This window comes from Amblyomma maculatum, chromosome 3, assembly GCF_055883805.1.
Source record: "Amblyomma maculatum isolate TAMU_Amacu chromosome 3, ASM5588380v1, whole genome shotgun sequence".
Lineage (NCBI taxonomy): Eukaryota > Metazoa > Arthropoda > Arachnida > Ixodida > Ixodidae > Amblyomma > Amblyomma maculatum.
In genome coordinates this window covers 113,687,567-113,931,899 of record NC_139346.1, presented here as the reverse complement: position 1 = coordinate 113,931,899, position 244,333 = coordinate 113,687,567, and the positions used below count along the sequence as shown (strand labels likewise).

The window sequence follows — 244,333 nt, the reverse complement described above, 5'->3', positions numbered from 1 at the left end:
ATATCGTCCGTGGAGTAATATCCGACAATGACTTGAAATACCTCCATGAAGAATTGTTAGGCGGAATGAAAGAGCAAAATGTGACATGCATCTATAGGATCAAAATCAGACGAGGCAAGGAAATCCAAACCAAAAATATTGTTTTTGTTTTCTTTTTTATCCTTCTGCACGTGCCATTTCTGAGCACGGCTTACCGGCTCCCAGCGTCTCCTCGCGTCATTATTTTGAACTGGAACGAGAGAAAAGCTGATAAGGTTTCTGTCCATGGTGCTGTAAGGTGGTCCAATATGGGCAAGTGAAGGTAACGGATCCAAAACCCCTTCCAACCAACACCAAAATCACCGACAACGCCACATAATTGATACAGAAGACCAGATCGGTCTTCGCATTTATACCAATGCCGTCCTATGTCATGGCGATGATACTGGCATCACGTTTGCAACCACCGCCTACTACCAGGAGAGTTCACAGCTGCACTCCAATAGCCTGAGTGGTCGCAGGTACTGGTCAGCAACTAAACTCGAGTTAATGGCCATCGGCGAAGCCCTTTAACACTGCACCAAATGAACAGATCGTTTCATCCACATCTACACCTACAGTCAAGAGGCTATTAAAATTCTGCAAGCCCGTTCTCACAAGACGTCAGTACAACACCGCATCAAACAGCGCTGCTGCTACCTCCGAGAGACCTCACAAGTCTCGGTACGGATTCATTGGACACCTGGACATCACGCACAAGGAAAAGGGAACAGAACGGCCCACGAGGCTGCTGGCGCGCAGCCGGCATAGCCTTGATGGGGGCCCGTCCAACTCGGACCACTATTAATATTCTCCCGTCTCCTTCATCATTCAAGACGCTGTCTTCACGCGGCTTAAACATGGGCGGAGGGGTTTGTTGCGGGACCTTGTCCCCGATATTACTCCTCCGATCCTTTCCGGCTTCTCTCGTCCTGCCCAAGTTCTAACTCACAAGGCGCGAGCCGGTGTAGCGTACACACCGGACATCCTGAGTCAATGGCGCCGAACCAAGACCAGCTGCCCAATTGCCCTGCTGACTCCGTTGACCTGCATCACTTGATCTGGACCTGTCCTGGCACGGCTGGCCTCCGAACCCGCTACACATCTGCTCACCACATTCTGACTTACGAAGACTGGATAGCCTCCGATACCAACGCCAAGCGCAAGCTTAGTGCCCGCTAGACTTCATGTCGGTGTCTGGCACCCTCAACCTCACCTAACCCACCCCCTTCCCCTCTAGGCCTCAGGTCATCCTTATGAATAAAGTTCCTGAATGAATGAATGATAACGTTTTCTCTTCATTTATTTTTTTGCCGCGAATATACATTCAGAGAAACCTGCACGAGTCTCCCGAGTGAATGGCTTTACATGCAGAGTATGTTCGCCTTCAACAGAGGCGCATGAACACCTATGCTTGCAAGCTAGAAACCATATTTCTGGGTTTATTTTTTCTGAAAATGAAAACCTGAGAACGTTGACAGACTATTTGCATTTTAAATAATAGAATTCAGACGATCCTCCAGAGCAAAAAAAAAAGAAAAACAATGGCCAAAGGTTTAACCCTGCTAAGCCTCAAATAGCCAAAGCGAAAATTTGAAATTTAAGCTTGGTAAAGCTTGGCAGGACTTGGTTATTGCATGTTGGTACAAGGTTCCATTCTTGGTCTCCTCCTTTTCTTAATCTATATTAACGACCTTCCGGATGGTACTTCATCTTATATACGACGTTTCGCTGACTATTGTGCTATTTACCGACCAATTAAATATACCTAGGGCATCCTTTATTTACAATGCGGCTTTAACACAATAGCGAAATGGTGTAACAATGCGCCTGAGCCAGAAGACTATCATGCACAGCAGAAACATCAGAATGCGTACGAATCAAGAAAGACACAAGAAAATACGACTCTCAAATCACCCTGAAACTTGGAAATGAGACAATACCTGAGAGAACGGAAGTCAGAGTACTTGTAATGTGGCTGCAAAGTACAGGGCGCTGCCGCAAATTCATCACCTCCCTTAAGGATATTACAGATCAAGTCACCAGAATCGTGCGAAGAGTCAGCAGCAAAAAGAAGGGCATGAGAGAGCAGGACATACTTAGACTCATAGACAGCCTCGTCACGGCCAGGGTAACGTACATCGTAACTTGCATTGATCTAAACAAGCAAGAGGTCCTACAAATTGACGCCATACTACGCAAGGCTTGCAAAACGGCGATAAAACTTCCGATGTCAACAGCAGACGCATTAGAAGTATCGAAGAACGTTGACGAGCTGCGAGAAACGCAATGTAGCGCTCAACTGGACAGACTCACGTAAACAAGAATGGGATGACATTTAATGAAAACATTAGGGATACCCATGGCCCCACAAAAAGACAAGAAAGCAATTAAGGATGAAAACAGAAAAAAATCGTAAGGGGAGAACCCATACCCAGACATATGGATCCCAATATGCATCATGACAGAAGGCAAGCCAGTGTTCGAGGACTCAAAAAGGGAATTCTTCAACAATCCCAGCATAGTATACACGGACTGAGCAAAGTACCGATACCAACGCAAATCAGTCGCTATGGTAACGGACGCTGGATGAAAAGAAATATGCAGCGCAACAATAAAGAAACCAAGCATAGAGGAAGCTGAAAAAGCCGCGATCGCTCTGGCAATAGCGCACGGCGATACAACGGGACAGAACCTCACAATAGTGGCGCCCTCCAAGCAAGCGTGCCGAAACAATACAAGGGGCAGTTTGACGGAATCGGCAATCGTATCTTACAAACGACGACAAAACACAACAAACAGTAAACACAGTATAGTATGTGATCCGGGACGGGATGAAATAATTGAGGCAACACTAGCTGCACAACAAAAAAGGCTAGAGAAAACTAAGGGTGGAAGGAACATATTGAGGGAAATATATATACAACCGAAGGGATACTGGGACACGACAGAAGAAATGAGAGCGGAGGTACGGAAACGGATTCATATCCCCCCATTACCAAAGAACGTGCACCCTGAGTATAATGAGCAAAGACGAGAGAAAAGCGCCGAAACACAGGCACGGATATTCGAGACGGAAGATTCAGGTAGAATTGCATATGTAGACGCTGCATACTGCGGCAAAGGAAAAATGAATGCAATAGTACTCATTGGCAAGCGAGAAATGGTTACAGCAGTGTCTATTGCAGCTGAAGAGGCTGCAATAGCACTGGCTCTTGCTCAGACCGAGGCAAAATATATAGTCAGTGACAGCAAAAGCGCAATCAGGAGCTACACCGCTGGAGTAATATCAAAGATCGCCGGTAGAATCCTCGATTAAAAGCGAAAAGAAAGAGACGTCACCCTTGTTTGAACGCCAGCCCACGCAGGCGTGCCCGGAAATGAGGCGGCACACAAACTAGCCCGAGATCTCACACACCGGGCTGGAGGAGTGCCACAGGAGCAAGGCAAACAAGAGGACCTTATTAACTATAGCGAAATAACAATTCACTACAGACTGAGCAGGAGGGTCCTACCACCACCAGACTCCACGTTAGGCAAAGAGGAAGCAGTAGCATGGAGAAAGCTACAGACAAATACATATCCGAACCCAGTTCTTGTCAATCATATATGGTCAGAAATACGATCAGACCTATGTTCATTCTGTAAGGAAAGGGAATCACTAGATCACATAATATGGGAATGTGCGAAGTCACCAGGCAGGGCTAAAAATATAACTAAAGACACCTGGGAGACCTTTCTGCGAAGCTCAGACCCAAGAGCCCTAAGAGAAATTGTTCGACTGGCCGAAGATGCTGCCAGAGTCCAAGAACTACCGGCCTGCAAATAAGGCGACTGCCCCACCTTCCGGGTCTAACCCCCGAATAGCGGGATAGCCACTCTGTTGGACAAATAAAAGTTTCTCTCTCTCCGGGACACGAAGGTCATGAGAGGCAGCGAGGCAGCATCAGTTAGCTCGAGAGTACGTCGACCGAGCGGACTCAACACTCTTCACCACAGGCACCTCTGACCTTGTTATCCCCAAGCACTCAGATATACTCGATCATTACAGAGGCCAGCGAGAACGCTGCCCATCCCCACACAAAAGGCAAAACAAAGAGGACGTAGTAGACTGGCGCAGATTACAAACCGGCACTTGTCCACATCAACACAAAGTACACAAGATTTTCCCTACGCAAGATGTTGATGAATATCCATGGTGTCATGTTACACAGACACTCGAGCACGTCACATAGACCTGTCCTGAGGCAGCCTTGAAGCCAGAGTAGAAAACCCGAGTGTGAAGCAGTGGGAGCACATGCTGGCGAGCGAGGACGAGGAAGACCAAATATTTCTCGTACTCTGAGCCACAATGGTAGCAGTGAAGTGCGGCATCCTGGACCGAGGATCGACCACGGCGCACAAACGACCAGCAACGGCCACAAACATATCGAATCTGTAGAAAATAAAAGGTTTCTATCCATCCATTCATCAGTGCACGTTAAAGATCCCCAGGTGGTCGAGAATACCCCATAGCCGTCCACTATGCACCTCTTTTTCTCTATGTCTTCTTTAACTGACATCTTCTTTCTCTTACTGCGCGATGGATGGATGGAATATAGGAGCGTCCCCTTTGAAACGGGGTGGTAGCAGTAGCTATCATGCTCATTTTTCTCCCTATATCTTAATTATTGATTTAGAATGGTTAACTAAACCATCATTCTATTTATTAAATTTTGTTCCTACATTACTAACATTATGTCACTTCTCTGCTTTTAAGCCACCAATCTTCCAGTCGTTTTTTGCTAATTTCGGTTCAGGTTCAGGTATCCCCACGCCACCCGGTGGGTATCCACAGAATAAATGTGAGAGATACTGCTCCTTTATTTTCCTGGAAATTATTTTTGATGTTCCATGGAATCCATCGATGATTTATCACTTCGTAGGAATTCAATTTCCTTGTAGAGAGTGTAGCCATCTGCATTACTTTCTAAAATGAAAATATATGCTGAATGTTTTATGTCGATTACTTTCCGAGCTCAGTTCACCTTCGGTGATTTCGTTGTCATGGCCGCTTGCTATACCGTGCGCAAAGGCGATAGGCAGTATGTCCTTATCGGGCCTAAGATAACTGGCACGTGACAACAAGCACCCAAGTGTAAAAAACAAGAACCTGGACAGAGACAGCTACGGCTTTAATTCCTGAAAAGCTCGTACCGGTTTAGAAAAAAAAAGCAAACAAGCAGCGAACTTCAATAATAAGTTCCAAAAAAGTAAATCGACAAAGTGTCACTTTTCCAATAAACAACTGTGAACGATCTTGTCTTCTGTATTTATTCAAGACGCGGAATGTCGCAGATGCTCAATTTGAAACAAACAAAAATAGGCAAAGTTTAACCCAGCTAAATCTAAGTAATCAAAATTAAACCGTCAGCATATTTCCCTCGACACGTCTTTCTTCGTAGCTGTGCGGCAGCCTGTCGGTAAACTACGTCTAATGGGTGATCGTATTCGGCCTGTCGTCTTTGGAACTTCTCAGACGCAGACAGTTCGCGAGGCTTTTCGCCTAAATCACCCATGACGACCGCTGCCGTTAACTTTCGAGAGCTATTCGCCGCGAGGCGACCTAGAGGTGGCGCCACCGTCACTCCGGTAGTGTGGATCGGCAGCCGGCGGCGCTCGCAGAAACGCACGCTGCGTAGGTCTGCTTCCGAATGTACGGCGGGTTTGTTGGCGATGAAAAGGTGTCTTCTGCAGTATTTCTGCAATATTGCAGAAAACATTCTAGTGATTTCGCCAATGCAGTAGAAGAAGAGCGGATTTTAGGAAAACAAAGCACGCAACCACCAGTCTTCTAGATTTACTTTGCACGTTTCTTGCGCTGTACCGTGTTCACGCGCCTAATGCTTGGGCCTGCCTATTGACAGCTTTGTTTTTCTTATCGACTTTTAAACAGTTTGCGCGTGTCTCATGCGAGTGAGACCGGCGAATTTAGTGTCAAGCCCACGCAGATACAAGGTTCGTGCTCTGACCTGTAGTAATTTAGAATGAATCGAGAAAGCCTGGTTCATTATATCGTACTTGACTCAATGATTAAGCAGGTTAAATGTAGCATTGGCAGCACACTGCATGGCGAGTTTCTTTAGACTGAGTGCACATCAACTCTGTCCCAGACAACCACGCACAAGTATTCCCCAAAAATGAGATCACGCCGACACTATACAGGAAACCTCGCCGCACAGGAAAGCTGATTGTTGAGGTGTACAGCGCTGAGTGGATTGAATTTGCCGAGATGCTTTTTGCGGCCACTGTCATAGAATGTGATAGTGTATTAATGCATGCGCCACTAACTGTAAATGATTTCCTGAAACCGAGGAAAGTATAAGGGATTTCTGATGTGTGTGATGTTAATATATAACGGTAAATTAGTAGTGTAATTATTTTGTTTTGCAATGCGAATAAATTTCACCATGTGAGAGACCTTTTACAGACTTGACAGAATTTACAATAATCAGCGATTAATTTTCAGTAAAGTGCAAGCTACGAATTACTCGCTGCGAAGACATCGTTATAAGCTGCGCATGGGCACTGTCATGTTCTGGGAAGCAATTTTACAGGCTGAAAATTTCTTTATCACTATTTGTTTAGCAGTGACTAAATATTATGCGAAGTAAAATATTAGGGTTGCTTCCAAAACAGATTCCGGATATAAAACTATTCCGAAAGAAATGGAGGTCATCTTATCATGCGACTATAAAAATGTATTCCCAAACTAAACACTGATACTTAAGCCCGCAAGAAGCTGTTTTACTCCCCTTGTCAGAAATGAGTTTTCTTCGAAGACAGCACTTCGACGAAAAGGGATTATAATGATTATAATACGCTACCAGTAAAGTACATTGATCTAGGTGTATTATGTAATATTTAGGGTAACAATTAGGTGCAGGGAATATGTTCCCCAAACATTCCAGCATTTCTCTAAAGCAAAATGTGCTCACTAAAACTTTTACGGATGCACAGAAGCCTTCAACAACAAAAGAAAAGAAAAGAAATGCATATTGGCCCGGGTTTAACGCATGAAAGCGGCATCGGCTATGAGGGATGATTGCAGAGGCTGGTTTTGGTGTCGGTGTTTTTTTTTTTTTTCATTATTAACACCACATTTACCACGTGGGATTGTTTATTGTGCAGTCAAATCCCACAGCAGAGGAACGCCTTTCGAAACGGTTGTGATTGAATCCCCCGTTCTCGAAATCAGCAGTCGAGCGCCCTCACCATTGACACACCGCGACAGAGGTTTAAAAGCAAAAAAAAAAAAAAAGAAGTACTCACACAACTCTATCGTGCATACAGACGGCATAGTAGGCATAGAGTGGTCTGTTCAAACTGCATTCTGCTATATGAAGCAGTCTGCGGTGGCATATGTTTTAGTAGCTGCGGTATTCCAAACAGAAACGGGAATATGCGATTTCTGGCGTTTTCATTAACTTTTATTGACGGCAACGACCTGTTTTGCTTTGACACGGCAGTAACGGCGGTACCACGTCGTTTGACACATTGCATGTCAAAGGATCTCAAGCGCCGAAGACCGCGATGGATGATGTCCTTATCCAAGCATTACATGCTCGATACGGACAAGTATATATTTTTTTTTTAATGAAGCGTGGGGTTATAAACTGTTCATATTTATTTTGCAAGAGGCATATAGGTAAGCAAAAGCTCACAGGAACTGCGAAACAAACAAAAACACTCCTTTACATGCCGCATGCGCGCGCGTAAATCACTGCGGGCTGGCACGCGACGCGAAAACGCATCCACACTGAGTAGGTTTCGCCGCTGAGCCGCAAGGTGGCGACTCTGGTCGGTCTCGAGGTCAATTGCGATTCGATGGCACCGACTTGGAGCGTTTAACCGGCATTTAAAGGTCCCTGGTTCATTCGTGGGTTTCGACACCAGAAGATATTGCGGAATCAAAGGACGCATGCCACCGCCTCGCCTATGAAACTTATGGAAGCTTCTGCCCGAGCCCATGCTCGAGCCTGCTAGCTTAGGCCAAGGCAGTGCTTCGTCTTCATTATTAACAGCCGGAGGCTGGCCGACGACAAAGTTTTACTTCAGTAGAGAATGTTTTCATCATCAACATATCTAGACAGAGCGAATTACTAGGCAAAGGCAAGCGCGAAGTCAACTCGGTTTATGCTCAGCTACCGATGACGACAGCAGCTGAGGAACGTCATAGCTGCCACGTGGTTTCTCCTCGGATAAAACGCTAAACACACGTACGCGGCTCACGCTGCGAAGAATCTACAGAGGGGAGTAGATTTTAATATATTGCTAGCCATCTTTCCGGTAATGCACCAGGCTAAAGTGGAGTCAGCTAGATGTATATCGGAAGGCGTTGACTGTCAAGTAGAAAGCCGTGCTCACGTAGGGTGACGCTATCGATGAGCAACACAATTCATTACCTTAAGAAGAATAATCTGTCTTTGCTGACTGCTGAGAAAGAAAGGGGATTCGTCTTGTTGCCGAAATCGATGTATCATGAAAGGGCTAAGCCGGCTACTGACAAGAATTTCATTTCCCTGAAACCATGTGGCAGAAAAGTAAAAGCAGAGCCATTAAAACTGTGCGAACAGATGAATTTGACAGGGCTACACAAGTCATTAAAAGCAGCGAATATGCAGGGGCCGAACATTTTCTTTGCGACAAAAACCCAAGGAAGGCATGCCTCTCAGAGGTATTGTATCAGAAAAAGAAGCTTGGGAAGGCCTTGTATCAAAATACCTACAAAAGAGCCTAAGCCAACAGGATGTAGAAGACCCGTTTCGCGTGAGGAATTCAAAGGATGTAATCGAATGTTTCGATTCAGAAGGATGGTGCCTCAGGAGCCAATTTAGCCTTTTCAGTTGATTTTAAGGAACTTTTTTTTTCTATTCCCCAGACAGAGTTGATAGATGTGGTAAAAAAGCGGATTGAAGGCTGGGGTGCTGTCAGATTTCAAAATAGTAGCGGTGTTTCGGTAAATGACTTTGTAGCCTTATTGAAGCGTTACCTTCCATTCAACTACATTTGTTTTAACGATAAGTTGTTCGTGCTGAAGTATGGTATTTGTATAAGCTCTTGCATAGGTCCCACACTTAGCAAAATCTTTTTAGGCCAGTTTGACAAGCGCGTGGAAGCGTGCATGAAAAAAGAAAAAAGCGTTTTGTCAGGTGTGGAAGATTTTAATGCATTTGTGAACTTTGATCACGAGAGCAAAAAATTACAAGTTCTAGAAAGGGTTTTAGGTATTATCGGGGATGTTCAGGCAAACTTAGGTTCACGCATAAAATTCCGATGAATGGGTGTCTCCAGTTCCTTGAACTATGTTATTACTTTGGCACAGGGCACATCTGCTGGTCGTACCAGCCATGCAAAAAAAAAGGGAAATTTTGGCGTATAATTCGGCTCATTCAATATTGGTTAAGCGGGGCATTGCAAAAATTTGCCTGCTTGGTGCGTTTGAGAGGTCATGTCAGCGTAATATTGAGGGCAGTTTGCAGACGCCAGTGGACCGGTTGCAGAAGGCCGGTTTTCCCTATGATACAGTAACGGCTGTGGCGGAATGCCTCTTGATAGAAATCAGGCCAGGTGGTCGCCTTGTCATGGCAGGCGGCAGAGGCTGCAAAAAGCAGAGGCGCACAGCCATACCATGCGTTCACCAGCTATCGCACAGTCCAGTGTGGACGTTTTGTTCACTGCCCCCGAAAAGCTAGTGCGCATGTGCAAAGCTATCAATGAGAACAAGAAGCAGGTCTGCATCATAAACCACGAATAAGTTTGTAACTGGCATTGCCGGCGTCCTTTACCGCATACCCCTCTCGTGCGGTAGATGCTACGTGAATCAGTCTGGTCGCTTCTTAAATGATCGACTACGAGAGCACCGTGTTGGTCAATTCAATGGCGGGGGGCGGCCATTTGGCCAATCATTGTAAGCAATTGTGCGTGCGTGCCGGGATTTGATGCCACGTGTGTGCTTGGTAAGGGAGGAACAACGTTAGGGCGTGATATATGTGAGGTATATCACAATATGAGAGAGTTTGGCCGCGTAGGCAGGATACTGGTGGCAATAATCTGTACATTCATCGTGGTCTTCTTCATCGGCTACAGCGTTCGGCTACCCTTCGAACCCTTCAGGGGATAAGTGTATCAGCGCGCCTTAATTTGCGTTGTCCAGAAAAGAAGTGCACCTAAATAACAGTTTGCCACACTTTGATTAGTTTTTGATTGTTGCTTTTGAAAGTGTGCGCATGCGCTACCAAAGTGCTTTTATGTACCTTTTTTTGTAAGTAAATCCTCAGTTGATGTTTAGCGCTCGCTTTGTCTTCTCCTATGTCCGTGTCTGCGTTATATGCGCTAGTCTTTTTATTAATGATGACACACCAACTGGCCTAGCTTCCTGCCTTGACTGAATCGGCGACACTACGGTGATGGGAGCAGCCGACTGAAGCAGCAGGAACTGCCAGCGCCGAGCAAGTCCCGCCTCCTCGGACAGCAAAATGAAAATGACGCTTGTGGCCGCCATGGCCATTACACGGTTGATGAGGAAGAGCGGTCCTCGCCACACTGTAGCCGATGAAGAAGACCACGATGAATGTACAGATTATTGCCACCAGTATCCTGCCTACGCGGCCAAGCTCAAACCCCACTGCAGGCGCCAGGAACATACAACCGAGAGAAATGAAGAGCAAAGAGAACGGGTAAAGGAATTGGTGGTTGCACACGAGGTCGAATCGGCTGACCACGCTGTCGCTCTTCTCACCGATGTCATATTTCCAGTTGTTACAGGTGAACAGGCTCCTGTTTTTCGAACCTGGGTTCTGTGCGAGAAAATAATGCAACCATTATATCTGGAGCTTCCTGAGAGGCAGAAAGTCGGCTGCGGGGAATGGTACAGGTGGTGTCAGCTCGGGCAGTCGTGTCTTCGGTGTAACTGCTGACAGCACCGGAAACAGGGCAGGCCGTGTCGAAGCGAAGCACTGAATCTCGTCCAAAAAGAAGATAGAAGGGAGAATATCAAGCTGTGTCGTCACCGGTGGAATTTATGCTAATGTCACAAAAGGCAGGCTCACATCCCATCGTATGAGACGTATATAGAAAGCAACTCCGTGAGCGTGCGTTTGAAGCATTCCATGAGGCAATTAATCTGGGGTGGTAAGCTGTACTGAGTTTATGACGGATATATCATAAATGAAGAATTTTGTTTCCCACTTTTGCTTGAAAACAGGTACCGCGGTCGGTTCGCAGTTGTCGGGGAGCGCCATGGAGCAGTATGACATCATTCAGCAGGACGTCGGCGACGTCTGTAGCATAGCTTGTTGCTATGGCACGGGTGATTGCACAGCGCGTCGTATATTCAGTCGCAACTGCAATCCATTTGTTTCCTGATACGAAAACTGGAAATGGTCCGAGCAGGTCTGTACACCAACGCCCGAAAATAGGGTGGACGGGATGGGAATCGGTTGAAGAGTTCCGGAGGGAGGTACGAAGGGCTTCTTTCTGCGTTGACATAGGTCGCAAGGTGCCGTTCAGATCGGTACAGTCCAGTCCAGAAGAAACGACGACGTACGTTGTCGTAGGTACGGTTCCCAATTGGGATAAATGGTTATGGCATTTACGTGCTGCCTACCGATGTGTTGCTAAATGGCAGTGCCGAGCTCACTTTGTTGAAACTATATCGTGAAGGCAACCGTATAGAAAGCGGTGCCTTCAGTACGACCACGTAGTCATCAGGACTCATCCTGACCATTGGCCTTTACGTCCACGTTTTTTGTGGAGCTTAGAATACGGAGCGCGACCGTCTCCAGTGTCTGGATTGTTCAAAGGAGTCTTGGGCTTGGCCTCTCCTCGTGCGTTCTGCCGGCGTCGCCAGCGGTTCTCGACAACTTGAAAAATGGCGGCTTGCTCCACCGAAATGTTGGATGGGCTGTCCTCTGGCTGGCTTGTACGAATAAACGACCACGGCAGAGTCGTGCGGTCTTAGCCACGTTGTTCAGGGAATTCAGTGTTCACAAGTTGAGCGGGGAGCGCCTCAACGGCCAGCGGCGGGGAGCCGCAGCCGTTAGGCATAGTTCCTCCGCTACGTGGTGATGCGAAGAGTTGCTGGATATGGCCGAAAACTTAACGTACTTGGATACGATCGGTGTCTCCAGGATGCCGCTGACTTTATGGATGCAGCCGCACAGGTTTGATAGTAGTTAGACCAATATTCCTGCGGTTCCAGGCGAAATTGACGGAGCCGGTACGTCACGCTTCCGATAGCTACGCGCTGCGCTCGTGCACCACCGCCGCGGGAGGCATTTTAGGTTTTGGAGGACAAAAGGCACAGTATAATTCGGGTGGACACCACAGAATCGGGCACACCCACACTTCATTAAGTCAAGTTGACTTGGAGGTCAAATATAGTGCCACGCAGACCTGCTTTTCCTGTCGTAGTGATCATTTCCTCCATCCAGTCAGTCCTTCTTCCAACTCCTTCCCCGCCGGAGGCTACTAACCTCCGTATACTACCCCTTCCAGCCAATATTTCGCCGGTATTACAGGCTGGCCGCCGACATGCTGCTGCCTCTCATCGTAGTTTGCCCTTCAATACCCATGCAGTCGCTTACACGGTGGTGGTAAAAATAGGTTATTGCAAATGTTCCGGAGGTTGTAGCGGTGGTTGGAGTCCTCAGTCCGGAACCCCATTGGCGTAGGCTGCGGTCCTCGCTCTTTCGATGAGTTCCTTTTGACCCCTTGCGTCCGAGCTGTTCAGAGCTGCCTGCGTTGGCTGGTATTAATAGCGAAAGTCTGATTTCACTGGCATGACCATACAATATGGTACAGGTCCGCCTTCTCCCCGCAGAATTTGCATTGGGAGTCAAATTACTCTGGATCTGTTGCATATAGTCTTCGCTGTTTGTTAAAAGTGTTGCTCTGTAGCTTGAGGAGGTGTACCTCCTCCCCTTTGTCTAGTGTCTGCCGGTGAAGGGTAGACCCGGCGAGATAATCGTAAGTGCTGAGGTATTTCAGTGTTGGTTAGCAATGGTGTAGGAGGTTCCACGAGATCCGTACTGGGTGCCCGGGGAAAGAATGCTCGGACTGAGACATGTGCGCTCTCGTTCCCTGGGATGCCCTGGTGACCTGGTGCCCATACTAAGTCTTTATGCGTGGGTTAATTGGTAGCCACGGGTGTAACTATCTTGCACAATTTTAGCTGCTGGCGGTGCAATCCTGCGCCTGAGGTAATTGCGATATGCTGTCTGTGAATCTTTAAGAATGTATTCTGAGGTAGTGTGTGTTGCAGCTTGGGCAATTGCCACTTTTTCCGCAGCCAGTGTGTCTTGGATGAGCAATATTAGTCCATCCACTGTGTGAGTTTTCTGCACTACCCTCAACGGCCGCCATTCCCCGTTCAGGACCCGTAGCATCGACATAGAACACGCCCTCGCGCCCGCCGTAGTGCCTTTTTATAGCTTCCGCTCGTGTTTTTAATCTTGGCTGATTAAAATCGGGGTGCATATTCCTCGGCAATGGAGTTCCCTTGAACTATTCTCTCCACGAGGCTGGGATGTCGCGTTTAGGGTCTAGCTATCGGGGGCAGTTGATGTTCAAGTCGTTCAAGACCTGTCGGCCAGTCAGAGTCGTGGACAGTCGTACCACCTGCGCTGTGAGGTGTGCCTCTATCAGCTCGCCTACCGTGTTGTGGCCGCCCAGTTGTAAAAGCCGGTCCGTCGATGTTGTAAGAGGGAGGCCCAGGGCCTTCTTGTAGGCTGTTCTGATTATGCCGTCGATGTTCTTGATGTCAAACTTCTTGAGACGGAGGTAGGGTGCTGTGTAGACGATGCGGCTCACGACGAAAGCCTGCACGAGTCGGAGAGCATCTTCTTCGCGCATCCCAGATTTCCGTGTCGTTATTCTGGCGATAATCCTGACGACTTGTTCGCTCAAGAGGTGGAGTTTCTGGATGACGAGGTGGTTGTTTCCCTGGTTATTGATGTACAGACCCAGTATCTTGGAGGTCTGCACTTCCTTGATGGGTGAGTTGTCAACGTGGATGTCGATCGTGATTTTTGTACTGGCGGAGGACTAGGAGCTCACATTTTTCGGGAGAGCAGGTTAGTCCACACCCTCGTGCATAATTCTGAACTGTTGTTGCCGCTGTTTGTAGTTTTTCTTCAATCATTCCCATACTACCCGTGGTTGTCCAGATGGTTTATATCATCAGGGTATGTCGTATGCCCTGTGTCTGATTTAGAAGAGGTGGAAGATTTTGGAGTGCAATATTGAACAGAAGTGGGGATAATACTGCCCCTTGCGGAGTGCCTCACGTGCCCATCTTCACTTGCGCTGTTTGTTTAGTGCCGAAGCCGATGTTGACCGTTCTGTGTTTAAGGAAATCATAGATTTATGAGTAGACTCGCTGGCCACAGTTCGTGGTCTGGAGGTTTTGGAGGATTGTGAAGTGTTTGACATTGTCAAACGCTCCTTTGAGGTAGAGGGTTAGAAGTGCTCGGTCACTGTTTCTGCGTGTTGGATCAATGACTTCGTGTTTGAGTTTCAGAAGCAAATCATGGGTGGACAGATGTGCTCTGAATCGAAACATCGTGTGTGGCAGTAGCTCGTTGTTCTCTAGATAGTTGGGGAGACACGCGTAGACTGCCTTTTCCGTGAGTTTGCCTGCGCACGACGTGAATAATATGGGGCGTAGGTTTTCAAGGCTGATTTCCTTGCCGGGGTTGGGGATAATGTGTTCATCGGCTGTTTTCCATGCCTGTGGAATGGTGCCGATGCGCCAGCATTCGTTAACGTAATCCGTAAGTTGCTGCAGTGCCTCCGTGCCGAGGTTGGTTAGAAGTCCGACGATAATTTTGTCTTGTCCCGGGGCTGTACCTCGGCGCGTATCTGCTAGTGCTGCTATGATTTCTTCTTAAGTGAAGTCTTTATCTAGGTCTTCGTTCGGTTCGCCCCGGTATTCTTGATTTAAGGCTTTTGCGTCTCTCGAAGTGCAGATATAGTGAGTTGATCCACGAGTTCGTCATTCGTGCCTTGAAAGTTGTGTAAGGCTCGATGCGAATTTATACGTTGTTCACTCTTCGATTTCGGTGGATCACTTAGGCATCGGAGAAGGTTACACGTAGTCTTGCTGTCTAAGCGACCTTTGAGGGATTCGCACCTTTTTAGCCAATTGGTGCGAGCGAGGTCCCATGCGTATTGGTCTGCTTGAATAGTTAGCTTCGCCATTCGAATTCTGAGTTTTCGATGGTGCCTTTGTTTCTTCCACCATTTTATGAGACTACGTCTAGCTTCCCAAAGGTGTAGGATATGGTTGTCAACAGCTGGGTGGTCCTCCGTGGTGGCGAGGGTTTTGGTGAGGTTTTCTTAAAGTCGGGAATGGATGCCGCCCACTCTTCGCAACTAGTATTTGTTCCGATGTAATTAGTTTAGTGTCCTTCCTGAATTTCTCACAGTCTGTCACTCTAGCTTGCCCACGTGGTTTGCTGTGTTTGTTGCTTTCAAAGATGGTCTGCAGCACGTAGTGATCGCCGCCTACGGTTTCTCCCGTATTAAGTCACTCATAGTTGCGGGCGTTGCGGACGAGCGTGAGGTCGGGGGTGGTATCCCGAGTTATGCTGGTACCGACTCGAGTCGGATGCTGCGGGTCAGTAAGTAAGTGCTATGTCAGTGATGGCGGAAGCTAGTTTCCTGCCTTTAGTGTCTCCTTTTGGATATCCCCATAATGGGCTAGAAGCGTTAAAGTCGCCGGCTATAGTTAGGGGAGCTGTATGAGCTTCTCTTAGTGCTTTGATAAAGAGAGCGTCAAAGGCTACTCGGCGCTGTTTGGGGCGACTATATATATTGAGTATGTAGGTGCCCTTGCTGTTACGATGTTGTGGTAGCAACTGTATGAAGGTATATTCAATGTCGCTGTGGAGATCAAGGTTTACAGTGGTTGCTGTGAGTGATTTGTGGACTAAAATGCATGTCGAGGGGTTTGTTTGATGTGCTGAGTATCCTCTGATCTTAGCCTCTGTATTCTCTTCTTGCAGGGCTATTATTTGCGGCGCAGGAGAATAACAGTCTATGTACTGTTGTAATGATTCCCTCTTTTCCCCCCGCAGTTCCATTGCAGGATCGTGAGTTTAGAACTTGGTTGTGGTGCCATGTTGAGGATTAGAAATGTGTGTCTGATCCTGTGGTGAATCTTCAGATTCTTTATCAAGTTCAGGATTAATGGGCGACAATTTCCCATTTTGCCCTGTAGTTTTGTGCCCTTGTTGTGAGAAACATCCGAAAATTCCTGAACATTTCGGTCAATTCTAATCTCCTGCGCTTGCATCCTGATAAGAATTGATTCAAGTTTTTTTATCATGGGCTTGATGACTGACTCTAACATGCTTTTTATTGTCGTCTCGATAATCATTTGTAATTTATTCTCCATGAGATCTTTGACTGTGTTTTTCAAGTGGGTAATGCGGTCCTGTGTTTCGGTGTTCTCGGTAAATTGCGGCATGTGTGCGCGTGGTGCTGCTACCTGCTGTTGTTATACCTGCGGCATTGGCACCTGCTGCGGCGTCTGTAGTGCAGTTTGCCTGTCGATGGTGCTAGTATTCAGCTGCTGTGGGCACGGAGGGTGTACCTCTTCCTTGTCCTCCTCCATCGGACATGCCTTTGCGTCAATGGAGGTAATGTGTTGTTCGGGTTGGCTGCGATGCCTAATTGCTCTTTTAGTTCCCTATTTGCTGACTTTAGTTTCTCGATCTCTGCTTTAAGTTGTTTGTAAGCCAACGCTTCGGGGGAGGAGGCAGCTACATCTTCCCAGCTCACCTTGCCGTCGATGCGCTGCTCCTAGTTATGGGGTCCTGTTGTCTTCTCAGCTGGACGACTGCCGGTGGGGTGCGACGCCTTGTCGATAGTGCCAGGTTCTTTGCTTGATGACCGTGAGCCGTGTGGTGCTGAGTTGCTGCTGTTGGACTGGGCCTGTTGGGTCAGTCGGTCCCCGCTGCTCGATGTGCCTCTGCGGCTGGGCCAGTCTCGAAACTTGGCCCTGGACTGGTGACTGTTTTGGCCTGTCTTGGATTTGGATGGTTGTGATGTTCGGTACTTGTATTTGCATTGATTCGATCCCATGGGATGTGGGCCTTCGCACACCGTGCACTTGGGCTGACAGTCATGGGCTCCTTGAATATCGCCCTGACCACACTTTGGACATCGTGACTGCTCAGGGCAAGGGCAGATATCCGCACGGTGTCCAAGTTTCCCGCACAGTAAACAGGCTGGTGTAGTTTTCTTGTACAGGCGCATGGGAAGCGCCTCACCGTAGTAAAAGACGTGAAAAGGGACCTTTCTTCCTTCGAAAGTGACGGCGCTTTGTTGAAGGAACCTCGTTTTCTCACGCTCACCACTGGTGCGGCCGGGGAGCGAAGCGCTTCTGTGATGTCTTCGTTGGAAACCCTAGGGTACACCTGTATAACTCCTTTACAAGGTTCGTCAGAGGGCCGGAGGTAGGCGTACACTGCATGTGCTGTGTCCCCTAGTTTGAGTTGAGGATCTTTCTGATTATTTCGGCGTCTCGCACGCCGAAGACGATGATGTTTTGTTTCTAAATGCGCCAAAAGCTGAGCGCTGCTGATGTGGTGTGAATGCCTGCTGCCGTGCGCAAGGAACTTCCGAGAGTGTTGCTTCCCCTAAATTTGCTGAGATCCAGCGTTCCTCTAGGCTTGATTATGATGACTGCATCTTGCTTGTCGAGACGCGGCTGCGGAGGCGGCTTCCAACGCTTCACTTGCGTGCGTGACGTCTGCTGCAGCGGCGTATCAGCTGCGGCGGTGAAGTGGTCATCTGGCGTTCGTCCTTTCTGCAGTGCCGAACGGTTGTTAAGGGATGCGCGTTCCCACTCTTCTATGCTGTGTTGAATATTGGCTTTCGTAACCTTGTCAAAAACTGGCATTTTCGCCTGACGAATGGAGACGATACGCATTCCATACTGGTCGTACCCCGTCAAGGTCGACTTTGTCCGCGGAGTTGCGGCAGGCAGCTGAGTCGAGGTTTATCTGTTAGGCTTAGCTACTCGCTCGAACCGCTCGAACTTGAAATCCTTGTTGGATTTGAGAAAATAGTCCCACCTGAGAAACGATGGTCTCTTCGTATTCTGAATTGTGACCGGGAACGAGTCCTGATGCTTTTCAAGCGCTTTGGAAACCCTTATTCGAGAAAGGTGCACTAATTCGGCGGTGCCCATGCAACACACGGCCGTCCTTCCCGACTGCTCGCAGCGCCCCTCGCTTACACGGATGCCTCTTATGTGACTCCTCGCGGGTCCAGAAGCCAGGTCCTCTTTTATCTTCGTCTATCTACCCCTGTCACTCAAAATAGCGGCCCATTTCTCTACCCTCTGGATATTATCTCGCTTGAGGTCCTCTCAATCATTCATTTCATTCAAAGTTTCCATTCTTTCCCACCTGTGCCTCAGTATATTATATACACTGACTCCCTGGCGGCTATCCATACCATTCAATCTAAAACTCTTACACCTAATCTGTCCACCAAGCTCAAGGTCGCACTTGTTGCGCTGAAGCCCTGCCCCGTCTTTTTCCGATGGATCCCTGGATACTCGGGATTGGCGGCAATGAGCTGGGGAACCAGCTAGTCCGTGATATTCGTAAGTGGGCACCGTTAATTCCCTGGCCAAGGGCCTTTTAGCGCGGGTCGAGACTGTCCCGTTGCGCCACCATCAGCGATTATTACAATGCTGCTCGCTTGGACCGCAGGCTCTACCCCGATCCTCACCCTAATATCTCCGTTAAGGAGGCTCATGTCCTTCAGCAGATAGAGCTGAATAGGCTCATAATCTCTGCACTGTTATATCTGTACAAACTCCTTCTTGATCCATCATGCCCTAACTGCCATTCTCCTTATGCCAACCTTTCTCATAGCATGTTTTCATTCGGTAAAGAACAGCGCCTGCTCGTCCAGCAGGTTATCGATTTATAAGGTGCCTAAGCGTTGCGCTTCCATAAACTCTTCTACTACTACTTGCTTCAACTGTATATTAGTTTATAAGTAAGGAAATGCGAAGTATCTGTCATGCTCACTTCAAAGTGAAACATCCGTGACACTGCCGACTCGAAAAGCGGACGTAGTGAATCTTTCGCTTCAATAGTGAATCTTTCGCTTCAATAAGTTCAGTTGATGTGTAGCGTTTGTATATCTGCGTTCTCCCTTCGTCCCTGTGAGATGCGCTAAAACTGCCTCCAAGCAGCACACCCTCTCTTACTGACGCTAGTTTAATGTTGGAAAACAGTGGTATCAACGTCGGTCCCACAATGGTTTTCGGGGAGTTTACAACATTCTCCATTGCTGGAACATCGTTCACGCTATTAGGCCATCTTACAACTAGCTTGACTCTACCAGTATGGAGTTGGTGTTTCCATTGACAGTCCATGTAGGAAAACATCGCTAATCTAATGGCATTTTCAAGGTCGGAGAACCAGCGTCTTTCCCTATATGGGCCTATCACGGGTTTTTTCATTCATGTCGCATTTTAATTGAACGGGAAACTGCGCGAAAAGACGAACCGAGAGAAACACACTTGTTTGTGCCTGTGTGTCTCTTTCGTCCTGTCTTTTTCGCGTGGTTTTACCCGTTCAATTGGTATGAACCAAATAGCCCTTCAGAGTGTATTACTTCGCATTGTAAACCTGCGCATTATATAGGCATTCTCGAGCCTTGCAACAGCTTGTACTGCATGGTTATGCGACTTGATTTAATTTTTTGGACTGTAAGAATCGATGAACAAATGAATTTCTGTGTCAAACGGTTCAACGAACCTGTTTATTTGTAAACAATCAGAATGTATTCCTAAAATCAAACAACAAAAGGTTGGTTTGGATTGTTGGGCTTAACGTCCCAAAGCAACTCACGCTATGAGAGACGCCGTAGTGAAGGACTCCTAAAATGTCGACCCCCTGAGGTTCTTTAACGTGTATTGACATCGCACAGCACACGGACGCCTTGCTTTTCGCCTCCATCGAAAAGCTGCCGCCAGAGCCGGGATTCGATCCCACGTCCTTGGAAACAGTTGTCGAGCGCCGTAACCACTGCGCCACCTCGGCGGGGGGAAAACAGCGAAAAGGATTCAGAAGAAAAAAAAAATATATATATTACTGTTAGATGCATTCCGTCAGTACCTGCTGGCAGAATACCCAGGGGAACGGACTCCGGAGTGTTCAACTGCTGGCTATTCCGTTGGAAGCAAACAGCCTTTAAATATCCAATGTATAATCATTCAACAAATATACACATCTTTATCACTTATTCATCTCCTTGCGTTTTACAGTAACCTAAACTGATAACCGACCCTTGAATATGCATGAAATGAACGGAGGAACTGTTCTTGGACAGTGTCTTGGGTTGTCCATGTTGTTGGGGCTATGCATCTATGAGGCATCCAGGTGTTCAGAGGTTGTTCTGGGATGGGCACAGTGCCTGCTAGGGAGGGTACACTGGCTCCCCGAACAGCTTGCCGCTGCCACCTTCTCGATGTAACGAACCGGGCAACCATTTGCTGTTGAAATGCTGGGAAACAAAAACTGCCATTTCTGCTGTCACACACATCAGTAAAAAAAAAAAAGAAACAAAACCAGAACACAGGCCTTAATACACCAAGTAGAATTCAGGTTGATTGTTTAAATAGACAAGCATAGAAAGCTAAAATGAACAGCATACGATTATGATTTTCGCATAATATCGCGCTGCAAGCATCGTGCAGCAGTCAAATATAAATTGTAAAAGATAGAAAAGATGCCCTTAGGAGTAACTGCGTTGAGCCTGGCTGGAGAGGCTGCCCTGGCTCAGCGAACGGCATGTTCCTGCTACCCTCTCGATGAAAACTGGGCAACCATTTGCGGATGAAATTCTGGGGAAAAAAAAGCTGCCATTTCTGCTTTCACACATGGCATCTGTAAAAAACAAAAACAAAAGGAAAATGCAGGCCTTACTGCACGAATTAGAAATCAGGTTGATTGTTTAAATAGATAAGCATTGAAAGCAAGAAATGGACAGCTAGGTATACCCGTCATTGCGCATAATCCCGGCGCTTTCGCAATGATGCTTTCGCAATAATAGAGGAGTGATAGAGAGAGTACAAGGTATAGATCGGGTAAAATTATTAATAAGAAAGTGTACACAGCGGAACCACCGCCCGCAATTTTGTTGTACCGCTCAAGAGCGCGGGTTTTCCTCCGTCGCCGCCGTCGAGATGTCAGCACTGGAAGGAGGATGGGGAAACGCCCGCCAAGTGCGCTTTGCCTCTCACGAAGCAATCCCATCTTTTCTCCATTTTTCTTCCCCGAGAGTTCTAGCCCCACAGTGATGTTACGTTCGTGTTCGGCAGGTAGAGAAGCAGAACACGATGATCTGATGATGATCAGGAGGAGATATATATTTACAGAAGCAAAATAGTTTACATTGGCAAACTGTAAGTTACAGTAACAAGAGTCACACAGACAACTTCAACTTAAAACAAAATAGACTCTCACACAGAGAAGTCACTCTACAAGCCCTTACTTTTCTACTGAGCATTTCGGTTAAAGCCTAGGGACTGTAAATACGTGCTAAGCATGGAGCCTCAATCTTGACTGTCGAACATGGTCCGAGGACCGCTTTTTGATACCAGACATCAACAAAGACCCAAGGGCGGTCACCTTAGGTGATCCGCCCCGAAAATGAAGCAGCCAATCAAATTATTTAAAAACATGCCACAACCCCAGTGGGTTGGGAATAATCTCGAACGCAGGTCCTTAATTACGTCAAATAAAAATACAACATCCAAAACACACACTCTTTCCACTCGCTGGTCCCCAAACCCTCTCACACGGCGCCTGTCTTTGCCTGCCCTCCTCAGCGTGTTTGCGACGCGACCTTGCAGCTGGCGCCTTTGTGAAAGGAACGCCGCGGGGTATCTCGAGACTAGGCCACCCCGCCGTCCCGTTCGAGGAAAGGGGGGGGGGCACTGTCCCAGAGCAGTGTAGCGTCGCTGTTGCTCGCACCCGATGAGCCGCTGCGTGGGGGCTAAGTGCCGCGCCTATTGTCGCCTTCTACAGGGCGTTTAGTGAGCGCTTGGGGCAGGGCAAAATGGCTTCATTATCGGGGTCTCTCTGCCCCGATGTTTCGCGACACAGCGGGAGATCGCTGGGCTGATTGCCTACTTGGGACGGCCGAGGGTCGCGCCCATTGTCGCCTTCTGCAGGACATTTAGTGAGCGCTTGTGGCAGTGCAAAAAGCTTCATTAACGGCGTCTCCCTGCAGCCATGCTTGGCGCCACGGCGGGACATCGCTGGATGGGCTGGCCGTAAAGTGGTTCGCAGAAGCGTGCCACTGTTGTTCCCGGCTGATAATTGGATGCGTCTGTCGTTCGCTTCCTGGCGACGCCTCGGGGCGAAGGGGCGAAACAAACCAAGCCTCCCGCGCGCCCGCGCCCAAGAAAAGGGAAGAAAAGGAGAAAAAACAACAACAGCACTCGCTCCTTGGCCTCAGCGCGTGGGGGGTTCGACCGCCAGCTCGACTCCCCGTGCGAGTCGCTTTTCACTGCGGCCCCACACATCCCTCCTAAGAGGGTAAATGAGCTTGGAATCCGGTCATTTCAGCCTAATACAACAAAGGCCGCAACAACCCGCGAAGAAAACAAAACATGTAAGACACTTCGCACGTGAAGGGAACACCAAATGAATCTCGCGACACAAGATGGGTATAACACAAAACAAATCACAGATTCGCATCGGCGGACTGGACAGTGTTCGTGAAAGTCCCGCGCGCGAGCAATTCCATGTCCTCACGCCAAGTTCACGCGCACTCCACCGTTCACATCACACAATGCACCGGGTACGCGGGAACATTCACGCGTCGCCGAAAGGCAATGGCTCAAGCGTGTGCTTGCTCTACGCCCCAAGTCACATTGGGGACACGGGTTAGCGCGTCGGCGTTACCATTGCTTGACCCTTTCCTGTGGGTCACCGTCACATTGTAGCGCTGTAGGGCCAGCGCCCATCGCGCGAGTTTTGCCCCATGAGGCGTACTAGTAGTGAGATAGGAGAGGGGGTTGTGGTCAGACACCATGTTAATTTCTGCCCCGTACACCCAATGATCAAATTTCTTTAGTGCCCAGATAATGGCGAATGCTTCCCGCTCGATCGTAGACCAGCGGGTCTGCGTTGGCGTGAATCGGTGGCTGGTAAACGCTATCAGCCTTTCCCGTATCTCGTCTACCATCTGCGCCAAACAAGCCCCCGCTGCAACGTCGGACGCGTCGGTGAACAGCCAATATGGCCTTTTAATGTCGGGGGTGTTCAGCGATGCAGCTTTGCACAGAGCTGACTTGAGCCTGTCGAGCGCATTTTGCGCTTCCTGGCTCCACGGAATCGTGTTAGGTACACCTCGCCTCTTCAAAGACGTGAGTGGTGCGGCCAGCTCGGCGTATCCTTCAACGTAATCGCGGCAGCAACCACATAAGCCTAGCAGACTCCGTAGCTGTCTCGTTGTTGCGGGGGGCACGAGCCCACGAATTGCCGATATCTTTTCTGGGCCGGGCCCATGGGTTCCGCCTCCCACTATGTGTCCTAGGTACTTAATGTGGGCCTGTGCGACCTGACACTTTTCCCGGCTCACTTTAAGCTTGGCGTCGCGCAACAAATCAAAAATTATTTCTAAGTGCCGCAAGTGTTCAGTCCACGAGGAAGAGAAAATGGCGATGTCATCGAGGTAGGCGGCATAAGCCTGATGTTTCGAGAGGAGGGTGTTCATTATCCGCTGAAAGATGGCCGCGGCGTTCTTTAGCCCGAACGGCATGACGCGCCAAGCATATTGGCCCTCGTGAGTTACGAAGGCGGTCAGATGTTGGCTCTCCGGAGCTACCGGCACCTGCCAGTATCCGCGTCGCAAGTCGATAAGAGTGATATACCTAGCGCGGCCCACCCTCATGATGAGCTCTTTAGGGGGTGACATTGGAAAGGCATCCGCGCGCGTCGCTGCGCTTAAAGCGCGATAGTCAACACACATGCGCACCGATCCATCCTTCTTACCCACGCATACAACGGGATGGGCGCACTCGCTTTCCACCGGATACACCAGCTCGAGGTCTAGCAACTCGTTTACCTGGCGGCTCACCTCACTCCTTAATAACTCCGGCACGCGATATGGGAAAGTGCGTTTGAGCTGGTGGCCTTCGTGCAGCTCTATCTTATGTGCCCCAACTCGTGCGACTCCCGGCGTTTCGCTGATCAAATCAGCGTAAGCGGCAAACACCTCCGAGATCTCGAGGCGGTCCTGAGTAGGTAGGTGTGCGAGTTTCTCCGCATCTATCAGACAACCACCACATCTCTCAGGCACAGACCGAGGGGTGTACTCGATTTCACCAAACTCCTCGTCTTCCTCGAAAACTATTCCGACATGGCTGACACGTGCGTAGTAGGGTCGCAGCCTGTTCGCATGCACTATCGCTGTAGCCTTATTTCCCTTGTCGATTCTGTACGAGTTCTGCCTCTCTTGCGCGGTTACGACGAATGGACCGGGCCATTTGGGGGCCATTTTACTGCCAGGGTCTGTGTCAAAGAGCAATACCTGGTCTCCGACGACAAACGTCTTGCTCCGTGCGCGCCTGTTATACGCCTGCGCGTAACTTCCCTGACGTGCGCTCGACGTCAAACCCGCTACTTCTGCTGCTACTTCTAGCTGCTCGCGTAGCTGTCGCAAATACTTCGCGGGTTCTTCCCTGAGTGTGTTCGGGAGGGGTCGGGAGCCGGATGGCTCCCGACATATACTTGGCACGAGGCCTTCCCTAGCCACGGTTATCTCGCTATCGGTATCAATTATAGCTGTCGCCGGTATCCCTGCGCACTCAATCTCCACCTGCTGTAGCTTCGATTTGCGTACCTCGTCGAATGACTGGGGCGTTTTCATGTCTGCTACTAGGGTTGTCTGGGAGGTTACTGACGCCGGTGTTTCGCATGCCTCTACGTTGGCTACAGCTACTTTTTGAGCTCGAGCGCGTTTCTCCTTCTTCTGCACGTTTTGTGAAGCGCGAGGGCATTCCTTGGCTCGGTGGCCAGATGCGCGGCACTTATAACACTGAATTGGCCGTTTGCTATCATTGTTCGCTGCTTGCGAGGGTCCCTTCGGTTTTTCCGCATACACAACAACTTGTTTCGCTGCTCGCCCCTTGCCCTTAGCATGTTCGAACGTTTGGAGAACGTCGGATATTTCATCCGGTTTTAGCCACCTCTCCTCCTCACGAAGACGCACATACTCTAAGCCCTCAGGGCTCAAGCTACCCTTTATGCGATCTGCGATGATCAATGATACCAGGTCGTCTTTGGTTTCTACGTCCCGTGACCGAAGGTAGTACTGAAAGTACGTCTTAGTGCGCGAGGTGAACTGCGCCCAAGTTTCATCGCGGCGTTTCGTCGCGCGCTCAAAGCGTTCGAGGTGTTCTGAGGGGTTAAGCTTCAGCTCCTTTAAAACGGCTGTTTTTACCGACTCGTAGCTGCCGCCACACTCATCGTCCCCGAGGTTACGGAGAAGGTACCTGACACGCTCAGCTAGTGCTGGCATAATTAAGTGAACGCGGCTTTCGTTTGGCACCTTGTACGTCGTGAAAATTCTCTCGACTTCCTCGAACCATAATGGCACGTCCGCGTCACACGGCAGCTTCAGTCCCTTAAGGACTTTAGCGCATTGGGAGACTGGATCGGGCCCCATTCGACGCTGATCGTGAATGTCTGACCTTACAGACGTCTGCCCGCTTCCCGCTATCGCCATTGCAACCGCTGGATCTAGCCCAAGTTTCTGTAACTCTAGGCGTTCCTGTGAAAGAATTTTCAATTTTTCCAGCTCAAAATCTAGTTCCATGCGGCGAATTGCAACCGCATCGGATACCGACATCTCCGCTACTTCACGTAGCGCTCCTGCTACAGGCTGAGTTGTCGTTTGCTGCGACTGCTCGCTGTCATCTGTTATATCTCCACCTGTCTCTCTCTCGCCTACGCTCGCCATCATGCTCCGTGTTAAAACCATACGCCACTTTACACTTGAGCCATAGCCACTTCAACAAAGCGCAAGAAATCCCGCTTACCCGTGCTGGTGTCGCCAGTTGGGGCCTCCGTCCCTTGGTGCCGCAGCGTCGTCGGAGTCCTTCCCCAGAACGCTGCCTCTGGTTCGGGGCCTGGATCACCTTGCTGCTTCTGGCTGGACGTGCGGACGCTTGTTGCCTAGTGGGTTCCCAGGGCCTGGGTGCTCTGGGTGATGCTCGTTGTCGCTGGTCGCCGAACCCTGTCGTACTGCGCCAGTGATGTTAAGTTCGTGTTCGGCAGGTAGAGAAGCAGAAGACGATGATCTGATGATGACCAGGAGGAGATATATATTTACAGAAGCAAAATAGTTTACATTGGCAAACTGTAAGTTATAGTAACAAGAGTCACACAGACAACTGCAACTTAAAACAAAATAGACTCTCGCACAGAGAAGTCACTCTACAAGCCCTTACTTTTCTACTGAGCATTTCGGTTAAAGCCTAGGGACTGTAAATACGTGCTAAGCATGGAGCCTCAATCTTGACTGTCGAACATGGTCCGAGGACCGCTTTTTGATACCAGACATCAACAAAGACCCAAGGGCGGTCACCTTAGGTGATCCGCCCCAAAAATGAAGCAGCCAATCAAATTATTTAAAAACATGCCACAACCCCAGTGGGTTGGGAATAATCTCGGACCCAGGTTCTTAATTACGTCAAATAAAAATACAACATTCAAAACACACACTCTTTCCACTCGCTGGTCCCCAAACCCTCTCACACGGCGCCTGTCTTTGCCTCCCCTCTTCAGCGTGTTTGCGACGCGACCTTGCAGCTGGCGCCTTTGTGAAAGAAACGCCGCGGGGGATCTCGAGACTAGGCCACCCCGCCGTCCCGTTCGAGGAGAGGAGGGGGGGCACTGTCCCAGAGCAGTGTAGCGTCGCTGTTGCTCGCACCCGATGAGCCGCTGCGTGGGGGCTAAGTGCCGCACCTATTGTCGCCTTCTACAGGGCGTTTAGTGAGCGCTTGGGGCAGGGCAAAATGGCTTCATTATCGGGGTCTCTCTGCCCCGATGTTTCGCGACACAGCGGGAGATCGCTGGGCTGATTGCCTACTTGGGAGGGCCGAGGGTCGCGCCCATTGTCGCCTTCTGCAGGACATTTAGTGAGCGCTTGTGGCAGTGCAAAAAGCTTCATTAACGGCGTCTCCCTGCACCCATGCTTGGTGCCACGGCGGGACATCGCTGGACGGGTTGGCCGTAAAGTGGTTCGCAGAAGCGTGCCACTGTTGTTCCCGGCTGATAATTGGATGCGTCTGTCGTTCGCTTCCTGGCGACGCCTCGGGGCGAAGGGGCGAAACAAACCAAGCCTCCCGCGCGGCCGCGCGCCCGCACCCAAGAAAAGGGGAGAAAAGGAGAAAAAAACAACAACAGCGCTCGCTCCTTGGCCTCGGCGCGTGGGGGTTCGACCGCCAGCTCGACTCCACGTGCGAGTCGCTTTTCACTGCGGCCCCACGCCCACCGTGCGAGGCGGAACCTGTTTTTACCTTCGCCCAACTGTCCGCCGTTCCACGTGCTCTGACCTTCCTCCGTCTGTGTTTGCATACGTTTTCTTTTTGCGTTGAACCAGGAAGAGGGGGGGGGGGGGAGAACGGCTTTGTGAATTCTGGGTCAGCGTGGTGCTTATAGCGTGCTGTGTGTTCATTGTCTGTTTGCCCCTATCCTTCCTCTGACGGGTTGCGCAAAGCAGTGTTGACCGAGTGGTAAGAATTTCATCTGTCGTCTTTGGTGATATTGACCCTCGAAACTTTGACCACTTTTACCATGTATTTTGCATCTGTTACGCACGTTGTTGCTCTACCGTTCGTTCACGAGGGAAATAACAAGCGCTTGCTATTTCAATGCAGCAAGCGAGTAACGTCTAGCTCATAGGAAAGTGAGCAAATTTCGCAACAACCCGCATCGACACGGCAAAATATTTCAAACTTGTTGGAACCTCGTCGTTCTTCGACCCTGAGTTGCTGCAATCACTCGGAATAATTGTTTGCGACGTAGTGGCAGAAATGGCGAGCGTGTTCACTGGCATGTGAAATAGCCTTAAGGGAGAGTGGAATGCTTTCATGTTGTTCCTTTCTTGTATGCCGACATTTTGGCGCACATAAATTCCTTCCGGTGAGCAATTTCTCGTTCTAGATCATTGTGCCGACGTTTTCTTACAGTCTTCTTTGAGTTAATCTGTCCCACTGTAGAGCGTGCGGAGGAACGTAGACATACTGTTTACTTTCATTCATGCTATAGAAAACAAAACTTTTCTCTAATTAATGTGTTTAGCATATCCAGAAACGTGTATTGGCGCATTTGCATGAAACTAAAAGCTTAAAAACGCCATATCTATAAGTGATGAAGTAAGCGTCATAATGTAGAGAAGCGTAAATATAACATTTGTTTTTGAATATTTTAATTTCGGTGTGTCGCACGTCTCATTAGGATTTGAAAGCAGAGTAATTAGTTGCAAGACAAAAGTATATTGTTTTCAACTGTCATAAGCTTAAATTTTAAAAATACCAAGAAATATTCACTTTTTTTACATCTCACATGTATACCTGCAATATGTTTTTTGTTCTTTCATTTGTCACTACACTAGGCTCATTTTGTGAAAGGAGTGGTAATGGAATGTGGCTTTGATGTAATTAATGATAATGTAATGATCTGACATTTTACTGCTAGATTCAAGTTAAATCAGGAAGAGCAGGTACCTTTCATGCAGAGCAAAAGCTTTCAAGTCATTTGAGTTCATCTGTTGACAAGGCTCTGTAGCTAATTGGTTTTGCACCTGCCCGCCGCCTACAATTTTGCCTCGACATCATTAAATAACAGCATACCCAACTGGCGCAACAATCTACATTATTGGGGGTCACTGCGACGCTATTGTAACAGCTCAACGCAGTTTCTAATAAGGTGTTGTCTGCCATCTTTTGAGACCAATTCTGGAGTTCGGCTGTTTTCATTTCTCTGGCAGTCCTTAATACAAACTACGACCTTTGTTGCTACTGGAGAGGCGCACTTTACGACTATGTTTGGGATTACAAAAATCAGTTTTAAATGCAGTCCTTTATTTATAGGCTCGTGTTCGAAACTTGAACTCTTGGTTTGAGCTCCTCGCTGTGCGAACCTTTTTACGAGCACTTGAACCTCTGTCTGGAGTGGCTGCTTCCATTTTTATTATACACCAAGCTCAGTTTCTGGATTATCATTGGCCGCAGTATAAGCAACCAAAATTTGTATGTACTCCGTTCTTGTTGTCCGAAAATTGCATTTTAGCCTATTTCAGAAATACCTGTTTGCAATGTTCAAACCACTTCCGCACTCTTCTTTGACCAGTGATTGCCAATAAAACAAAGCACTGGAGAAACTACTGTAACAAATGCCCACACTGAAGATTACCTATTACAATAACCACGACACAAAGCTATTTTCACAATGCCACACAACGGGATGAAAAAGCAGCATTAGGTATTTATTCCCAGGCACTCAACTGGAGTTTATCGGTAAAGATCCTTGATTACACACCAATATTTACTACTGAATCTCTTGCAATTGGTTTGGCCCTTCTAAAAGTTCCCTGTAACGTTACGCACGTAATCATACTCTTTGACTGCCTGTCAGTCATTAGAAAGCCCGAAGATGCGTCTTTTGAAACAAACCATGATGTTTTTCCTTCCGTTACATTTACAGGAAGTGTGTTTTCAGTGGGTTCCGGGGCACTGTGCATCGCTTCTAATATAATGACGGATTATGTAGCAAATTCAGCTCTCAATGGGCTTGTTGTCGGTGTTGTATCGAATGTTATGTTGCGAAATATATCCCGTTTTGAACGGTTTAAAACGTTGCACTCCTTGAGCCAGGAGCCACTCCTTGCGACTACGGATTTCAAGCATATATATTTCAATTGGAATGTACGATATTGTACCTCCAGCCAATGTGAGGTCTCCGTGACTCTCATGCATTGTAGAATTCCTTGCCTCGATCTTTATTTATGTCTCTTGATTCACGTCATCGAATGTTTGTACGTCATGGGATGACGTGGAAACAATTGAACATGATATTCTCTCCTGCCGCAGGTATGCTACTCAGAAAAGAAATTATTTAGAAATACTTTTTTCTCTCCTAGGACTGCCATTTACAGTTCCTGTCCTCCTCTCCTTTGGTGCAATCGTCAAACGGTATGCCATAAAGCCGATGTGTGAGTTACTTCACAACTATAATATTGCTACCGTATGATTTGTGTGTTGCGCTAATCTGTCAACCCTTTTTTCATTGATTTTTATTCCTATCGCCTCAAAATCCCAAATTATTTTAGGAACACTAATTCTTAAGTATTAATTTATGTATCACGCAGTTAAATCGACATCATAAATTCTATTCTGACAGCTACAATGAATTCTGGCCAATCCGCCACTGTGGGCATGTGCCATATGCACTGAAAGAGAAGAAGAAGAAGAAGAAGAAGACCAAATGCAGCAGTGGCGAATGCAATGCAAAGCTTGCTGAGCGGCCGAGTTTTGCACCCCAAACGCTAACAGAGATGGCGTCCAAGGATGCGGGCGTTATAGCCAAGGTGGAGGCCACGACAGCGACCACGCTGTACACAAACGAATCTCAGTTCCCCGACGGGACGGCCGCCCCGAGCATCGCTTGCCGGGCGAGCGATGTTGCTCCGGTCAACTTGGCGGAGCTCCAGGGGAGCGTCAACACTCTTCTGGGTCACGGCCCTTACCAGCGAAGCATGCTTGTTGGCGGCATCCTGTGCGTGTCAATGGTGATCACCCAGTTCACCTCTTATCAGCTCATCGGCCGACCCGTGGAGCACTGGTGCCGGCCGCCCGTTGAACTCGCACATCTGCCCACGGACGCCTGGAAGAATCTTTCCCTCCCCATCGAGGCGGACGGCAGCTTCAGCAAGTGCACCATGTTCGACCCGCTCTTGGAGGTGAGCACGTTTTCCAGCGTTGTTTTTTTTTTGTTAATGTGGGCGTGGGAAACAACGTTTCATTACATGTGCGTAGTGTTGAACGCCTCGAAGTGACAAATGTGCTGACGCACAAAAGTGTAGAGAGCTGCGGATTAATATTAGAACATCTGATGTTCCATAACGTGCGTTGGTGTCGGATGGTGCACGCTCAGTTTGCATTTCGCCTCAGTTGAGAAGAGGTGCCCGGATGGAATTCGAAATCACATCCTCGCAATCAGCAGCCAAACACCAACGGAAGTCGGACACCACTCCAGGTCGAAATAATTATTTAGGAGAGGGTTAGCCTAACGACAAGAACAACTTGAAGCGAACGGTTTCTGAAGGAGAATACCGTCTTGGCGATGAATTAAATCACCATGGACAGCTTTCCCACAGCAGTTGTCCAAACCAAGACTGAATGTCGTTATCCGGCGGACGAGGACAATAACTCCAGAAGACAGTAAATTAGAGGCCGGCATTCGCATTTATCTCGCTAAAACTGAATAGGAATTAGAAGTATTCCTACAGCTTTTGTTATAATTAAGTGAATGACTGGTGTGTCAGCCGTAGTTAATCATTATGTGAGCCACTACTGCTAAGATACAACTGCCCGTGTTGAAAACTGTAGCTTGTCGGTATTAGGTTGAAAATAAAGCATTGAGACTTTATTTTCTGCATTCTCTGGGTTTAACAGTTTTGGGCCACTGCCTGTTTATTCTGAACACTTTTCCGCGACATGAAAAATAAAAGCTCAACGTGAAGAGACTGGAGCAATGAGATATGAGCACACTTTAGGAAATAGGAAGTGGTGGGTAAGAATAAAAGAGCGAGGAAAGTTCGGTTGACTTGCTGGCAATGGGTATTGTCACTGGCTAGGCGCATTTGGCGAAATGTATTTATCGATTTCAGGCTTGATTGTCGTGTTACCGTCAAATGCAAGGAACAACAGAAGACCGCGCCCTCTATTGCGCTGTTACGCTTACGAGGGCGAGCGTCAATGCCGCAGCGTATAGACGTCGATAGGCTTGCCGCGAAGTGCTCAAGCGGCGCTCTCTGTAGCAAAAGAAGTGAAATTTAAAGCAGTCGCTGCATTTCATGGTCAGTGCTTTCTCTGAAGCAGACGTGCATAACATTGCCAGAAAATTGCCAATAAAACAGTAGTTGCGCTCATTAAGTTCCGCAGTACTGACTGCCCATAGACTGCTCAAAACAGCGTGGATAGATGACTCGGAAATGTAAAAGCAAGGATTGTGGTTTCTCGACTGGCTATGCATAGATGCTGCTGAAGTTTAGATTAACCATCGCGGCCACTCCAGCCTCGAATGTCATGCAAATATTTTCCACAGCCCTGCTGACCTGCAACATGCAGAATGAATGTCGCATATTTAAGGGTTTCACGACATGCAGGAAAGCTCTTTGCTGGCGATATTCACATCACTAAAATGTAACGAAGGCGGATGACAAATCGTACGCTGTTACGCTTTCACGGTGGTCGCTTACAAAGGCCGACAACGTGTGGTACGTCTTCGCTTCTTTGTTTTTAAATGGCATAATATTACGTGCTCCGGCGCGCTCCTCGGTTCCAACAATGCGAATCAATCCTGCAATAAACCAACCTGATTGTTGCTTTCAGGGGACCACAGAAGCCTTTGCTATGGTTGAATGTTGGCTCAACTTCGGCGCTGCATATAGTACGGTAACATTCCTATGCGCGCTGATAGTCTCTAGAGCCTAAAGACGTTTTAGTTGCGTGGCTTTCGCTCCTGAGTATACATGGTCTGAGTGTACAGGTAAACGATTACGTCGCCTTTTGTGATATTCAAAAGTAGTGCCGTGGTCTGCGCGTTACAAAAATTGCGTTGCCGGAATTCCCGTGTGGTGAACTCGCTGAATAAAAACAAAACTATGGGACGCTTTCTATCGTTCAGTACAGATCAGACGCTGTAGTTGTGTGCTATTGGGCTAGAGAGAAGCAGCTCAGGTAGCTTTCAGCTTCAGTGACGTTTAAAACAATGTTGGTACATAGCTCCTTGCCTTCACGCTTTATACCGTTCGATAAATAAGCTTGGAATAAATTATCTAGGAATATTGTGGACAGTCGCAGTGCCGAACAGTTCGTCGCAAATCTGAAAATGATTGAATGAAGTTGTACTTGTATTCGTGCATTGTTTTTTTGTTTTGTTGATATGCCTCATGCTTTGACTTTCTGTAATTAATTGTGATTTCCTTTGTTGATGTATTCTTGTGATGTAGTTTTTATTTGTCTCTCCCCCTGTTTGGAGTCAAGCGACTGTGCAGTATTTCTAAATAAATAAATAAAATAAATATCAGGTCGGGTGAGTGTAATGACAACGCATTTATACTGCAATAAGAGCGCGACGGAATGATAACTGAAGCTTGTTTCGTTAACTGCTATAATGTCGAAAGTGCGAACGTTTTGGCCGCGAAGGGACTATCGCTCAGCGCTAAGCGCATGACCCAACGCTGGGAGGGCTATCGCTCCCTGAGCTTTTGTGAGCATATGAAGGCATGCATTAAGAGCTGCAAGGTGCACTAGTTCCTTACTAAAAGAAAAGGCTTGGGTTACTCAGTAATAATTAAGGACTAACTAAATATGTGCTCAAATCAAATTTGCTTTCTTCCTGACAGCTCAAGATAGCGGCAAAAAAAAAATACCGATTCTTATTGAAACTAAGATTTGGGAGGATGTATTGACACTTGGCAGAGGTTATTAGTTATCACAATGTAGCATAATTGCGAGACGGTGGCTGCTAATTAGGAGCAGGGGGCCCCTGCAACACAGTTATGAGCGGTTGTGCATCATGCCACTGAAAAGAAAAAAAGCTTGCGCTAGGAGAGTAAGGAAATGAGGCAACTCTTGGTTGAAATTCAGAATTGTTTTTCTATGGAAGCCTGCACTCCGCAGCTTTCTGCCGAAAGCAGAGCAGCAAATGTTTTCTTTACGCTGGGCTCCGCTATGTGTTCAGGCAACGCGAGTCATTGCACAGCACCGAAAGAAGTAGGAGAAGCTCACAGGTATGCCAGGGGTGGGAAATTTATATATAAGTGATTGTCCTCAATTTGAGATGCTACCTCCATTTCATTTCGAAGCAGCTTCATGGAAGCCTACTGAAGCATTTTATCGTTTTTTCCGGCAGCGACATCAAGCACAAGGAAAACTTCGTCGCCCAGAGCAATTATAAATACCGCTGGCGAAATAGGAGTACTTTGAATGGCGGTCGATTAGACTTCCCGGCCACCGCCGCATTGTATCGTGCCCGATGCGTACGCAGCGAGCTTTCTAAACACTAGTTTTTTTTCCCCTGCAGTCGCTAGGTACGGTGAACTGGCGACGGTTTCTATAGCCCTTGGTATGCATTCTCTAGGGGTATATGAAGCTATGTTAACATATAGCGCTACATAACAACCTTTTATTGCAAAATTCAGATATTTTGTGAGCCAACCACTATAAGTAATGGCTACTATCTTTCACAACGCAAGCACAGAAACAGATATCACCGAGGATAGCCTGCGATGACAGATACTACAGACTTTCACGTCGCCATCGATAGGCGGCGCAACTATAACGGAGCTCTAGCTGTACGTACATGCTGAGTTTGGATAACTGTGATGCATATATTACATGCATACTGCCTCGTGTTACACTGCCATCATCATCATCATCATCATCATCATCATCATCATCATCATCATCATCATCATCATCATCATCATCATCATCATCAGCCTGATTATACCCACTGCAGGGCGAAGGCCTCTCCCATATTTCTCCACTTAACCCGGTTCTGTGCTAGCTGCATCCACTTGACCCCTGCGAAATTCTTAATCTCATCCGCCCACCTAACTTTCTGCCGCCCCTGCTACGCTTTCCTTCCTTTGGAATCCACTTTGTTACCCTCAGCGACCATCGGTATCCTCTCTTCGCACTACGTGTCCTGCCCATGTCCATTTCTTCTTAATTTCTACTAGAATTTCCACACTGCCATAGTTGCACATTAGGAGTCTTGAGTGCATCGAGCGCACCTAAAAGTCCATACATATAATCGTCGTTGGCTAAATCTTCCTTACCTAATAAATCTTCCTTCCTTAATGATTTTCCTCCTTTAGGCGAGGCTGAATAGTGTGCGCAAGGTTTGTAGCATTGAGAATAAAGCAGCTCCTACCATTTCTTTATGGAGTTTTCCTTGATGGAGCTCCTATATATGACCATGTTCTCTATAAGAACGATGTTCTGCGTGGTGTACTTTGCTCTATATTTCTCGCAAGGTTGTCCTAGAGTATACAGGGTGTCCAAGATAATTAAGCCGATGGTTAAAAAATAAAAGAATTTGAGGTTGGTTATGGAAACCACTTGCACAGAGGTGGCAGCCGTATGGCGCACTACACTTTATATCTTATTTTGCTATTATTTAATTATTTTTATATTTTACAAGACATTGCTTTTGGACAATAAATGTGATTGGGAAAAAGCTTTCTGAATTCCCCAGTTAATTATATCTTAGCTCCAAAGAAAGCCCGCGAAATACAAAAAAAAAAAAATATCACGTGACCCCGATTCGCGCACATTGACGCGATCCCAATAGTGTTTGAGTGAATAAAATTAGCTGCGGCCGTTGCTTGATGGCGCAGTTCCAGCGGTAGGTTAATATATTGGGGATGATTGCAGCGACCGCGGCGAGCTCGCTGCAACTTCCACCTTGATGTGGCCTGAATATCTGACTCGGGCAAATAAATGTCACAGCAAATATCGAAGATCGCAGTCATATCGGCCTGCCACATCAACGGTGCTGTAGAGCCACCACCGCGGCTGATTTCGATCATTAAAAATACGATGGAGAGCAGCACAATTCTGGCGCGAGAATGCGGTGGTTACGAGACGTTTTTTTGCATTTCGCGGGAATTATTCTTGGATCGAAAAAAAGATAAATGTGAGGCTTTCTTTGTCGGAAATAAATTTAATAGGGGCTTGTGAATGTGCTCTATAATATTGCAAATCACATTTATTGTCTAAATAAAATATGTAGTAAATAAGAAAACATATCTTAATACTAAATATTTAATTACAAAAAAAAAAAACATTTCCCGTGGTGCGCAAGACTGCTACCAGCTCTATCCAAATGTGTACTGTTATTGTGTGTTGTAACACAAATGTGTTATTAATTAGACTTGGTTAAATTAAGCTGTCTTTCCTGTATATAAACCCTGCTTTAACACGTGTATTCAGTGTGCAGAGAAAGATACTCACACAAGGTCATGTGTACAGCGTACAATATTATCTGAATGCGCTGATTAGTACTAAATGGGAATTTATGAGGTGAGCTGGCAATTGGATTGGTATTTAGGTGGCGCTGTAGTTCGTACTTTTCAACAATGTTTTAACCATTTCCAAACCGTCTCTATCAAGCTAACTTACTGTCTTTGTGTGGTTAAAAAAAAATGGGTGCAAGGTCACGGTTGTAATGCACTATTAGGACCGAAAAAAATCTATGATTTGAAGAAAAAACTTACAATTCGTGCTTCTGTCACGCAGGACACAGTCCAGGAAAACAGGACTGTTATAGCGTGCAAGGGCTGGGAATACGACATCGAAAACAAGGGCGACAGCATTGTGAGCCGATTCGATCTTGTGTGCAACCGCCAGTTCCTCTACCCGCTGTCTTCGCTCATCTCTTGCCTCGCTTACGCAATACTGACACCCGCGGCGGGTTTCGTGTCTGACCGCGTCGGCAGGAAACCGGTAATAATGGTCTGTGCAGCCGTAGTGGTATTCTCCGTGATCACCAGCAGTGCAGCAAGGACATTCACGTTCTTCCTTATCAATCGCGTCCTAGCCATAGCGGCCGCAAACGGCGGTTACATTCTTACCTTCATCCTGCTTTACGAGGGGACGGGTCCTGCTCAGCGCTGGTTGTTCATGTTGCTTCACACGGCCGTGGCGGCCACCTTAGTGCCACCTATTGTGGAAATCTTCTCGTCGCTGAGACCTGGCTGGATGCTGGCTCAAAGTTTTATCATCACTCCGGCGGTGATCTTCGCTGCGTGGTGCTTTCTGCTGCATGAGTCCCCCGCCTGGCTCGTCGCGACCTGGAAACTTCGTCAAGCAGAGGAGGCCGTGCTCTTGGCGGCAAAGGTCAATGGTCAGAACGTAGATAAAGCCCGCGAAAACTTTCGAGTGCTGGTCAGAGAGCTGAGGAGACTGCATGATAGTCAGCAGCAGACATCCATGGCTACCGCCTCACAAGGCATCCTGGAGGCCATGAGAATGCGGCGGCTCGCAGCTGCGGCGTTCTTCACGAGGTTCACATTGAGCGGCGTCTACTTCGGGCTCCTCCTCACCGATCACGCATTCGACTACCTTTGGCTAGGAATATTCATCGGCTTGTCGACGACTGTTTACTGGCTCATCATTTTGGCGGTGAACCGCTATGGGATACGCGAGACACTATCTGCAGTTCTCGCCATCACGTGCGGCTGCGTCGTCGCGAAGTATTTGCTCATACTCAGCGGCGACAACGTTCTGACTCCCTTCTTACACGCCCTAACGAAGGCTGTGGCTTCCGGGTCTATTAGTCTTGTGATGGGCTACGCAGGTGATATTTTTCCCACGAAGATTCGCTGCGCGGGAGTGAGCCTATCAATTTTTTTCGGCGGCTTCGGGTCGTTAGTTGGAGTATTTATCACCAAGCTGAAGGGGCAAACCGAAGGCGTTTTTTTCAGCATGTACGCGGCATTGATGACAATGTTGAGTGTTGCGGCGGTACAGTGGCTTCCTGAAGTGTTCCTTGAGAAGCCGAATAAGTTGCCCCCGACGGGTTCTCTAGGCCCCGAAGGACGCAAGCTGGCCTTGCAATCCACGCTGAGGCCCGCTAAAGCCAAAAAACGACGTAAGCGTTAATCCCAAGCGAATGCAAAAAAAAAGTACCTCTGTATAAAGACTGAAGCCTATTAGAAAACGTGCCTGGTAAACTGAAATTTTTCAATGTCATGTTGTCATACGCGGTTTGTGTACCCGGCAAACTAAGCTGAAAATGTAAGCGCTTCTTTGCATGCAACTATATACCACCATTTCTTGCAACACAGCGAGACACACGGGACGGGCGCTATGTCTAGCTGTGTCTCGCTGTGTCCTTGTCTGTTTAGCGCTATGTTGCAAGAAAACCGTCACCAACTCGCCCAAGCTTCCATCCTGGTAAACTTTATTATATACCACCAACTGCGTTTTTATTGTTTACTTCAGCCTTGCTTTCCTATAGCTATCCCCTCAATGGAAATTGTAAAATAGGGGGGGGGGGGGGGGGAGTGGGGTTAAAAACAATGATTTATTTGTACGTTTTCTTGCTGTGCCGTTCGTGTTGCGTGCCCTAGGCACTCATTTCTGTTTTTTTTTACACATTAAAGCATAAGCAGCGTCCAACCGCAGAAGAATGAAGAATTGCGTGCCTGCTTTGAAATGTGCACAATTTGTCCATAGTCTTCCATTTCTTGAAGTAAAGTCTTCCCTGGCCATAGCCTTTCAGTATTGACTGCTTCTCGTTCGTGACTATATTTCCTTACAACGTAATTGTTTGCTTCCCAAATTATGCCAATTTCTGACAAAAATCTTAGTGATACTAAAGATTGCAGCACAAACTTGAAACATTTGCACAATGTTTTATAATTTTAGCCGAAACAACTATGCGACATTTATCTTTTGATTGGGAATCTGTTTTTGTTTTGTGCAGAACTTGGGTGTTTGGGAAGCGATTCGTAGCAAAAAATTTGAGAACTGAAGAAACGCCTCATATTTTTCTTGTGAAGCTATCGATGCTTTATCGCTTCCTATAGTTTTGGCAAGAAAACTCACAAGATGAAGTAAATGGCTTGTCCTCTAGCGCAGAACCAGAGGAGGTTATTTTTAGAACAAATGAAAGGGTATTTTATTCATCCCCTATATAAAGGGAGGTATTTTAGGGTAAAAGAGAGGAAAATTGTACTCGCCTCTCACTTTGGTGCTTTTATTTGTGTTGAGATAGTTGTTTTATTATACACTGGATTTTTACGAGCAGCATGGTGGGAAATAAATGCTGAATGGGGGTTAATAAGGCAGGGGTGTAAGTGCTGCTCCATTTGCTCCGTTCCACTCTAAACTGCTTTTCCTGCTCCGTCCTGCTCCAAAACGCAACACTGCTGCAAAACTGCTCCAGATTTGCTGCTTAGACGCTCTGCAGTAAAATTTAGCAGAACACGAATTTGTGCTGCGCAGGGGTTATTAATAATAGTTCCTAAAAAAAAGTGATTCGATGCAATTTGATTAAGTGATGGTGAGAAGCACACCTGGGCGATGGCATGCTGTGAGTTCCGTGTACGCGTTCTAGGGGACGCTTTATATAGTCGAAACAATGGCAGCACAATGATGACACAGTTATCTTCTCCAAGCCTTTTGAATCATCAATTGAGCAAGAAGTGAGCAAACTAATCACGGCGGGCATCTCGAGCAGTTAGGAAAGTTGTCCGACAACACAGTACAACTCGAGTTGTTCTAAGGGTTCAGCTGTACGTGAATGCAAGCAGGTACCTCACCATCGCGCCAGTTAGTAACAAGCGTGTAAAGCCTGCATCAGCCAAAGCATACTTATAGCGTAAAGGAATGACGCCACAATGGTGTAAATCATTGGACATATTCTCAGGAGCGTTCGAAGGCCATACGGGCCTATCGCCAACGCGTTTGCATTAAAGAAGCGCTAGATTCGCGCAGCTGAAAACATGCTAGGCACTAGCAAAAAGGCATGAAGCAAAAGAATCTGAAGGAAGGCAATACCACCATTGAGTGCCGTCTATTCTTTTTGAAGGCACTGCTGACTAGTTCCCTGGAATTTTTTCTGCACAGGCATATGTTCAAAACGGACATCCTCAAGACAGAGACGGGTAATGTGCTTTTCATTTATGTCAACTCTAAACTAGTCGTGGGGCTTGAGAAAGTGAAAGTGGCGGACTATACCTTTGAATCTATCATGTCAAATTAGTCCTATTTAATTCAGTTCTGGAGTGTAGAAGCTAACATTTGGTTTGCTGCTAGTTTCCCAGTTTTTTTTTCGGACGTCAGGTGTGTTACATGTTTTGGTTGTTCGTCGTATCTTGTCAGAGATGGGCACTAGTTAGCGAAGCATTAAACGTTTAATAAAAAGTAATCAAATCGCTGTTTTGGCATGTCAAAACTAAAACTGAAATTATTAAGGTTACTTAAAACATCCCAAGCAGCACACCAGCATTGGTCCAACAATGGTTCATCACTGGAAAAGAATGGCATCAATATTGGACTGATATTGGCATTTGGGCATTTTACTACATTCTCCATTCTTGGCCCATCTTTCGTTCCAAGATTGGTCCAGTGTTCAACCAAGCTGGAGCCACCAATGTAGGCACAATATTAGACTTTCCATTCATGCACCATGATTCTTGCCAATACTGTCCAGCATTATACCATCATTGTATTACCAATATTTGTTTAATACCAGCTATTCCATTGATGGCCCATTGTCAATGCCAATATCATACCAATGGTTAGCCATTGCAGGTGCACTGGCTACTCCATTCATGCCGCATATTGTCGATACCAATATTAATCCAATGGTTTATGGGTACACCGGCTACTCCATTCATGTGCCATTGATGATGTCAAGATTACACATTTTGTGGCACTGCCTGTGCAGGCCATAAAATGCAGCCTTTTTCATTCTAGCCATATTCGTGACAGCACATCGAACTTGCTGGGACAATAATGGCCTTTCAAATAGGAGTGGCCATATAAATTCAAATTGTTGCTCATGAGCGACCAGTAGATATTCACAAAACAAGGGCATGGTTCACAAAAAGATAATATTTATTGCAATTGTTACTATAGACGGCAGTTGTTACTAGCCAGCGCTGAGGGCACACACAGCAGCAGTTAGCGGGGCAGTGGCAGGGTTGGTCAGGGCAGGGCGGGCTCTCGGGAAGTGGAAGGGGCCAGGGAGCTGGAGGGCACACTCATAGGCGTAGTGAGGGGGCTGACCCCGCAATTGCATTCACAGGTGGCATGCCTGGTTCGCCAGGGGAGGTTTCAGTATAACGCCTTTTTCTTCCACCCCCCCTGTCACAGGAACCAGGCAGCCACCTGCGAATAAATGCGTGTGCCTCCAAATCGTCCACCCCAACTTTTTCGCAAATGGCACCTGCACAAAAACAATGAGGAAACAAAATTTACAACACTATGACGAGGCATATAAAATCGCGCGCATTATTTTAAGAAGATGTAGAAAATTCCAGGATTCATGTACCGAAATTTATGGTCAATGAGAAACACTATACTGATGAGTTCCAGACTAGTTTCAGCTGCCTTGGGTTTATTAGGATGAAAGACGCACATACATTGCATAGCATGTGCCCTGTTGCATTTTGATCGCCTCCACAGCAATACGGCTGAGACAGCCAGTGTTTCATCCCACACTAGGAATTAGTGCTTGATTATCGGCTGTCTCCGCATATGACTGGCGCGCTAGTTTTTTGCCGCTCCTACGCTTTCTGCGATGTGCAAACAGTTTATACTAATAATCGTTACCAAGAGAATGTTCGGCGACCATTTTCACTTTTTTAAGTGACTAGATATAATATACACAAGCGATCTAAGCCCACGACTGCTGCACTGGCCGCTGGTTAGCTGATATACGCTTTTGACTGGTTTTGTGGGTAGTTCACTTAAACGGGAGCTCACTTAAACGGGTAGCTCACAGGTGCATCATTTTTACACATATACTGCTTGTTCAAGCAAATTTGATCCAAGGGATAAAAAAAAACATTTCGGAGGCAGGCAAAGGAAACCAGATATATATTGCTGGAAGCTACCTTGAGCGCCACAGAAAAGGTTTTGTTTGGAATCCTTATTGACATTATTTACCTAAATTACTGATTAATGACTTACACAATAAATGGTGTTGCTACTTTGAAGAGTACCGGCACAATCCACGTTTGATTATTTGTGATAAAGAACCCTCACGTCTGCATTTTGAACGCCAGATACAATAGGAAACCACGAAAATACAGAAATCTGATTCCCGGACAATACAATTGAGGACTTGGCTTGGCTCGACAGCCCTGTGTAGCGTTAGACCTACAAGTTGCCTATGGTTTCTTCGTCCGCGCCAGCACATCGTCCAACAAGACTGTATTTGTATTAACAGCTGAAAAATACTGTTAAACTCATTTATATCCTTACCGCTTTGTAGTCATTATCCGCATTGCAAAGTTCGGCGCGCTCATTGTAACTCGAGCCTTCATGTGCGCCAAAGGGCCGACGCGAAGCAACCATCTCCAGCATCGCCAGCCATCGCCCTTACTCATGCATGGGGCTAGCAATCTTAGCGGCAGGTTGTTTTGTCCGCTCAAAATCATGTTGTGAGCAGCACAGTTGAGGTGCGCGAATGGGCTGGTAACGGTTTCGGTATCTACATAACCCGGAATTTATCTACAGCTGGAAAAAAAGGTACACATGAGGTTTCTAACCGCAAATATTGAAACAGGGGTTTCCGAACGTGCTCACCGACTCTGTAAGTCCTATTTATTGTCTAAAGTGAATATTTAGTACTTGAAGCGAATAACCTCACTTCCCCACGTACAAAATAAAAATTTTCTGCGCTGTCCTAAGTGGCTGCCAGCAATGCACCACCGGTTTCCATCGTCTGTTTCTAATGGTTTATTTATAACCCTTGGCTCAAGCTATGGGGCGCAGCAGGTGTAATGTAGCTTGAATAAAACCTGCAAGAGATCATATATATAGGTAGATTTGTAAGGTTTACAGATTTCACTTACAAATTCTACAGGAATCGCGTCACTGCGGCCTTTCTTTAAAATTGACACGTAATAGCGCTATATTCGTGGCTAAAATAAAGTAATCAACGCATTAATTCAGCTTAGCAAATGCAGCTGTAACAGAAAGTGAGGGCTGGCTACACCTAAGGTGTGCCTAGCTTTCTAATTTTCTTAGATGGCACAACCGTTCGAAATATGAAATATTAAAAAAAGCCCTTGATATTGGCTTTCTCACAGCGTATTATGGGTGCCTTAGATAAGAAACATAATCGAGGTCCCATGGCCATCTTTCGTTTCCAATGAAATTCTTATATGTGGTGGGCAAGTATCTAGACACAAAAGAATTAACCTTAGTTTTTCAAGATACGCGTAGTTTCCTCGAAAAAAAAACAATTGTATGGTATATCTCTAGAGGTAGAAAACGCTGTTTTTGCCATTTCAAAATGTTGCAAGTTTGGATACCATGATTTTGTCATCTGCTCTTTTTTACTCACTAAATATATGCAGGTTTTATATTTACAAACACTATTAGAAACCTATTTTGTTTTTGCAGTTGTGTTATTAAAAAATCGCAAAATTTTCTTCAGGAGCGATACGCTGCAAATATATTCATTTTTAACCTTATGTACTGGCATATGATGCATTAGGTTGGTTGCACTAAATATGTTTTCACTTCCTGACGCATGTTCTTAATTCCAGGCAGTATCTGGAGCTCCAGACCACTAGGTGTGTTCTCCACAACGCATCAAAATTGCTCAGAATTCGAAAACAGCAGTAAAGGGCAAATTTGCTGCAATTAAAAAAAGATCATCTTCGATTTTCATTCAAATCCCTCTCAAAAATTTTCAGTACCTCAAAAATATCACGGACTAAAAAGTGTTGCGTTATACTGTTTAAAAATATAACATTAAATATTAAACCGAGTGCTTGTGCTGATAATGGCCAAACTCAGCCTGCATTCTTGCAAGATCCAATAATATCTTGGCACAGAAACTATTTTTCTACATTATCTAGGTTCCATTCTTTATTTGTGAAAAAATTTGAAGCTCTAGATTTGTGTGTGTATCTGCATATTATTTTGAAATTGGACAAAAGTAAGAAAATGGTAAAATAAGGAAAATTGATTACAATTGAAGAAACGGCCGCAACATCAATTTTTATCAAAATCTGTGGAAACAATGCAAAGTACTTTGTTAATTTGAGTCAGTAAATATATTGAATTCTGCAAAATGTAATATTAGAAATATAAAAATGCTTGTTTTTGTTCTCTAGATGTGCTTATATGGCTTCTCCTTATGGAATAGGCATCAAAACTTCAATTTAGTATTTGCTTAATTTAGTTACATTTTACCTTAAGTAAAATTTAAAATATTGTCAGCGCTTAACACCGTTTTTCTGCTTCTGGGACAAATACTTAATATAGCTTAAAATGGTATTAATTCACTATTTCTGTCAATTTCATGGCAGAACGCAAGTGAAGGCTGAACTTTTTCTCTGTCCTGCATTCTTTTTTATTGCTAGGTGCAATAGTATTCAATCTAGGTTATTAATATATTATTCCATTTGTCAGCTTTGACCACCACTAACAATACTATATTTTTGAAGATGATTTTTCAATGTGTAATTTTTATAATTACAATCTTAAGCAAATCGCTTTCCAGCATAATACTTTTGGTGGCGTTACAGAGAACACACATAGCAGCTTAGAGCTCCAAATTCTGCCTTAAATTAACAATATGACCTGCGTAATAAACACAGAATATTTTAGTGCAAACAACGCAATGCGTCACGCCAGTATGTAAGGTTGAACATTAACATTTTTGTAGCGCGTTGTTCTTGAAGCAAAGTTTGCGATTTTTTACTAAATCAACTGCATCAATAAAACACACTTTTAATACTTCTTATACAAGTAAACGTTACCCAAATGCGGTGAGTAAAAAACAGTGGATGACAAAATTTTACGCAACCAGCCGGCCTCCAAACGTGCAACTTTTTGAAACGACAAAAACGGCGTTTTCCAGCTTTAGTGATAGGCGTTTTTTTTTTTTTTTTCGAGAATACTACGCCGCATCTGGCAAACCTAAGGGTCATTCCTTTGTGTCGAGACATTAGCCCACGACATATGAAAATTTAATTAAAAAAATGGTCATGGCACCACGATTACTGTTCCTGTCCGAAGACATCCATATTTGTTTTCATTTCGTCTCTTCAACAGGCTGGTTTAGCCAATGCGGTGAATAAAAATATCATCGCATATATTAAAGATTTTCGCGCTATATGTTATACCTAAAGCTACCTATATTGTCACAACTGTCATACATTATTTGTAGCTGAAACATTACAAAAGGGATTCGATTGCAAATTGTTCGCTAGTTAAATAGACGTACGAGATGACACACGTATACTTTGTAGAATACAATTTAGGAAAGAGCAGATACAAACTACAGGCGAATAATGCTATGATATGGAGCATATGTATTACTCCGGTTAACAGTAAAAAAATCAACTTTTAACACATTAATATATTCGACAAACTATTGCATGCTCACATAGGAACACTATTAATGAGCTCATCCACGCATCTAATGTCAATGGGCATTAGACGTGTGGATGACTTCGTTTTATTCCAATTCGTGCGTCACTCAAAATAATTGAACGAGAAAAAAGTTAATGTCTACACAATTTTCAGTGAGTATACCACAAATTGTACTAAGGTGCTTCGTATATGTCACATCACCTAGCAAGTGAAATGGGATAACAGAAGTAATCAGACTCTAACCCTGATCAGCATTTCGCTTTTGCGCCATCTTTGTAAGTTTTTAGGCAGGCTTTTCCACTGATTATCCTCTTCTTTATACCCCTGCCACCCACAAGACACAAATCTTCTGGGGGCACCGAACTGTTGGTTTTCGCACCAGTGATACAACTTAATCGATCCATTTATACGTAGAAAACACTCTCGATGCGCACCTAAAAAAAATGAAAGCATGTATGTGTAGGCGAAATCATTCACCAGCGATTTAATAATATGATTTGAACAATAAAATCAAAGGATCACACTCGAAGTAACAAAAAAGTGGTGGAGAGATAGGAATTGAAGCAATGAAAGGCGGTTGCTTTCTGCAAAAAGCCAATAGCAAGAGGTCCACCGTCTATAAGAATAGGCAATAAAAATAAGGCATATTTAAAAGTGCATGCAGCAGTTACAGTGATGCAGTGCTACCTTTTTTTAGGCAGGCTTTTCCGCTGATTTTCTTCTTCTTTATTTCCCTTCCAACCACAGGACACATATCTTCTGGGGGTTGTCGGTTTTCGCACCAGTGATACAACTCAATCGATCCACTTCTACGTAGAAAACGCTCCCGATGCGCATCTAAAAAAATGAAAGCATGTATGTGCAGGCTAAATCATTCACACATGATAAAACAATATGATTTGAACAATGAAATCAAATGATCACACCCAGAGCAACAAGAAAGTGGTGGAGAGATAGAAATTGAAGCAATGAAAGACGGTTGCTTACTGAACAAAGCCTATAGTAAGAGGTCCTGCGTCTATAAGAATAGGCAATAAATTAAGGCACGTTTATAGGTGCATGCAGCAGTTAAAGTGATGCAGTGTTACCTTTCTGTTTCACTGCAGTGATTGGTATAAATATTACAGCAATTGCTAGGCATCTCAGGTAACCCCATTGAAAACTTCATCCAAGGTACCGAGGAGCAGTGGCGTGTTATTTGCAGCTGTTAACGGAAAGACAGGCTATCCTATGAGTGCATGCGCATTTCCTCCTTTTTGTATACTTGAATAAAAGCGACTGAACAGTGAGTGTTGTAAGAGGTGCAGCGTCCCTAGGAATGGGGAACAAAATTAAGTTTTAGTAAACAGAGGTACAAAAAGAAGCAAATATGCCTGCAATAATAGCATGATGGCCTACCTTTTGAACAACAGCTGTAAACAACCTGTCACTGCCAGTCGGTTCTTTAGATAGGCTTATCAATGCCACAGCTTAAAGCTAAGAGCAATATGAGTAATGTTTATTGCGGTCACGGCCGTAAACAATTCTAGCAGAACACTCCATTACTGTAACTATTCAACCGTCCATTTATACATATCGTTCATTAAAGAACCATGCACATCATATTAAGTTGCTCTTTTCTACTCCCAAATGATTTCCTATAGAATTAGAATACGTGGATCGCTGCTTCGGTTTCAACATTCTTGCACGATGGCTATGGCGTGCACTTCATGCATACGGTACGGCACGTGAGGTACAAAGAGCTGTAATTGCCGAACAGGCGGACCTGACGTCCTGTCCCATTTCGCCTGAAAGTGCGCGCCGTCATCGAGCGCTTCGCGAGCAATATATTTCGGACGATATGGTTGCCTCATACCGGCCGTCAATGTTTTGTACATTGTGTCCCGCGTGCACGTTGTTTACTTTGCAGTGACAGGGACGCAGTGCACACACGGCTGATGTGCCTTTTTGCTTGTATTGTTATTTTCCCCCGCCCTCGAAGCGCGTCTGCGAAATCGCTCTCCTATTGTCGCCGCTTTCTGATAACGCCCTCACCTGAAGGCACGTGCTCAGAAGGGGGGCGTCGATTAAGAAAATTTTGAAAAGGGGCTCACTTGCGCTGTTCACGGCTTTCAATTCCTCAATATGATATTAACCATTGTAAAAGTGGAGGTTCATTAAAACTTAATTATAGCCTAGTCATCAAGCGGCATCACGCTCATGTCTGCCCCACTGTAAAATTCGCTTGCACAGACGGCACGAACAGTTTTCAAAACTTCGTCTGTACATCTGAAAACAAAAAACTGCCCTTAACTCTTAACAAAATCGAAAAACTGTGTGAACATGGCTTCCTGCGCGCAGAAGAGAGGCTGTCCAAAATATATGTACAAAGACGGGCGCATAGTGTCTGGTTACTAATTGATTGCGGCGCGCTGCACAGTCAAAAAACTGCGCAAATGGCTGCCTGCAGTGTTCCGTCACGTGTTGGTGGCATACACACCTGTTACGCACGGCTCCTCTATTTTCGGCGCGAATGCTATTCATATCGCGGCCAAAGTCCACGCACTTGCTTGCATGTAACCCGGACGAAAATTCGCTTAGTTCTTGAAGTCATGCTTCGCGCAGTTGTTTCGAGGAGAATAAGGAAAGAGAACATTTGGGACTGGTAGGAGATTATATAGAACCAATTATGAAGCAATGGCATGCTGCAAAGATATATACTCACGGTCTAAGATGACGGCGTTCACTGAGTCTGATAATGCCGATGGTATCCCGCCGTTGCTGTAATCCGTACTCCGGCGACATTTCACAGCTCAGCTATTCACTGATATGTAGCAAGCATTAACCGGAGCACATGGACATGTATAGGCGCGAGAGAAAATTATGCACAGCACAATGAAAAAGAAAATTAATGAGGGAAGAAATTAAAGAAAGGTTTAAGAAGCTGTCACAAGTCTTGTAGCGTCTCCAACAAGCTCTGAAATGAACGCTTCGGGAGGAGGCCGCACAGCAGCGCAGCTTGGGATGCTGTCTGTTGTGTCTTGCACGTAGACGCGTAGGCGAGGGGGAACAACGACCCGCTCAACCAGCGCGTGATTCCCGCCGCGGTGTTGTGTTCGCAAGGGCTGCGCGTGGGAACGAAGGACCAACGACCCTCTCAACATTCCATTCCTCCTTTACCCAGCCCTCTTCTGCTTGCACCGGCCAGCCGTGACTTCGGACCGTGCCGATGAGCGGCCGCCAGCGCGCACCGCTCGAGTCGAGTTCTAATAAATAGTTTTGTTTTGTGTGTTCGCAAACGCATTGTTTCTTCAAGCCAACCACGGACAAACATTTTCTAAAAAAATAGAAAGCCTCCCCATCTACCATCCACATTCTTGCGTAAATCCATACAGCTGGTGCATCGACAAATGCGCGCGTCCCCTCCCTTTCGCCACCTATGATCGAACAAAGGATGGTCGTCCGACCTTTTATATTTACTTCAAAATATTATATGCTGTTGCGTGATGACTGATTAATAACGTCAAAGAGGCGGAGTTCCGAGCTTCTCTTCTATTCTGGCCAAGTTTGGTTATAGATTATACAAATTATGCTCAAGTTAGCTAGCTGAAAATTATCCGACTAAGTATATACATGTTTTTATTTGTATTCAGTTAATGTTCGCTTTTCGGGTATGAGTAGATGTTTTTATAAAAATTCTAAACATCGGAAACGAAAATTTTCCTAATTTGCAGGCCTTTATTTCAGAAAAGGTTCATGGTAGAGCAGCAAAAATTCCACAATATGTTCTCAGCATAATTATTCGCAAACAGCTAAAGCTCATATTTTTATGACATTTGGATACAGAGATACGATCGCGCTAATTTACAGAAAACAGCGAACATTGAAAATTTTTAGGAAAACAAAAACAGTTTTCACATTGTTTAAACTTTTTCCACCTATTCTACACTACCTCAGCTGTCAAAACCATTAAAACACCTTGCATAATTTTGTTGCGCAAGTAATTATGGCCGCATCGATAAAACCTTTGTCCAATTATAGCGCACCGCGCTGTTCTGAACATTCTACGGAATTTGTGAATTGTTCAAGGTTTTTAAATTTTGGCATATAATTTTGTAACAGGGAGAAATATATTTACAAAAGAGGATTAAAGATATATACATTGAGGAACAGCCAAGGAGCCAGGCTACGAGGGCCGCCCATTCGACGCACTTCTTTTTCTTAATCTTCCACAAACGAGCGCGCCACTTCGTCCTCATCATTCTCCAGCTGTAACAATATTTCTTCGCTCATGTTTTGTCTCGACTTCGCAAATCGACGGTGACAGACACAGCAATGAATGATTCAGAATCAATTTTGTGCGCGTCGAGGTCCTGAAGCGCTGTGGCATCAGGCTATACACAGACGTTTTTCGCAATCACCTTCACCTTAACGCGGATTGCACAAAAAGACGATAACGTTCAATGAGCAAGCAACGTATTCCAAATCATTTTAGTAGAATGAAAGAATTGGAAAGGGCATGGAAAACTGCCTCATTAAAACAGTGTTTGTAGGCTGCATTCGTTTTTTCGAATGACTCGACAGCGCACATTATTTTCATTCCTGTACAGTTTTTTTTTATTCCTTTGCCACCGCCTAGCGTGGTTGGAATGGTCAAACTCTAAACTAATAGGCGGAAAAAACTATTTTTTTTTGTTTATTGGCATATATATGTTGTGCGCCATATAAATGTACCGGGGCCTTCATGCTCGCAGTCTGCACAAAAAACTGTCTTTTTTTTTTACCACTGAGTGAATGCCCAAAACTAAAATGGTAACCTCGCGAGTCTTCCGGCTTTTCATTTTCCAGTGATTTACACACATCGTATTCGGTCCTTTCTCCAGGTAAACAGACGATGCTGCGCGTAGTTCCTTATGGATAATACAAAAGCACTAGAATAAAAACATCGCTGAGAAAATGGTCATTTGTTCCTTCAACTTGAAGCAACGTTTTCCTTCTCGGCAATGAAAAATCTACCTTCTAATCACTAATTTAATGTCACATGAACATGCTATGGCGACACGATTTCGTTTTTATGCGCGTTCTCACTGACAACTGGATTTGTACTATAGGTTACGTATAGATGCAGGGATGTAATCGGCGTCCAATACAGGCACATTGGGTCGTGAGTGCTAGCCGGTCTGGGGTATACATATGTGGTCGCACGGTCGTGCTATCATTAGATATAATTGTGCGACAAACGTATGCGCCTGCGACGAAATCTGCATGCATGCCAATAGGCTAAAACCATAAACACATATAGCTGACCCCCAAAGGTGCGCCGCATATGAGCGCACCGAAAAGACGAATCCAGACAGTTGCAGCGGTACGTGCATGAATGCGTTATAGTAATTGTCGTCCCGTACGTGGTACTTGGTGAGGTCCGAACGATCGGCTGAAATGTTGTCGGAATTAAATGCCGCGGTTTGGCGTCCAGCGCACGTGTATTCAACCATAAAAATGTAGAATTTGTTTTGATTGAATGGTCAACGGAAAATATTCACTTCGGCAGCCCATTAAAGCTGCGTTTTTAGGATGGCAATGACATTTGCGAGATCAGGGGAAAAAGTGGTCCATCGTGGGCAGTTTTCATACAGGGATAGCTAATACTTGAAAAACACAAGACAAATTACAATGGTCCATTACAGCCAGTTTAAAACAACGGAACGGTCAACGTCGGAAGAACACAGGACACCTTGGTCCATTGTAGCCAGTTTTAAAAACTGAACGGGCAACGCCGGAAGAACACTGGACAACATGGTCCATTGTAGCCAGTTTTAAAAAAGGAACGGCCAACGACGGCGGAACACAGGACAACTTGGTCCATTGTAGCCATCTTTAAAAAACTGAACATCCAATACTGGAAGAACAGAGGATAACATTGTCCATTGTAGCCATGTTTAAAAACCGGAACAGCCAATGCCGGAAGAACACAGGACAACTTGGTCCATTGTAGCCAGTTTTAAAAAACGGAAAACCCAATGACGGAGGAAGGCAGGACAGCTTGGCCCATTATAGCCAGTTTTAATACCCGTGCGACCATTATTGGAGGAACAGCGGCAATCTCGGTCCAACATAGACATTCTGTATGTACGGCAGTGCCAATATCGGGAACTCACTGTACATCTTGGCCCAAGCTAGCCAGTGTTGGCTACTGGCAGCGCCAACACTGGGAGAGCACTGGCTAGACAGGGCCATTGTTGGACATTGTGTTGACTGGCATGTCCTATGTTGGGAGCATGCTGGTTAGGCTGGCCCAATGTAGGGCCACTGCTTGCCGTCGTACTTACAACATTGGCCCAATGCTTTGTGCTGCCTGGGATATGCTCCAAAACATAATTCGAATGGTCCAAATTCTCCCTTTATTGCTTCAAAGCTGCTCCATATAGGCTTTATAACTGCTCCCTAAGCTACCACAAAATGCTTTAGTTTGTTTCGACGCAAGTTAAATCAAGTTAAGGGCGTATTTGTTCAATTTTATGAGTTTTATTTGGTAGGATGGAGCAGCATAGGTGATGCGTGGTACTTCCCTGAGTAACAAAAACCTGCTGCATGAAAGTTTGACTGGAAAAGCGTGACGTTCAGTGGGAAATACCATTTTATTGCTTCAAACAGGTGATAATGACGCAGAGCGATACTTATATAGAACTATTCCCTGTTTTCCTCGCCCCAACTATTCGGCTTAAGGCGATGACGAGCTAGGACCATGTACAAACAATAAATCGTTTCCTGTCTCTCTGTCACCTCATATATAATAACACTGGCCATATTGCAGCTTTTCTGCAGCACATAAGCAAAACACCATAAGAAATATTTAAATTGTATTGCTAATAGCAAAAAGACCAGCAATATATTGCGAGACAATACAACAGGAAAATACACTGGAACTGGAATAAAGATACGGTGAGGAATATGAAATGCCTTGGCTGTGAGTGTTTTGCAAGGTAAAACGCTTGCTCTCTTTGTGTGTTTCGAGGGGAGTAAAGCATTTTTGAAGTTAAATCTTCACATAGTGCACGAGGTTTTGCTCTCATCGTTCAATATAATGGATAAGTCGATTATTACATGTTCGATATATGTTACTTGATCTGACCTGTCAATACTACAGAAATCTCCTTTCTTAAAGGTGATTGTTTTTGTCACCAGTGTTTAGAAGTTTTCTTTGTGCTAGAAAAGCGGAATCAAATGTTACTAGCTAATTTGAATCTCATTTTCGTCTGTAGCGATAATCTTCAATGCTCAAATGCTTTTCCCACGCGGTCGCTTTAGTGTACGTCTTCGTTCACATAAAATTTAGAGAAAATTAGAAGCATTTACATTTGGCAAAGTAATTCTTCATTGTGTATTTGTTTTACTTTGAGGTGGAGATTTCCATTTCGAAACAAACCTTTAATTCATAGCAAAGTAGTTGGTAGCCTGCATTTATTCACCTTTGAATAGTAATTTTCCAATGCGTACAGTACAGCCGGCTAGAACTAAAATCTGCAGTTAATGCCCCACAGAATTCATCCGTAACAGGAACGACTTCTTTTCCTGTTAGCTACATACAAGCACAGAATAGTTTTTAGCTTTTTATTCATTTTTAATATACCGATGCTGATTGGCTTTCCAATATACACAGTTTTGCACCTTTGAATGCACTCCTCATTGTTCTTAATTATTTCTATTGTTTATTCGATCCATCGCACACTCTAAACCTTCTTGATTAGGTAATTGATTAGGATTGATTACGAATTGGGTTTTCATTCGAGCATTTCGACACCTCTAACTTCTGTTCGTAATTTTCCCTAATTTTTATTTTCCTTTATTCATCAAATAATCATTTAAAAGGATTGTCTTACCTCGTCAATGTCTACCACTCATCTATTAATCGTCAATCAACCAACGACCTTTTGACTGTATGACTTGTACAAGCTATCGCTTAAAAGCGAAGTATGGTCTCTGAATTATTAGCTCAAGAATGCACATGTCGTTGGCTTTGTTTTGGATCACTAGCGCTAATAAACGATGCTAAAGAAGCAAAGATACAATGCGAACAGGCGCCCACAGGTTAGCGCCTATCCGTTTTGCATCGTTCCTTCTTTGTCCCCGTCTTTAATGTTGTTAATCCAAAACTATAAATAAACAAATAGCCAAAAGTGCCGCCCTTCTTCATTCGTTACCGTGAGAGCAACAACGTGCTTACGAATGTTTACAATGAGGCGTACGCAGATGCTGCCGTAGACTGGGGATTGTTGTGCCCGGTCAAACTGTCAAGATTCTGCTCGGCCGAATGTCAAACTTCTCCCCCTAACGCACCATCTGCAAGCCCTGATTCTGCTTCACGAGGCAGCGGCGAATTGCAAGTACGATTCGGCGCAGACGATCCAGCGCCAGTCCCATAGCGCCTAGTCGCCTTCGAGCCGCGGCAGATTTCAAGGGAGCTATCAGCTGCCTCTCTGATTGTACCTGTCAACCCACGTTCACGTGCTGCGCCAGGTGTGGACACTTTGAGCGCTTATGTCTTTCCAAGCTATATAACCGAGTACACTGCCTCTTGAGACCAACACCTTCACGAGCGTTGGCCGAGTGCAGTGGCGCTTACAAAGAGATAACGCGTTGCTGTCTCCCCGGCCGTCGCTAACCTACGGCATGACAGGGTTTTCTGAAAAGCAAGCTCAGCAACCATAGGAATATATAACAGCATTACTGATCTCACTGTCTGCCTATGATGTCGCCCTTCGGTGCAGGGAAACCATAAACATCAAGAAGCGTTATACATCATTTACCAGGAGAAATATATGTTTAAAGTAACATGCAACGCACGGGGATATGAGTCAGGATGGCGGCTCGTAGAAAAGTATCTAAGTGAAATTTCCCGATATATATTTTATTTTCACAGAGCACCGACTAAGGCAGCCGGTGTCTAAAAGGTCTAGCAGGCAGTAACAACGTATGCGAACGTCATTTCGAATTTTGTATTTACACGCTTTGAAAAATATGCGTTAAAAAGCCAGACGTACCCTTGTATCCGTTGGTCGTTTCTGAAAATAACGCAAGCTTCTCCATTTGTTCTAAATGTATTATTTGCTATTGCTATGCGTTAATTTGCTTTCTAACACGGTGGTTCAGCCTACACGGCTTGTACTTCTCGAACTACATAGCAAAGGAATGAAATCAAACTGCAGAAGGCTTGGCACATGATACACTTAATTCAAGCGCGAAAGGCTGCGTTAAAGCCAGCGAGCGCCACATGTGTGTGTAAAAACTGTGCAGATTGTCAGGTATGGCGGGCGGTTCGTTAAAGTGTTGTGTGAAGACTGCCTTTACTTTATTTTACTGGTTTATTTTTTTTATTAGGCGGAGCTTTCTCACGTTTTGTATGCTAAAAACTTTTATACAATGTTACCACTGCGCATTACCGAATATGACAATTACATCTGGTCACCTAGAGCCAACAGTCATAGCAGTGCTACAACCCCACCTACCACGAATGCGAAAGGGCGCGCAGGACGAGGGGAGCCGACCAGCGGATCGACTGGTGATGCGGAAAAGAAAACTGCACGTTGCAGCGCACACTAACTTCGTGCGTGCCAGGGACATTAACATTCCGCGGGCGCGGGAGGGGGGGGGGGGGGGAGGAGTTAAACTTTTCAAAGCCTCCTTCGGTGGAGCAGTGTATTTTCAAATGTACGCGAGTATGTGCCTATCACAGAAAATTTGCTGCCGAGCAAGTAGCGATGCATCGCTACGTATTCTGCATGCCTCGTACTTCCCGCACTGAGTTGCTGTGAGGTGCCCACAGCTTGCCTTGAGGGTTTTTTCATTTCCGGAGTCACTGTTCCTTTGGTTTGTAAAGCTAATGAAAAACGTTGGCGAAAAGGGGGGGGGGGGGGGGGCTAAGCATGGCTTGAACCTAGTGATAGAGCAAAAGCTTTGTGTGTTGCAGCGAAATCCTCTTTAACATTGGCTTTTCGATCCGCAGTTTTTTCTCAATTGCTTTAATAATACTAATAATATTAATTGGGTCACAATTGTTCTGTGGACACCTGGACCGAAAGAGAAAGCGGTGCCATAGTGGAGGGCTTCGGAGTAATTTCGGTCACCTGGGGATTTTTAACGTGCACTGATATCGCACAGCACACGGACGACACACCGTTTTGCCTCCATCGAAACGCAGGCGCCGACGGTCGGGTTCGAACCCGGGTACTCCGGCACAGTAGTCGGGCGTCTTACCACTCTACCACCCCGGCGGGGCATGAAGCTCCGCTGATGCCTGCTGTACTGCGTCTATTTCTATGTGCTCTGTAGTGCGGAGGTCGACGATGGGCCAAATGAAGGGCGCCGCAGGGACGCCTGGATCAAACGCCAGGCGGTGTCAGCTTCATGTATGCGTGATTGTAATAACTTTATTCTTTCACCAGATAAGGAGGCCCCCTAGTCTCCGCCCCCCGTGCACAGGCCTAAGGGACAGGAGCCGGGACCTCCGCGATCAGAAGCAGGCAAAGAGGTCTTGGTTCTTCGCGGCTTCTCCCGCCAGGCGGATGGCTTTTTGTTGTTGTGGCTGTAGGAAGAAGGCCCTGCTACTGGCTCTGTAGCTGAGCGAGCTCTGCTGCCTCGTGCAGACAGAAGAGAAAATAGAGAAGAAAAAAAGGAAGAGGGAAAGAAAGATGCGCGCCGCAACAACAGCCTTCGTCCACCACCTAAGCGGTGGCGGGTGCAATCACGGCCTACAACAGTTAAAAATTCGGTGGCAGGCTAGCCCCCGCCGCAAGAGGCGGTGACCTACCTGTCCCCGCCCCATCAGGGGAGTGTCGTCCATGTACTAAGGGCCCCGGATGGCTTGTTGCTATGAAGCAGGGGCCTCACTCCGAAGCAGGGCTTCCCAGGCTGCTCTACAAGTGATATTTGATTTCCCTGGGGAGCTAGCACATTCCCCAATTATGTGGTCGAGGGCCCCTCTCGCACCACAGTGTTTGCACTTGTCGCTTTTTCTATGCTTTCTCTATCGTTCCTCTGCGTTTAGATGGAGGCGAAACGAAGAGGCGTCCGTGTGCTGTGCGATGTCAGCGCACGTTAAAGATCCCCACGGTGGTCGAAATTACTCCGTAGCCCTCTACCATGGCTCCTCTTTCCACTTTCACTCCCACCTTCCTCCTTTCCCTTACGGAGCGGTTGAGGTGTCCACAGAAAACAAGTGAGGCAGTTACCGCGCCTTTTCCTTCCTATAAATCAATCAATCCATCGTCCATCTGGACATAATATGCCCAGACCGGGTTTGCGAAGTTCCCAGCTTGCAGGCGCCGCCAAGCGACTGCCTCCCTATTGTATAGGCTTTTATCTGCTGGTGGCACCAGTCTCCTGCTTGACCTGTAATTTCGAGAATCATATAGTTTTGCAGACGCTCGTCCATGTTGCGGCGGGCGGGTGGTGCTGGTGGTGAAAAACTTCAAATGGTGGAGCCGCGAAATACTTGGTACAAGGACTGCGCCGGCTCCTAATCACGGGTGGTGGCCGGCAGGCCATGCCTGACGGCGTCCGCTTGAGCCCAGTCGACCAATCTCTTTTGTGAAGCCGGTTCCGAGCTGGGGGGGGGGGGGAGACTGCGATCTCCCAAGCCTCGTTGTCCATTAGGCACCATTCGGCCGGTGGTTGAAACTCTGGGCATCTGAACATAATATGTTAGAATGTAGCTCTCGGGGCTCGGGGCCTCGCAAAAGAAACATTTGGATTGATGAGCAGACGGGGAGAAGAGTGCTAGAAGTGCTGGGGAGGAAAAGGTGCGGGCTTGAATCCTTGAAGCAAGCCCGTGCATTTTCTTTTCCTTCTTCTACAGCCACAACAACAAAACAACGATACCCTCGGCGGACAGTTGCTGCTGACAACGATGAGGCATTATTCACCCTAATATAAACGCAATCGTCCCGCCGGGATTGCTCAGTGGTTACGGCGCTCGACTACTGTTCCCAAGGACGCGGGATCGAATCCCGGTCTTGGCGGCAGCCTTTCGATGGAGGCGACAAGCAAGGCGCCCGTGTGATGTGCGATGTCAGTTCACGTTAAAGAACCCCAGGTGGTCGAAATTTCAGGAGTCCTCCACTACGGCGTCTCTCATAGCTTGAGTTGCTTTGGGACGTTAAACCCTACAAACCAAACCAAACCAATAAACGCAATCGCATACCTTTAGGGGAAACCGTCCGTACAAAGCTCCCCATGCTAGTGTGTCTGCAATAATATGGGTTTACCTAAAAAGCCAGCTGTTTGCCCTTGGATAGCAAAGCTTCCTGCCGAGGTGGTCAACGCGGCACTGTCACCTCGTACAGGCTATTTTGGCACTAAGAACATCATTTTGATAAGTGCGATTGGCGTCCAAGCGACCTGGACAAGGTTCTTGTCATGAAAATCGCGAGCCCACAGCTCGCCTACGCAAACATTTTAGACCTATGGATTACAGATTTCCTGGCAATAATTACTTGGTCAGAGCTCCAAAAGCAGTCTGTTGCAGCTGCAGGTTCGATAGACAACGGGTGATGAGATACTCACAGCATCATATGTGATGCCAGTGCCCTGCCCTCGCAGTTAAACACGCCAGCAGCCAAGGTAGAAAACATATAATACTGAGCGATTCCCAAAAGGCCTGTCGTGCCTTCCTCCTTGGGCGAGTATGCAAACAGGCACACCGAATAATCGAGCAGGAAAAAAAGACGGGCAACATGAAGCACACAATCATGTGGATACCGGCACACGAGGGAATCGACGGGAACGAGGCTGCCGATAGGATAGCAGGAGGGCGTAGTTTTCAGGCACCTGCGCCAGCTGCCCCAGAGCCTTCAACCCCTCTCACATACGGGGAACTAATGCAATACTTCAAATTAGAAAGAAAACGATACGGAGAACCAAAGACCTCAGCAGACAGGAGGCAGTAACCTGGAGGAACATACAGGCTAGGACATTCCCAAACCTTGCAAAGTGCCACAAAATCTGGCCCGAAAAATTCAAAAAATAACACATGCACTGCATGCGGTGAAGTCTTGGACATTCTTCACATGATATGGAACTGCAAAGAGAAATTAGAGAAATATAAAGCTCGAGCGCTCAGCCAAGTGGAGTGGGAGGCAGAGCTGGCCCACACGGGTCTGTCTGAGCAGCTCAGCCTGCTCACCAGGGCTCGGGAGAAAGCCCAGGCCAATGGTATCCTGGACTGAGGAAACCACCCATGCTTTTCCGTTAAACAATTAAAGGTTACTCTCTCTCTCTCTCAAATGTTTGCCATTGTGGGCTTTCTCCTGTAACATGTTGGACCCTGTGTTTTCTGATTCCATGCTTTTAAATGTTTCTCTTTATATATATAGGTGTGTTAGACGCAACGTATACCGAAACAATGTGAACGAACGTCGTTCCAGGCGGATACGGGATCAGCAGGGTCCACGTATAACAGGGCGCTTATCGATCAGCTGTTATCCAGGAAGAAATGAGAGGGTTATTCAAGCTCCATCTTAGGAGTAGGTTCGACAGCATCTTTAAGATCACCTGTTTGATTTTTGGAATATTTTGATGTTTGTATGTGAATGTGAATCGGTTTACAGGAAAGGAAAGGTGCCGTATCTGTTAAACTTCTTTGACACCTGAACCGCGCTTTAAGGGAATAGACTATGGAGAGTGTTAAACAAGCATGACAAAAAGGGGTACCACAGTGGAGTACCGAGTAATTTTGACCACATGGGAATCTTTAACGAGCACTGACATCATATAGCCTGCGGATGCCTTAAATTTTATCACTGAAACGTGACCGCCATGTTTGGTCCGAACACCGGAACGCCGGCTTAGTAGCTGAGCGTCTTAGACACTCAGGGAAAAGAAAGACGCATTTTCATCCTCCTTTCTCGGTGGACCATATGCTTGCCTGATTTATACAAGTCGTTGCCCCACCGGGGTGGTGCAGTGGTAAGATGCCCGACTACTGTACCGGAGCACCCGGGCTCGAACCCGACCTTGGTGGCTGCGTTTCGATGGAGGCGAAAGGAACAGGCGTCCGTGTGCTGTGCAATGTCAGTTGTTGTTGTTGTGGCTGTAGGAAGAAGGAAAGAAAATGCACGGGCCTGCTACTGGCTCTGTAGCTTAGCCACCTCCGCTGCCTCGTGCGCACAGAAGAGAAAATAGAGAAGAAAAAAAAAAAGAAGAGGGAGAGAAAGACGCGCGCCGCAACAACAGCCGTCATCCATCATCACCGAAGCGGTGGCGGGTGCAATGACGGCCTACAAAAGATAAAAATTCGGTGGTTGGATAGCCCCCGCCGCGAGCGGCGTTGGCCCACCGTCCCAACCCCGTAGGGCCAGGAACTGCCACTAGGACGTGCTCGCCTCTGTCTGTTAAAGATCTCCCGGTGGTCGAAATTACACCATAGCCCTCCACTACGGCGTCGTGTGCTGTGCGATGCCAGCGCACGTTAAAAATCCCCAGGTGGTCGAAATTACTCCGTAGCCCTCCACTACGGCTCCTCTTTCTCTCTTCCACTTTCACTCCCACCTTCCTCCCTTCCCTTACGGCGCGGTTGCGGTGTCCACAGAAAACAAGTGAGACAGTTACCGTGCCTTACCTTCCCATAAATAAATCAGTACGCCGTGGTTGAGGTGCCCACATAAAACAAGTGAGACAGTTACCGTGCCTTTCCTTTTCTATAAATAAATCAGTTTTATCTAAGTCGGTTCGAATTCCTACCATAACGTAGCCTAGAACTCGACTAGCCAATGGACGCTAAATAGGCATCGACACAGTGTGTCACCACTCAGAACGAGTACAAAGAACGGTTGCTTCAGAATTTTCATGGAAAATGTGCGTATTTTCTCCGGCCCTGTATTTGCGGCCGTCTTTTCGACTAAACAAGGTCTATTAGCTTTGTGTAAAATTTTAGGCAGCGCAACGCACATGCAGTTGTCGTAATCGGGTACCGTCGCTGAACTAACGCTGCTAAGCCCTCTCATAAAACTATCACTTCCCCAAATGCCAGGCTCTGCCTTGTGAATAAAAAAATTATAAGCGAGCTTAATGAAGCGAGAAACAGATGGGCTCGGTAATAAAGAAGACAATGCACTGACATTGATTCATACGTGAACAATTTGAGGCGGGTGAAGACGAAGCACTTTTCAGAGCACGAGACTCGAGAAGACCAAATGCAGCTGAAGTGAATGCAGTGCAAATCTTGCTGAGCGGACGATTTTGCAGAAAAAACGCTGGCAGAGATGACGTCCAAGGATGCGGGTGTTATAAACAAGGTGGAGCGCACAGCAGCCACCACGCAGGACACAAACCATGATGAGTTACCCGCCGAGACGGCCGTCTCAAGGTTCGTCACCCCGGCCAGCAATGTCACTCCTGCCAGCTTGGCGGAGCTCCAGGGGAGCGTGAACACCCTTCTGGGCCACGGCCCTTACCAGCGACGCATGCTTGTGTGCAGCATCCTGTGCGTTGTAATGGCGGTCACTCATTTAATCTCTTATCGCCTCATCGGCCGACCCGTGGATCACTGGTGCCGGCCTCCCGTTGAACTGGCACACCTGACCACGGACGTTTGGAAGAATCTTTCCCTCCCCATCGAGGCGGACGGCAGCTTCAGCAAGTGCACGGTGTTCGACCCACCGTTGGAGGTGAGCATTCCTTCCATCTGTTGCTCTTTCTTAAACTGGGCGCGGGAAACGACGTTTCGTTACGTGTGCGTGGTGTTTAAAGCCATGGAGTGACAAATGCGTTGATGGAGAAAACTTTATAGCGCTGCGGGTTAGTAATAAATCATCTGATGTTCTTAACGTGGGTTGGTATCGGACGGTGCACGTTCAGTTTGTATTTCGCCTCAATTTAGAATAAGTGCTCTTGATGCCACTTGAACCCGAATCTTTGCGATCAGCAGCCATATACTAACGCCACTGGGAGACCGTGCCAAGAAGGATTAATGTTTTGAGAACAGTGCCCACGTAACGACAAAAACAAGTTGAAGCATATTGGTTCAAGAGAATTTCATCTTGAGAATGAAATAAATACCCACCGGACAGATTTCTTAGAGCATTTGTCCAAACCAAAGGAGGACCTCGTTATATCTCCAGGGGAGGGCAATAACTGCAGAAGGCAGTAAATTAGAGGCCGGCATCCGGATTTATCTCGCAAAAACTGAACAGGAATTAGGAGGATTCTAACAGCTTTGGCTTTTATTAATTGTATGACTGGAGTGATAGTCTTAGTTAATTGTTATGCGAGCCAGTGCAGCCTAGATGCAAATGCCCGCGTGAAAAAGTGCACCTAGTCTGTATTAGGAGGCTGAAAATAAAGCATTGAGACTTTATTCTTTATTCTCTGGGTTTAATAGTTTTGTGCAATTGTTTTTTTAGTCTGAACACGTTTTCGCGGCATAAAAATTAAGGGCAACGTGAAGAGACTGGAGCAGTGAGGTATGAACACACTTGAGGAAATAGGAAGTGGTGGGTAAGAAAAAAGGAGCGAGGAAGGTTTGGTTGACTTGCTGGCAATGAGTATTTTTCCTGGCTAGACGCATTCGGCGAATTGTATTTATCCGTTTCATGCTTGATGGTTTGGTTACTGGCAAATGCAAGGAACAACAGAAGACCGCGCGCTCTTAGCGCCGTTACTCTTCCGAGGGCGAGAGTCAATGCCGCAGCGCAAAGACGTGAATAGGCTTGCCTCGATGTGCTCAAGCGGCGCACTCCGCAGAAAATGAAGCGAACATTAAAGCACTCGCTGCATTTCATGGTCAGTGCTTCCTGTGAAGAAAACATGCATATCATTATGAGAAAAATCCCTTAAAATTAGAGTTGCGCACATTATGTCCCGCAGCACTGACTGCCCATAGACTGCATATACTTTTCAGAAATGTAAAACAGGGATGTTGGTTGCTCGACTGGCTATACATAGATGCTGTTGGGGTTTAGATTAACCATCGCGGCCATTTTAGTCTCCAGCGTTGTGGAAATACTTTGCAAAGCCTTGCTCACTTGCAACATGCAGGATGAATGTCACGTATTTATGGGTTTCACTACATGAAGGAAAGCTTTTCGCTGGCGATGTTCACATCACTAAAATGTCATGAAGGCGGACGACAATCGTACGCTTTTAAGCTTTCACGGTGGTCGTTTACAGAGGCCGACGTTGTGTGATGCGTCTCCGCTTTTTTATTTTTGAATGGGATCATATAAACCGTGCGGCGCGCTCCTCCGTTCAAACAACGCGAATCAACCCTGCGAAAACCAACCTCATTGCTGCTTCCAGGGAACCGCCACTGTTTGCTACGGTTGCATTTTTTGCGGTGCTACGTATGCGGTTGCACGCTGATAGTCTGTAGAGCCTAAAGACGCTTTAAGTGAGCGGCCTGAACTGTCAAACTATCCACTGGAAAGAGGTTTTTAATCGCGATCTCGGTGTTCCGTCTCCGCGAATTGGATTCGGCAATCCTTCGAATGCTAAGTGTTCTTGCGGTAAGAGAAAGTGCTAAGCAACTAAACATTCCATAGTAGGTGCACGTCCAACATCACCGCTGCGAGGGCCGATGTATATGGCATACGAGTCGTATTTTTGCTTTTGGATGCTCCTGAGCAAATGCAGTGATTGTGGAGATACGAGTACGTCGCCCTGTGCGATAATCAAACGTAGTGTCCTGCATGCGCGGTGCAAGAATTGCCTTGCCGGAATTCTTGTGGTGAGCTCGCTGGCTAAAAATAAAAATAAACGACACCTTTTTATCGTTTAGCACAAATTAGAAGCTGTGGTTGCATGCTACTGGGCTAAAGATAATCACCTCCCGTAGCTCTCAGCTTTAGTGACGTTTAAAGCAGGTTGGCACATAGCTTCACGTCTGCGCGCTCTATAGAGATATGCGCTGGGCCTGATCCCCGAGGTGGCACCACTGTCATTGCGGCGTGCGGGCATGCTAACGGTCATTCCGTTCCAGTGATACGGCTAAGATAGCCGTCCGGCTAATATAGCCGCGTTTTTGGAGTCCGCGGATTCAACCTGTCTTTCAAGTGTGCAAGCATCCGTCAGAGATGTCAGCAACGTGTTCGCAAGGCTGCCCTCTTTGGTTGTTACGAGTGTCAAAACTATCATTTCATGTTTGCGAGTTCCTGCGGTACCAGCGTATTTCGCACGGGCGAATGGCGAACTGCTTTGTGTTTGGCTGCAGCAGCCACACAAAAAAGAAGCCCGGCGACCAAAATGTAGCGCAGGTCGACTTCTTTTTTATACCTAAGGGTGTAGAAAAGCAGTGCCAGAAGACCGAAGAGACGACTGGTCGTAGGACGGCAGAGTAGTTTCTCCGGATCAACGGCAATCACTTAAACCACTCAGCCTATTACTACCGAGTCTGCGGCAAGCGCTTCATCTCAGGTGAGCGAATTCAGACGTCTAGATGAGAGGTATCGACAGTTCATTGTACATTTAACGATGACCACCACACCTTAGCAGTGCTGTCGCGTAGGGGGCAAGGGTCAGCCACAGTCTCTACTAAAACCTAGCATTTGCGCGACGACCTCGACACAGCACTTTCGTCCATTGTATTGATATTTCCGCTTGAATGATTGCTCGGTTGTGTACACTGTTTAAAAAAGAATTAAGCTCTGTGCCGAACATGGAGGAAGAAAACAACTTAGGCGAGGCCCTTGCAATTCCCAATGCACTGGAGAAAAAGTGGCGGAATTGACGTCAAAGTTTAGGGTTAGCCAAGTCCGACCACTAGCAACGGCGACGCTGTTGCTATGAGAATTCGGGCCACTAGCAACAGCGTTGCTAAGGGCCCTAAGTACGTGAGCGCCACGGAGAAAGAAAATGCGGAGAGTGAAGGAGGAGGAGAGATGTTGCAGCGTCCGGTCGCGGCGCTGCCGCGTCGGCTTCAAAAAAAAAAAAAAAGACGTCAGGGCCTCTCCTAAGTTCTTTCCTTCCTCCATGGTGCCGAATGTAGCAGACGCTGTTATTATGCCTTTATTGAGTAGCGCTGTGGGACGTGTACACATATGCACTGGTGAAGGAGAAACGCGTTCCGAATAATTTTGGCAGGAGGTCGGACTGCGTCCTTAGTTCTTAACCAGCGCGGTAGATCGGCGATTTTTCAGTTCTACTGATGACCTCAGCGTCTCGCGTTCCGCGAACACGTATAAGCACAACTCGAAAAAGTGCAGCTCTCAATAAAGAGCTCTAGCCGTAGAATAAACTAGACCTCTCTACTTTGTTGCAGTTTCTGCATGTAAAATTCCAGCATACATGAAACACTCTGATGCCTACAGTTGTTTAAAGGTGGACAGTGTATTTTTCTGCAGGCCGACTAAGATATGCAATGGCCAAGGAAGAGCCTGACTGGGCATCATCTTTTTGCTTAGGGCACTGCAAACATGTGGACTCTGAAAGTTTGGCTTCCAGGTAGGTGTACTTATTTCTGCAGGTGCCACTCACCCTACAAAAGTATTGTTATGCTCAAGTGGTTTATGCCATCGGCAGAAAATTACCGAGGGCTGCGGTAATTTTGGTGGCTCATGCATGTTTAATTGACGATAAGAATTCTAGGGCTGTACGTAGCATCCTATGCACAAAGAATATGTAAGCAGACAAAATTCTAGGGGTGACACACCTAAATGTGGAAGTCACCATTAGGTGGCTTTACTCGATTTAGGTTAGACATCAGCGTTGGCCATATTATGATGACGACGAGACATTTTGGCTGTCCAAGGGACAAATTCTGGGTTTGGTTTACTGAATTTTCCCCACTCAAATTAGGTTGGACACGTAATTTAATCAAATCAACTTTTGTGCGTCTTGAAGGTAATTTTGCTGTTGCGCTCCTGCGCTCGTCTTTATCGAGGGGTCTGGTGCAGTCTTGTGACTATTGGACCTCGTCTGTATATTTATGCACTGTGGAAATGTGTTCGAGCTAATTAACTTTCACTTTCGCCTAGAAAAAACATCTTGGGCTAGATGGTTCATCGAGAGGAAGGGGTGCCCGGTGTATTAAAATGAATTTCAGTACCGAGCGCGGTGTCTCATCTTTTCTTTCTACGTCCTGGTGTAGTTGCACTGTTTTCAGTCACCATGAGCGTTCATGCTTATGCGTTACCATTTCCAGGTACAAGAGAAAGCAAGTACGCTCGGAAAGAAGATCCAGTCCCCTCAAAGAATGTCAAGTGAGCCAGAACACAATGGCGGATAATTTTCCGTCCGAAGACACAGTTTGATTTGCCCAGGATGAAGGATCGGTTCAGCTGCCGGTTCCTATGCAAGTCTATGAAAGTAGAGGTAATAGATAATACAAGTTTTATTCTATATATCTATTCTATTAAGTTTATTCCCTTTGTAAATAGTTTTATAAAAACTGATGTCTAAAGCACCTGGGACCTTAGCGAGCTCCTAGTTTGGGACCGTGCAATACATGCACAGAATAGCGTACCCATGTGTCAATAGCGAAAGATTGTGTTACCTATTACAAGCATAAAGTACCATATAATAAGTCAGTTGATGAATACATTCCGTAATATGTGAACAATAGAAAAAAAAACAAACAAATGTGACAAATTTATACACATTCAAATAAAACAGAAATACTATGTCCACAGGAACCGAGGGTTTAATAAGATCCTAATTTAGCAACAATAAATACAAACATGCTTGTAGTAGCACTGTATTTGGCAAGGAAATTTTTTTTGTTGCTGAAATTTTTCAGTGAGCGAGAAAAATTATGAATTCTTTTTATTGCTAATGGAAGAGTATTCCATAATTTTGTGCCAGTGTAGGCTAACACCCATCAGCTGTATAAGTTGTGAACGGCCAGAATTTTAAAATAATAGTTTTCTTTGCATCATGTTCTCGGGGTTTTGTATAGAAACTTTGAATCGGCAGTTACATAGGTTCAAGTAACGGCGTGAAATGCATTCTATTTGGAAGAAATTCCTGGTAATATGATCATGCTTATCTGCATCTTTTCAGGGAAGGCTGACGTCAGCCAAGTCACCGAGTTAACCGTAGCTAATCGAGGCCAGCTCGAGGAAGAAAACAATTACCTCCTCTCCAAGCTTACGTCCACAAAAGAGAAGCTTGGCGTGCACATTTTATCAGAAGACATCCTAGAAACGAGATTTGATATGGTCCAGTTGTACACCTTATTGCCCGACTTTACAATACCGCTTGCCCTCTTCAACTTACTAAACGAAGGTGTGATGCGCGTTAAACCCCAAAAAAGCAAACCAAACTCAATCCGGAATAGATTAGCGGCATTCTAAGAATTTCTCATTCTTCTAATCGCCTTCGGCTCAACATTCCTCTTCAAGATTTGGCCTGCAGGTATAACCTCTTTTCTGCTTTCTTGTGATGAAAGTTGCTGACAGCCTTTATTTATATTTTCAGGTTTCATATGTCACAATCCACCGTATCAAGGCTTTTCAACAAGAGGCTGGACATGGCCTACGTGCGGCTTTCTCGAACTGTGGACTCTCCCGAACGTGAGACACTCCGGGCAACCATGCCCATGACATTTCGCAAGTCACTTGGCGTGCAAGTGGCTGTTTCCTCCACAGTTTCGAGATATTCATTTAGTGGCCTTCATCTATGTTACCCCGATCGCATACTTATTCACACTACAAATACCACAATACTGTAAAATACATCATTGGTTCGCACCACAAGGCGTTTTCACATTTATATATAGAGAATGGTGCGGCCGGAGTAGCGATAATGTCATTGCAAATCATGTGCTGTTCCACTTCATCAGGTGATGTAGTTCTAGCTCATCGGTGATTCACAATTGCCAGCAGTGTAGGTTTGCATTGTGGAAAGCTAGCCATGTCTGCTTTGACTAGAGGTAAGCAGCAACTCTCTGCTGTTGATGCAGAAAAGACTAAAAAAAAAAAGCAAACGTGAGGATTCATGTCGATAGAGTGATTGAATTTGCGTAACAAGGACAAAATCTTAAAGAACACACTCCCTGTAGAAGTAGTACTCACTGCGGAAAAAAAGTAGCCCAACAGTGCTCGACAAGATTGTTTTTATTTGCGCAGCACTGCTAAAATGATGATGAACAACTCAACTGTGCCATTTGGGTGAAATCAAACACCACACTTTCACTTAAGCAGCCATTCGAGGAAAAAAAAGCACAGGAAACTGCATTTCTCCTCAGAGTGAGCTAGGATAAAATGTCCCATTATTCTCTCTGCATGGGTTGTGATTGGTTCAATATGTGTGACACAGACTAGAACGTTGAAGAATTTACTGCCTTGTAATGTGTCATTGTTTTTATTATGTACGGCACATCCATGCAATGGTGGAACATTTATTTCTTAGGTGATGCAAGTACACTCGAGAAATTGCTGTAAATAACAGTGTTCTCAATTCTTTTGTTACGTTCCCTGAAAAATGCACAGAAAATTACACTCAGCAGTAAAACTGATGCCCACTCCAGATAAAACACGGTTCATTTCCGGAACTTCATGTACTCTATGTGCATCTCACTTTTGCAAAAGATGAAAGTCTGTCAGCCACTACGAACAGGTTAGGCCTTCTTACTTTGCTCTGTGCACTCGCGGCAGTACCATGTTTCCCCTTAGGTACTCTGTTCAGAATAATACATTGATAGTGGAACCAAACATGTTCGCACGCCATGCTGTCACACTTGACCATTCTGCCGGATTCGGGACTGCTATATATGAGTATACTCCATCTGGTGGAACCGATTCCTCATCACTAGCCTCTTGTGGCCCTGTACAGTTTTTCAGTCCTATAACGGTAGCATAATTTTGCCAAAATGACCAGCTTAATGCAAAGTGCAGAGTGATCCAGCATTCTACTGCGAAACTATGTTTCTTCATAGATTTGAAAAACAATATAATCCTTCAGTGTCCAAACAACAAAATCACAGTACATCACCTTGCACACAAAAATCTGCATTTGAACCTGGTAGAAGTAACTGTGGTCTGCTTCAGCTTCACTTTGTCATTTGCAATGGAAATACATGATGAGTCTGACATTGCATAACTCGACTTTTGCACACTGTCATATAAGCATTTCACCCGAAGTACTCCCTGGCCACAACAGTCACAGCTGACAATGCCATCGGGAGTTGCAGCAATAAATCGACTTTCTTTGCAGATTGCAGACCTGATTGACTGCACTGAATTCGTGGCTTGTTGTTCAGGTTCCTTCCCCTTGCAGTTTTTGCGCTTGAAAACTGAGCATCTTCAGGATAATACAGCCTTTTTAGCAGAGACAACACGGGGTTTGTCGTTAAAGTCCTGCACAGAGCCTTCACAGCTGAAGCTGTGATTCGGCCATCTCTAAAGGGGAACCCCTTGGAGCTTTTCCTGCCCTCTGGTATTTTTTTCAATCAACGAAGCAACCTGAAAGACAATGAAGATAATCAGCAATTTGTTCAGTGACAATACTACGCATTCACAGCACATAAGGAGACTTAAGCGGCCCGAGTAAGGTTAGTAAGGGTAGTAGAGCTGCAGAAAAACAACTACACTAACAGTAATAAACATGCTAACTGGAGCTACTGTATCTCATACTCAATTGAAAGGCCTTCCGCACGGGAAAAGCATTTCTCTCTTATCTCATTCCACGTGCTTGGAATGTACTTTTTGTAAGAATGGCACTGGGAAACTTGCTTTTTACAGCAGCATAATGATGTGCGTAATCAGGTTCCAATGAGAAATGTGCGGGCCGCGTTCCGCTGCTATGACAAGCTTGAATTTCTGCCCACTCTGCATCTGTGGTCTCCTTGACAGCTCTTCTTTGCTTCTTCTTGAGAAGAGGCTGTTCCCCATCCATTAGCCTTTTCTTCATTGTTGATGGAGAAGAAGTCATATTCGAAATATTTTTTTGGCTCTACGGATCCCACTATTGGAGGCAGCCATACGTTTTCCTTATCTGTACATACTTGTCCAACCCTTCTCTTAACAGCAGCACCAATGTAAAAAAGCACTGCTGCAATGTGAGAGCAGGCTTTTTCGAGGCCTGCTTGCAAGTGCAGTACGCAGCTCGCACTTCACCGTCCTCCTCGTTGATAAGCCAAAGTGTCCATGGCTTGTCACTGACTGACTGGGAATGCCGGACCTGCATAAAGGGCGGTAACGCGCTGAATTCCGCACAACAGACTGCTAATAGAAACACGAGCTACAAAAGAAATTGAAATAAAAAAAATGACTTAAACGTTCTAGCAGATTTTTAACCTTTCGTCTAAAATCGCAGTGTTAGTGAAACCTCTTTATTCATTGTTTCCTTTGCTGTTTTAACCAACTGGAATCTGCGGAAGTATTTTGCAATGCGTATTGATTAACAGGCTCATGGTGCCAAAAAGTGGCTGCCCGTCCCTCGAGAATTGGCCCTCTGATCACCCACAATTTAATTTCATGAAATTTGGCGTGCAAAATAATTTTGAAGTATGGCCAATCGAAGGGTGTCACTTCCAAAATATGACCCACTGGACCTCTGAAGTTAGACATTAAATTACCTTATTGGTGTTCAACATAATTTCAATATTATCATCCTATTTGTTCTTTCAGAATGCAGGTGGGCTACCCCCAAAATGTTGCATGTTTACACAGTGGGAGCGTGAGACAACATACAGCCTTGACATTTTTTGATCCACTGTGCATCTGAACGTTTAGACAGACAAGCAAAGCGAACACCATACATGATTTGCTTTACATACTTCTGGCGTTTCTATCATTGAAACGTATAAGTGCAGTAACGAAATGCCATGGTCCTAAACGAGAAAGCAAGGAAAGCCAAAAGCAAAGTAAGCATGTTGAAGACAAAGAGGTGAAATGAGGTAAATAGCAAAAATCGCAAAAAGCTGAGCCGCGTGATGGCCAGGCTTCTGTATACGCTGACATCTTACGCACATCTAAATCTTGTTGATAACGGTCTACACGCGCTGAATTAGCGAACTATGTGAAATCCGTCACAACGCCTCTAAAAATTAAGCTTTGCTTTTCTGTTCACCCCGCTCTCGCCATGTGTAAGCTTCACAGGGATAAATGCGCACCATACAAGCATTTTGCAAGCTTCAGGTCTGAGAAAGGAAGTCCGTACTTGACAAACAATGGCGATACTAATGATGGCAGGCAGCACCTAAAGCACTGCTGTTGGACCCAACCGCTGGTCAGAAAGTGATGACCATCCATTGCCTTGTAATCTTTCAATTGCTCTCGCGTTAAAAAACTTGTAGTGTGAACAAGGTAGTCTTTGATATCGGGGATGTCGACGCGCGGGTAAACCGCGATATCGTGACTAAGTTCTCCGCTTCGAAGGTCGAGCGGATCGACGCCGTCGAAAAGGCGCTCCTTTGGCAAGTAGAGAGTGTTTTCTGCATCGCACAACTCGCGTGCATAGGCGCTTAAGGGCATTTTGTGCAAAATCCACAGTTCCGCTCACGGAGGTAAGGTACCAAGCGTGGGACGAAGACAGAAGAGTCGCGTCTCCACGCCTCAGTGTAAGCAGTAGTGCGCCACCACGCACGAACGCCGTCACGACCGCAAAAATAGCGGTGGTTGCCACAGACGCTTGCAATCCTTGTGTCTGACGTCATGTGCATAGCTCCTATACCATCCGATGTCACGTTCGCAATTGCGTGTGGTCGCAGCACATTTATACGGAAATAAGAGCACGATGCAGTGGTAACTGAAGTTACTTCGGTAAACTGTTAAAACGCTGGAAGCGTGATCATTTTGGCCCCCAAGGCGCTAAGTGCTCGGGCCAACGCCGACAGGGCTACCGTTTCATGCGTCTTTTGAGCGTCTGAAGGCATGCGTTAAGTGCTGTAAGGCATGTTAGTTCTTTATTGAAAGAAACAGCTGGCTTACGGAGTGATAATTGTGGACTAACTAAATCTGTGCTGCAAACGATGTTATTTTCACCTTTGAAGCTCAATGTCGTGCAAAAAATTGTCGCATTTTTATTCAAAACAAGCTTAGAAAGCATGCGCTGTATCGGCACGTGGTAGAGGTTATTATCTCGAATTATTCTGCTGCAGTGTAGGAGGAGGAGGTCTCAGCAACATAGGTATCAGCGGTTGTGCACCATGGCAATGAAAAAAAAATGTTGCTCAGTGAGCGTAAGATGCGGCAAGCCTTGCTTGACGTTCAGCCTTGATTGTATAACAAGGAATTCCCCTATTCCCAATTTTGATAGAGAAAGCAGTCCGGCAAATTGTTTCTTGACACATGCGTTTAGGCAACACGACTTACTACATACAAAAAAGTAGGAGAAACTCGCAAGTATGCCAAGGGTACGAAACGTCTATAGAAGGAATGTCCTCCATATCAGATGCTACCGCCATTTAGTTTCAAATTGGCCGCATGAAAGCCCACTGAAGTGTTGTATCGTTTTCCTGGAAACGATGTGAAGCGGCAGCAAAACGTCGTCGCCTAGCGCAATTCTGAGCTCTGCAGGCAAAAAAAAAAGAACTTTGGATGTCGGCCGCGTAGACAGCTCGGCCTCTGCCGCATTCTATTGTGCCCGATGTGTACGCAGGGAGTCAGGAGTGTGCAGGGAGGTACACTGAAACGACGATTTCTACCTTAGTACGCCTTGACATGTATTTACAAGGGGTTTATGCAGCTTTCTGAACAGTTGTTTACTTGGCGGGAGGCGTACACACTACGTTGAGCACAGGTACACTCACACCCAACACGACAGAAAGCACAGGGCGCGCAGATCATCAAAACAGACCCCTCATTTTCGATGAGTTGACCCGTAGCATGGCCCCCGGGCATAGAAGCACCGTCGCGGTACTGCTCAGGGAGGGTCAGAGTAATGTAAATTGTAGGGCTTAAGGCGCGAGGCGTGGACAATACCGGAGGCTACGGTACGGAAAGTGCACTGAGAGGAGGCAGGTTCAATCTCGTAGGTGACAGCGGTGACTTTGCGAAGCCCACAATACAGGCCCACAAAAGCGACAAAGAATCTTTTCCGGGATACCAAATAGGCGAGAAGGCACCCTGAGCAACACACGGTACCCGGTAAGAAGCAGCTGTTGAGGTGGCGGCTGTTGTAGTGCTTTTGCTGAGAAGCTTGGGGAACTTGCAGGCGGGAACGAGCGACTTGGCGAGCATAGTTGACACTAGTAATGGCTTCATGGGCGTATTAAGCATGGGGAGGGGGGGTTAGATTTTCGAAACACTGTGTCAAACGGCAGTTGAGGTTCACGGTCGAACAAGAGCTAAAACGGCGAGTAGCCGGCAGTGTTATGACAGAATGAGTTATACGCAAATATAACGTGTGGGAGGCCGACCTCTCAGTCACGGTGATCAGTGGAGCCTGGTTAGTTTTGGCAAAGACGGTACATGGCGAGCATATCACTCAGATTACGATTTAGCCGCTCAGTGAGGCCATTAGTTTGTGGGTGGTAAGCGGTCGTCAACTTGTGCTTAGTTGAGCACGCGCGAAGAATGTCGTCCGCAACTGCGTAAGGGAAGGTGGCGCCACGTCAGTGAGCAGTTGGCGGGGAGCTCCATTATGAAGAATGAGGTTGTGAAAAAGAAAGTGGATGACGTCAGTGGCAGTACACGAGGGGAGCGCGCTCTTTATTCTGTGCCGGGTGGCATGATCTGTGGCTACTGCAACCCGTATATTGCCAGAAGTGGACTCCGGAAAAGGGCCGAGAAGGTCCAAGCCGGCACGGTAGGACGACGCCGTAGGATGTCGATGGTCTGAAGAAAGCCAGCAGGAGGAGATGCAGGTAGCTTGAGACGCTGGAACTCATCGCAAGCTCCAACGTAACGGCGCACTGAGCGGTAGAGGCCAGGCCAGAAGAAGCGTGACGGATGCAGCCGTACGTGCGAGCAACGACAAGATGGCCAGAAGTAGGGAGGTCATGGAGTTCGCGGACAACGACTGTTCGTAAGGGCTTCAGGACAACTAGGAAAAAGTAGGACCAGTGGGCTAGGATTCCGGCTGTATAAAATCCCATCAATGAGAGCAAAGCTTGTCTTGGGGGTGTTGGTTTGCACAAACGTTAGACGATTGATGATAGAAGCTGCCCAGCCTGACGCTGTTCTTCGCCAATAATTGTAAACTGGGATAGAGAGAACGGCTAAATAGCGCATGTATTCTTGGGAGTATCAGTCTGGACAACATGGTAACGAGAGATGCAGTCGGCATTTTTATGCAACCGGCCGGACTTGTAGATTAGAGTGTAGTCAAATTCTCGCAGTCGTAGCGCCCAACGCCATAGGCCACCAATAGGATACTTCAGAAAAGAAAGGTAGCACAGTGGGTGGTGATCTGTAACAACTGTGAATGGCCTGCCGTATAGGTAGGGTCGAAATTTTCCAACAGCCGATACAAGGGTCAAGCACTCTTTGTCGGTAGTGGAGTAGTTCTTTGAAGGGGATAGGAGGCGGCTGCATAGGCAATTAAACAATGAATGCCGGATTGAGGAATATAGATAAGGCCTTTGCCCTGCAGTTGGTATAGTCAGGCTGATGATGATAATGATACCGGATTGACGCTGGGGAAAGATGGCCTCGATGCCACGGCCACTGGCATCAGTACGTATTCAGTAGAAGCTTACACATTGATGTGTGCCAAGACCGCTGTGGTGGTAAGTTTTCGTATGAGTGGGACGAATGCTTGGTTTTGGAACGGCCTCCAGAAAAAAACGTACGCCCTTTTTAAGATCTTTGAGCGGCTGAGCAATGTCTGCAAAATCTAGAATGAACCTATGAAAGTGGGAACAAAGACCCCCCAAAATTCAGCCGTCATTGCTCGAACGGGCCCCGCCGGGGTGGTGCAGTGGTAAGACGCCCGGATACTGTCCGGAGTTGCCGGGTTCGAACCCGACCACGGCGGCTGCGTTTCGATGGAGGCGAAACGAAGTGGCGTCCGTGTGCTGTGCGATGTCAGCGCACGTTAAAAATCCCCAGGTGGTTGAAATTACTCCGTAGCCCTCCCCTATGGCGTCACTTTCTCTCTTTGCACTTTCACTCCCACCTTCATCCCTTCTCTTACGGCGCGGTTTAGGTGTCCACATAGCAAGTGTGACAGATACTGCGCCTTTCCCTTCCTGTGAACCAATTATATATTGCTCGAGCGGGGCATCGGAAAGTCCTTTATTGCTCGGACCTTGTCTGGATCGAACGAACCCCCGTAGTATCGCGACATGACGGAGTATATTGCGCTGAAGACGGGCGAAACTGCATTTTGAAGAGTTCAGCTGTAGTTCAGGATGGCGGACGAGTGAAAGAAATTATGATAGGTTTGTCATGTGAGACAAAAACCTGGATGAACACAAAAGTACATCGTCTAATTAGCAGAGTCAAGTGGGCCATTTAAATCGTTGCAGCAAGGAATCTATCATGCGTTTGAAAGTGGCTGGGGCGTTACATAAGTCGAAAAGCATAACCTTAAACTGGCATAGACAATTAGAATTTGCAAACGCTGTCTTCCCCCGGCCCTGGTCATTCACAGCAATCTGCCAATAGCCAGATCGTAGGTCAGTGAAGGAGAATAATTTGGCTTCGTAGAGACAATCCAAGGCATCGTAGATTCGATAAAGAGGATAAATATCATTTTATTTATCTTATTCAAGTGACGGTAATCCCCACAGAAGCGCTACAAGCCATCTCCTTGACCAGGACGACATGTGACGCCCAAGGGCTGTGAGAGGGCTCAAAAATGTTTTCCAACGTTCTTGCACTTCTCCCTGGATTACTTCTTATTCTGCATAGGAGACCCGCTATGGTCGGCGGCGGATGGGACGAGAGTCGCCGGTGTCGATGTGGTGCGTGACAGTGGGGGCTTGGCCGAGGGCGCTGTTATCTACAGCTTGGCCGTGGCCATATACAGTATGAGAGCCTTTGCAGAGGACGAAATGGAAAGCGTCGTTCGCAATGCCTTTTAAGACGTGGTCCCCCTTTGCAGATTCCTTCATGATAGTGTCGACCTGATGACATACGACTAATACGTCTTAAATGTAGGTGACGTAGCTTTCAGTGGGAGACTGGGCACGCTTCTCAGGGTGTTATCTGGGAGCTTCAAAGCGTCTGGTGGTCCAAAGAGCGCGCGAAGCTTTTCTTTAAAGATCTCCAAACTCGTTAATTCGTCCTCATGGGTGTCGAACCATTGCCTCACTGTGCCAGACAAATAGAATGTTACATAGTCCAGCATGACGTTATGGGTGCTTACACATTCGTACATAGACATCTATTTGTGCACGTTATCACTGGAGACACCGGAAACAATGTGGAGGTCACGGGGATGAGCAAAGACTATTAATGTAGGGGCAGTGGGCTTTTGGGAGTCACTGGGTTGAGTCATGGTGGCAGTGCAGGTGTATCTACCGCTGCGAAACTACGTGATGGAATAAGCCAGGAAGCGAAGGATGGGAAACTTTTCACATCCACCAAGGTGTTACGTTGCAGGAGACGTTCGCACCACGTAGAACACTGGTACACTCACATCCAACAGTACTCAAGCACAGGGCACACCGATAGTCAAAGCACAGACAACGGCCAAAGATTCGGGCCCCGAGCACGCGGCAATCCCAAACATACTTTGCCTGTCTCATCTTCGATGCGTCGACCCGTAGTAATAAAGCGTGGCTTAGCAGCCTTTTCTGGCAAAATGGAGGCATTTCTTGAAGCAAGAACTCCAATTAATGGATACTATCTTCCACAACACCCCCACAAATACGGATATAACGAAGGAGAGCCTGAGACGGCACCGACTACAGCACTTCGAGTTGCCATCAATAGGCGGCGCAACAATCACAAAGCTCGAGGTGTATGCATATGCTGAGATCGGATAACTGTTACGCATTGTTAGATGTCCGGAGCCAGTTCCGCTTAGACCATCTTGTCACAAGATGACATGAAGAAAAGAAAAAAAATGTCTTTATACCCTAAATTACAGACATGGCTAAAAAATAACATCGGCACGGTGGCCGAAACAACTGCTTATCGCGAATGCACAACAGCGCCGCCCCGGGGGAAGCCGCTTCGGCCGGAAGCCCTATCCGGCCGAGGTGCACAACATACGGAAGACGGTCTCTCTCGACCACCGGTCAAGCGTCTTCTTTTATAGGCCCGAACGCCGGTACCATTGAAACTGTCTAATCCGGACGGAAACGTTGGCCAACAGCCAAGATTCCCAATGGGCGAGCGCATTGGTCGTCCGTCACCGATCTGACGCGCCGCGAAGCGGGAGAGGGGGGCGTGCCTCCACGGCGCCTTAGGTCGCTCAGGCGCCAGGCCCGGAGACGCCCAGCGCCGAGGTGCCCAAGCAGCTCAGGCTTCTTCTCAAAGCGCCGGTGTCATGCGGAGCAGCACCGGACATTGTAAAAGGGCATACGCCGCTCGTCTGTAGCCGCTCGATTCTCGTCGTCGGCCGCGGCAGGAGCCGCTCAAATCGCGACTAGGAGCTCGATCGTAATAGCATGGAATACGTGCATACTGCCTCGTGTTGCATTACTATACCTTCACATTGAGTCCTGTATGAATCGAGCGCACCTAACAACCAATACATACAATCGTCGTTGGCTAAATCTTCCCTACTCATCCTTCCTTAATGATCTTCAAATTTTAAGCTTGTCTGATAAGCATGCGTAAGGTTTGTTGCATTAGGAATAAAGTCACATCTACTTTTTCTTTGTCGAGCTTCCCTTATGGAAATCCCGTCAATGACCGCGTTCTGTAAAATAACTATGTTCTGCGAGCTGTACTTTGTTAACTGCTTGCAAGCTTGTCTAATAGTATATAGGCCTTTGAGATAACTTACCCAAGGGTTAAAAAATGAAACAACAGAGAAACCACTTAGAAAGGTACCAGCTATCTCTGGCGCACTGCATTTTATTTCTTCTTTTGGTATTAACTAACTAGTCATTCATTTACATTTTATAATTTACAAAATATTGCTTTGTGACAATAATTGTGTTCGGGAAAAGCGCTTTCTGAGTTTAGGATTTTATTTACTGCCAATAAAGGAAGTCCCACGTGTATCCTTTTGCTGAGCTGCTATCAAAGCCGCGAAATACAAAAACTCCCAAGTGACTGTCCCATTAGCGCCTCATTATGACTGCTCTTCCAATCGCAGTTTTAGTCAACAAAACTAGCTGCGGTCGTAATTGACCAAACGGCACAGGTCCAGCGGTAAGCTGATATGTTGGGGATGGTCGCAGCGCTGCAACTTCCACCGACACGTACGCTGAATATGACGCAGGTGAAGAAATATCACAAGATATATAAAAGACATCGCAGTCTCATCAGCCTGCCATTGCAATGTGGCTGTAGAGCGACGGCCGATGCTTAATTCGTTCACTCAAACCATGGTTCGGAGCAGCACAATCATGGCGCGCTAATGGGGGAGCCACGTAAATTTCTCGTATTCAGTGGGCGTTCGTTTTAGGTAGGAATAAAGATAAACGGGAGACTTTCTTCAGAGCAAACAAACTGAATGAGCGTTTATGAAGGTGTTCTACAAGTTTGGAAAAACTGTCTAAAGTAAATATTTAGCAGTTTATAAAACGTATCTTAATACTCAATATTTAATTACGCAACGAAAAAACTGCCTGTGGTGAGCAAGACTGTTTCCAGCTCTATCCAACTGTGTTGTGTGATAGAACACAAAGACATTATTTTCTGACGTTCGGTTAAGTTTAGCTGGGACACCCAGTATATAACCTCTTTTCTCATCCCTGTATGAAGTGTGTAATGAGCGAGAGTCACACATTGTCATGTGTATTCATAGGCGCTGGTTAGTATTATTCAGGATGTTAACACGTTATCTTGCAATGGCATTAGTATTTTAGTGGCTCTGTAGTTCATACATTTAAACGATTTAACCATTTTGTAGCAGTCTCTACCAGGCTAAGTTCCTGTCTTGAGATGGTGCAACAAACTATTTACAGCATCGCGTTTGTCGCCTTATAATGCGCTATTAGGACCAAAAAAGCGTGCAACTTGAATGAAAAGGTATTGTTTCTGTCACGCAGGATACAGTCCAGGAAAACAGGACTGTTATAGCGTGCAAGAGCTGGGACTATGACATCGGCAACAAAGGCGACAGCATAGTGAGCCGATTCGACCTCGTGTGCAACCGCCAGTTCCTCTACCCGTTGTCTTCGCTTTTGACTTCCATCGGTTACACAACGCTGTCCCCAGCGGCAGGTTTCGCGTCCGACCGCGTAGGCAGGAAACCGGTGATAATGATCTGTGCAGGCGTAGTGGTCCTCTCTGTGGTCGGCTGCAGTGTGGCGAGGACATTCACTTTCTTCGTTATCAACCGCGTCTTGGCCATTGCAGCCGCAAACGGTGGCTACGTTCTCACCTTCATCCTGCTTTACGAGGGGACGGGTCCTGCACGGCGCTGGCTGTTCATGCTGCTTCATACGGCCGTGGCGGCCACCTTAGTGCCACCTTTCGTGGAAATCGTCTCATCGTTGAGACCAAACTGGATTGTGGCTCAAGGTCTTATGATCACGCCAACGGTCATCTTCGCTGCATGCTGCTTTCTGCTGCAGGAGTCTCCCGCCTGGCTCCTCGCTACGTGGAAACTTCGTAAAGCCGAGCAGGGCGTGCTCTTGGCGGCAAAGATCAATGGTCAGAATGTAGACAAAGCCCACGCAGACTTTCGAGTGCTGCTAAGTGAGCTGCGGAAACTGCAAGATAGCCACCAGCCGACGTCTATGGCGACCGCCTCACAAGGAATTCTCGAGGCCATGAGGATGCGGCGGCTCGCAGCCGCGGCGTTCTTCACGAGGTTCACATTGAGCGGCGTCTACTTTGGTCTCCTTTTCAGCGACCGCACATCCGGCCCCTTGTGGCTAGGAATATTCTTCGCTCTATCGATGTGTGTTTACTGGCTCATAATTTTGGCGGTGAACCGCTATGGGATACGCGAGACACTATCTGCAGTTATCGCCATCACGTGCTGCTGCTTTATCGCGAAGTTTTTGCTCATACTCAGCGGCGACACCTTCTTCACTCCCATCTTACACGCCGGGACGAAGGCTGTGGCTTCAGGGTCTATTAGTCTTGTGATGGGCTACGCAGGCGACGCCTTTCCCACGAAGATTCGCTGCGCGGGAGTGAGCCTATCAGTGTTTTTCGGCGGCATCGGGTCATTAGTTGGAATATTTATCACCACCTTGAAGGGGCAAACCGAAGGCATTTTTTTCTACATGTACGCGGCACTGACGACGATGTTGAGTGTTGCGGCGGTGCAGTGGCTTCCTAATGTGTTTATTGAGAAGCCGAATAACCTGCCTACGGCGGATTCTCAAGGCCCTGAGGGTCGCAAGCTGGCTCTGCGAGCATCGCTATGGCCCCGTAAAGCGAAAAAGCCTCGTAAGCGTTAATCCCAAGGGAGTGCAAGAATGATAGCTTTGATTAAGAGAAGGTAAATGTTCTTCTTGTGATATTGATCAAGAACCGTAACTTTTCGCTTTAATTGTGTTTGGTAAATTCAAACTTTTTAACGCTATGTTGTGATACCTGGTGTATGTACCCCAAAAACTGAGCTCAAGATTTGTGCGCCTCTGTGCAGGCAATCATACACAACCAACTGCGTTTTTTTTCTTTCCATCAGCCTTACCTTCCTATAGCTATGAACTCAATGAACACTCAGCGAACAGTTTTGGTGATTTTGCATTCGAAAGCAGAAAAGCCTAGGCTTGTGTAAAAGGGGGGGGGGGGGGGCAGCAAATGCTATGATTTGATTCTACGTTTCAGTGCTGTGCCGTGGGTAAGCTCCGTTTGTGTCTTATTTCGTCCGTGATGCGTGCTCCAGGCCCTCATGCCTGCTTTTTTTAATGACACTCTATGGCTTGATCAGCGTCCAAACGCAGAATAATGAATTCCTTGCTTCGAAATTGACAGCAAATTGCCGATAATCTTCCAATTCCTGAAGTAAAATCTTCCCTGGCACGCAGACTTTCAATATTGACTGCTTGTAGGTTTTGACTATATTTTTATATCGCGTAATTCTTGACACGAGAGAGTTGCCTCCGCACTCTTATTATTTATTTTCAGAGTTGTACCAATTTGTGTGGTGTTCATGTTCATTTCATTGCGGAGCTCTCATGAGACAGCACACATTTGGAAGATTTGAGCACAGTGTTACTATTGCACTTGATATCACTTTGTGACATTTACCTTTTGATTGGACCTTGGTTTGGGATGCTGAACTTGTGTGGTTCCAAACCAATTCGTAGCAAGAAATTTTAAATCTAGAAAGAACGCCTGATATTCTTTGTTGAATCAACCGATGCCTTATCAGTTCCTACACTGTAAGCATGCAAACTCCCAAAATGGAGCAAATGCCTTGTGCCCTAACCATATTAAATGAGCATTTTGCATACTTCCCATTCAAAGAGAGGTATTTTAGGCCTATTTAAAGAGAGGTACTTCAGGGTAAAAGGGAGCCAAATTTCCACTTCCCTCTCAATTTGGTATTTTTTAATTGTTCAGAGGTTTTTTTACAACACTCAGAGTTTCTTCGCGCAGCATAGGGGGAATTTATTCCTGAATGGGTGTTAATAAAGCTGCTGTACGGCATATTTTGTTCACCTGTATGGAGTTTCCGGTAGCGTGGAGCATTGCAAAGTTGTGCAGAAGCCCCATAGGGCTTTGCCAACCACCTGTATAGTAAATGGGTCCTTTTTCAGTGCTTCCGTGAAAAAACAAAAACCCGCTGCTTTGTAGGTTGAAAGGAAAGGTATGACTTTCAATGTGAAGCATCTTTCAATGTGAAGCACAAGTTAATTGCTTCAAAAAGTAAGCATGGCGCAGAAAGATATGTATATAGAACGATTCACTGTTTTCCTCGCCCCGACTCATCGAATGAAGGCGACGATCAGGACCATGATCAAAAATGTTTTTCTCTCCCTCACCTCATATAGGTATACATCAACGCTGACTATATTTAGGCTTATCTACTGCACATGAACAAAAGCAGCATTAAACAGATGAAAATTGTATTGCTAATGGTAAAAGCAAACGACCAAAATATTGCGCCAAAAATAATGAAGCAGGTGAATGAACGTATCCACGTAGGATGCGCAAACGCAGAAAGTTGAAAAGGATAGACTAGATTGGAAGGAAAATTGATTGGAACTGCAATAAATATACAGCAAGAAATTTGAAATGGCTGCAATCTTGCTGTACACTATATGCGTATTTTATTTGCAATAATACTGACACACCTGTAGGAAATAAATGAAAACTGCATTTGACTGTCACTGCGAATTTTCGGCATGGGTAAAAACGCTTGCACCTTTGCTTTGTGTGTTCAGAGTGGAGATAAAATCATTACTGAGGTCAAATGATTACATCTGCACGGGTGTGTGTTCTCATCGTTCAGTATACAGAATAATTACATCATTATGGGTTTGACATATGTGAAATGATCGGACCTGTAGTTAGGCCAAATGTCTTTTCCTAAAAAGTAATCGTTTTTGGTGGTGTCTCCCAAGTTGATGCTTCCAAATTCTCCACGTTTTCCAGGTTTTCCCTTAGCGCATTTGTAAATTCTTTGAGTGACACAGTACATTTTTTGCGCTAAAACGGGTCGACGCCATTCCGGCTGATGCTATCAGTCTCTAGCAAGCCCGTTAAAAAATCGAAGCAGCAATATAATGCTTTCTGAATGGTTTATAAACAAAACGGAAGTCAGACACTAATAAAATGCATGCAAATCAACTATCTTCAAAAAAGCACTACGGCCAACTGCAGACATAATCGAACATTTTCAAATAGAGTAGAGACCGATTTTTCTGACTCCAATAATTCGGACTTGCGTGGTGATAACTTGGACTTCATTCGAGAACTGCCATGCGCCCCAAAGGATGTGTACATTTCCACGAATAATGTTTGTGACTCCATGGTGTGCAAAAGTTGGTTTTTCCGGGCAAAATACGGCACCAGAAATGCTGTGATCATGTTTTGACCAAAGTCTCATTTTTGCGGCGTGGCACAGACGCAACCGGGCATCCAGTTTGCTCAGAATAGCTCAGCCCTGAGAGCAAGGCAAGGCAGCCCTTCGGACGGCCTAGCTGGGCTCTATGTGCGTCGTTGTTATTTAAGGTAGTGGCAATAAGCGAATGCCTGCTGTTGTCTTCTCGGTAGCGTATTCAATAAACGCTTTAATCGGACTTGAAATGGAACATGAGCACTCTCCGCAGCGGCCTAGAGCTCTTGCTCAAGCTTCTCTCCCTTTGTTCTGCAGAGAGCTCGCGTTTTTTTTGCTATATGGCTGACCACGAATGGATTCCTAGTCTTTTGCGGTATGTCTGTCTAATGTTTGATCGCTCTTATGGCGTAGCGGTGGCCAAGTCTCGTTAGTAGGTGCCTTCCTACCTTGGACTGTGCTTACCTACCTGACTTCCTGAAAGAATATGACCGTTTCGCTGTGTTCGTTATAGGTGTTGACTATTCTTAGTTCCATCAGCTTTTGCGTCGATGCTCTGGAGGGGAGTCCTAACGCGATCTTATAGGCTTTCGTATTTTGGGCGTCAATTTGATTGATTTCCTCTTGGTTTAGTTTGTGGCATGGCAAGCTTGTAATGATGGTGATTGTGGCGAGCGTGCGGGTGGCTCGAAAGGAAGTGAAGTGTGGCCGCGTGCGGGGCGTGCCAGTGCGCGTGAGTTTGTTCCGGCAAGCGAACGGGTCGGACGCTCCTGGGCGTCGCTGGCGGCGGAGTTCATCGTCCTGGGCCTGGCGTTCAAGGCCGGCTCGCCAGCACCTGTCGGGCACCTGGTCCGAGGTCTGGTACTGCCCAGCGCTTCGCCATCCGGCGAACAGCTTGCGGAGACAGCTCAACCGCTCCAGCGTGCCTGGCCGCCGCACTTGTGCTGCCGCACTGGTGCCGCACTTTGCAGTACTCGGGCGTGACGCGGTACCCCGCGGTACACCGCAGTACCCCGGACTGTGAAGCAGACGCCGGATACAGACGCCGGAGCGTGGCCTGCCGCGCTACCGAGTCCTCGGGCGACTGGAAGTCCCAAACCAGAAGTAGGACGGTTTTGTGTTGGGACATATCCTATTGGGATAAGCTAGGCTGTATGCATGTCTGTGCCAGTTACGTTAATTGGTCAAGAAAAGAAAAGCATCCGTGTGTCTGTGAACCTGCTCTGCTACCTGCCCAGAGCTCCTGAACGGACCTGGGCCCATATATAACATCACAATTTGGCGAGCCTGCCAGGATCCTAGAAATTAGTAGATTCAAGGAACTAATCATTCAGAGAGAGGGCAGAGAGTCGAGGACGGGTTCACACGCATCGCGACGTTTGAGCAAAGATGGAGCTCGAGGCGTTGGTGCTGATGAGCGAGCAGCTAGGTATGACGCTTAAAGAATTCCTCGGCTGGTACGAAGAACAGCTTAGCATTGACAAAGAGGAATTAGAAGCGGACTAGGCAGAAACGCGAATGGATGGGCGGCTTACGCCTAATGCCGAACCCAAGCATTTGCATGAGGTTACAGAACTCCGTGAAAGAGAACAGTGGTTGAAGGCGACCGAAAAAACACTATTAGAGCTTCGAAAACGCATGACAGCAGAGGAGAAAAACGCCTCGTTTCATGGTGTTGGACGTTACATAGATAGAGCTACTGGGTTGGATCAGAGCAGCCCTGACAAAGTGACCCTACTGTTTAATGAAGCACATGGGGCATTACAGGTCGCAGCACCTGCTAGTAGTGTGAGATCACATCTAGAGCATGAGTACAAAGCTGTGAAAGACCTTACGAAGCCTTCAGCGCTACATGTGCTCTGTTTTGACATAGATACAGTTGGACACCGTCCTAATATGTTCACCTCTGTTCTTAACGAGGTTAAGAGCTCCATAAGGACATATGTCTGCATGGAAAGGTGCCTTACTGACTGTCACAGTAATACTGAAAACGTAAGCACCTTGATAAAGGATCACAGGGAAGGACTATGCATCCATGAGAAGGTTGAGAATAAAGTCGTTGTGAGCAGAAATGTGAGCATGCGTGAAGATGAGAAAATGCATAACGAGAGTTTAAGAGTCAAGACTGTGGCTGGCCTAGGTTATATAAGGCTGCTACGAAATGTTGAGCGTGAGAAGCTCGCAAATGGACTGTTGAGCAGCACTGGAAATTCTCCGGAACGTCGAGATGGCTATCTTACTTTAGATACAGCTGCAGCGACTCACACGCCTGGTGAGGATCGCCGCCGGAAAGGTGGGCGACCGAGGCATACCAAGAAAAGTACATATTCTGATGTTTCTAGACTATCTGGAGAACAGGCGGAGGCGAAAGACTGGCCGCAGATCTTCCATGTTCCCAAAGCCGTAAAATCAGTGATGGTTCATCTCAAGAAGAATGTTGGTGGCCGGAAAGAACACCCCCTACGAGAAGCAAGCTGTGCGAGAAAGTGCAGAAGTGCGCGAAGAACCTCGACGTGCAAAGCTCATTTCCGCAAGCACATTCGGTTTAAGCCAAGGACGGAAATGAAACCACATGCCATAAAACAGTGGCATCGTACTCACTGCCGGAAAAAAGCAGCTTGTGAAATAACGGAGGATGTTGCGTCTTAGAATTATCGAGAAGTCGAAATCGCTCTACCATGCGCCAATTGTGTTTGTTAAGATGTCAGACAACGCATACGATTGTACAGTAACTTCCGGGAGTTCAATAACGTCCTGAAGTCTGACTGTGGGTTCATTCCGCGCATTGATGCCGTCTTCATCCTTGCAGGACAGAAAACGTTTTTCTCCAAGTTCAATTTTACGAAGGGTACGTCATTGGAAGGTCACTATGGTTGCTGGAAGCAGGAAAAAAAAACGGATTTTTCCAGTATTTCTGGACTGTACCACTTTCGATATATGCCTTTTGGCATCAAAACACCACCACCACCTAGAAAGGGCTCGCACAAAACAAGACATACTACGACCGCAAGGGTCGGCCGGGGAAGCTACAGCCTGGAGAGAAAGTGCTCATCTTCCTGCTGGCCTATTCAAACAAACTATTCATGTAATGGCGAGGTCCATTTGAAGTTGTGGGCGTGAGAAACGAGGTTAACTACCTCACTGACTTGGGAGGTGCAAAGGAACAATTCCACATCAACATGCTGAAAAAATATGAGAAACTGCGTACCAGTTTCCCCACCGTGGCTGTCGCCGCTGTAGAAGGAAACATGTCAAACACACATCCCATCTGTCGCAAGAAATGTGACTACAGTGACTGTATCCCGCTATTAAGTTTGTGCCACGCAAGGACTACCATTGATGCATAGGTGTCGCAAACTATGGGAACTTGCTTCCATATGAAGTGCGAAAGAGTATGTCAAGGAAACTGACAATGTGGGCGCTGACTACGTAAGCCGTGTGTGAACTTGAGCCTGCATTCTGCAGCCTTGTATTTCTTATGTTAGTGTTTAAGTCCTGTGTCTATGTTACATGAGCAGCGTGTGAAAGGTGTGGGAGTGTGTTTCTGGTGTCCGAACAAAAATTAAAAAAAACGAACTCGTGTGTTGCATTGCGAAGTTTTGTGTGCTTCTGATTTGGGTTTATTATTGCTGTAGTTTGTTCTCTCCCCGCCACGTTTTCCCCCTCCCCGGCGCCAGAACAGTTGCAAGAAACTGTCTTGAAACGGGGGGAGGTTGTGATGATGGTGATTGTGGCGAGCGTGCGGGTGGCTCGAAAGGAAGTGAAGTGTGGCCGCGTGCGGGGCGTGCCAGTGCGCGTGAGTTTGTTCCGGCAAGCGAACGGGTCGGACGCTCCTGGGCGTCGCTGGCGGCGGAGTTCATCGTCCTGGGCCTGGCGTTCAAGGCCGGCTCGCCAGCACCTGTCGGGCACCTGGTCAGAGGTCTGGTACTGCCCAGCGCTTCGCCATCCGGCGAACAGCTTGCGGAGACAGCTCAACCGCTCCAGCGTGCCTGGCCGCCGCACTTGTGCTGCCGCACTGGTGCCGCACTTTGCAGTACTCGGGCGTGACGCGGTACCCCGCGGTACACCGCAGTACCCCGGACTGTGAAGCAGACGCCGGATACAGACGCCGGAGCGTGGCCTGCCGCGCTACCGAGTCCTCGGGCGACTGGAAGTCCCAAACCAGAAGTAGGACGGTTTTGTGTTGGGACATATCCTATTGGGATAAGCTAGGCTGTATGCATGTCTGTGCAAAAGAAAAGCATCCGTGTGTCTGTGAACCTGCTCTGCTACCTGCCCAGAGCTCCTGAACGGACCTGGGCCCATATATAACATCACAAAGCTGTACGTCAATCGTGGTATCACGAAGACAGTGACTATCCTAATTGCGTCGTTGTCCTCGCTTCTTATATTCGTTGTCCTGTGGATCATTCCGCATATTTGGTTCGTTCTTTTGGTTATTGTTTTTATCGTGTGGTCTCTTTTCCCCTAGTTGGGGAGCCACATTCCTAGGACGCGGAGTTCGTCAGTTTCCCTTATTGGTTGTCCGTTCAATATTAACGTTATCTTTCCAGGTTTAGATTTTCTTGAGTGTATTCGGATAAATTCAGACTTCTCCTGTCATGCCGGCGAAATCCATAAAGAATTCTGCCGCTTCTTGCAAGTTTCGTTCTTTCCGTCCGAAGGACCCTTTAGTGGTCCATACCGTAATATCGTCCGTGTATATGGTGTGAAATAAGTCCCGGATCTTTCCTAGTTTTTTAGCCAATGAGATCATGGCGAGACCCTAGCGGCGTTCCCATGTTTGCTGTTTTTCCGTTGAGACCGGATGTTGCCAATACCTATAGTGGCAGTTCTGTCCATGAGGAGGGCTTTTACATATTTAAATGTTTTTGCTCCGCAATTAGGACTTGAAAGCCCCTCAAGGATAGCTTTGTTACTGATGGTGCCGAAAGCACCCTTCAAGTCAATGGCCAGGGCTATACTCTTGCTGTAGATCAAGATTTGGTCCAAAATCTCTTCTTTTAATTGTAAGAGGTCATTTTGCGTTGATAGCTTGGTCCTAAGGCCAAACATGGTGTTGGGTAGGTAGTCATTGTCCTCTAAGAAGCTATACAACCTGTTGTGAACAACTTTTTCGAAGAGCCTTCCTAAGCAAGAGGTTAGTGATATGGGTCTTAGGTTGTACAAACTAGGTGTCTTGCCTGTCTTCGGTATTGTGACTATCTCCGCATGTTTCCATGCCTTCGGAACTGTGCCTAGTTCCCAGTGCTTATTTATGAATTTTGTATGTTCATTTAGGTGTACGGTTCCTAGGTTCCTGATAATCGCGTTGCTAATTTGGTCCTCGCTCGGCGCCGTGTTTCTTGTGAATGATCTACCCGCTGCATAAACCTCTTCACACGTCATTGGGGCGTCGCGTTCAATGTTTTGTTCCCCGGTGTACTCCGTCGCACAAGGAGCGACATGGTTCGCTCCTATATATCTATTCCAGAGTTTGTATGTTAGTTTTTCTTCGGTTCCTTCGAACCTATGTGTTATTCTTGGGAATGTGTTCTCGCTATCTTATTTGGAGTTTGTCAGGTTGATGAGGTGTCTCAGTAGGGTCCCCGTTTTTGCGCTTCCTCATCTTCCGTTGATTGAGTTACACATGTGCCCCCAATTATCGCTAAGGAGTTGAGCTGCGTACTTCTGAATTTCCTCATTTAATTTGCTGATTCTTAATCTAAGTAAGCCAAGCTTCTTCGGGCTTACTTAGATTAAGAATCCATAGGTGTAGTAGATGTTTATATATCTCCGAGAGCTCCTCTGTGCGCGAAATAAGTTTTGTGTTGTCTTTGTAGTGGTTGCGTATTGCGTTCGTCCATTCCGCTATATCCTGTTTATGTCCGTCCACAGGTAGGGCGCGGAAGGCTTCAGGATTTGTAATTTTGGCCAGTCTGTGTTTCATTCTGTACAGCGCTAAGTCTAGCGTAATATCGAGGAGGTAGTGCTGACTGCAGAAATTCAAGCCAGTATTTACCCAACTGTAATTGTCAATTCCTTTTACAAGGGCTAAGTCTGGACAGGTGTTCCTGGATACGCTGTTTCCCGCTCGGGTGGGGCAACTGTAGTCGGTGGCGAGTTCTAGTTCCACCTGATCTATTATTTGTATTATGTTGTTTCCTTTCTGGAAGTCATGGTTATAACCCCACGCCCTATGCCGTGCATTGAAGTCTCCCATTATATGATTACGTGGTTTTTTCTCTCCAGGCCTAAGATACGTGCACTGGTTGCAATTATTCCCAAGAAAAAGGATGACCTGAGTACATTTATTCTGAACATGTATAACCCACCCAAGGACCACAAAGCGGACTTGGAACCCCTGGTTAAAAGTACCGACTGATAGAAGATGGATGAACTTTTGTAAACCTATAAAAAAATCAACGAAAATTAAAGATTAGGAAGACGCCTGCTGGCGCCCCCAGATGCTAGATGAAATAATAAAGAGGCCGTAGCCTGGCGGCTACTACAATCCGAAAATTTCGAAAACACTGTCTGGTTGTTTCACACCCAGACGGATGAGAGAATAAATGATAAATATAAAGCCTGTGAAGCTAGAAGGACCCTCGACCATATACTTCGAGAATTTCCTAAGTCTCCGGACGCTTAGGACAACATTAAAAGCAGAGAAGCCTTGGAGACACTTCTGCGAAGTGACGCACCCGCTGACCAGCAAAGAGCCGTGTTCCTGGTGGCTGAGGCCGTAAATTACCAGTGTATATCCGCCAGTCCTTAGTCGCGGAGGTTCCAGCCCCAGTGCATAAGGCTTGCATGCCAGGAGCAGGGAGTAGGGGGGCTCCGATATTGGTGGAAAATAAAGTTTAAGTCAATCAGGCAGTGATGAATATACGAAGCTGACCCCTCCGGGCGTCCGATCCAGACGTTCGTGCGGCGCCTTTCATTTGCCGCTTCTTGGAACGCGGCACCACACAGCAAAGAGAAGCAAACCGAGATGTCTAGGAGCCGTTAGTACAGCAGGCATCAGCGGCGTTTCAAACTAATTACTAACGGCTCCTAGACATCTCGCAGCAGCAGCAGCAGCAGCAGCAGCAGCAGCAGCAGCAGCAGCAGCAGCAGCAGCAGCAGCAGCAGCAGCAGCAGCAGCAGCAGCAGCAGCAGCAGCAGCAGCAGCAGCAGCAGCAGCAGCAGCAGCAGCAGCAGCAGCAGCAGCAGCAGCAGCAGCAGCAGCAGCAGCAGCAGCAGCAGCAGCAGCAGCAGCAGCAGCAGCAGCAGCAGCAGCAGCAGCAGCAGCAGCAGCAGCAGCAGCAGCAGCAGCAGCAGCAGCAGCAGCAGCAGCAGCAGCAGCAGCAGCAGCAGCAGCAGCAGCAGCAGCAGCAGCAGCAGCAGCAGCAGCAGCAGCAGCAGCAGCAGCAGCAGCAGCAGCAGCAGCAGCAGCAGCAGCAGCAGCAGCAGCAGCAGCAGCAGCAGCAGCAGCAGCAGCAGCAGCAGCAGCAGCAGCAGCAGCAGCAGCAGCAGCAGCAGCAGCAGCAGCAGCAGCAGCAGCAGCAGCAGCAGCAGCAGCAGCAGCAGCAGCAGCAGCAGCAGCAGCAGCAGCAGCAGCAGCAGCAGCAGCAGCAGCAGCAGCAGCAGCAGCAGCAGCAGCAGCAGCAGCAGCAGCAGCAGCAGCAGCAGCAGCAGCAGCAGCAGCAGCAGCAGCAGCAGCAGCAGCAGCAGCAGCAGCAGCAGCAGCAGCAGCAGCAGCAGCAGCAGCAGCAGCAGCAGCAGCAGCAGCAGCAGCAGCAGCAGCAGCAGCAGCAGCAGCAGCAGCAGCAGCAGCAGCAGCAGCAGCAGCAGCAGCAGCAGCAGCAGCAGCAGCAGCAGCAGCAGCAGCAGCAGCAGCAGCAGCAGCAGCAGCAGCAGCAGCAGCAGCAGCAGCAGCAGCAGCAGCAGCAGCAGCAGCAGCAGCAGCAGCAGCAGCAGCAGCAGCAGCAGCAGCAGCAGCAGCAGCAGCAGCAGCAGCAGCAGCAGCAGCAGCAGCAGCAGCAGCAGCAGCAGCAGCAGCAGCAGCAGCAGCAGCAGCAGCAGCAGCAGCAGCAGCAGCAGCAGCAGCAGCCTGACTACAGGGCGAAAGCCTCTCCCATATTTCTCCACTTAACCCCGGTTCTGTGCTAGTTGCATCCACTTGACACCTGCGAACTTAATCTCATCCGCCCACCTAGCTTTCTGGCGCCCCCTGCTACGCTTTCCTTCCCTTGGAATCCAGTTTGTTACCCTCAGCGACCATCGGTTATCCTCTCTTCGCACATGTCCTGCCCATGCTCATTTTTTCTTCTTAATTTCCACTAGAATGTCGGTAACCTGATTTATTTCTCTGACCCACTCTGCACGCTTCCTATCTCTTAATGTTACCCCTACCATTTTTCGTTCCATAGCCCTCTGGGTTGTCCTCAACTTAAGTAGAACTCTCTTGGTTAGCCTCCACGTTTCATCCCCATAGGTGAGTACAGGTAAGATGCAACTGTTGTATACTTTCGTCTTTAGCGATACCGGTAAGCTGCTAGTCATAATCTGCGAGTGCTTGCCAAACGCGCTCCTTTCCAATCTTATTGTTCTTATTTCCTTTTCATGGTCCGGATCTGCGGTTACTACCTGTCCTAAGTAGACATAATCGCCTACTACTTCCATTACTTCGCTACCTAATGTAAACTGCTGTTCCTTTCCGTGGCTGTTGAACATTACCTTAGTCTTCTGCATATTGATTTTCAAGCCTACCTTTCTACTTTTTCTGTCTAGGTCACCAATATTATTTGCAGTTCATTATCCGAGTCTTAGCAAGGCAATGTCATCAGCAAATCGCAGATTACTGAGGTATTCTCGATCTACCCATATCCCTAACTGCTCCCCTTCCAAGTCTCTGAATACTTCCTCTAAGCAAGCTGTGAGTAGTACTGGGGAGATTGTGTCTCCTTGCCTTCCACCTTTCTTTATGGGAATTTTGTTTCTTTATGCAGAACTATGGTTGCTGTGCAGCCACTATACATATCTTCCAGCACTTTCACGTACGGCTCGTCTACCCCCTGGTTTCGCAATGCCTCCATCACCACCGAGGTTTCAACTGAGTCAAATGCTTTTTCGTAATCAATGAATGCTATGTATAAGGGCTGGTTATATTCTGAGTGTTTTTCTATCAACTGACTGATGGTATGGATATGATCGAGAGTAGAGTACCGTTTCCGAAAACCTGCTTGATCCTCTGCTTGATTGCAGTCTAAGGTTGTCGATTCCTGTAGCGATTACCTTAGTAAATACCTTATACGTAACAGAGAGTAAGCTGATTTGTCTGTAATCTTTAAGGTCCTTAGAGTCCCCTTTCTTATGAATGAGGATAATGTTTGCATTCTTCCATGGTTCCGGTATCTTCGATGACATCAGGCACTGCGTATACAGGGTGGCCAGCTTTTCTAACACGATATGCCCCCGTCCTTCAGCAAATCTGTAGTTATCTGATCCTCTCCAGCTTTCTCCCTATTCATAATTTCTAATGCTTTCTTGATCTCGTCCTTCGTAACTACTGGAACGTCTGACTGTTTTTCCCTACGGCCAATCTCCTTACGGTCCTGACTACTTTGGCTACTGTAGAGATCTGTATAGAACTTCTCGGCTACTTTGACTATCTTGTCCATATTCGTGATGACGTTGCCCTCCTTGTCCCATATCGAATACATCTGGTTTTTGCCTATTCCCAACTTCTTCTTCACCGCTTTAAGGCTTCCCCCGTTCTTTACAGCATGCTGAATTTTCTCCATGTTATAATTCCTTATATCGGCCACCTTGCGCTTATTGATTAGCTTTGATATCTTGGCCAATTCAATCTGGTCTGTTGGATTGGATGCTTTCATACTCTGGCGTTTCTTATTCAAATCTTTCGTCTCCTTAGACAGCTTACCGGTACCCTCTCTAACTATCCTACCGCCTACTTCTACCGCACATATGTGCTCGAGGTTTTGTTGAGCGAACTGGTGAAGGGATCTCCGATTCTCGTGTTCGACGGGGTGAGTCATTGGATACGTATCAGGCCATTACCACTTATTCCAAAGAGCTCAGGCCGAGCCGGCCTCCACCATCACGTCCACCACACGCCTCGTTCAGTCGAGAACAGGCTACCACGTGACGTCGGCTGGAAACGCGGTCGCAGCCAAACCCCTGGACGTATGCCAAAATTTTTTCCGAGTTAGTAAATCCTACTGACAACTGTGCGGTGAGCCTACCTGCAACAGATAAAAATGACGGCCTACAAAATGATGGCCTACAAAGGATGAAAATTCGGTGGCAGGCTAGCCCCCGCCGCAAGCGGCAGTGACCTACCATTTTAGCCCCGTAGGGCCAGGAACTGCCACTCCTTATCACCTCCTCCACCTCTGCTGCCTCGTGCAGACAAAAGAGCAAATAGAGAAGAAAGAAAAGGAAGAAGCATAGAAAGACGCGCGCCGCCACAACAGCCGTCGTCCACCACCGAAGCGGCGGCAGGTGCAATGACGGCCGACCACAGATAAAAATTCTGAGGCAGGCGAGCCCCCGTCGCAAGCGGCGGTGACCTACCTGTCCCAGCCCCATGTAGGCCGTCACTGCACCCACCGCCGCTTTGGTGGTGGACGACGGCTGTTGTTGCGGCGCGCGTCTTTCTCTCCCTCTTCCTTTTCTTTCTTCTCTATTTGGCTCTGTAGCTGAGCCATCTCCGCTGCCTCGCCCCGCCGGGGTTGTGCAGTGGTAAGACGCCCGACTTTTGTGCCGGAGTATCCGGGTTCGAACCCGACCTCATGCGCTGCGTTTCGATGGAGGCGAAACGAAGAGGCGTCGTGTGCTGTGCGATGTCAGCGCATTTTAAAGATCCCCAGGTGGTCGAAATTACTCCGTAGCCCTCCACTACGGCCCCTCTTTCTTTCTTTACACTTCGCTCCCACCTTCCTCCCTTCCCTTACGGCGCGGTTGAGGTGTCCACAGAAAACAAGTGAGATAGTTACCGTGCCATTCCCTTTCTATAAATCAATCCTTCTCCGCTGCCTCGTGCAGACAGAAGGGAATTGGTTCACAGGAAGGGAATGACACATACTGCGCCTTTCCCTTCCTGTGAACCAATTCTTTTTGCCTGCACGAGGCAGCGTAGTGGCTCAGCTACAGAGCCAGTAGCAAGCCTGTGCATTTTTGCTTTCTTCCTACATCCACAACAATAGCCCCAAGGTAGCGGAATATATCTTCCACGAAGGGGGAAGATATGTTCACACATTATGTACAAAAACAACTGAATTTTCATTGGTGGCCTCACACAGAGCTGCCACCACCCTAACAAAAGGGTACATCTTATGCGCAAAACATACCTCACACAGAGATCCGCTTAACTCACACAGAGGAAAGCGTAAGTGCCCAGCATGGAGTCGCCAGTTGTGATCGGCTGGACAGAACCCCTCAGCCGGGTCTGATGGCTTCTTTTTCAAGGGAAGGACAAAGGCATGAGGGCTATCGCTTCTCATGATCCGCCTCAGAATTACACACCCAATCAAATCCGTAGATAATTAAAATCCAACCCCTTTGGGTTGGCCATAATCTGTTCGAAGGAAGAAAACAGTTACCAGCACCGTTTTACGATAAACAACTGTAAACCAGGCAGCATTCTCTATTAATGCTTTGCAAGTAACATCAAAGAGGCCGAGGTAAAAAAAAAAACTAGTTTTGGGCACATATTCCACACCCTTTAATGTCTTGCTATTAATTACTCGAAACAAATTAAGGAGCGCAAGTAGGCGGGTAAAATAAAATTAGTCAAACCAACTTCAGTCAAACAGATTAAAACAATATATTGGGTATGAAAAATGAACTTCTATGGGACGGTTAGGTTCTTCAAGTTTTCTACGCAAGAAAAAAATTTATCAGTGCTGTCATTGCACATTACCGATACAATTAAATACGGTCACAGAGAGCCAGCCTTCAAAGCAGAGCTACAACCAGACCTAGACTACCATGTCACTCTCACAATGCAAAAGCGCGCGCACGACGAGCGGAGCCGACAAGTGGATCGACCGGTGATGTGCCAGAGAGAACCCCATGTTACCACGCACACAATCGTCATGCGTGCCATGCTGCAAAGACGCAAGAGAGAAGAAAACAGTGAAGCTTTCCAAATTCTCGCTGGAGCAGCCTATTCTCAAGTGTCTCTGAGGGTGTGTTTATTGCAGATGTTGTTGTTGTGGCTGTAGGAAGAAGGAAAAGAAAATGCACGGGCTGCTACTGGCTGTAGCTGAGCCACCTCCGCTGCCTCGTGCAGACAGAAAAGAAAATAGAGAAGAAAGGAAAGGAACAGGGAGAGAAAGACGCGCGCCGCTACAACAGCCATCATCCACCACCGAAGTGGTGGCGGGTGCAATGACGGCCTACAACAGATAAAAATTCGGTGGCAGGCTAGCCCCGCCGCAAGCGGCGGTTACCTGCCTGTCCTCTCTCTATTGCAGAAAACGCGCTGCAGAGTCAGTAGCGATGTGTCGCTCCATAGGCTGCCTGTCTGGTTCGAACCGCAGTCAGTGTGTGTGAAGTGCTCAGGCCTTGCGCGGACGCTTTTGGTTTTCCTTATTTTGTTCACTGTTTCCTCAGATCTTCAAGGTCGTCAGATTATCTCCTTTAAAGTAAGCCTCGTTTGGAATGCCACTGACATGGATAACTGCAAAAATGCAGCCGATGTAACGATTATCACGGCATGTCCAGACTCAGAAAATGCTTCCACGTTGACGACGCAGTCTCTAAAGGTGAAAAGTTCACCAACGAGGCGATCATCTTAGCTGTCTCCTGTTCTGAGAGCGCTGACGAACAGGAACCTCTTAGACTGAGGCTTTATACCCTTGTCACGCGGGCATTTGTAAGGCCTTGAAATGTAACGTAATTGGCTTCAAAGGCGGCTGACACGCAGCTAATGGCAAAGCTCTGAGACCTTTTCAAAAAAGGTCTGTCGCGGTAAACTCGGCAGGCATAACTCAAGCTGCATAGAGCAGTCTAAACAACGAGAGCCAGCGAGCGAGCTCAAAAAACAGAAATGTTGAGGCGAATATATTTTTGAATAATATGTTTAAGCTAAATGAATGTCTCGTCACTTTCTGCCGGTTCCTCTCTTTTAGTTTCAATGAGTGTTTTTTTCGCTAACTTGCCATAATGCATGCTATAAAAACTCATGCAAACCGTATTCAGTCAAAAACAAAAGAAGACTTTTGCTTTTAGCGTTGTTCATTACCCAGTTGGTGCAATCTTCCCTCGTCGCCGACAGTACTACTTCCTGAAGATACCGTGTCCTTGATGCCCTCGTCCCTGCACAAGTCCACAGCTGGTGGTAACCATCCACCTTCTCAGCCGGTGCAGAACATTTCGGGCAGGTGATCGGTTCTATGCCCTGGAAGTCTCATCAACACTTGACCGACGGAGTAATGGCCGCTCTAGCTATTATCATTCTAAGGAATGCCTTCTCCAGTCTAGTTAAGTTTTTAGGTAGGGGGCAAGTGCACGGCGGGATGAGGGCACGCGTACTTTTCCGCAGACAGAATGCTAGGATGGGGACAATAGAGCTGGCATCAAATGGTAGCTTCCGCGGCACCGTCGTAAGGTGCACCACGAAAAAAGAAGTGTTCGCCATGGTATTAAACTGCAAAGCGAAAGCGCGAGAAAATTATGGTGCTGTAATCAAACAGCAATAAAAAATAAAATAAACAGGCGATCAATCACTTCTCAGTTTCTTTCTGGACTTTCAATGTTTGGGTATGAAGTGTGAACGTAATATTCTCACGCACTTCCCGCGGTCCAGTATTGGAGGAAGATGAGGTTTGGCGGAATAAACAGAAGAGGAATAGGAAGCTGGGTCTGTCCGCTCTGGTGTGCTAATCTCCAGCGAATCCTAACATCTGTGTAAATAAACCTCATAACAAGTGTGGTGGAGTTTGCGGGGTATATATCACCACGGAACCTCTCCCACACCGCCGAAGCAGAAGTGCTGGGCTACCCCCCTACGGACGGACATGGTGCAGGCAGATGTTTAAACTCAGCCCATGCCAGCAGCACAGCCCTATCGGGAACCCCGGCTCTTCTATGGCAAGCCTGGGGAAGCCGAAGCCGTGGATGACTGGATGACCCACTACAATCGGGTGAGCAAATACTACCGCTGGGATGCGAATACCAAGCTGGCGAATGCGGTATCCTTTCTTAAAGAAACTGCGCTAACATAGTTTGACAATCATGAAGCATCCCTTACCACCTGGGATCTCTTCATGGAAGAAATGAGAGCGAGATTTGGCAGTGCCGATGCTCGAAAAAACAGCGGCGAACAGACTCTGGCTCACAGAGCGCAATTACCGGGGGAGACCTGCACAACGTACATAGAAGTAGTCCTCAAGCTGTGCAAAATAGTTGAGGCTCGGATAACTGAGGATGCCAAAGTGGGCCACCTCCTCAAAGGAATAGTGCAAAAGGTGTACAACTTCGTCATGTGCAAGAACGATTTCAATACAACCGCTGATATAACACGACACTGCCGCACGTTTGAAGGTTTGAAGCGACACCACATCATCCCGAAGTTTGGTCGGTTGCCTAATGACAGAACTGTCGCCAGTGTGGATGTGTCTGAAACGACGAGCATGGCAGATACAATTTGACAGATCGTCCGCGAAGAGCTTCGGATGCATCAAGATATTAGGGGACACGTCAGATCCGTCTACAGTGACACCTCTTCGGCAGACAATAGCCCATTTTTTACCTGTTATGCTTCCTCTGTTACATCTCCTTCGGATATCCGATGCTCTGCTGTTCATCGCCCGAACATCCAGCCTCTCACCATGAACGCCAACAACAGCGAGCACTCCCGTCCTCTTCGTAGACTACATCCAGAACATGAAGCATTTAATCCAAGCGACGATTAGCCTTATTCAGCGAATGAACGTGAGCCGCCAGTGTGTTATGCCTGTGAAATGATCGGCCACGTTTCACGTTTTTGCCGCAATTGCCATCCGTACCAGCAGCATCGCCGACAGTGGGTGAACTCCCGTACAAGGTTTCCTGCTGACATTGATGATCCATATAGAAGAACGCCTGGCCGGAATGAGTACACAACAACAGCTAGACGACAACAGCGCCAAATGGCGCTAAACCGAAGCGAATTTCCGGCCTCTGACCGTAGCCCGACACCACCATCTCGGCGCCTACGACGCACCCCTTCCCCCCGACGACGGTCGCCACCTCCGGGAAACTAGTGAGTGAGGCCGATGGAGGTGAGGTCACAAATGATTCTAGTCCGTTTCGATGTTAAAGAACCGAAATGAAGTATTTCTGGATGGTGCACGTGCTTTGGCATTGTTGAACACAGGTGCAACCATTTCTATTATAAGTCTCGCTTTTAAAAACTGCCTCGATCTAAAATTATGTTTGGTTGGGATAGTGTGGCGACATTGTTTGGTGTTGGTGGCGAACCGCTTAACCCACTTGGAGTCTGTTCCGTAAATCTTGTTATCTCTGGCCACACATTCCTAACTGAATGCGCAGTACTTGCTCGATCAACGCATGACGTAATTCTTGGACTCGATTTTTTGGAACAATGTGGGGCCACTGTCGATTTTTGCAACGGAGACATTTCTGTAAGTACTGGTATTGAATCTGCTTTGTGTGAAAATTCGCGGATCGGTCCTTGCACGCTTTCGGTTTCGGACGACATACTCATTCCTGCAATGTCAGCAGAGTTTATACAAGTTGTTAGTTCAAGTTGTGCCAGTGATGCGTTCGACGCTGTGGTTGAACCCCTCACTCTCAACTGCGCGAAGAAAAGTTTTGTGATTCCCCGCTGCATCATTTCAGTCATGAATGGCCATGCTTCTTTGTGGACGACTAACTGCTCTAACGAACCTGCTGTATTACCACGTGGTCTAAACCTTAATAACTTTGACGAAGACGCTTTTAAATCAGTGGCAGTGCTAAGCACAGACAATTCCAAGCCTACCCCATGTTCAGAAGTAGATAAGACAAAATATCGTGCGATGATTAACAAATCCCTGCCAACAAGGGGCAGTCACAGTTTAGCGTAAGTTCTGTGAAAACTTACTGCGGCTTTCGATTTCTCTCGGGACTCGCCACCAAGGATTCCCATTACCCGTACTCAGCACCGAATCAATACTGGGGCTGCCGATCCGATCCGTCAGAAGCCTTATCGTGCCTCCCCATCAGACCGCCATACAACCGAATAACGAGTTCGTGATATGCTGCTTAAGGGCATCATTCAGGAATCATCTAGTCCGTGGGCTGCCCCTGTGGTACTCGTCAAAAAGAAAGATGGCACATGGCGGTTTTGTGTTGATTATAGATGGCTGAATACAGTTATCCAGAAGGACGTGTATCCCCTGCCACGTATTGATGATACCATTGATTGCTTACATTCTGCCTCCTATTTTTCCTCAGTTGACCTGCGATCAGGCTATTGGCAGATTCCCATGCACTTGAAAGATAAAGAAAAGACGGAATTCATCGCCCCAGATGGGCTGTATGAATTTAATGTGGTGCCCTTTGGATCATGTAACGCTCCAGTCACGTTCAAAAGATTCATGGATACAGTTTTTCGCGCACTGAAGTGGCACATTTGTATGTGTTATTTGGACGATGTAGTAATATTCCGGACTACTTTTCGGGAACAGAACAGTCGATTGGAGATTGTTTTGGAGTGTATTGAGAAAGCTGATCTGGTACTTAAATTCCAAGAAATGTTGTTTTAGAGAACGCAAGACAGTGGTACTTGGACATCTTGTAGACAAGGATGGGGCCAGGCTTGATCCGAAAAAAATTGAAGCTGTCGCTTGTTTTAAACTCCCAAAATAATTAATACAGCTCAGGAGTTTTTTGTGGGCTTTGCTCTTATTCCGGCGTTTTGTTCCAAAGTGTGCTCACCTAGCATATCCCCTTACTTGGCTTCTGCAAAAGATGTGCCTTTCAAGTGGACTGCCAATTGTGACTCCACCTTTCGTCATTTAAAATGTATTTGGACATCAGGACCTGTACTACGCCGCCTCTGTCCATCAGCTCCAACAGAACTTCACGGTGACGCCAGCGAAGTTGGAGTTGGGGCTGTGCTCATACTGCACCACAATGGCGATGAACATGTCGTTGCGTATGCAAGCCGCTCTTTGAGCAAGGCTGAGCGTAATTACACAGTAACTCAACAGAAATGCACAGCTGTTGTTTTCGGTGTGCTAACGGTTTGAGCCCTATCTTTATGAATGTGCTTTTAAAATTGTGACGGACCATCATTCCTTATGTTGGCTTGTAAACCTTCGTGATCCCTGTGGACGTCTTGCGAGGTGGGCTTTGAGCCTTGAAGAATTCAATTTTACTGTGTCTTTTAAGGGTGGTCGTAAGCACGGTGATGCTGATTGCCTGTCACTGTTGCCACTTGAAACTACTGATTGCGGCAATGAGATCTTGGATGAATATGTGGCTGCTATCTCATCCAAACTTCCCCGATGTTGGTGAATTCAAGATTGCGCAGCGGAATGACAAGGAGTTGACGCCGCTTTTTGATGCCGCAACTTCCCGGAACCCTACGACCTCATTCTGCATTCATGACGGTCTACTATGCAAGAAGAACTACTCGTCAGTAGGTGCGCGGTTTCTTCTGGTAGTTCCTACAAGTCGTAGCTGTCAGGTTCTTCGCGTAATGCACGACGATGTCACAACGGGGCACTTGGGTTTCGCCAGGACATTACACAGAACTAAGGAACGTTTTTATTAGCCGAAGATGCGTTACACTACTCAACGTTATGTGGCCAGCTGCCTCCGGTGCCAGCGTTGCACGCACCCAACCTGCTCTCCGCCGGGTCGTCTTCAGCTTAAAACGCCACCACGAACCCCCATTCGAACAGGCGGGAATTGACCTTCTAGGACCGTTTCCCCGTTCCTTCAACGGAAACCGCTGTGTCATAGTGTGCGTAGACTGCCTTATGCGGTACTGTGAAACTGCTGCCATACCGCCAGCCCCTGCTTCTGATGTGTCGGCGTTCCTCCTACGGTCCATGAATCTTCACCTTGAGCCTCCTCGTGTGTTAATAAGCGACCGTGGGCGACAATTTACAGCAGAAGTTGTAGAACTTCTTCGCCTCTGCTCATTCAATTTTCGCCATTCAACTCCTTACTACTCACAAACAAACGGTCTTACCGAACGAACCTTAGCAATATGCTCGCAATGCATGTCGACTCCCGCCACAAAACTGGGATGAAGTCCTTACGTTTTTAAGATACGCATTTGACACTGCTAAGCACCAAAAAACATGCTACAGTCTGTTTTTTGGTCTTTACGCACTACCTCCATGAAATACTATGAACACGTTTTTGCCTTTCTCACTCCCTGCTGAAACTTCAGTAGCGCATACTCTCTCTTTGGCTAAAGAATCTCGTCGACTAGTTCGCACCCTAGCCTCCTAGGAACGCTACAAGCAACGCTACGACAAGCGTGATCAAGATGTCAATTATGCCCTGCATTGTGACTTGGTGTAGCTTTGGACGCCGTTGCATAAGCGCGGCTTGTCCCAGAAACTGTTGCACCATTATATAGGCCCTTTCATTGTACTGGAACGCCTCAGCGCAGTAAACGTTGTAGTCTCTCGCCTGACCACGCAAAATCGTCGTTCTCGGAAGACTCAAGTACTCTGCATGGGCCGCATGAAGCCGCATCAACGTCACGAACCTTGACTCGTCCGGCCGGCATCGCCTGCGAAGGGGCCAGTGTCACGCACTTCCCGCGGTCCAGTATTGGAGGAAGATGACGTTTGGCGGAATAAGCAGAAACGGAAGAGGAAGCTGGGTCTGTCCGCTCAATGTATTGGTAAATGAAAAACTCCGTTTACATCAACCAACTTTTTTCATTCATTTAATCATTTCAGTTCATCATCACATATCCGACTGATACACTGTGGCAATAAATATCGTTAAAAAAAAGCAGTGGTTTAGCTTGTGGTTAAACCTGTAGTTACGCGAGAGCTATCTGCATGGCTACGCTTAAGTTCGGCTTGAAAGTAAGGACATGGCTTTTGCACATAGTAGTGTACTCTATGGTTACAGCTTTATTTATGCTATAGGGGGCACTTTTGACCCCTAAAGTGCGATGAGGCGAAAGCCTTTATCGCGCGGTGGTCCGAAAACCTCTACTACGGCACCTCTTTCTCTCTGTTTTCACCCCCACCTTCACCATGATGTGATAGCGTAAGCTACCAGCCAAAATATAAAGCCCCGTTTTAACCGAGCCGTATAAACGTGCCTGCGTGGCCTAGGGATAACATGAATGCAAGGGTTTTGGCAGGCTGATTCTGATATCACCCTCCTATATGAAATGAGAGGCCTGAGTTGGCAACTCCTGCCAAACGTAATGTCAGGAAGTCCTACGTCCAGATAGTGCTCGGCTATGTCAGCTGCCAGCTACCGCTTCCAAAGAGTTCTTTCTTCGCTCTTCAGACAGGCACCAGACAGGCACGGCGAAATACCAAGACTGTGGCCAATGTAGCTCTCGCTACAAAAAAAAAAACAAAAAACAAAAAAAAAACGTCCGTTTACTCGTGCGAAACTCAACGTTGGGCGCACGGTTGTTCCATCGCGAGAGGCGCGCTCTTGCGGTGACGTCGACATCGTTCAAGTTCTAAACATGACCATTCCCGAACAGGCGGTGTCCTTTCGCCCGTATTGGTGTTCGGAAGTAGCTCTCAAGACATTCGATTGCCTTAAAAGCGCAGAAAATGAGAGCAGAGATGCTTTCCGCCGTACAGCTACTGCAGATTGCCTATACGCGTATCACCGACGCGAGCACGGACTGATGATCGCTAAAGAGTTTTGATATCGGACGACAGGTGAGCACGAATTATTCGTCCGCGAATCTTAAAATTGACATTAACAAAAAGGATGATGTAGTGTTTTTTTTTTTTGAAGTCCTTTCGCACATCGTTTAGGAAGTGCCAATGCGTAGCGTGCACGCGTGTTTTATCTCATATGTACGCATCGTCCGAGCCAAAATCGAAAACACCAGCAAAGCAGCTCGGCACATTCAGTTCGGCAGCGGAGGTGGTCACTGATTATCGCAGCTACACGCAAGAATCACGCGCAGAAGCATGCGAGCGGCTACTCTAGAGACGCAGCAAAGCGGCGATTACAAAACGCCCTCCACCGGGGCTTCGACCCAAATAAACAAGGGACCACTACGGGTAGCTTTTTTAAAGATTAAGAGAGCATTTGATTATGTAGATTAGCGTAAGCGGTTGCTAGTCAAACAAATATGATTTGGATGGAAGCATGGTTCGGTTCTCAAAAAATGTCTTACAGATATTGAGGCTATCATAACATGGAAGGTCAAAGTCAGCAAAAATAAAAACTGACTGAGGCTGTTACTGCTATTCATATTTATTAGTCATAAGAAAATAAAAACCGTGAACAGATTAAGGTAAGAGTCAATATGAGATGCATACAATGAGGAAAGAAAGTAAGAGAAGTTCTAACAGATTTGATATTCGCACAGAGCTGGAAGAGAAACGGGATGAGTTCCAAGAGCTATAATATGGCTGTGATAAGCAGAGGGTGAAAAGCAGGGCTGTAATTCAGCAGAAAGAAATAAGGGATAATGGCATATAATTAGAAGGCATATAATGAAAACCATATAACATGAGCACAAGGCTAATCCTATCTGCAAGAGAATGAAAGAACTAAGCAAGACATTTGAAGGAGGAATCCAGGTATCGCAAAACAACGAATTTTGGAACCATAGTAAGCACGAGATAGTCAGATGTGTTTGGAAAGGAATTTCGGCACCAGGCCTCACTTTTGGCAATGCTCCACTGTGCCTGAAATCGGAAGTACAATCGAGCCTGCAAATCGATCAGAGACGAGAGGGCAGGTTAGATCGGGGATTCCTGTGGGAACATCCTAAATGAAAGTGTCTATGGGCACGGGCTGGGGATTGTTTGAGGTGAGAGAATGAAGGCATGAACAGGTGTAGAGCAGCGAATATAGGCTGATAAGAATTTTTTATGCAAACAAATGTACATACTACGCTCTTTTCCTGCCACTAAATGCTTGCCTCCGAAGTTTGCGATATTTTGACATAGCCCGTGTACTACATTAATTTCTTATAGCAGAGATATTTCCTTGGTACATCAGTGTTGTTATAAGGGGGTTTGCATGTAATTTGTGTGAAATGCGACAGTTACATTTGTTCGTTACAATGCTTAAAACGTAACTAGATTATTACAAGAAGATTTTGTTATTATAACTTTATCTGTCATTGATAATTCATTAGTATTGCTCGAATTTACACGGAGGAAGTACGGCATCATATAGTGGTTTGCTACAGACGCCAGTGACATCTACCAGAGATTTTATGCGAAGTTTTCTTTTTTTTTCATATTTGTTTGTTTCACAAGAGCAGCAGTATTGGTGAGCTTCTCGAAATGAGGAATTTGGGAAGCTTCATTGTTTTGGAAGGCTGCGCAACACCTGGAAGTTACACAAAGCGTCGCACTCTGAAGGGAGAAAGTACAAGTTCATTAGGCAGGTTGTGCCGCCCCTTAATATGCAAAACGTGTGTAAATAAGAAGTTCAAGTGAGCGCTTTTACAGCGCTCATTCGATTGGTTCTCTGTGTTTGTTTTTGTTGCTGCCCTCTCGTAATTATGAATTCACAGAAACGTTTTAGATTTCTTCGTCGTTGTCAAAACCTTAAAAATGAAAAATAATGTAACTTATCACGTTATTACCTTATTGGCTCTCATTGTAAAATGAAATATATAAGGAATGTATTAAAACGGCCCTCGTATTTGCTTTGGCAGATTTACAGACTTACCATTTGAGGCCGCTTTTCGTGGGGCTCACCTGCGTGATCGTTTTAGGCAATAGTTGTTGAGCTAGCAATAATCGCTGCTAATACGCGAGTAACTACTCATTAATTTCCACCTAAGTGAAACCATACGGCTACAAGGGAAAGCTACGCAGCTTTCTCAAAGCTTGTTTGTAGAAATTTTGTCCTGGTCTCAGGTTCGAACCTAGGACCATCGACTGACACGGGCAGTCATTCTACCAGCTGAGCTAATAAGGAAGGTTTAGAAGTTTGGAGGCCAAGAGCAAATTTTGCAATGACGATAAATGGGAACGATGGTGGTCCAATGTTTAGAAAGTCTGCTATTGGAGCAATGTCTTTTTTTTTATTGCGCAAAAATTCCCTTTGGCATACGGGTTTAAATATAGTGATGTAGGTCTGTGGCCCCAATTAATTTCAACAGCTGTCGGTGACGTGGGCCATGTGTCCATACTCTTATAGGGAGTAATTGCTGGTCAGTATCAATTTAAGCGTTACCATACGGCTGGCATTACTTCCTTAGGGCAAATTTTTCTTTAACTACGCAGTTAGCGTAGTTAGAAAGCAGTTAGCTTTGCATTGCAGCCTCATGGCTGCACTTGGATAGATGACATTGAATATTTACTAAGAACATCTATTTAGATACTTTGAAACTTTATATGTAACACTATCAGAACTTGGTATTAATGTGTGAAACTATAAGTAAGCATCGTTTTAAGCATCTCGTCATTAGTCATTAACTTAGATGACAATAACAATAGTCATTAACACAATTTGCAAAATTGGTTTGGTGTTTGATGCTGTAAAGGCTAGAAGAAAACGCTAACGTCGCATACTTCCTAGACTAATCGAAAAAAGGCAGTCAGATTCAAGCTTGCCATATCAAAATAAACATTTATATACTTGCACAATATTTCATCATTGAATAACAAAAGATATTACATTTCATTCGAATTGAAGCGCCGTCGTGTATAAGGTGCGGCTGCCGGTAGTATGCCTACGTTGATTTGTGGCTTTAGGATACAAGGCAAGTAGGGAATCAGATATGACAGGCTGATAGTATTTGGAAGGCTCCTCTGAGTCACAACTCTCGGCATTACCTCGCCCCGAGTGCCGATAGCTTCTTAAGCTGTCCTGATGAATTATCATGCTTGCTTTCAGTTCCCGAAGCGAAGCACAGCCTGAAAGAGAAAAAAAGATATTTCGCCATAATAATCAGTTTTCTGTATGTTGTGTCACATATTTAGAACTATAATGGTGAACAGCTGTCTAAAGAAGGTTCTTTATCCACAGTTTATACTACCTCAGAGTTATTGGGAGCATCGGAGTTAATGGGAGCTCAGCAAGAGCGCATGCACTCTTTTTCTTCGCTATGAAAACTTTCTGTCTACGAGGCGTGGGTAGGGATGGCACCTTCTCCACTCCTCCTCTGACTGCTCCCACTGAATTAGGTTACGTCGTGTGGTGATGGGAATAAGGTACACAATTGATGTGCACAAGTCGTTGGTTCGAGTCCTTATCGCAAACTATCTAACGTGATCAGCAGGTGGATGCTATATTCGATGCGGAATGGTAGACACCGTCCGAAATGTTTCAGGGTGAACGGTTGCTTCATAGCATTGATGCTATGGTTGATGGAGGGAAGTCTGGTGACACACAGACGTCTGTTAGCTATGCCGTATGTGCCAATTGCGCAACTTCGTGGAAAGAAGTGGGGGCGTGGAAGGACATTGCTACGGGGTGTCTGTTGTGTATGCGATTTTCCCACTCGCTGTTTTGGTGGTTAGAAGACGTTTGTTGCGACACCATTTTATGGGTTAAGATCTTGTGTTTACCACAACGCCGAAAAGATTTTCGCCTAATGAGGCGCTCGACTACTGTTCCCAAGGACGCGGGATCGAATCCCGGCCTCGGCGGGAGCTTTTCGATGGAGGCGAAAAGCAAGGCGCCCGTGTGCTGTGCGATGTCAGTGTACGTTAAAGAACCCCAGGTGGTCGAAATTTCCGGAGTCCGCCACTACGGCGTCTCATAGCCTGAGTTGCTTTAGGGCGTTAAACCCCACTAAACTAAACTAAACTAACTAATTTTCGCCTAATAAGGCCGATCAGCATTTCGCGTTATCACTGCTGGAATAATCGCCTTAGTAAACTGAGCAGCAAGGTGCTTTTGAGGAAGTAACAGGTATATACATCCGACATTTTTCAAACGGCGCGCGTCCATATAGAGAGAGCAGGATCATTTGGTACACTCTGGTGTCAACCACTTCCTTCGCGTCGACTCTACATCATTGTTCTTTATTGTTTTCGTGTTCCTTCGAAATACATTAGACATTTGTGAGAAAACAACCCATCGCTAATTTCTCAATTCTGAGCCCTCACATTTCTGCGCTAATTACGTTCTTACCATTTTGCTCTAATGCGCGTACCTTTCACGTGAACAATGTAGCCAGCACTCAGGGTACCACACTTAGGAGTCATAAGTTCGGGAGGGGTTGTGCTGTTCGCTATTAAGAAACCATATATAATTTGATCATACACGTACGTTATGCCCTCCGTGGCAGGTCTCTGACAAAGGCACGATGGGCTACCTGGCTAAAATTACGGACACAATTCTTCCAAAATGCGGTTTCCTACGCCCATACATGCCCTGGATTGTCATCCCTTATAGCAAAGTATAACAACAGACGGTCAATCTACACCGCATACTATAGTCATGCATACACTTGAGACCATGCATTTGCAAATCTTGAACTGCAAGTAGTAGGAGGCAACGATGTTCGGCTAACCTTGCCCGCGATAACCGAGCACGCAAACCAGATCACCACAGCTGAAGGGATTCTGGCCCCTAATCTTTGAGATATTAACGTTCTACCTCCGCCATCTTCTTTTTCTATTTTGGCATTTTTCAAGGCCAAGTGTTTTTAATATTTTACTAATTTTGTGCACTTCCAACAATTCTCGGCTCCCTTATATTCGTTTCATGGTTGTTTCGCAGCGCAGAGGGAGCAAGGTAGCGGATTTGGAACTCTGGCTTTATTTTCTGCCTTTTCATATAATAGATCCAGTTACACAACTTCAGGGCGAATTTCGCGCACAGACGGAGGTTGATACCTTGTCAATATTATTTAAGTGAGGAAACTCGAGCGTCCTCCTCCCTTTTGAAGTCTCTACCACAGAACAAAATCAAACGAGAAATCCACAGCTAGCAGGCAGGGGCAGGTTGTGTCTCTCATATCATTTTATTCTTGGCCAAGACAATGTAGATTTGTGGAGAGCAGGGAATCTGACTGCTTGCCGGAAGTTCCAGAACACGCTTTCCCGTGATCGTTGCAAATGGGTTTATGAAACAATCAATGTCTCTCGGAGAATGACCGTAAAAATCGATTGCTGAGTCCTAATTGCAAATGGTGTACGTTCCATATAATATAATAAAATACACACAGCACAACGCCTGGTGTTTCTCGATATTGCGCAAAAAGTGCGTTTTCCAAAGAGAATGGAATACCAATGCCCTCGCTAAAACCCGTTTCGAATATAATTTGAACACTGACTAAACCGATTCTAATGTAGGAATCAAAGTGGTGCACTAATGATCACTTCTAAGAATATCCCTTAAAAGAAGAACGTCGCGCAAGAAACCAGCCTCAGCGGCGGTGTTGTGGTACAGTGGTATAACTTCCGGAAGTAAATATTTGCCTGTTTAAAAATCTAAAACAAACTCCATGGTGTCGTTGCAGCAAGAAGTCTGTATATTAATGTCATGACTACCACGCTACACCTAAGGAAAAATATTAGCTGGGATTTAGCTTTAGTTAAACCCGTTCTCTTTCTGTTTCTTCTTCTTCTTCTTCTTCTTCTTCTTCTTCTTCTTCTTCTTCTTCTTCTTCTTCTTCTTCTTCTTCTTCTTCTTCTTCTTCTTCTTCTTCTTCTTCTTCTTCTTCTTCTTCTTCTTCTTCTTCTTCTTCTTCTTCTTCTTCTTCTTCTTCTTCTTCTTCTTCTTCTTCTTCTTCTTCTTCTTCTTCTTCTTCTTCTTCTTCTTCTTCTTCTTCTTCTTCTTCTTCTTCTTCTTCTTCTTCTTCTTCTTCTTCTTCTTCTTCTTCTTCTTCTTCTTCTTCTTCTTCTTCTTCTTCTTCTTCTTCTTCTTTATCCTCTCCTTCTTCCTCTCCTTCTTCAGCGCCGCGACGTGGCTACCGACCGGTTTCACCCGACGGCTTGAAGAGGGGCCCCATCTGCGGTCACTCTAATGATCTAACGTGACTACCGGCCGGGTTTACGCTACGGGCTGAATCCTGGCGTAGTATTGCTTCCGTATTAATATTTCCGTGATTTAACTCTACTAGACACAGACGAAGCGAAAGGTTCGTTAGGCTTGGTTACTTTTCTAGTTTTTCATCATTGTCGCTATCTTTCTATTAGAATTGTAAACTAAATGCACCGTCACTGCCATCGCTGCTAAAATGGTTATCATTATCACTAACTGCTGCGTCATTCTCGTCGCTAATATTATCATTATCACCATCATAACTGTTTCGTCATTGTCATCGCTTATCCTTCTCACGCTAGGCAAGAACTTTAAAGCGTTTCTCACAAACAAGCGTGGAGCAGCTGTTTGCGCACTTGGCTGCGGACGGGGAAATAGTGGTTCGATTTCAGTGGATCTGCTTAAATGTCAATATGCTGTTTTCTGAAGTGAGGTCTTCGACGATGCACAGGCGATAAATGCGCGGCATGCTTGACGTCACGCATCACACTACCACATATGGGGCGACACTACATGGATAGTGCATGGTCTTTGCTTATAGCCATTATTTGTGCTCTGTATCACTGAAAGTCAGTCGTCAGCCATCGCTGATCTTAGCCCGCGGTGGCACCGTGAAGTGGTCACTTCAAAACTACGTTTTACGCCCCAGTTTAGGTGCTGATACCGGCGCTGGCAAACAAATAACCACATACTACTACTACTGGTGATGCCGAAAAAGAAAATAAACCAGAATAGCACTTTAGGCAAAAACACAGGCAACATCTACAAAAGAGCCTCCGAGGTTTTGAATAAAATTAGTGTTTGCTGAAAGGTCCTGAGCTCTGCCGCACCGTCCAATTTTTAAGGCCACATGTGCGCATTCTAAACGCCACCGCACAAATGGGCCCCGTCACTGTGCTGAACATTCAGCGCACGTTGTTCGCAGGAGGATAGTACGAGGCGTAGATGTGAGCCCTGTTCTTGAAATTTCGTCAAAAAATGTGATGTGTCTTGCCGAAACTTCGTGGACACAATGAAAAAATCGAAGGTTGCACTAATGTTTCTTAAGGGCAGTAATGCTAAGAAATTTCTCCAACTGTTGCTCTTTATGTTGCTGCATGCTCGTTTCTTTATGCCTTTGCCAATTACAAGGATCATTTTACCTCTAAACTCGATTCTACTACACCCGAAAACGTAGGTTGATTTCGTTGCAATAGCGTTAATTAAGTACATGAAAGTTAATTTTCTGAAAAGGCTTTAATAATGCACCTGATTAGTTGAACAAATGAGTAATTAACTGTTTCAGAAAACTGACAAAATAGCTATTTTATCCTAAAATATTTGGAAACAAATGTAATTATTTATTCAGTCAAAATTATTATTTACATTGAATATATAATTTAGAATTTAACTATTTCTTTCACTTATTACATAATTACTCAATCAGCTAATATATTATTTAACAATCAATAGATGGTTGACAGTTTGTGCGGATACGTTCTCGTGACAGGCTCTGTTCACAGGTCGTGTCCGCGCCACTCATAACGCAAGAAATGTGTTCGCGTTAAAAGTATTCCAAGAGATGAGATTGCATTAAATTTATTGTGAAACAATTTTGAGGTGCACTGTTAAGTTTCATTCGAAGAGAGCTGACAAAACTACTTAGGCACCCTAACGAGGCTTAGGAAGGTCTGAGTGGTATGGAAAGACTAGGCAACAGAGATGCGCGGTAGTAAGGAGGGAAGGTGCAGGGCGATAAAATGAAGGGACACTGTCATCGCCATGGAGACAGATTAAAACAAAAAATCAGCGCCGTGGTTCTCCTTGATGTCCCTCTCGCAATTATGACTATCTATACGCTGCGCCGGGCTGACAATGTATTTTATCACTGACAGGATTGCCCGACACGTTTATTACCCTCTATCGTCGATATACCGAAGCTAGTAAGTTCTGTCTGACATCATCAAAGATCTCTGGAGGCTAGCTTCTATCTAAATATTTTAATCACCTTGGCTATTGGCTGTAATGCGGAAGCTAAAGTGAGCCTGACCTCAGCCAAGAAAAAGAAACCCTAAAAGCTAGAGAGTTGGATTTAGCAGCAACTGCCGTCCTGCAAGTCTACGGGATATGCGGACGACGTCCGGACGCCGCCTTCAGGAGGCTCGAGCTCGGTGCAGAGATCAAGCAATTTTGACTGTCTATGAAAAATCCGATCGGCGACAATGTAAGGCCTACGAGTGGAGGATGATGAGAACGCTTAGGGGCGGAAGTTAAACTTTGGAGACTGCCGTCTCTGACGAAATCCGTCCTAAGAGTACCACGCTATCCAGCGAGAGTGTATACAGACAGTATCAGCGCGAAAGAGCTGCAATAACCGGCTGATAGTGATTGCCTGATTAGGTAGCTGTCTTAATAAGCCGTTTTTTTATGTCAGTCCACTTCTGTATAGGTGACAAAAAAGTTGCGCAGTTCACAGCTACAGAGTTTAGAAATGCTGCATTCTCGGTAGCCAGTGTATCTTTGGGGTGACGCGTGGAAGAATTTTTCCCCCAAATTCTCAAGAAGTAACGGGTGATTGAAGGTACATGCTTTACGATAAAATGACGGTACTTACCCATAAGTGCCATCGCACGCTCAATCTCCATCCTGATCATGCTGAGAACTTTGTTCACGCCATTTTCACCCTGCAGCAGACATGGTTTACATGGTTGATTGGTTAGGCGCTGTGACGTGGAACATTTCACGAAACAGACGCCCACTGAACATTACTGCAAAGATAGCAATCACGTTTTGCTTCAAATCAATTGGGCAACGGTGAAGAAGCATGGGGGCTGTTGAGTGCGCATGAAATGAAACGCACCTTGCTGTAGCTAATTTCTCTGCTTGGCTCACATTTACATTCTAAGTGCGTCAGTGGACCGATTGCTCAGTAAACCGATGCGTGATAGATGTCGCGTTCAGAGCACGGACGTTGGTATCAGGCAGACAAAAAGGTAATTTTGTTTCACAATATTGAAAGCTTGTTTCACAATTTTGTTTCACAATATTGATCCACATCGAAGCCCATTGGTAGCAGCCTGCAACGTATGTAAATTCTGTACACCTCTGGCAGCGGCAGTGGATCCCACGCGAGATCCAATACGGGAGGTACCAGGCTGGATCGCAGTGATGTCGACGGGTAGTATGGGTTTTTTAATAGGTGCAAGATTTCCCTCTGACTTGTGCCTTGTTTTTCTGAGGTGAAATGCTTGGAGAAAGGGTCGTCGACAAAACCACGCACGCAAGCAGCATAATTTCTCTCGGAGTGGATTGAGTATGTTCCTTCAAAGCTAAACGGTTGCAATTTCAAGTTGTTATGCTGTTCTGAATTCCATTCCTCCTCTGATAAGTAGCCGCGCCGGGTGGTCATCTCCTCCGCCATTTCTATACTGACATCGCAGACGGTGAGGGTGAATGAGGATGAGGGGTGAGTGCGGTGAGGAGAAAGCCTTTCCTGCGACTACTTGTGCCCATTTCTTACTTTTCTTTTCTTTATTGCTCCTTTTTCTCAACTTTTTTTAAACTGCCACGTTCTTTGCGCAACTTCGAAGTCTGCGCCTCTTTATATATGTCGCACACTATGTAGTCTAATCGACATTTATGCTATAATTAAATAATGAAATATATAATATCAGCAAACGTTTTCGCGTAGTCACGTTTTTCACCCTCTGCCTTGTAGAACTATTCGTTTACTCTTCAATCAGTTCATTTCTCGACAGAGACCGTGCGACACCCCCGGCGGACACACAAATCCTGTCCACACTCATCAGCATATAATACATACGCCTTAATATTTCTGTAAAACATGATATGGTTGGTTGGTTTGTGGGGTTTAACGTCCCAAAGCAACTCAGGCTATGAGAGACGCCGTAGTGGAGGACTCCGGAAATTTCGACCACCTGGGGTTCTTTAACGTGCACTGACATCGCACAGCACACGCGCCTTGCTTTTCGCCTCCACCGAAAAGCGGCCGCCGAGGCCGGGATTCGATCCCGCGTCCTTGGGAACAGTAGTCGAGCGCCGTAACCACTGCGCCACCCCGGCGGGGTGTAAAACATGATATGATAGTCGAATGTTCGCGCTGTCTAGGCCCACCACGGACACACAAATCCTGTCCACACTCATCAGCCTACATTATATACGTCTTAATATTTCTATAAAACATGGTATGGGGGACAAGTCGGATGTTAGCGTGGCCTAGGACCACCGTGTCTGACCGACACCACCGATATTTTAACAAGGCCTTTGCATCACCTTCTCTCCCATCAGCGAACGTCATGACAAGCGGATGAGCGATAAAGGATTAGCCACTGAATCTGCACGTACAGGCTTGGGTAAAAGGGCGAGATGACATCATGTGACTCGACACAGATTCGCGCTCGCACTTTCATTTGCTGGTACTTTATCGCCATCCGCCTGTCGTGACGTAGGCTGCTGGGGAGCGCAGGCCTTGCCAAGATCTCAGTGGCGACGGTCTGACTGGGTATCCAAAGTTCCTGGAAGGCTGAAATCCTATATTACCCTCCCATCTCAATCGTCACCAATCAAAGTTGGCAGAGCTTGCCAAATCAGCCTTTTCATGCGTTCATGTCAGCGCACGCCCATTAAAACCGCCAACTTTAACCTGCCAGAGCCACGACCTTGGTTTCTTAGTCACGACGCCTGTGCCGACAACACCGCCGCTGAATTTTCCGGAGAACGAAAATTGAGATTTTCGCGGCCCCGCCGGGGTGGTACAGTGGTAAGACGCCCGACTACTGTCCGGAATTCCCGGGTTCGAACCCGACCTCGGCGGCTGCGTTTCGATGGAGGCGAAACGAAGAGGCGTCCGTGTGCTGTACGATGTCAGCGCACGTTAAAGATCCCCAGGTGGTCGAAATTACTCCGCAGCCCTCCACTACGGCTCCTCTTTCCTCTCTTTCCACTTTAACTCCCATCTTCCTCCCTTCCCCTACGGCGCGGTTCAGGTGTCCACAGACACAAGTGTGACAGATACTGCGCCTTTCCCTTCCTGTGAACCAATTATTATTATTATTATTTTCGCGAAAACGGCGGTATGAATTAGATATATTGGTCAGCGATATCTCTCGACAAGTTGATTGAAGCTAGATGGAAACTGCAAAGCAATGTGTTTTGACGGAATTAAAATGGCTCTCAATACATCATTATTTGCCTAAATAAATATGTCTTTCGGGGCTATAGATTTTGCTGCGCAAAGGTCTTGAAATTGAAATGAAAAGTAAAAGTAAAAATCAATAACAAACTTAAATACACACGTCATAAGCTAGGCCCCAAATGACAGGTCTGCCGATGAACACTGCTCTGGCACCCAGAGCCAGCGCCTTGATGACGTCAGTGCCCCTGCGCACCCCGCCGTCCAGGTACACCTCGCATCGGCCGGCCACGGCACGGACAATCTCGGGTAGCACCTCGATCTGCGCGACCGGTGCGGAACATAAGAAGCACCGGAGAACGCTGCTGTAATGATAGCCTTCCACTGAAGCGTTAAATAAAATTGCAACCACACAAAAAACTCTGGAGCCTGAGCACGCAAGCATGAGAGTTAGCTTTACACTTATTGATGCGAGCTGCAAGGCGCTCCCCTTAATATCAGGCCACGCTTTTAAACGGGGAGAAAAAGTTTTTTTTTCACACATGCTGTAAACGAAAAAAAAAATTAAATTTTGAGTGCATCTGTACACCCGCGATTACCATTAAAAATGAGCCAAATTTCTTCGTTTTCCCCTTTTTATCTATTATTTGTATCTTACCCTCAACAAACCACCCTGACGGGATGTTTATTTTGTGGGTTCAGTTATCTTCTAGAATAAGATTGGTACAGTGGACACATGCAGCATGTTAATGACATATGGACGCGTCCTTCGTTTGATAAAAGAAAGGGTGACAATCTGCTGTTTTTTTGTTGTGGTTTCCTTGCGTAATCGCTTTTGCTTCTAATAAAAGCGCTGCATGAACTGAAGTCGTAAAATATTCATTGCTAGATGAAGAAACAAAGCACTAAATACGCTCTGTTTACAAATTCTTGCCAAAAACTATATTTATCCTTAAGATGGCCGGAGTAGTGGTCTTAATCATAGAAAAGGACAGCAGCTGTCAAACTTAGTCGCTGGGGTGGAGGTACAATCCTACAATGCTCATTTGAGAATTTTAGCGATTTATCAAGGGCATAAGGAAAACAAATTGTATGTGCGCTAGCGAAGAACTTTGGAGCATATATGTTTTTGCTTTGCTTACGATGAATTCTTTCCACACAATGAAGCTTTTATGGCTGCAAAGGAGCAAATGAGAAATAAAATTAGGAATAAGAAGTTAAGATGGTGACAAAATTCATAGCGAAAAACAGCGTGAGAAAACGGGTCGCACGAAGAAATACACAACTCAAGCGCTTGTGTTGCGTATTTCTTCGCGCATACTGTTTTCACGTGCAGTTTGTTACTGCGAATAGATACCAACTTGCCCAAATCGCAGCATTATATTGGTGACAGAAGTATTGATAAAATGTTGAGGCTAATTTGGCTTCGCCTCTTCGGTCCCAATTAGTCTCAATTCCCGTTGTGAAGCAAGGTGAGAAAGATACCTTGCTCAACTGATCATTATCATGATCATTCGAATTATACTCAGTACAGAGCGAAGGCATCTCCCATATACCTCCAATAACCCGGTTTGTGCTAGCTTCATCTACTTGACCCCTGCGAACTTGTTAACCTGATACACCCACCCAATTTTCTGTCGCCCTTGATACGCTTTCCTTCCCTCAGAATCAAATTTCCTATCCTAAGGGACCATCGGTTATCTTCTCTTCGAATATGCATGCCCTGCTCGGGCCCATGCCTATTTTGCTTTCTCGATTTCCACAAGAATGTCACTAACACTAGCTATTCCTCTGACTCATTCTGCACGCTTCCTATTTCTTAACGTTACACCCACCATTTTTCTTTTCATAGCTCTCTGCGCAGTCGTCACTTCCGTAGAAACCGTTTTGCTATTCTCCACAACCCCGCCGGGGTGGTGCAGTGGTAAGACGCCCGACTACTGTGCCGGAGTTCCCGGGATCGAATCCTGGCCTCGGCGGCTGCGTTTCGATGGAGGCGAAACGAAGTGGCGTCCGTGTGCTGTGCGATGTCAGCGCACGTTAAAGATCCCCAGGTGGTCGAAATTACTCCGTAGCCCTCCACTACGGCCCCCCTTTCTCTCTATCCACTTTCACTCCCACCTTCATCCCTTCCCTTACGGCGCGGTTCAGGTGTCCACAGAGCAAGTGTGACAGATACTGCGCCTTTCCCTTCCTATGAACCAACCAACCAACCAACCATTCTCCACATTTCAGCCCCATAAGTGCGTACAGGTTACATAAAAATTTTGTATAATTTCCTCTTGTGCTATGCCGGTAAACTGCCAGTCATAATCGGCGAGTATTTGGCAAATGCGCTACATACCAATCTTATTCTCCTGGGTATTTCCCTTTCATGGTACGAATCTGTGAAGGGAGTGAACTCAAATTCAGCGTGGGCGAAGTGAGGCTTCCGGAGTATCTATGCTTCAACCACCCTTTTTAGATGCATGAAACAAAACAAGGGCTCATTTGGGCAGCCGTTGAGCACGAAGCTGAATAGCCGTAGTGCGAACATACAAAAAGAACATTGAGGACCTTTAGGCTAAAAGTTTAACCGTAAAGAGCAGCAAGCTCATAGTGATTCCAAATAATAAATAATATCCTTTTGAGCTGAACGAAGTGGGTTCTGACCGAATGATATTAAACACTGTAAGCTACTTGTGCCTAATAGGTCTTTTAGAGAAGTAATTATTTTTAGGAATGCATGCTTAGTATGAAGGAGGGGGGGGGGGAGAGGGTTTGGAGAACACTTGGTTTACTAAGTACAAATTGGGTACTGCAATTTGAAATAATGCTGTATGATTGTTTTGCGGACAGACGTATACGTAAAACTGACAATATTGGCATGATAGCTTCTTGTACAGGTTTCAGGTTTATTATGATATACGATTCGTCGTGCACATTTAGCTGAGTAAGCACGCAACGAGGCTTAGTTTGTGCATATTAATTTAATGTCTTAAACATTATAATAAGGAGAAGAAGCTATTGAAACAATTGATTAAAGGCTATTCTTTTTGCTAAAAGAAAAAAAGGAAACAAAAAACTGCGTTTCTGTATGGTTTCTGCAATGTTTCTTCGAATGCAACATACTTCGTTGCAAATGGTAAGAAGCACTTTTAATCAGGGCACTTTAACCTCCAGCTCACGTTCATGTAATTAAAAACTGATTTGAGTCTGACTGATCTTCTCTGGTACTTCCAGAGTGAGAAGTGCACCTAAAAACAAATTGTTATCTCGGGATACAAGCCAAGGTTACCGTCGCCGGAACACCGTCAAGTTGACGCCCACCATGGTTGGATACGATTATCGCCGATGCACCATGGCTAACAGCTTCACAAGCGTCTTCAGCTGAAAAGTAATGCGCAAGGATTGGCAGGCAGCGAGGTAAAAATAATCAGCTGAAAGCACAACATTTTAACCAGAATTGAAAACGTTTAGTGAGACTTTAAACTTCACTGCGTCTCGATCGATCCTTGGATTTGGCAGTAGAGGATCATAGCTACTAGAAACCGCGGGGCCGCATCCAGAGACATGTCAAACTAATGCATTTGAATATGTAGAAAGACGTAAATAAGAAAACAAATATTTCAGCGCTCAATATTTGAGACCCGCGCCTCTTAACAGGGCTCGCGGTGTTTAGTAATTGTCAGAAAACCTGACGAATATTTTTATTTCAGGTTAACTTTTGGTCGTGAAGTTCAAACCAGCTGACATACAGGTATCGCAGCAGCAGCGTGAAAGTATTGCATAATAATGCAACGCGTCAACATTTCTGGTTGAGCCGTCACAACGAGTACAGATGCCCTTATATCTACACAATCGCCCAGCAGCCAGAAAGAGCAGCTCTACTCTGGTCGCACTACGTTCATCGAAGCACAAAAATGTAAAATGAGCGGCATATTTTGGGCGAAAAGCATTCCCACTTTTTTCCAGCAGGATATGCTAGAAATGACTCCTAATATACGACGTTATAGAATAGAGCAACGTTACAAGCTTCATTCAGCTTAGTTTGTAAGCAACAATTTCTTCTTACTTAACAATCTTTAAACAGTCTTACTAGTGGAATAGCCGCCGCGGAATAAACATAAAGCTGAGGATCATTTTTAAGGAGTCACACTAGCAATGTTTCTCGACAACTGTGTGCTTTCGGCCAGACATGAAGTATAACACTCTGTTTTGCTGGCAAGTACAGTTCACGTGAAGCGGCAGAAGCTGTCGTCGGCTCCCATAGCCGTATAGGAGGAAGCCTAGTGGATAGTCGCTCCAAATTCTCTTGCCGGATGTAAACATTGTAGATAAGTTACTGTGGGAAAAATATATTTACAACAACGAAGTCAGCAAAAATATATCCTAGAGCTACGTGCTTGGTATTTCAATTTTCAACCGCCAGAATTCCTTTTCCTTACCTGTGAGAACTCCTTTCACCACCACAGGTAGTTTAGTAATGCTTCGTAGCCATGTGACCACGTCCCAAGTCAGTGATCTGTCCAATGTCTGTTCTCGGCCTTCCAGGCAGGAATCGTTCAGCTGGTTAAGGTGGCTATAGTTGGTGCCTTCGAAGTTAGACAAACTGTTAAAGAGCAATAAATAGAATAAAAGTATGAGTCTAATAAATCAACTCGTTCTGTAAGAACAAATAAATAAAGCGACTAAATACTTCATTTCCTTCTTTCGCTTCGTATCTGTGAGCGGATGTAAGTGCGTAAAAAAGAGAAATCTGGTAAAGCCTAGTAAATTATCTAATAAATTACTGTTGGTAATTAATGAACGCTATATGTATTGCTCGCAGTCGATAGTCTCTCAGTATGAATTATTTTGGTCTTGTGATGCGGTTCAAAACAATACGGGTTTTCCAAAGGGAGCCAATTGTGTTGAGTCACCTAGGGCTTGGTGAAGAGGCTGTAACTTGCTGTCAAAGGAAATCGCTAGGCGAATCCGACATTTTCAGCACATTTGATGTTAGAGACGCTATGTTAGGTTTGGTTTATAGGGCTTAGCATCCCAAAGTGACTCAGGCTGTGAGCGACGCCGCAGGGGAGGGGGTTGGTATTTAAACTATGTGAGGTTTTGAGGTTCTTTAATGAGAACTGAGTAGCACTGTTCACGCGCACCTTACTTCCCACCTGCTTCAAAAAACGGATTCCGCGGTTACGCAAGCTAACCAGCACGGTGAGTCGGGCTGCAGTGTAAAGCACTCGCTATAATATTAAAATTTGGGAACGGAAGGAAGAATAACAGAAAGAAAAATAGTAATCAATGGTAGGTTTTTTGGTGTGTAGAATCGAAAAATAATCTCAACAGGAATATAAGATAGGGCGATGTCAGCTTTGAACGAGGAATTTTCGGTAACAATTCAAAACTTAATTTCACCTGTTATAGAAGGGCGAAATTGTATGACTCACAAAATAACCACTCGAAGCTCAGCGAAACATGATTAAAGAGCACTCTATTTACCGTAGGTCAATGTATTACTTCTTTTGCGAAGTTTATTGCCTCAGGGCATAAAAATGCCATGAAGGATGAAGGGCGTGGTCAAATAAATGAATAAAGATTGGCTGATGCAATGAAGGCGAGGAGTGAACGATGATGTGGTCCCTGCCTGGAAGCCGGATATGACTGCGGATTATCGGGGGAGAGGCTAGCTGCCACCAGATGCCAGATCCTCGTTGGCTTGAGGGCTGGACATTCCCACAGCAGGTGATGGATGTCAGCCCCTGCATTTCTGGATTTACAGACGGGGCACTCAGGGCGTCGATACCAATGTCGAAATTGAGGCCAAATTCTATTACTGCCGGTGTTAGGGCACCTCAACTCTGATCCTCCGATGCGCCACCTCCTCTGCACGGGTTAGACCGCGGAGAGGCTTACCATACACGGAGGTATCTGAGCACGTGTCCGGCGTCAGAGGGGTTCCTTTCTTGTTAAAAGTAGGGTAGTATTGTGCAATTGTATGAGGTTCGGCCATGTCGAGGTTGAGGGTGAAAGACGGGTCGAGAATCCGCCTGGCTTTGAGCACTTAAAAGGTCACGCGGAGCCTATTCAATACGAATTGGCTGTGGTACGCATGCCGCTAGACTGTATATGTTTTGGCAGGTTTCTGTGCTACCACTAACGCGTCTAAATAGCTTTGTCACCTGGAGCACATTCGTACGTATGACAATACGGGCTGTGCGAGGCATGGGAATTACGGTCACAGAGCGAATCGCCTCTTGCACTGCAAGCAGTTCCGCACAAAAAGAAGATGGAGGTTTGGGTAATTGAAACTTTGATGTCCTGTTCAGTGAAGACTTGCAAGGGCAGTGAACTGCAGTTGTCACTTCGCAAGCTTGGATGCTCGCGTCGACGTAAATTATATTGTATCCTTGTGGCAAACAGGCGTCTTGTCCCATAATTCGCTCGCTAAGTGAGTACGCCATTTCCTGTGTTCTAGGCCATCGTAAATCAGTTGGCTTGTTATTGCTCAGCTGTACAAAACGCCAAGGAAGAAGAACTGGCAGTGGCGGTGGTAGAAGTGAATGGAACGTAGAATAAGCCTTTAGAGCGCACGTTACGTTAAAGAGGGGGCACTTAAGCCTGCGTGCATCACGTAGTTGCTGCACCAGTTCATCTGTTGTGTTTAGCTGCGCGTTTTCTTGGAGTGCCACGATTTCTGTGATGCGAGGGAGGCAGGTGGTGACCCTCGTTGCCTCTCGGTTTATAGCTTCAAGGCGATCCGATTGTGCCCTTGTGAAATGCTGAAAGTGGGCTTGGTAAACAAGGCGCGGTTGCACAACTGCCCGCCCATATCTGTCTTGTAACATCTGAGCGAGCGCCACCCGTTTTCGGAGCAATGCGTCTGATTAGATCCAGAGTCTGTAATGCCTGTTATGTTGCCTGAGACAGCATGAAGTTCCAGTTCTTGACTCATGAATTGTTAAAACCAGTAGTTTTACTGCTGAACCTTGCTGAAGTGGGGGGGGGGGGGGGGGGGGGGTTCGGACAGATGTAGACGAATAGGTGTTGCCGCTAGTTTACGGCGCCGTCAGCGGTTGGCGACTGATATGAATGTAGTTTTACTGGCGGAAAGTTCGAGGACAATGGAAGATGCATATGTAGACGTAATACTGCCACAAATCCTTCAACTGTATTTGTCGTTCTTTAGCAGTCGCCGGCATGCTTTCTCATCACTGCGATTCTAGCACGCGTATCAATTTTGTATTCTTTGTTTGTTAAGGCCCAATGTCGCGAGACACACCTTTATCAGTTTCTTCGTCGCTCAAGATGCACCGAGATTTGTCTCGCAGATTCCAGCCCTCGCGTATTTTTCTACGATGTAAGTTGTGTTAGTGACCATTTGCGATGTTATTTACATGGTTCTATGTCGCCTTTAAATCGAGCGTTGATGTCTGCGACAGGCATTCTTCGTTCGGCAATCGACGAGCACGTTTGTTGCTATCGCCGCCCCCGAGTTGCTTAGTGCTTTGGCGGACGCTCGACGCAATGCGGCCGCACGTAACCAACGACGACAATTTTGACGTCGCCGCCTACTTGCAGCGTGCAGAGGAAGCCCGACGGCTCGCACGGCTAAGTATTCGAGACCAACAGCGCACCGAAATCCGACGATGCAACTTACGACGACGCCATGCAGAGTACAATCCAGGTGACCAAGTGTGGGTTTGGACTCCAGTTCGCTGCCGTGGATTAAGTGAAAAGTTACTGCGTCGATACTTTAGGCCATACAAAATCCTTCGCGCGTCGGACAACTGGACTATGAAGTCATTCCCGACTGTGCGACAGAATCACAACGGCGACGCGCGCACCCAGAAATCGTTCATGTTGTTTGCCTGAAGCCTGATTACGCACGTTAAAGAATCCGTGGTGTTTAAACTTATTAATATTTATGTTAGGTTGCATTGTTGATTTTTCGAACATCGAGGCGATGTTTTTTTTAAGGGGGGAGCAATGCCACAAATCTTCAACTGCTTTTGTTTTTTAGCAGCCGCCGGCATGCGGCCTTATCATTGTGGTTCTGGCACGCGTATCAATTTTGTATTCTTTGTTAATGCTCGATGTCGCGAGACACACCTTTATCAGTTTCTTTGCCGCGCAAGATGCACCGAGATTTGTGTCGAAGATTCCAGCCACTCGTGTAGGTTTCTACAATGATCCAGGTTGTGCTAGTGACAGGTTGCGACGTTATCTAGATGGTTCTGAGCAGCGTTTAAATATAGCATTGATGTGTGTGACAGACATTCTTAGTTCGACGATCGATGAGCACGTTTGTTGCTATCGCCGACACCGAGTTGCTCAGTTTTTTTTGCGGGCGCAAGTCAGCCCAATAAAGAGTTAATTTTAGTACCATCACACCTGTGTCTTCTTTGGTGTGTGCGGCCTTCTCACCACTACGTGACAATATCTAAAGCTGATTGCAGAGCACATTATTGAGTTAGTAGGTCGTTGTGTGTGCTCCATACCGTGATGTAATCAGCGTATATTAAGACTTTACCATTAGAACTTTCACGTAGCCGCCATGCAAGGGAGATAAATGTTATATTAAAAACGTTGCTGACAACACCGATCAATGGGGTACGCTGCGAACAGGGACAAATGATCATATGGCATCGCCACTAAGGCGTATTGCAAATAGTCTACATTAGAGAAAAGATTTTACAAAGATGCGTACTCTATGTGGTAAATGGAGCCTGTCAATTGAGTCCAGAATGGCAGCATGACTGATATTACCATATAGCCTCCGCCGACGCTATTCACAACTCTAATGGACGACAGGGTGCGCTTCGAAGTCTGGTCACACTGGGCAAGATAGCGGAAACCTGTGAGGTCCCGCGTAACTCGTCCCTTGAAAATGTATTGCTGTTCCTTGTTTGTGACGAAATTTGTAGTGTTTTGTGAAAAGTGGTCGCGTTTATCACGGCTCCCGCTTCATTCTGACATGATCCACATGATCCACATGTGATATGTGTTTTTGATTAGATTTGCCTTGTGCGCGATAGTGCATTTTAATTAACAGTCATTTCACAGAACTAGTAAAACAGTTATTTCATGATTGATGGTGCCGCTTGCATTGCTCGGTGTCAATTTCAGTAGGCAGATGCCTTGCGTTTACGTGCTATGCCGCTACGCCGACTGTCTGTGTCGTGCAAGTATGCATTTGCTTTCTTCGAGAGTGCGAGCGTGATTAGTGATGCCTTTGAAAAGCCTGCCCTGTGCGTCGCCTCTTTCGCTTGTTTATCTATGTCTAAGCTATCGGATACCATAAACTCGTTCTCTGGCGAGGTCCTCGGGAATTTTCGCTCCCGCAGGCAGTCTGTGGCCGAAAGCTTGTTAGTATAAATAACGTATTGTGTCGTATTCACACGCTGCTCGCCCGTCTGGCTTGTGTCTACTTTTCGATGAAGTACTTCCTACCTAGTTGCAGGGTTAAAAAAACAGACAAAAAGGTGCTTAGAAAATTGATAAAAAGGCAGACAGGAAAATAAATGGTATCTCACCCATTAATTTTACTGGCCAGGTTTCAAGGGAGCATGGCACCGCTGTTGTAGGATGGGTGGCAAGAGAGTTCTCTATATTTATTTTTCATTTTTTTCACCAGCTTCTCAGTTTGAAACTTTTCTAGTTACATGATATACATCCTGTTCTCTATAGACTGCAAAGTACCACAAGGAAGATATTTCAGGAGATAAATAAATTTTGTTTGGGGAAGAATATGCTTCTGCATATTTTCGGGGCTAATAACTCCAGCATGGTACAAAAAGAGCCACTTGCCCTTTCTTTAGGGTCGTTGACCTTTGTTACTAGACTGTGGAATAGCATATGATTGTCATTTTTATTGTGTTGTTTTGAACACGTTTTTTAAGTTGTTACATATCTTTGGTAAAAGGATTGCATCATTTTGTTTCTTAAATTTCAGTTGCTAACTTCCTTGTGAATTATTCTGTTTGTACGCTGTTTACAGAGGCTTTCATCACCATAATTTTATCTTTATACAATTTCTATGAATCACAGTGCTCTTTTATTTACTGCTAGTATTTTTCATTCTTTTGATTGTGTTTTTTAACAATGGAACTGAAAAGGCCTGCCGTCCCCATCACCTTACTTCGCTGAAGCCTCCAAGGCTAAAGAGCTTCTGCAGAAAGCTGCGAGAGGACCGGCGTATGCGTGTGTATGGAACATGCGGCACAGAAGGCGACAGGAAAACAGTCCAGTCTATGTTACTGAACATTCTCTTGAGTGCTCAGATATCAAAGCGAATGCTTTACTGCAATTATTGCATATACCATCTTTACCAGACAACAAGGCTTGCTTCTGAGCCTCCTAGTGCATCCAAATAACACCCCTAAAGACTAGAAATGCTTATCATTTGAGGAAAAAGGTGCTCTTTACCTTGTAGAAGTTTAGAGCTTGGAGGTAGCATGATGCTGTATTGCATGTCTAAGAAACAAACTTTGATGCTTTATCTATTTTACAAACTATGCATCTGCAGTCTGTGCAAACACAATTCATACAAAATTCTCATCAGACATTCATTGCTTGCCCGAATCTTAAAAGTAAACCTATCTGTAATCTAGCCACGATTGCTTGAACACAAAAAAATTTTGTATTATTTTCATCCACAATTGGCTACAGATAAGAACACTGAGTTGAGATAACAAGATAGGCATCAGTTTACTTCAGTTTCATATCTCTGGGTGAACTTGTAAATTAAAGCCCATGAACTGGTGAATTAAACTCAGTTATGGGGCACTTGAATGGTAGGTAGGTGACACAACTCGCCTGAACGCCTAAAAGAGTCGGCTTTGTCTTTTGCAGTGATGATTACTGGTATCTTGTGTGAATATATTCTATGACGGTGCTGCATTCTAGGCACCTAAAGACATGTTTGTAAAAGTGTACTAAGCACAAATCATCACAGTTCCTTTACAAAAGCTGTCGGGCATTCTTAGTCGACACTGGGAGGAGGTAAAAATATTTATTCGGGCATCAGATCTTCAATAAAGTAGTTCACTAACTGTTAGACTGCCAAACTAGCCTCCCTAAAGCTCAATATTGTACTTATTTGTGATTGGAAATACTTCATAATTTTGTACATTAAAGCCCCACTCCACATAAGGTTTACATCTGTAGGACATGTAGTGACAATTTTTGAGTTAAACACTTTCTAGTGCCTCATGTACCCCACACATTGTAACTGATGGTTTTAAGCTTGGTTGTTTAACTTAAAAATGATTTATGGTGACGAGCAGGCTTCATGCGTCTTTATACAAGCCCATCAGTTTATTGCCAACCTCTTCCACATTTCATATATCGTTCAGATAATTAGCTCAATTCCTTTAATCTTTTTGCTGTTGGTTTTGTTAAGCCAAGTGAAAGTTGGCTTGATCGAAATTCTTGCACTGTATTTCAGTCTCTTGAGATTTATTTGTGCTTGGATTTTCACAAGTGTTGCATGGCTACTGTTGATGGAGATTGGTGTTAATTTGTAAAACAATACTTCGGTAAGTGCAGTAATATTTTGTCAGTTAATATGTATGTTAGTGTTGTGCAGTAGGGATTCTGCAGGTCTGCTGCTCACAAACAGATACATGCCTCCAGCATCTGCCTAAGCAACTTCCTCTATGACTTCTTCCTCCATTCTTTCCTCTTCCTGTATTCTTCTATAAATGAGGACATGGCCACTTTATGTGTTTGTTATAGCTGTTAAAAGATTAGGACACAGAAGTACAGTGTAAGGCTGTTAGGGAGAAAACTAGTGTATCATTCACTGGTTTGTAATAAAAATAATTTATGTATAATGTCGGACTGTGCGTTCTCATAAGAAAACAACACAGTTCCTACTCACGGCAAGGTGATCCCAGCAATGCTGAAGTTGTAGCAGGAAAACACTGCTCTAAAAATTAAACATTAATAGATGATACTCATGTGTCAACCCCAAGTGAAAGCATAAAGTGTGGCCTCAGTGACTGCGGAAACACCATTTTCCAGGTAAAGGCTGTGCTGATTACCTTGTCTGTATGTGGTAATTAGTTTTGTCTTTCATGTAAGCTGCACTGCAGAGCAGCTAATAATGCGTACTTATGCTTTATGTTACATGGCTGCCATATCTTATGTTCTTTCTTTACCTGATACCCATTTATAGTTCGACTTAACTCGAACAATGGCACACTTGTTGCTGTTGCCTAATTGGCTTAGAAGGTGTAAACTGGAAAAGTGAGAAAGGTGCAGAAAACAATACTCTTCAAGGGAACTCTATATGTCGAGCACAAACACGTATTCAGCTACAGTATGTGGCTACTATTTAGACATTGATGCATTAGTGCTTTTGTTAACACAAGCGTGCAGTTTACTGAAAAAAGATTTGTGACACCTTCCTGAGTTAACTTGTGCCTAGACTGAGTGGCTTATTTAGGTTTAGGAGGATGCAAGAGCATGTGCGGCTGGGTGTAAACGTTAGAAATGCCCTGCTGCAAAGAGAACAAGAAATCTGATATCAAGTGCCGGAGGCACACGGCAATAGACCGAACCCACCGGCCAGTTTCACGACGCCGCCGCTGCCGCGGTGCATGCTGGTAAATGTAGCCATTCGGCCGCTCCGCCCGCCTGGAGTGCTTGCGTGCCGCGTTTCCGAACACTTTTTAGCTTCTTTGTATGCCCGAGTGTATTGGGAAAATTGACCTGTTACGTTCCTGGATGCCATAACAATAGCAGAAGGGAAAGCAACTCCGATTTTAAGTGTAGGTTGTTCAGCTCGTGTGGTCGAAAAGCCGTCGGCTCCGTCATCGTCGTAATAGTAGTAGTAGTCGACAACGTGTTTTGAAAATATTCGGGGGCTGCGAGAAAAAATTGTATCATGCTGATTTTCGGTTGTAGTGACCGACACATATTGGTGTGTGATTGGCGATGACCAGTTAATAAAATCATTATAATTATTTGAGTAATTGGTGAATTGGAGATAGAATAAATTAGAAAAGGGGTTTCAAAGGTGTCAAAATACTCAGTATGAAAAGGCAATGCTTGCTGATGCTATCTAAAATATTTAGAAAATGCAATTGATCAATAGCCAAGTGAAATAAATTAAAAAATGCGAAATACGAAAAAGGGCTTGGTAGGTTTAAAGGTGCTCGGAATAGAAAGCCAATGCTTGATGACGCTAATTAAAAGAATTTGGAGTGTGCAATAGATTGATTAATTAACTTTATTATCGTGATGGTACGTCAAGACCTTCTTTTTTATCAACGTAACGTGCTACACGGGACACTTGCAACAACTTACCCAGGTCACTCTGGCCAAAACGCAGGAGAACTTTCACAATTACACAGTGTCAGCGGTATCTCTGAAATCTCACCATTTTCGCGCGGACACAAAGACACGTCACCTAGTCTACTAGAAGTCAGTAGATATCACTGTTCCAAAGGTCTGTTGGCAAATATCGGGTTTGTGCAAAATTCAGATGACAGCTAAGACACGAAGAACTGGCGCCGCAATTGAAAACTGTCGCCAACCTCCACTGCATCCCTATGGCGTTCGTCACCAAGCCAACATAACATAACACGCATCGCAAAGCACGCGCGTGCTAAAACAAAACCTCCAAACAATCGTTTTCCCTCAAAGTATTCATACATTGCTCAAAGATAGGATAGCACTTCGTAATCACTCGGTAACAACAGAAACAAAATTAAGGGATCACTTCAGCTCCGCCGCTACGGCTGTGACTCGATAGCGTTTCACACACACGGATGTTTTTGCTTTCATTTTTTATGTTGTGTTATATTTATTTTATTCTTGTTTTTATTTCTCTTTATACATAAATATTTAGCTTCAGCAAAAATTGATTTTTCATTCTTAGCAGGTTTGTACGTTTGAAAGCATTTTTCATTTTGTTCAATTATTTAAAATAATGAATTCATAACATGCACTATGAAATTTTGTTATTAACATCTTGTATAAATGACTTTTCATTCTCAGCATTCTGAAACCTTTGAACCCTCTTCTACCTTTTTAACTTTCTCAATTCGTTTAATTCATCATTGGATCAATTACATGCTCTAACTTCCCTTAATTAGCATAATCAAGCATTGGATATTGATTCCTACCATTCTGACACCTTTAGGCCTCCTTTTCCTATTTAATTTTCTTTGATTACTTCAAAATTGTTTCATCAATTACACAGTCTAAATTTTTTATTAGTAATATCAAGCATTGACTTTTCTGTCCGAGCAGTTTGATATCTTTGAAGCCCCGTTTTCGCAATTTTTCGCTTTTGCAACTATTTCAAATAATTGATCAAATACGCACTCTAAATTTCCTTTATTAACATCACAAAACATTGGCTTTTCATTCTCGAAATTTCAACACCTTCGATCCCGTTTTTCTAATTTCTTTTTTTTTCAATTCTTTCAAGTAAATAATTGATCAATTGCACGCTCTATAATTTCTTAATTACAATAATCAAGAACCGCTTTTTATTTCTGAGAACATTCCCTCCCTTGCTTCTCAATAATGTTTTTCTGTCCGCCAGTCACCATTCTGAGTATTTTGACGTTTCTGAACCCCATTTCTCCAATTTTTCATTTTTCAATTACTTAATTTTAATTTATGAATTACACGCTCTGAATATTTTTGTTGAGCGTCACCAAGCATTGACTTTTCATTCTGATAATTTTACACTTTTGAATGCCCTTATTTCATATACTTTTTGTTCATTTCTCATTACCTTATTCGTCAATTAATCAGTTAATTACAATTATTTCTTTAACTCGTCATCGCCTATCACACACCAACCGGTTATCAATCACTGGAACCAAAAATTGCCATGATATATTTTTTGCTCCGCCCCCGATTATTTCCAACATGTGGTGCCAGTTATACCGACGCCTTTTCAACATACAAAGTGTATATGCCATCGCTAAAAGAACAACAGGATGGCTAGAAAGTTGCCTTGAATAAAACAGTCAGCGTAGTTTTCTAAAATAGTGACATTACAAATTTTTCTCGGTGGCGAAGTCTGAGAAATGTGCGATAAGTTCGCGTGCAGCGGTGATTCCAGGAGTGCAGTGGCATGTGCACACGCTGACCAGCGGACTACAACTAACATGGCGGAGGACAAACTTCCGGGAAACCGGCGCATGCGCAGATTGGTCGGTGGGATCGGTCTCTTAATGCTTGTGCCACATGATGTGCCTTTAACCTCGTATGCAGCAGTGTGAAAATAGAGCATTGGAAAAGTGAAAAATGGAAGTCTTGTTCATCTAGTATCAAAGAAAAACAAACAAGGGTTGAGGGGCAGCCTAGTTCGGAAGCAAACATTTCAACAAGACCTCTTCCGCCCGGGTGAAGACATACGTTCTTGAAATGTTTGCTTGTGAACTGAGGTCGAGTCAACTGCAAACTGAGTCAAGCTTGCCGCAGAGCATCTTTTTGTCTCCACTCCTTGCACTTCTCTGTAAAATTGCTGAATAAAAATTGAATTGAATGCTCATTGCAACTCTTACCTGGTTTTCTTTGATTCTGTGTGTACATGTTCCTCTTATTCTAAACCGGTTATGTAGTGAGTGCTTATGCACATTTACAATACTCTCGTGCACTGCATGTGTAGAAAAACATTCTCAAGAAGCTGTAGAATTAAATATTAGCTGCTATGCAGAAAGCCATTACCTTAAATAGTGTGTCATCAAACACGAAAAACTGATTATTATGTTGGCTTTCTCGTACAGCTGATGGGCCTCATCCTATCAAGCTCCACTTGACAGCTGTCTTATGAGTCTCGGCCTTTAGAGCAGCCGCAAATCATTTCTTGCAATAATTTGCCAGATGTCCAAGAAAGCACACTTTACGTATATGCAAGGAAGGTTGCGTGCATCAGTTCTGTACGGCCAATCTGCATTCACTCACTTATTCACGGGGGTCATTTATGCTGCAGTTCACAAGTTGACCCACTCCAGTATTTTCTGGCAAGAAAACCCTATGGCCAGTCACAATGCATAGACGCGAGAGTTGGACTGTGAACAACGCTGACCGCCGAAGAATTGACGCGTTTGGATTGTGGTGCTGGCGGAGACTCTTGACAGTTCCTTGGGCTGTCAGAAGATGAAATCAGTCGATATTGTCGACCATAAACCTTGACGGCTCATTTTAGGGTCAAATTCTAAAGTTAAAGCTCAGCTACTTTGGTCATCTGATGAGAAGAGAGGAGTCGCTGGAGAAAGCTTTGATGTTGGGAAAGGTTGAGGGTTACCGGAGAAGGGTAGGTCGCAAACGCGATAGTTAGATGGCATCCTCAGGAGCTGCAGATGAAGTTATGTAATGTTAGAAGATAGTGACAGACCGGCAAGCGTGGCGTGATATGGTCCATTGGTGCACGAAGAGTCGGACACGACTGAACTGAACTGCACTGAGAAGGTGATGTTTGGATATATTCTGTAAAATCGTTCATTTCTTTTATTTACTGATATCTTTTTCTTAGTGTGAAATGTTTACTCTACTTTTACTTCAGCATATATCACATGTTTGAAATATTCTAGAACTAAACTTGACTGGGTCAAGATGTATGAAAGGCACGTGTGTATACGTAGGGCCATCAAGAACTTGAGTTCAGAAGACCGCGCGAGCTCGTCTAAGTTTCATTTTAAGCACTGGCATAGATAAGCTTTGGTTTTAGTATAATCGTGAGGTAATGGAACGACCCCTAATTTTTTGATTAATATATTAGTAATTAAGCTAATTTTGGATTTGACGTGTTATTTACAGTTATGGTCAGAAGTCCTGAAGACAAATGATTTTTGTTTCAGCCGCAAAATGAAGCCGTACGGTGTCATTAAAGAATGAATTGCCATGAAATGCTATCAGGTCATTTCTGGCTGTGGTAATAAATCATTTCGAGGCATTTTAAATGTCTATAGGCCTTGATGGCGTGACGGATTCATTTTGCGGCTGAGACAATAATCCTTAGTCTTCAGGACTTTTGAATCACTGCAAGCTGCTCTGATAATTGGCGAGGTGTGATAAGCATTCAAGCCCTTCACCAAATGAGCGCCCTGCAAGTGAGCTTTGTCGCCAGGGAATAACAGCTTTATTTGAGAATATAATTAAAAAAAGAGGTGCCGGCTTGATCAGTTTACCACGCAGTTTTCAGAGACCTGTCGTCGACAAAACTATACTGATTCTGTGATATTATTCAATGGGTGACAAGCTGCAACGCTAAAAGTGAGCGGCCGCATAGGCGAGCGCGATCACACAACGGACCCAATTTCCGTAGCACGTGCGGTACAAGATCGAGGGCGCTCACGCGCTGCGTGGCCTGCAGATCTCGAGACGCCTGCCTCACGCGGCGGAGAATTAAGCCGATCGTCGTAGAGTGCTTCCTTACGCGCATTTGATGATGTTCTTAGCGGAACTAGCTTAAAAAGCGCTATGATTTAGCTGTCACAAACTAGGAGTTGTTTATACGTGCGCCGATCGAATTTTGTACATGACGCGAGAAGTGGAGCTGCGTAGTACGTATTGTTGTTCACTCGTACTTATCCGTAGGCACTTTGCTAGCGGGGTTACATAGCGCGAGCAAGGGGCGTCTGCTACTGGACATCTTTGGCGCGTTTGCCTGGTTTTGCCGCTAGGTGCCGCATGGAATGCTGGAATCGCGAATAAAGCGGAGGCGCTTCTTAGCGCCTCCTTTCACCTTTTCGACATCCATGGCTAAGACGGTGCGTACATTGTAGCTGCGGGTGGATGATAATAATGAGGACGCCAAGACAGCCAACCCGTCTTCTGTGCCCATAGATGGTCTAAAGTCAGTTTAGGTCGAATGGTACAAACCATGATGTTCAAGCCACCACGAGACTCGTGTGGCGAGTATTTTCTCAGAAAGCTTGAAAATTGTTGGCGTTGAGGATAGCTCGAAAGTTGCTAAGATATGTTGACGTTTTCGCCGGCTTTGGAATAGGGATCACAGTAGCCGATTTCCAGCTCTCTGGTTCATTGCCGTCTAGCCATACCTTGTTTCTGGTGTCAGGAGTTGAGGAAGTGCATCACACTGAGGTTCTTGTAAACCTTGTGCGTAATGGAGTCCGGACCGGGCGCTGTCTTTCGGTTGGCATCTGCAATCAATTCGGGAAAGGAGAATGGGCTCGCGATTTCCTCGGCATTGGCAGCAGATGACAGCTTATCGACATGGGCTGGCATGCCCCACCAACTAGTTCTTGTAATCGGTGCAGGAAACACGTCGTACTTGGGGAAAAACTTGCGCGCTGCTCATCTTGCGAAGTCATTCGGAGACAACTTTGCTGCGACGCATGCTGTGGCCGCTGCATCAGGATGGCGACGACCATGCTGCATGGCATGGAAATTTCGCCAGAGATAATCATTCGATGAATATTTGGAGAACTGCTCGCACCAAAGATGTCATTTCCATTGGAACAGCTCACGCTCATACCTTAAGGCCTTAGCAGTAATGTAATTCAGTCTTGTACGTGCTTGCGCAGACATTGGGTCTCTAGTTGCAGTCAATTCCGCTTGTCGACGAGCAGCCCACAGGTTGCGCACAGGCACATCCGGTGTTGGCCGACCAACCTCCACCCAGGTAATGGTTGTAGCCTCATTTAGTGTATTTTTTATGCTGTCAAGAAGCGATTGTATCGACTCCACAAAGTAATATTGAAGAATGGCGCGGAAATTGTCCAAGTGGGCAACTGAACCCTTACTGAGTATTTGTCGGGCCGGTGGTGGATAAAGGCCGATGACGATAGGATGATGGTCACTTCCCCAGGAGTCTGGCTCCAAGTGCCACGAGGGAGTGCCGGGTCTCGACCACCACGTGATATCTGGAGTGTATGTTCCACTTCGAATATGAAACACTGCCCACGTCGGTGTATCGGAATGATACAGGAGAATAAACGCATCCGTAAAGGCGTCCGTGACCCAAGATAGACAGGTCACGGCAGAGAGTTCTGACAAAATGTGATTCACTGGAGAAGGTAATGGCAACCCACTCCAGTATTTCCTGCCAAGAAAACCCTATGGCCAGTCACAATACCATTATCGATATGGCGCCGGAAGATGAGCCCCCCAGGTTGGAAGGCGTCCCACATGTTACTGGGGATGAACAAAGGGCGATTCCTAGTAGCTCCAGGACGAATGAAGCGGCTGGGCTAAAGCCAAAAGGACGCTCAGTTGTGGATGTGTCGGGAAGCGACCGGAAAGTCCGATGTTGCAAGGAGATATATCACATAGCAACATGGAATGTAAGATCTATGACGCAAGGTAAACTGGATATCGTCAAGCGAGAAATGGACAGATTAAACATTGATATCTTGGGTATCAGCGAGCTCAAGTGGATCGGAATGGGAGAATTTAACTCCGGCGACCATTATGTCTTTTATTGTGGGCACGAATCCAAGAGAAGGAATGGGGTCGCTCTCATAGTAAACAGAAGAATGGGCAAAGCAGTGCTAGGGTACAACCCCAAAAACGACCGAATGATTTCACTTCGGACCCAAGGTCACCCTTTCAACATAACAGTTATCCAAGTCTATGCACCGACCACTGCTGCTGAAGAAGCTGACGTTGAGAGATTTTATGCGGACCTACAATGCCTTTTAGACCGCACCCCATCATCAGACGTCGTTTTTCTCAAAGGAGACTGGAATGCTAAGGTCGGGAGTGAAGAAATATCCGGAATTACAGGCAAGTTCGGTCTTGGTGAGCCAAATGAAGCTGGCCAGAGGCTAGTAGAGTTCTGTCAAGAAAAAAACCTGACCATAGCGAATACTCATTTTCAACAGCACAAGAGGCGCCTGAACACATGGATTTCACCGGACGGTCTGTACAGGAATCAGATCGATTATATTATTTGCAGGCAGAGATGGAGAAGCGCTATACAAGCAGTAAAAACAAGGCCTGGGGCCGATTGTGGCACCGATCATCAGCTTCTTGTTGCCAAAATTAAGCTTCGATTGAGGAAAACGCAGAAAACTAGAAGGCCTTTCAGGTATGATCTGGATCAGATTCCATTAGAATATGCCGTGGAAGTGAGGAATCGATTTCAAGAATTATATCTAGACGACAAAGAGCCCGAAGAGATGTGGACTGATGTTCGTGATATAATACAAGAAGTTGCTACTAAGGTAGTTCCAAAGCAAAAGAAATGCAAAAAAGCAAACTGGCTATCTGCAGAGGCTTTGCAAATAGCTGAGGAAAGGAGGATGGCAAAAGGTATGGGGGAAAGAGAAAGATACAAGGTTCTCAGTGCGGATTTTCAGAAAATAGCAAGGAGAGATAAGAATGCCTTCCTGAACATACAGTGTCAAGCAGTTGAGGACAACAGCCAATTAAGGAACACAAGAGCTCTGTATAAGACAATCAAAGATATCAAAGGAAGCTTCTGTGCTAAGCTGGGCGTGAAAAAGGGCAACCGAGGCAAGGACCTCACTGAAGCCTCAGAGATAAAGAAGAGGTGGCAGGAATACACAGAAGAACTGTACAAGAAGGACCCGGATGTGCAAACCCAACATAGGACGGTTGTGATTACTGATCTCGAGCCGGGCATCCTGAAGAGTGAAGTTGAATGGGCCTTAGCCAGCCTTGCTAAGAACAAAGCTAGCGGAATTGATCGTATTCCAGCTGAGTTGCTTCAAAACCTCAACCACGACGCTGTTAACACACTGCATACATTATGTCAAAAGATTTGGACAACCCTGCAGTGGCCACAGGATTAGAGGAGGTCAGTTTACATCCCCATTCCAAAGAAAGGCAGTGCCAAAGATTGTTCCAACTACCGCACGATCGCGCTTATTTCGCATGCTAGCAAGGTGATGTTAAAAATCCTGCAAGGTAGGCTGCAGCAGTATGTGGATCGGGAGCTTCCGGACGTGCAAGCTGGGTTTCGCAAGGGCAGAGGAACTAGAGACCAAATTGCCAACCTTCGCTGGATCATGGAAAAAGCAAGAGAGTTCCAGAAACCCATTTACTTCTGCTTTATTGATTATGCGAAAGCATTTGACTGCGTAGATCACAGCAGATTGTGGCAAGCTCTCCAAGAGATGGGAGTTCCAATTCACCTCATCTGTCTCCTCAGGAACCTTTATGAAGGGCAAGAGGCCACAGTCAGAACTGGGAATGGTCTTACTGATTGGTTTCCGATTGAGAAAGGAGTGAGGCAAGGCTGCATACTGTCACCCTGCCTATTTAACCTATATGCAGAGTGCATCATGAGGAAGGCCGGTCTGGACGAGTCTTCAGCTGGAGTGAAGATTGCTGGAAAACGTATCAACAACCTTAGATATGCGGATGATACCACTTTAATGGCAGAAAGTGAAGTGGAACTCAAGAGACTTCTGATGCGCGTACAAGAAGAGAGTGAGAAGTTCGGGCTTAAACTGAACATTAAAAAGACGAAGATCATGGCGTCTTGCCCTGTCAAGTCCTGGAGCATCAAGGGACAAGAAGTGGAAGCTGTGACAGATTTTCTGTTCTTGGGCGCCAAGATTACCTCGGAAGGAGACTGCAGCCATGAAATTAGGAGACGCCTGCTTCTGGGAAAGAGAGCAATGGTTAGCCTTGACCGCCTAGTAAAGAGCAGAGACATTAGTCTGCCAACCAAGATCAGTATAACCCGTGCTATGGTCTTTCCAGTTGTGATGTATGGATGCGAGAGTTGGACTGTGAAAAAGGCTGACCGCCGAAGAATTGACGCGTTTGAATTGTGGTGCTGGCGAAGACTCTTAAGAGTTCCTTGGACTGCCAGAAGATCAAATCAGTCGATATTGTCGACCATAAACCCTGACTGCTCATTGGAGGGTCAAATTCTAAAGTTAAAGCTCAGCTACTTTGGTCATCTGATGAGAAGAGAGGAGTCGCTGGAGAAAGATTTGATGTTGGGAAAGGTTGAGGGTCGCCGGAGAAGGGGTAGGCAGCGAACGCAATGGTTAGATGGCATTCTCGAGGCATTGCGGATGAAGCTATGTGATGTTAAGAAGATAGTGAGAGACCGGAAAGCGTGGCGTGACATGGTCCATAGGGTCACGAAGAGTCGGACACGACTGAACGCCTGAACTGAACTGAAAAGCGTCCCGCATTTGCCTGCCGCGAGGACTTAAAGTGGAGTACCCCAGTCCGGGTGAGGTGCATTAAAGCTGCCACCAACTAAAACTGGACATCCCAGGTATTGCTGTTTAACATTCAGTGACCATACCATGTTTATGAGGAAGGGAGAGCCACCGCCAGGTCAGACATAGACTGACACAACTACAACAGTTGCCGTACTAAACTTGACTGCCACTGCAACTACCTCCTGATGTGGAGTACACTAGTTTTCCAGAGCAAGACGGACCTGAGGAAATCGTGTGTCAGCATACACAGCCACCATTCCCTGAGGAGTGTCCGTGTGCGCACATCGGTCGCTCATGGAAGAAGACACGTACCCCCTGAAACCAGGAATGGCTGGCACTGCGTTGGTCTCCCGCAGTAAGAGAGCCCATACAAGAAGCTTGGTCATGCGAAGACGAGATTTGAGCTCTCCGACCTTTGTAGAGAGCCTTCTCCAGTTCCACCAACGTACACCACAATAACGTGTAGTCGCCATCTTGATTATCAGTCCAGGAGTCGCAAAAGCACAAATGTCAGGTTAGATAACTGAGCGACGATAAATCTCAGTAATGATATCGAAGAGCTATCAGGCAGGGCAGCAGAATACTTGTGGGAATCAGTGAACGACACAGAAGTATGGGACGTTATCGTTGGCGAGGAGGAATTTATATTGGAGGTCTGGGATTCCTTTGCTCTCCTACGACGAGCAAGCAGTTCACGATGTTTGCGGAGCTTATAGATCTCCGCTAAAAGTTGTTCAATTTGATCATCAACTGCAGTCACATTCATGCGGAGGTTCTGTCACGTTCTTCCCGTTTGCACCCTGTTTGTGACGATGTTGTGCGTTCACTTTAAAGCTGTAAACAGGTGGCGTAGAGACTGCCGTTGGCTCGGTCTCAGGCAGCTGTAGCCATTCATCGCCGTCCAACTGCACAGCCTCAAATCTGTTGGATGCCTGAAGGGGTGGTTAACTGACATGTTGAGACCATTGGCTCTGCATCCTACGAGTGACCTTTTGAGTTGCTTTCTGTTTTGCTGTGCAAGTTGGGGAGGTGATGCCGTCGGTAATGCCGTCGACACAGGCGGTGCCGACGAAGGTACCTCCGCCAGTGTGTCACCGAAGGCACTAGGTCTAGTCTTGAAGCGCAGTTCAGGTGCAGGAATTACGTGGTGAATTCCCCCCAACTACACGATGCATGAGCTCTCCGAAGTTTCTCGGACTCTGAGAAGGCAATTCTCGTGATGTAAGGTTCGTATTTATCCGAAAGGTAAGATTTTCACTAAAGCGATTTGAAGTCGCCTCAGCAGGGACACGTCTCTTAATTGCAGGAATTTCGCATAATACTTTCGACAAGCGTACATTACGCATAACACAAAATAAAAAAAAATATGTTATAGTGTTTAAATATTCGTAGCAGTAGGGACAACCACCGACTACAAATCCTTGGTCCTGCATACGCAAATAAATATTTTGTATTTTACACTTTTGGGTTTTGTGATTCGGTGTGTCTAACCGGGTGAAGATATATGCATGTGTACCACAGCCGCAGGCGGTTAAATGACGTATGCAGTTTAACCAAGGAGGTTTTACCCCCTTGGGTATAACGTCCGAAAGCGAGTCAGGTTATAAAAGACGCAATAGTGGAGGGCTCGCGATCGAATTAATGTAGGGTCGTGGTAGATATCAAGGGTGGCTTATATATAGAGCCTGAACTTGCGGACCTTGCCCTGTACACAGGTGGCTTTAGGCTCGCGCGCCCGACATTTGGGTTCTCAAGCGTCTTAAGTTTGAACTTGGGTCACCACTCAGGTCGCGAGTGCTCTGGCAGAGGTTCCTTGCTTGAATTGGGGCTCCTTTTACTTGTGAGCCATGGCGCTTTTTCAGGCATCGGTCTTTTGCGGAGTTTTCGCACGACGTTGTTCCTTCATATAGCTGAAGGGAGCTTATCCTTTAAAATGAAATTTCCTTACAGCTTCATCAGCGAAACACCAAAAGAGGTGCGTGTTAATCAACGAGGGCTGCTAGGAAACATTCTTTCGTTGCATATTTTTTTTCATAAACAAAGAGCTGAGAGGCTCAATTGCTACCGCTGAATAGCATTCTGGTAATTTTGTTAAGGCAGCGTCTGCACTGCCTTGTGTGTGCATGTTCCTTGAGCAATATTTCTTCCTGTGTCTGTGATGGTGAAAATATTTCAATGAAAATGTTTAGGAGGTTATAGCGGTGGTTGGAGTCGTCAGTCCGGAATTCCATTTTCGTAGGCTGCTGTCCACGCTCTTTCGACGAGTTCTTTTTGACTTCTTGTGTCCAAGCTCGTCAGAGCTCCCTCCTACACCTCCTGCGTTGGCTGCTTATTAATAGTGACAGTTTGATCTTGTTGGCAGGCCTTCACCTTGTGGTCCAAGGCCACCTTTTCCCCGCAGAATTTGCTTTCTCAGTCAAATGACTGCATCTATTGCCTTTAGTCTTCGTGGGTTGTTGAAAGAGTTGTTCTGTAGTTTGTGGAGGTGTAGCTACTCGCATTTGTTGAGTGTCTTAGCCTATGGAGGGTAGTCCCGGCGAGATAAACTTACTTGCTGAAGTATTTCAGTGGAAGTTAGTCATGGGATAGAAGGATCTTCGAGATCCGTACAAGATGTTCTGGGGAGGAATGCTCGGACTGTGGCTTATGTGCTCTAGTTCCCTAGCATGCTCTGGTGACCTGGTATCCACAATAAGTGTTTATGTGTGAGTTGGTAGCCACCGGTGTAACTATCTTGCAGGAGGTTAGCTGCTAGCGATGCAATCCTGCCCATGAGGTAATTGCGATATTCTGTCTGTGAATCTGTAAGAATGTATTCTGAGGTAGGGTGTGTTGCAGCTAGCGCAATCGCCACTTCTTCCGCAGCCTGTGTGCCTTGACTAGGCAATATTAGTCCGTCCACTGTTTTAGTTTGGTGTACTACCGCGACGGCCATCATTTTCTTTTCGTCACCCGCAGCATCGACATAAAAGACGCTTTCGCGTCCTCTGTAGATCCTTTTTATAGCATCCCCTCGTGCTTTTCTCCTTTACTGGTGATACTCGGGATGCATATTCCTCGGCAATGGGGTTTCCTTGAATTGTCCTCTCCATGAGGCTGGGATGCCGCTTGTGGGGTCTAGCAGTCGGGGGCAGTTGATGTTCAAAACGTTCAAGATTTGTCGGCCAGTCCGAATCGTGGAGAGCCGTAGCACCGCGCCGCGAGGTGTGCCTCCATCAGCTCGTCTACCGTGTTGTAGACGCCTAATCACCATTAGGTCTGTGGATGTCGTAATAGGGATGCCCAGAGCCTTCTTGTAGGCTGCTCTGATTATGACGTCGATGTCATAATCAGAACAGCTTCTTGTCAAGAACAGATGTCAAGCTTCTTGAAACGGAGGTAGGATGCTGCATAGACGATGCGGCTTACGGCGAAAGCCTGCACCAGTCGGAGAGTATCTTCTCGCATCCCTGAGTTCCGCGACGTTATCTTACGATTATCCTGACGACTTGCTCCCTCCCGAGGCGGAGTCTCTGGATGATGAGAAGGCTGGTGCCTTTTTTTATTTATGTACAGACCCAGTATCTTGATGGTCTGAACTTCCTTGATGGGCGAATTGTCAACGCGCATGCTGATGGTGGCCTGAGTTTTGTGCTGACGGAAGACTATGACTTCACATTTTCGAGAGAGCAGCCTATTTAGGTGCATAATTCGGAGCTGTTGTTGCCGCGTTTTGTAGTTGTTATTCAATCATAGTCATATTTTTTGCGGTTGTCCAGATGGCTATAATGTCAGCGTACAGGGCGTGGCGTATGCCCTTTATCTGCTTTAGAAGCGGTGGGAGGTATCAGAGCAATGTTGAACAGAAGTGGGGAAAATACTGCCCCTTGCGGAGTGCCTTTCGTGTTCATCTGCACTTGCGTGGTTCGTTTTGTGCCGATGCTGATGTTAAAGGTTGTGTTTAAGAATATCCTAGAATTACGAGTAGACTCTCTAGCCACAGTTCGTTCTCTGGAGATTGTTGAGGATCGTGGAGTGCTTGACGTTGCAAACGCTCCTTTGGGGTCGAGGTAGAAGCGTTCTGTCACTGTTTATATGCGTGCTGGATAAATGACAGCGAGTTTGAGTTGCAGAAGCACATCATATGTGGACGGGTGTGCTCTGAATCCAAACATCTTGAGTGGCAGCAGCTCATTTTTCTCAAGAGTGTTGGAAAGCCGCTCGTGGACTTCCTTTTCCATGAGTTTTCCGGCGTATGGCGTGACGGATATGGGGCGCAGATTTTCAAGGCGTTTTGTTCCAAAGCTAGTGCAGCACTTGTAACACACGAGGTAATTTATTGACGCCGAATATCTTTAATTGGATAGACCAGCTGACCTATTTGAATACAGTTTGTGGAAAAGTGATATGCAGTTATGCAGTGAGGTCACACATGAAGGCCAAAATTTCGGTAATTATAGCCAAGATGGCATAGGAATGCATATCTGGCATTAGGCAAGCCATCGCTGCTCAAGCACGCCGATCGGCACCAGACGCCTAGCAATGTTAGGAAAACTAGGTCATTTTAAGGATCTCATTGAAGGAGCGTTATTGTAAAGTTCTAGAAAGTAAAATAAACCACTGTAAGCCACACTTCGTAATCAAACTTTCCTGCAGTTCTCAGCCTAAAGAATTTCGCGCATACGTGCCATTGAATGCGAAGTTAACACACCGACGTCAAAAATTTGCTGGTGCCCACGGAACAGTCTGATCATTGCATTACAGAAATGTTTGTCATTGACATGCAAGGGTGAAGGGACGGGCTAGTTGGTAAATTATCTTGGAAGGCAAAATAGCGCACTTCAAAACAGACACAGAAAGAACACAGCGCTGTGTTGTCGTTCCCTTTCTGTGTCTGTGTTTTGAAGTGCGCTGTTTTGCCTCCCAAGTTGCCATTGACATCCATCAAGTGCAAAAGCAGCAGCACGTTCGGGCAAGCCTCCGAAGAACCAGCCAAAGTACGTCATAAAGCCGGCTAGGCTAAATCTCACCTGCTTTTTCTCTGTTGCGAGAGAAATTTGAATGGACCCTTTATTGGACGCACTGTGCATACTCACGTGATATGCTGTGGGTATATCGTGCGGTCTTTTACAGTGGCGACGTGCAGGCCAAAAACGGGCGTGTCGACGGTGAGAACAATTGCTGAGAACGCAAGCGCCTCAGCACGGCGTATTAAGTCAACCGTCACTGAGCGGTCCTTGAAGACATGAATTTGTAGCCACCGGCAGCCTCCTGGCGTTGCGGTTGCCACGTCTTTCATAGCAGTAGTGCTGAACGTGCTCAAGACCATCACCGTGTTGGCCTCGGAGGCAGCTGGTAGGGAAGAGAATGTGGTCGAGAAGAAACTGCATGCAATCTAAACAGACCACTGTAGACCTATTCGTGCTACTACTCCTCTCAGCAAAATTGATTTTCTGGCTCTTTATGCCTATGATATACTTTTAAGTAGCAAACGGAATAAAATGATCTATAGCTGCGAAAACGAATTTGAAATTTCCCACTACACGATAAAGCTAATCACGCGTGTACACATGGGAAGCGTGCATTACGCAGTTTCAAAATTAACGGCGGTGTAACACTAGCTGCATGGTCATCTGTTATCATAACCCAGAATATTGACGTCGAGGGACACAGTTAATGTGGGAAATATACGAGTGATGGCGACAACCATGTGCAAGTTCTTGCTGTTCTCATTTTAAAAAATGTGTCTGTAGGAATGGCCTTTTAGACTAAAATTTCTTAACAGGGCCCTATTTTTTAACCATCATTGTTCATCCAATGTTAACAAATCGGGCGGCCAGTTGGCCTGGTGTACATTACAAATATTGAGAAGAAGGATAAAATAAAAATATCTAGCAGGCGCGAAAGACAATGCGGACTTTACGGTCGAGATGTGTAGAACCCATTGCCTCAGGTTTTCTACTTTGTTAAGGAATGTGTTGACGCTGCTAGCTCAAAACTTCGTTTATGTGCCATAAATAGATTAATAATTACGATGAGGAAAACTTTAATCAAACGCAGTATTAAACGTCGATAATGTCCTGGGGCAGGGTCACCAAGGGCAACTGGTCTGCCTGCTGGCCAGACGCTAACCAAGCCTGCCACGTTAGGGGGAGAGGGCATGGAAAATAAGGTGAATGAATTGCAACATGGCAGACAAATATACAGTGTTTAATATAATAAAAACCAGAAAAGTTAGTTCGACCTCAAAATAGCCAAGGATTCCAATATAGCGTGCAGATGTCGAACATCCACAAACGCCATTATAGAGCAAAAAACGTTCAAAATGTAGCAAAGCGTGAGGCCTTATCTTTGAGTTAAAATATAAAAAATAATAATATTATTTCTAAAGCAGTAAATTAAGAGTAAAAGAGAAAAACGTAGTGAAATAAACACTGAAAAATAGAAAGACAATCAAAAAGCAAAAAGTGTAAGAAAGAAAAAAAAGAACGAGAAAACAGGAAAAGAGATGAACAAAAAAACATAAAAATAAAATGAGGGAAAAGTGGCATGAGTGTGTGCAATGATTAAAAGGAAAAGCTTTCGCCTTACCTGATAGCCATCTAAGTGGCCTCAAATTATTTTCAACACAGAAAATTATGGCACGACCTATTACGCGCTCTAGTTCGAAGGGCATAAAAGCTAGCTCTTGGAACAAGCACGCAAAATTAGGGCGATGTACGAAACGAGCTATGGGGCGAAAATTCGGTAGGCCACAGCACCGAGGGAAAATATAATTGTTACCATGTGCGGAATTCTAATGTTCATTGACTGAGTAATAAAATGTACTTATCCAGCTAACTAGTGATAATTTTGTGATGTCCGCTATCAATGGTATTAGAACACCGCAGAAGGAGCCAATATAAACTTTAATACCTGCTTTTCAATATATGTATTTCGCACGCAAGAAATAGCTTGCAATGTCAACCTTTCGCTACCTAGTCGACCAAGCAAGAAACTTACGCATTCGTTTGCAAACATTTTATACTATATTTCATTGAACTTCATCTCAATCTTGTGGCTTTTGCTACACTATATGGTAGACTTCTGTTTCGGAATGACCCATTTTATTTGCAGAAGTCCCACCTTTATTCTACGCCGCACCGCCGCAGCGGTGCAGTGGTCAAGGTGCCCGACTACTGTGCCGGAGTACCTAGGTTCGATCCCGACCGCGGGCGGCTCCGTTTGATGGAGGCGAAACCGAGGGGCATCCGTGTGCTTGTGAGGTCAGTGCACATTAAAGATCCCCAGGGGGTCGACATTACTCTGCAGCCCTTTACTACGGTTCCTCTTCCTCTCTTTCTCCTTTTATTCCCACTTTCCTCCCTTTCTTTACGGCAGAAACAAGTGTGACAGATAATGTTGTGCTGTGCGTTGTCTGCGCACGTTAAAGATCCCCAGGTGGTCGAAATTACTCCATAGCAATCACTACGGCTCCTCTTTCTCTCTATTCACTTTCACTCCCACCTTCCTCCCTTCCCTTACGGCGCGGTTCAGGTGTCCACAGAAACAAGTGTGACAGATACTGCGCCTTTTCCTCCCTGTGAACCAACCAACAGATAATGCACGCCCCGCCCTGCTGGTGCAGTAGTAAGACGCCCGACTACTGCGCCGGGCTACCCAGGTTCAAACCCGACCTCGGCGGCAGCGTTTCGATGGAGGCGAAACGAAGAGGCGTCCGTGTGCTGTGTGATGTCAGCGCACGTTAAAGATCCCCAGGTGGTCGAAATTACACTGTAGCTCTCCACTATGGCTCCTCTTTCTCTCCCCTTTTACTCCTACCTGCCTCTCTTCCCTTATGGCGTGGTTGAGGTGTCCACAGTGAGACAGTTACCGCGCCTTTTCCCTTCCTATAAACCAATCAGAGGTGGCTCAGATACTGCGTCTTTCCATTCTTTTGAACCAATTGTTATTATTAATATTATCACTATTATTAATAATAACAATTTGTGCCCAACACGTTGAAGATTGCTCAACGAGCTGCTAGGTTTTATTTGCCCATATATATATATATATATATATATATATATATATATATATAAAATTGGCTCACAGGAAGGGAAAGGCGCAGTATCTGTCACATGCTCTGTGGAAACTTGACCGCGCCGGAGAGGGAGGGAGGTGGAAGTGAAAGTGGTAACAGAGAAAGGGGAGCCGTAGGGGAGATTTCGACCCCATGTGGATCACAGCGCTCGAACGCCACTTTCAAAAACTTTTTTTTTTGCATTACCTCGTGCTGTAGCTGTCTCGCCTGCAGGATGTGCCAACTTTTGAAATCCAGTGGGGGCTATTCCCACCGGCATTGAGACGCGCTGTCCAAGAAGCGTGACTTCGATGTCAATGTTGGCAACGTTTCTCAGAACACGTGGCAGGAGTCGCAACCTAATGTGGAAAACAATAACAAAAAACAATTTTATCGCTTGGCATCCTTGCACGTGGAAGCGTGCTAAATGTTGTGGTGGCCTGTAAATTTTGGAGAGGAGACTCCTTCTCTCATGTATAACTCATGGGGATGACGTTCCGGTCATTTATACTTGAAAGCATGCGTTAAGCCGATTGACTCGGTTACTGGAGAAAGTGTGTCTAAACACGTGACGCGGCACTGGCTCGCCACTTTACTCGCTTGCTCGGCAGGTCGTTGTTGTTGTGGCTGTAGGAAGAAGGAATAGAAAATGCACGTGCCTGCTACTGGCTCCGTAGCTCAGCCACCTCCGCTGCCTCATGCGGACAGAAGAGAAAAAAAAAAGTCATCCGCCACTAAAATGGTAGCGAGTGCAATGACGGCCTACAAAAGATAAAAATTCGGTGGCTGGCTAGCCCTTGCCGCAAGCGGCGCTGACCTGCCATGCCAGCCCTGCAGGGCCAGGAACAGCCACCCTACGACCGGACTGAATGCAGCGGCGCGCGCTTTCACAGCTGCATTCTAAGTGAGCGCCGCTGCATTCAGTCTGGCCTTGAGCAGGTGTGCATAACCCACTGACTCACCACTGCCGGGCCTCCGCGATCCGACGTATGCGTGAGCACAGTTACCAAGTGCCGAGGCTGTGGGCTTCCCAACCCGGCCAGCAACCATTCCTGTACGCCGCTGCCGTCTCTGCGGGAAAGAACACCTCACGGGCGACAGCCGATGCAAAGAAATATTTCGCACTCCGTACGCCGTCAAGCGCCGTCAGTGGGAAAATCGCAGACAGGCTGAAGCTGCTAAGCAAAAAGAACAAGCCTCCTCACGCCGGGTAATTTTACAACACGCCAGCCGCTGGGACAGCCAACGTTCTTGCAGCAATCAACGCAGTCTCAGGGACCGCTCGGACTCCTACCCACCCCTCGGGCTAACTGCCTCAAGGCTATCATCTCAGACGCCGTCCAGAACGAGGCCAAGTACGCCTGCCGTCGTCCAGCAGCAGCAGCAGCAGCAGCAGCAGCAGCAGCAGCAGCAGCAGCAGCAGCAGCAGCAGCAGCAGCAGCAGCAGCAGCAGCAGCAGCAGCAGCAGCAGCAGCAGCAGCAGCAGCAGCAGCAGCAGCAGCAGCAGCAGCAGCAGCAGCAGCAGCAGCAGCAGCAGCAGCAGCAGCAGCAGCAGCAGCAGCAGCAGCAGCAGCAGCAGCAGCAGCAGCAGCAGCAGCAGCAGCAGCAGCAGCAGCAGCAGCAGCAGCAGCAGCAGCAGCAGCAGCAGCAGCAGCAGCAGCAGCAGCAGCAGCAGCAGCAGCAGCAGCAGCAGCAGCAAGCGGCAGCAGCAGCAGCAAGCGGCAGCAAGCAGCAAGCAGCAGCAGCAGCAGCAGCAGCAGCAGCAGCAGCAGCAGCAGCAGCAGCAGCAGCAGCAGCAGCAGCAGCAGCAGCAGCAGCAGCAGCAGCAGCAGCAAGCAGCAAGCAGCAGCAGCAGCAGCAGCAGCAGCAGTAGCAGCAGCAGCAGCAGCAGCAGCAGCAGCAGCAGCAGCAGCAGCAGCAGCAGCAGCAGCAGCAGCAGCAGCAGCAGCAGCAGCAGCAGCAGCAGCAGCAGCAGCAGCAGCAGCAGCAGCAGCAGCAGCAGCAGCAGCAGCAGCAGCAGCAGCAAGCAGCAAGCAGCAAGCAGCAGCAAGCAGCAAGCAGCAGCAAGCAGCAGCAGCAGCAGCAGCAGCAGCAGCAGCAGCAGCAGCAGCAGCAGCAGCAGCAGCAGCAGCAGCAGCAGCAGCAGCAGCAGCAGCAGCAGCAGCAGCAGCAGCAGCAGCAGCAGCAGCAGCAGCAGCAGCAGCAGCAGCAGCAGCAGCAGCAGCAGCAGGAAGCAGCAGCAGCAAGCAGCAGCAAGCAGCGGCAGCAACAAGCAGCAAGTGGCAGCAGCAAGCGGCAGCAGCAAGCGGCAGCAAGCAGCAAGTGGCAGCAGCAAGCGGCAGCAGCAAGCGGCAGCAAGCAGCAGCAGCAGCAGCAGCAGCAGCAGCAGCAGCAGCAGCAGCAGCAGCAGCAGCAGCAGCAGCAGCAGCAGCAGCAGCAGCAGCAGCAGCAGCAGCAGCAGCAGCAGCAGCAGCAGCAGCAGCAGCAGCAGCAGCAGCAGCAGCAGCAGCAGCAGCAGCAGCAGCAGCAGCAGCAGCAGCAGCAGCAGCAGCAAGCGGCAGCAGCAGCAGCAGCAAGCAGCAGCTGCAAGCGGCAGCAGCAAGTGGCAGCAGCAAGCGGCAGCAGCAAGCGGCAGCAAGCAGCAGCAGCAGCAGCAGCAGCAGCAGCAGCAGCAGCAGCAGCAGCAGCAGCAGCAGCAGCAGCAGCAGCAGCAGCAGCAGCAGCAGCAGCAGCAGCAGCAGCAGCAGCAGCAGCAGCAGCAGCAGCAGCAGCAGCAGCAGCAGCAGCAGCAGCAGCAGCAGCAGCAGCAGCAGCAGCAGCAGCAGCAGCAGCAGCAGCAGCAGCAAGCGGCAGCAGCAGCAGCAGCAAGCAGCAGCTGCAAGCGGCAGCAGCAAGCATCAGCAGCAGCAGCAGCAGCAAGCGGCAGCAGCAAGCATCAGCAGCAGCAAGCAGCAGCTAGCAGCAAGCAGCAAGCAGCAGCAGCAAGCGGCAGCAGCAAGCAGCAAGCAGCAGCAAGCAGCAGCAGCAGCAAGCAGCAAGCAGCAAGCGGTAGCAAGCAGCAAGCAGCAGCAAGCAGCAGCAAGCAGCAGCAGCAGCAAGCAGCAGCAGCAGCAGCAGCAGGAAGCAGCAGCAGCAAGCAGCAGCAGCAAGCGGCAGCAGCAAGCATCAGCAGCAGCAAGCAGCAGCAGCAGCAGCAGCAAGCAGCAGCAGCAGCAGCAGCAGCAGCAGCAGCAGCAGCAGCAGCAGCAGCAGCAGCAGCAGCAGCAGCAGCAGCAGCAGCAGCAGCAGCAGCAGCAGCAGCAGCAGCAGCAGCAGCAGCAGCAGTAGCAGCAGCAGCAGCAGCAGCAGCAAGCAGCAACAAGCAGCAGCAGCAGCAGCAGCAAGCAGCAGCAGCAGCAAGCAGCAAGCAGAAGCAAGCAGCAGCAGCAGCAGCAGCAGCAGCAGCAGCAGCAGCAGCAGCAGCAGCAGCAGCAGCAGCAGCAGCAGCAGCAGCAGCAGCAGCAGCAGCAGCAGCAGCAGCAGCAGCAGCAGCAGCAGCAGCAGCAGCAGCAGCAGCAGCAGCAGCAGCAGCAGCAGCAGCAGCAGCAGCAGCAGCAGCAGGAAGCAGCAGCAGCAGCAAGCAGCAGCAAGCAGCGACAAGCAGCAAGCGGCAGCAACAAGCAGCAAGTGGCAGCAGCAAGCGGCAGCAGCAAGCGGCAGCAGCAAGCGGCAGCAAGCAGCAGCAAGCAGCAGCAGCAGCAGCAGCAGCAGCAGCAAGCAGCAGCAGCAGCAGCAGCAAGCGGCAGTAGCAGCAGCAGCAGCAAGCAGCAGCTGCAAGCGGCAGCAGCAAGCATCAGCAGCAGCAGCAGCAGCAGCAGCGGCAGCAAGCGGCAGCAGCAAGCATCAGCAGCAGCAAGCAGCAGCAAGCAGCAGCTAGCAGCAGCAAGCAGCAAGCAGCAGCAGCAGCAAGCAGCAAGCAGCAGGCAGCAGTAAGCAGCAAGCAGCAGCAAGCAGCAAGCAGCAAGCAGCAGCAGCAGCAGCAGCAGCAGCAGCAGCAGCAGCAGCAGCAGCAGCAGCAGCAGCAGCAGCAGCAGCAGCAGCAGCAGCAGCAGCAGCAGCAGCAGCAGCAGCAGCAGCAGCAGCAGCAGCAGCAGCAGCAGCAGCAGCAGCAGCAGCAGCAGCAGCAGCAAGCAGCAAGCGTAGCAAGCAGCAAGCAGCAGCAAGCAGCAAGCAGCAGCAAGCAGCAGCAGCAGCAGCAAGCAGCAGCAAGCAGCAGCAAGCAGCAGCAGCGGCAGCAGCAAGCAGCAGCAGCAAGCGGCAGCAGCAAGCATCAGCAACAGCAAGCAGCAGCAGCAGCAGCAGCAGCAGCAGCAGCAGCAGCAGCAGCAGCAGCAGCAGCAGCAGCAGCAGCAGCAGCAGCAGCAGCAGCAGCAGCAGCAGCAGCAGCAGCAGCAGCAGCAGCAGCAGCAGCAGCAGCAGCAGCAGCAGCAGCAGCAGCAGCAGGAAGCAGCAGCAGCAGCAAGCAGCGACAAGCAGCAAGCGGCAGCAACAAGCAGCAAGTGGCAGCAGCAAGCGGCAGCAGCAAGCGGCAGCAGCAAGCGGCAGCAAGCAGCAGCAGCAGCAGCAGCAGCAGCAGCAGCAGCAGCAGCAGCAGCAGCAGCAGCAGCAGCAGCAGCAGCAGCAGCAGCAGCAGCAGCAGCAGCAGCAGCAGCAGCAAGCAGCAGCAGCAGCAGCAGCAAGCGGCAGTAGCAGCAGCAGCAGCAAGCAGCAGCTGCAAGCGGCAGCAGCAAGCATCAGCAGCAGCAGCAGCAGCAGCAGGAGCAGCAGCAGCAGCAGCAAGCAGCAAGCAGCAGCAGCAAGCGGCAGCAGCAAGCGGCAGCAAGCAGCAAGCAGCAAGCAGCAGCAGCAGCAGCAGCAGCAAGCAGCAAGCAGCAGCAAGCAGCAAGCAGCAGCAGCAGCAGCAGCAGCAGCAGCAGCAGCAGCAGCAGCAGCAGCAGCAGCAGCAGCAGCAGCAGCAGCAGCAGCAGCAGCAGCAGCAGCAGCAGCAGCAGCAGCAGCAGCAGCAGCAGCAGCAAGCAGCAAGCAGCAGCAGCAGCAGCAGCAGCAGCAGCAGCAAGCAGCAAGCAGCAAGCAGCAGCAGCAGCAGCAGCAGCAGCAAGTGGCAGCAGCAAGCAGCAAGCAGCAAGCGGCAGCAAGCAGCAAGCAGCAGCAAGCAGCAGCAAGCAGCAGCAGCAGCAAGCAGCAGCAAGCAGCAGCAGCAAGGGGCAGCAGCAAGCAGCAAGCAGCAAGCAGCAGCAAGCAGACGCAGCAGCAGCAGCAGCAGCAGCAGCAGCAGCAGCAGCAGCAGCAGCAGCAGCAGCAGCAGCAGCAGCAGCAGCAGCAGCAGCAGCAGCAGCAGCAGCAGCAGCAGCAGCAGCAGCAGCAGCAGCAGCAGCAGCAGCAGCAGCAGCAGCAGCAGCAGCGGCAGCAGCAGCAGCGGCAGCAGCAGCAGCGGCAGCAGCAGCAGCAGCAGCAGGTGGCTCAGCTACAGAGCCAGTAGCAGGCCAGTGTATTTTTTTCCTTCTTCCTACAGCCACAACAACACTATTAAAGATCGCCAGGTGGTCAAAATTGCTCCGCAGCTCTGCACTACGACTCCTCTTTCTCTATTTCCACTTTTTCTCCCACTTCCTCATTTTCCGTGTGGAGTGGTTCCGGTGTCCACAAAAGACTGTGACAGATAAGGCGCCTTTTCCTTCATGTGAAAAAATAATATTATTATTAGTAGTATTACTGTTATATAATTATTAATAAACACGAATATATCGTGGAATGAAAAAGCGGTTTGAAAGCCTATCAGGTGTTCTCTGAAGGCGAAGGTTGAGCATCCTACTAATTCAAACCATCAAACAATGCACAACCGTGAACAACCGTGAACAACCTTGCCGACAACTTTGCTAAACTATGCATGACCATGCTTAACACAGCTTCCGCTCGTATCAGTAGATTTAAGCCATACTTAAACCCGCATATTCAAGAGCACTACCCTACTGAAAAACCAAAAGTTCTACGGGGCAATAACCTCATAAAATCTCATTTAATCGCATAAAGTCTCATACGGTGCACATCATTATCATAAAATATCGTACATAATTTATGATAATGTACAAGAAACTATGAGAACTTATGCAAGTATATGCGACTTGTACGTGATTTCTTATGTGAATTGAGTGAGATCGTGTGAGAAAATGTGAGGTTATTGCCCCTTACAGTTTTTTCAGTAGGGTAGGGATCAATATAAAAATATGTAAGCAGCAAGAGAAAGAGAAACAACTTTATTTGCCCGAGATGTCGTGAATTAGGGCAGGTGGGTCCTGTGTGTCCCCCAGGTGGGAGCGACATCCTGGGCCCACGAAATAAGTGCAAGTTGTGTATTCTTGTCTGGCTTAGTAAGGAGTTGGTGCCAGCTTTCCGCAGAGGGAGCTGGCAGGAGGGCTTTTGGGGGCGGGTTATTTTCGCATCCCCAGAGGATGGGTGCCTGAGTGGCGGGTTTTCCGTTGTTGCAATTTGGACATGCGGGGTCGTATTCCTCGTTAGTAATTAGCAATAGGCTGGAGTGACTAAGAATTGATTGTGTCTGTAATCTTACCCGCGATACATTAGTGGTGCGGGGAGTCTACTCCAATTAGACTCAACTACACTCGGTGTCTGTAATCTGCAGAGCAGGGTGGCTTGTGCTCGCTCAGGGTCGGGGTGTGGAGACGGGAAAAGGCGTCGCATCTCTTTCTTTGCGAAAATCGGCAATTTCGGCGAAAGTCTGGGGGGTTTCAACGAGTACGTCCGGTTGCGTGAGTGAGACCGACAATCCGGATTGTTAATCATCGGGCAAGTTGGTCGGCCCCATCGTTTCCAGAGTTGCCTGCGTGGGTGGGTACCCAGAGTAGGTTAATTTTGTGGTCGGGAGTGCAGCCGCGCAGGATGCGTGCAGCAGGAAGCACATGTACCCTGCCGAGAAATTTAGAATTGCTCTTTTTGAGTCACTGAGGACAGTAGGCGTACGCGGGTCAGCGATGGCCAGCCCTCTCGCTGTTTCTTGCGCTGCGGTGGGAGAAGAGGCGCGCACCATGGCTGCGGAGATAAGGATAGATTGCGGTGTGGTAGCACAGGCCACATAGGTTGTTGCATCTTGCCTTGCCGCGTCCACGTATGTTGCGTGTTCGTTGGTATGGTAGATGTCTCAGGCAGACATTGTTAGGCTTCTCAGCTTGTTTTGGATGACTTTCATGTTCAAATAAAAAAAAAAAAGCTTTCAGGGAGAGATTACAATCTATATACTATGTAGTCTATAAAGCCCGAACAACAGCAGCGAGTAGTGTTTATTAGTTCGCTTGCAGAAGACAGAGAAAGGCCGAGAGAAGAGAAAGAGAAAATAGAGTAAATATATTCTCGCTCACTTAAGGGTGATAAACGCTCCACTTGCGCATCAGTTCCTTATTGGTCTATGCGATTAATAATTCATAATATAGATAGCCCCACCGTGGCGGTGCAGTGGTTACGGCACCAGACTACTGTGTGCAAGGATTTGTGATTGAATCCATGAGTTGAATTAAACCCCGTAAAGCCATCCAAATCCTATTTTAGATGGCCAGGTTTTCGTGTCAGCCCCTTACTTCCCATGCGTGAATAACAGCAAGAAAGGTTGATAACAAAAATGTTCACAATCTCGAGTGTAGTGAAGGTATGTTTAGACATTATGGGGAATCACAGTAAACCGTTAACCGCGGTTCATTTCCGGGAACAAGAATTGCTACGTTTCAAGTAAATGTTCCAGGAAAACGCACACTAATGCAAGATAAAGCATTGTACGAACTCCACGAAATAAATAAATTTTCAACAGTTTCCCACATAAGATTCCAGACCGGCTGCACATGACTCGCATTAGAATATGCATTAAAAAGATACAATCAGCAACACTACTATCGAGCGTGAAGAAAGGCCAGAGCAAACTCATTACGTGCAATAGCACGTTAGCATCAAAACATCTAAATAGCGTTAAGCATAACTGACAAAAGACAAAGTCATTACATTTAATAGTCATAATCGGAGGCGTCATTAAGTTCTGCGATAAGTTCGAGCCGGAAAGATTCATAAGTACATTGAACGGCGTGCATGTCTGCAATGCTTCTCTAAAACCTTACACCAACGGGGAAGCGCTGAAAGAAAATCTATAGTACCACAACGGGCACGCTTGAGGCTGGCAAGATTGTGGAAGAACGTCATACAAGCTGTTGGTGCCACGGGAATACCTTGTTTAATAATATACCGTCTGATTTTCTAATGAACATGGGAGATATGCAAAAAGCGTATTTATGGTTTCGCATTGTTCCAAATGCAAAGTACGAGATTTTTTAATTATTATTGACAGTATGACTACAGTACTCTCAATTTTAAAGCATATCCTAGAATTTGCAGTGTTAAAGAATATTTAGCCTCAGTACGTGAAAGCATGTCACGTGAGCGAAACTCTACACGGGTAAAGTAGAATACCTCTCCGTTGACGTACCTTTTATAGGCATTCAGATTTTCAGAGATAGTTTGTAGCTGGTCGGCGCCGTGTTGGTAGTAGGTTTGTATCTTCGGAGGCAACTTAGCATAGGCAAGCCGCTCGATGTCGTCGATGGTTACCGCTATCTCACTCACTTGTTCATTACTGCATGCAGTGCTTCGTGCATGCTCGAGGGATTGGTCTTCTGCTTTGTGCGCCATACCTGCGCTGTACGCCTCAAACAAAGGTTTTGTTTGCTGGTCAACATTTATGGTACTCCTCACAGCTGTTCTCTGCTTACTACAGCATGAAACGTGTCAAGTTGTAGTTTTTAGTAGTTATATCTGGATCACCTGAAGTTGACCTTCCGAGCAAGCTTTCAAAGCAGATAGACTGAATTTATATATGCATCACCTGAAGTTAACCCAGAGACAAGGCTTCACAACAGATAGACTGAAGTGACACGGGCTGCAGTCCTTTCCTGAGCGTTGATTCAGCTAGAGGGCTTTGCGCTAATTAGGCTGTCTGATAGAAAGTTCAGTACATATACGATACGACTACGAAGTCAACTGAGCAAACGCTGCGTTACAATATCAGCAGCTGCAGCTTATGACATGCAGCAAAAGCAGCTGGATGCTGAACTTCGTACTTTTTTGCAATGTTGATATATTTCTCCTTACAGGAATATGCAAACAATTTTATTCAGCAAGAAATACGTTGGAAAAATACAGGCACGCGATGTAACGTGTTCTGGCCATTGGCAATGTTTCAGCGACATGAATTTCAGTTCGCCTACATGTACTCATTCTGCGAGGTGGCGCATAACATGGACGTATTTATGGCATATTTGCATTCATGAAGAGAAAAATTATGTGTGACACTCAAGCACCGCCGGTGAGCGCATGACGCTCAGAGGTAATGTTCACATATACGACTCTAACAAAGCCATAATTATGCGCATGCGTGACCCAGGGGCAGCGTGAATGCAATGGTCCTGGCAGGCCAATTTTGATGTCTCGCTGTGATATTAAACGAGTGGCGTGAGCTTGCAGTTCGGCCATGTCAGCTGACAGCTTCAGCTCGCTCACAATGCCACGCCACCGACTGGCCGCTGACGCTGTTCGCCGAAGCCGGCCGCTCCCCCCATATTTTCGGTGAACTGGGCCTTTAACAGTATCGCGTTAAAAAAGGGGGTTGTGCGAACGTATATAGAAAGAACTTTCACACCCCTGGCTGAAGAACCACGTTTAACGAAGGAACTCCTTATGATTTTCGCTTTCCAATGCGTGGAGATAGTAGAGTTAATAAGTCTGATATTATTTATTTTTGAAGAAAGACTCGGACTGTGCAGGACAATCAAAATTTGTGTGGTGAATGGAAAAGAATCACCGTTCTTCAGTTGGCCTAAATTCTCTCGCAGCCTTGACACGAGCAGACACGAGCAGCACACAAAGAAACCAGTGTGCAAAAACCAAACGTGCGAACAGCCCTGAGATGACACTCGAAACAAAGATTATTTCTTTCCGTTTTTTTTAAGGTTTATATTAGCCTTACGTCCTCCACCTAAGGCCAGATCCACTAGCGTTTACAAACATCCCTTCTGGAGAGGCGAAGGTACGGCAAGAAATCTACGTTTGGGGAGGAAAGACCATGCGTATACTGCGTCAGAAACTTATAGATGTGATTTCATTTGGCAGGGGTCCGACGAGGTTCACACCACTTATTTCAAACTGTGCAAACATAGCCGTATGGCGTCACTAAGAAACTATGAAGCTTTCACAGAAAAGTTTTAGTTGAAGGAAAATTGTCTTAGACCTCACATCTACCATGGCTGAAGTCGAATGTTTCTTAAGTACGAAGTTTCTGTGAAAGCTTCATAGTTTTGTTGCGTTATCATACGCGTGCGCTTTTGCGGATCGAAGTGAGCAAATTTTCTCTGTATGTGAACCTACTGTATCATGGAGGACTTGCCAAAACGTTGCGCCATCGTGAGCCGTGTTACAACCAGCAGGTACAAGCAGCATATGTTTTTGTCGGAGATCTGGGAATTCAGTGGACAACAGCCATTTCAAGATTCATTGTGGCGCAGAGATGAACCCATACTGAAACATTAGAGAAAATTAGGCTTTATGTCATCACGCGCATTAAACATTTGGATACACGGATTTGTATAGCAGTGGTCAGGACGTCGACAAAGAAACTTTAAAAGACGAATACGATGCTGTACAGATGACGCAACGTTGAAAAATGGTATTCTAATGACTTGAGTACTTTTTATTATTTCAGAAAATGAAGTATATTCTCCATCAGTTTGAGAATGTCTGTAGAAACGCAAAAGCCAATCACACTTCTATTTCATAGGCGGATGCTTTATTCCCACACTGTTAGGCGAAACCACGGGGGACTTGAGGTTTGGACACCCTACAAGTTAGCTTGTCGCTATAGCTTTAGATATTCCAGCACTTAAGGAATTGGTTTTTCATGCGTTTGTTTTCAAGGATGAAATGTTCTAACTTCCCGTTGCCGCTGTGTCACGGGTGACTTCGGCACCAGAACGCTAGGGGAACACTGAACCGAAAGCAAATGAACTTAGGCTAAAAACGCTGCCGACATTTTGGTGCACAGAGACCTCATTGTCAACAGAGTGGCGGACGAGCAGTAGCTCTGAACTTCACCTTCTTCTGCTGGATCGACGTCGCATGCGGGTGTGTTTGATTAAGGCGTGACCTTGCTAACAGGATCCGTGCCTAAATTGCTACATTGGCCTACGTACGTCTGTACTGTGAGATATTTCATGCTTACGTCTACTTTGGACAATATGTTACGCAGAATTCGTGATATTTAGTGCAACATACATGTGTTGGGGGCCCTGCCATTTTGATGAGCAGTCTTTTCTGCCTTATGTTATGATTTGTGTAAATTTCGTTCTGGTCCATTGACAATTTTGACGGATTAAAGGCAGCCCCGCATTCGAGGCTAAATGGCAGGTGTAGGAAGGACTCTAAAAATTCTGAGACTGGGCTCAATAACAAAATTCCTCGTTGAACTAATAAATCATGTTTTTAATGTAGATGAGCCTCACAATTTTTTAGATACATGGTTTGGAGTGGTCGTTGAAAAATAAAGAACCTTCCAAAACTGGACATCGACGCTTGCATCTGCAAGCGACCGTCATGGGAGCGATGCCGCGCATGAGAATCGCACGCGTTCAGGGTGGTTTTAGGGTCATGATCACCGGCCCTCACTGTTCCTTACACAGAAAGAAAATTTGTAGAAACAACTATAAAGTTAAAAATGACCATTTTAGGGGTGAGCAGACTGTGCAATCATTTCATAAACAGCTAAAATGATGGTCCATGATTTCGCTTGTGAATGTCGGGTGCCTGTATTTCAATACAGCAAGCTGAATCCCATTAACATTTACGTGTGGCCTCACCTCATTCGAGCGGGCAACGTCGTAGCATGTGCTACGTTTCTGAGCACATGTGTGTACAGCGCTGGAATGGCGTGCTGTGGAATAAATCACAGTGGGCAGCTGCTGCGTTGAGGGCAATATGATCCATCTTTCCCATAATTTTTATGCAGCTTTGCTCGAGTGCCCATATTGAAACATAGAGTTTGCTGCATATATTCCTTGTTCTTCAAAGGCCCACTCGAATGCTTCGAGGACATAGTACGTTGCGGTTTGAATTCGATGCCATCGAGTTTTCCGCGCCGTCGCACGTGGGGCGGTGAAGAGTAATAGCTGCAATCTTATGTTCCTGATCTCATTTATCTATAATTCAATTTCCGGGTGTGAAAGCGTTCAAGTGCCATTTACCTAATAGTGTTTAGCGTGTGCATAAACCCTTGCTTGCAGGTAAACTTGGCTGTCCTCATGCTTTCATTTAAACGAGCTTGTTTCTTGTGAATCCCACCTCTTTGTTTTGATAATTAGTGTAGGCCGTAAGACATTGGGTGCTAATAATAAACAAGCAGCTTTGCGAAAGTATACAAAGTTGAGATGAAATATGAAATGCGAGCGTTTGAATAGTACCTTGGAGTACGATGAGGCGCAATTTCCTTACCGTTACGGTCGCATCGCGACCCCATGAAAATGACCCGAAGCTATAATTATTCCAACTATTCTAACAAAAGGAGACAGGGTTACAACTGTCCTGAATCTTTACCTAGAAGAAGGATGTCATCTCCAAGAAATGTTACGAAGAAGCAAACTTTCAAGATTTCAATGCCTTGCCAATACGCAGTTTACGCAGCCAAAAACGGCTGCCTCCTCAGCTGGTGGCTGTGGGAAAGCAATGTAATCATATCTTCATGCTTTTATCGCTTGTCATGAAATCGGCGAACAATATTAGGCCGGCGCGGCGGAAAGGAAGCCCGCGCGGTGTCTGCGTCGAGCGTTCCAGCGTATTCGAGAAACTTCTCCGCGCGATGAGAGCCCGTTGCCTTGCATGCTTCAATGTAAACTCCGCATCCTCCTCACTCTGTGACGATGGTTACTCACCCGGGCATAAGATGCGGGTCATCTCGAGAAGCTTCGGCCACGTACAACCAATGACGACAGATGGCTCGGCGGGAGGAGAAGGGGACGCTTAAACGAGTAAAGTTACGTGTATGTGGTTGCCGGCCTTGGTGCGTCGAAACAGACAGACGCCGCGCGCCCTATTTATTCGCTTTGCCAGATAGTCAGCGTCCGAGTTAATGGTTGCTGAGAGTTAGCAAGTGCTACTGCTCGGGTTCCGGGTCAACCCGCTGCTCGGCAAGCCCGCTGATATGGGAGGGAGTGCCGCTCGCCCTACATGGAGGCCACATCGTTACTCCCGAGACGTCGGTCTGCGACAGTGCCCGGTGAATAATTTGGTGTTTGTTTGTTTGTTAGATTCTCTCTTTTATTGTAATGTTTTGAAAAGCATTTGTGCTTATTGATATCCCATTTAGTTGCAGGCTTATTATTGTGTTTTTGTGAATCTCTCGTCTGTGTATTGTGTTAGTGTGTACTCCTCTGTATCGTCTCTTGCTGTGTATAAAGTTTGTTCGTGTTTGTCACTTCTGACTCTAACCCTTACTCTGGCTTGAACCTTCGAAAGCTGGGCACCAAAGGCCTTCCACCCCCCCCCCCTTCAGTGCTTACAAGATATTTGACTTCCGGTTTAGCTTGCCACGCAAGCTGGGTGCATCTCCCTTGAGACCGGGACAGCTACTTCACTTACTCTAAGGCTGTCTGGGGGTGTGCGCACCAATAATGGCGTATCGTTGGAACACGTAATGTTGACGTTGAGGAGAATGTCCGGTGCAAATTTTGTTGATATTTGTGAGCATCGAAAAATCGGCATAATTGACCTTAGAGGCGGAGCATAAGGGTCCATAAGTTAATAATTTAGAAATGATTCTGCCTCAAACTTCCTGCAATGGCGGCGCCTTCCCGATAGAATTAGGAAAACAGAAAAACTAAAATACAAATAGCTTGAAGGTAGATTCGACAAGGCTCAGTAACGAACAAGAGGAAATATTACCCTCTGAATTGATTACACAATATTAACTTGCCACGTGAATGTGCAACATGATTACTGGCACATCAGCAGACATAAGAGGCTGGCATCACGTAACCTGAAACAACAAGAACATCACAATAACTGGCGAGATTTCTTACAACATAATCAAGAAGTGTGTTCTCATTGGCAATACCTCTGAGTTTTATGAGTGAGTGAAAGGGTTTCCCTTCCACTACAGGATGTCTCCCGTAGTAGAAATCGCTTTGAGACGTCAAACCATATAAAAGAAAAGTACCAATGACTCAAAATTTTTACCAAATTTTGTAACTTTTACCTTCTTCTAGCAGATCTCGAATTATATGACAAAGGATCCCTGTGAGCACGGGAACTTAAGCATGCCATTATCCTGTTAATAAAATATAGAAGTTAGTCCTTTGTAAGTTTTGTTAATGATTTAAAATACTGTTTACTACTGTCTGATTATCAATGGCACACTTTAAGGCCTTAGTAAGTATTAAAACAATCGTGAAAGGAGGAATCAATGAATAATCAAAATAATCTGCAATTTATGACCCTGTGCAAGGAGAAATGTAGCTGTCTTTTTCTTTTTTGCAAGAAAGATTGTCGTTAACTACGATACATATGCTACGGATATATATATATATATATATATATATGTATATATATATATATATATATATAACATAGGTGTGCTAAATCTTATATGCAGCGATCCCAAGCAGCCCGCCGTCAATGGACCGCCAATGGTCCAATATTGGGATATATTGGTCCCAATATTGGTCAATATTGGCGTCTGATTGGGGCGCACAAAGAGCCAAGATATATGCCAATCAATTTGATCGGCTCTCCTATCAAAACCAGTATTGGCATACTACCTTGTTTACTGGCATTCAACGGCACTCAATGGCTACTCAATATCTTCCACCCAAGCTCGCTCACTGGTTGTTATATCACGGCCATCCCGCCAAGCTCACTGGCCATCTAATATCTTGTATCCATGCTTATTCACTGGATATTCACAACTGGCATCCAGCCAGATTTATCGGCTACCCAATATTTCCAATTCAATCTTGCCCAGTGGTCTTGCATTATTGGCATCCAGCCAGAGCAATTGGCAATCCGGCTAGTTGCTTTTTCGTGCTATGACTAACAGGCACCTGCAAAGCCATCCCCTACTTATGCAGTGCAGATATTTTTCATGCAGCTTTTTATTTAAATAAAGCATGCTGAGGATATCCATGCACAAAAAATAATACAGCTGAAAGGTTCACTGCATGGTGATTTATTAGGTGTGCACGTGTTACAGGGCATGGAAACATTTAGGCAGAACTCTTAGACTTCAGTGCTCCTCCTGTCTTTGCGTCCCTTGGCAAGGTGTTCTCAGGTCCCAGGTTGGAGGAAGGCGCTGCGTTCATCGCAGCTTCTTTTTTGGTCGGTTGTAGGGGCAGCAGCTCCATGCAGCATTTAAAGATATAGACTTGAGCAGCGTGCATAACAATGTATTTCCTTTCGCAGATGGCACCTGGAAATAAAAGCAACATTCATAAATCCCATTAAGAAAGAAAAATTTTGGAAAGTGGAAGTGCAGCTAGACCGTGGAGTAAAAATGCAAAATAAAGCACTACCTGTAGGCCTTCAGGCAACTTTCTTGTCTGATTTACTCAGGTTAAAATAAGCTGCATGCTCAGTGAGGCCGGCCATATTAACTTGGTTACATTGGTTGCGACATCTGGCAGTGCACGGCTTCCCATGTGGATGTGTTGTTGACGCTGGAAACATAAAACAAAATGATATTTGCCGTTATCTATTCGTTAAACGGTAGTCAGTGCTTGCCCCCTTATACTTGTAGTGCCTTTGTGATCGAACACCTGTAGAAGAAAGACGTCGTCATAACTGGAAGCTTCAAATCAATAGCTTTACTTTGAATAGATTGCCGCAAGAACTAAAAAGAAACTACAAAGGAAAAAAAAAGAGACACAAAAAATTGTAGTCGCACTCCGACCGCGGCTGCTAAATTTAGTGTGCACCGCATCATTACTGCAAACAGAACGTTTTAAAAGTTGTCAAAGCTGCAGCCAAAACAACGTACGACACAGATGCTTTGGGGTTTGTATGATACACTCGAACTGATAAAATAAAGAAATCCGTAACTTAGCATCACGTTTGCTGTGGAAACAAGTTTGTACGTGTGGTAAAGTCTAATAACTATGGTAGCAACTGTAAATAACCTATTTTAAGCGGCTATTTTATGACACTTCTACTACTCGGAATTAGCGCAAGAGAAAGATCAAACACGTGAATAAGCTACGCGTCGTTTAGACCATTCCAATAGCGCATTCATAACGGCAAATTACAATACTAAATATTCGCTCGCAACTAAAAATCATGTCCCAGAATGCTAGAATTAACTCTGAGTTTTGAATATAGTTTGTAAAAGAGACTGACCACTTCAGACACACAACACACGCGCGATGAAGTTGTAACCTGAAAATCACACAAAACACGCGTCATGTTTTACAGGACCACGTTTTTCTTTTGCAATACAAATTGGCCACCTCTGCGCCGTAAATTTTGTCATTATGACCAGAGTTTATGCATACAAAATAGTGCGCTGAAAATACAGTTCAGAACTGACTGGCGTGGTGCAGTCGAAATAAATGACTTTCTGTTCTCGCAAGCATATCGGTTATTGACATGATGATCAAGGCTGATAACATACTGCACCAAATAATGCAAAAAAAAGTATCTTACCATACGGCTAGCGCAGATTTGCAGACCTCACTTGCAACAATCCAAAATGAATGCTGCCACGCAAAGTACATCCCAGGGATCTGATGCTTTATACACCTGGTAAGAAAAAGTAGCGATCTTACAAGGAGACAAAGCAAGAAATAATCTCAGAGAGCTCAGTTATGAACAAACAACTTAAAATGCTGGTGGTACTCACAAATATCCTCTTTCAGGCATGGCCATTAAAACGAATCGGAACTAACAGAAGGCTTGGTTCTTCGGTTCGGCTGTCCAAAGCTGCGGGAGCTCGAGCAGCTCGAGCCGGTGGGGATTGTGTGGCCGACCAGACGCCTCTGAATCAGCGGCTTGTGTCGAGTTGTGAGGCAGGGTTGGAAGGGGGCAGAAGGATGGTTGTGTTTTCTCACCCTCTCTTTTTTTTGCTTGAGATCTGTCGAAAGAGTAGGCATAAAGCTCGGAAGGGGGTGAGAGAAATGAAAGAGGCCCCGCAGGACCACGTGAGCCCAGAAGGGCGCCGGCCAGGAAAGTTGGCGGGAAGGAAGGGAAGAGTGAGGGGGAGTAGAGTGGGGGGCATTGTGAGCAACGCCTGCCTAGCCGGGAGGAAAGAGAGGGCAGTGAAGGTCGCTGCCCTTCCGCGATGACTGCTTTACGGGGAGAAAAGGCTACAAGATGGGAAGTTGAAAGCGGTTTGGAGAATTGCTTTAGTCAAGGCCCTCGGGCGGAGAGGCGACAAAAGGACGAGAGAATGGAAACCATATGTTCTTTGTGCCAAGCTTGTGAGGAGGAATGCGCAGAGTTTGCCCTTGGCTTCGCTAAAACAACGAGGAGTGCGTTCGGAGCTCTTTGGTCGCCTCGACTGTTGGCTCGGTAACATTTTCAGTGGAATGATAATTTCGCTATATTTTTTTTTGTTAATGCAAAATACTTTTCACCTCATAGTTTCAAATAATAATCACATACGTAAAACAATCTTCAGTTTTCACGGAATCGTCCTCGGTTCGAACAAATGGACATATTTTTTTTTATTAAAGATGGCACACAGGTCGCTGTTCATGACGTAGTGCTCTTGAAACGTCATCACGCGCAACTGAGCGATGCAACAGCCCGTATACTTGCTGTAATCCTATTAAGGAAAAGAAAAGCGAAAACGACCATAACTACGAGTACTTCAAGGTTAAAAATTCCCATGTTATTCTTTTTATTGTTTTTTTTTTCAAATCAGGTGGACATTTAGAGCAAGAAATAATCCGCGTAGAACTAAGCGTGGGCATATCAAGAAATACAAAATACTCGACGAGCTAAGATCTGAAGAACTAAATTTGCAGTAAAGAAAAAATAGAAAGAAAGCAAGGGTCAACATTGAAACTATATCTACGAACTTGGGACAAGGTTGTCATCAGAAAGCAGCGCGGTATAATCATCTTTCAGTCCGCGGAAGCAGCGCTTGTGAAAGCGGCAGAATATTTCACAAAGGAACCCTAATTCTCAATCATGTTTTAAATTCTTCGAGAGTGGTGTTCTCTAAAAATGCCTCAAAACTGCTGAAGTAACGCACTCGCATTACTTTTAATATATATGAATTGCAATTAGCTGCCTGGTTGACATGATGGGATAGAATTATTTAGTTCTCTGAAGGGAAACGCCTTCGGTGCGGTGATTATATGGTTGGATAATAAGGCAATGAATGTTTGAAGAATAGTTTCTGAACAATGTTTAGGAGAGCGCTGTCAAACGCTGTGGTCAAATGCATCATTATGAGCCATATATTACAGCTTTCGAACAAAAATTACTGCCGTAAAGAACATCGTTATTATGCAATTTCAATTTTGTTACCATATACGCTGGCGACACATGTGCGCGCATTCATTACACTGTAGGTAATTGTTTTAAATTTTTTTTTCGTTTGCCTAGCCCCATGCAGTGCTGTTGATTTTTTTTTATTATCTTTTACATGTACACTACTTTTTGGCAGTGTGCGATTTACGTCGCATTAGAATACGAACCATTCCAGGACAGTTCAGATTTGTATTCTTGTCATGTGAATTAGCTAGACATAACGTAGAATATATGTTGCTTGTATTTTTTCTTTGAGCTGAAATATTTTATGCGCTGCTGCACCGATGGCCAAAGTCGTCCAGTCTGTCTGTTGCTGAAGCCCACAGCAGAGCGCAAAAGAGTGCAGTACAAATTTGTGTTTAGTAGATATTAGAACTCGAAGGCCCTGAAAGCAGCCCAACATATCTGTCTATAAGAACAGCTAGTACTGAGGCGTGGTATAGTCGGTGCTTATGCTGAATGCCGGAAACAGCTAGGGTAATGGCGAATCATGCAGTGCGTGTTTGATTGGCTAGCGCGATCGATCTCTCCCACCTCTGCTTAGCTTGAACATGTTGGGTTTCTTTCCATCACGTAAAAAAAAGGCGGAAATAATGATGCTACGCTTGCGTGTTTCCAATCATGGACAAACGTTTACAGGATGTGGATTCACCAGATATATTCGATCGTTTCTGCGTTTACTATCCAAACGTGTTTGTTCAAGCGACTCACACGTTCTGTTGCGTTCTTTGCATTTGAGTACCTTGCGTTTCTTGACTGCGCAGGATTTTTTTCGCGGACACGCATCTATTAAACATTTGCTTGTCAGATCAGATGTGTGCTCGAGCGTGCGCGTATGCTTGTACTCGTATGCGTATAAATAGGCCATGGAACGAAATCCCGAGCGCGAGAGTTGTGCGCGAGATGTGTTCGAGATCTGTGCATGGATATATCTGTGCATCGGATCTGTGCATTGATGTGTCAATCACTTTCAATCATCCTGATTGGACGAGATGAGAAAAACAAATCGTCTCCACCGGGAATCGAATTCCTAGCCTAGTTAACGCTTTAACCAACTGCGCTAAACCCTGGATCGCGAAACTAGCACCATACGTAATTCTCATTGTCTACCGTGAGGATAGCGACGAGAATGACGCTGCAATTAGTGATAATGACAATGATGACAGAATCAATGGTAATGACGTTGCGTTTAGTTGATAACAGTAATGATACGTAATGCACCGTATGCAGTAGCATTAATCTCGCCTTCGCTAATTTCTGCAGTGTAGATTCCACGTGCTGTCAGAATTTTTTCAACACTTGGCTAAAGTTTGGAACACTATCTGTGTTAGCTACGTCCACGCGTGATCGACATCCGGGCCTCTAGTCTGCAGGAATTGTCGCGAAGATATATGCAGAATTTTACATAACAATTAATCGTGCCTAAAGTCGTAAATAAAAGAGTTCTCTACCAAAATTGTCAAGTATAATCGCAGGTCATCCACAACAATTAGCGAATCACAAAAATGTATTCAAAAAAATATATTCTACATTATCCGTGATGGGCACTTCTGTTCATTTTGTCTGGTCAGCTCAGTCAAACAATTTTAGGACAATCTATACATTAATCCCAATAAACATTATATATATGGTGGCCCAAATTGCGTATGACTTATGAATATCTTCTACAGTTGAACGTAAACTGACGTCCGGGCCAGCGAAAAATTTAGTTGCGACGAAATTCGCCCCAACACACTGTCATATTGAGATGCAAGCATTAGAAATGTCTCTGTCAGTCAGAGCTGCTTGTACTGTTTTTTTAGCGCCGCCGCAGCCTGAAATGTGCAAAGGTGGCCAGCCATCAAAGCTCGTTAGACAATATCGACCACTAGAAACCATGATATATACAATGTTGGGATGCCATCAAAGCTGATGGGACAATATTGACCAATATATGTCAAGATATATGCAATGTTGACAAGCCAATCATATTGGCAGAACATTATTGCCCAACCTATGCCATTAGGGTGCAATGCTGGCTAGCCATCACAGTCCATCGAACAATATTGAACAATATAATGCATATGTATACATTGTTGGCAGGCCGCCATGACAGGCGGGTCACTATTGACCAATATATGCCATGATTTATTTATTGCTGAGAAGACAACCATAATAGCCGGACAATATTAACCTATTTATGCCATTATATGTGCAATGCTGGCCAGCCATCAGACCTCATTAGGCAATATTGATCGCTGTAATCCAAGATATATACAATGTTAGGATGCCACCAAAGCTGGTGGGGCAATATTGACCAATGTATGCCAAGATATATTCAATGTTGACGAGGCAACCATAATGGCCGGACAATATTAACCAAGCTATGCCATGATATGTGCAATGCTGGTCAGCCATCAAGGCTCATTAGACAATATCGACCACTAGAAACCAAGATATTACAATGTTAGAAAGCCGCCAAAGTTGGTTGGACAATATTGACCACTGTATGCCTAGATATATTCAATATTGAGAAGCCGTTGTTATTGACCGGACAATATTTACCAGGTTATACCATGGTGTGGAAGATATTGGCAAACAATTGCAGCTGGTTGGCCAATAATGACCAGGCTGCCTCATTGTGTATACAATAATGGCAAACTGTTCAATATGAATGGGCATTATTGACCGCTCTTAGTCGGTTGAATGCCAATAACGGATATGGGTGAAGTTCACTGGGCCAATAATGATTATGGTATAGCGTGGCTGCACATTATTGGTAGCTCAATGGCACCATTGGGCCACTAGTGGGCCAGTAATCCCCAATCAATCCCCATTATTGGGCCGATGAAATGTGCTGCCTGGGATTAGGCCTGCTGTGCTACGAGCGAAGTTTTGTGAATAGACAGGGCTGTGTTCGCTTAGACATGCTATAGAAGAAACAAAGGTAAGAATGTGGCAATAAATAAAATAGTTATTTATGTTAAAACAAAAAACACGCTGTGTGGCAATATTCTCACGAAAACAAAAAACATAGGCTAAATCCCTTAGAACGTTTTGTAGGGAGGGGATCAGCACAGCGAAGTCTATTGAAGCATACTTGAAGGAACCTACTGATGCAATGCAGCCGGGCAATCCTGCCTTCATGATCAGTGTACGCACTCAACCTCTGGCCTGTTGTTTTTAGGCCGTGAAGAAACATTTACATCCAATTTCTGCTGTTAGTGAGATCCTTAGCAAGTATTTGTAGATAACTCCCAGCCAACATGACTATACAAGTAGTTTATTGGTCGTGATTACCCCTTCCAAAAAAGGAACAAAAACAGTTGTCACGTCACAAAGCAGATAATGGTGCGTCGCAAACTAGTCCGAAATCTCATGTTGCGCTCTTTTTATTTCGATATGATGAGGCCTGTGGTTTCAATGGCAAGCTCATCGACCAGCAAACTGTAATATATTGATGGAGTGATTAACCGTCGTACCTAAATGGCCGCCTTATGAAGACTATCTGCAAGGTCACATATAAGTCTCTTATCAGATTAGCGCTAATTTACAAATAAATCTCGTCCGTAGCTGCTTACGTTATGTGAAAGCATTTCCATTCACAGACTGTGGTCCACTTGCCGCACGAAAAGGATACCATTTTTGCCTTCGTGTCTTCTCCGAAGGCTCGATCGGCTAACTATATGCCCTCATGCCCGCTTCACGTCAGTACCACGACCCACTTCACAACGTTTGAAGATCAGTGATTACACTGTTCAGATGAAGCAACCGCGGCCTGCAAGGCCTACAGAAAGCATGGGTCACAGACGCCAGCGACGCCTCTATTTTTAGATGCCCCGTCAGATCACGCGCCAAACAAGTGCTCGCGGGACGCCGCGTTTCGCACTCTTGGCGCAGTGCGGTGCCGCCAGCTGACACCATCTCCGACCGGTCGGCCCAGCGCCAGTGCTGCGCGTGGGCTGTGCAGGTTACCGAATTCGTTTATTCTTCGCTTGTTTCAGCTTATTGAATACGAATACTGTGCATTATATTAGCAAGCAGGTGAATTCTATTACTGGCTTTATATAGCTATTTAATCACCTCTCCACAGTTCTGCTTTTTGTAGGAAATCTCTGTAATGCGCTTTTGCTTATTGTATTCCACTGAAGTCTGAACTTCATAAATGACAAAAACTATAGACTGAAATACAAGGAGGCGGATGCTATATATATTTCTGAACGTATGATAATCTAATAGACAACACAAGTAAAGAAAATAACGTACACGATGGGCGTTTTTTAGTTTGAGGACCATACGCGGCAACGGTTTTCTCGCATACATTTTTACTACAATGCTACAAGACATGCTGGCCATGTATGTGTCTGACGAACACTGAGATGGGGACATTCATCTACCCTTTGTGACATTCGCCTACAATTTATCTGTCCATTTGACCGCTGGATACTCTACATTTTATTTATTATTTGGTCGTCACCCGTTACTGCCCTTCGACACCTCCCTACCAGCGGCAGACACCACCAGTACTTACGCCAGTGATGACGTCGCCCGCGCACATGATGCCCGCCGGATAGCTTATGCCAGGCTCTCTGCATCCCAAGACTCCCAAAAGTTCCGGTACGAGAGTCGCCACCATGATGTCAACTACACTCCTGGATCACTCGTCTTGCTGTGGCTTCCGTGCCGTCACGTGGGTTTGTGTGGAAAACGTTTGCCACGTTAAAAAGGCCCTTACCGTGTTTTGCACCCCGTAACCGACGTCACTTACGAATTGTCATCTGTGTCGTCCACAGCACCAATCTCTAAAATAGTGCACGTGTACCGTATGAAGCACTATTATGCACGTTCTGCTTCGCTAATGTAGACCGCACCGGGACTGTGCTTTTCCCGACTTGGGGGGGGGGGGGGGGGGGTAATGTTAGCCGTATTCGCTGATCGTGCTCAGGATGATGAAGTGCGCCAGACTCCCAGAGGAAGACGACGCTGACGGTGGTGAAATCGGTGCTGTCATCAACGTTAGTTCTGTGGACAGCTTTATGACTGTGGATCTTCCGCGGAACAATATTTTGCTAAATATGCAACAAAATTTCTGAATGACATTGGTGTACTTTCTTCTACTTAACATGCTTTTTGGAAAGGTTTGTTTACTGTGACTCAACTAAACATTGTTGTTCGCAGCTTCGAAGCAGTTCTTCACTACTCAGGGCAGGTTGATGCCATCTTTTTAGGTTTTCAAAAAACTTTTCATGTTGTAACTAATGCTACACTAACATACAAGCTTGAGCTAATTTGCCATCCTAAATTTTCACTACGCGGGTTCCTTCATATCTAATCGAGCATGCACAGTTTGTCAACATTGATAGTTGTCATTCGAATTCATTATCAGTTACTTCAGGCGTTCCAAAAGGACGCGTACTAGGCCTATTGTTATTCTTAACATACACAAAGGGTATCACTACTGTTATATCAGAAACGGTTGAAACTAGGCTCTTTGCCGACTATCGCATCTTGTTCAATGAGATGAACATCCATACAGACCTAATTCTTCCTAATTCTAGCCTTCAGAAAACTGACACATGTTGCAGAAATTGGGATAAGAACCTAATGCCCAAAAATTGTTTTTATGAAGATTGCCAACAAACAATTGTAGGCTCATTTTCATATGCCCTTCCATCAAACCCTCTTGAAGAGATAAAAGAACCTAAATACCTTGGTCTTACCATAACTAACAATTTAAGTTAGAACAGTCATATTTGTAGTACATGCTGATCTTCCTTTAGAAAACTTGGTCTCCTTCGCCACATAATTAAGAACGTTCTTGCCAGAGTAAGCAATTAGCATACTGCAGTTTCATTCGAACTAAGCCTAAATATGCCTGCCTTGTCTGGGACCCTCCCACTAAGGAGAATATTAAGGCATTAAAGAACAGTGAGCAGAGAGCCATGAGCTTCATATTTTCAAAACACCGCACCTATGACGCTTCTATCATTTATTAAAAGAAAATTACCTCCAACAGCGGCAAAGACGAAATAAAATGTAGAGATTGAAATTTCTACTTCTTCTGACAAGTAACAATTTAATAATTACAATCGGTTCATCTTTACAAATAATGGCCGTTCTCATTCTTCTACTCTCAATAAATTAATGACCGAAAATATTATACAAGTTCTTCAATGAATCTAACATCGAAATTATCTCAGGGAACAACACGTCCTGCAACTGGGCAACGCATTCATTCTAGCCTGAAATACCCCAACGGTCATCTACCGAACGCTTACTCAAACTTGAAGAACCGCATGAAACTCATCGCCTGCACATTTTGTCCGCTAAAGGCCGATTCACACGACGGACGGTCGGTTCGCGGACCGCGTATGACGTGTTCACTCGTCACTAAAAACTGGTCGTTGATCCGACGCCATCAATACGACTCCGTGGGCCAAGACAGAAAGAAGCTTTTGTCCCCGCGCACATCAGGCTAAGTGGCCGCCTCTGTCAACTTCGCCCCTCCGCAATATCCTATCCCCCCAAAATTCAACTATACTCCGTTGCAGAAGCTGTTTGCAGCACTGGGAAAGCAGGGGCGCCTTGGCTCAAGTCAGGATGATGCACACTGTGTATGCTCATACGCGCTTCTCTCACCTCCAGTTAAGGGGGGTGACAGTAGGAGCTCAATTATCTATTCTAGTCTGCCGGGGTGACCTGCATGCAAGAAGACAATTATAGCGCGCGTAATCCTGAATGAGGCACAACGACGGTGCATCACACGATTCACATGACGGTCCGTCGTGTGAATCGGCCTTAACCAGTCTGGCCCAATGGAAGACGTGTCTTTCAAGCTCTTAATATTAATGCTCCCTACAAGTCCCAAAACGCAAAGCTTTCTCAAAGGATATCCGCCAAGCAACTACCGTCAAACTCCTCCCTAAGCACAAGCATGAAATCCCCAAGTCCGCCAACAGGCAACAGCCACCAACCTCTCTCTATGAAAGGGACAGCCAATCGAATACTGTATACGTAGACGCTGGAGGCACTGTTAACAGTCACATGATCATTACTGACACAGCCTAAACTGTGCTCTTCGAACCATTGAACGGACTGTTGCGTAAGGAACAACCATTGATCTGGCAGCTGCCATCAAGGCATAAGCTACCATCAGGCCAGATTTAGGCGCGGCCAACCGAAATTATCTTAGCGGCGCACTGGTGCCGCGAGCCATCGGAACCTCCTCGCTACTCTCCACAGATAATCGGTTTGAGCAGGATTTAGGAACACGAGTCGACGCCCGGCAATGAAAGGGTCCCTCAAGACGGTTCCGCGCTGATTCCCTGAGCCTCCCCTCTTTCGGATCACACGTATGCCTTCCCGACACTTATATACACAGAAGTGCTTGAACACTACAGTCTATCTCATCGTATACTACCACCCGCTTCTCTCAGCTTGTCTACCCAACAGACAGCAACACCTTTCTTTCACTGTTTCTGTTTATCACTCATAGCCTTCCCTTTATTTTCCTGACTGCCTTCATTGTGGGGAGCATTAATATGTCTACCATATGCTATGGGGACATAAATTGGCTCCTCTTTCACTCCTGTCTCACCCCTAAATAGAAGAATGGGAGACCGCTCTTTACGGCCACTGACTGGCGCGCGAGCATGCAGTGGCCGGTACGCCGCATAGTTACTACAGCATTGGCAAAAGGGACTCCGAAATGAACACCCTACCCACTACCCGAATAAGCGATAAAGATGTTTATCTCGCTCTATTTCAGGCTGTTTTCACAAAATAAACATTTTTTTTAATATCTGAACATAGTGTCGCTCCTTACGTATGAATATGACAATATATTTATTCGCCATGACGTCGGCCATAGGAGGGCTCAGGATCCTCTGCCTTTGAAATGCTGTACTCTTGAAGATAAAAACACGCGTTTTCGACACAAGCCGCTACAAATGTGGAGGCGCGTGCGTAGAAATGAAAATCTGGGGCTGTAAAAAGGTCTATTTGCAGCTGTTATGGCCGACAAGCCACCATTTTATTTCACAACAGCTGCAACTGAGGCGCAGCTACTGTATGTGATTTCATGATAATATGACCAAATAAGAAGGATGCATAACATTGTTTTATTTGGCTCATTGAAGCTGCGATGGTTAAGATCCAGCTATGACAAGCAGAAGGTAAGTTGCTCAGTCACAAAATATTTTGGCGTTTTTCTGCCCCTCTTGCCTAGTGCCTCTTAAGATGTTCTGATGAATTATCATGCTTGACTTCAGGTCATCGATCGATGGACAGCCTGGAATAGAAAAATAGTTCTTTTAGGAGGATGAAATATTGGTACTTAATTCCCTTGGCGTGGCATCTCCATCAGAGTAAACCAGAGAGCTATGTGAGCGTGTATGTCTTTATACCTTTGATCTTATTTTGGCAAGCAGGCGTGAGTTTGTTGGGCATGCTTCTTGAATACACCAGAGAATATATTCTCTAAAAGGCGTTCCATAGGGGCACTGTATAGAATGTATGTATGTATGTATGTATGTATGTATGTATGTATGTATGTATGTATGTATGTATGTATGTATGTATGTATGTATGTATGTATGTATGTATGTATGTATGTATGTATGTATGTATGTATGTATGTATGTATGTATGTATGTATGTATGTATGTATGTATGTATGTATGTATGTATGTATGTATGTATGTATGTATGTATGTATGTATGTATGTATGTATGTATGTATGTATGTATGTATGTATGTATGTATGTATGTATGTATGTATGTATGTAGCCAGCCTTGCTAAGCACAAAGCTAGCGGAATTGATGGCATTCCAGCTGAGTTGCTTCAAAACCTCAACCATGACGCTGTTAACATTCTGCATATATTATGTCAGAAGATTTGGACAACCCTGCTGTGGCCACAGGATTGGAGGAGGTCAGTTTACATCCCCATTCCAAAGAAAGGCAGTGCCAAAGATTGTTCCAACTACCGCACGATCGCGCTTATTTCGCATGCTAGCAAGGTGATGTTGAAAATCCTCCAAGGTAGGCTGCAGCAGTATGTGGATCGGGAGCTTCCAGACGTGCAAGCTGGGTTTCGAAAGGGCAGAGGAACTAGAGACCAAATTGCCAACCTTCGCTGGATCATGGAAAAAGCAAGAGAGTTCCAGAAACCCATCTACTTCTGCTTTATTGATTATGCGAAAGCGTTTGACTGCGTAGATCACAGCAGATTATGGCAAGCTGTCCAAGAGATGTGAGTTCCAATTCACCTCATCTGTCTCCTCAGGAACCTGTATGAAGGACAAGAGGCCACAGTCAGAACTGGGCATGGTCTTACTGATTGGTTTCCGATTGAGAAAGGGGTGAGGCAAGGCTGCATACTGTCGCCCTGCCTATTTAACCTATATGCAGAGTGCATCATGAGGAAGGCCGGTCTGGACAAGTCTTCAGCTGGAGTGAAGATCGCTGGAAAACGTATCAACAACCTTAGATATGCGGGTGATACCACTTTAATGGCAGAAAGTGAAGTGGAACTCAAGAGACTTGTGATGCTCGTACAAGAAGAGAGTGAGAAGTTTGGGCTTAAATTGAACAATAAAAAGACAAAGATCATGGCGTCTTGCCCTATCAAGTCCTGGAGCATCAATGGACAAGAAGTGGAAGCTGTGACAGATTTTCTCTTCTTGGGCTCCAAGATTACCTCGGAAGAAGACTGCAGCCATGAAATTAGGAGACGCCTGCTTCTGGGAAAGAGAGCAATGGTTAGCCTTGACCGCCTAGTAAAGAGCAGAGACATTAGTCTGCCAACCAAGATCGGTATAACTCGTGCTATGGTCTTTCCAGTTGTGATGTATGGATGCGAGAGTTGGACTGTGAAAAAGGCGGACCACCGAACAATTCACGCTTTTAATTGTGGTACTGGCGGAGACTTTCGAGAGTTCCCTGGACTGTCAGAAGATCCAGTCAGTCGATATTGTCGACCTTAAACCCTGACTGCTCATTGGAGGGTCAAATTCTAAAGTTAAAGCTCAGCTACTTTGGTCATCTGACGAGAAGAGAGGAGTCGCTGGAGAAAGATTTGATATTGGGAAAGGTTGAGGGTCGTCGGAGAAGGGGTAGGCAACGAACGCGATGTAAGATGGCATCCTCGAGGCACTGCAGATGAAGTTATGTGATGTTAGGAAGATAGTGAGACCGGAAAGCATGGCGTGACATGGTCCATAGGGTCACGAGGAGTCGGACACGACTGAACGACTGAACTGAACTGATGTATGTATGTATGTATGTATGTATGTATGTATGTATGTATGTATGTATGTATGTATGTATGTATGTATGTATGTATGTATGTATGTATGTATGTATGTATGTATGTATGTATGTATGTATGTATGTATGTATGTATGTATGTATGTATGTATGTATGTATGTATGTATGTATGTATGTATGTATGTATATATGTATGTATGTATGTATGTATGTATGTATGTATAAGAGAGGGCACATGTGATTTTTGATCGAAATCACTTGCAGTGCAGCTGTGAGGGTTGTGGCATACCAATTCGCTTCCCAGTGAGTATTCATCTGCCAGTCAAGCTGGAGACTAGTTTTCGGTAGTGATGCGAACCAACAACATAGGTATTTTGAAGTGTAGCGGATAATATTGATGTGCATGTGTCTATCGAAAAAGGAGAAAGAAAAATACTCATCAGCGCAGAGTCGTAAGCTACAAAACAGCGCGAAAATTTACACGTAATATAATGGCCTGTTAAACCAAACACTATGAAGTGTCAGCATGTCTTAGAATAGCGTGTCTAGCTTGAGATCCAGTTGTCTCAGAGGATTCAGCTTTGAGGCATAAGTACAACACGATTTCGCAGTTCATGTCAATTCTCCCATGCAACATGTTTTTGCGACTTTATGCTGGGCTTTGCCCACGTACTGCGCAGACATCTCACATTCCACCTACCACGTGCACGAGGCATGCTCATGGTTCTTCACTCTTAACGCAGGCACCGGATTCTGTGGATAACAGGGCCTCTAACGCTGTCTTGCAATGTACCGTCTTTGCCAAAAGTAACCAGGCTGCATGTTTTGCTTCTTGCTTATATTCTAAAGCCAACATGGATCCCCAACGTAACAACTTGTTAAGAAGTGAGGACAGGATCTCGCTTTTAGTTTCCATACATTTAATACTTCATAAGTTGCATGAAGTCTCTACTATCCAACTCAGAAGGAAAGCACGCAGCCTGGTTACTTTTGGAAAAGACGGTACCTCTAGATACAAGTAAACGCTGTAAAAGCTTTGTGCTCACATTTGATCAAGTGAATGCCACAGGCCATCGGAGCGCTTTCTGTAGCCGTGGATATGCTTTTCATATGGTTTCTGAATGTTCTTTATGCCGTTTCTGACGTATATCTCTAAAGCGAGAAATAATTGAGATCACTGGATTTCCACATAAGGTGCCAACCATTCTACCGCGCAACGATTCAACACAATCATGAAAAATATCATTTTGCACTAACAAGGACAAATGCACAATCACATGCATAATAGCATTCTTTATGAAGCCCATGATAAGTTTTTGGGTGATTTAAACAGTCGACAATGAAAACGATGTGCAACACATATGCAAAATGGCACGCTGAGACCAATTTCGGACCCACCGCCTAACATTTGGGCACAGCATATAATCATAGCCGCCACCGTCTGATGAATGTTGAAGTGCAAGAGCATTAGCCAATGGGGTTTTAGTGTTTCGGGCAATTGAGATTACAGGCTAATTACAATCATGATTCAGTGTACGTTTGACGTTTGTTTGTTCCTTTTTGACATGAAGTCTTAAACATACGATTGTACCACTTTCTTCAAACACTGCAAGTATCGCTTTCGACACCATCTTATTCATCTTCAGTGTTAATGCCATCATCATCATCATCATCATCATCAACAGCAAACTTTTAAATTAGTGCAAGTGCCCTCTCCCGTAGAAAGATCTCCAGCTGGTCGAAATTATTCAAGAGCCCTCCAATACGGCGTCTCTATTTTTCATTGAGGTGACGACGGCACCCGATGAAGCACAGAATGCTAGAAGCTGACGCTTCACTGGGCACACTGCTGCGCTCAAGCGACGAAGGAAATCACCTACGTAGCAGGCCTGAGACGCATTCCCTCGTGCTAAATTTGCTGGATGTGCCCAGCTGGTCCTCTGTAGAAATCCAGCATCTAACGGTCGTCGTATCATGTTGCCGCCACCTCATTGAGTCGAAAATACAATTCATTGTGCAGGTCCTGCGAGCATTTCATGACCATCAACCGCACGCCGCAGATCCCGCCGGCGCTTCACCACTATTTATTGGCCTCTTGCTCAGCTCTAAATGCTTTCGTTTCGTTGAAGAGCGCAAGAAGTACGCCGTCTGCTCTTCCCCGAAGAATAGCACATTATATGGCGTCAAATCTACGTGGTAATGTCGAAAACAGAATGAATTTTCATACATTGCCATCACCGAGCTGGTTACGCTCACTGCAGAGGAAAATAAAATCTCTAGTACAGGGCTCCAATGAGCTGTGTCCTTTACACCTTGCTATTTCGTTATCGCCGAAAGCTACATCATCTCATCCGCCCATCTAATATTTTTCCACTCCTTGGTACCCTTAGGCAGCACTTGTTACTTCCTTCAAATTAATGGTCATTACCAATCTTCCAATTCTTTCTTGATGTCGGCGGCTGGTTATCATTAGCTTGTGCTTGTTCCTTCAAACAGTACACTCTTCTCCTGTCTCAGGAATGTACCCCTATTTTCTACAGTTCCTTACGTCGCTGCCTAAATATCAGTTTATTTTGAACTTCCTTGGTTAACGTCCACATTTCAGCCCATGTTCGGATGTCAATGGATACTAGTAAAATCCTTCGCGAGCTTAGTGTACCAGTGAAGTATGCTCGCATATTCTCATTCTAGCTACCTCGCTCTCGACTTCCGGATCCGTGATTGCTACCGTCTTTAGCGCATATAAGCTTCTGGCATTTCTAGTACCTTCTACCTACCTAAACTGCGGTTCTGTTATGATCTTTGAACATATCTTTACTGACTTGCATTTTATTATTTACGCCAACCGTTCTGCTTTGCTTATGTACATTAGTGAATTTGAAAGTCCGTCTCTTAAATACTCAGCAATAAAGATCAGTGGATTGTTGATTACTAAGGTTTTCTCCACAGACCCTCATCGGTCTGTTCACGAGTCAGTTCTGCGAATACCTAAGCTGAACATGCAGAGAAAAGCTGAGGAGACATTATTTCTTGGTGTCTGAAAACACTACTTATAAAGAAAAATCGCTGTGATTCAGGAGCACTATGGTTACTGTATATTTGCGATTGATAGGTTGGAATAATTTTACATATTAATTTGTTTAACTCTAATTCTATAATGCATGCCTTACTGCTGAGATTTCGACCGACGAGAATGCTTCGTCATATTCTGGGGATGCTGCACATGAAGGTTATGTATATTATTAGCATTTTTGTGATCTGTTTGATAGCATGGATTTGGGTTGTTGTTAGGTAGCCTTTAGGCCAGCCTGCCTGATTTTTTGGGGGATTGAAGTCTAACGTTGCCTTAATTCTATTTGCGATTGCTGTGAGCCTGACCCCCATCGGGTAAAAAGAAAGGCGGAACTGAATCACTCAGATTACCTAAGAACGCAGTAAGTTAGGAAACTCAATGCAGAATTAAAGTACGGAGGCGCGCCATGAGCAAGCATTAGCACCACATATATCGTATCGTCCTCCGATACGAGCAGCAGATGTAGCAATTATTCACCCGACCGCTCCATACGCGGCCAATGCGCTTAGAGCCAATCCCACCCGACATCATCCCATCCCCCAACGTCACCCCCAATCCATTATTGCGCGGCAGAAAAGTATAAGGAATTACCTCTCCTCCAATGGAACTGTCGCACTTCCAGAGCAAGGGCGGTATACTTCAACTTTTCTTCTGCACCCTGAATCAGATGCCCAAAATCCTTGTCGTACAGAACGCCAATACACCCGCCTAATTCTCGAGGCATGTCAGTTTTCATCCTGACATTGCCCTGGCCATGCGAGCACCAGGATTTTACACAGCTCGCTGATTTCGAATGGGGGACGTAAGATTGCACGTGCCTTGTGTAATCATTGCGGTTATACATTGCCCACAATGACATTCATTTTTTAGCCAGTATAGGGGATCCGTCTACCAGCGTCTTCACTGCAGACGCTAATGCGAGATCTACATCGATTCGTAGGGAAGCTGCCACTGATCGTTGAATATGACTTTAAATATGCAATAGGGCTATAGAACTGCCTCAGGCTAGAGGCAACACTCCTGATCCTTGGTACAAGAACTCTGTCTCTATCTGTACAATCATGTTCACACTTCAACTGGAATAGACAACAGCATTTGCATGGAAATGAGTCTAGATGTGACACTCAGCCACTCTCTCATGAATATCACCTGGAACAGGATACACTGCACAGTAGGCACCGACCACTATATAATTTCTCACTGTCCAGTTTACTCCGCCTCGCAGCAAGTTCCTTACATACGAGCTAACTAATCGGGATGGCATCCGGAGACTGGGAATGAACAAGGCAGCTTACATTGCCACAGACATCGACCAGGCGGTGGCCTCACTAATTACCAGTGTCTGCACGCACGCTGAACACCGCGAAACAATACAAGACGATGTTACATTAGAGTTTAGACTCTGCCAATTCTGGGAGGCTTATCACATTATCCTGGAACGCTGTAAAAAGCATTAACCACACTCTGAAACGCTGACTAATCACACCGCACGCACAGCTCACACAACATACATAGGGGCCCTGCAAGTTCAACTGTGGGCAAGTTTGGGAGGTCACTGCAGGAAATTGTTCCACCAAGCAAGCCTGGCAATTCTTACGGCTTCTCGTCATCCCTACACATATCTAAACCACTGCGGAATACGTCACTGGACTCATACACATGTAAATAAATTAAGAAGTCCTCCTTAACAACGTCAACCAAAGGCATACAGTGTTCGGCACACGTGACCTCCACTTCGGTGTCAAGGTTACGGAAGTCCAGGTCAGAGCAGCCCTTCTTGCGCTGCATGCATCCTGCGCTCCGGGTGTTGAATAAAATTTCAAGGGAGCATTTGATATCTTGCCTGCCCCAAGGCAAAGCCATTTTGCCGCCCTGCGGTGATTGTTAGAACGCCCCTGTGTCTATAGAAAGAGGAAGAGAGCGAGTCTCTCAAGAGAGACAGAAAATGCGCTCTCACTATCTCTCTCCTTCTCTTACTTTCTCTCTAGGGAGAATGAAGCAGACGATTGGGATAAGAGAGGGAGGAAGGGGAGCGGCAGGAAAAGAAGGTATAGTTAAAGGGCGAGAAGGGGAGTGGTAGGGAGAGTGGGGAGAGTTATAGGGCAAGAAGGGATAAGAGTGAGGAGAAGATGGAAAGTGGGTAAAGAGAAAGGGACAGTCTCGCTTTCTCTCCCTCTTTGAAGATCTCTCTTTGTTTCTTCCAGTGATAGATAGCATATCGTCTCTCTTTTCAGCATTGACGATCTTTATCATTTAAACTATCGGTGGCTATGTATCACATAGCAACATGGAATGTAAGATCTATGACGCAAGGTAAACTGGATATCGTCAAGCGAGAAATGGACAGATTGAACATTGATATCTTGGGTATCAGCGAGCTCAAGTGGATCGGAATGGGAGAATTTAACTCCGGCGACCATTATGTCTTTTATTGTGGGCACGAATCCAAGAGAAGGAATGGGGTCGCTCTCATAGTAAACAGAAGAATGGGCAAAGCAGTGCTAGGGTACAACCCCAAAAACGACCGAATGATTTCACTTCGGATCCAAGGTCACCCTTTAAACATAACAGTTATCCAAGTCTATGCACCGACCACTACTGCTGAAGAAGCGGACGTTGAGAGATTTTATGCGGACCTACAATGCCTTTTAGACCGCACTCCATCATCAGACGTCGTTTTTCTCATAGGAGACTGGAATGCTAAGGTAGGGAGTGAAGAAATATCCGGAATTACAGGCAAGTTCGGTCTTGGTGAGCCAAACGAAGCTGGGCAGAGGCTAGTAGAGTTTTGTCAAGAAAACAACCTGACCATAGCGAGTACTCATTTTCAACAGCACAAGAGGCGCCTGTACACATGGACTTCACCGGACGCTCTATACATGAATCAGATCGATTATATTATTTGCCGACAGAGATGGAGAAGCGCTATACAAGCAGTAAAAACAAGGCATGGGGCCGATTGTGGCACCGATCATCAGCTTCTTGTTGCCAAGATTAAGCTTCGATTGAGAAAAACGCAGAAAACTAGAAGGCCTTTCAGGTGTAATCTGGATCAAGTTCCATTAGAATATGCTGTGGAAGTGAGGAATCGATTTCAAGAATTTGATCTAGAAGACAAAGAGCCCGAAGAGATGTGGACTGATGTTCGTGATATAATACAAGAAGTTGCTACTAAGGTAGTTCCAAAGCAAAAGAAATGCAAGAAAGCAAAATGGTTATCTGAAGAGGCTTTGCAAATAGCTGAGGAAAGGAGGATGGCGAAAGTTATGGGGGAAAGAGAAAGATACAAGGTTCTCAATGCGGATTTTCAGAAAATAGCAAGGAGAGATAAGAATGCCCTCCTGAACATACAGTGCCAAGCAGTTGAGGACAACAGCCAATTAAGGAACACAAGAGCTCTGTATAAGACAATCAAAGATATCAAAGGAAGCTTCTGTGCTAAGATGGGCGTGATAAAGGACAAACGAGGCAAAGACCTCACTGAAGCCGCAGAGATAAAGAAGAGGTGGCAGGAATACACAGAACTGTACAAGAAGGACCCGAATGTGCAAACCCAACATAAGACGGTTGTGGTCACTGATCTCGAGCCGGGCATCCTGAAGAGTGAAGTTGAATGGGCCTTAGCCAGCCTTGCTAAGAACAAAGCTAGCGGAATTGATACAATTCCAGCTGAGTTGCTTCAAAACCTCAACCATGACGCTGTTAACATTCTGCATACATTATGTCAGAAGATTTGGACAACCCTGCAGTGGCCACAGGATTGGAGGAGGTCAGTTTGCATCCCCATTTTGAAGAAAGGCAGTGCCAAAGATTGTTCCAACTACCGCACGATCGCGCTTATTTCGCATGCTAGCAAGGTGATGTTGAAAATCCTCCGAGGTAGGCTGCAGCAGTATGTGGATCGGGAGCTTCCGGACGTGCAAGCTGGGTTTCGCAAGGGCAGAGGAACTAGAGACAAAGTTGCCAACCTTCGCTGGATCATGGAAAAAGCAAGAGAGTTCCAGAAACCCACCTACTTCTGCTTTATTGACTATGCGAAAGCGTTTGACTGCGTAGATCACAGCAGATTGTGGCAAGCTCTCCAAGAGATGGGAGTTCCAATTCACCTCATCTGTCTCCTCAGGAACCTGTATGAAGGGCAAGAGGCCACAGTCAGAACTGGGCATGGTCTTACTGATTGGTTTCCGATTGAGAAAGGAGTGAGGCAAGGCTGCATACTGTCGCCCTGCCTATTTAACCTATATGCAGAGTGCATCATGAGGAAGGCCGCTCTGGACGAGTCTTCAGCTGGAGTGAAGATTGCTGGAAAACGTATCAACAACCTTAGATATGCGGATGATACCACTTTAATGGCAGAAAGTGAAGCGGAACTCAAGAGACTTCTGATGCGCGTACAAGAAGAGAGTGAGAAATTTGGGCTTAAATTGAACATTAAAAAGACAAAGATCATGGCGCCTTGCCCTATCAAGTCCTGGAGCATCAAGGGACAAGAAGTGGAAGCTGTGACAGATTTTCTCTTCTTGGGCTCCAAGATTACTTCGGAAGGAGACTGCAGCCATGAAATTAGGAGACGCCTGCTTCCGGGAAAGAGAGCAATGGTTAGCCTTGACCGCCTAGTAAAGAGCAGAGAGATTAGTCTGCCAACCAAGATCCGTATAACTCGCGCTATGGTCTTTCCAGTTGTGATGTATGGATGCGAGAGTTGGACTGTGAAAAAGGCTGACCGCCGAAGAATTGACGCGTTTGAATTGTGGTGCTGGCGAAGATTCTTGAGAGTTCCTTGGACTGCCAGAAGATCAAATCAGTCAATATTGTCGACCATAAACCCTGACTGCTCATTGGAGGGTCAAATTCTAAAGTTAAAGCTCAGCTACTTTGGTCATCTGATGAGAAGAGAGGAGTCGCTGGAGAAAGATTTGATGTTGGGAAAGGTTGAGGGTCGCCGGAGAAGGGGTAGGCAGCGAACGCGATGGTTAGATGGCATCCTCGAGGCACTGCAGATGAAATTATGTGATGTTAGGAAGATAGTGAGAGACCGGAAAGCGTGGCGTGACATGGTCAATAGGGTCACGAAGAGTCGGACACGACTGAACGACTGAACTGAACTGAACTGAATATATCCCAAACCCGCTGATATGTCAGTATCTTGCAGTGGTTAGGACGCTCGAGTGCTGTGGCCAGGAAGGCAGGATTAAATCCCGTCCGCGGCTATGTCTTTTCGATGGAGGGGAAGTGCCAGGCGCCCATGTGCTTTCCGATAGCAGTGCACTTTAAAGACATCCAAGTGGCTCAAATTTTCGGAGCCCTCCACTATGGTGTTTCTCACAGCCTGTGTCGCTTTTTGGTGTTTAACCCCCTAAACCAAATGCAATTTCACGCTTCCATATGTCGCGAAATTTCTGCGCACTTTCTTTAGTAGTTAATAATGAGCGTTTAGTTGATTTCTCCTTAAAATCCGAAATAATATGCTCCGCGTCCTGGATGCTCAATTGCTACCCCAGATTACAGGCTCCTTTACCAAATGCTGTGCGGCGGGCACCCTCCCCCATCCTGGAAGGAGCCAAAGTTGTATCCAAGCCAAACGTAGTGTTCAGCAGTCAATCTCCGACCCATCTCTCTATTTTCATGTCTCGGGAAACGTTCTGATGATGTCGTGCTGGCGAAACGCATTCTACATATAATGGGCAACCATCTATACCCCCCGCATGATGAGCTTTTGTCCCCGTTTGTGCGCCCAGGATGCTATGCTACAGCTCACCACCCACATCTTTAACCCGGCCATCCCGAGCCACACAAATGCCGTCCTTGCACTAGATATATCCGGGCCTTTGATCGCTTTGATAATCAAGTGGTCATGACGGCCCTCTCTCGTCCTAATATAGGAGAACATGCGTAACCTATGTCGGTGCTTTTCTTACGAACCGCACGGCTGAGGTTCACTTTGACCTACACGCATTACCTCATTACTCCATTGGAGGGGTCTGAACTCTTCAGGGCTCCATCTTTCCCTTTTCCTTTTCAGAAGGACAATACTTCACTTGCCCACAAACTCACTACAATGAAGCACCTGCGGCACACCCTCTATGCTGATGACTCAAGTTATGGACCAGTGATGACGACATAGAAGAGACACTGCAAACACTCGCCGCATTAACACAAGATGGCACCCAAAGCATTGGCCTATCGTGCTCCGCAGAGAAGTCCGAGCTTCTCATCCTCTGCCTCACCAGCCATAACCCTCTCATCGCCTCAAACCATTGCCTTGAACGATCGTTCCATTGCGGTGATGGAAACTCTCCCGATCCTGTCGCTTTATGTCCAAAATAATGGTATAAATAGCCTCACCATAAAGAAACACGACCAAGTGACAGCTGCGATTTTGCACCTCATCCGCAGAGTTCTATGTCCCCATAAATCATGAAAGAGTGGGATTAAGGTCGTCCAGTTCATGCCTTTCTCCTCAACCGATGCTTTACGCTATATATATATCCCATGCTTCAGACTTAGAGGTGAGATCTCCACCCTAGGTGCGATGCCTTGCACCGCGTTTGACTAATCTCCCCCATCTACTCGAAACATTCACAGAGAATCTGCTCCAGCTTTGACTGCACAATAGTGTTGGGGAGCTTGGGGATGCCCACAAAAAGCCAGTTCTCCAATTGATAAAAACTACCAACAGTGGCCAAATTCAACCCTATCAAAGTTCGCATCCCGGCTGATTACCCACACTACTATCATTACCTATGCACCCCCACATTTTCTCCAGTCATTTTCCAGTGCGGCTTTATACCTTAATTATTTGTTCTTCAGTGGGGATACAAACCTTCAAGGGGAAGAAAAAAGGGAAGCGTATCTTTTTCATAAATTTAGATCATTTTAACCAACACGAATACATGTCTGCAAAGGAACACTAGAATCTCTTAAATGTATTTCAATCTGCGCCATAACTAACCGGGAAAACAACCCCAAAAAACATGAACTGTACAGTTTGCTCACAACATGTGTACAATCTATCCCTCTCGCGAATAGCATACGCTGCACCTGGATGTTGCAGTTTTGCTCCTACTTATCTGTTGTTTATTTGGTTCACCTTGAATCTCTTTTTAGATAATGTCAGGCTTGGCAGGTATAGCTCAGTTGACTTGTTATTATTCTGTTTCTTCTTTGTTCCCCCTCATTGCATGAAGCTCTTGATAACTGTTCCTCTACAGCTGTATTCTTTATCAGGACCCTTTGGAATGCCTGTCCTCTTTCAAGCAAGACGTGTCAGCATCGGATCTGCTTTCGGTGCTTACTAACCAAACACCTCGCATTATAGTTTTCCTGCTGCTGCGGCTATTTATTTTCTAATTCAAGCCACGGCACCACCGGTTCCAGGATCCGCAATTTATACCAAAGAAACGTTGTGGCACTCATTTCCTTGCCTCTTTTTCAACAACTCTCGACCCTCCCCGGTTTTTCTACTTCAGACGCATACCCCAGCCAGCGATTATCGCACAGCCCAGACGAAGGCAAGTCCACTCACCGCTCTCTTTTGAACTTTATTTTAACAGCCAACCCATTTTATTTCATTTATTACCCCCTTTAATTTTTTCTACATATTCCATTATGCCCTGAGGCAATAAACAACGTTATTAAAAAAAAAGGAAGTCCACTCCTCGAAACGTTGACTCGGCTTGTCAAGTGAGGCAGGCCCTCAGGCAAAAATGATTAAAACATCCGGGAAAAAGAGCAGCAAACGCATAATAGAGGAACCTCAACAGGGGTACGGCCACAAAGCACCGTCCACATAGTACTCATTCAACATGGCTAAACGCGACAAACAAAAATTACAAATCATGCAATGCAATTGCAGGGGATTTAAGAGAACAAGAGAAACGTTACAACAATACATAGAAGCGTTAGACATAACGACAGAAATAATTGCTTTGCAAGATGTAGGTACGGAAGCCAAACTCAGGTCATATAGTACCCACCAAACGAATCCGTCCACCTGCATTCTCGTGCACACAGAGTGCACCGCCGTAACAATAGATTTCGAGTTTAGAGAAGAAATTGAGCATACATTTATTCAACTCCTACCAAACAAACGGTCCAGCAAAAGTGCGTTTATTCCAAACATTTATAGCAGGCCGCAACAACGAAGAGCGAGCGTGGCGCGCTCGAGTCGATGATTCGGGCGGCGGTAAAAAAGGCTCTAGAACTCCCGGCCAGAGCGTCTACAGAGCGCCTGCTCCAACTTGGGATCCATAATACAATAGGGGAGCTGATTAAGGCCCACAGAACAAGCCAAATTGCTTGGCTATCGGTGACCAGCACCGGCAGGCAAGTCCTCCGAGACCTCAATTTAGGGCTTCTCCCCACCACAGAAAACAGAGTGGACATCCCGGAAGTGTGGAAAAATGCATTGAAGGTTAAGCCGCTCCCCAAAAACATGAATTGGGAGTATAATCAGGCGAGGCGTGAAGCCAGGGCAAAATGTATACAAAATAACCATGACAGTAAGGCAGGCACATATTACGTGGATGCAGCGAGTCCCACCGAGGATAGGATGGCACCTGCAGCATTGCTATTGTGCCCGAAGGAAAGCAGCTGAACGGGCTCCCAGCAAAAACTAACGACACGCTAATGTTGGAGGAAGTGGCGATTGCACTGGCCGCCACCCACTGTGACGCAGCCTACCCAATGTCAGACTCACAACAGGCCTGCTGAAATTACATGTGCGGTGGGAGAGCGCCACTCGCCCGTAGAATATTATTGGCACATACGAAAAATTCAGGTTCCGCTACTAGGAAAAACAGGTTATATGAGTGCCCGGTCACCTGGGGGTGGAGGGAAACGAGACCGCTCACGCGGCTGCCCGAGCGTTCCTCCCCCGGGGTTCCGCTCTATCCTCCGGTTCTACCTAAGCAACCATAACAATCCCGCTCATAACTTATGCGGACATTACAAATTATTTGTGCCTCTGCAGGAGGGCACTCCCGGGACCCGCCTAAGGTCTCGACAGATCTGAGGAGTGCCACCTTAGATGGCTCTAAATCGGGTGTTTTCTAAATCCCGCCATACTAAAACACATGGACCCGACATTCACGGGTAAGTGCAAATTCTGCGGGCAGTATGCAGACTTATACCACATGGTGTGGGCCTGTCAGCAAAAATACAGAACTAAAAGCAATAAAACAGCCAACTAGGGAGGGCTGGGAGGCGGCCTTGTCCAGTTCGGATCTGGAGGCCCAGCATGTCCTGGTCCAGAAAGCTCGGACAGCGGCGCCGGCCAATGGCGTCCCGGAATAGGGTCTGCCACTAAGCTCCACAACGAAACGCACCTCCCTTCCCAAATCATATCATAGTAAATAAATATTTTCTCCTCCTCCTCCCCTTCAAACACAGTTCACTGCTTTTTCATGCATATCGAAAGAGGAAGTCACATGGCCTGAAGAAAACATTTGGAGGGACACTAAGGTTGTCCCTCAGTCGTATGACACGATGGAGACAATGGCTCCTGTTTGCTAAGCCTCCTTTTGAAACATTATACGCTTATATAGACTTTGCTACTGGTACGATCAGTGATCGCTTAATTTTTTTCATTTTATACATCACACCTACCTTTCATTATAAGTCATAAGTGAAAGATCACCCGGTATATATGTAACGCCCCACTTGGCCTAGCCGTACGTGTGTGGCCCAGGGTTGGAGCATCTGACTCAGAATCCAATCGTTCTGGAAGGCTGATTCTTATATCGCCCTCCCGCATGAAAGCAGAGCCCTGATTTGGCTGGTCAGGTCTAATCAGCCATGTCGCGTGGTAACGTGATGTCAGGTCCCTATGCTTTTGATAGAAATGAAGTGGCATTTGGTCTCTTTCTTGATGTTAAGAAGGCGTTTAATTCTGTACACCACGACATTCTATGTGCAAAGTTGTATTGCTATGGGTTTCGTGGTCCTTTTCAAATGTTACTGAGAAATTATTTGTCTCAGCGATCCCAAATGGTGGAACTTGGACCTGTGCAAAGCAGTATTATAGACTTACACAGTGGTGTTCCTCAGGGATCCATCTTATCACCTCTCTTATTTAATCTTTATGTTAATGACCTTCCCAGTGTTATAACTTCATCACATATTTATCAATATGCTGATGACACCCTCCTTATCTCAGCTAATGCAGATTTTTCGTGCGCACTCCGACAACTTCAAGAGGATGCCACCAAGCTATATGATTGGTTTCAATGTAACTTGATTGAAATAAATCCCGAAAAAACTCAACTAGTGTGCTTTCACAATGCACACAAACCAATCCCTAAAAACGCAGCGGTTGTTTCGCACAGCTCCAGGTGCACTGCATGTTCTTGCTGCCCCATTACATGTGTTCCGACCGTGAAATATCTTGGCATTTACATGGACAGCGATTTATCCTGGAACACATATGGCGCACCTCAGTAGGAAGCTTAGAGGCGTCGCATGCTTGCTCTATGCTCTAAGGGCCTACCTGCCGTTTGCCATAAGACGTTTAATTGCACAGTCCTTGGGATATTCTTTGCTGAGATATGGCATGTGCTGTTTCTTTAACTGTTCTGAAACATGGAAAAATAGGATAAACCGTATTCTCAAGAATATGGCTAAGAGTGTAATCTATTCAACACCCCATAAACTGCAAAGTGTATTCCTTTCTTCAGGTCTGCCATCCTTTGACACTGTTTTCAAACAAATCACTGTACTTAGATATTTCTGGAACACCGAATTTAGGATGCCTAATGTTAAACCTATTCCACTACGGAACATTCCTAGATATTTCGTGCCTACAGTGCGAACTCATTTTGGTATGTCTGTGAGGTCATTTTATATCCCATGTATATTCAATGAGCTGCCTGATGACGTTTTCAACTTGAACACTCGCAGGCAGTTACGGGGTGGTACTGCCGAGCTTGAGCAGCTCTAGTTCATGCTGTTTTCGTCCACAAAAAAAAAAATAATAATAATTCTGTGATTTGGTAACAGAGGTTGTTGCTGCTGCCGGACGGCGCCCTACAAGCCCAATTGCGGCTTTGGCGCGTCCGCGTCCTTTATTGTTTTTTTTTGAAGTGAATAAAGTATTATTATTATTATTATTATTAATCATTAGCCGTTCATGCAAGCTACAAAATACCATCCAGCACAGCCATCCATCCATGTTACGTTTTGCTCACAACGTCGACGCTGGACTTTCTGGCGAACGGGACGTTTAATGCTATCGAGTTAGAATTGAGAGTTGCTTACCCATAAGTGCCATCGCTCTCTCAAGCTCCGTTCTGAATATTCGGAGCACTTCGTTGACGCCGTTTTCACCCTGCGGCAGAGACGAGAGGCCTAGTGTGAAAGTGCAAGCTGCGTGGCGTAGAACTTGAATGGGACATGAATGATTTTAAATCAGGTTAAAGATGCCATTATGCCTCTGCTTGTAAAGATCTGTGCAACAGTATCAAAAGCGGCAGCCCCATATTTGTATCCTAATGCATCATCAAACTGGCATATAATTTCCGCCGCATTTAATCGCAAAGCACCCTAATGCCTTATACCCCGTCGAGAATGGGAGCCGAGTCCAGACCACGGCAACGGGCACTTTGTGGCAGGAACGTTATTTTGGACTATCATTTTGCAAAATAAGGTGCATGATTTAGTATGAGGCTGTTAGCTCGCGCATTACAGCACTGATTTGTCGAACGCAGATAAGTATGCGACATATCTCTGTAGCTTCTAGTGTCACACAGGTGAGCGTTCTGATGTATCTGCACTGCACCATCATAATCTCGTGACGTGTTCCATATAACTTTGCTCATAATTGATCGAGTATGTTGAGTTGACTTCGGCAGAGCCCAGTCCTTTGACACTCTTCTTTGTACGCTCTCTAGTATTCCCTTTCTCCAATATTTAGGCGAAAGAGCGCGATGGGAGTAGCACAATGTCTGTAATTCGTTGTACTAAATCTCGTTGGGGATTTTGGTTGCTACATGTGACAGAACCATATAAACCGAGCAAAAGTGTAAGAGTATAGCTTTATAATACCCTGCCGTGTAAACAGGATTGCAATGCTGAATTTTCTATCCTTCCTGATATGAAAGTTTGTTTTCTTTCTTTTCTACTTGTTCGAAGCAAGGGGAACATGAAAGCATGGAAAAAGTGTCCTGTCGGAATATTTGCGCAGGAGCGCATGCAGTGACTGCATTTTCACATTTCTGTTTTCCTACTTTTCTTTCCCAAAAGGAGAGGATCAGTTCAGCATGGGTAGACGTTCATGCAAAGAAATACGAAATAAACCATGAGAGCGGCAAATACCTCTTTCGCCCCACTATCGTGCAGCAACTAGTGGTTAGGGCGCTAGACTGCTGTGCCCTAGGATGCGGGATAGACTCCCGGCCATGGCGGGCACTTTTCGATTAAGGAAAAAAGAAAGGCGCCCGTGTACTGTGTTAAAGAACACCCCGTTACAGAACTCCAGGTGGTCGAAATTTCTGGAGTCCTTTGATACGGCGCCTCTCATTGCCTGGGTCGCTTAGGAACTTTAAACCCCATAAACAAAACTAAACTAAATGACTCATCCTCAGTTTTAAAATGTAGTTACTTCTTTGGCGCACGTGTGCTCTAGCGAATCCCACATTCCCGTCTTTTTGATATTAAAAAAAATGCCTAAAACGCCATGACTCTGATTTGAAGACTCTGTCTAAAAATATTTACAGAAAATCAGCAGACGTATCGAAATTTCCATTACTAGGGAAAGCTTGTATACAGTTGTAGATAGCCGTAATGATTAAATCAGAACTGGAAGCGTTATTTCAGTTTATAAAAGTCATTTTCAAAGAGCTGGAGGAAATGAAAGTAGTTCTCACGTCATGTTCGTACCATGTGGTTACGTATCACTGCTCCAGCCCGAATGGCAAACAGCTGGTTGCTCGCTTGCATTGTACCGCAGCACCAGTAGCGCCAGGGTTGAATTTTTAAGCCCCAATAGACCGATCCAGCGATTAATATGCGCAGGCGCCGATTTTCTATACGTTGCACCGCCTCCGTGCTTGTTTTTGTGCCTTGGTCAGTTACGTGCATACTCAAATGCGCTATTGCCATTCAGGTCGTTTAATACATAGGAAATTCCTCCTGATATTTCAAATTTCACCACCCAAAAAAATAATTTACATTGATTGTTTTATGGAAGCCGAAGTTCAAAAGTGCCTGCTATTTTTTCAGTATTTCTGTTCCTGCTGATTACGCACTGGGCATGCCACTATTCTTTGCTGCTACACTTTGATGCATAGAGTTATTTTACGATCCTGTTTTTGCTTTTGTTCATTTGGACAACTGTATATGTCATGTTAGCTTAGCAACGGAAATCGTAGGAATGCCACGCAGACTGATGACAGTGTTCAAATGCGACGCCGGCTATATTTGCCCTAATAGTACTTCCCTGGATTGTGTATACAACCTATATTTGGTTACATTCCTTGGTAGCAGTGCTCTGACGTGTTCTAGTATGCCCAAGGTGGCGTTTTCATTTTGGTTTGTGGAACATTGCGGAAAAATCGAGGTCTGGGAGACTACTAGTCTCCCAGACATAGCTCCGAGGATGACCCCAGAAGATTCACCTGATCTTAGGCTATCGTGTGTGATAACCGTGAAAATGGGTGCCGTGAAGTATGTTATACCGACACAAAAGGAACGTCTGAAAGTATACCAGCAAGATAAAAAGCGTGAAAAGTGTGCTTCTACTCGCTCCGCTCTTCGCAATTATTTTTTTATCATTCCTAACAGAACCTTGTTAAAATCCTTCATAATACAATCATGGACTGCTATAGCCTGTTTTACTCAACATAGAGGTACAAACACAGTGAAAAAAAAATGCGAACGGTAAATCGCGTAGAGGCTGCAATTTTTTCATTTACTTTCATCGTTTCTGCTTAACAAAAAAAGAAAAAAAAAACACCATAGGCTTTCGTCTCTTGTGCTGTGGTAATAGCACACAAGAATGCAATAAGTGAAAAATCAAATTGCGCGATGGCTCCACACGTACTAAAAACTGTTTTGAAAAAGCAGCGCGCAGGCACATGGGCAGCTGGAGCAGTCGGATTACTAAGTGTAGAGGTGTACAGAATGTGAAATGGAGTACGCGAGCAGTGGCCAAACAGGAAAAACACACATTCCAGAGCGCTCTATCAGCAAATTCGATTCAAAGAGCAAATGCGCGTGCCCAGATCTGGCTGACCAGTGTCGATTACTTGATGTTCGGCTTGCCGCTTGGAGGCGGGAATCCACGCTACTACCACTATACTCGCTACGGGCACTACTACCTCCGCTACTCATGATTGGCGCATTCAGTGCTTCTTAGAAGTGTTTATTATTAGTCCATGCCATCCAAAGTTCTGGCCTTTTGCTGGGTTAAATTTCTCCCTCGTCATAAATGACACGATTCTTATCTCCGTGACCGCAGTGGAACGCGCTTAACTTGGCTTCGACTTTTTGCGCTGAGAAGTGTAAACGCTCTTGCATTGCCTTGGCATGTGCCGTGAAAATGTTGCTTGGTCCAAGGGAACGCGTGAAGAAAGAACTGTGTGCTTGTATTTGATACCTTGTCCTAGGGAGAGATGATGGTAGCAGCGAGGCTTGGCTCGTGCTAGTGATGAGGCGAGCAATTGTTAATCGAGATGACTCAGCTGGATGTGCCGAACAACCCTCGTTCACTGCTACGCGTCTGCGGATAAAGAGCGCTGGCGTGCAGTTTTAACCAGTTCAGCCACAACTCACGTTGTAATCTTTAATTTTGTTTGGAAAAGTTAAGTTCTATTTAAGAGTAAATTGTTTATAATTAGGTACACTGACAGCGAAAGTGGCAATGTTCCAGGGGTATAATTCGTTAATTTATTCAGCTCTGATGAACAGGAAAATAAAATAAGCGGAAATGTTGTTTTCGAGGGCAGACAAGAATCTTTTTTTTTAGTTACCTGTGCATCATACCAACGTTCGGCTCTTAATTTCCGAGCTGTAGCCGTCGGACTATATATGTGTAAAATTTTGGAGGTGCAGGCTATCTATGAGTGCAGGATATGAATAGTTTAAGTCTTTAAAGTCGCTTTTTGGAGCAGTATAAAAAGTAATTAGAGAAATCTAGCGCGCTCGTACTACACTGCCGCACTGTACTAAACAGCAATGCGAAATCAGCTTGCAATACAATCGGCAGAGATAAGCAAAGCAAACGCTGCTCTCTGTACTTACACTGGCTGCTTTCAATGTTTCATTTGTGAGAACACAGGCTAAATATCAATGAATATAATTGAATCAATAAATGTTCAAACGCTTAAATTTAGAATGGACGCCAGGGTTTGCGCAGTCATCTCTGAGAAAGACGAACAGCCTGCATAGCAGCTGTATTGGCTTTTTCGACAGATTACTTGCAAATTTTAACAGGGTAATCATTGCAGGATAATTCATCTCCCACCATATTCTTTGGGGTAACTGTACTCTGACTTATGTAGACAGCTCTTATAGACGTGGATGTCAACAAATGCTGTGCGTTGCTGCAGTTCTCGTGCTGTAAGGTTCATGCACGGTAATTCGCTGTCATTAAAGAGGAGTGCTCCAGAGCTCTGCTCTGGCCACTCTTTTATATTGATGTGTTATATTCCTGTTCATACTTATATCACTATATGAAGATGAGATGATATATCATTCTTCGCCTCTACAAAAGAGGTTCATACCTTCTTTTGTTCACTGCAGGCGCACCTAGAAACACTTGAGGTCTGTTGGATAAAATTAATTTATTTTTATATGTTCGCAAAAGTAGTGTGCGATGTTTCAAAACCAACACTCCCTTATATATTTCTTTACATTACCGCTAAAAAAAAACCCGCCTAAGTGGAATCTGTAAGGTATTTAAGCATTAACTATCATGCTATGATGGACTGGAGGTCTTACATCAAAACTACTAATATGAAATATGACTGTGCACTTGGCAGGCCCATACGTAAGTAATGGGAAATTTGGAGTGCTCCCAGACAATCTTCTTCAACAAAGCCTACTGTGATCGATTCTGGAATTTAAACTTGGTGACCATTTCGGCTAGTTTGAGAAATCAGATTCTGAACCTGTGAAAGGCGCAGAAACAAGAAAAGACGTAGATGAGGCGACGCTGGACGAACAACTGAGGTTTACACGAAGAAGCGGTAGTCAAAGGCACTGAATGACATATGCATATCAAACGCTATCAAGGGGACAAGTTTCGAATCACCACAGTATTGTGAGGATTCTGACAATAATAGGAAAACAAAGATTCACTTTTGTTGCTTACTAACTACATGCGCACACGGTTGCTTAATGCTCTAACCTCTTTTTTGGTGACTAATGATGAAGGTGCGCTAATGCACTTGTCAGAGTTTTGCATCGTGATGTGATAAGCCTCACAAGCTCCCTTTCCTGCTTGCGTTTTGCTTTTCCAATTGCTGGAATACTGTGAAATGCATTTACACAGTTTTCACATTTTCTGCAGTGACAAGGGAGCTCAGTTTATTCTGACACATTTTTCAGTGAGCTCACTTGTTCACGGATGTAGGGCAGTAACAAGTGGATGAGTGCACCGTCACTATTACCTAATTAAACAGATGTTATATTATTAAGCCACAGTGTGCGTATACAAAATAAACTTAGTCCGAAAGTTCGCTAATAAGTACTAATACATACGTCATAAGCGAGACCCCAGACGACAGGTCTGCCAACGAACACTGCTCGGGCCCCCAGCGCCAGCGCCTTGATGACGTCGGTGCCCCTGCGCACCCCGCCGTCCAGGTATACCTCGCATCGGCCTCCCACGGCACGAACAATCTCAGGTAGCACCTCTATCTGCACAAGAAGTGCGGATCACGACACGAGGAAGAGAACGCTGCAGTAAACTCTGCTTTTCGGAAGCAACATAGCAAAATTATTTTATGCGTACAGCCTAAAATATCTCCGAAGTAGTATTCTGATACTGAAACCATGAAAATGAGCGAATGTTCGGTAGCTTTAACACGTAAGCATGAGTTTAAATTTGTGCAATACGTTTTCCTGCGTGATTAAAAAAGTACGCCGCTCATCTTCAGGCTATGCTCTAAACCACCAGAACTTTTGTTTTCATTGCTTCTTTCTTTGGAAAATATCTGCGACACATTCGCGGTGAACATTATAGAGCTCATATTGTATGGCACCCCGTCAATCTTGCTTGCGTTTACTTTCTTGCTTGTGTGTCCAACTGAACAAATTAACTACCTTGGTGGAGATGTTTGTTTTGGTCGGCGGGATTTACTTCCTGAATAAAGATTTGGACAGTGAACACTTCGTCATAATGAGACGCGTAGTGCCCCGGAATATCAGGGTTAGGAATGACACTCACATCATAAATAAAAAGACTAGCGGAATGATGACTCACCAACTAGCCCAGCTTTCTGCTTTGACACTCACATGTTTTCTTAGATTTCTAACGCGCTTTAATACGCACCATGGTTTGGTTTGTTTGGTTTATGAGGTTTGCACAAAGACTCGGGCTATGACGAATGACAATAGCATGACCCGAAGAGGCTCACCCCTTGGAGCTCTTTACCGTCTTGTGACTCCAGAAAGTACATGCACGGCTTTCTTTTCACCTCTAATGAAAATCGACAGCCTCTGCTTTCATTAAACTCACGTCTTTTTCTCTAGCAGTCAGGTGCGCAATTACAGCTGAGCCACATTAGAGGGGTGATGTACATCAAAAGGCCTCGGTGTTGTGCTGTGGAGAAGCATAAGCCTCAGAATAGTAGAACTGCTCGATACATATTGTTGTTAAATATCCGCAACAAAAAATTGGTCTTAAATACGGCTCATAGACAGCTAAAATTTTAGAACAAAGTTGATATGCTCTAAAGGAGGACGATGCATGTGGAAAGGCCTGACCCTGTACTGCCTGGAGGGCGCGAAAGGTAGCCTTCCAGGTGCTTGAAAGTACGGTTTGAAAGTAAGTTTGAAATCCTAAACACTGGGAAGTATTGCACTCGCCAAGGTCCACCCGCTTTCGACGTATATTGCTCTAGACTCTACAGGGTGTTACAGGGAAGACTAAGTCATTAAAAAAAATGGGCTTTCAGAGGTAAAATTGTTTTTGTTGCACGGAGTTATCAAGGGTCTGGGCGGGTTCTATCAAACGGGTTAGATGTGCTCTTCAGTGGAATAATTAACTGAAATTCGTTAACTAACTTTTAAAGTATTGCATGGGTGCATGATTGTAATTCGGAAATTGTAGAGAATCATGAGTCAACCCGATATTCATCGTTAGATTTACGAAAACTTTATTGTGCGGAGAACTGCAGCGCTCAGAAACTCAGCTCTGCAGACGCGCGCAACGGGCTCCGCGCGGCAGCTGAGCGCCGCAAAGTCACGGCCCCGCGTTGACGTCAATCACAGTTCTACAAATCACAGGCTAGTCGCGCGTTATCTTGGGCCGAGCAGCGGCGAGCCGCTTTTATTTAGAGCCACAGATAAAACGCGACGCGCGTGCGATGTGTACAACTGTGATTGACGTCAACACGGGGACGTGACTTTGAGGCGCTCAGTTGCCGCGCGGAGCCCGTTGCGCGCGTCTGAAGAGTTGAGTTTCTGAGCGCTGCAGTTCTCCACACAATAAAGTTTTCGTAAATCTAACAATGGATACCGGATTGAGTCATGATTCTCTGCAATTTCCGAATTCTCCTGAAGTAGTTAATTATTCTGTTGAAGAGCACATCTAACCCGTTTTATAGAACTCGCCCAGACCCTTGATACCTTCGTGCAACAAAAACAATTTTACCTCTAAAAGTCCATTTTTTTAGTTACTTAGTATTCCTTGTCACACCCTGTATTCTAATACACATACAACATACTTCAAGGATTCCACAGCATCACCTTGCGCAGATGCCTCTGCAAAGACCACATTCTGCATTTGCGAAAATCATAGCAACGCACCAGGCTTCCATCCCAAAACAGTTCCCTCCGGCAGCAAGGCCTCCATTGCCGCTGTGCGGTAAGCAGCTCCCATGTGTACGCCTTTGTATTCCGGGGATATCAAAGAAATCGAATTTATCAACGCCAGCCCTTCAGCAACTGATACTGTTCATACTACACAATGACTATTGTGATCGTATTCACATCCATGCGGACGGCTTGGTAATCTCTACTAGTTCTGCATGCGCCGTCGTTGTTACTGTGAGACACGCAAACATTTAGCATCGAATTTCGCATACGACTACCTCTACTGGAGCAGAACTGGCCGTAATTCGTGCTGCTCTAATGTATATCGCTGAACAAGCTCCTCAAAAATGGGCTGTATTTTGTGATTGCAAGCCTGCCCTAAAATGACTTCAATCGGCCCTGAGCCGTGGCGATCATGAGCAACTTGTAGCGAAGTTCCGACATCTGCACCACCAGGCATTACAACAGGGTCACAAAATAATCTACCATTGATATGCCAGGACATAGTGGAATTGTTGGCAACAACTTAGCTGACGATGCTGTTCGATCGGCTCTCGATACAACCAAAATCGTAGAGATACCATTGACAAGAGCCGACGCAGCAAGGCATCTTACATTGATCTCCAGAGACGTGACTAGACAATCATGACGTACGCCTGGAGGCTGGGCGTCCCTCCCGCTCGCACGACTTTGACTAGGTATTTCAACTGCAGCTACCATTCGACCTGCCCCGCTGCGATGCTAAAATGTTGTGTCGCCTGCTGCTAGGAGTGGCGTTTACAAGCGCCTATTCCCACCTCATCGGCATGGTAGATTCTCCAACGTGTGAAAGAGGGTGTGTGTTGAAACTATTGCGCACATACTTTGTGACTGCCCTCAGATTGAGCGTACGCGTGCCTACCTGGCTGCTACACCCCGCCGCTTTGAGTCTCGCGCTCTCAGTTAAGCAAAGCTTCTAGGCCCTTGGATGACTCTTTCGTCACAAGGAAAACGAGTGAAGATGGTCCCTAAGTTTTTAAAGGACTCGGGGTTGAGTTCAAGACTTTAAATGTACGCTCTTTACCCCCTTTCACTATAGATCTCTGGACATGTTACAGACTCCTTCCCTGAGCCCTCTTTCTTTCCTTCTTCTTCCGTTGTTCCCCTCTCCACGATAGGGTGGCCTACAGGGCATCGCCTGGTTAACCTCCCTGCCTTTTTATTCTATTCTTTCCCTGTGACGACAACTTTATGCATGTATACTGTGCAGAAAGAAACCGGGTGGTGCCAATTCACGGCATATCACTTTGGTTTCTTGCTGTTAAACGTTTAGGCTAGGTGTGATCAGGTACATGAACGTAAAATATGGTAGTTCCGAGTTTGGCTAACACGACAGATTCAATTGCAAGGTGCTCCTATTCCAGGCGCATAATAATAATTTAAAACATTAGATGGCCTCTTCATTATCTCTCAAGAAGAGAATGGCGAAAACCTACCCTGGCTCTCCTACCATTTGCCTCTAGTTGTTTGACCCCGAAACGGCGATCGTTGCAGTGCTAAATATAATCATAATTATTTTACAGGAAAGTAAAGGCACAGTATCTGTGACACGTTCTCTGGCAAGTGTAAGTTTGGACGATATACCATCCCTCTTGACGCGTGGCTTTCCTTGACGCGTTCAAGTGGGGCATTGCAGAAAGCAGGAATTCTAAATAAGAACTATTCTCGTGGAATCTCGCAAAACATGACAGATTTCGCGCACGACTTTCGTGCACGGAATTTCGTTCCATGATTCCGGAAAGGCATTCGCCTTAATGATTGATTCGTACTCGGGTTTGATCCCGACCGCCGGCACCTGCGCTTCGATGGAGGTGAAACAGATGGGCATCCGTGTGCTGTGCGATGTCACTGCCCGTCAAGGGACTCTATGTGGCCGAAAATTTGGAGTCCTCCAATTCACTCGTGGCCTTAGTCTCTTGGGACGTTAAACCCTATGTGATCCATTAATTATTATAATATTTTAACAATGCGCCACTATTTGTGCGCACACTTCCAGCACTCTTAGAATGTGTGTGTGTGTGGGGGGGGGGGGGAGGTGCTATTCCGGTCTCAAAGGAAACGCCGCCTGCTTGCGTAGCAAGCTCAGCCAGAAGTCAGCTACCTCTAGCGCGCAACTTTAGCCGCTTCAAGCCAGAGTAAGGGTCGGTGTCAAAGTTAACAAGAAAATCAATCTTTGTACAGCAAGATACGATACAGATGTATGCACACTAATACCTAAAAAACACAGGCGAGAAGTTTACACAAAGCAATGCAATCATGCAACTAAGGAGGTTTTCAACAAACACAGAAGCGTTACAATTCTGATAATACACGAGAGATTCTAAGCAAATAAACACCAAATTGTTTCCCGGGCACTGTCGTAGACCAACGTCTACCCTGCAGACATGCGCCACTCCCTCGAAGATCAGGGCTTGCCGAGCAGCGGGCTTGCCGAAGAGCTATATGATCTAAACACTCTCTTCAACAGTGGCTCTATGGCTACCTTGCCGAACCGACTCGACATCTATAAATAGGGCACGCCACGTCTCTCTGACCCACCGCGCCAAGGTAGGTGTGCATATACACGTAACTTTCACTTAGAAATAGTATTTCTTTCTACTTCCGAGATGCGCGTCGTCATTGGTCAGCTTTGGCCGAATCTTTCGGAGATATCTGGTTGCTTCTCCGACCGGCCTGTTCCTGACCCTACGGAGCTGGGACTGGTAGGTCAGCGCCGCTTGCAGCGAGGGTTAGACGGCCACCGGATTTTTATCTGTTGTAAGCCGTCATTGCACCCGCCACCGCTTTGGTGGTGGACGACGGCTGTTATGGCGCGCATCTTTTTATATCTCTTCTTTTTCTTTCTTCTCTACTTTCTCCTGTCCGCGCGAGGAAGCGGCGGTGGCTCTGCTACAGAGCCAGTAGCAGGCCCGTGCACTTTCTTTTCCTTCTTCCTACAGTCGCAACAAACCAGGTGAGTAATTGTCGCCGCCGAGTGATGAGGAGGGGGTGACGCCGATGCGCGCTAGGCTACGAGCTCTCTTCGCGCGCGGAAAATATTTTTTTTCCTTGCGGTGCCACGTACGCGCTTATTTTGGGCTGCGCTGGCGCAGAGACGAAAAGATGATTGCGCCGATTCTGTGATCGCCTTGAAACCCAAACAATAATTGTTTCACAGGCAGGGAAAGACGCTATATCTGTCACACTTGTTTCTGTAGACACTTGCACCGCACCCCCCCCCCCCCCCCCCCCGTAAGGGAAGGGGAGGAAGACGGGAGTGAAAGTTTGGTTTGCTTTTTGTTTTGGCGTGTAGCTTCCCAATGCGACTCAGGCAATTAGAGATGCCGTAGGGGATGACTTAATATATTTTTACCACCTGCGGCTCCTTAATGTGGACTGATATCGCACAGCACATGGACGTCGTTTCGTTTCGCCTCCACCGAAAGGCAGCCGCCAGCAATCGTGGTGACCTCGAAAAACGGGTTTTGTTCCCTGCCGCTGAGGCTTAATTTCAGTGTGACAAAAACATGATACTTTAGGGGCAGGATGATTAAGTTTGAAGTTACAAAAGCTAGAATAACTTTAAAAATTCAAAAAGTATCATTTTCGGGGAGTAAAGAGCTAGTTATTCAGCACGAAGATATTATATTATATAAACAACGTGTGCTTCGACGTGTAACGAAACCAAACTGGCACCTACTGTTTCAGAGACGTTTTCTAAATCCGACAATCTTTTATGGTAGCTTATTGCCTGACAAACTTTGATGATATCTTTCTGCACTTTTATAGATACTTTAATTTAGAGTTTGTTCTTTATATACTTATGATTGTAAGCGCTTGTAAAGGTTTAGTTTGGTAGTTTTAGAAATGGTGATGTCTTGACAAACTATAAGAGGGAATAGAAGTTTTCATATTGTTGAAATATGTTTATTTTTGACTACTATTCTTGAAGCGACTGCAAAAAATTGAGTTATTGTTTAATGCACGTCATGATGTCTTTATAAAGTAAAAATATTCATTGTGGTAGGGTATTGACTCTACTAATCAAGTCGATTTTGGGGTAGCGTTTCGTTTAAGGAACACAAATCGATACGAATTTCAGAGTTTCCCCCTTGAATCCAGGATTTATAATGGGGCGCTTCAGCGGATTGTCTAAATAAACCACTATCCCAGACTGAGTGCGAAAGTTACCGTTGCCGGAACACCGTCAAGTTGGCGCCCACCATGGTTGGAAACGAGTACCGCCGATGCACCATGCCTCACAGCCTCATAAGCGTCTTCAGCTGAAAAAAATGTTTGAAAAGGAATTGGCAGGAAGCGAGGGAAAACACACGGATGATATCATACATTTTGAACCAGAATCAAATGTATGCGTTGGCCTATGTCAACCGATGTGGTTTGATAGGCCCTAACCATCAAACTGTCATCTGACTGAGAAATAAATACGTATCACTTGCGAGATGCATGTAAATATACTACGTAAATTCAAGCTGAACGCGTTATTGGAGTAAGTGCAGAGTGCCATACTGACTAGATCAAATAAGCATTTACGGGTATCTAATGCTAATAGTTTGCAATCGTATAATCATGATACACAGGAAATTCCGCTACAGTGCGCCGAAGCGGCACACAGTGGCCACTCTTAGTTACGCCTATCATTACATAGTAAATTTCGCGTACTCTTGTTTTGAAGCACAAAAAATTCTATTCCTCTCACCTGTGAGAATACCTTTCACTACCACAGGAAGCTTGGTGATACTTCGCAACCACCGGAGCACGTCCCAAGTTAGTGACCTGTCGAATGATTGTCTCAGTTCTTCCAAGCATGACTCTGTCAGGTGTTTGAGGTGGCTGTAGTTAGTTCCTTCGAAGTTAGACAACCTGTTACCAGTAAAAAGGAATAACTTAGGAACTTGAATAATCCAGTTCATGCTATCATAATGATCCACGACTTATATACAAGGCACAAGAAAGGCACTTCTGACTTGCGATGGGTGCAAGTGACTGCAAGTAAAAAAGAAAAAGAGAAATATTATAGGGAATTGAGTAAGTTACCGTTGCTAAATATCTAATGCTGCATGCTTTGCTCACAAGCAGTATTCGTTGAGCGAAAATTCTCGCAGTGCTGTGTCACAGCTGAGAACAAGCAATTCGCTTATGAAGATGCATTCCTTCTGAGTCGACTAGAGAATTGTTATTAAGCTATATAAGAAGTTGCGGCAAAACGAGACTATATGAGATAAATTAACAAAAATTTCACCTAATGTTGCTGCAAGAACACGTTGCGAACTATTGAAAACAATATTCAGGTCTCCAAACTTTACCAAGTATGTCAATGGCAAAAGAAATAATACAATTGCAAGCATTTTGCTCTGGTAGGAAGCAGCAGAACTTGTTCGGTACGGCACTGGGATAAATGAGTGCGAACGCTAAACCTACCTGAAGCAGCCATTGGAGTCATTGAGAGCCTCATAACGACTGGATCAAAGCAGCAATTACGGGAATCGGATGCTAGCAAATAAGAAAGGTGCAATTTCCACGAGTGAAACGAGAGCATTGTTTTAGCAGTAATGGGAAGGTGTAAACGTTGAATTCACTAAAAAATTGTCTCTCCCTGAGCGCTAAAGGGCAGCAAATCACAGAGTCCTTTATATGAAGATAGATTTTATTTACATATACCATAAATGTCCAATTCATTCGACGAGCCCAGTTAATGTGTAGCAAAATATTATAATAACTTTATTCGACCTTTGCACATTCCCAGCTGTGCGGATGATGAGCGGCAGCAATGTATCGCTTTCCTAGTTGGAAAAATAAAACAAAAAGCCATAAAATAACAATAGTTTTCATATATATGCTTTTGCGATTTGTTGTTTAAACTGCCTCTATGGCGAAGGTTGATTACGTTGTACTACCGAAGGAAAATGAAGCTGTGGTCCAGGCATCTCGTATGTTTGGCTAATAATGAGATTCAGTACTTGAGCCTTTTTCCTTTCTGCAGAGGTGAATTCGAGCCCATGCACGCATCTTCATTTCGGGGTTCGGATGCGCCTTACGTTGGATCTCGGCCAATGGCTCTGGAACTAACGCTATGCGTAAACCATAACATTTGCCCCGCTTGTAGCTCTTTCCACATGTAAGCCCTGTTGATCGCGTATGCACTATGGGTTTCGCTCGAGCTTCTTTCTACACGATGTTCTAACCTCACGCGACAAGCATGCCTTCAAAATGATAGGAAATTCGCAGCTATTTCGAAGTAGCGCCAGAAACAAAGTGTACCCTCAAAAAAGCGCTATAAATTTGACTTCTTTGGTTTGGTGGTTTTATTTCTGCCAAAGAGAAGCTGTGCAACCCAAGCTGAAGCTTAGCCATATACTGATACGTTGGTAACCACGACGGCTGCTAAGTGACACACTGATAGACCCTACAACTCAGGTTAAGGTTCACATCATTTCATTTCATTTTTTCATTTTTATTTCCTTAAAGACCCCTTGTTGGTAGTCTTACATAAGGGGTGGTGTTAACATGAGAAAGAAAAACATCATTTTGGATGTAACTTTATCTAGGAAGGTTGTTGGGCAGGTTATTGCTGCAACTTCATGCGGAAAGTCCTTCCAGTCGCTTGCTGTTAGGAGGAAAAATGACTTGAAAAATGTAGTCGTACGGGTACGCTGGCGGGAAACTTTCAGCGGATGACCAATGCGTTGAGAAGTGCGTGATGGCTGTGAGTAGATGTATGGCTGCTTTTTGGGCTCGGAGTTATAAAATTTTGCGGCGACGGAGGGAACAACTGTGTAATTGGGGCTCTAGCTTGAGAGATGAAACACTAACAAAGGATGAGCATTAACGATGAATGAAACGGGCGGCTCTGTTTTGCATGGCTTCTAATGAATCCATGAGGTATGCTTGCTGTGGATTCCAAATTGTAGATGCATACTCAGATTTTGGTCTGATTAATGATTTATAAGCTAGTAGCCTCACATTTTGAGGGGCGTCGTGAAATTGACGTTTAAGAAAGACTAGTGTTTTATTTGCAGATGATATTAGCTTTGACACGTGCTCACACGTGCCGGGTGGTGACAATATTTTGATCAAGCATGTTGATTGTGTCTTCAAGCACTCTTGAGAGACTGCAGCCACTATAAGTGCGGATTTTACAGTGAGGTCATGTGATGAAGGCAATCATTTTGTCTGTTTATAACTAGCATTGGCTAGAGGGATGTATAGTAAGCAAGCGACAAGCTATGACAAGGATGACTATATGAACCCAAGCATGGTTTCGAAAAAATCACTGTCAAGCGCAGTCCGCAGACAAGCTTTGTCGCTACTTCTTTGAGTCACAGGCTTTGCATTTGTAGGCATTCAGTTGTTCGATTACTACGCTGACGCTGAGGTATGCGCCAAAATCCACCGACTTCATGCTGAAAACAGAAAAATCAGGGTGACACTGTAGCTGCACAGTTAAAGGTTTGAAGCGAGAGCGCTTGAGTCGCTCGCGGGTGATGTGTTATCGCTTTTTAATTTCTTAAAATTTTTATTGCTTGCATTTTTTAATGTATAGATACTTAGCATCAGAAAACAGATTTTCATTATAAGAAACTTGACGTCTTCGAATGAATAGTAAAATATTAGTTGGTTGACAGGAAGGACATGGCACCAAGCCTGTTCTACTTGCTTCTGTGGACGCCTGACCGCGCCGCAAACATGCGGTTTTCTAGGTGGACGCCTTCGGCCCATTCCATGAGGGTTGGTACACGGCCGCAGTCGTCCTACCTATCGAACGCGCTTCCTGTGCACACAACATTACATACGCGGAAGAGGTTGCCATCGCGCTAGCCGCCGCCGATCAGGACTCCTGGGTCAGTATGACCGACGCGAGGCGAGCTTGCCGCAGTGTACTTCGCCCGCAAAATTTTGCAAAACAGTGACTATCTCGGCGCTGTCACGCACCAAACGATTATATGGACACCGGCTCACACTGGCTTCGAAGAAAAAAAAACGGCCGATGCCGCCGCCCACGCGCTAACTTTCCGGGCACCAATCTCGTCTCCCATCGATCCGGGCTCCGAACCTAATACCACTGACACTTTCAAAGAAATCATTCAGTTCTATGAATCAAGCCATTCAATCTATCCTAAGCCCTCCAAGGAACTCGCAAAGGCGGAGGAGCGCATTCTCTTTCGCCGTTACACCAAAAGTTTACTGTGCCCGGCAGCATTAAAATATTTGGACCTAGCTTGCACGGGGGAATGCCCGTAATTTGAGAAAAAGTCCTAGGACAGTTTCCACATGGTGTGGGACTAAACTCCTGTCTATCACCCCTACTTAACGCTTCCCGGAGGGACTGGGAGGCGGCCCTGTTCGGCTGCTCTGACCTGACGGTGCAACGAGCTTTGGTCGAGCAGGCCCGGGTTGCCGTCGACGCCAATGGCTCCCGTAAGAGGGAGCCCATCTAGTAAGTGTGAGAGGCGGTACCCTACCGCTGCTGTACCCTACCTGTATAAAAAATAAATGTTTTTCCTTATCGTCATCGCCTTTAGTGAAGAGAGTGAGAATGCATGTTGGATTTTTTTCAATTATTTCAATTATTAATGTGATCAGTTACACATTATAAATCTTCTTAATTAGCATCATGAAGCATTAGATATTCATTCTGAGGATTTGACGCCTTTGAACCCCCTTTTTTCGAATCCTTCAGTTTTTATTTTTTAGTTCATCAAATAATAGCAGCGATTTTATTGACACCACAACTGCTGTAACCCGCAAATCAATCATCAATTACTATAACGCCAAATTACCATTATCGAAATTTTTTTACTCAGCCCCCGATTATTTCAGACACGTGGAGCCAACTAACACTATTACTACACCGGTTGCGTTTCGACCGAACGAGCTGTACAACTATCGCTTAAAATCGCCGCAGCAAAGAGCACCTACCCTGGGCAGACAGAACATCGCAGACGCGGTTATGCAAATATTGATGATGATTATTCACCCTGCTAAACTAGGCTTATAGGCGACGATCGTGGATGCGGTACTGGCGCATACTCACTTCAGATGCTTGGGGTACGTCATGTGGCTTCTGATGGTGGCGACGCGCAGACCAAATACAGGAATGTCGACGGTGAGGACGATGGCTGAGTAGCCAAGGGTCTCAGCACGGCGTATCAAGTCAACCGTCACCGAGCGGTCTTTGAAAACCTCCATTTGCATCCAGCGAAAACCTCCCGGCGCTGCGATCGTAACTTCTTCCATGGACGTATTGCTAAATGCGCTCAGGATCATCATAGTGTTGGCGTTTGTAGCAGCTGGAAGGCGCAGGAAAGGGGCTTGATAAAACATTGAGACATAAAGTGCTACCTATGTCAACTTCGAACCTATTTTTCTGTGTAAAAATGTTTTCTCTGGCATTTTGAGCGTATGGTAAAGGGATTCCAGAAGCAAAAAAAAAAAAAAAAACGCTTGTTGACGGAGTAAATATTTAAAAATCTTTGCAGTAGTCAATATTGTGTCATCTACAGCGATAAGGGTTGGTCGCAGCTATTTTCGTGTACTGGGATGTGTAGCTTAACCTGTGGGATTAGAATAAGAATCAGTATAGGTGCACGATGTTTGCTTGTAAGAAGTGGGATTGATCGCTGCAACAAATGTTTTCCCTTTTTTCTAGGCTACAAATACAACGTCTTCAGTAAGAGGGATTCATTTGCCCCTAAACCTCCATGGTCTATTGATACAGCCGAATTCGTATTCAGAGTGCTTTTAAACACGTTCTGACATGAATACGAATAAGTACAGTCTGCTCAAAATAATACTTGCAGCGTTCGAACCTTAGCGCAAACCATATCATTTTCACTGTGGTACCACTCTCATGGCTGAAAAGCTATGTCGGAGAGGCAACTTTAGAGGCTTCGACATTAAACCGAAATGTTCAAAAAACAGTAAGACGGAAACAGGATTTAAAATAGTGCGAAGCGCAGTCTTCACTCTTAAAGGCTGGAGCGATGATACAGTTTGCTCCATAAAAAGGTGATGCGAAGGAACTAGTGTTAGCGAGAAGCAATGATGGCTGTTTTTGATTGCGAAAAAGTTAATAAAAAATCGTAGTGTAAGCATTCCGTGCTTTTACTAAACAATCGTACTGACACGCGGCCAAACTATTCCAGGAATGTCGTTTGCCCAGTTGGTTGGTCGACTACTTCGGTTGAAAAAAAATTAGCTGAAATAAAAGATTAAAAATGAGACAAGGCTGGCGGAAAGTTCTGTGAGTGCTCAGGAACTATTTTATTGCCTTAACGCCAAAGCATATATATGCTACGATATGCGCACCACAATAAAGGGACGCTATTGGGCAAGAAAACGTGTCAAGCGCCCGCAGAAATTTATTCTCTAGACGTAACCATAGAACTGAGCACCAGAACAACAGACTCGTTCTTATTCCTCGAATGTGAAAACAATAAAGTAAAGTCAGCCCCGCCAGGGTGGGACAGTGGTAAGACGCCCGACTACTGCTCGGAATACCCGGGTTCGAGCCCGACCTCGGCGGCTGCGTTTCTATGGAGGCGAAACGAAAAGGCGTCCGTGTGCTGTGCGATGTCAGTTGTTGTGTCTGTATAGGAAGAAGGAAAAAAAATGCACGGGCCTGCTACTGGCCCTGTAACTGAGCCACTTCCGCTGCCTCGTGCAGACAGAAGAGAAATTAGAGAAGAAAGAAAAGGGAGAGGGAGAGAAAGACGCGCGCCGCAACACCCTCCGTCCACCACCGAAGAGGTGGCGGGTGCAATGACGGCCCACAACAGGCAAAAATTCGAACAGGCCAGCCCCCGCCGCAAGCGGCAGTGACCCACCTGTCCCAGCCCTATCAGGGGAGTTTCATTTCTCGGAACCCGTTAAAGATCCCAAGGTGGTCGAAATTACTCCGTAACCCTCCACTATGGCTCCTCTTTCTCTCTTTCCACTTTAATTCTACCTTCCTTCCCTTACGGCGCGGCTCCGGTGTCCACAGAGCAAGTGTGACAGATACTGCGCCTTTCCCTTCCTGTGAACCAATTGTTATTATATAAAGTAGCGTCAAAAGAGAGAGCGAAGTATTTTATTGAAAACAAAGGTAGTACTCGGTCGGCAGTATGGTGACCCCGGCATATTTATTAGTCTTGAAATTAGGTCAAAATTACATAAACAATTGAGGTGTCTGCGTCACTCTAAACTGGCGGCTACCAATGGTTATCGGTGGTTGGTTGGTTGGTTCATAGGAAGGGAAAGGCGCAGTATCTGTCACACTTGCTCTGTGGACACCTGAACCGCGCCGTAAGGGAAGGGAGGAAGGTGGGAGTGAAAGTGGATAGAGAGAAAGGGGAGCCGTAGTGGAGGGCTACGGAGTAATTTCGACCACCTGGGGATCTTTAACGTGCGCTGACATCGCACAGCACACGGACGCCACTTCGTTTCGCCTCCATCGAAACGCAGCCGCCGTGGTCGGGTTCGAACCCGGGAACTCCGGCACTGTAGTCGGGCGTCTTACCACTGCACCACCCCGGCGGTGCTCCGATATTTTTGTGCGTCCGTACACACTTTATTACATCCTACAGCCTACAGAAATATTTGTGAATGACAGGTAGAACAATGCGCACAGCCACTCAACTTGATTATTTGTGTCCGTCTAAGTCGGGAGGTTTAATTATTTTTATTACAAAATTTCATTTTAAAGTTTAAAAAAATTACACCTGATTTGCATACTTAATCAAATGTTGCGACTGAAGGAAGAAGAAAAAGAAAATGCACTGGCCTGCTGCTGGCACTGTAGCGGAGCCACCTCCGCTGCCTCGTGCGGAGAGAAGAGAACATGAAGAAAGAAAAAGAATAAGGAGAGAAAGACGCGCGTAGAGGGGCAACAGCCGTCGTCCACCACCGAAACGGTAGCGGGTGTAACGACGGCCTAGAACAAATAACAATATGGTGACAGCCTAGCCCCCGCCGCAAGCGGCAAAGACCTAGAAGTCCTCGCCCCGTAGTGCCAGGAGCAGCTTAAATTGCTTTACAGGAAACGAAAGGTGTAGTATCTGTCATACTTTTTCCGTGGACAGTTGCGCAATGGAGTAAGGGAGAGGCAGAAAGTGGGAGTGAAAGCGGAAAGAGAGATAGCGGTGCCGAAGTGTGGGGCTTCGAAGTAATTTCGACCACCTGGCGATCGGGTTCTGATTTATTGATTTATAGGAAGGGAAATGCGCGGTAACTGTCTCACTTGTTCTCTGTGGACACCTAAACCGCACCGTAACCCTACTGCAAAAACCAGTGCCACTGGGTCCCAGTATGACGCTGGAAACTGGGCGCACTGGGACGCGCCATACTGGCACGCTCCGCACTGGCGGCACTGTTCGCCCGAAAAAAAAAGGCGTGGGATAAAAATTAAAATGTAAAAACTAACGGAACAAGTCAGGTACATAAACAACCCTTAAAAAACAACAAAAAAAAAGAGCGCACCAAGCACGCTTCGAACCCGCTTTCTAGGCACCTATTCAATGACTAGCTCACCACGCTAACCACTCGGCCACGCCGACTTTTTTTTTTCTTTATTGCGCGAATTGGTACAAATACATCAGTAAAAGATTGTGGTTGCCATGCCCATTGGCTGACAACCGTGTCTGAAGGACTTTCATTACCACAAGTTCGCCCATCAGACTCAAGACTTAATCCACAGCGTCTTGCTGCTTCAAAATTTCTTTTAGTTTGCACACTTGTTCAACAAAATAATCACATGCAGATCGTGCATCGACATCACAACGTCTATAAGCCATCCTACTCCTACAAATACTGTGAAGGCCCAATAGCACGATGAGGTCATACTGAAAATCATCATTAACAGTTGTCAAGTACCGAATTCCACGTGGCGTCAATGGCAGGTCTCTTTTTACTGTCCTTTGTAACACGTCCCAGTAAACCCCGCATCCCAGCAACCCAAGAACATGTGCTCAACTGTTTCAGGTTTCCTACATAGTAGACAGTTTGAGCCCCAAGGTACAAAAAGCCCTTTTCTTCTATCCATTTGTAACACGTCCCAGTAAACCCCGCATCCCAGCAACCCAAGAACATGTGCTCAACTGTTTCAGGTTTCCTACATAGTAGACAGTTTGAGCCCCAAGGTACAAAAAGCCCTTTTCTTCTATCCATGTTTTGACTGGGAGGGTTCCTGTATGCAATTTAAAAAAAAGAATGTTTTTACGCCCGGTGCAACAGTCATGTTTTTAACTCGCTTGAGCACTTCTTTCCCTGGGCCTTCACAGTATAAGGTTCTGTACAATGGAGCTGGGAACAATTGTGAAATAAGATCCTTGCACAGCCGCTTAGATAGTACCGTCGCTAAATACTCTACAGAGTACCGCCCGCGCAAAAACCTGAACGACCACACTACTTCTCGCAGGAAGCGCGACACAGTGTATCCCCGAGCAGAGCATGAAGAGACTATAAACTCTGGAATTGCACTGGATAGCATGATTTGCATAAAGGTTCTTAGGAATGCATCTTTTTGGTCCCGTAGGAAACAAAACCTTAAAAACATCTGCCGGACCTATAGATGCATTAGAGACAACCCTCCGTCTTTAATTCGCCGAAAGAGGTTATGCCTGCTAATTCGTTCCCAGTTGGACGACCAAATGAAGACCACAAATACACGATGGAACCTTTGTATATTGATTCGAGCACAATACAATACTTGAAGTAAATACATTATTCTTGCCACCAAAAAGGTATTGCATACAGTCGCACGGGCGAAAATAGAGAGGTTGGGACTTCATGTTTTGCAGTCTACCAGCCATTGCTGCCGCTCTAACAATTACAACGATTTGATCATTGGAGCTTGCTTCCAGCTCTCATGACTTGCAATAATTGTTCTGGGTGGCTAAGCTCGCTATTTTGTGCACTGGAATCATTTTAACATGTGGAGTTTTGACATCACTGGCAAATTTACCAACGCCAGCTCTTCAATGTTGCTCTGCTACCGTGAACGTAATTTTCGCTGAACACGGAGCTTTAGTACAAACCTTCAAGGAAAATAGTGCGACCAAGCTTCAATACCGGCAAGCGCAGCAGCGACGACACTATTTTACGTGTAACTAAACCTCATTTGTATGTAAATATTTCGGGAAGCGTTGCGATGACCGAGGGCTCGGCTGCTTTATACGCAGAGTAAGAAGGAGTGCAAAAGCTTGAGAAACACGCTAAATATTATGCATTACAAGCGCTGTATGTTGTTGTTTTTTCTCTCATGAGCCCATCACTCGGTAAACTACTCTTTTCCTTGTTTTATTTTTTCTTTCTGCTGTTTATGCTGGCCGTGGTGCAGACTACGCTTGCCTGCGATTGAGCCCGCATTGAACATTTTGGCAGCAATTATTGTGTTAGAGTGCCCTTAAGATCTGTTGTGAATTTTGTTATGCATGGTAAGCCACATTATTCAATTGCAGTTTTAGTTGTGCGTTAATCGTCAGTGTGTCATGAGATATCAGAGGCGCGGCGTTCGTGGTCTCCTCGAAACGCTCAAAACGACATATCGAAACACGGAAACTCTAGAAAAAAGATATTGCCTTTGTTCTCTTACAAGTGCGCAAAGACTTCGCAGAAAAAAGCGCTTGTTTGAACCATATTTTTCATATGCGCCCCGATGGTCGATTGCGAGTACGCTGTTGCCATGTTGGCCCCTGAGGGATGCTACTCCGGCTGCCGCCGCAGGCCGCACCGGCTATACTGGGGCACTGGGACCAGTGCGGCCCCAGCGCACATACAGCGCTTCTCCCAGTGCATCGCGGATGCCAGCGACACACCCAGCGTCAAAAAGCTAATTCCAGCGTTTTTCTTCCATCGTACCAGTGCAACCAGTGTCTTCCCGTTACTGCACCAGTGAATATCGCAGACCTCCAGCGTGCCCAGCAGATCCAATGCAAAACCAGCGCGAAAATCTTACTGGTTTCGCACTGGAAGACGCTGGTTTTTGCAATAGGGAAGGGGAGGGAGGAAGGTGGGAGTGAAAGTGGAAACAGAGAAAGAGGAGCCGTAGGTGAGGGCTACGGAGTAAGTTCGACCACCAAGGGATCTTTAACGTGCGCTGACATCGCACAGCACACACACAGCGAGCGAGAGAGAGAGCGGCCACGGACAGTCATCGGTGAAATCTGTGTCTTCGGCTAGTAGTGCCACGCACTGACAACGCTGGCGTGGTCTGCGAAAGTAGATTGCAGGGCAAGGTGGACGGTGTCTGTGTAGTAGTGGGGGAAAAGAAGAGCAAATTATGTAAATCTACTAAACCAGCTTTCCAATTTTTGATTACAGGGCATAACATCATAATGCGAAATTGAAGGTCTTCAGCAATAAAGGTAAGTCCAGTTTATAAAATTTCTCAATCGATGTTGTGGTTCAAAATTTCAGGCCATAAAATAAAGTTCTGCTAACGCGGTGAGCAGTCTTTGACGCTGTGAAGATGTTTAAAGTGGCATCTCTACGCTTGTATCTTTCCGTATGTAACATAAACCTCTTGTTCTTCATAAAGAGCGTAGTCTACGTCTGTATTATATTCAAATGTCGTCTTTAGAGCGAGGAATGCAAATTCGAGAGGTTTAAAAATCATTGCCGGGGACGAAGATGTGAGTTCCGAGTTTAAAACGGGGCTCGTCTTTGGTGTGTTGCTTAAAAGCAAGCCGAGCGAAATATTCAAGGGATTAGTGCGATGAAAGTTGAGTTTTGACGGAATTTTTGGTCGGGTATATTGTTAAAGCATATCGAAAAAAAAAGAAGTAATTGCGACCGAACGTAGGCGTCGTTGAAAATTAGGAGGACTCAAACATCGCAGAAAGAGTTGACGCGATAGCAACTTTAACTGTACAACACTTGCCTTTTATTCTGTGAAATTTGTGCTTTGAGCTACTGACACAGAGTTTGGGACAATGTTTATCATCTTTACGTGGTTTTGGTCTAGGGGAAAGCAAGGCAAAGTTGGTCTCAATTCTGGTAGGACGCCTACATTTATAATGAATGGCATACAGTATGAGTAACATATGTCATCGGGTCGAATCCCTGTCGCCAACAAGCCCCTATGCTGTCAAGGACAAGGGGGCTAAATAGGAATAGAAGTAGTAGCACGCCACCCAGAGCACTACAAGCACAAAAGGATGTTTTTATGTCACTTTGGACACGCGATGAGGCGAAACCCTTCGTTTGAAATCTCATTGATTGCAGCTTTACTGCGTCTGCTTCAGTGTGCTGTGTGGTGGGTCGTTTGAGATGTTGTGCCTGTAGGAAAAAAAAGAAAAAAAATTCACGGGCCTGCTACTGGCTCTCTAGCTGTTGTTGCTGTGGCTGTAGGAAGAAGGAAACTAAAATGCACGGGCATGCTACTGACTCTGTAGCTGAGCCACCTCTCTGATTGATCTATAGGAAGAAAAGGAGCAGTAACTGTCTCCCGCGCCTTTTCCTTCTAATAAATCAATCAGAGAGGTGGCTCAGCTACAGAGGCATGCCCATGCATTTTCTTTTCTTTCTTCCTACAGCCACGGCAACAACAACAGCTAGAGAGCCAGTAGCAGGCCCGTGAATTTTCTTTTCCTATTTCCTACAGACACAACAAGAACATCCTCAAACAGCGCACCCCACAGCATAATGAAGCCACCTCCGCTGCCTCGTGCGGACAGAAGAGAGAAAGTAGGGAGGAAAGAAAAAATTGGCAGAGGTTTAGCTTGGTTAAGCCCGGAAGGTTGCGAAAGCAATACCCATGGCTAAGCCCAGGTTCAGCTAATGTGTAGCTGGTGGCGATACTGTGGTGAACAATGGCTCTGAGTAATCCCTCTGGCTATAGCATACCGTCACAATCGTTATTACAAGGTGCTATCTGAATATTCTATGTATAACTAGTAGCGAGGCAAGGAGTACCATGGCTGCAATGATGTACCTGGTTGTGGGTGAGGCTATGACAGAATGTACCACTGCCGCTCCAGCACCGGCCGTAGCGGCATTCTTTACACCAGCAGAAATCAGTGCATTCCCCGTCATCTTCCACAGTTTGTGCCAAAGAGGCTGTATGTTCACGCCGAGCTGTGTATTGAGCACGTTGTTTCGCACGTCTCGCTTCTCGCTCCTCGGTTGTCTCCGCAGCACGCCATTGTTCCAACTTCTCATTACGACGAGCCGCCTTTGCAGTAGGCGCCATCAGCGTCATGTGCACCGCCTCTTCTCACAGACGACACGAGTCGGTCGCCTACGTATACAACTATATGACGTCGCAACACCTGCGGCGCTTCTCGTGGAGAGACCGGGAGTTAGGCCGCCGCCAATCGCGAACGGCTCAAGTTGCCCGCCCAGCTCTTCGGCGTGACGTCACAACACCTGTGGCGCTCCTCGTGGAGAGACCGGGAGTTAGGCCGCCGCTTCATGTGTGCCGCCGCCCCTCGCGAACGGCTCAAGTTGGCCGCCCAGCTCTTCGGCCTGACGTCACAACACCTGTGGCGCTCCTCGTGGAGAGACCGGGAGTTAGGCCGCCGCTTCATGTGCACCGCCGCCCCTCGCGAACGGCTCAGGTTGGTCGCCCAGCTCTTCGGCGTCATGTCACATGGGGTTACGCAAAACGTCCTTTCATGTGCACCGCCGCGCTACGCGAACGGCTGAAAAGTGATCTTAGAGACTGATTTCTTTATAGGAAGGGAAAGGCGCGGTAACTGTCTCACTTAAAGTGACCTTATCTGATTTATTTATAGGAAGGGAAAGGCGCGGTAACTGTCTCACTTGTTTTCTATGGACACCGCAACCGTGCCGTAGGGGAAGGGAGGAAGGTGGCAGTGAAAGTGGAAAGAGAGAAAGAGGAGCCGTAGTGGAGGGCGACGGACTATAAAGTGATCTTAGAATTGCTTTCGCAATAAAAGAAGAGGGACAGAAAGACGCGCGCCGCAACAGCCGTCGTCCACCACCTAAGTGGTGGCGGGTGCAATGACGGCCTACAGCAGACACAAATTGGTGGCTGGCTAGCACCCGCCGTTGACCTGCCATCCCAGCCTCGTAGGGCCAAGAACAGCCACCCCTCTGTAGCTGAGCCCCATCCGCTGCCTCTGATTTAAACTGATTTATTGATAGGAAGGGAAAGGCGCAGTGCGGACAGAAGCGATAAAGTAGAGAAGAAAACACAGGAGAGAAAGAGGCGCGCCGCAACAGCCGTCGTCCACCAACTAAGTGGCGGGTGCAATGACGGCCTACAACAGATAAAGATTCAGTGGCAGGCTAGCCCCCGCCGCAAGCGCCGTAGACCTACCTGTCGCAGCCCCGTAGGGCCAGAAACAGCCACCCTTCACTATTTCCGCCGCCGTTCGAGGAAGCGCTAATTAAAGGCGCAGCGCGGATGCTTAGATCGGACGCCTGGAGGGGTCAGCTTCACATGTATCAATCGCCTGGTGATGTCATCGGTCATTACCAGATGTTACGCCATGGTAGGACCTTACTTCATGACGTCAGCTCCGGTTATTATACGTGACCAGATTTGACGTTATCATGGCGTCACATGCGGCCATGACATCATGTGCAGTCATAGCCGATGACGCCACCAGGTGATGTGATTATAATATCGCGGTGTCGCGCAGAATTTCGCGAAAAAGTGCGACACTTCTCTGCGGCGAACACTCATGACCCTGTATTTTACCTTAAAACGGTTCGGCAATAATCTTTTACGAACTCACGCGCACATTCTTTTAGAAGAATTTTTTATTGAATTCTGCGCTACCATGATAGAAACGACGACTCTTTTTCTATCGAACGAGGTGTATACGCATCGGGTAAAACTATAGTGAACATTTAGGGCCCAGGCGCAGGCATCAGTGTCTAGGGCGCTAGATTGCTGAACGCAAGGAAGGGGGATTAGATTTCATCCGTGGCGGCTGCTTTTTGATGGAGACTAGATGCTATACCCTCCTGTGCTGTGCGATTGCATTGTACGTTAAGGTACTCCAACAGGTCCAGATATCCTGATCCCTCCACTACGGTGTCCCACATAGCTTCAGTCTATTTGGGACGCTAAACACTTGAAAAGCGAAAAAGCAAAACCTCCAGGAATTTTGGCTTCCCTGCAGCCTCCTTCCCTTGGGGATAATGAATCTCGGCCAATTTTTAAAGTTCGCTGCATCGCAATGCACTCGTGTAGAGGCCAGGGGGCACAGGTGGAGATAACTAATGATTTCTGCGCCTCTACCTGCTTGCCTTTGTATTGCGGTGCTTGCCGTAATTTTTCTTTTCCTGACAACTGCAAGATTGCCAACTAAAATGGCAAACTAAGCTGATTTACGGTTGTCATACTGTACACGTCTCGAAAGCTGTCCTTCCGCAAACGTGGACGTCTCCTATGGCCTGAAATTTACGCCAAGAATTTTGAGTCACAATAAGAACATCATTTGTACTTTGTCCATTATGACATGCACAGAAAGCCTCCAATTTGTTGTTTTCATGAACCGCTCATCGCTCTTGTGACGCTGCAATCAGGCTTCCAAAACGTTTCCTGTTCGAGTTAGGGTAGAAGTGTGCATAGCACTCTCCCACAGGTGACGCGCTTCCTGTGGAAAAGACAAGTATTCTGGGCCCTGTTTATTTTTTTGTTCGCTTAGAATTTTTTGGGTTGGTTAGGAGCATGTGCTGAATTCACTCGTGTGTCGTGTGAATAACCAAGCTGCGTTGGAGAAACAGCGTTAAGAGCAACAAGCTGCGGTGAACTCTCTTGCGTGTGGCAGAAAAAGAAATAAAGCCGAGATGTGCACTACATAACCAAGAAAGGTCAAGAATTCGTTCCGTTGGCAATACATAACCCGACTCAAAGTTCTTGCAATGCTTTGATTCTGTTGGTGACCTTGTCGGCCAGTTAGGTCTTGCCATTTTCAGCCTTTTCACACTGGTTTTGGGCTCAGGACGTTATTTATTCTGGCCTCTAGTGCGTAGTTCAATTTCGCACGCTAACAAAGAACTGTGTTAGAAGTGCGTCCTTAAAGGCCAAACGTTTTGTGCACTACACATTATCGGGAAGAGTGTGTTGCAAATTTCTCAAGACGGCTACACTATGGTAAGGCCAGCAGAAATCTCATTTCAATCGGGCGCCCATCTTATTATAGGTCAGAAGGTAATTATTAGAAAGCATGCTCCCGCTGACTAATGAAGGCTATACATTTGATTTCCGATATCTGCAAGCACCTGCATCACAATTACACCGAAGCATATGTAATTATTTTTTAACTTTGTTTAGGCCAGCTGGTTAAAGTATAGGGTATTCTCAGCTGTTTATAAGGTGCGTTTTTTAAAGAGAACTTTTGCTGGTGTGTGCTATAAGCAGATAAGTGTAATATGCGTTTTTGTTTCTCTTTCGCAGTGTTGTTATGCGAAATTTAACATGAAACGGCGGCAGTAATGACTTCTATGATTGCGAAACCTGTGGGCCTTTAACAGGCTCCAAGAATTTGTCATATAGCGATAGGAAATGCCAAAATATGGCTAGAACCGCCTCCGCTTGCCCGCCGAAACTTCAACCAGTTACCTTCTTGCCATTTGCCACTTTGTTTAGTGTCTACTGCATGTGTTCTGTTCACGTCCTCGCTCTACTGTGCACGGCACTCGAGTATAACGACGCCCTTACAAGGCAATCATCAAAGAGGGGATTGTGAGTGTGAAGACAATGTCTTTGCAGACGATGTCTCAGCAGACATCGGTGAAGTTTCGATAGTGCGTCCGAAGATTATCCTTTGAAGGATTTGAGCAGAAGATAGTGCATAGCGTTGGCACTTCTTTCTATCAATTCAAGCCGCGTGTGGAGTGCTTTCACAGCCTTGACGCATTTCGCGATGGCTATGCAAGCGTGTTTAGTACGGTCACATCGTTTTGTCTAGAGAATCTTAGGTGCGCTGTATAAAACTTTTGTCCTATATACCAAACAATGCGGCGCCTATGTATCTTGTATTATCAACCTTTCGCAATCGCGCTAGTACAGTGATTTCTCTTTTAATACATAACACGCTCTTTTACTCCTGCTCGACTGTGGCTAGGCTAAATGGTAGTTTTTATTTTTTTGGGCCACGTAAAAATTTGATTATGTGAAATTGCATTTATTTTCGTTTTAAGTTACGTTGATTTTTTATGCGCCGTGCTGCGGTCGGATATATTGTTGAGTTTGGTTTCTTGCACTACCACATAAATTTCTCTTACCTCGAGCAGTGGCCGCCTCGCCATCAGGATGGGCCAACTTTTGCATTCCTGTCGGAGATATTCCGACTGGCATTGACACTCGTTGTCCGAGCAACGTCACATCAGTGTTTATAGCGGCAACATTCCGTAGAACACGTGGCAGGAGTTTCAACCTGATGTGCGAAAAACAAAGCCTACTTCTTGGCTCAATGTGAGAAAGAGAAATCTGCTGAGTTTGGTAATGGCAGCTCTTAAATATTAGACAGGCTACTTCAGGACTGAAAGCAATTGCGACAATGATAATAGGACTAGGATCCAACACAACAGGTAATTTAAAGCGGTGTCTCATACAGACAGCAGTTGGTAGTTAAATTTGTTAGTCGGACTTTCCTTTGGTGTTTCAAAAATAAACTTTCCCAGAGGATAAAATCTATCATTACCACGTTAGCAAGAATGTTGCAGAAACACTACTGAGTGGTTTTTGTTTTTTTTTTCTAGTGGGGAGAAAAACTAAAATGAAAGACAGATGCGCACGAGTTTACTCGGGGCTACTATGCACTGCAATTATGCCATTTGTTGCATACTGGTATAAGCCACTCAGAAAACAAATTACAAACGGAATGGTTATCTTTATGATTCTGTCGCAATTTGCTGCAATAATTTCAAGAGAGTTATTTCTTTATCTGAATCAAAATGAAGGTCCATGAGCATACACGTTTCATCGAATAGATGCGATCGAATAGATGCGAGCGCCAATACCATTAAATACTTGGTCAGGTTGGTGACCAAAGGCTTTGCAAATAAAATGATAAAGCGAAGTTGGTCGGAAGTGATAATTATTTTGTTTATAGGGGAGCTGCTTTGCAGATGATCTTGTTAGGCTGTCAGGTATTAAAACGACTTTCAATTGTACATGATCGAAGATTAAAGGCGTGAAGAAGAACCCAACTACTCCTTTAGTATGCTTTCAGATTCGTAGTTCATATTTATATTAATGTATATATATATATATATTGATTTTGTATCCTACTTTGTAGTTTGTGTAACACTAAAAAGTACGCAGTAGCAGTAGGTGAGAAGTGATCGCGCGTAAAAAAGCCGCCAAAGCATATTAAAGCACTTTCGCAGTTTACATACCTCTTATACGCATTCAGATTTTCGGACAGAGTGAGCAGTTGGTCGGCGCCGTCTTGGAAGTAGGTTTTTATCTTCGGAGGTAACATAGCACAGGCACGCCGCTCGATGTCATCGATGGTCACTACCATTTCACTCGCATGCTCACTCATAGAGGCCGCTCTTGCTGCAGATTCAGAGTTACCTTCTAATTCGTGCATCAGATGCGTGCCCCATGCCTCTGGGAACTGTTCTGTGTGCTGGTTTCCGTTGACGGAATTCATGATGTCTGCCCTGTGTCGATTTCAGTTGGACCCTTAAAAACCTGCAAAGGTTTTACACTTGTTTCGTGCACGGTAGACGGACTCAGTCCTACAGATCATTGCCGCAGCTGAAATGAGGTGAAAATGCCTTCTCATAAAAATCCGCAAGACAGGCAGATTTGAAATGGTCTTCAAAGAGGTTTTAACGTCATTTGCAGTGGAAACATTGAATAAAGCACTTTTTAGTTCCTTTGCTGAAATCATTATTGAATGCCGGCTGATACAGCATGTAGTTAAGTTAGTGGGCTGCATTTGGTTAAAACCACGGGGCCTTAAAAGTTTTACCTTAATCCAACAATTCGATATAGGATTCTTCACAAGAATGTTCCATGTGCGTTCTTCAAAAAGGAAAACTAGGTTGCGTACAAGCACGCGTCGCACTGGGTTCCAGTCGCTTACAGAGCATCAGATACATGAACTCTGCCCCCAGCTGCATGTCCTGTCTCGGAAAGCAGCTGCTGTTGACGCACGTTTCCTCTAGAATAAATAATACTTTAGAAAACCTGCGAGATACTGCCACGTGTGACACTGATAAGAAAAAAACCGGGTTTCGAAAAGGGTTTCTCTGACATTGGCATTTGCTGTGACAATTGATCAAAACTCAAAATGCGCGAGGTTAATAACAGGGGACACTGCACATAACATACCTCATAACGAGAAAATACATCACAAATCCCTATTAATATAGAGAAAAGTCTTTCTTTTCATACGGCACGAATTAAAACACATGTTGCACGAATGTCTCACAAGCGAAGTCTAGAGCGAAAGCTTATAAAATGTGTTTTCTATTGCGCTCATAGAGAAAGAAGTGCTACTACGATGGCGGCCGATAGAAATGTTTTGCGGTTAACCCAAAACGTTTTCCGCAGCTTAGCTCAACTATATACTCGCAGTATTATACTAGACGTTTGCCCGTACATGCTTTTGGGACGCGGAGTTAAAAAAAACAGCGCGAAAAAAATTTATTGAAACCGCGCAGAATGACCGCTGAAAAAGAACGATACGCGCATTTCTGCTGTGTTACCACCTTCAATTTTGTCATGTAATCTGTTTACGGTCCGTAGTTTCTGCCTTTACGACATGCCGTTTTCGCGACTAACCAAGGGGGATGTTAGAAATGCGCTTACTTAGGAGAAACACGTCAGAACCGCGGCTGGAAAGCTAAATAGAAGAAATCACCTCGCGGTTTCAAAACAAGGAGAAAGGATGCCACATTCAAAATCTGCTGAAGAAATCGCGGATGCTTGACGTAATTTCATGTTTGTCATCATGGCGAGGTTCCAGTAGCTTAACGTCGCAACTCTCAACACGTGCGGTCTTCGGTCTAGGCAGAAGCAGGTAGAGCTGCTCCGGCTGATTTCGGCAGTCAGGTAGACAAAGTAAATGTTGCAGGTAAATTGAAAGGGAACTGGACATGGAGGTAGCTTTGCGAGCAGTTTTAACAGATTACCAAGTCTGTGTATCTCACTCGTTGGGCCTTTCGGCGGATTGATTTCTGTTCCTTATATAGAGACTCCGTCATCATGATTTATGAATAGGGTTTGCGCAGAAGGGCGTCTTATCTGTCGTGACGTTCGGCTATATGGCGATTCGTGGCGATTTATCAGTGTGTATGCTTTTAATATTAGGATGCAGCGACGAGTTTTTAGTTTAAGCGATATTGCACATTTCCTAAACTGCAACTGATATTTGGTATTCATGGGTTACTTCAACACCAGTTTCGAAACTCCACTTCAAAAAGTGACCGGATTTCGCACGCAATTTTCGGGTGTCTATCAGTTGTCGCGCCATCTGGAAGCTCTAAATAGATGCTTTTTGCTATTGCCGCCATTGCCTTTTGGAAATCAAATATTTCTCTCCTCTTTTCCGTCTTGAATAACTATACGGCTGTTATCTTAATAATGTTTGCCACTGCAAGTCTTCAACTAATTTTATTTTCCATAATGGCTGTGTATTTTTAAACAATCAGAAAGTTTGAAATTTGGACGCAGTTTCTTCTAATGGCCGCTGGTGCCGCCACCATTCCTAAAAACCCGAACTTTAACCAATCAAAACCGCCGATTTTTGATACATGGGCTCTATGGGAAGTTTCGCAACTGGTAGTATTGAGGAGCTCTGACTTCAACTGCGTCTTTGACCCACATGACAGTACAGGGGTTAGCCATAAAGCCGAGGCGGTCAATGGTATTTTATCAACTACTACTGCAGACACAAGATCAATCGGTGCATCCACCTTCACATCTATTTGAAAATCCTCAAATTCACGTCTAGATCGCATTTTTCACTCCGCAGATCTGCTTAACTGGTAAATTTTATGCGAAGTGAAGCTCATTTTTTTCTCTGCTCTTTCCATGGCCATCGCGATGATTAGCGAAAGTCCCGCCCGAAGTTTCAGCCGCAGTGGGCTCTATGGAAGCTTAACGCTTTGTTTCTACACGAGGAGTAGTTTGCGTGGTGGGTCAGGAGAGCTTCGGATTTTTGCTTCACCAACACTGTCACAATATTTGCAGCTTGGGAAATGTTTTTCTTCAGAGATAAGAATTTATTGGGAACAAGTTAGGAGCTACAGTGACATCGGTATGTACAGGCGAGGACGCCAAAGTCAAACGACTGTCCCGGAACCCTCGCAAAAAGAACGCTGTTCGTGGTGTAGCTATTGAGATAGGTTAAGTTATGTCTTACTTAAAATAGACAGAAGAAAAATGGCTTCTGCAGAGCGTTTATGATTTGGAAGAACTTGAATGCGAGGCGCATGGCCTGCACAGAGGGGTATTCGCAGCAGTAAAGTGCCACCGTCTAAAGTTCAATGCCCAGCGCTTTCGGGCTGCCGGTGGGACGTCCCGCTATAATCTTACTATGCCTTCTTTCAAGGAATAAACCAAGGCCATAAATCTCCATTACTCTTAGCGGGATTACAAACCGAAAGTGACTGTTTGCCGCTGTCTAAACACTGGGGCCAGATGGCTTTTTGAAGCAAATATCGCAAATCGCTTCTGTCTGTTTGATTCCCTGTTCAACTCCAAATTTTTTAAATGTCCGATTTACGCCACAGTTTTTCCACAAAAAGGCATATTGCGTTGTCGAACAAAAAGTCGATTAAAGAAATAATTCTGATGGTTAGACAGCTATATGTCTGTCACGCGTTTTAATGTTGAGTGCAAGAGTTTCGCTAAAGGCCTCACAAATCGGCTGCAGCTTTCAAAGCCTACTTTGACTAGAACTCACCCGACAGATCGCTTGAGGGGTCAGTCAGTGTAATATAATCTACATTTTACGAGTACGGGTTTTTTGTTGGTTGGTTGGTTTGTGGGGTTTAACGTCCCAAAGCAACTCAGGCTATGAGAGACACCGTAGTGGAGGACTCCGGAAATTTCGACCACCTGGGGTTCTTTAACGTGCACTGACATCGCACAGCACACGGGCACCTTGTTCTTCGCCTCCATAGAAAAGCGGCAACCAAGGCCGGGATTCGATCCCGTGTCCTTGGGAACAGTAGTCGAGCGCCCTAACCACTGCGCCACCCCGGCTGGGCTCCATGATGATAGTATGACAAGCCAAAGATGCGTACGTGGGCCCGGGAGGAGGCCTGCTTTGTTGCAGTTATGTTCTGATTTTTACTAGAATTACTGCTGCCCACGCTTGTTCTTTCGAAGCTTTCCTTGGCTGCCGACTTTAGGTCTAGCTAGCGATGGAACTATCTTGTCGCCGTAATCTATGACGGTGGCGAACTCGGCGTCGGAATCCCGCTCGGTGATCATGTGCACGATCACGGCGTCTAAATCGTTCAGTTGACGTTGAGTCAGTTGTAAACGCTCGATAGTTATCTCTACTTCCTCGGCAGTTGGTGCGGCAGACTTCATCAAAGCGTCCGCCACACCAACCAGGTTCGTTGCTAGCGTTCGCAGATCTTTCCTTTTCCTCTTCGAGGACTACATGTCGTTTGAATCGATCTTGCTGGTCGGTTGATGTCGTTTCCGGATTTCGGCCCGGCACACTTGACTGTCATAGTTGTCTCTCACAACAATCCCCAATCAATTCCTTTGTAAAACAAGGGCGCCCGCTATCCCCTGTCTTGTTCTCTCATACTTGGAGCCACTTTGCAAAAGTGCTATAAGCACCAGCGCAGTCAGTGATTTTATTATAATGGGCCAAAAACTGAATATGTTAACTGTCGCTGATGGCCTGGCGTTTTTCGGCTTTGACAAGTCAAGCACTGATGAAGTTATTCGTTTAAAAAGTCCCTTGGAGGAGTGTCAGGCGCTCAGAACAATGGCTCTAAGAGTTGTCTCTTCCTTGGTACTCGGGTACTTACCTCTGCTGATTATGCCGGTGAGGTAAAACTATATAGGTTATTCAGGCACCTTGGAATCGTCTAGAGTGTCAGAAGCACAGAGCGTCTGACTAGAAAGAGCATGTGTCAACCTTGTTCCGATACGGTCAAACTTTGGTTCCTCACGATCTTGCTAATTTTAAGCCAGCAATCCCCCCTAATCTTTTTTTTTTTTGTTCTGTAAAATCTATCATGCTGTCCAAATATTTCACTGCGCCTTACTAACTGTAGTTTTTCCGCAGAGTGTTTGCAACTTTGATGTGCAACTCTTCTTTTGAATCTTTGAGATGTGATAATATTTTATGCTCCGTAACCGCTGGCGGCCTTGGTCTAGTCCACTTGCTTATCCAAAAGATATTTTTGTGCTTCACGTTTTTTTTTTCGTGCCAATTTCCCACCCGATAGTAAGTGAATTTTTGCAAACTGGGTTCTCGTTTCACGGAATCCTATTCTATTATCTAAACTTTCAGATCGTTCATTTTGTAAGGGTATAATGCACAAAAATCATTTGTCTGTTCGATTTCTGCTTGCTCATTCCTGCACGGAGCTTCTGTTTTCAGTGTCGAGTGCTTTTGTACAAGGAATATATTTCCATCCCCTTTACTTCACCCATGTACCGCTCGGTCTATCTGGGCAATTGTTTTATCGGAAGATGATTCGCTTCTTTGCTACAAAATGCCTCTCTATCTGTGTACGAAGACTTTCATTTACAAGATACATTCTGACATTCTGCCTGTTAAAACTTGGTTTAATTTTTTGTCTGCACAAAATAGCGCCTTTTTGATTCTCTAAAATCCATTGAGGACTGTTTCATCGATTATGAACACACAATACCATTCTGACATATTACGCAGGCATTGAAAAATAGGCTTATTTTTATTAGGCGTATGCTAATTCGACATTGAATTGTTGATGATACCTCACTGCACTGCCATTTTTTGATGAACCGTTAGACTTATAGTAATTGCATTGCAATGTTTCTTGAAAGAGCGCATGAAGCGGCAACATCTTGAATCTGCTTTGTTCTTTAAAGGCAATGTCAGTGAATAATTCTGCATTTAAGAAACTTGCATGCAAAGCCCAAGTTCGAACATGAGTGCCACTCACTCTATAGTATTGTGCTCTGCATTACCTCCTGTGTGAAGATTTCTAACTTCTTGTCTCCTATTTCTCTTCGTGTTGATATGAGTTCGTTTTCGTAATAGTGGATGCTTATTCATGTGCATAAAACATTCTTCTAGTATGATAAATACTACGTTTACGAAATACCTTGGGGCTTATATTGCGTGCCCTTATGTCAAGTTGAAGGCCTGTGTTGAATCGTCATGGACGAGAAGTTTGTTTATTAAACGACTTTTATTTTCTGGATTACGCATTTCAGAGAAACTTGCTCGTCATATTTGATTTCATTAAGACACTCCTCCAATTTTTGAGCTTTGTTTGGATATTGGGTGGCTTCAGGTTCCAGTGAGGTGACAGGATTCTGCCGCCATGATCCAGTCAATCAATAAGTATTTTATCCCAATCGCTGCAGAATTATAGGGAGGGCGCCTAATCTTGAGCAGAATGAGCCATTTATGCTATCATGCAATATCGTGTTACTGATCGTGCAGTGTCGCAGTTAAATGAGTTAATATGGTGACAGGAGCTACCGCTATAGGTGCAGCGGAAAGGTTGGGAACAAGAACGGTTTAGGGATTGCTGGGCTATGTGGCCATATACTCTCACACTGAACACTTATAAGCACTTATGTCTTAGATCACAACTCTTAGGCTGCTGTCGTTGGCCTCAGCGGCGTTGTCACCTGCATCTTCGTCAGCGTAACCAGTGGACAGTTTTTCGGTGGCTAAGTGGCGGCCGTATCACAGGTAGCACTGGGCAGGTTAAGGTGCAAAATTATGGCCGACTTGTCGCAACACGCCGTGGTCATCCGGAGCATATAGGTCTCGGAACGCTAGCAAAGGTAACTTTGGGTTCATGAGGGTCTCTAACGCTGTCACGACCTACAATCTTTTTTTCCTGATTGCAAGGAAGGAAAGTTTTTTAGTTTCAGAATGTTGGTAATACAGAATGTTTGCACTCGAGGCAGGACAAAAAGAGACGCCTTGTCCTCCAGCTAGGGCCCTGACCTCAAAGCGCTGCGGAGAAGCAGTGACAGGGGCGACAGTAGCACTTTCACAAAGAGAAACAAAAGCAACGTACATAACTTAAATATAAACTAAATATATATAAAAAACATAAATACATTTTCGATTCAGAAGGATTTCTGTAGTTGGGCTACAGAACAGGCTAAAAGGATAAATTGTGAGAACAGTGAACAGCAAGGCTCTTATTAGAAAAAAAAAGGGAGCAATGAGACAGCAAAAATAAGAAAAGGCGTGTAGTACAAATCAAACATACAGTGATATGAAGGTAGCATTCTCATGCTGGAATATAAAACTGTTTTAGTGTCCGTGCTATATCAATGAATGAGGGTGTGTATTACAAACCAGCATAATTTGATAGTCCAAAATTCTACCTTTAGAATTGATACCAGGGCAGACCGGGGCTCCTCTGGTGTGCGACCGACGCCACGGGATGGCCGGCTAGAGCGGGCCTTCTCCGTGGCATCTGTGCGTCTCTGTGTGGCGTCTGTTCTCTGTGTGCATCTGTGTTTGGGTATTTGCGTTTGCGTTTGTGGTATGTGCTTGCGTGCAGACGGCGCGGCCGTTGCTGACGTCTCCCTTTGAACGGTCCGAACTAGGGAGGTGGTCTGTGGGCTGGCGTCGCACGGACGCACAGTGATGTCGGCTGTAGAAAAGCGCTGCTCCCGAAAGGACAGCCGATCCTCCCTAAATCCCCCCCAGCCGTGTCAGCGAGGAGTTTTCTGGGAATTCAACGGGAGTTTGCGGCAATGGTGACGCCGAAAAACGTCGGAAGAGGAGGACCCGGAGAGGGAGGGAGAAGCTCCGAGGAGTCCGAGCGACGCGGCAAACGGGAGACTGGTTTCAGGTGCCTTGTCGAGGGGCCGCACCCTGACAGAGGAGAAATTGTGCTGTAATGTGCAAATAGCTGTAAATAAATTCTGTATTTTATAATTAGAGTGAAATGTCCATGTAATCGGGAGAAGATAGAAATTGAAAAAAAAAAAACAACAACAACACAAGAAGAAAAATGAGCCTGATATTTAACTGTGGTGTTATCACTGTTTTGCAGTCTTTCACAGGGTCACCAGTTTAAAGATACAGAATCGAAGTTGCACAATTAAACCCTTCGCTGCAGTGTTTACGGCGGCTCCGCGAAATGTTAAAATGGCAACTCTTAGGAGTTAAACCGGCAGCTCTCATCCAATTCGTTTCAACCCGAGGCCGTTGAGCATCCAAAACAAGCCTTCCTTGATACGGCAAAATGGTGGCTAATGGTTCCGTAAGAATCTCAAAAATCCCTTCGGACTTTCCCGTTGTTCTTGTGCCTAAGAAATATTGCACAGCATGCTTGTGTGTCGAAAATCGGCGGCTGAACGCTGTAACAGTAGAGACTCGCACCCTTTTCCGTTAATCGACCCTGTATGCATAAGCATGGATCAGCAAAGCTGCTCACTAGTCAGTCCGGACTGTAGCAGGAGGTTTCTGCAAATACCGAGCGACCATAGTGATATCGAAAACAAAAACGCATTCACTTGCCATCGGCGATAATTGGGGTTTGACTGACTGCGTTTAGGTTTAAGCAATTCACCTGCAGCATTTAAGCGAGTTATGGATATCGTGGTTGAGACGAAAAATTCAACTGTGAAATGACTTACATGGACGATATTGTGGCGTTTGCGGAAAGCCTAGATGAACATCTGGTGCATCTCACCACTCTATTGAAACGAATTCAGGACGCAGGTAATACAATTATTCTGGCCAAAGAGCAGCTGGTGTGACGCAAAATCAACCTGCTTGGTTTCAAAGTTCAACAGAGCACAGGCCAGCTAGACAAGGATAAACTATTCGCAATTTTGAAGCTACTACAACCAACGAACGTCAAAAGCCTGGAGCAGTGTTTGGACATTCTAGACTCCTACCACCAATTTATTCGAAACTGCGCCCGCATGGAAATAAATACCTCTTCATTAGCTCATTCGTAAAGGTGCCTATTAGGCCCGAGCCGATACGGAACAGGAATCGTTTCTGGAAGTGTCAACGGCTATCACCGGTAGTGCTCGTCTGGGCTCCTGGACTTAAATAAGCCCTTCCCAGTGGTAACTGATGTGAGCGATAAGGGGATTGATATAAATGTAAAACAGCGCGACCAACATTACACAAGAACGTGAAAGACACGGGACTTACTTGCCCAAATGAACATTCTGCTTAGCCAATGGGATCGGCGCCGTTTTGCCTCAGGAACACCAAGGGAAACTTCGCCTTTTGGTAGTTGCAAGCCGTCCTATCCCATCACCAGAGAAAATCTACGCTGCAATAGAGAAAGAGGGCTTGGCGATTGTATTTGCGGCACACGAAATCGATATACTCGTAAATTTGGATAAGGCTCAGTTTACGATTCAGACGAACCATCAGGCACTCTCGCGGAAGTCAAAGCTGCATAACCCAGCCGGCCGTCTAGCCCGCTGGGCATTGGATCTTAAAATGCACAATTACAGGGTGGAACAATAAAAAAAAGCAACTTCAACAAGACAGTCGACGCCTTGTCCAGAGTATGTTACCTCACCGCACCGCAATTCCGGCTAGTAGCAGTCGCTGCAGATGTCTAGGGTTCATTGTTCCCCGTCAACGCTTCTCGACACTCAGCCTTGTGATTACAAATGTCACGAGGTATGAACAAACCTGGACAGAACCAACCCCGGAGGAAGTACTGCACGTGCTGACAGCTACGTCAGCAATTTAGAAGTGGAAGACGCGATTCACCATTCCACATTGCCATTATAAAGAGGCTCCGCTGGCACTTTTTAGTGGATTCTAGTAAAAACGTCCTTGAAAAAAAAGTCCCTGGAACAAATGTCCCCAGAAGCAACCTCCCCGCAGAAAACTGTGCCTATTTGCGAAGCAGGAATAAAGTCCCCAAGCGCGGACTGTAGTCTTTGCGCTATGAGACGTAGACTACGTTTTCCCGTGGCGAGCTTCAAAAATTAATGATGTATGCTACAGTGCTTCCCCCGGTCCTCTCGAAAGTGACCAAACATTGTACTTACGCGGGCTCTCATAACAACAAATGATGGCAGCGGTAATAGTGACAGCGCCTTGCAAGGGAAAGGCGAGCTGACCATCACTACCGGAACTGCAACAGGGATTCTACACCATCATAGGAACAGTTGAACCTTGCCACCGCAAAGATTTGCAGGTAGTTCTAGTGACTCAATTTGCTTTGAGCGGTTCCCCGAGTATACCGCTCTCTGGTCCTTGTGTATCCTTCTCAGGGGGCATTATTACAAAGCTAGTTAGACCTGTCTTAATGATTGCTTTACGAGCTTAGGAGCAGGGTACCACGCAGTGTATAACGAGCCACATGACTCTTTCACTTTTCTTTTCCGCAGTGCTTGCAAACATCTCCGGCGCCAAGTTGACGCAGGTTGCATATTACGATTGCACTTCATTCAAAGCTAAGAAAGAATGATATAAAATGTGTATTTTTGCTCATATTAGTTCCAAAAGAAATGATTCTTAAGGTCAATGTTTGCCTTGGGGACGTGTTTTCCTAGTTGACGCTTCCTCAGGGGCCGGGGTCGTATTTTCCACGGATCATTTTACCGGGGTCGTTTTTACATATACCCCTTTTCAACGTTCTTCGTTGAAACATGTCTCGCGGGGCACTGTAAAGACAAGAAAATTTGCGAAAAATTGAGTCGTGACACGACGTGGCCCCGCATGAGAAAAAATGTCCTCACATGCTTTCGAAGTTGTATTACATGCCAGACAGCAAAGCGGTGGGGAACGAACCCCCCGGGCATTAGGGAACTATTAGAGAGTCGATACCCATGGAAAATTGTTGCCTGCGATGTAATACGTCCCTATCCTAGATCAGTGAAAGGAAATCGGTACTTGTTAGTTGCCACTGATCATTTTCAAAATGGGTAGAAATATGCCCGGTGTGTAAGTTGAACATAAAGGTAGTCCGAGATAAGCTACTAGAAACATTCACCCGGTTAGGCTTCACAGTGTTTCTGATCATTTACAATGCGGCGTTTTTTACAGCAGGATATTTTCTGACAATTGCAAAGCGTGCAAACACAAAAAGACTACGCCCTACGTCCCTCAAGCACACCGTGGCCCCTGGCTAATACGTGGTTGTGGCTTTCACGGAGCGTCACAGAGGCTGGATTCACGTGGACAGGAGAAGGTCTAAGCCAGGACTACGGTAAATCGGTCACGGGTTTTACTCCGGTAGCTGTTTTCTTCGGTCGTGAGCTCTAGGTTCCTAATGCGCTTGCCATTGCACATGCCTCTGAATTACAGGTTCCCTTTTTTTTTTCAGGTTCACCCAGGGTGTTTCCAGTCGTCTGGCAGAAAACCTAAAGGAGGCCAGCGAGAATTGGGCGCCTCCCACCTGGAGCGTAGTAGTCAATACAGCAAGCCCAGGCGTCTTCTGCAGTAAAAGGTTGTTGATACAGTTGATACAGCAAAACGATTTGTCACCTCTCACTTCTCGACGGTCGGACCATTTCGTAGTAATAAGCCACCAATTGCACGACGGTTGCATACTTCGTTTTCGGCAGGGTGGTCGAAAGATCGCACCAGTCAACGTCGCCGACCTCAGAAACTACCACGCGCGGTAGGAAAATACGTAGAGCTACTAGATCTACCAGATGTTAACCAGGTTGACCATTGTATGACGGGAATTTCCCCCGCCGGACGGTTGCCTTTATGCGCGCAACGCTTAAGCAGCAGGAGCATAAATTTTGTGCTCCTCCCATCCTTTCAGTCATTGATAGACGCCTCGGGAGGGGTCCCGTCTTGATGGGTTGAGGGGTGTGGCTCCACGGCTAATTTTCATGTTTCTAACCGCGCGCTTTTTTCTATTTGTATTAGTGCTTGCCCGGGCAGCAGGAGTGCGCGGCTCATGGACTAACTGCCAACAGTGGGTAGGGGCCGATATGTTAGGCGTGGAAGGAGGGTAGGTAAGTGCTTTGGAAGCAAGGCTCGAGGCTTTTGCCCAGCGGGAGCACTGCAAGCGGAAGGTGCGCTGCCGGCGAGCGCCATGGCTCAGTTGGATGTGCACGGACGATGAAATGGAAACATGCCTACACGAGCATGAAAGCAGTGCCTGCAGAGATAGCTTAGGCGGCTTTGCTTGAGTTCCTACCAAGCGAGGAGCAGTGTTTCTTTATCGCCATTAAAGCTTCGGCGATTTTGCGCCCCCCGATTCGCGCAACAACATTTTTCTTGCCGCGTTGAAATCCTGACATCCCCTCTGCTTCAGTCTTCGTATTGCATTGTCGTGCGTCTTGACCGCATGTGTGGCGTGGTGCCAAGGCGTGGCGCCCAGTATTGGTGCTTTGCTGAGTTGCTTTTCGTTTATCCGGAATAAACCACTGTTTTCAGACAGACAGAATTTGTCACTCCTCGGGCAAGACTATTATGGCTCGCAAACACGTTCTCCAGAAGGCGCGGCCTTCAGTTTTTAGGAATAAGAATAGGAATGAGAAAACAATAAATTGGTATATATAATGTTTTAGCCTGATCTTGTTAAATTCGCCTTCTAAAAATAAGCTGACTCGATCTTTCCGAAGATTTAAGATGAGTGAACCAACTATTATTTACTGCCCGTGCTAAGTATATAATAGCAGCCAGTAGGATCGCCCACGTTATCGTGTGCTGTATAGAGAACCTTAATGAGTTAAAGTTCAAGTTCAATTTTATTTACATCATCACAGATGTGAGTAGGAGTGGGTAAAAAAGTGATCCCAGATCACTTGAGGAGCTCTCGGACCCCGCGTTACATGGCGTACAGCAGGGAAACAAGATAGTGCATTTCAATTAAAACAAAATCAATTTTAAAAAATTAAAATCCTTTACACAACACTCTTTCACACACATACTATATACATACAGAATATTTTGAGATGGATTTTTTATGATTTCATGTCAAAGCGGCTTGAGGAGGAGGAGGAAGAACATTTATTTCCACCGAATATGGCGCGGCAGCCACCTACGGGTCCACACGCAGTCGTCCGGGGAGGCAGTCTGTCGCACCGCGGCCAGAGGACACCCGGCCCCGTCTAGGAGAAGAGGTCTTCAGCCTCGGCCGCCAGGCGGACGGCGAATCGCTGTGTTTTTTCGTCGGATCTTCTTAGCGTGGTCTCCCATTCATCGCCAGTTTTGATCGCGTTACGTCCTGGGGCACGAACGCATCTCCATATTATGTGATCGAATGTTGCCATGTGGCCGCAAAATTTACAAATTTCGGTTTCTGCACCGTTCCTTTTCCGCCCTCTGGCACCCTTCCAACTCTTCCACAGGGGCGAAAAGAAATTTCGAGCTTGGAGTCTTCTCCAGTCGTACGATTCCTTTTTACTCAGGGATCTAACCGGTGCCGGATATATTCTCCGGTCTTTCTTCAGGTTGTCGGTTACATCACTAAAGGTACCAATACGTTCTTTGGTTTTAGATGTTGTGGAGGCGCCCGCAGCACCCCGAGGTAGCGAGGGGCGGGCGAGCATGTGGGCAGCCTCGTTGCTCGCGAGACCGCGGCGTGTGCTGAGGTCCAGATTATGGTCACGCTTTCGGCGAGAGACGACTCGTTCAGAATTTTTGCAGCACGATTGCTGACTCTACCCTTGCTAAAATTCCTAACTGCCGCTTTGCTATCGCTGATGACGTGTTTCACGCCTGGTCATGCAATGGCAATGGCTATTGCAATCTCCTCCGCCTCTACCGGTGGTAGATCTTGGTTTCTTTCGATTCCTATGGCGATCCCGGTGTCTAATAGGGCGATCGAGGTTACGTCGCCTTCTTTCCCGATCGCTGCATCGGTGTAGGCGACCGATCCCGGCGGGAGTTTGCCCAATTTGTTAGCGAGGTGCTTAGCTCTGCTTTTCCTCCTCCCCTAGTCGTGTACGGGGTACATGTTATTCGGTATGGGCGAGACGTATAGATTTCTCGATCTATGCTTTCTCTGACACTTTCGCCTTCCCCGGGCGCTAGTAGGTTTACCGAGTCGAGGATTTGCCTACCCTGACCGCCGCAGCTAGCTCTTTCCACTCATTATGCAACCCCATTTTCTCTAGAATGTCGTTAGAAGTAGTTATGGGGAGTTCTAGAGCGCACTTCGTGCATCTTCTAATTATGGTGTTTAATTCGCGTTCTTCGATCTTGTTGATATTAAGGAATGGAGTAGCTTAGCGCATTCTGCTCATGACAAAAGCTTGTACGGGTCGGAGTCTAATAGCCTCCGTGAGACCACTCCTTCTGTTGGACGTCTTCTTAAATACTCTGACTACGAGCTCCGCCTGATCTTTTAATTTCTTAATCAGGCTTTTGTCACTACCCCTGCGGTTGATAATCATACCTAATATTCTAATTTCATCTACTTTCGGGACTTCGTTCCCGTTGACTTTAATTTTGATATCTGGAGTTATCTTCCCACTATTGCTGGTCATTACCAAGACCTCCGATTTTTCTGGCGAACCGCATAGACCTACGTCCTCTGCGTGTTTGCTTATTATATCCGCTGCCTCTTGGAGCCTGGATGTGATGTACGAGTCGTTCCCTTCGCACATCCAGACGGTAACATCTCCGCGTAGATACTTAGTTTTAAGTCATCGAGATGGCCAAGCTTACGGGGAAACTTCCTCATAACGATGTTAAAAAGGAAAGGTGAGAGCACAGCCCCCTGCGGAGTGCCTCTGTTACCCAGCGGGAACTACTCCGAACATAAGCCCTGAAAGCTGATGATCGCCGTCCTGTCTCGCAGGAATGGTCTAATGTAGTTGTAGGTTCTTTCGCCTACTCTTAGCTCAGCGAGCCCGTCGAGAATGGCGTCGTGGCTGACGTTGTTAAAAGCTTTCTTAAGATTTAAGCCTAGAATAGCTGTCGTATTTTTTTTCCTGAAGTCTCTGACTACATCGTTATGTAGTCTGAGCATGGCATCTTGCGTACAGAGGCCGGGCCTGTATCCGACCAATTAAGCCGGCCACGCAACATTCTCTTCGGTGTTTTTGGTTAGCCTCCTCTGTATGACTTTCTCGAGTAGTTTGCCTAGGCAGGATGTTAGTGATATTGGGTGGAGATTCTCCAAGCCCGGTGGTTTTCCCTGCTTGTGGGTTAGGGTGATCTCAGCCCTTTTCTACTCTTGGGGTGCTTGACCACTCTCCCACACTTACCTGATTTAAATATTTGTTTAGGACATTGATCGATTCGTCGTCCAGATTTGCGAGCATCTTGTTATTAACGAGGTCCGGCCCGGGGGCCAAGCGTCTTTTTAGGCCGTGCAGCTCCGCTCTGACTTCTGCCACTGTTATGGACGCGTCAAGCTCGCTGTTCGCCGGTCCGTTGTAATCTCTCTAATGCGCTGTGGCGGGGGGAGCTACGTACGTGGACTTGAGCTTGTCAATGAGGTGTTTGTCCGTACCCTTAAAGTTATACCTCGCCTTGACCTGTTCTATGCTGGCGGCCGTTTTGGACTTACTGGGGTCTATCAGGAACCTGAGCAGTTGCCAGGTCTTGGCCCCATTCATGGTGCCCTCCATCTCGTCGCATTTGTTATCCCAACGTTGCGACTCGAGTTTCCGGGCGTATTTTTCTATTTCGACGTTGTGTCTGGCTATCTCTCTCCTGAGATTGCGGTTCCACTTTTTCTTTTTGAGCTTCTTCGTTAGCTCTTCTTTCTTTTTGAACATGCCGAATAGCCTGCTATCCATCGCCTTCGGCAGAGCTTCGCCCTTAATTTCTTCGGTGGCCTAGTTTACATGGGTAATTAATTGGGTGGCCCAATTTTGAACGCACTCTATATCTCAAATTTCTTCCCGTTCTCTGATCTGTCTGAATTTATCCCAATCCACTTGGGTTTCCGTCCGATACACAGCGGGCTTAACGCTCACTTTCCTGCTTAGTGCTACCTCTAGCACGTAGTGGTCGCTACCTAGATTCTGATGCTTGTTCGTCCACTTGACTATGCTAGTTCTATGGCAGAGAGTCAAGTCCGGGTTTGTGTCCACTGACACACTGTTGCCCACCCTCGTCGGGCATCTAATGTCGTTAGCGATGTAGAGGTTTGACTCAGTGATATCTTCCAACAGCGTTTGACCCTTCGGGCTGCTAGTCGTGTAACCTCATTCTCGATGTCTGGCATTAAAATCGCCGGCTATTATTAGTGGGTTCTTACCAGCCAGGCTAATCGCTCTCTTAAATATCGGGCCAAACCTCGCCTTCGTGCAGCATATTTCGGCAGCATATTTCTACTCAATGTGTAAAGCGACTTGAAGTTTGCACGAACTGGTTTTTTCAATATCAATATTCATAGAGCCTAGTTTGTTTAGTAAATAGGGCACATTGAATCGCAGCATCTGGTTTCCATAACTAGTGCGGTAAAAAGAATAGTTTCCTGTATTTCGGAGATTATAAGCTGGTACTGTTGGTAAGAGACACTTTAAGTCTAGGAACACACGATTATTATATTTCATAGATCTTCTGTGTCTGATTGCTAAGAAATATCTGTACAAGCTATGAACGGGTATGATATGGTATTTTAAAAATAGTTGATCGGTTGGTTCGGGAGTGATTATGTAGACCTCGAGAACAGGTTGCCAGTCACACATTACATACAAGAAATAGTTTTTTACAGCACTACCACAATGTCGAAAGTCTTTTAATGGATTTGTTTACTGGACTGCTTTGGGCTACTTTCATCGTTTTTATTACTTCAAACACTAAAAACGGAAGGGATCATAGTCAGTGATGCAAAAAAAAAAAAAGACGGCCTTCATGTGTTTTAATTCAATGAAAAATAAAGTGAAAGATGCTCCTTGAGTTATGCGTCTAAAAATATATGCAGGATCGATTTTCTTCTCCATGTGGACAGGCATGAGTTTAGCCTGAAAGGAAATTTCTTAGTCAATGACAGCGTTAAAAGTCAGTCTTGAATGGCACTTTGGAAATAACCAGCGCTTGACTGACTGGAGAACAGTAATAATTTTCTCTTACAACTCTTCGTTGTGAAGGTATAAAATTCTGTGGCAGTTACTGATTTAGGCACTCACCGCGTTAATGCTGCATGCTATTCGTAAGGTCGATAACTCCTAATATGCGGTGTTTGGAGAAAAACAAAACGGCCGAAGGTTTTGCTTCTAAGCCCCGTAATGAAGCCGCTTGCTTGTCTCGAGGATTCAAAATCTCGTTGATGATAAACCTCGCCCTAATTCGTTAAGCTTTTTATCACTTAATTGCCTAGAAATCTTCATGAGCCGTATATATTTGATATAGGCTTTGCACTGTCTTGTTGCTCAAATTCTAGGTTACTATAGGTTATTATTCTACCACGATGAAGCCAGCACAGCCCATAAAATGCGATCCGCAGCATGTAATCAACAGGAATGAACAAACTATCGTTTGGACTTCATATCGTGATGTCTATGTGAGTAAAATTACATTGCAACATTTTCATCGAAATTTATCCTGACAAGTCACAAGGTGTACCACGGTGAACAACCCCAGTACTATTTTGCATGGTAATATGCAGCTTACCACTCTTAAATTCTAGTCCGGATAGTGCACTAAGGAGGTGGCCGTGATTAATACGACACCATCATTTTGATTTGATAGAGTTCATCATACGCTCACTAGTCCTAGTACTTAAGTGGTTCAGAATTTTCCCGCGAGTTTGCGAATTTTTCCACAGACATGCAATATCATGCAAGCCACTATTGATATATATTGATTCAATATGTTTACTGGGTTTTATTTATTGCGGATGCTTTCTGAGTGTGGACACGTATACGTAGGTTTCTATGCTTTTAACTGCCGGACAAACATCAATTATTCGACTAGGAACGACGAAGCGGCATACCTAGCCGGAGTGTCAGGGGCTTTCCGATTCTGCTGTACGCAATGGGATTGCCATTAGCCGCTTCTCAGTGTCTAGCAGCTCGTGTAAATCGTCGAACCACCTGACTCCGTAACAGTTTTGTTAAGGTTCTCCGAAGTGTTACGTTTCGGCGTGATTAACAGCCATGTGAAAGCACGTAGACTAGGCTGTTGCGTTTTCTTCAGTAGAACATATAAAATTTGAAAAGAAAATAGAACAATAGCACAGAAAAAAAAAATAGAAGCATATCCTAAACCATGGCTACGTTTCGTGGCACGTGCCGCGTTCCCTTGAAGACAACGAAAATAGAGAGGACTGTAGGACAAAGAAGGTAGATGCAATTTTCTGCCTCGAGAATTTCATCGAGGTCGAGTGTATTGTGCTGCTCAATACTGGCAAAGTATTTCTGTGCACTAAGACATTTCGGTTCCGTCTGCGTTGCAACGCTAAGTTCTTGAGTTGCGCGAACAAAGCAGCTGCTTCCAGAGAATGCGAAATAAGACTATTGTGACCACCACGTTCATTGAAGAAATATTCCAGAAACGGAAGTGGTGGGAATAATTGGCCTCTGCTCTCTGTAATTGACGCATATCGGAGGGAAAAATAAAAACGTGAATGAAGATATTACTGCGATTCTATTCAGCTGCGTAATATTGTCAGCCTGAGGGTGTTACATGGACAAAATGGGAGTGCATCTGGGCACTATAAGCGTTGCAAAACGCATGCAATATATGAAAAAAATATTTTTTCCCGAAGAACTTGCAGCACCGCCTTTGATTATCTCTGAAGAGATTCATGATGGCGAGGCAACAAGGAGAGATGGTAACTGTGGTTTCCAATTCCTGGACGTTTGAGGTATTGCGTCCGTTTTAAGTGCGAGGAGTATTGCTCCCACTACTGAACTGCTCCGGCATAAATAACGAGGAAAAAGGTAGTCAGCGCCATTAGCGGTGTGAAAAGGGCGGTAGGTTCTAGCGGGATGAAGTGTCAAAGTGAAGTTTAAAAATTGGAAACAACAAAACACATACATAACGACATTACCGAGTGAGACGTTTTGAATTGCAGAAAATCATTTATTACTGGCTACCCTATCTGGTTTATCGTTTTCAACATGTACGGTGAAAAAGATATGTGCTTTGGTTGAGTCACATCTTCAATGGCTTTCCTCTTCATAGTGCAATAAGAGCCCGTGAGAGGGTTACTCAACCGGTGTGGCAGCAGGAAAAGTAAACAAAAAAACAAAAACAACGTTTACAGAGGAATTGCGTTTTATGTGTATATTATCTTGATTGCTCGCAACGTTCCGCGGTAGCGAAGGGTACCACAGAGCACCGGCCCGTAGCTTGAAGTACGACTCCTCGTTCGGTTCGGACACCACCCAGAACGGTTAAAAAATGGAGGCTTGGCCATTATGCAGCAATGATTAAGCGCTGGTGAAATCTTGTTATGTGTCAGGCGTTTACGGCATAGATGACAGAACATAAATAAGGGTGCCATATAGGGCGGTCCGAGTTGGCAAAGCTAAGGATCTTCCCATACTCTGGCGAAGCCTTGAGAATAAGTAATGACATGTAGGCACAAAAATCAATTCTCATCAAGACTTAAGCATCATGAGTTTATCTAGAATCACTTCAGGCTATCTGACATAGGCATCGTTTCATAAGTTCATGGTCTGTCTATAAAAGCATGACACACATGCTCACTCGCTCAGTCCATTCTTTGAGTTCTCTTACCGTATTGAAAGCTTGGAAAGTAAGTTATAGAAAAAATTCGTTTAATGCACTTTGTTTCAGAATTGTACTGAGTCTGAAACATATTATTATGCACATGATTTGTACTGGTTGTACTTGAGAATAATTGGTATTATTATTTATGATTATATTATTATATTATATATTTAAAATATTTTCAGTATTCGTCGTAGAATAACAGAGAAACGCTATTCGCCGCAAGATCGACCTAGAGGTGGTGCCACCGTGGCTGCAATAGTGCGGATCGGCAGTCGGCGGCAATCGCAGAAACGCACGTGGCATAGGTGTGTCCCCAAGCTTACGGTGGATTTGTTGGCGAGCAAAATGTGCTTTTTGCTATGCATTAGTGATTTACGGTTTAGAATGTTCTAGTACTGCAGAAGAAAAAAGCCAATTCTGCGGAAAAGAAGCGCCGGTTAGGAAAACAAGGCACGCAACTACCAGTCATTTAGACTTGCTGTTTGCACGCTGCTTGCACTGCACCGCGCTCATGGGCCTGATATTTTTGTTGTGTATCACTTGCCTAATGAAAACCTTGTTTTTCTTGATGCTTTTTCAATAGAGTGCGCGTCTTACACGAGTGTCAGATCGGCAATTGTAGCGTCAAGCCCATGAAGATGCAAGGTTCGTGCTCTGACCTACATTATACTTCAGAATGAATCGAGACACAGCCTGACTCCCTATATCGTACTCTACTAAAGTATTAACCTGGTTAATGTAGCACTAACAGCGTGCTGCCCGGCGGGTTGCCGTAGGTTGAGTGCACATGAACGTTGGCTAGACAACCAGGTATAAGTATTTCCGAAAAATTAGGTTACACCGACACTTTACAGGTAATCTCGCCACACAGTATAGCTGACTTCTTACGTGTAGAACGGCTACCGCATCAATCAAAACGACGTGTCATAAAAAACTGCTCATGACACGGTCATGTTCTGGCAATGCATTTTGAGAGTCTGAATATTTGCTTATCCCTGTAATTATTGAGCCCTGACTCATTCTTACGCGAAGCAAAATACATTGTTTATCTGAAAAAATTTGAGGACATAAAACATTAACAAAAGAAATGGAGTTCTTATCATGCGACTATAGAGAAGTATTTATTCCTGAACTAAACACCAATAGTTACGTCCGTATTAAGCTATATTTTACTCCCCTTGTCAGAAACAACTTGCTATGGAGACAGCAGTAGCACTTAAACGAAAATGAATTTGAATGGGCTACCATCGAAGTACATTGGTCTACGTGCATTAGGTAATGTTTAGTGTAACAATAAGGTGTTGGGAAGATATGTTTTTCAAACTTTCGAGCATTTCTTTAAAGCAAAATTTGCTCACTGCTCCTGTTACGGATGCGCAGAAGCAAAAAAAAAAAGCTTATGGGTTTAACGCGCCACAGCGACATCGGCTATGGCGAATGATGTAGAGGCGAGCTTCGGTGTCGTTGACCAGCGGGGGTTGTTTAACGTGCAGTCTAATCCCACAGCAGAAGAGCGCCTCTCGAAACGACCCCTTTCCTCGGACTTAGCATTCAAGCTCCCTACGGAGGTTGACCAGGAAAAGAAAATTGGTACTCAACCGTGCACAAAGAAGCCACAGAAGGGCCTGTACAAATGCATTCTGCTATGCGGCAGTCTGCAGTCATATGCTGAGTAGCTGCGGTATTCCAAACCGAAACGGGAATGTACGCTATCTCTGAGAGTTTGCATTACGTTGCATTGGCGGCAGCGACCTGTAGTGCTTTGACACTGCGCCTAACGACAAAACCTCTTCGTTTGAGACGGCGCGCTTCAAAGAATCTTAAACGCCTGAGACCGGCTGCTGATGTCCTTATACATCATGACATACTCGTTATAGACAAGCGTTATTTTTTAGCGTGGGAGGATAGCCCGTTCATATTTCTTGTGCAAGAGGAAGATGATAGGCAAAACCATGCCAAAACCGTGAAAAAAACAAAAAACACGCTTGTACATGCCGCACGCGCGTACGTTAATCGGCTGGCTGGCTCACGACGCGAAGATGCATCCACACTGAGTATGGTTCACCGCGGCGCCGCAAGGTAGTGACCCTGCTCGATCTCGAGGCGATTAGTCTAATCACCCGCTTGGATTATTTGATATCCCATGGAATTCTACTTGGGCAAGATTGCCTTCCTGTAATTTGACCTAGAAAATAGCTGGCATGATATTAATGAAGCAATGGTTCTACGGAATAATTTTTTCATAGTAATCACGAACGCCATTCTTGACAGTTTTACCATTCCTAAGAAACCTATGCAGACGCTTAGCCTGAGCACTCGTATTGCGGCTTGATACCTCTAAAAAGATCGAGTTACTCTTGACCCCCGTGAGAACGAAGGTAGAATGTCCTGACCAGTCGGCATATTGCCAAGGGGTTGGGCTTGCCAGTTCTTAGTTGTGCTTCGGCACTACTTGGGTTAGAGCCCGTCAAGGAGAACCTAATTATCGCATTATTAATCACTTTGTACTGCCCACACTGGGTATGGCGACTGTCTTCCGAAATATTCTGAGGCACGAGATTCTAACTAAACAACGAACGAAATCTCCCTTAAAACTTGTAATTCATACAAATCGTTAATGGGTAAATTGCTTTGTTTATATCTGTTAACTCTTTTAAAGTAACTTTTTTCTTCTATGTTTTTATGAATTGAGATTATTTATTTGATCATGTTGTGTCTGGTTTTGCGACAGTATATACTAGGTGTGTTAGCAGCTGCTGGGCGCTGACCCACAAGCCTTCCATGGTATGAACAGCCTGCAACCCACCTAGATTTGTATTCTATGCAGATAATAAATTACTATCATGGGACCGTATTCCATGCTTGCGTAGTTTTCAGCAGTTTTGTCTTTCTCTGTCTGCCCTCATCTGTCCGGGGGAAACACCGGAATAAGAAAATGTAGTTAACTGAAATGATATTATGTTCCGATGTTTTAGCAATCACATATGACTCGAAATCAACTAGAAAACGATACGTAAACGAATGCAATGTCGCAATGCGGACACGGTGTCTTTCAAAAAGAAGCAAGGCAAAGTATTCTGAGCAGCGTCCAAATCCTCAAGCTTTGTATTCGGTTGCGACATTAGATCATAACCGAATTTTTTATTTATTCAACGAAAACAGCCTTGTCTAATTTCAAACGCCGCTGCCATATCTACCACATGGTGTGGGCGTGGCTATCCAACATTGCTGTTCCTCTTAATCCCAGCCTCACCAGAAAGGACTGGGAGGCGACCTTGCTCAACTGCTCTTACCTGCAGGCCCAAAAGGCGTTGGTCTAGCGCGCCCGGGCAGCGGCCGACACCATTGGAGTCCCGTACTAGGGACCTTACCTAGTGCTTGTGATGAACAGTCCCTTAAGAGTTGGTCCAATCATACCTCCCTGTGCCGACTCAAAGTAGGACATGTCCTACTGCACGTGCGTTTTGGTAAAGCGAACAGCAGTGTCCTCTCGTCGAAAGCGCGCAAATCTGCATTCGAGTTTCGGCGGCGCTGAGCCTCTGCTCGGCCAGCACGTTTAGCAGTAGTGACAGAAGAAACATTTCCATCGGTTGCATCGCTAATTATTGTCTGAAGGCAACACTGTGAGTGGCGTGACCAGCGCCGACTGTCGTCCGTGCAAACTATTATATGCTGCCGATGAGCGAGTGACCGAAACTCTTAGCACGTTTTTCCCTTCAGAGAAATTTTCTTCGGCTCGTAGCCCTCTTTTGCTCAGTTATCCTGGTAAGGTCACTTTTGATGACTAGGCTCGACCACCGACCGTGGACACAAGAGTTCACTGCAGAAATTGCTTCAGGCTGATATAATTGTTTTAGCACATTTACGGAAATAAATGGCAACAAATTTAGGTGGGGATTCTTTAATGACAACGTCTATTTACAGGGGGTAAAACGGGATAGGATAAGAACTTCTTCATTAGGGCAGAGAAATCTCGGATAATTGTGTGCTGTAACCAGCATGGGCATCACGGAAAGGGAGCCGCTGAAGAGAGTGCATGCTCTACAGCTGCGACTTATCAGCCTTTATTTAAGGACCCAGGTCACAAAATATAAATGCGTCACTTTCATAGATATTTCGCACCAATAATAGGCTCTCCAGAATGAAAATTACTGGAGGGACATTAAAGTTTTTCCTTAAGGAATAGGCGCGACCGAACGGAGGGCTCCCATGTGCTGTTCCCTACATACAAGAACTTTGCTGAACGCACAATGATAGTTTCTTAAATGTTGTCTCTATTATTTCGCATGTACTTATTACCATAGAGCAGTTACCTAACCCACTGCGTGAAAGATCACACGGAGTAAATATAAAGCCCCGTTTTAACCAAATGATGAAGCAGTGCCTACAGGCCTAGGGGGGGGGGGGGCACGTTTGGCTTGGTACTCGGTGCTCGCTTAGTTAACAATTTTAATTTAAACCTCACACCTCCAAGGAGAACCCCGCTTTGGTAGCTCCTGCCATGCCATGTGTCCTGGTAACGTCTCGCAATCTAACGACCAATACCTGCCCTTCTATGTCCAATGTGATCTGCCACTTTGCAACAGGAATACAGTTGTAGCTCGCAACGCCGGCGCCAACAAAGTCACCAATTGCTATGCCGAGCTGTCACTTTATTATGCGTCTTGCGTATATCGAAAACACTGTGTCAGCTTGGGAGGGCGGTCGCATTGACCTGTGTTGGCCCTCCGATGAGGCCATATTTTTTTACTCTTCCAATCATTTCATAGTGTTGCAACAATAGCAGTGATGCCGAACTCAAACCGACATAAATTTTACATCTCTTTTCGGTAAACATAAACGATTTTGTTTTCTTTTCGGCTGCTGAGAGCCAAGGGAATTAAAAATACATAGTGGTTTATAAATAAACGACATAGTGGTTAAGAATTACGTAGGCCAAAGGTGTCGACAGATGAAGTTTTATTGTACTTTTTGAATGCACCCGCGATTTGACCCTTTTCCGCAAAGGCCAGAAAGTTCCGCGAAGTACCTCCAGACAATGTGTAATCAATGAAAACATGAAATTAAAAAGGTTTTACGGTAGTGTTGAACCGAGATTCTTCTATGTTGGATTGAATAAATTTTGGTAATAAATTTAGTGAGTATCGTTTACTCTAGCTTCGTGGCAGCTACGCGTTTGACAGCTAATGCTAAGATTCAGGTTGAAACGATATTCTGATGAGTTATCCGGCAGTTGAATTGTTCTGCTGTTTTATCCTCTACGCAAAGTCTTTTCTAGAATGACGTTCCCATGGTATGTCATGAAGGTGTTAGACACCTGTGGCGTCTCACAAATATTTAACCACGATGCCGATTTTGAGTGCGCTTGACCATATTTCGGCTTCCTAAATATACTAGTAGTCAAAAGAACCGCTCCCAGCAGAGGTACCGACGCCGGCGCCGGCGCGGGCGTTTCCTCGCAGACCCGCGTTGCCGTTTGCTCCGGCTCCAGCTCGTGCTCCCACATTGGCTCCTGTGCCCGCACCAACATCAGCGCCAGTTCCTACATCGGCGTCTGTCCCGGCGTCTACGCCAGCTCTGGCGCCAAGGCGTAATCCAAGATTTAAACCAACTCCAAGTCTACCTCGCACCCTACCACGGGCGCGACCACGACCACCTAGTCTGCCACGAGCACGACCGCCTAACCTACCGCGGCCTCCCAGTCCACCCCTTGCACCAGCTCTTGCTCCTGCCCCGGCTCCAGCTCCTGCTCTAGCGCCTATACCAGCACCAAGGCCCGAGCCCAAGTCATCTCCGAGATATCCACTTCCTCTTAATCTTCCAAGTCGTCTCAGCAGGCGGTTGCGACGACGCTCCAGCCGCCTCCTGCGCCATGTGCTGAAAATGCTTTCTGTCCCATATGCATTTCCTGCTCCTATTCCACCGCCTCCTGCCAAGCCAATATCTTCATCTCCAGTAAGGCCCGTGCCGATGCCGCCTCTTCCAGATGTACCCGCGCCGATGCTTCCGCCTCCACTGAAACCACCGCCGAGGTCACCGCTTTCAAATGTACTTCCACCTAATCCTGTGCTTCCACCAAAGCCACCGCTAAAACCATTCACTCCGTAAAGGCCGCCGCCGATGCCTTCACCTCCAGAGTAGAGACCTCCAGCGCCTTCTATATCAGACAGACCGCCACCTATTCCACCACCTCCAAGTGTCAATCCTGGATGAAGCCTTCGAATGGTCTCAAAATTGGCTAGCGATCCACCGCCACCGAGCAGGCCACCTCTAAGACCAGCTCCTTCCAAGCCAGCGCTGCCCTCGGAACCACCGTAGACGCTATCGCCAGCATCGCCGCGGGCTCCGCCTGCAATGAATCGAGAAAAGACCATAATGAACCCAAGCTTCACCTTTCAGGTTCGAAATACTAAGCGCGTTTGGAAAACCTTTGGTGACACTATATGCCAAACAATTTGCGACTATTTGTAACACAGTCGTATACGGTGCATTCTTGCTAATGATAACCTAAACTATAAAACACCACTCCTGTTTTTCCTTAAAAGAGAAATGGGTGCACCTTCATAGATAGTGGGTGCATTCCTAGTAACTAGAATTTTGCACTTGTATACTTCGTGATAGTGTATCGCAATATACTTCCCGCTGAATCTAAATTCACTTCAGAATAATGCAAGAAAGAATAATTCTTTTGTTGCTACCTTCCATTGCAGTATGTGTCGTTCGGGTTCAAAATAATGTAATACTTGGACCGCCCTCCATTGTGTAATCGCTTGGTCTAGAAATGATTTATGACTAACATCATCATTAATGAGATTTCATTGCTTAAGCACTCAAAAAAGAATCTTTTCTCTAGTCTGCGTAGGAGCCTCTATGTTTTTAACCTGAAAGCTTTATCTTGAGTAAACTATGCACATTCACTCTCCTCGCACGTGCTCGGATAAATCATATTCACATCCTGTTGAATCATGTCAAGCATCTAAGAGGTTTTTAATGGCTCCCCCTGCCGCAATCATTTATCAAGTTCCACGTCGCTAGGGCTGAAGTCCTAGCTCATGGGTGCACTCCTAGCATCTCCTGTCTGGAGCGCGAAAGTGCTACAGAATTCGTGCATATTACTGAATTGGCTGTTTCTGTCGCTATCTGCCGGTCACAAAAGGCTGTAAATTCTTTTTGTCAATATTTTATTTAGGCCTTCTTGATGAAATAAAAATAGAAGTGATTAATGTAAATAATCATTCGCTAACGTGACAAGGCAGCAAAGGAAATCTAATCAAAGTAACAAGTACGATTAAATATTGATTTGGTATGTGCATCCACGATGAGCCTAGTTTAACCGCCACTTAAGGTTTTTTTCGTCTTTATATAGTAGTAATGAAGCATTATCGAGATTTTAAATAATTCTTTGAACATTTAGGGGTTCCATATGGCAGCTTGGACTTCGCGGCAGCTTTCGTCACGCCATTTTTGCTTCTGTTTCACACGAAAAAAAAGTGAAATTGAAATATCGTTTTGGAAATTGCCTGTGCTGGCTGTGTGCAGCTTCAGTATCTCTTTGCCTCCACTGCCGGATACTTAACTGTTCCCCTTTCTACTTCGCATGAACTGCACGCAAACGTATTGTGAAATAAATTGATTGAGGTCACGCCTGACTTATGTAGATGAGCTGGCAACCTTACAAAAATACCTCTCCCAGGGTGCCTATGGTAAACAATAGTGTCAGTACATCACAAAGCAAAATTAAAAAAGCTCCTGGTGCAAATCAGCGTTGTACCTTTAATTTCGCTGTTTTTTACAAGCCTTCCCAAATACTTAAAGCGTGCGCATGAAAAGGTATATATTATATCAGTGCTTCGACCGCTTGACATTGAAGGGAATGGGAGTATCAGTATGCTTAAAAAACACAATTTGTGTCTAATCGTCACAAATGGAAAATAGAAAAAAGGAGATAGTCATTGCTGACAAGCATTGCTGCCACACATAAGATGGAATACAATTCGCAGAAGG

General features: G+C 45.9%; 4 protein-coding genes, 1 long non-coding RNA gene and 1 pseudogene across 5 annotated transcripts; 2 read left to right on the top strand and 4 right to left on the bottom strand.

Annotated features, from left to right (window-relative positions):
• Positions 1 to 30,660: 30,660 nt before the first annotated feature.
• LOC146195738 (organic cation transporter protein-like) lies at positions 30,661 to 38,857 on the top strand. The gene is made up of 3 exons (XM_084596846.1): positions 30,661 to 31,065; positions 36,638 to 37,697; positions 38,829 to 38,857. The coding sequence occupies exons 1-3, from the start codon at positions 30,661 to 30,663 to the stop codon at positions 38,855 to 38,857; spliced, it is 1,494 nt and encodes a 497-aa protein (XP_084452972.1).
• A 2,091-nt stretch (positions 38,858 to 40,948) lies between these two features.
• On the bottom strand, positions 40,949 to 48,285 carry LOC146195737 (uncharacterized). Its single transcript, XR_014705590.1, has 3 exons — positions 48,171 to 48,285; positions 46,154 to 46,303; positions 40,949 to 41,297 (listed from the first exon to the last, which is right to left on the bottom strand). It is a non-coding gene; the product is annotated as an uncharacterized LOC146195737 (long non-coding RNA).
• A 20,761-nt stretch (positions 48,286 to 69,046) lies between these two features.
• On the bottom strand, positions 69,047 to 72,579 carry LOC146195736 (uncharacterized; annotated as a pseudogene).
• Positions 72,580 to 73,045: 466 nt separating this feature from the next.
• Positions 73,046 to 88,709, top strand: LOC146195735 (solute carrier family 22 member 16-like). The gene is made up of 3 exons (XM_084596845.1): positions 73,046 to 73,123; positions 78,432 to 79,261; positions 88,577 to 88,709. The coding sequence occupies exons 1-3, from the start codon at positions 73,046 to 73,048 to the stop codon at positions 88,707 to 88,709; spliced, it is 1,041 nt and encodes a 346-aa protein (XP_084452971.1).
• A 10,678-nt stretch (positions 88,710 to 99,387) lies between these two features.
• LOC146195734 (uncharacterized) lies at positions 99,388 to 152,468 on the bottom strand. Its single transcript, XM_084596844.1, has 10 exons — positions 152,266 to 152,468; positions 143,952 to 144,103; positions 140,779 to 141,034; positions 118,016 to 118,179; positions 116,866 to 116,957; positions 113,752 to 113,910; positions 111,051 to 111,120; positions 105,199 to 105,378; positions 104,186 to 104,214; positions 99,388 to 99,447 (listed from the first exon to the last, which is right to left on the bottom strand). Exons 1-10 carry the CDS (start codon positions 152,466 to 152,468, stop codon positions 99,388 to 99,390), a joined length of 1,365 nt encoding a protein of 454 aa, XP_084452970.1.
• Positions 152,469 to 170,438: 17,970 nt separating this feature from the next.
• Positions 170,439 to 217,234, bottom strand: LOC146195733 (2-Hydroxyacid oxidase 1-like). The gene is made up of 8 exons (XM_084596843.1): positions 216,975 to 217,234; positions 215,859 to 216,010; positions 203,710 to 203,965; positions 199,375 to 199,538; positions 198,849 to 198,940; positions 192,363 to 192,521; positions 186,921 to 186,990; positions 170,439 to 170,613 (listed from the first exon to the last, which is right to left on the bottom strand). The coding sequence occupies exons 1-8, from the start codon at positions 217,232 to 217,234 to the stop codon at positions 170,507 to 170,509; spliced, it is 1,260 nt and encodes a 419-aa protein (XP_084452969.1). The 3' UTR covers positions 170,439 to 170,506.
• Between the last annotated feature and the right edge of the window lie 27,099 nt (positions 217,235 to 244,333).

Bases quoted from the DNA above. Each gene is read 5' to 3' on its own strand.
- LOC146195735 (XM_084596845.1), top strand. From the start codon at position 73,046: ATGATCTGTGGCTACTGCAACCCGTATATTGCCAGAAGTGGACTCCGG. The intron at 73,124-78,431 runs GTAGGACGACGC...TCTGTCACGCAG, and splicing joins AGAAGGTCCAAGCCGGCACG to GATACAGTCCAGGAAAACAG. The intron at 79,262-88,576 runs GCTAGGAATATT...TTTTCTCTCCAG, and splicing joins CGCACATCCGGCCCCTTGTG to GCCTAAGATACGTGCACTGG.
- LOC146195734 (XM_084596844.1), bottom strand. From the start codon at position 152,468: ATGGCGCACAAAGCAGAAGACCAATCCCTCGAGCATGCACGAAGCACT. The intron at 144,104-152,265 runs GTACGTCAACGG...TTTCCACATTAG, and splicing joins AATCTGAATGCCTATAAAAG to GTTGCGACTCCTGCCACGTG. The intron at 105,379-111,050 runs GTAAGTACCGTC...TTTCTCTTTCAG, and splicing joins GCGTGCGATGGCACTTATGG to GCTGTGCTTCGCTTCGGGAA.
- LOC146195738 (XM_084596846.1), top strand. From the start codon at position 30,661: ATGGCGTCCAAGGATGCGGGCGTTATAGCCAAGGTGGAGGCCACGACA. The intron at 31,066-36,637 runs GTGAGCACGTTT...TCTGTCACGCAG, and splicing joins TGTTCGACCCGCTCTTGGAG to GACACAGTCCAGGAAAACAG. The intron at 37,698-38,828 runs GTGATATTTTTC...TGTTTTGTGCAG, and splicing joins TCTTGTGATGGGCTACGCAG to AACTTGGGTGTTTGGGAAGC.
- LOC146195733 (XM_084596843.1), bottom strand. From the start codon at position 217,234: ATGAATTCCGTCAACGGAAACCAGCACACAGAACAGTTCCCAGAGGCA. The intron at 216,011-216,974 runs GTATGTAAACTG...TTCGCACATCAG, and splicing joins AATCTGAATGCGTATAAGAG to GTTGAAACTCCTGCCACGTG. The intron at 192,522-198,848 runs GTAACTTTCGCA...CTTCTTGTGCAG, and splicing joins TTGACGGTGTTCCGGCAACG to ATAGAGGTGCTACCTGAGAT.